Source organism: Athene noctua, chromosome 14 (genome assembly GCF_965140245.1).
Source record: "Athene noctua chromosome 14, bAthNoc1.hap1.1, whole genome shotgun sequence".
Classification (NCBI taxonomy): domain Eukaryota; kingdom Metazoa; phylum Chordata; class Aves; order Strigiformes; family Strigidae; genus Athene; species Athene noctua.
The window spans coordinates 5,345,157-5,605,324 of NC_134050.1; the positions used below are offsets into that span (position 1 = coordinate 5,345,157).

The 260,168-nt window shown below is 38.2% G+C and overlaps 2 protein-coding genes across 3 annotated transcripts; one reads left to right on the forward strand and one right to left on the reverse strand.

Moving 5' to 3' along the window:
• Nucleotides 1-22,079: 22,079 nt before the first annotated feature.
• Nucleotides 22,080-117,158, reverse strand: METTL15 (methyltransferase 15, mitochondrial 12S rRNA N4-cytidine). 2 transcript variants are annotated; one of them, XM_074918000.1, is made up of 7 exons: nucleotides 117,135-117,158; nucleotides 115,058-115,071; nucleotides 113,434-113,713; nucleotides 75,591-75,727; nucleotides 32,809-33,000; nucleotides 30,546-30,724; nucleotides 22,080-22,738 (listed from the first exon to the last, which is right to left on the reverse strand). In XM_074918000.1, the coding sequence occupies exons 1-7, from the start codon at nucleotides 117,138-117,140 to the stop codon at nucleotides 22,290-22,292; spliced, it is 1,257 nt and encodes a 418-aa protein (XP_074774101.1). In that variant the 5' UTR covers nucleotides 117,141-117,158; the 3' UTR covers nucleotides 22,080-22,289. The 2 variants fall into 2 exon arrangements, with proteins under 2 accessions (XP_074774101.1, XP_074774100.1); XM_074917999.1 differs by lacking the exons at nucleotides 115,058-115,071; nucleotides 117,135-117,158 and adding an exon at nucleotides 115,120-115,661.
• On the forward strand, nucleotides 115,791-154,691 carry KIF18A (kinesin family member 18A). The gene is made up of 17 exons (XM_074917998.1): nucleotides 115,791-115,824; nucleotides 116,686-117,082; nucleotides 117,738-117,895; nucleotides 118,945-119,049; nucleotides 120,065-120,175; nucleotides 125,505-125,702; nucleotides 127,017-127,193; nucleotides 128,044-128,118; nucleotides 128,386-128,495; nucleotides 129,976-130,138; nucleotides 134,626-134,790; nucleotides 135,924-136,045; nucleotides 137,366-137,604; nucleotides 149,027-149,510; nucleotides 150,014-150,118; nucleotides 152,711-152,820; nucleotides 154,543-154,691. Exons 2-17 carry the CDS (start codon nucleotides 116,755-116,757, stop codon nucleotides 154,689-154,691), a joined length of 2,799 nt encoding a protein of 932 aa, XP_074774099.1. The 5' UTR covers nucleotides 115,791-115,824; nucleotides 116,686-116,754.
• The last annotated feature ends 105,477 nt before the right edge of the window (nucleotides 154,692-260,168 follow it).

The following is a 260,168-nucleotide window of genomic DNA, read 5'->3' on the forward strand; positions in this document are numbered from 1 at the left end:
CTGTTCTGATTAAAAATTGGGATTTTATTTTTTTCAGAGCATTTGGATCTTAGCAGCCCAGAGTGTGCTGAGCAATATATTCCTCGAGAAGACAGTCAAAAAGTGACCTTCTTCCTTCTCCCCCCAAAATAATAAATTCAAACTTGTCCATTATGAGTTTAGTGATACTGTAGCAAGTATATTGAAGTGGGGAACAGAGGCACACCAGTTATTAGTATTATTTCATATCAAGATACTACTGCTGGATGTTTCAGATGGTCCCATTACAACAAATTCTATACATCGACATGTCTTCATCTCACTGGCCTGCTAGAACAATGCTTTTTTTGGAAAAAAAAAAGCAATCTATTTTTCAAGTAACAGATGGATAAACAGATGGGTTGAAAAGTCCACTGAATAGTGTGTTGGCTGCCTGTCATTGCCTGTATGACAGCCAATAAATATCATATGGATTAAACCTGTAAACTAACATGTCCCTATTTAATGAATTCTTTCAGAATGGTACATATTTGCTTGCCAATACCCATATAAATGAAATGCCACTTTGGATAAGGTGAGTTTTTGCAAGGAGACCAAACACCTAAGCACAGCTTGTTCTAAGATTAATAACCAAAAGCAAACAGGGAGGCAAAACCCATGATAAAGTGTGTACGTTTTTACAGATAGTCTATGAGAAAGTACCTTTTGCACACCTGGAATGAATTCCTGGAAAGAACGTAACCTTCCGTATGTTTACACTTAGGATAATGTTTTCATGCTGCTTGCATGTCTTTTTGTGATAATCTAATATTTTTGGTTTTCAAACTTGCGTAAAGGAAAAGGGTTTAACTCAGTAGCCAGTCATGAGATACTTACCCACATCAGACCAACAGTAGAATAGATAATTCATCCTCTTTTGAGAGATTCTATTTTGGGCTAACACAAAATTAATGAAGAAAATAGTGACATGATATGAAACTCCTTATTTACTGGCACTTAGGCCTTTCCATGTCACATGCATCTTGCATTACAAATGACAACAATTTGCCTGTCTGCCAAAGCCAGCATGGTTGTGTGGAATGGAAGGCTCCTGCTCACTTGAGGGTGTTCATCAGCACAGAGATCGTTATGTGTAAAAGGGTAGTTCCTTCACTTTTCTTCCAGCCCACAGTCTAATATTCACTAAGTAATTCCTAGCTCTTCTACTGAGACAGAGTAGATACTTCTTTTCTTATTCAACAAACCATTACTCATTTTACAGAGGTAGAACTCTTAGAGGCTCAGTTCCACAGGCTGCAAAACGAGATGGAGAGAGATTAAACAATTTCCCCATGCTGCATTGAAAAATCTACCTTGAAAAGGAGTTCAGTTCTCCAGAGCAATGAGCCAGTGCCTTCACCACATGGGAACCTTATTCCTGAATTTTTGAGGAAAATACAAAACCAAATATTCAGGCTGAATGACAATGTGAATTCAATTATTTAAATTGTTTTGCTTTTAATAATTTTGCACAGGTAGTAGAAATAGATCTGCTGATTTTCAGAAAACCCCTTAAAAACAGTATTCCTGAAAAGAAAAGGCACCACTTGTTGAAGTCATAAATCATGAAATAGTTGAGCCAAGATAGAAAATAGTAGAAAAAGAAAACAAAAAATAGTTTCATTATGAAAATATAATCTATTAGCTCAATACCAACAGATGGATTCATTTTCAGTAAAAGTTTCTGAAAATGGATAGGCAATTACAGAACACTGAGAACAACACTTTGCAACACTATCAGACGTACAAATATGGATGTATCCAGCAGAATGGTGTATAACATGAAACTGATTATAATTTGAAAAGGAAATAAAAACTCAGTAGAAAACCCTGAATTGGTTAGAAGAGGGATTTGACCTAAGGAAGACACAGTGAAGATTAACTTTGAAATTCTGCCATATGAGAGTATTAGTATGAAGAGATCTTTGCCTTTACATAACACCTTTTCCCTGAGGAGCTCCAAATCCTGTAAAGAGGTTAACAGCTTCATGACATACTAATTAGTTTACTATTATGCCATTTAGATGAAATGTGGCTAATGTGACATAATAGGAAAGAAACCAGAAAACACTTTAAGACATTCACTTTAAAAAGTAAAAATAAAAAGTGAATGGAAGAACCTGATCAGTTCAGTCCCCAAGTTGAGAACTGCAAAGTGTCCAGGCTGCAGCGTTTGTGCTGTACGCGGCACCGGAGAGCCCAGACGGAGCCAGGCTCTCAGGAGTACAGCAGGAGACTAAAGGTAGAAACCACTCAAAGGACAGCACGTTCCCGTTACCTACAGAACAACATCATGTAAAAAAATACAAAACACTGAAGTGATGTAATGAGAGAACACATGCAAGAGATTTCTGATTAGCAAGGCTCCTACTCTGCTACAGTAGCTGGTCCTAAGCACAGACAGGGGACAAGACAAAACTGTGCAACCCATTAGTCCAGGTTTACACAAACATACGTGGTGTTGAGTCCTCAGTGTAATACAATTAGTTGATGCCTTCTTTAAGAGTCTCACAGAAGCCTGTGAATATCCTTTTTACCTTCAGAGTCCTCCTCACAAGGCTCTAGCACAGCCAGCAGGACCATAACGCTGAGCAGCCCTCAGTCCGTGCTGACACCGCTCCTAGTCAGTGTACCCAGAAACAGGTAACTTCAGTTTTTTAAAAAACAACTATCATTTTTCCAGCCTCTTTGGGCATATGAGGCGTGTGTTTGTGAAGATATTACCTGGATTTAGTCTTGCCTAGGGCTCGAGAGCTCCTGAATGGTTGGTTCAATTTTCTTATGTGCTAAAGCAGCCTTTTGAGAGACTATACCTCTAGATCTGACTGAAGGGGTGAATTAAAAGGGGAATATTATCTTCTAGTGTAATATTACATGTCTATGCATCTTGCTGTACACTTAGTCATCCCTCCATGTGTGAATAAGCCCTCCTGCGAAAGAGCTGCTCTACTCTGGGCATACTACTATGATTGACAGAATCTGTCAGAAACCATAGTGAGATTTGTGCCCTCTTTGCTTTAACTTATGTATAGCATAGAGTAAAATTTTTAAATTAGGAGAAAAGTTAATAAAACCACTAGAAATGTAATTGACATCAACCCAGGCATTTTACTTTTACCCCTCAAAACTGGAGAGTTTAAAATTTTGCCAAATTAATTTTTATCCAACTCATTTTTTTTTATTTTTTTTTTTTTAAACACAGAAGTCCTACATTCCAAAAATAACTAAGTAATTCCATAGAAGCTTAGATTAAAATTAAATGAGGCTTAGATGTGTATCTGAACTAATTTTTACTCCTTGGCTGGTTAGTCTCTGGAGTCTTAGGAATGCCTCTTGTCCCAGATTTAAAGCTACTGCCGTCTTGATATTTTTGCATCCCAGCAGGGATGGGTTATTCCATGGAACAACAGCTAAAGCAATGCATGAAGTCATTGTTCACACACAAGTAAGTACAAACAGTGCAGGTTATTGTTAGCCTTCTGTTCTCCTTTTTGACTGATCTGTTAATATCCATGTCATAATCATACCGCTTTCTCCATCATCTAGAGGATCTTAGTCACTACATACTTGACTACTTCAGCCTTGCTTTTCCAACACACAGTGCACAGTGAGGTGCCTCCATTTTCTCCACCTCTTCAGTTTTCAGCCTTACGCACCTGGCAACTCCAGATATATTCCTCTGACAGGTGATATCAGATTATTATACAGGTTGACGCCACCTTCATCTGAGCTGACCTGTGAAATGATTGAACCAGACACAAGTCCCCCTGAAACACAGCCATAGAAAACACAACAGAAACACAATTCCCCCCGGTACTACCAAGAGAGGATCATCTCCAGGGGTTCCACGTACATCATCACTCCCCAGGTGGATGGTCTATTTAATGACATTTATCACCACCAGCCTACAGCTGACTAGTTCTGGAAGTAGTCCGGAGGACACCCAGGATGACTTACATCTCTACGGCCACACTGCTCTCACAGACAACTCCAGATGCCAACTGCCTACAGTGTCTAGGAAGGACTCTGGGCCAACTTGTCTGTGGAGACAAGTACAGGCAGGTTACAGAGCAGCAGTTAGATGATGTACAGCCTCATCACAGACATACTCTCACTTCCAAAATACAGTCATGTGTTTGACCCTGAAACATCACAGCTGAGTTGCTACAGAGAGGGTCTTGAGAGTAAGCCAGGTGGCAAAACCTGGAAACTTGGAAAATTTGGCTTTTAAAGTCTACTTTAAATATACTGCTAGGTCTATCAGTTCCTTGCAAAGATGCAGGAAGCTCTTATGATCTGAATGATCACAACAAATCCCTATTACGAGTGTGTGTTATCATTTCGAAAACAAATTTAAAAAGACATAGAAGAATGAGGCTGTGTCCATTTTATTATTAAAGTTGCAACATCAATGTTGGTTTTAGACCCCAAAGTTTTAAGCCTCCTACCAACAATAGTCACACTGGATAAAATTAAACAGCTGATCAGTATCCTTCTTTATAAACCCTTTTGTTAAAGGGTTTAACATCTAAAGTGACAGTAACCCCCAATACTGGTGTTTTTGTTTCCTTCGTCTCTCTTTTTTTTTTTCTCCTTCTATTAAGCCATGAAAACTATCTTTCTAGTTAGACTAGGTCCTGAAAGAGGACCAGACAACAAGAACCTGCAGGAAAACTGTAACATATGAGCAAAGTTTCATATGTCTTTTTTAAAAAGTCTTGGTGATTCACATTAAATTACTTTCTAAATTTATTTGTTGATAGAAGAAAAACAAAAGCTAACAAAACTCCAGAAGAGTCTGCTATACAGACACCTAAAACTGAAGATAAGAGCACATCGTGATTTTCAGGGTGTTTAATTCCTACAATTTTTTTCAACTTCTGTAAATAAAAAAAAAGAGAAAAAACCCTTCAAAAATCCAGCTCTTCCTTTATTTCTTTTCAACTTACTGGTTCCGATTAGAAATGCTGAAAAATAATGAATGGAGGGCTTAATACATTGTGTTTCTGAACTTGTTCAAATTAACTAATGAGAAAAGGTCCCATATATTTCTCAATCTTATTCTGGGGTTCCAAGAGGTTCAATGGAAACTTTGAAGTTTGTTGTGGTTTTTTTAAGCTGAATTCCTAAAACTTTCCAGATGAACCTTTCAATGTACTAATAACAAAGCTGTTTAAACAAAACTGCCATTTTAAGAATTGAACCTCACATTACAAGTACCGTGCAAATTGGTCTTCCCAAACATCTCCCCTAATAAATCCCTTCCAAGCCTCCAAGCTGTGATTCAGAAAGAGAAGAATAGTTCAGGGGTAAGAACACAGTGAAGCCTTGAGTCATGCACACTTTGTGGAAAGAGTTGGTGTATCATTAACTAGTACAGGAGGAAAGAGTAATTGATACGAGCCTAGTCAGCCAAGAGAGGACAAAGCCTGCATTTGTGATGTGTGACTCAATGTGCTCTTCAGCAGCAGCGTTACAGACAAACAGCTCTCTGCAGGTCCAAAAGAAGTGGGGTCTTTCGAGAGGAGAACATGGAACTTTTCTTTGGCAATTTGCTACAGCCCAGAATGTCTCTCTGAAGCATCACTCGCATGTAAATGAGAGTTACACATTATAGAACAGAATTCAAAAACAACTAGGGCCTCCTTGGTACTTTTGCTATTCTATGTATACTACAAAAATAGCAGTACATAAACCAAAACACCCTCACAAAGCAAAACGAAAAACATTTTAAGCATCACAGACGAAGAAACTGAAGTTCAGTAACGTCATCTGCCATCTCAATTGTCATTTTAGTTGCAGAAGTCCATCTGTTTCTCTACACCCCTGTTCATACATGTCTCTCTCAAACAATGGCCACGTCACACAGCAACAGAAATACAGACGTTAACTAATGTTGTTTATAATTAAACATCAACATAGATGGAAAATAATCCTTGGCTTTCTGGGAAGAAACTGGGTATGGTGGATATCACCATTGGCAGAAAAAAATCCCAACAGAACAGAGCAAGGGAAAAACAGATGACTACCAAAATTTTCCACCTCCAACTACTCATATATCAAAACTTTAGAGATTAATTAAGTTGCACTCACATAATCTAGTGGCCTAAAATGAGAAATGGACTTCTTTCAGTTCATTTCCCTGTCAATACAGAGTAATTCCTTACGTGAGAGTTGTCATTTCTTCATCAAGTCTGGCAAAGCCACCTCCACATCTTCTTTGGAAAAAAAACATGTGTTAACATAAAGTTTTCCATTAAATTCACACTTATTTTAAAGTCTGTTTATTCAATTATTTTCCCTTTAAACCACCCCCAATTCCTCTCCCTCTTGTTGTTTCCACATTCTAAGTAATTATATTCAATACCGCAATTCTTTGCAATGGTCACTTGTGAAACAAATCCTTAGGTGCCAGATGCATACAGATGCAAGACATTATTGCAATAAATGGGTCAGCAAGTACAGTCCATTATCGTTGTCTGCTTTTAAGGGTTTGCAACCTGGCATCTGGCAAATGAACCTACAGAAGTGGCTCTTACACCAATATACTTCACCTTTGTGCTAGCTTTTTTGGGGATATGATTACTGACCCTCTTTTGGGTTATGCTTTCCACTGAAAATTTTGCATAATTTAGTAGCCTAAGGCAGTAGGATTAAAAAAAAAAAAAAAAAAAAAAGGGATTTTGCTGAGATACAGAACAAGAAAACCTAATTGGAAAATGTACAATAAATGGTAGGGATAAGACTGATGTATTTATGCCAGCATCTTGATGACATACGATCTGTTCACCAGCTACTGAACTTACCTAGATATGAACTTCCCTTCATTAGCCTGCCTTCTTGCTCTTGAAGTAACAGGCCTTATTTTCTCAAATACCCTAAGGATAGTCATGCTAATTAATGAAGCATGACTTCTTTATGTGTGTATATACATATACACATATGTACATGTATGTATGCATACCCAGATATACACCTGCATATATACAATTAATGTGGTTAAAACAGTGCAGCTATATAAACTTTGTGCTGAGGTAAATGAGTAAGTGTCGAACTCATCCACAGTCCTACAGTGTAAGACCTCTGATGCAAAAAAATTCATAGCCTTCAGGAGTCATCTGCCGTGTAGCGCTCTTTATATTGTCATTAATACCGCTGTAAAATGGAAATCTGATCTAAATTCTAGCAGAGCTGCTCAAAATTTTAAAGAAAAATAAAACAGAGATGAAAAAATGGCCCAAAACATTCATTTTTGTCTATATCTTCCTTCTGGGGTAAAGAAAGAGAAAGGAAATTTTCTTTGCTTCTACTTAAAATCTGAAAAAAAACCCACCCATGCCTGGTTTCAGATACACAAGGTATTCTATTTCCTGTAGCATTTTTACTGAAAATGGTTTGCATTTTCCAGTGGTCATGATTTTGAAGAGGTGTAATATTCTCACTAGGAGTAAGGTAGTTTCCAACAAGGTGTACATTATTTCAGTAACATGAAGAGGAGAGAGGGGTAGGATTTACATAGGGGAAAGACAGAATTTGAGAAGAAATACTTCGGCTCTCGGTAAGCAGCAACTGAAAGATACCACCATGTGAAAACTGATCCGTGTAACATGAGGTGTTTATCCCTTCAGTCTAGATCTAAAGACTTCAGCATCAATAAAGACCTTACAGTGGTAATTAGCACCATTTCAAACAAATTACATGAGATCGCAATTCATTGCTTAATTGATACTTCACTCAACAGAAGGTATTTAATACTCACATAAAACCAGAATTTTATTAGAAATGTGGTGAATGTTTTATTTTATAGACAAAATAACATGCTAATAAAGACCGAGTTAGAACTATGATTCCATTCTGAAACTACACTGGTGCAATGACAATTTTGCAGCAGGAGATATATTGTAATTATACTAATAAAAGCTTTGTTGTCAGTCAGTTCTCTCTACACATGCCATTTAGATGATAAGTATTTACATTTTTATAAATAGCTACATTAATATGTAAATCTGTACATACGTATGATCCACTTTTTCTGGGTCAGAAATGCCTAAAAAATATGACAATCATTTAATTAAGAAGATGAAGTACAACAGAAGCCTCCTCTTCCACTTAAACACTGGAAGGCCAGGGAATTAAAAATACTGCATTTGCTATTCCAGATTAGTTGAAGCTTCAGTGTGCAGCATTTCCACAAATCCAAGCAACTTATGAAATATGGATGTAGGCATCTAACTTGTAGGATTGGTACCAGAACATCCTGGTCTAACTTGCTGAAATGCTGGGGTTTCAACCCCAAGCCCAAATTAAGGCTGACATGTGGGTGATTCCCACAGCCCTTCCCAAAGGGGGGGTGAGTTTGCCTTTAGGCTTCCCTCCAGGGTGGGCCGGCCTGGCAGACAGAGCCATTGGGTAAAGGAGCCCCAGGGGTCCCACACGGAGTAACCCAAGGTCAGGTGTCCCACTGAAGGATAAAAGCTGGGACCCCTTGCAGGAGGGGCAGTGTCTGTCTGTGAGGGGGACGCCCTGTGCAGAGTTCCCTGTTGGGGAAGGACCTCCCGCCTCCCTGGGACTGGGCTCCAGTCAGGTCTGGCTTTTGTAAACGCGGGCTCTGTAGGGATTCATGATGTGGCTGCCTTGGTCTGATGTGTTTGGCTTGTTGACTCGGTTGTCTCCTGTCCCTTCTATGGGAAACTGCATGTCACCATTTATTCCACCCATTGTTGGTCGTGCGGTGTCGTGGTTGGGGTCGGTGGGATTGATGTCCATTATATATAACCTGACTGTTTGTACCCCCAGTGCTCACCCATGTACTGACCCTTTTGTATCAAATACAATCTGGTTATTAGTTCATCTTTAGGCTGGCTGTGTCCTTTATGCTAGGCCTGACAACTGGCAAAGCACTTGCCACCAGCCAGGCAGGGAGGCAGGCACTGGGCTGGGAACAGCACCCCATGCCCTGCCCAGTCTGATTAGCACTAAACTAGCTTTCATGTTAATTGATATGCAACCTATTAACAATTTCACAATACTCTACAATACTGTATTCTCAATTTAGGTCTTCTGTAGTATCAAGTAACCAATGAACGGGATAGCACGAAAAATTCTCTGCTAACTTCAGCTCTGTGGAATAAACTGTACCACTTTTAGCAACGGCTTGCCTTTCTACAGGTTCTTCCTCAATATGACAACTGCACTCCCCTTTTGATAAGAGGAAGAGCCTCATTACAGTGCACTGGAAATATCTACAGCAGATAGATTGCTAATAACGGGAAGACAAGGATATGTTTATATAGGCAGGGGAACCACAACTCTATTTTTAAATACAGAATTAATTCATTTAAATAAGGATACCTGAAACTTTACAGAAAGCAGACTTCTGAAACAGGTGAGAACACTGTTATTCTTAAATCTTGAAAAAGCTTAAATAAAGAAAATAAGTTATAATTAATGAAATTCTGCCAAGATTATAAAAGAAAACAATAATGTATTTCTGTGAGAACATGTTAAACTCATGAACTAACCTTCAAGGAAAGAAATAAAGAAATCTTTCCCAAAACAGGTTAAATGGAAGGAAATTATGAAACTGAATCACAAAGCTATAGGGCTCCTGTTCCTATTAAAAAGAAAAATAATAGGAACCAATCACCCACTCTTTGTCTTCTGTGGTTACTACTTTTTTTTTTTAAAGAAACTAAGCAGGCAACATTAAACTCTTCTATTAATGAGTATGTGTTGGCCCTTCTGAAAAGAACAGTGATAACTTTTCAGTCGTGAGCATCTGTTCACGTTAGCTATTTCTAATTTATTGCTCAGGCCAACACCCTGAATGACCAACTGAATATCTAATGAAACTATTTACTCTGAAAATATTTTAAATAAATTTAAGCTACTGAGTGTTATTAATTCTTAAGTGAGTGAAGTTTACTAAGAATTCATCCCTTTTCTTATTTATTGTTCAGGAAATGCATTTTTGTGGTTTGTGAGAATCGCTGTAGCCAGCTCCATACAGACAGCAAAGTTTATTTCATTAAAGCCACCCACAGTGTTGGGCTGTACCTGAAAATGAGCACCTACTTATCTACCCCTCTGGCTGTAAACAGCACTGAATACAATAAAAACGCACCTAGAGAGAGCAGTAAAGTATTTAACTTCATTTATTAATTTGTGCAGAGACAGAGAAAAAATGAGGACTTTTTCACCTCTGTTGACTGCGACAAAGTTTTCTATTTGTTTCTATGCAGACAACTTACAACCATGAGCAAAATATGGACGAGAGTTTGACTCGCGTTTTGCAAGGGAAATGGCAGAATTAGTTATTTCCAGAAGAATCTTGGTTTGTTCTCAAGGAGCATGAAGGTGTCCCCTCACCAAGCGAAGCTCTCCACCTTCTCTTTCAGGTGAGGACACAGAATGGGGCTGGCGCCCGCGTTGCCTGCTCGCTCGGGCTCGCTCGCCGTGCAGAGCCCTCTGCTGCGACGGGCCCTGGTGCGCTGCAAGTGCCAGACATGGCTGAGCTTAAAGCACAACTCACCTTCTGCATTATTCAGTCTCTGGCCGCTTACTCTCCAAACATAGAAGACAATCCACACCAACTCCTGAAAGGAGCACTTAGCACCAATACGCCCGTTTGCAGAGCAACTTGAGCTGTCACCGAAGGCTCAGAATAGCAGCTCCCCCAGCAGTTGTGTCAGCGAAGGACGTCGGCGGTGACAGCCGAGAAGAACGAGAGCACGCCTGGGTGAGCAGTGCAGCCACAGGCAGCCTGCCACACAGAAAAGAGAGGTCATAAAAATAAAACTGTAAAACGCATTAAGTAATTTATTAAAATATTAAATAACATGGTCATTTTTGCATGCAAAGACACACTTACTCACACTTCAGAAACTCCTGGTTGAACATCAGAAGGAATTTCCTATGTGCATTTAATTAGATTCTGAATATTTTTTCCATACATATCCTGACAGTTCGGAACATTTTCAAAACATCGGGATTATGATTCAATATATAGAGGACGTTTTGGACATTTTTGTAAACAGGGTTTTCATCTTACCTTTTCTGCATAGGGGGCCTTGTCACAGCCCACTGGCTGAACACCTTCTGGCGGGGAGGCACACCATTCATTTATTATTGCAACTTATACACCTTATTATAACGACAAAAAAACACTGAAGCTGAGGGCTTTCATCCATCCGTCCATAACTCTACGTGGTTTTTTTAAGCTAGTGCCTAAATCTTCTACTGAGATTTTGATAGATCCTAAGGATCTGTACTTTGTCCCTTCGAAGCAGCTTTTTAATTAACTTATTTATTTATTGATGAGTGTAGATGTTAGGGAAGGAAAGAAGGGAGGGTAATAAGGAAAGCATACATTCCCAGCCTATTAACCTCTGCTGTTCAGTAATGCTCCAAAACCCCCTCAACTTTCTTTTTTTCTGTCTCTAGATAGATAAGGCAACATGTTTTACATTCAGTATGGAGGAGAAATAAACACCCTTACCAGCTACATTTCTGCAGAAAATGAGCTCTAGATCAACAGATTTGTGTAGTTACAGACATCTGCCACAGATGATGAATCCTCCAGTAGATTAAACTCTGAAGACATGACAAATAGTTGTTGGCAAGCTACTTGAGATTGGCTGTGTGGCCATTTCCCATGAAAGAGTAGGGGCTTCTGACAGTCTTTAACCTCACTGGACAAGAAAAAACATCCCAAACTGCACCTGTCAACCTTTTCCTGAATTAGTTTAATATTGCTTTACTGGTGTGCTCTACTGTTGCTCATCACATGCTACTTTAAATAATTCTAAAAAGAGGGATAGTGTAAAAAAAATTGCTATAAAAAGATAATTGCAGACATTGCAAAGAAAACAGTTGAAGATATAACATGAATTGGCATTTAATGACAGTTTAACATGCTTGCAAGTCAGCTGACATGCTGTTAAGTAGAACATCACAGATAAAAACCCAAGCTGCTACAGACTCAGTATATTCAAGAAAAAGGTAAGTGTGATAGACACGGTTGCTCTGTCACAAATGCAACACAGACATTTTAACACACTGTCAAGCTAATAAATTTTGCTCAACAAGGATTAATAGCTCTGGTTGTCCTGGTTTCGGCTGGGACAGAGCTAATTTTTCTTCTTAGTAGCTAGAATTGTGTTGTGTGTTGAATTCAGTATGGGACACTGGTTTAACTAAACTGCTTTCATTTCCAGGACTAACATGCCACCTGCACAGGTTTTACTAAACCAGTTATTAGAAGAAATTCATATGAAGTAATGTCAGATCGTGTGCATTTAAGCTCATTATTTTAAGTGAAATCACAGCAAGATCACAATTCCCTTTTGATGCAAATTATGTGTTTTTCATGCAACATTCAGGTATCTAACAACCCTTCATGCCAGCATGAACCTTACTTAAGCATTTTTCTGAGATAAGGAAGTGACATTTTTATGCTGTTGCCCCTTCTTGCCATTAAGAGAAGTTAGGGCATGCACTGCCAAGGCAAGCAGTCAGCTACAACTCCCTTCTCCTTGGATTTTGAAAGGAAGCAGTGGCTGATGTGAATGCAAATAGAGCTAATGATAATTATTAAAGGTAGCAACTGAGTACTAGTCACACATTCTACCATTTCTCAAGTTTTCTCATGACACTTTAAAGCCTTAGAGCATTTCAGGCTGATGGATTTAACGCTGGGTCAAACCCCATATAATTGCTAATTGCCCACCAGTGTAGCATAATTTAGGGAAAAAAATGGAAGCATGACTCAGGTGATTTGAATTATATCTTGACTTTAATCACTGAATGTGATATTCCCAAAGAACTATCTTTCAAATTAAACACTTCTCCTCATTGCAGAAGATATACCCCTTCAATTTAACCTGACCAAGAAAAGTCACGTGAAGTATTCTTTTTTGAGAATGATAAAGTGATTCTCCTTCTCCAATAATAACCCACAACCTTTACCATTACCCAAGGCAACTTTAAATTACACAATCACCAGTCATACTGTGTATGCTAGAAGTATTCCTCCATCTCTTCGTATAACTGAACAATCCTTGCAGAATTCAGTCAACAGCCAGACCCAGCCATTCAAACACCCTACTGCTTTGTCACAGGACTGCTTTAGGGACAGGATGAGGAGGTATTAAGCTATGGACCCCAAATCCCCAGCTCCCCGAGGCACTGGCAGTCTTGTTCCAGCAAGGTGCCTCTCATCGTTCAGGAAGCTCTTCTGGAAGTCTCTTGACTTTGGCTATCAAGACTAAGGAAATTGCTCCCTGGGGAAGACTGTGTTTACAAAGCTGTATTTACAAATATTTTCATTAATTTAATTCAACAATCTGTCATCTTACTGGTATATAAAGAGTAAGAAATATTTTTAAGGATTCATTTGTAAAGTTCAAGTTTAAGTGATAATTTTATGCTTTGGGGTGTAAAAATTTGTGTGTTGAACATGACCTGATTAGCTGGTAAGTCACACAGAGGCAGGAAGTGGCAACAAGCCTCTTCTTCCACTTGAAACCAGTGCCATCACACAATCTTAGCTGTGTCAAGACTGGGATTCAGAGATCCTAAAGATATATACCAATTAATACAAACCATTTGGCTCCGATTTCAGTTTGAAGTCCTAAATATTATATTATGTTCTCAAATTCTATGCATTAATTTAAAAACAAAGATATCTGATCCCTGTCTATTGTACTCCTAAAACAGTAACTAGAATTGTAGCTTTTCAGTTGGCAGTGCTCAACAAAAGATAATTGTGCAAATAAATGAAAAACCAAGAGCATCTCAAATGGACTAGAGGCAGTAATCTACGCAGGGAACACACATTTGCTCGGCAGCGAGATGTGTAATGGCATACCCAGATGTGTTCTATGCATTACTTCATTACATGATTCCCTAGCAATTCCTTGTAAACTGATAATTAACAGCATCCTGCAGCAATCGAGATGGTACATGTTGGTACCACAAAAGAATGATGACATGCAAGCAAGGTGACAACACTGAGCCAGTCCTGTAGGCTATTCCACGCTCTGCTGTGCACACACCTTCCAGAGTGGTAAACAGAGGGCAGAAGGGAAAGGGCTGAAATTATTCAAAAATCAGAAGTAAGGCTACAAAAGTGACATGGCTATCCTAAAAAAAAAAAAAAAAAAAAAAGTAAAAAAATAAAAAACATTTGGTTATCAGCTTACTGAAAAGATAAGGGGTTCCAATTCACCTCTGCAGCCACGAAGGCTGGAAATCTACTTTAACGTTTCAGGAAAGCTGAGACTCTCAAGCCCATGGGAAAACTTGGAACATCATTAATTACAAAGGTAATGAGTGTTGTCAGCACTGAATCTGATGCAGCGACTTGAACATGGAAACAATTTGTAACTTTTACATGCAAAAATAAATAAAATTACAAGTGTGGATTTCACTTAGAGAAAAGAAAACCTAACTTAAGAAAAGTTATTAATATAGCTTCGTTATTAAATGAAGAGGAAGAGAGGATGAATGCATGCTGAGGAATGCCTGTATTCTGCAGGCTATAGAAGTGATTGGGAGTAAGGGCAGTTCAGGTGATATGCCATGTAAGAGGGAACACGACAGTCAATAGCTCTATTCAGTAGCCAACGTTAATTCTGTACCCCAAATGCAAGCAATTAATCTCTTCCAAGGAGAAACAATGGCAGAAGTAATTAGATCTATATTTCCTCACCAAAGTTAAGAACTAAAAAAGAAAAAAAAAAGGCAAAAGAAAAAGAGCAGTTTTCTTAGCACAAGACTATATTTGAAGAAAGGAATCAATTGCCTTTTCTCAGGAAAACGAAGTACTTTATAACATTTTTTTATACAAAGCCTGCTCAAATGAAACAGAATCCTGAAAACTACACTATGACTGGATAGGCTGAGTAAACTATTTGCCAGCTGTAACTATGGAAGTGGCTAAACTGCAAAAGAGTATTTTCAATGTGCTGCTGAATTACTGAACTATTGGGAAATGTGATATTTATGGAGAACTGCACTCCCATTGGGATGTAACTGGATCTAATGGTCACCACAATTAAATTAATGAATTATTTTTTGTCTCAAAGAAAAATGTTGACTACTGCTGCTAATTCCAGGAAAGTTTAATTTTAAAAGAACAATAGCTATCTTGCCCCGAGGCGGGGTGGGAGGGGAAGTTATCAAGTTCAAGCAGCAACCAGAAAATGCCCTCTAAGCTCAGCTTGCAATATGTTCCCTTCCAAATAACTAGAGCTCTATTAATAAAGCATTAGCTAATAAGTCAGTGCTCTAAAAAATATGATATTGGAATATTTTAAGGGGAGGCTCAGATTTTAATCTACGTGTCAGTCATCACACCATCAGCTACAGGAGTGCTGCTGCCCAGGTGTGCAGGGTGCAGCCCAATGCTGTTGTGTTTACTTAAGACATACACAAGAAAAATTGGCAGGGTCTTGGTGTGGAGGGTAGTGTGACACATCCCTAATCACCCCTTAATTACCTTAGTTTTAGAACACTACTAAGTGCAGTATCACTACATGGCAGGTTATTTGCCAAGCTCATTTAATTAAGCTACTGTTTTATAACTTCACATCACCTGCTAGTTTTTAACAGACTGATTAATCGTGATAACAACAGTATGTCTGCAGTTTAGGTCTTGAGCCCACATTTTTTTAAACCAAGGGACGTCTTTTATTACCTTTAATAGGGGCAGCAACTGTTGAGACTAAATGCCCTTTCCTCTCAAATAATTTTTCTTGTCACCCTTCTGCCCTCCCCAAGAGAGGCAGTAAAAAAATTATATCCAAGCTTCAATTCCATGGATTTTTTTTTTTTTTTTTAATTTTCCTAAATTTAGCCTTCTGAAACCCACTGCCACCATTGTTAAGCCATTGTGAAATGCAGTGTAATATACACCAGTGGACCTGCCACCACATCAAGAGCTTTGTTAATTCATCATTATCGTATTTAGTTACCATGGTACTGAGTACTGCCCCATCCTCTTGTTTTGCAGAGTGGCAAGTCCTTTTTGCTTCCACAGAGACCCACCTACCAGCCTCCTGGACTTAGCTGTGCTCTCTCTGTCCGCTCTCATTGCCTACTAAGATTTCAAATCCCATTTCTACCAAGACTTTGAGAAACAGGACATTTTAGAAATAAAGCATGTGTACAACCACAAATGAAGTTTGCAAGCTTAGACTCTCAGATTGTGCATGTATTAACATGCATGCATGTGTCATTACTTTTGAGAATATAAGTTTTACACTACATTACAAAACAGTTTTTATGATAGCTTCATTTTCAGATACTTATCAGCCCAGACTGTCAATACTTCTCATTTCAGTTCTTTGCAAAGGCTATGAGAGATGTTCTTAAGTATGAAAACACTTCTGATTAAAAAGAAATAAATATACAATTTACAGGAAGGTTATGTAGAAATTAGCTTAAAATACAGTTTGAATTAAAAAAATCAGCTTTTCTAGCCTGGATCGTTATTACTAAGCTTCCACACGTTTTAGTGTACCAGTTATATCACGATATCAAGACTTCTTTTTTGTAGTTACTAACTTGTGATATAACCTCGTTAATGTTATGTGCCTACCTAAGTACAGCTAGCATGAAATGCTTATAATATCATAAGCCTAGCAGAGAATTATTCAGAGCTCTAGTACACATTCAATGCAAATATAAACCACAGACAACCTAAAACTGAAAAGCAAATTACATATTCTTTGTCAGAATCACATCCAGAGACTCAAACTAATGTGGCATGCGAACAAACGACAGTGGAATATACTAAACCCTAAGTTTTTACTCAGGTATTCTAGCATGTATGAACTCTAAGATGTGATTTATACAGTGTCATTTATTTTCATTCCAGTATCTGTCATATCCTCAATGTTTTACTGTTTATGCAGATTTTTCCACCAGCACAGAATTTTTTTTTTAATGAATGTCAACAAAAACATGAAGTACATTTGCCACTGTTATGTCTGTAAAAATTGTATGGGCACTAAAGAATAGCTAGAATTTGTATACATAACTATTTTATTCTAATAATAAATTATATGTTTGAGAAACTGTGCAAGTTTGTTTTTCTGTCTTTTGAATTACATATCCAGATAAGCGACTCACCCTTCGTTCTGTTAAAATTCTAATTAGCATAATTTAAAACAACTACTGACCTGTAAAAGAAGTTATCTACATGTTTTTATCCTGTATCTTCATGCTGACAATAAACATGCTGTTACTATAATCATACGCAGGTGCACTCCAAAAAGAACAAAGCATAGGTATTCCCAGGACAGATAGAGGGAGCTGGATCTCCAGTTTTACTCTTTAAAAAGACAGCTATAAACAAGGTGTCAAGTTTAAATTTGCAAACATAAAAACAAATTTTAAAAATCTTCAGCTGGTTTTTGACTATTACAATAATCAAATTAGGCTTTAAAAGAATCAGGAGAAATATAATTTGCCTGAAGTTCAAGGTACAATGAAAAAGTTTTATCTTTTATGAACATAGCTACATTGGTACAGTAAGACATTCAGGGAACTGATCTGGTTTTTTATCTGAGATTTCCCATGAACGAGTATTTGCCCCTTTTCCTGTCTTAGTGATATAATAGCAATACTGAAACTTAGCATGTCACCAGCAAAATATGTCAAGAAGAGTATTACATAACATTAATTTCAGTGAAGTTGGATGGACAGGTATTACAGTTTTCTGAAAAAGAAAAGCCCTTCCCTCCCATTCACCCGGAGATAAGCTTACAAAGGATTCACAAAGGTAAACACAATTCTAACTGCAAAGGAGATAGAGCAAAAAATATACAGAGCTGGATTCAAAAGTACATACGCCTTCCCACTGTTACATTTGATTATGCACTAGAGACCATGCTCTGCATCTATATACAGAGACAGAGCTGTCTCACTGCTACTGCTTATCCCCAAACAGGTAAAATAATGCACCAAATGGAAAAAGTAACAGAATACTGAACATAGGAAACTCTGTTAAAATTGGATGTCAACCTCATAAATTACACTTTTTTTCTAAGGTATTCAACTTTATAGCTTACCTCTTACTTATTAATCGAACGTATTTTTCACTTTTATCTTCTACGGGGGGCTGGGAGAAGGGGAAGGGAAGAAATCGTTCTGTGTTCTTTGCAAGATTCACAGTAGCACTGCAGTCTTAATTAATCAACAAGATCCAGCTTTACTTCTAGTATACCTCCAGGGTAAAAAGGGCCTCCACATTTGATTACACTTCTGAAAGACTTACAAAAATAATTACGTATTTTTCTAAGTGACAGATTAGTTGTAAGCAACTGCAATATGAAAAAAATTCATGTATGGATATAAAGACCGACTCCCATACTCCACTGAACAATGGTGGTAATCCTGGTGTAAATGGTCCTTCCCGGAGAGATTTTGGGGCACAAGAAAAGCAGGTCTGAACCCCTTCATTACTCTTGCTAGAGGTAAAGATGTTAAGTAAGATGGGCAGCACCAAATTGGCTTATAAATTCACTACATCTCTGTTTATTCAAATTCAACTCATTTTTCACCAGTGCTTTTGTACAGTGATACTCCAAACAATGAGTCAATCCTGATATGCAAGTTATTTTAACACTTAAATTAATCAAATAAAATCACCAACAATCTTCATCTAAGACTGGTTACTGCAGTCACCCCAGTCTGCACATCAGCTTTCCTCAGGGCATAGTTCCTCACGCTTCCCTCATTATGCTGTTATACTATTTAGGAGCATAAACTCTCCAATTAATACCATGTCTTCTCCAATACAAAGAGTAATATTAGAGCAACTAAATGAATCATTAATAATCACAGAAATGCTACTCTAGAAAGCAGCAAGCAGAAGATCTCCTACAACACTTGCTACTAGAAGAGCCACTTGCTAATAGCGTTTACTGCAGTCAGTACTTCCCCCATTCGTATCACATCAGGAATCCCCTCCTTTCAACTTCCATCTATCAAATACCTCATCTGTACATCTGTACAAAAGCTGACATTTCAGACTGGGATTTCCAAGTCAAGTGGCAGCAGATGTGACTATAAAAGACTAGGGAGAAATTACTCAACTGCAATAATTTTTTAAAAAATACTGAAGAGAGAGATATTAATTAATCCCTTATATTACTTGAAAGCAGTGTGATTAAGCCTTTGCATTCTAAAACAATGAAACTGATTCTTTTATTTTAGGAAACAATAAGAAAGCAGTAATTATTGGTAGACCCCCATGGGCTATAAAGCAGTTAATTGTGCTTATACTTTAAAGTTGTATTTTTAAATAGTACTATATTTTTACTATAAAAACCTTATAGACAGGATAACTGTGTCTAGTTTTCAAAGAATTTATGTGAATCTCTTCACCAGGTAGGTACTTGAAACAGCATATCAACTCTTTTACATTCACTTAACTAATTAAATCATATTTTCTAATAATTTCAACAGAAAATATGCTTACAATGTGTAGGAATAGTCTCATAGCTGTCTCTTCATCCTTTAAAAATTTTTTCCACACCCTTCTGAAGTACTACCATGACAAGATATACACTTCAGCAATATGCTCTGTATGCACACATTGTTTGGCAACACCATTGTCTCTCCACAACTACCACTTGATATTCTCTACAGATATTCCACGTCTTTGATGTTTCTATTCTTCCCATCATGTACAGCACCATGTTATTGCCATATTCCTTGTAAACATGGTTTACAATCTTTTTTCTTTGTTGATAATCTTGCAGTTGGCTGTATTAAGATGTGTATTGTTCAAGTTCAACGGCAAGTTTTTAGAAACGATATACAATTTGTACCTTGACAGTAAGACTTGGGTTTTCAGTGAGATTAATTATCCACTAGCTACCATCTCCTTCATAAATACCACTTTTGATTACAATAAAAAAAATGTTCAGTTTTACTAACATATCAGATATACCACGCTAATAAAATTAAAGACCTGCTCCGTAGGCACGTGTCCTGGTAAGACCTAATACCCTTCACATGACCTCATCTACTAAATGAAAATGAAATGCTTAAAGATACAAGAATACTTTGACTAAATATAACCAGAGGTTTTTCTGGGAAAACCAGAAAATTGTTTTTTTCAGGAGGTTAAAATTCCAGTACTCTCCATACCACAAATTTAAAGCTGAAAGTGAGGAGCGAAACAGGTCCTCTAAAGAGGAGAGCTCAATGACTAATGCACTGCCATGGCTATGCAACTCCAACCTAGAGGTAAAGAAAAGTCTCTTACCTTCCCTAAGGGAGTGTATTTACAAATAGTGTGTTCATAAGGAACTGTGCCTTTGAAATTAGATGTGAGAAGTGCGGATTTTAAACATCATTTTAACCAGAAGGAATTTTAATGTTTTCATATAATATCTGGGATGTGATACTTAACTTCTGATATACCTGGATGGTCTTTTCCTGAAGTGTGTTCCTGAATAACGCACAGCATGGCACTACAACTCATCTAAGCCTGTGTTGGAGGCACAATTTTTCCAGCCTACAACTGGAGTACATTTCAGTACGGAATCTTAGATAAAAATAACATTAGCTATTTATATTTAATATATGGATGAAAAAATGTCTATTTAAGGTATAGTCTGTTGTCTCTAAGATGTCAACAGCAAGTAATAATAATAATAAAATCATAATAATTGATGATCTAGACGAGGGGATCGAGTGCACCCTCAGTCAGTTTGCAGATGACACCCAGTTGGGTGGGAGTGTTGATCTGCTGGAGATTAGGGAGGCTCTGCAGAGACCTGGCCAGGCTGGAGCCATGGGCTGAGCCCAGCTGGGGGAGTTTCACTGAGGGCAAATGCCGGGGGCTGTCCTTGGGCCACAACAACCCCCAGCAGCGCTACAGGCCTGGGGAGGAGTGGCTGGAGAGCTGCCAGTCAGAGAGGGACCTGGTGGGGTGGACAGATAGCCTTTTACATCTTTTACATCAACATAAAGAGGATGCCTCATGAAAATCAAGTCCAGAGTGATCCAGTCAGCTCTCTTTTAGAAGCTAGTATAGTAATCATTTAGCTCAGTCAGAAATTGCATTTGTTATTCTGCCAGGCAAGTTTCAGGTTCGTCACAAATGAAATCCTGCTACTGAGTTGATTACCCAAATAAGGGCTTTTTTCCCTGAAGAGATGAGTCAGAGGTCAAAGAAGTTGAAAATGACACTGTTTTCTGATCAGTTTTAACATACAAAGACAGCAAAACAATGGTCTTTTAAGTTAATATATAAACTCAAAGCTAAATCCAATTAATTTAACTTACTAAAAAATGAATTATGTTACATGTTCTACTACCTAGCATAGCATCCAAATAGGAAATTGGTGTTACAGTGGGCCTTTTATAAAATAATTGAATACTTACCTAAGTAGCACCTCTTAATGAATGATCACCAGCGAAGTAAAATGCTTCATAAGACCCACAACCCCCCTTTTTTGATGGGTTAATTATAATTCCATCAACACCTAAAAGTTGCACTGATCTAGGCACAAATGTTACGATCACAGGAAGAAATTCAAATCATCAAGTACAAATCTGCTTTCTTGTAGTGTCCAAGTGCAAACAGTTGTCTTTTAAGTACCTTTTTTCCCCAAGATAGATTTATTATTTAGAATCCAGAAATATTAAATATCCAGGTGATCACTCAGAAGTAAATATTTATTTACTTTTTAAAAAGCCCATTTATAAGTTCCTGGATAGAACATTACATACTGATAGCCATTTAGTTAAGAACTAGCTCTTGTCCCACAAACAGTCATGCAGTAAGTCAACTGAGACAGAGAGACTTATATATCATGAATTCTTAGATTAGTTTAAACTTACTCTAGACTAAATCAGCCATCTGACTTAGATGTGTGAAATCCACCCCCATAAAAATGTGTCTGTCTCAATCAGCTACTGAATTTAGACTGTTAATGTCAGGGGTTTGAATTTAATCTAAAGGAAATACTGTAAATACATCAAACCTTTTTTCATTTTTATAAACTTTGGTTCTGATGCTCTTTTTAAAAAGATGTCTTTTTTGTGTAATTAGTGATAACCACTTATCTACATTTAGTTTACCTTTTAATGTTCTACACTACACCCTAATTAAAAAGAAGCACAAAAGTAAGAAAGAAATGCTTTCTAACAGCCTTTATTTTATTTTTTCATTTTGATATTATCTGTCCAATTAGTCTTCTGGAAAACAAAATTTAAGGAAATCCCACAATTATATAATAATATATTTTGGTTTAGAGTTTAATAGCAGCTCTTAGCTTGGCCGACCTTCCTCTTGGGTTTGTCTGAACATCCTTGGCCTGAGGTGTGAGAACTTTTTTCTGTATAAAACCCCATTTTGAGTTGGATTTTCCATGGGGAAGTTCTTGTGTATCATCTTCTTGTTTGGAGAGATTTTTCAGAGCCTGTCTTATCTTCTGCTTTGAGCCAAGATTGTACTTTTCTGTCATGTCTATTCCATGAAGAAAACGTTTGATAATACGATCTTCTAACGAATGAAAGGAGAGGGCTACAAGGCGACCTCCAGGTTTTAAAAACTTCTCAGCTGTCTCCAGCCCTATTAAGAGTTCATGGAGCTCATCATTTACAAATATTCGCAGGCCTTGAAAAGTTTTGGTAGCAACATGTGTAGGTCTCTGAAGCAAGTCTTTTCGTGCATACAGTGCTGATACTGGAAAAGCACCTGTCAAATTTTAAAAGGCATACGTTAATATCTTATTATTTCTACATTGCTATCCTGACATTAATCATGCATGATTACTTGACTCATGCATGATGACTTTAAAGGAAAGCATACTTACAACTGAACCCTGAGTGGTGAGCTTCCTTCTTTATAATATATCTTTATTTTCTGCTTTGTATTCACATTTCTGAAAGTAAACCCTATTAAGCTGAGCTGGCTTGCAGTTGAAGGTTTTTTTTTTTCCTAGAATCTTTCATAGAAAATCTTTCCCCAAATGCTTCACAAAGTTAGAATGCAAAATGATGGCTGAAACCACTATAGAGGAAAAATGAAGATGGGCTAGATAAGTCTCACTTTACAGCTCTGGGTAGTCAATGTCAGTTCAGTATTTTGGTGGTTTGTTTTATGCTTTTAAGGCAAAAAAGATGACACAATTTTAACTGCTGCCTTCTAGTTAATTATGAATTTCCTCACAGGCAGAGGTAAGATGAAGACAATGTCTACCTGGTGATAATCTTTCAATGAATTAAAGCTTAAAAGAGGGATCCTTGTTTGGGGATAAAAATTGTTGACCACTACACCTGTTTCTTCAAATGTTCACAAAAATACCTTGAGAAATTTAGAAAATGCAGTGATACTGCTGCTTTTTCACATGCCTATACAGCAGAACATGTTATGGTATGAGTTTGTTGAACAACAACAACAAAAAAATCACCAGATTAAATAATTTTTACTAGATGCACAAAACTCCCTCTTCCTTTCTCCAAAGTTCTTACGAGTTATACAAATCTCTGTAGAGACTGAAATTTTGATAGAAACTTTAATATATAATTCTTTAATGTATTTTAGACTTGAATTGTCATTATCTGAGTATAGAGCAAAAAAGAAAAGCCAGATTTGATGGATCAGAGGGACTAAAGTGCAAGTGTCTTAAAAGATTGGTAAAACCTTAGTAAACTTATAATCTATTATGTAAGTGAGCGCAGTAGTCTAGTAAAGAGAAATTGAATGAATAAAGCTAGCACACAACTGGAAGGAATTATTTTTCCAAACAAGAGGCGCCGTTAGAGATAAGGCAATACAACTGGTATGTGTGTATTAAAATGCCTTAATTCCATGGCAGTGCTCAACTACAACATAATAAAGCAATAGGTTTGAAGTAAACACGGTTCATAAGTAATTGATATTGTATGTAGTAAAGTAAAAGGAACATGGTATCTCTGAAATTATTTGACTAAAGTCGTATTTACACAGGTGACTGAAAAAAACGTAATAGAGATACCATAATCCTGTACATTGGCACAAAATAATTTATTAGTGGAATTCTTGAGAGTTTTAAAAGGTGAGGTTTTACTTCTGTCAGAAAACGTGTTTGGCATCACAAACACACAAGCGATCATCAGTGTTCAGCAAAGGGAGAGGCCAATAATGGGATTTAAAAATTCAATCATTATTAATAAAGTTATTACCATGTAAGCGATGTATCTAAGATGTGTTTCTGCATACTCAATTTTCCCAGCTACATTCCCTACCTTCTCTGACTCCAACGCTAACACTTCCTCGATTAGCTAAAGAGACCCATCATAGCTGTGGCTGTTTCCTACAGCCTGAATCCTTCGAGACAGAAAGTGGCAACAGGGTCAGCTTCTCCCAACACAAAGCACTGCACAGGAATTTGTGGCTTTAAACTCCGTTTCACAGAACAGAGTAAACAGATTTAACCTGTGGGAGGCTAGGCTCCTCAATTACTTCCAAACTCTAGAAAAAGTTACACTAGTTAACTAGCATCATTTCTGTCTTTGAGGACACCATGTTCTATGCTTTAGATAAATCATAAAAAGAACATATACTCTCATTGTAGGCATGTTTCGATGAAAGAGCTGAACTAAAAGAAAAACTCAAAATTGCAGAAGGTAAGATGTCCCAAGAAACCAACTGACACCATGCTTGTACTACCTACCATAGTATCTGTTTCCATCTTTCTTTACATACCTACAAATAGATTCTTTGAAAACTGAATCCTTAAAACAGCCATTGACTGCCATTTGTGTGTGAACCAAACTGCCTCTTAATGTGTATCATAAAGGAATGTTGTGCTGAGCAAAATAAACAATTGTCTTTAAATGGCCAACTAACAGCTACAAACACCAGCAGCATGCTCAGAACTCTTGGATAGTTATTAAATGAAACAGCAGGGTTTAAAATCAGCATGTAATTTATCCAAAACCATCGTATGACCTGCATGTTTCCAAAGCATGCACTAAGTGACAAAAAATACATAGCTTCATATCCTCCGTTAGACCTGTCTTAGGGTTTGGCCATAACAGCGTTCTTCTTCAATGGACTTTGAAGCTGAAACATCAGATACCTCAGTGTCTTTTTAATTCAGTAACAGAAGCCATGGTCTCTTGAATAAGAAAATACTGATTTTGTAGAAGATCTCACACAACAAATCTCACTTTTTCTAGCCCTATTTTAAAACCACTGAAATCATACCTCACTCTTCCCCTCCTCCCTTCCAAAAATCAAGCCCACTGCTGCCATGTTCACTCCATGAAAATAACTGTTAACTGGAATGAAAAAGCACTGTTCCCTTACAAAATATTAGCTGTTAACAAGCTAGTGGGTTAGAAAACAGAACGCATTTTTTCAGTCCTTCCTGTACTTTTCCTGCCCCTTGCTGAACAATTTACAGCTGTGACTTGAGGAGCATCAGTCTTATACTCTGGGCTGTTACTACCCAGAGCTAGTGTTCACCTCAAAGCAGATCCAGAATTTTTAACTATCATATTTTAGCAGTCAAAGTATTTTCTAAAAATACTTCTAGTTTTCTGGGGATGATCCATTTCTGATATTCTAAGAGTATTTCAGCTTCCAAAAGTATCACAGATAAAAACGAAGCCAACCCACAAGAATACAGCACGTAATTTAGGTACAAAACTGACTGCTTCTTGATTGGGACCTAACTATAAAAACAGAAGCCTGGAATGAGATCATTTGTTTAAATTTCCACAGCCAATCTCACTGGAATTTTAGTAAAATAGTGGAAGTTTTATCTCCTATGTCATCAAATTATCTTTTGCTTATCTGAAAAAACAAGTATGATATAAAAACCTACTTCAAAACTGGTTTTGTAAAAATTTAAATAGACATGACATGCTGATATCTGGACAGATCTTTAGTAGTCTAATCATGAACACTGGTATTTTGCAACTGCAATACTGAATAGATACACAAAATAAATTAGATACTCAAGCTATCAGCATAACTAGGACACTAACAGGTCTTTGGAAGGTTTTTCCATTTGTCCTGCCATGGTTGTTGAGTGCAGTGCCTTCCTACAATAATTTTCTATGACAATTAACTGTGATATTAATTTATTACTGTGAATTAATTTATCATACACCAAAGAATCAGATCTATTCTGTAAGCATAACAGAACCTTACACGCATCAGTTGAACATGCGCTCACAGCACTGCAGGTCACATATAACAGTACATATTAATATTCAAGAAATTGGTAAATGCATGCAGCCACTTTACAGCTTTATGCAACCAAACTCCCCCAAAACTAAACCCCAAATCAAACCATTCCCAAATTCAAAGATTTATTGGTCTGTCTTCGGAGACTGGGATTAACTAAAAAATGTAATCTGCAGCAGTGATTTCAGTCACGTTGGCCTTCATCTTTTTAGTAAAGGCAATGGATTTTGATCTGTGTTCCCGGGGTGAAAAATTTTCCTACCCCACTCTTAGTCTTCTCGTTTAGTTAAATAAAAACCTATTTGTGATTTCTGCTAAGGCACAAATCTCTCACCCAGCCCCCTCCAATTACCATGACACTAAAAGAAAATCCTTCCTGGTAACAGGCTGTACAATGTACAAAAATATAAAAAAATCTGTATGGGAAGCTTGTAAAATGAATTTCATTCATAAAAACACCACGCTTCTGGCTAGATGACTGGTTTGGAATCCCAGTGAGAGAAATTATCATTTTTAGTTTTGGGATGCCCTGATGCTACTTACACTTTTAAAAATCTAATAGATTCCCATTTTGAAATGTATTGAAATTTTAAGGCTTGTGAATGAAATTAACAACGTGCTGTGCCTGTCAATATAAACTACTGAAGTCCCCAGAGTGTAGGAGAGTGGGAGAGTTTAAAAATTAATTCAGATCGTGCACCTGTTTGCAGGAATCTGTCTGTTGAATTAGCATTGCATTTAATAAGTTTCTGTGACGCAACTAATGTCCTTTTGTCTGGGCTCCCTCAGTACAGTGGTAATTCTCATCCATCTGAAATTCAGGCAATATTACAAATTCCAAACTGGTAATTAAAGTCTTTAAATGTGAATCAATCTGAATGAGACTGGCTTTACCCATTAAAGTTCTTTTGAAACTTTTCAAATTTCTTTAATATCTCATCATCAATTCGTTTTAAGTTAGGTCCAAATGATTACACGATCTCAAAATGATCTGTTAATAAAGTATGTATCTAAATAACACTGAGGAAACTTAAATTTTGAACAAAAACTAATAGATAGAAAAGTACATTACCCACTGAAAAGAAATAAAAATAATCAGTTGTACAGAAAAAGCATATTAAAATTACTTTCCAAAAATTTCACTATTTTTAACTAGTTTTCCTGTACATTGAGTTAAACCTCAATGAGCTACAGCAAAAGACATCAGGAAGTGCTTCCTATTCAACTTCCACACATCTATTCACAGACCTTCAGCTGAGAACTAATGATCTTTAGTATTTACAGAGCATTCATCACTGCAGAGAGCTGTGTGAATATTATAGACAGTGAGTGGAGTTCAACTGTGCTGCAAGAAGAGATGGTGTTCACATGACTGAGCAGAAAACTCCTCCTTCTTCCCATGTAAACTGCAGACTCCAGTTCCCATCTCTGGCTCACAGAGATCTTATTTAAATGGATCAGAAGCCTTTTGACAACATTTAGAAAAACAAAAAAAAAAGCTAAATTTTTTTGGGGGGCGGGGGGGTGTGTGGTTGTAGGACCTTATTCATTGGCACACTATGTAGAGAAGTAACTTTCATGCTCTATGTCAAGAAATAGAAGGAATTATTTTCATGAATTGGAACAAAGGAGAGCAAGAAATCACTTGGATACCTGAGTTAGCCCCACGCTGTTGTAGGTAATCTCAACATACATATCTATTTATGTATTTTTTGCAACTATACTTGAAAATTACAACTTGCTAATACGAACTTTAGAAATGTCCGATTATGCTGTAACTGTTTTACAGCTGCTTTGTCATTTGTTTTTTAATTACATCCTTCACTCTTACCTCCCAATCAATTAGAAATATAAATACACATTATAACCTTTTGGAGGGTGGCAGGAAAGACCAGAAGTCTAGCATTCTATAAATAGAAATGAAATTCTACAATTTCAGGCTAGTCCAAATCTAGATTCACTGGGATAGACCTTGACACAAAACTTTGGAGTTCTAGAAGATGTGAATCCATAGTAATCAATAACATGTGAAAGAAATATGGACTTTACCTGAATTCTCAGTCACTGACACCAGCAGAGAAATAGGCATAAATACCCTGCCTCAAGGGCTAGATTTTTTGCTTGCTTTCTGGCTCACATACTAGGCAAAAAAATTGATCCTGTTCTGGAGAGATAATCATGCTTGTATAGAGTCTGAAAAATCTAAAATGCAAGGTTTTATTATTCTAATTAAGACCTTATTTTTTAAAGAACTTGACATTTAACTAATAGGTCATAGATTTTACTCCTGAATTAGGGGAGTTTTTCTGCTGTGCCACCAAGAGGATCCTGTAGCTGTGGTGTCTGGCACTTTAGCTCTGGCTTACCTCAGTAACTTCATGGGTATCACTTTGCATAAGAATATATATTGATGACAGATGATAAATAAAATATATTTTTATATATAAAATATATAATATATATTAAAATATTATATTGTATATTATATATTATCTATAATAATATATTTAATATAATATTTTTAAATATTCTTAAGGTATAATCAGTTTAAGAACTAGTAGGATCCACCATTGTGCTCCTTTACTGGAGGAATCAAACTAAAATTTGAAGAAGCTTTACCCAAAGAGGGATCGTATAACAGTCCTAAAATTGTTTTAACTACTTGAATACTTCATAAAGAAGAGCACACAAACCAGAGTTACTCTCTTGGCAGATATGTGCTGGAGTATTGTCTTTAGCACATACAGTCTCTGATGCATACCTGATTCATGTATCAAGCTGCTCCTCAAATACAGTGGAGTTTAAAGTGAGAACAAAAAATCCTTCTCACTGTCACAGAAAGTGACCATTAAGTGATGACTCACGCGCAACACATTAAACATGAAGGAATCTTCAATCACTGTCTTTTGGGCACTAGCATTTTTATTTTCTTAGTTCAGGATAGTGCACAAAATTATTTCAGAAGTTACCAAGTTGCTCGCTTACAGCCTATAACACATTTATATTGTAGTAATTCATATTGTTATATGAATTATAAACACACTACATATTTAGCATAGCAATATGGTTGCTTCAGTCTCAATAATGGGACACTGTTTTAATCAACAGTCTTTCAAAAAGCATGAGATCCATGTGACAAAAAACTAAATTATTAGTTCGTGATGCTGATGAAAATTACTATATTTTATAAAACTTGAAGAGTTCCATTTTAAAGACTCACAGTATTTTCTCTCTGCTTTTTTATGATTGTTGGTTTTTTAAGATTGTTTGTTCTGCACATTCACTGTATTTACAGTAGGGGCTTACAACAGCAAGCAGCATCTTCCAATCCTGTAATCATATCAACTAAACTTTGGGCTTGTTTGACTGGAGATTTTGTTCAAATATCCTGACTTATACAAATCCAAACCTTTTCATTTGTTTGTTGGTCATTAAAAATAAGTCGCTTAAACTTCCAGTTAAAGTAATCCTAATTTTTATGAATACAACTATTTTTAAAAAGTCTTCAGGATATTGATACAATGTTTAAAACTATTCTTTAGCAAATGTGAAATCTAGATAGCCATTTTGCAGGTCTATATCCAAAGGAATCAGCAGTTTAGACTTATTTGTGACAACACCCAGTAATTTTCGTTTCTTGGTTAAAAAAAAATAAATATCCCAACGTTACAGATTATAATGTTAATGAACAGGATCTGAGTCTCACATTTTTCCTCGAGAATTTTCACTTGACAACACAAACATGAAGGTTCTTGATGTGAGCGCAGTTTCTGCCTAACTACATTTTGTTCAAGTTGTTTACAGTGAAGAGCAAGTAAGATGAAGTGTTTCAATAGTCGCTTCAGGCTGATCTAGTTGGCATTCACAAGGTGAAGCAAGCTATGTACTGCTTCACTTTTTGCTTCCTGGTTCCTTAAGCAGACAGAAATGATCTGATTTCATTCATAATGGGAAACTGCCATGGTACTTCCCCTCAAAATATTAAAATGTAGAAATTTAAAACTAAGGGAGATATATGACGTACCCAATATTTGAAGGTTTATCAGTAGCTGGAATAAAGAATTCCCTAGGCTGCTGTCATTCTGTGTTTCAACTTGGTTGGCAAAAAGATAAATCACTTAATGTAAAATCTATTATTAAACTAATTGTCAAACTACAATATAAAAAGTGGGGGTTTAAAAAAAAAAAAAAGAGAAAGAGCTGACATGAGAGCAGAACAGGGAGGATTAGAACCTGCATGATTTCAAGTACAAATAGATCCCTCTGGGACTTTGGGGATTAATATTTTTTCTCCTCAGCCACTGTGAAGAATTAATGAGGGTACCTGCAACAATGCTTGCAAGCTGCTGAGTTCTGGTGATGGGGTATATGCTGCGTGCCTGAACGATGGCTGAAGCGATTTTCCTGGCGTGCCTCTCCTCCCCGTATGTTCTCAGGATGGACGCAAGCGCCTGTTGATCTAAAGCATTCACAACATCAGCAGCAGTGGGCATGTCAGGGTACCTACGCACAAGAAGAGCCAATTAGTTCACTGACGTCAGTTTTCATTGACAAGAGGTGAAGCTTCATAGCATTGAGACATAAAGTCAAACACACACACTGCATACAAGTGCCTTTGAGGTTTTCAAATAAGAGACAGCAACCCTGTGAAAACAGATATAACTTGCACCTTTTAAATCCTTTTTCTTGCTACTTTAAATGGAGTTTGTTCCTTAACATCAATTAGAACAGCTGAAACTTCCAAGTATTATCATAAACTATGCTTAATAAGTTGACAAGAATAAACACATTTCAGTCTCATGTTAAAATGGAGATGCTGTGTGACTTATTATTTAGACAGCTTTAGAACGTAAACTTGCCCCTCATGGGTTCATTTTAGTCACCCTGCATTATATGTTGTTTTCTAGTTAGAACTGATTTCAGGGATCTTTTCTTTCACATCTCCTGCTATGAAAACAATTTCTCATAAAAATAATTTAACTTTAGTTTTCACTAGAAGGCATAAGATTTTATATCTAAATACTGTTTTGAGGGAACAGAAATGACCTAATATTACAAATGACAGGAAATGTTACAATATAAACAATATAAGCCATTCATTCATTTTTTTTAAATCTCTGTCACTTTACTATTAAAATAGTTCAAGGTATTTTATCATATATGGGTTTACTAATCGGAGGACACATACAACCTACTTAACGAATTCTCTTCTACAAATACATGAATGTGCAGAATATTTTTCAGGCATTTATTACTCTCTTGCAGTATCTTACGAAAGATAACAAAACTTAGAAATCAGAGGCAAGTAGTATCATAGCAACAACCATAGTGTAAGGCTTTTTGCTATGCCACAGGTATCCTTTGTTCTTATGTTACTGTTCCATGTATGTATTCTCATGATGCAACTATAAGCCTGGAGTTCAGATCCTTGAAATCTGAGGGCTAAATCCCAGGAGGATCATGTGAGCTTTTTACACAAAACTGGAAAAAACAAGGATCATGAAATTTGCTGTGTTAAGACTTAACATGAACGTTTTACCTTAGAAACTGAGATTTCCCATCAGCTCTGTGTGAGCAATGAAAGATCAAATGACATTTCTTAAGACTACAGGTTCATCAAAACACAAAGCAAAAAATTTCATTCTCCCAGTGATGCATTATGCAATTACTGCCATCATCTATACAACAGAGATCTTTGGTTGTTCATGTAAAAAGCACAATGCTACAGAAATATATGAGGTTGCTTGAAGATGAAACCTGCTATATAAGTAGAAATTATCATTCCACCATTGATTGTCATGCTCATGAATGTACTAAACACCAATTCTAATAATTTAAATAGAGGTGATTTATTTAGCAATTGTTAATGTGATAATTAAGACTGATGTGCCTCCTACACAAAGTGAAAGGAAGCTGATAATATTGCTAAGGAAAGCTTACAATAAATCCACAGGCATGGAAAACAACATTATAGTAGTGTGTTAAAAGTAATGTTGCCCTCTGGTTTCAAATGGCAGATATTATGTATGGGATTTTATTTATTTATTTAATGTTACGTTCCTTTCAGAGAGATGTAACCGGGTCAGATGGTCACTGCAAAGAAAGAGGGAGGTTGCTCCTTTCCTGAGGGAGCAACTGAACGAGCTCAAATGAAGGTTCTGCAAACAGTAAGTGTAGCAGAAAAGAGACAGCAGTAAGGGGTTGTAAGCCTGCAGATCAAGTACAGTCTGAGAAACTGGGAAAATAACAGGGACAAGACAGGCCTCTGAAAGTGAGATGCTCCACGACTGTATACCATACACTCCAAAACTGTAAAATTTTAATGGTATAGTTATCAAAAATGTTCCTGGTTTAATTACTCATCAGCGGAACCTTTCCCTTATTTCAAAGAGCGAAAAGACAATAATCAGGGTTCCAAGTACTGAGATCGAAAAAAGCCTTGTGGCAGAAGAAAGACCGTATACTCATGCAAAATTAGATGTGATTTGATGACAAGAATTCTTCAATTTAAGGAGCAATGAAATGCACAGGGGCTGCTGAGCACACAGTTTTTCAGTTTTAAGGAGAAGTGTTTTATTAACTGGTACCTGTCACTATCCATCCTCATGTCCAAAGGTCCATCCTTCTGCAGGGAAAAACCTCTTTCAGGTGTATCAAATTGCATAGAAGAACAGCCAGCATCCAGAAGAACTCCATCTAGAGTCCCTGGCTCAACTCCAGAGGAGATTAACAAAGCCTCTGACTGGCTAAACTGTCCTAGAAGAGCTTTAATCTGTTTCCTGTAAGAAAATAACAAATAAATAGCCTCAATTTTAATTACAACAGTGCAATATCTTTCCCTTGTACAGCAGAAATTAGATAGTAGCACTCAATTGTCTCAGAAGCAATAGGGCTATTCCCAAAGTAGTAGTTTAGGTACTTTTAATATGTCAACACTGAAAACTGGTCCAACCCACCCATCAGTGGCTACTTAAGTTTTAACTCTTTACTCTCTGCTTAATCTCAAAGAAATGGAAACCTAACTAAAATTCCATGTTTTCACCATGCAGGAACTCAAAGGGACACCTTTCACATTCAGTGGGAATGCCCTGACCACCAAGGCACCTGCTGCGCTGAGCAGGACCCTTAGTCTAGTGAGGCCAAAGTGCAGAAAAGAACAAGTAGTTCTTGGCCCTAGAAGAGAAGCAGACAAGATGGAACACAACTGCACAGCCTTGCGGTTAATACTTACCTGCCAGGAACAAAACCCTGGGTCCTTGCCATGGACAAGCACCTTTCTTTTTAGTGGTATTTGCCATTTCAAAACTAACCGGGCAAATGAGGTGCACTGGATCATAAGCAGATAAAAATACTTCGGTGTAGCTTCTATTCAGGCACCTAATCATTGGGGAGAGTGGAGTTTTACATTCATTTTTGTGCTTAGTATTCTTTTTCATTAGATTTAATGTGGTACCTGCTTAATATTCCCATACTGGGAAGGGAAAGCGGCACAGCAAGGGAGATGCCATAGCTCCGAGGTGCTCAGTGCTTTCTTGGGTGTCTAAACCCAGACTTTTGATTTTTGCTTATACATAAGGTGACTTACAATTCAATAATTATTTGTATCTATCTCTCAAAATAAATGAATTTCATAGATTTAAAAAGATTAACTGTGTTGCTGCATTTTTAAGCAGCACCTGCAAAACACAAAACATTTCTGCCCCTAACAAGAAGCCGCTGCCTCCACATCTGAGTTTTGATTACAGTTCAGATAATTGCTCCTCAACCCCACTGATTAGCACTGAAATTATTACAAGGTCCACTAGGTTAACTCATATAATTTTGTCTAAGTTACATGGGCTGCAGTGAATGGATGGAGAGAGCAACTCCATTAACTGTTTCAGCTACAAAAGGAAAGCTGCCCATACATCTTTTGACATGTCTGCATTAATTTTGAAAAGAAAACTTTTTCAAAATACCAGCTTAAGTATAATCCTTTTTTTCAGGTCAGTTTAACATCAAGACAACTGGCACTATGACACAACTTAGTCAACTCCAGTGGCTACAGTTTTAAAATAGAATATGAACAAGGAATTTGAACCTTTTTTTGCACCAATCCAATTGGAGTGAGAAAATGCTATGAAGATTATCACAAAAAAAAAAAAAAAAAAGGAGAAAAAGTTCCATTAAAAGGAAGAAGTTATGAACGCAACCACATGGAAGAACATTTAGCTACACTATGGTATCCTCATTAGAGCAGAATGAATCAACTTATTTAACGTAGCACTAAAACCAGGAAATACCTTGAATGAACAGATTTCATGAGGGATATCATGATCACACACACCCATTTTTGAATTGATTACTGTCCAGCACATAATTAAATACAACTATTCAACCTAATAAGAACTGACAGTTCCTGAAAAGCATAACGATCCACTTAACATATTTAAACCAATTTAAGCTATATAGTTATAGCTTTGAGACTGTATTTCCACTCAATATAATGAGAGGGATTTTCTTGAAAATCTGTACAACTTTGTCCAACTGGGCAGCATTTTTAACTTTACCATCTATGCAAAAGGATTAACTTTATTCTGTATGTGGGAGATGAAAATAAAGGAGATCTGGAAAAAATTATAAATTGCACTGTCTAGTTCCCTCAGCAGACAGTAATCCACGTCAGCAGTTATGAACTAGTGCTGTATTGTGCTACCAACCAACCTGAAAAATTATTCTGAATTATATTTATAACTTGCTAGAAATTTGATTATGTTTCTTTAAACAAGTCCTAAGTATGCAGATGGCTGTTTGGGACAGTGGCCTTTAATTTGTGGTCTGCGAAGTCTTTGTGATTAGGAAAAAGGTAATTAAAAAAGAAGTATATTTGAAGCAAGATGAAATTCACTCTTTTGTGGAGAGATGCTTCAGCTAGAAAATGTTTTGGACTTTGTAAAGAAAAAAAGATTGAAAAAGAATTAGATTGACATTTTGATGTCAGCCTTTCAGCTGTGTGCAATCACAGCTTCTGTATATAACCAGTTTCTTATACTCTACATTTTGTGTATCAATAGTGGATATAGGTGTCTTGGTGAATATCAATCTTTACTAAAACCAGATGCTTTTTATGAGATTATAACGACTACATTAAAATGTTCAGGCCAGTTGTCTTAATTTCTGTTTTTTTGTGGACTAGAAGAAACGATTTTAAGCATCTTGGGTTATCTCATACATTTCAATTAATCAAACCAAGTATACAGCTATGACAGATTTATTACCTTATGAAAGGAAATAAAAATATCAACTCTTTTTTCGATAGGGTAGTAACACTAATGATAGCTATGACAAGGACTAATCTATTAGATTATTGGCATGACACGTTTATTTAAAGAAAAATATTTTACTGAGTATTCAGAAGGATTTATTAGAACATAACAAAACTCTTCCCTTGTCTACTGTTCTTTACACCTATGTTCAAATAATAACTGCCTGTTACACACGTTTTTCTCTAAAAATGCTCAATTTAGCCTCTATTTCTACTGCCTTCAGATTTTTGTTTATGTCATCTCTAAATCCTGTTTCCAGCATAACCTCAAATAAATAATAAAAAACTGTGTACCCTATGCTAAAATATTTATTTCCTACAGTCACATGCCTTCTGCTCTGCCCAGGTATGTAGAAATTATTTTTACAGTGTTCCAATGTTTTCTTTGGGCATTAGAGGATTTATGTTCCATGACCATACTTACCTAGTGTGAAAAACTATTACCCTTTCCATCTTAATATATTGCAAAATGAGCGCTTAGTGGAAAAAGCAGGAAAGGTAAAGCAGGGAACATCCCTAATACCAAATAAAACAACCAAGCATATAGTTCAAAAAAGCCTGAGAAGAGAGAGCATGCCAAAACATTACGAACCAAGACTGAATGGGGGTTTTAGGCAGGTCTTGGGGATACCACAAAAAGCCGTTAAGACTACAGAGAGATCATTTTAATCATTTTAGGTGATGTTTCAAGGTTACAATCTAACTAAATCCAATTGTCTTGCTTAAGAGAAAATATTTAAACTTAGTCCTTGAACAGCACTTTCATATTCAGAATATTTTAGAAACTTAAACCAACTGTGAAGAGCTTTTAGCCCCTCTCTCATAAACAGAGATGTAAGACTTACAGATTTTAATACTGAATGACTTGATACCTGTGTAAAAAGCTAAGACATTTTAAGACATTATGGTCTGAGGATGTAAAAAAGCAGATAATACCCGTCATATTTTTATCTCTCATTTAGCATATGTGCGTGTGTGTGCGCGCGCGTGGTAACAGCATGGTAATTTCTGATAAATTCCCAACTGCTACAGTCAAGCAACCTCTAACTTCTCGAAATATTCCACATGCTCACGCTCTATTAATTTTGATATTCTTCAAGAAAAACGTATTCAAGATTCTTAGAAAACACTGGGAATATGGACAATGTAGCCAATTTTAAAAATAATAAAAAAGTTGTTTCAGCTGCTATCTATGTTGTTGTGGCCTTAATAGATTTTATTGCACAACAACCTCAAGAGCCTGCAGAATTCTTGTACTGTTTTCTACAGTTGGAAAATAACGCAGAACCTTGGGTTCAGGACCCTTTTTTCAGGTCATAACATGGTATTTTATTATATTATACTATGACACATTGCATAGTAATTCTGATAGACAGCACTGGATCCACACTTCACAATTATTTCAAAGAGAAGAATGAGAAAGAGTTCGAAGTCTCCTAATGTATTTCAAGCTCTTCTGCCTTCAGTTAACCTCTGGTATTCTATAACACTATAAAAATTTTTCTTTTTTATTTTACTGAGCACAGGAAAAAAGTAAAGCACGAATATAGCTTCTACAAAATAAACAAAGAAAATATCTTCCCTTTCTAGTTTCTCTCTGTTGTCACAGAGGTTGCTGTGACACCAATTATTCAGGTAATTTCACAGAAAAGTACAATTATGCTTTCATGGTGCTTCAGCATTTTTTATGTGTATATAACAATACTTGCTCTTGATCTTTCACCATTGCTCCCCTTACAAACTCTATGTATGATTACACAGGAAGTCAGAAAGTGATGATCCCTTGTCAACAATGAAAACCACCTTCTACTCAATCAGAATAAATGTTTCTTTGAGAGAACTAGGGAAAAAAAAAAAAAAAGGCTTTCAGCTAACTCTTGCCAACACACATCAAACAAGGAGACCAATCTGGTGCTTTGTTTGCTTCAGTAAACCCACTGAGACTGCCAACAGGAGTGTCGATGAACACCAATTGTAATGAGGACATTGGTACAGACCGGGGTTGATGTCACTGACTCACTTCACCCTGGTCACTCAGCAGCTGTCAGATAGCTGTGACTTCCACTCAAGGCTGCACTGTGCCAGGCACACCTAGAAGCAAACCACAAAGTGCTCCAGTCGTAAATTTCTGAAACTTCCAGCATCCTACCTGGAAACTGTTGCGAGCATTACTCTGCCTCAGTGCAACACCCGTCGCAAAAAAATGTATCTGCATATACCGTAAAAAAATTTAAATAACCTTTGACAAATGGGGATTTGGTATGGTTTTCCTCTTTGCAAAGAAAAAAATAAAAATTGTAACATCTAACAACTTATAAGTGAACTTTGGCATTACATTCCTAGCTTCAGAAAAAATTGATTGCAGCTCTGGAAGAAGTCCATATATCTATTTGAGAACTAACAGCTCAGTCTACACGGGGTTTTGTGCTACAAAATTACAAAGCCAAATCTTAGCCACTGATTAACAAAGACCTGAAAACAGGAAGCAGCATATGTAAAAAGCAATTCCCATAAAACCAAGTAAGTTCATATTTTCAAATCTGAGGGCTACAATCAGAATTTTATTAGGTGTGCTAAGATCACTGAAATGTCATTTTAAGTATTTATGAATTGGTAAACGTTTACATACCACATACTCCCACTTAACAATAGGCAACACTTAAAAGGTATGCATACATTCCAGAAGTTAATTACTTCTTTCCATATAACTTGAATACATCACACCAAGAAAATCCCGTTTTTGTATTAACCTGTAGAACACTGAACATCTTGCAGCGTCAGTTACTATCCCAAAGATGAAAATGCCTGTCTTTCTCTTGTCAATTGTCTTCCCTCTTACACAAACCCTTATGAAACTAGATATTTCCTGCTTTAATCATTCTCCTGCAGCTTCCAGCCAAGCTTCCTCTCCTCCTTACTCCACTACAGATTCCGTAAAATGATGCTGTCCTTTGCTCCTCGTGTCTCATTGACTCCACGCACCAAAAAACTGTTTCTAACCTCTCAAGCAAACCCGTAAGAGGCTTCAGGATGCCTCAGACCAGATTACTCACTATTTTAATGTTAATTTTTACTTTTAGATAAAGTATGCATTCCACTGTTCTGACCACTAACACAAACACAATTTCAGTAAGAACTACTGTTCTAAACTGAAAGAACTATAAACACTGTTTCATTTAAAGTAAAAGAAATAATTATTTAATCAAAAGCACAGATATTAGAGTTCATTTCCATAGAGTACATCAGATATCTGACCATATTAGACATCATTCATAGCAGGTATGGTCAAACCCATCAAAAATAAATATGAAAATTTAAGTTCCTAATGAACAATGTTCCTCTCTGGCTAAATTACAGATTAAGGAGGTAATTGCTTTCAGGGTAAATGGAAGTATAATAGAATAAGACTAGTGATTATTGAGGCAAATTTCAAAATTATATGCTTCACCAAAATTTGAGAAAATGTATTTTTAAGTTTCATAAGTAACACAAAGTTTTGATGAGTAATAAAAACAAATTATATTATTTTATCCAATTTGCAGCTAGCCAGAGTTAAAACCTTTGTTGTAAAATAAACAACACTGTTGTGCAAGCCACCTTTATTACATAATATATGTAAAGTAAATAATATGCGATCATCATTCAGATGTGCCAAGAAAACCAAGCCATTAGAATGATTTTTTTTTTTTTTTTTTTCTCCAATCATGAACTCAAAGGATAAGACACCACCACGATTAGGAAACATCATAAATATTTCTCTGACTTTACATTACCCCATCTGGGGATTTTCGTTTGAGATATATGTTCATGTAGCCTTCATGGCATTAGGACAGTCTAGTTTTACCAGGTTCAGCAGACATAATGCAAGAACAGATGAATATCTATCATCATCCCAGGTCTACCAAACGTTCTTTGGGACCCTCAGCTTTAACACTGTTTTTAACTTCAAAGCTGACCAGCTTCCTTTACATTTCTGGCTGTTTTTGTACTGGTTTGCATTCCCTCTCCTGTTCTCACGCAACCTCCAGGGAATACAGTGCAGCGCAAATAAAGACGACAGCAGAGAACAGTTTGCTAGGCAAACCAGCGGATCAGGTAGCAAAACCACCAGATGCACTTGCAAAAAATGCTCATCTTCCATGGTCATGGAAATCAAAGAGCTGAGAAGAATAACTGAAAAACATGGAGGTGAATCACAGAAGGATTTAGGGTCTCCACTGACGCAGGCATAGCTCACTACGGCAGTTCATGTTGGGTTTGGTTTTACAAGCAGAGCCACTGTGGGTTGACTTCCATCCAGCCACGAGTGGAAGCAGACAGACTGCAGCATCGTTCGGAAGCAAGAAGAGATTTACACAGTAATTTCCACAGCAGATGAAACCACACTGCCCCATCAGGTCCAGGATGTATATATTACATACATCAGTCAATCTGCCTGCTATTTCAGCTCTCCTATCCTGATAACTACTATTACTTTGACAATTACTGCAAGAAGCTTTGATGGTCTTACAGCATTTCTGCTGACAGTTTGCACGATCACTTTTTAAGAGTGAATGTCCATCTCATTATTCAAGTTCTACTTCTAAGATTATTTTTCACTGTAAGAAAAGGTAGCAAAGCAACTTTCCTTAGAGTTGATAAATCTCATGCATTATTTCCCTAGTTTTTCTATATTAGCATCTTAAAAGATATGTTTATAAAAATCTCCTCTCCATTCCCCAACAACCCACATATAAATTCATACTTTCATTAAAGACACAATGGTGCTTCATCGAACTCAAAAGAAATGTTGCTGCCGGCCTTAGAAGGAAGAAAAGTTCTGTTTAATTCAGTTGTCAAAACCCTGTAGAATAAAGGAGGAAATTCTGGATATACATCATCAATTTGAAAAGCACAAATTGACATCAAAAACATAACAGCTGTGTATAAACATTTTTCAGACCATAAATATAAGAATACGTAAAACTATAGCAACAGTCATTGCAGATACATTTTTTTCAACATGCAGGGAACAAGCAGATCTCATAATTTTTTTTCCTCCCAGTGTTAACACCCAGTCTCAGAGGAATCTGAAATTATATTCAGGGTTTCAGACTGGGACAAGGTACACAAATAGATTTATCATTCAATCAGCTCTACTGATCAATTACTGACCAGCTGTGATCAGCTAAATAAAATGACCAAAATACCATATATGAAACACTAACGTTTCAAAAGACAAGACCTTGTCTCCTGTATGTTAAATGAACAAAACCACGTGTACTTTCTTTTCTAACTGCGTTCCCTCCCTGCAACATTTTGGTTTGTCCTGTCTAAATATGTTTCTACCTTACCTAAATCAGTAATTAACTATTGTCTTCATAATATGGATAATAAAGAAGAAGGAATTTTTACACACAGCAGAATCCCACATCAAGTAAATTATATTTTTAGCAAAGAAAGTTAAATTATTACAGTGCTTTCTCATCTAAACTCATAATTTCAGAAATACATCGTAATCTGTTCATAAACAAAGGACTATGAGGAAAGTGGGATATAATCTTGTAGCCAGTTTTGAAGATCAGACTATAGCTATCCAGCTTCCACTGGTATTCATTCATTCATTAGCTGAATAAAAGGTTTAATTGACATACCTATCTGCATATAGAACATGAACTTGAAGATAACAGAACATACACTGATGATTTAAAAAGCAACACACAATGAACTGCCAAAAGGCTACTCCTACCTACAACCCACACGCTGCAATTGTTTTAAAATCACTCCTATTAGAATTTGATTTACATTTTGTAAGACTGTTATAAAAACACAGACATACAGCATGTAAAAAGCATCTCTCTTTCCTCCTGCCGAACCAAATAATAAATGAAACTATTGTTAAGTTTTCTTTAGCTAACAAAGCAAATTTCCACAATACTTTTCCACATCACCAATTCTGGCACTCTAAAGTGCTCTATTCATGGAGAGAGCTCGCTCAAAAATGTGCATAATTGTTGCTTTGACAGACCTGCTGCTACTGATACTTGGAATACATTTGCATAACCCTTGCCTTGTTCACAAAATATGAGTCTAGACCTTGAGACTCAGTGGCAATACTATGACATAATAAATGGAAAAACAATCTGAGCCACAGAAGCTTTTTTTCTTTTCTTAATTATTCAGCAGTTGACAGTATTGGAGTGGCCTGATAAAGCCCTGCAGGATTTTTATTTCCTTTGACAAACTATTTATTTGCTTGACATGGTAGTTAAACCTTAGAACACTGAGGGTGAATACACCTGGCATCAAGAATTTATTACAAATGAAGCAAGTAACTTTTTCTTCCCTCCTGTCATTCTTATCTAAGCTATCTCATATAAGAGCATGTCTACATTCCTAATTGACTCCCACCTTAAGCATTAAACTGTCTGCCCATCACTTGGACAGCATCACATCTCCCAACTATATGCTCCTAATTGTGGGAAGGAGAAATATGAGAAGCAGAACACAAGAGGAATACAAATAACAGCAGAAGTGAAGAGGGGCATCACTCAGCTGGAAATTACAGAAGACACAAAGCTTTGCTCTACTGTATCTTTCTTGTACCAGCTCTTACCCTTTTTGAAACAAAGGAACAAGAACTGTGCATAAAATTAAAAATACAATCACATCGTGGGTTTAAATGACAGACTAGCATTCACTATTCTGTTCTCTATTCCTTTCCTAGCAGTTTTTAGCATGCTCTTCTAACCACCAGTGAACACCAAGCATTAAGTTTTCATAGAACTACATACTGTAGTCCAGTATTTCGTTACTGACTGGTCAGCTCATAACCCATCACCATACAGGTAAACTTAACATGGTTTTAGCCACAAGTCGCTTTATACCTACCTATATGTCTTTTCATCTGCCTGCCTTGTAAGGTTTTGCAGCTCTTCAGGATAAGACTTCGTCTTTGCCGTATTAGGTAACATGGCCTAATCAACAATCATCAGCAGTTATGCCACCAATTTACTTAATTTATTTAGATCACTTATGACTACACATGGTAAGCCCACTGCTTTGAAATGAGATGAGTGCGACCCTTATAGCTAGGCAGAAAAACCTACACCGGAAGACCTGTTTGCTTCTGCTACCCATTCTTTACACAAAATGGTTACTTTACTTTGTTAAATCGTACTTGTTACTTCTGAATTTACAAATTCTGAAAATTTGTTCCAAATTACAAAGCACTTAAAATCAAAATTAAATCTGTATTTTCTTCTCATAACATTGCAATCCATTCTTGGAAAGAAAATCACGTACTTAATCCTCCTAAAGATTATAAAGTTTGCATGCATATTTAAAAGGGAGTATTTTACTAGTTTGTCAAATCAAAACCTTAAGAAAATCAGGATTTTAAAATACTGTAGCTGAGAAGTTAGGTACATCCCCTAAGATAATAGGCTTTTAGTTATACTGGTAAGCATTGAATTCTGAAAAACTACTAAAGTTTATATAAAATAATGAACTAACGACTGTAAGAATGCTTCTGATTTAAAATGCTATCTTAGGTTTGGCAGCAAGTCACTTTCCCAGAGACCTTGACCTTTTTTCCTAATTAAAAAATTTAAATTTCAGAATGCAATCTTAAAAATAAAACTAGTTTGTTTAGGAACCGTTAACACCTTGGTGCTCTGTAGGCACCGCCTGGTTAGCATCCATGTAGAAACTTACAGGCAATTCTATATTAAATTCTATTTCTGTTATCTCATTAGGAAATATCTGGTAATAAAATCTGGCAAATTTAGTTGGATTTCACCAGTGATAATCTTTCCTGACAATCAGCGTTTCATGCATTGACATTTTTACTTCATACAAGTCATGAGATGCTGCATTCAAATGCACTTCCCTCCTACACAATGAACATCCAGAAATTGTGCAAATTATCTCTTAACTAAATATATGAAATAAGAATAACTAATGGTTTTGGTGAAATACCCGAATTTCAATGACCTTTGCTTTTTTTATGTACAGAGACTACATGCACAGTCTAGTTACTCACCACTGCATATAGTCTGAAGTTGTAAGTATTTGAAAAAATAAGAGAATATTTCATTGAATAATGTTTGGTCCTGAAAGTACACACATAATTTTAAATTACTGCTCTGTTTCTCTACTGGGAAAACATATCCCATTGAGATTCATTTAAAAAAAAATAAATATGCCCCACTTCTGAAACAAGAAAACATCCAGAGGTAAAACAAAACAATGAGTCACCTCCACCAAGTGTAAAACGTAACTAAGCAGTTACATAATCAACACCGTGATTTTTCTCAAGCACCCAAAATGAATCCTTCAGTTAAAAAGATATCATCTACAGGAAATAATGTGGAAATATGCAAACATGGCTGCCAGGTTATCAGAACAGAAGCTGTTGCAAAGTCCATTTAAACTATCATGAAACATGGTCGTTAAAAGCCTGTAAGCAAAAATGTATTTGTAGTCAAGTTTCTATTAACCTAGAAAAGGCAACGTCAATCTACTTAAATTTGTCGCAAGCACCCCAGTAAAGGATGACAAAGTTCATAAAGAAATTACCAAGGAGAAATGTAAGGAATTGAACAGCATCACATGTGAAATCGTACACTGAAGTGCCAGAAAAAAAAACTTGCATGAGCTGGAAGCTCATCATCTGGGCATAACTGTGAGAAAAATGAAGGTGAAGTTTTATTTGACCATAAAATGAACAGTAAATAATAGCGTGAACACAGCCATGAAAAGGGAAACAAAATCCTAAGATGTACAAGTCAGAAGTCTCTTCATTAGGAATAGAAATTCATCTGGTGTAGAGCATGCCATTACCATGGCCTGGGCTGCATCGAGCAGTGTGGGCAGCAGGGCGAGGGAGGGAATTCTTCCCCTCTACTCTGCTCTTGTGAGACCCCCCTGCAGTGCTGGGTCCAGCTCTGGGGCCCCAACATCAGAAGGACACGGACCTGCTTGAGTAGGTTGAGGAGACGACGAAGATGCTCAGGGGGCTGGAGCAGCTCCCCTGTGAGGACAGGCTGAGAGAGTTGGGGGGGTTCAGCCTGGAGAAGAGAAGGCTCCAGGAGACCTCAGAGCAGCCTCCCAGGACTTAAAGGGGGCTACAGGAAAGCTGCGGAGGGACTCTTGATCAGGAACTGTAGGGATAGGATAAGGAGTAATGGCTTTAAAATGGAAAAGGGTAGATTTAGATTAGATGTAAGGAAGAAATTCTTCCCTGTGAGGGGGGTGAGGCCCTGGCACAGGCTGCCCAGAGCAGCTGTGGCTGCCCCCTCCCTGGAAGGGTTCAAGGCCAGGCTGGACGGGGCTTTGGGCAACCTGGGCTAGTGGAAGGTGGCCCTGCACATGGCAGGGGGTTGGAACAAGGTGGTCTTTAAGGTCCCTTCCAGCCCAAACCATTCTACAATTTTATGATTCTATGATTACAGGAATCTTATCTAAAAGAGAGCAACTCCAAGTGGAACTGGCACAGAGAAGCTCTAATAGGATGACTAGAAGAAATGAGAGCTATTATTACAAGATGAAAGTATAAAAAAAAACCCAGACTTGTTTTTCATACAATAAAGAAGGCCAAGAATAGATGTTAATATTCTCTACCGAGTATTTTAAATGCCAGGGAGAGAAAAGCGCTAATAGATATTAATCAACTATTAGTTAATTTTATTCAACTAAAATTAAATTAGGTAACTGCTTTAACCGGAAATTTAAAGAAAGTTTCATATAATGAAAAATTAGACTCTGGAATAGCTGGAACACTGCATATAGAACTCCTAATTACTTTTAAGATAGAGCACAGTGAAGGAGATTAAATTATGCAGTGGCTTGTAATACCGGGCAATTGGATTCAATGATCTAGAAGTCTCTTACAGCATGTTTATATCTGAACAGCTATTGTAATTCTCCATTGTAAAGTTCGCCCTGAAAATGTTTACTTAAACTTATCAAGACACATTATACTTTTTACATGTGTATAAACATACTCCAGCCTAAGAATAATGTACCCCTTAGGTATATTCATTTTATTTTTAGAAAAACCTAAACTGAATGCATAAATACAACATCGGCACTGAAAAAGCTTCTTTCTCTTAATTTTTCCCAAAGAGATTACTGGGGATTTTTGAACCAAATGTAACACCGGTATTGACTGGAAACTGCTATTTTTTTGATAGCAAACTCAAAAAAGACACCGCGCTCAGATAAAATGATTTTTAGCTTTTTTAGATTCAGAAGAGAAAGCAACTCCCAAATCCTTCTGCTGCTACAAAAGGATGATTAGGATCCCAAGGTCAACAACTTCTGATTGTTACTGAAGGAGAAGTCCAGTATCTATTTTTCCATAGAGAGCAATAAAAAAAGTCTAAAGACTAACTTAATGGGATATAAAAGGAAAGTTCTGCAATACTCTAAAAAAAAAAAACAAAACCCAAACCAACTTACGCCAGTAGTATTTTAATTATATTTATTTCCAGCCAGAAAAGAGAACTGGCTTATTATCTGAAAAGAACATTTTAACACTCTGCTCCATGGCTTGGGACTTTGTAGGCTGTATTTCTCTATGTTTATGAGCAGTTTTCCATCTGTTTTGCATAGCAGCTGATTTCTCATTTAGACAAGTACTTTCTTTTGTATTACTAGCTTTAGTAGAGGCTAAGATCTCATAAGTAAAATAATCACAGGTAATTTCCAGGGTAAGCTGAATGCCCTTTGAGATGCTAGGAAATACACAGTAACATGATCTTGACAGGCTCTGGAAGAGAAGTACAGTCTACTTAGCATTTATTTAAACTGCAGTTTCTCAAAACAGGAATTATGCAAGAACCCATTTGATCCATAAAATGTTCAGACTGTCACAGAGGACTTTATTCTGAGGTGTCATCTTTCTACCTGAGAATCACAGAATCAAAGAATAATTTGTCAAGAGAGAACTCTGGGGGTCTTCTAGTCCAAAACACTGCTCAGTGCAGGTCTAATTAGATGGGGTTGCTCAAGGACAGTCCAGGTGAGCCATGCACACCTCCAACAAGAGGGATTCCACAAGCTCTCCAGGCAAACTGTTTCAGTACTACCCCTCTTCTAGCAATTTTTTTCCCCCTAATATCTAATTGGAATTTTCTGCCTTTTAACTCCTGTCCCAGAAACTCCAAAGGACTCCAGCTATATGGCAGCCCTCCAGGCAGGTGAAGAGCTTTAGTGCAAATTGTTCAGGAAGTTGGAATAGGGTTTTAAATTTTTTAAGTCTTCAAGAACGCTGTAGATCACTGATCCCGTTTTTGACGTTTTTCCAGAATTATAAACTGGAAATCAAAATAAAGCAACTGTGCATTTAGTCCAATTACAAAACAAGTGTAGTTTGACGCACCTTTGGAACATTAATCCTTGGGTATGGTTTGTCACACAGAAAGCTAAAGAAATAGTTCTGAATCATTCACATATTTACTTCAAACAGGTTCATTTTCCTTATCAGGGTACTAATGTAAGACTCAAGGTTTTTGATGTTGGATTCTTGGCAGGATATAAAATAATTGCTCATCATTACCTGATGACATGAAAAATTTAAGAATCAAACCGTAAACACAAGCTGATTTACAGCTTGGCAATTTTGTACATTCTCAAAATAACTTAATTTTTCAGTTATGATATGGTTTCTCTTTGGAAATGTCAGTAAATGCAGTTTCATTGTTCTCCATTTGCTACAATACTCTTTTAGCATAAACAATTCATTACTGAGTGGAATAATCCTCACTGGAAGAAAAGTTTCATTTTTGTTACTATACAAATATATTTGTGCTCTTGTTCACACGCTGGACTACTGACATCAATATAAATACAAACACCAACATTTCAAGCAGAAAGACCACCCTTTTATTTTGAACTAATTTTCCTTTGCCAAGGCAAAAACATGGGTAATCTGTTAAATTCTTCAAAAGACACTAGATGGCTCCACTGGTGTTCCTACAACGCGCTCTGGTAATGTTTCAAATCTCCCATGGGAAATAGTAAAGAAATAACTCACTATTTCATTTCAGCAGTATAATGTATTATGTAGAGTATATTCTTTCCTAACGTCGCATAGCATAACATTAAGTATAACTCCATTTGAAAAACTTCTATAAAAGAAGCTTAAAAGACACAGCATTTCCAATAATGAAATATCAAATACAATCAAACAGAATTCAATAAAACCATCCAGCAGAACTTGTTTAGGACAAGCATACCTCCAGTTTTTCTCTGCAAAACACTGCCATGAACTTGGCACAGTAAATTCCATCCCCATCACATACCTCCTGCAATACCAATGACTTCTGTGTTATATTCACAGTATGGTTATTAGATTTGTTACAAAGTGCATAGCTCAATTTTATTTATAAAAGTAATCCTCAAGTGATCCCAGAGCTATTGTTCTGTCTTACACAACAATCCAGAAACTATTGGCCAAAGAACTTCCTCTGTGAGTCTGACTGCTCAACATTCATGCATTTGGACTGACTTCTCCACGTAAAGCAGCTCTGAAGTCATACTGCTTTTGTCCATAAAACCAGTGAGTTATCTGATACACAGATTAACAAATAAAATGTTACAGAAGATGCTGTGTGCTCAAAAGATGATCAGAGAGGTCTGGTTCTGTTAGATGGGGGGATAAAAGACATCTTTATTTCATTACATTGATTTTGCATCATTCTTCTTACAAAGAAGCAGCTGAGCAATCAATTCAGGCAAAGGCTTAAATCATGTCAAAAATTATTTTGGGGTCTTCTCAAAATACATTCATTTATCTTTATCGCTTGTTTATCTGATACCACCTCTGTGTGGATCACCCTGACAAACGCTAAGGTGTTGTCCAGAGTGAAGAAACGAGAAGCGCAGAATGACATTCTGCACAATAACTGTCTGTCGTGTCTTCTGTGTGTGTATATTTATATATATATATATATATATATATGTATGTATGTATCTTCTTCACACTATATTAAGTGAAGGGAGGAGATTTCTGCTGATGATCCTGAGGACTTGAATCAGAATTCTCTCACAGCTATGAAGCTGGCACTCCAAGACCCCTTGTCAGAAGCATGAGTGTATAGCTTGATACACCAATGTTTTAGACAGAAGTGAGCCTTCTGATCGCCCTCACTTACTGCACTTTGGTTTGCATTAGACTGGCTTCAGTGCACATCACCTGAATTCCTGTCCAAAGACTCTAAACATGAAGATGAGGGTTTAACGTGCTCTGAGCACGAAGGGGCATTCAGTCCTAGAGATGAGAGTATTCAACAGCAAACATCGCAAACCGAAGTATAGACCTCAGGTCAAAAGCACGACCACTCCTGTTGCATCACACGCCGTGTTAATGCAGGCAGGGCTTATGACTGTGAATCTGGGCACTCAGATGAAGGATTCCATCATCATATAGGCTCATGTTTCCAGGCAGCACCTGCCTCACTTTACAAAACACCTTCAAAACAGAAGATTGGAAAACCAGAATAGAATAGAGTAATTTTCAGTTTGAAGGCACCTACAACTATTATCCAAAGCCAGCTGCCTGGGCACTTCAGGGCTGACCAAAAGTTAAAGCATGTTATTAAGGGCATTGCCCAAGTGCCACTTAAACACTGACAGACTTGGGGCAACAGGCAACAAACATCTTTTGAGGCTACAGATGAACCAATGCGTAAGAACAAAAACAAAAAAACAAACAAAAAAACTACATTAGCGTTTTGCAAGAAAGTTGCATGAAGTCCCTATTTTGGTTAAGAGGAAAAAATATCTCCCCTCGTCCCCCAATTGTGGATTGTGGATACAGCACACAGTGCTAGACCTTGACTGTTTCACATGACATCATAGCAAACTAGGAAGTTATGGTGGAAATTTCTGTAGTATAAAAAACATAAAACCAGTAGTTATAAACAGTCTGTAGCCAAACAGGTAGTAACCCAACAGGATTTTTACAGGCACCAATCCTAGCCTGGTGCAAGTCAGTCTTTTCTATACTGACAAAAGAGTAATACTTTGAGACAGCTCTGAGCTGAAAAATCACTGATGGCAAAATGACCATAACTCTGAAAAAAACCCTCCAACCCCATAACACCAAAAAGTGGAGAATTGCACCATTCAACAAAATACCCTACATTAGAAGATGATGTTATTAGGAAAAAAGACAAATATTTACATAGTATAATTAGCAAAATTATACATAGTATAATTAGCAAAATTAGCCAAAGCCTAATAAAAAGTCAAGTATTCCATGCAACACAGAACTAATTAGGTATCACCTGAAGTACTGGGCCAAATTTTACAGACCATGCTTTAAAAAAACCTGGTCAACAAACAGAAAGAGATCCAGGGACCAACAAAAAAGGTGGTTAGAAAACATGATTCATATGGAAATACTGAAAGTTGTGCTTGGTTTTGTTTTTCTTTCTGGATAAAAGAAAGCTAGAAGAAATCAGGATCCTTCTCTCTACAAGAAGTTGTTAAAAAGACGTCAGTATTCAGTCATTCCTACATGCCAAGCAAGAGCAAGTCAAGAAATGCTTGGCTGAAGTGGCAGCAAAGCAGCTCTGGAACCAGATTTAGAAAAAATTATTTATGTATAAACCATACAAAATTACCAAAACAGATTATTTATGTAATTCCTGTTACTTAAGAAGGCTTCTAAGAACAGGAAAGGAAAACACCATTTAGAAGTATATTTGACTTTGGTTTAGATCAAGAAAAATCAACTGGGTAATTTCTTGACATTGTTTAAAATCCATGTTTCGGACATCCATGATCTTTTTTCTTTGAATTTCTTTTTGGAAATAATTCAGGGTTGAAGTTGTTTCATTCCTATTGTTGATCAGGAAATCTGCAGTTAAAGTTTGCAGTTAAACATCTGATTTCATACCTCAGTAAAAGTGACTGGTCAAATTTTTGCCTACATCATGCCATTTTGTTCTGTCTTAAGACTTCTAAAACTGCATTAGGGTTTTTTTTTCTTTTATCACAGATTTATTTCTCTGTGCTAGAAATACAGGCAGAATAGCCCCATTTATGCTCTTATCTATTCCTTCAGTCAGCAGTCTCCCACGTATGATTTCTAAAAGGTAGAGATCATAGTGCCTACTCTTTTCTGTCTATTTATTAGTAAGGTGGTATTCTGGACTGGTAAACCAGATTTTGGATATAAAGAATACTTTCTGCTTGAGTCTGCAAAAGTCATCTTTGACTCTCCTTCCTTCAGTAACATGAATGCCAAAGTCTCCTTGGTCTCTCTAATAAACTGCAGCTTAGTTAAAACATGAGAAAACCTCCTCAGAAAAATCAGAAAAAATTTTTTCTAATGTAGATAATTTTTTTTCTTCTTTAAAAGAGTATAATATATAGAACCTACATTTCTTTTTTTGAGTGTTTCACATATTGCAAGACTGCTTCCTGAGAACCAAAGTCATTACCCACAGGACTTAAATCATCCTTGTTTCTTTTCCTGCGTGCACAAAAGGTACATAGGATTTTTTTCAGAAAATCTTGGCTGGCCAAATATGACAGGAAATGCAAAACAAGTTCCTGTAAATTAAAATAATGGTAAGAAAATCTCTAATGTAATCAGACATAGGCAACTACCGCTCATTTCAAATGAGAAATTGAAAATTTTAGCTCAAACCTGAAAACAGATGTTATAAAAAAAAAAAAGCAAGCTCCAGAGCGTGCAGAAGAGCTGAGTCTGAAGGGATCAGCGTACAATTAGAAGCGTTTTGACTGATGAGTTTTGAGCTGAAGTGGACAGAGAGGTGTAAAGCCCCGGTACTTTCCATGGCAACTGTAGAGCAGTTTTTGCTGTAGAGCAAAAAATGAAGACAGAAATGCACAACCATGCAGTTTTGATTTTTTTCCCCTCTAAACAAAAGAACCCAAAATCTGTCTTTCACTCAGTACTTCCACCTAGAACTAGATATCCTGAAGACATACCCTGAGGACCTCTCTAAAGCTGCTTCTTGGCTGTCCCTGAATTCCCCACAAATTTTAACTACTGATGTAGAACGGCCAACCAGTATTTAACTTCTGTCCATTACCATTTTGCCTCTCACGTTCCACATTTACAACTTTTCCATTCATTTCACCTCTGACTCCTCTATTATTCCTCTTAAAAATGTCCTATCCCCTTCAATCATGAATTATTCAAGTCACTTGGCCTTTTGGTATTTTCTGATGCTCCATTTTTCTCAGCAAAGCGTGCACATAGTTCTTGTCTTCTAGACTTGCTTTTTATTCTTTGCTTGCTATATTTTTTTCAGTTGTCCTCATGTTCCTGAATTTCCTGCTCTCTTGCACAATCCTCCCCACTGCTTTTCCAAGAAGTATCAATGCAATCCTATAGGTATTCTTAAGATACTTAACTTTCAAGTGTCTGAACAAAAAATGGGTGTTCACCACAGAAAATACAACTTTCAAAGCTTTTCCTACTTTCTAGGAGAAAGAAGTCTTCTTTTTCTTAGGATGCTTATCTCTTGCTATTACTTCTCATTTACCAATGTATAACCCAAAGTTATGAGACATGCCTCTTTTCCACTACATCAATATAGATAGAGATCAAATTAAATACCTTCATGACCACGACGAATTCCATCTAAGTTAAATGAAAACACTGAAATTTCGCAATTCTGCACAAATTAATATCAATGTCTGAAGCTAATTACACTTACAGTTTTCCCAAACTGCAATTGAAGTTAGAGGGCTTAAACCGAGTTGTAGATATGACTCAGTTCTTCACAAAAAGCTTTCCGTTACAACTTCTCACCACGTGATCTTGAAATAAACAATCATGTACCTCGTATCTCTAGTTTAATCTAGCTCCTGATGAACTGATGAATGTTAAGAAAATAAAATAATCTGAAATTAATTTGTGGATCATCGCTGTTCTGTTACACACTTTATTTGTTCCTGTGACAATGGGAAGAATATACTGTGCCTGAATTACAGATACTCAGTTATAAAGGTTAATGTAGCATATTGAAGGAGATAAATATTCTTGAGCAGATTCACCTAAAAAGATAGAATTTGTGATAAATGTATCTGATTGGCAGGGGGGGGGGGGGCAAGGAATGCTGAGAAAAAAATGAATTCAGACTACAGTGAAACTGTGCAAGATTGCCTGTATCATAACAACGTAGGAGCAAGGAAATTACTGGTTTAGGCCTTTCACAAATACATATTCTACGTAAGGGCAGTTCCTGCACTGAAAATTTCTTCACTCAAGAACCTTATCTCACGATTAGCAAAAATTTGCACATCAGGGATATCCACATTGCAGGTATGTAGATTTTGCATGCTGTAACGGCCTAAAAGTGAATTCATTTTGAACGCTTACTTGAGAACTTTTCAAAATGTTACTCTAATTTCCTTTTTCATTGAAAGTTCTCCAACAGATGGTCTTTGCCCCGATTCTTTCATGTGCAGTAGCAGGAGAAAGTCTACAATCACTATTCAGATTTCCAGAAAAGACAGTTCCAAATATTTCCATCAGAAAAGGGCATTTTGTTGGAATTTTAGAGGTGGATTAACAGCAGACTGTAATTCTTAAATTTGAGATGTAAAGTAGTTTTCTATCTGTCAAAAGTAGTCAACCTTGTACTCACTTTCACAGTTAGGTCTCTGTACTAAAACAACTAGCTAACAAATAGCTTGAAAACGTGCATATTCCAATGAACAAAAGACTGTTAATGATCTCCCTCATGACGCAAAAAAGTATAAACAAGCGATCTGCCCACTAAAAAATGTCTTTAAAAAGAGTACTGAAAGGATCATCCAGGAAAACAATCATGTTTGCTGACGTTTCAGACTTCAACGTGTGGGTTCTCTTACGTCATGGCAACGTGTACAAAGTTCAGAGTGAACATTTGAACAGATGCAAACGAAATGTGCACACAGTAGTAACCAACGAGGCCACTTTCACCTTCTGGAAGACTCATCTCCTTCATATAGTTGCTTAGGCAGTAAAATCCTTTCTCCTTCTCTAAGTGCCTTACTTGCCTTTCCCAAGGAAACCTGGAAACATCTCATGCAGTTTGCATTCTCTTCTAGAATCAAGTGTAGCTTTTCTCCTTTTTGTTTTGGTTTCCAAATCCCATCACCTCTTAGGCAGTCTTATCATTCAGTCCCTTGGGCAAACAAACCCCTTCTTTGTCAGTCCTCACAACTACTTTTTTTCTACCCCAAGTTTCAACAATTTTCTTAGTCATTACGCTGCAAGAAGAAAATGTTCATCTCCGTTAACTTAGTAAGGTCACCACAACAGAGGTTGGTAAAAGACAGCAGAGCCTCTGTCCTGCTATGTCAGCTGTCAGGTTCTGCAGGACCCAGAACAAACATTCACATTACAGGAGATAGCAGTGAGGGCTGTCAAAGGCTCCACACATGGCAAATAGAAGAAGTAGAAATAGAATATCCAAAATTCTTCCCCCTCATGGCTGCTCAAGAGATGGATGTTCACCTGGAATTACCTGAAAACCATATTATAACTATATTACACATAAATGCAGATGCTTGATACACTTGAAGATCAAGCAGCTTCTATTTACTTGGAAAATTAGGATGTAGCTGCCAAAGTAAAGGAGGTTACCTTGCAACCACAACCATTTATGCAAAAGATTAAAGTTGGCCGATTATGATAAAAATCAGAGACTTCAAGAGAAGCTTTTTTTCTGGGAAACAATCTATGACAAAAGCTGACAATATCTGCACTACTGATCTAAAGAACACAAGATCATTAATAAAGTGCAGGAATGGAAAAATCTTCTGCTATAAAAGGGCATTCCCTTCAAAACAAATCTACAGTACACTAGTAAAGCAACACGTACTAACAATGTTTTGTAACTTTTGTAGACAGGCAACTCCAACTTCATGCACGAATGCACAGTGCAGATTACCAAGCTCCCAGGAGATCACCAAAAATGACACAGAAGGAAAAAGTGTCTGTTGTAGGTTCTGTTTGTACACAATGGCATTTATTATTGCTAGAACAGACAGTGCTCCTAAACCAAGAACCGGGCATCCGATCCTATAGCACCCTCCTATGCAGCTGTTCCATCACGCTGTATGTAGCGCATGCAAACATGCACCAAACACTCTGAGGTCTAATGTTGCTGAAATTTAAAATTTTTTGGGGAAAAAGCCAGCAAGAAAAACCTCTGCTGAAATTTCACTACAAGACATTTGTTTGCCAAGCCCACCTCCTCTGCCCAATCTTCCTCCACACCCCCCGTACCTCCTTGGTTTTCTCTACCTTACGTCTTCCATCCCTTTCACATCCTACCGAAGCTACCAGACTGACCTGCAAGCATGACTCAGCTGTAATTACATTAAATTCTAATAAAGGCTCACACATTTGACAAGGCAGCCTACCTTAACCCCTGCCTCTCAAATACACGTGTACAGCAAGCAGTCAATCTGAAGTGTGGCTCAATAGTATGTTTTTTGAACTCTAAGTGCAATAATTCATATTTTTATACTGTTGTCTTTGGAAAGCTACATTTAGTAAGTCATAAAGAAGATCTCTTCCCTTATTTCTATATTGAGAAAGGATCCTAATTGGCCAGAACCAGTCATAAAAATTTAACCATGTTTCTGAAAACACGAGTGCCAAAGGGTAATGCATTGCTAATGGCTGCCAGTGGAATAAATAGCAGTTCTGACGTCAAAACTTTGTTACACTCCAATAACTGGCTCACTTGGGGTTTCAGGTAGAGCAAGTTACATGTCAGTTTTAAATAAAGTTATAAAAATAGAATACACAGTGAAGCATATTGTCACTATGCAACCTGAAACTACATGATTTATGTCTAATAAAATGTTAACAAAGGTGATAGATGGTATAAAAATAGTATTTTCTACCTCATAATATCTTCTTACTTGGATTTGAGAGGGCAAAACAAGCAGATATTATTTCTCTTTCGTTTTTTCAAAACATATGGCCAAAATCAGAGTAAGCAATTTCAAGTGAAAGTGACATTTTTAAAACATTTATAGCATCTTTACCCAAAAGACAGTCTAGTAAAATTCAAGCTGTAAAAATCTGCATTACAATAGATCTTTGATTCCCTCTGTAATAAACACATTTAAGTAGCAAGCGGCTTTCCCTTGCCTTTCAACTCCTTCTACAGAGCAACTATTTAACAAAATACTCTCTCTACATTTAATTCTGTAAAAGATGCAAGTCACGGGCCACTCTTGTATAACTAACAGTTTAGAGGTTCAGTGATGCAGCCACCCAGGTGATGGACAAAACTATGGTGCATGTGTCAAACTTAATACTTGAATCCTTCCAGCTATGCCTACATAAAAATAGAGGTTTAGCTGTGCAAACGATGGCTGCATCCATAGGGAAGGAAACAGATGATGCTCTCAAGGTAACACACAAGGCTAGAGACTGAAAGACTGATCTGACAGCAGGATCCCCAAATCGTTATCTGGGGTCCCACATAAATAAGACTGCACCACCCTGACTAAACACTAGCATTAAGCATAACTAATCTTTTCCTTTCTAAATCAAAGTTTGATCATACAATCTTGCCAAAATATAACCATTAACTCTAACATTTTCCATTTAAGGATACCTGAAGTGTTGAGGAACTTCCACAAAAGAGGTCATGTCGTATGTCCAAAAATAAGAAGAAATATGCTGTTTTGTCAAGACTTTATGATCATTTATTTGAGCACACCCAGCAGCTAACAGTGCTAAAGCTGGAATCTGAAGGGTGATGACAGTGTGAGATGCAGCTATGATGAGGATTTGGAAGGAGGTGAAAGCTGTCCACAATTAAACCCTCTATCCTGTAACTTGGGTACAAAATGTACATTTATCCTCAATGTTACCAAGGAGGAGACCACAGGTCCCCTAAGCCTCACCCTGAGATACGCTTTTCAAAGGTTGCCACATGGGGTCATCCTCCTTCAGTCAGGATATAAACCTCTGAAAACTGCTGCCTCCTAATTGCATAGATGGTTCATTTGTGGCCCTGGGGGAGGGGGCAGGAGGACTGATCTTCCCTGAGTGTTGTCTGAATTAGAAGTGAAAAGGTCTCTTCCTGCCATTACTCCTCACTGAGGCTGGGGGTCCATGGTGCCAGCCAAATGGAGTAAGGAGGCTGGTCTTTTTGAGAAGGAATTCCCCTGAGATCGTGCTTCCCCTCCTCCCTTCAGCAGGAGGCTTGCGCAGAGCCTATCACTGTTCATGTAGCCTCTAATACATCTCTTTGACTTGAATAGCAAGTCTTGTTCATCTGAAATCACTTCTATCTTGAGCACCTTTTTTAAGTATTCCTGGGAGAACAGGGACAATAGGCATTATTTCCATTTCAGAGATCAGAATGCGAGCTAACTAATTTCAATATTAGTACCACGCTCTGCATGTCTGCAAATACACACAAAACCTTTTGTTCACAATTTAAAAAAAAATGCTCAAGATGTTGCTCCAAGAAAACATTCAACCAAAACAAATTCAGTTTGTCTGTAGCCCCATAGAGTTTACCAGTCTTTCGTTACAAAGTTTAAGAAATTGAGTTTTAGATTCAGCATATGTGATCATTTAAACAATGATTCAGAGGATACTAAATAATAAAAATGGTAACTAAATAATAAAAAAAGTAACAGCCTTTAACACCTGTTCCTTTCAAAAAGAAAGGCCATTAGGACAGTTGGAACCAATCTGAAGAAAAAAAAACAAACCAGTAACAGGAAAAAAACCTGCTAAAAGAAATTCTTACATGTTGATTATCATGTGTACCTAAGGTGTGGCAAAAAATAACTTACTACATATACTTCAACATTTTCATTGCTGATTTGTCTGCTCCATTTTCAGTACTTGATCCTGAGTGGAAGAAAGGTAATGCAAGCAAAAATTGTCTGCAAGTACCTTTTAAATAGTAAATTATACCCTATTATATATTGCAAGCATGCTCTTTTCCACTGAAGAATAGCCCTAATTTTCCAGTAGGTTTTTCTCTCCAGTGAGTAGCAGCAAATGCTAAAAGGAAAAGAACAAAAAGCAACAAGCAACAACTGCCCTTTCCAAGTACAATGAACAGTAAATTTATTTTATAAACATAGGGCAACTTTTAATCCTCTCAATAAAGGTGACTATTTTACTTACCATATTCACTTAATTGCAGCACACGTAACTTTCTAACATTGTTTTATTTCTGACACTGCAGAATAACCATTACATTTTAAATACATCACTGTTCAAAAACAGAGACCTAGCTTTGTTTGGTTTGCTTTAGCTTTTTTTTTTCCCTCCTATTATCAGCTGGTCCGCTTGTCTAGTCTAGCAAAAGGAAATTCATCTCAAGTGGAAACAAGTGTTTCAGCCATAGGTTTTTATGAAGAACTAACAGTCGGAGTGGTGACAGGACCATCTAAGACTGAGCTTGCCGGGGGCAGTGGTGAAGCAATGCACATTTGTGGCCTTGGCTATGTCCCCATTTTTATCATTATCTCTAATCTTGTGCTGCACTGCAATTTCTATCTTTTGTCTTTCCAGTGGGGAAATACAAGTTTAAACCCTTCCTTATATGTCAGAAGCAGCAAAATATCCTGCCACTATGAATAACATTCCAAACTCTTCATTTGTTCAAAAGCTATTAAACATTGCCGTTAGAGAGGGCAGTACACTGGCAGGAAAGGCACTGCAGCCTTGACGGCTTCCCTCCTTGCAATGGGCTGAGTGGGCAGCTCTACACAGCGCACATTCTTCCACTGCTCAGTTACTTGCATCTTTTACGCCATCGTGTGATGCCCTCTTGCCATCACCTGACGTAGCCCGGCAAGGAAGCTGTAATTTCACTTCTTACAAACAACACGACTCGAGTCACAGTTTGGCAATTTCAATCTTTCAACTCTCCCCGAGTAGTTTCCAATAAAAGCCAAAGAAAGTGTGTAACAACCTGGGACAACCCTTGATTCATTACTGCAAGGCAAACACTCATCATCCAGAAAATGTATCTTAAAACTCTAGGTGACTCTGTAAATCAATTATAAAACAAAATTAGCAGTATAAAAGCTGACAGAACATCAACATGACAAACTAAGAGACATTCCCTCACCAAACTGCTCCACATCACTCCAAGCTTAAGAAAAGACCTTATGGAACGAATCCATCTTCTGGTCAGTAGATAAATTTATTCAAAATAAGGCAGTTTTATTTTGAATATATTAAATAAGAAAACCTTCCCAGTAGTGTCCACAGGAGGTTACAAAATACTGCGTACAACTTGCAGACTTTTCCAATTTTTCCATGTGATACATGCTCAACTTTCTACCACAAATGTAAGAGTTCCTTCACTTAGGACAGTGGTTCATCCCAGGTGTATAACCACTTTTAACTGTATTTAGCAACTATAGTACTGCTTTCATGGATGGGAGACATCAAAAAACGCTTCACTTTGCTTTCAATGATCTTTATTTGTTAATACTTACCATATTTAGGAATTTAAAAAATATTAAATCCACGATAATTTTCCCTAAATAAGGAAAAATCCTATTAATTTTGTTAATAAGGCATTCACTATACCATTTTATCACATTAGATTTAAAGCAAAAGCCCTTATATTTTACAAAGTACATCTCACATCAAGAATTCCCCTGATGTTCCTAATAGTTTTTTCAGGTAAAAGAAAATACCCTTTAAAGAAAATATTGACCAAGTTTTCAATACATCAACACATTCTCTGTCAATGTAGGCATTTAATAATAAATACATCTAAAAGTCAAAGAGAATGGAGATATACAAACATTTGTATGTATTTTAGAATCCTAACTTTTAAGATTAAATAGGAAAAAACCACTATTATGTACTCACAAATATCAGAGCTGTGACAATATATAAAGATAGGAAATATAGCTCACATCTCTCTAACACTTCAGGATAGACAATGACCATCACTAGCCCATGGAAGTTCATATGCTCAATTCCAGCACTTGGCTTAATTTTTTTTTCAAGGTCATAATCCAAAAAATTCTTTACATCTTTTATATAACAACATCTAATGCTATACAAAGACAGGAAGAAACATGTCTGACCCAATTGTAAGTAGGATAGAGGCAAGATGGTACCACATGTAAAGGGTAATTTTACTGATCTCTTGCTTTCTCAGCGGGGAGGAAACAGATTTAAGGAGACAGTGGGCATAGCATAATGAGATAATATGAAATGTTTTTAAGGACTGCTTCTAAAATTAACAGTTCATTTAAATCAATGTCTGTCCAGGCAACCTACTCCATGTCCCAGTGTTTCAGGCTTTATTTTGACTGGTCTTTATGTGATATTCTGAGCAAAAATATCATTACAATCTTAATTAAATGGTTATAAGGTAATTATTTTCCCAAGTATAGAATTTATAAAGTTTTAGCACTGCATCTTCAGAAGACTTTAAAGAGAAAAAAAAAAAAAAAAAGGAAATTGAAGTCAGTATCTATAGCATGCAAATTGGTAGCACTCTGAATGCCAATATCCAGACACTAAGAATAATGAGCAAATTATAATGTAAACAAGAAGGGAGATAAGAACTTTGTGAAGAAATGAAGACAGTTGCACCTTCTCTCCTTGCACTGTTTTCATGGCTTATACAGAAAAGACAAAAAAATTGGAACAACAAATTGAAAAATCAAGTTTAAAGAAAACTGACACAGATTAATTTCAGATTCAGATTAAGAAATCAAGTGGCCAGAATCAAACAACAAACTAAGTACTCAGGCAAAGAAGGAAGTTATTAATAAATTTTTTGCATCCCCCTTTTCTTCTGTAATTTCTTGTGCTGTTGGAATTCTCTGTTATACCCTAATTTTCTATGACGTAATTTTCTGAGACAGGTGAAGAAGTCTAGCTGTTCCACTTTTACGTGGCAACCTTAAGTGTCCTGCAATTACTGTCAAAGCAACTTACTCCCCATACAAGTTCAGACCCTGAGGTCTGAAAGTCTGATTTGAGTCTGCTAATGGAGAAACTGGGTTTCTGGAAATAAGGCTTTCTTAGCAAGCCAGAGGAAAATAGTGGAAGATGCTCTTGGTTTGTTGAACCTAAGAGACTCCTAAAACTCTTGAACAAAAACCATGACTGACAATGATATTGTTCTTCTGCAAAATAGACTAAAAAAGGTATGATTCTTTTTGTGCTGAAGATGAGTGCCTGATTCTGGTGTAAATTCATCTAGGACCACTGAAATCACATAATCACACAGTAAGAAATCCACGTTTAATGCTCATTTCTCAATATCCAAGGAACGTAAAGCACAACAGAGTAGTCCACTATACAAGTGTATCTATGAAGGATGAAGACAACACAACAGTGAAAGCTCCTAGAGCAAACTACTGGAAAGCATTCATGTTATAAGCCATAGCATAAGCAAAGAACAGAAAAACTTTACAATCAAAGTTCCCATTGACTTCTCTCAAACAGAAACAGGATGAGCCAATCTAGCTAAGAGAAACCCCTTTTACTCCTAATTATATTTAGTGGGTTTGCATAACACTGGAAGAACGTAGCTTTCCTTTGCTACACATTCACTTAATAAAATTATTCAACATGTTGAAAATATACTACTTGAAATGCATTTTTACTAGAAAAGCACAACATGTATCATCATGATACATTCATAAGATGGCGTGACATGATCACACAAACTGCATATCCAAACTCTTTGATGTACTTTTAAGTACTACTTGTAGCATGCAAACTTTAATAGACAATTTATTTAATATACTGCACAACATGCATCACATTAATAATTTATGTACCTTCTGTTTGAGCCACAAGAGCAAATTTAGAGAAATAATGATTGCAATCAGAAGACATTTAACTGCTATAGTTTCGGTTTCTTTCCTTCTCTTAACTAAAAATAAAACCGAAACACCTATTGGTTTAGCATTTAAATCACAGAGTCTCGCAACAACTGTATATTCTTCAAAGAGCTTTAAAATTTATCAGAACTAAAATATATATTTCCAGAAAAAAGTGTGACTGAAGCACATAAATTTCAGTCCCGTTTAGGAATAATGATAGTTGTTATTTTGACCCATAGGCTCTCCAATGTTTAGTTCAGGAATATTAAGACATTCATACCATTACATGTATCTCCCAAAGCAAAGGAAATTCAAATAGTTTGCAGCACTGCAGATCAAAGCTCAGCTACATGAAATCCCACCCTTACAAAAGGCTGGTGACACAAGTTACCTATACTATGTCTAAACTTTCAGCAGAAAAGACATTATAAGAGCCTGTAGAAGCAGGGGATTAAACTCGGCACCAACTGCAAAATTCAGTATTTGTAATCAAATGATGTAAGTACTAATATATAAAAACAGTGATGAAATTTTTGGAGTGAGAAAGTAAAGTTTGTCAAAGTCTTGTTCAGAAAAAAATGGATTGCCTATGTATAAGTGAATGCAATCAAATACCCTGGAAGGAGCAAGGTTAAAAAAAATGAAAATAATATACCCCATCGTTTCACATTCAACAAAGTTTTTTCTCTTCGGGAGGCACTAGCTATCATTAGTTAAATGTTTATAAAAGACTTAATCTTACTTGAAAGGAACGTGAGTTTTAAAAGGAACATAAGAATAACGCAAGAAACTACACTCTTTAGACAGAAACCTTCAACACCATCATGGAAATGACCGGTTTTGTTGCTCTTCTAGTTCTGCAATATTTGAAGATATAATACCTTCCTGATGTAATGACAACCTTCAAAGAGACTTATGAATAGCAGAAAAACGAAAAAAGAAAAAAAAACAACCTGAAAAACTGATATATTAAGACTGATATCCACTTGAGTAAATGTTCTTGAGAAAAAGCCATAGAGCAACATTTGATAAATTGAATAATCACTGCATTACATATAAAGAGGAAAGTTTAGGTTCTACATAAAATTACAAGAGAAAAATCATTATTTGAATTGGTTCTTTGTATTCCTTACAATAAAACAAATTTTTATAGTATCAAGTACAACCAATAAAATAATACTTATTTTGACTTCTATAATTTTTTTTCTTTGTTCATCAGCATCAACTGCACCACAGGCTCCTGCTGTTTATTGTCCTGGTCGATTTTAAGCCCTTAGGTGACTTGTTAGCAAATGATTTGGAAATAAAAAGTGACGCAAAAAGCTGCGTAAATCCTTATTAATCGTTAACTCACTCCACCTCCAAGCCACCTGCAGTACCTTTTAAAGTTGATTATGGGACAGAAAGACGTCAGAAAGCCAAAACACCAAGAACATTCTGGTTCTAGTTAAAGGGTGCACATTTTTTCATATAAAGCTCTATTGAAATTGTCATTCAAGCTTGAAATATTCGCAGAGTTTGACTAAAGCGTTTTAGAGATGTGTTAAACCTATGACAGGTTGCAACTGGATTGAACATTGCAACAGGGAAGAACAAATATAACAGCCCGTAAAAGATTTTTAATCCAAAAATGAAGAAAATCTCACGAGTTTAATAACTGCCTTTCTCACCCTGAATGTTGTTAACTTAGGGTATGACCTAAACCAATAAAGTTCTAGTGTACTTTTTTTCTTTAAATCATGTAATTCTAAAATAAAGACAAATGTAAATATCCAATCCCCTTTTACCTGCACAGAAAACCTTCCAAGACCACATGCCACTTCAGAAAGGGGCTTAGATTCCCACTGAAAACCACAATTCTTTTCTTCTTTTTCTCCAAATCTTGTCATAGGTGGTAAAGAAACAAAGTACCAAGCCGTCATCACGTGTAGTTTTACTTTTATACAGTAACCTTAAACCTCAAATAAAAGAACTCTCAGCATCTGGGGAGGACCCACAGCGGATCAGGTGACTGTGCCTGAAGGAGGCTGGCACTCCGGGGGAAGAAGCAGCCCCCACTGCTGTAGTTTGTCACTCTTCCCAGTGCAACCCAGGGAGCGACCCACGCCAGAGCAACAAAGGAAACACCACAAGACGTGGGAGGGATTCATGTCAGAGAAAGATTGTGAAGGACTGTCTCCTGTGAGAGGGGAACCACCCTGGAGAAGAAGCAGAATGCCAGAAGTTGCCCCTGACCCTGAGGAGGAAGCAGCAGGCAGGACTGACGGCACACCCCCTTCCCTGCCCCCTGTGACATGGCAGGACAGAAAGTAGAGATATGAGGAGCAAAGCTGAGCCCAGAAAGAAGGGAGGGGTGAGGGAAAGTGTTTTTAAGATCGGGTCATAGTCCACACAGTGCTACTCTGTTACATGTTGCTGCTGTTAGTGTCTGAATTAAATTTATGTTCTTTTTTTCTTCACCTAACAAATCTGGCTTTTGCCTGTGACTAATGGGTGAGTCATCCCTCCCTGTCCTTACCTCAGTTCACAAGCCTTTTTCTTTATTTCTCCTTCCCAGTGCTGGTGGGGGGAGGAGGGAGTGAGTGGCTGCTTGGTGCTCGGTTGCCCTCTGAACTCAAACCACAACAACTATTCATGAAATTTATCAGAAATGGTCTTCCATATATTTAACATGCGATCACCATCCTCACATTTAACTGCTTTCTGAGAATCAGTAAACTTTCCTGTAAGGAAAACAACAAAAAAAGATTACAACAGAATGTAGAAGTACATGAAAATTGGACAAAGGCTGTATGTTTTCATAGTAAGAAAGTTGTAGGCCAGTTTCATATTATGCCAAAGGGAATACTTGTAGGAAACTATACAATACTCATACTAACAAAAATATGGAATTGGTAAAAACTTTTTGGTATCAGAAGCATTCCAACAATATTTGCCTTCTGGTGTCTCAGCTCCTGAAACAGCCTCAAAGAGATTTTGGAGGAATGACTGAATGGTGCATTAATGGATTATTCTTCATGGAAGGAATAAAACTGTCTAAAAATACTTTTTTAACATTGTCATCCCAGATTCTAGCCTAGACAGTGCCATTTTGCACTGTAAGAGTTTAGGTAAAATTGCTGATGATCCTGATGGTAGTGAAGAACACAAGTAGCAGACTAGAAATCCCAGAATTCAGGAAGACCTGAGCCTGTTCAGGGAATGGGTAAGCAGGAAGTCTTGGGAGGCATGTGAAGGAACTCAGGACAGTGGGTCAATTCCCATGAACAATATCCAGAAAGCACAAGGGAATCCATCCTCATCTGGAAAAAAAAAAAAAAAAAAAAAAAAAAAAAGGCAGCCACAGCAAGAGGCCAGCTTGGCTAAACAGGAAAATCCTGACAATACCAAAAAAAGGAGGGCCAACACTGAGAAGCAGGACAAGTTACCAGGGAGTATAAAAGCAGAAACCCTGAGCTGGATCATACTGGGCTAGAATTAGGAACACCTAAATCTGTCTGCAGCTAAAACCTGAAGAAATATGTCACGAAGACGTGGAAGACTGGAGAATGGCACAGATGACCTAATCATAAATTTCACCGAAAAGGCTGAGGTAGTAAAATAAAGTCTTTGCCTGAGTATTTATTGATGAAATCTGCTCCAAGGGCCCACTATCAAAGACTAGGAGGGAAATGTGCTAACACCACGGTACAGGAGGACTAAGCAAGATGGTCACATACAGAAGTTGGACATGTACAAAGCTAAGGAATCAGATGACAGCTACCTGAAAGTGCTGCGAGAGCTGGCTGATGTTATCATGAAGCTACCCTGTCAGCTTTAAGACACTGTGGTGATAAGGTCCCTGATGACTGGAAAAAGGTCAGTGCCGTGATAACTTCAAAAAACTGTCAGGAAGGATTGTCCAGAGAACTACAGGCTGGCAGACTTCACCTTCATCACTGTGGAAATTATACAGTAAGTCCTCATGGAAACTATTCCCCAGCACATGAAGAGCAAGCTGAGAACAGACAACATAGATTTATTGAAGGCAAAACACTCCTGACCAACCTAATTGCTTTCTAAAACAAAGTAACTGGCTCTGTGGATAACAGGTAAACAGTAGATTTAATTTGATTTTAATACAGCTTTTGATTTTTTTCTTCTATTGCCTTGGTAACCAACATGAAAGGCACAAACTAAATGTATGGGCAAAAAGCTGGATTTAAAGGCTGTTGGTACAAAGGATCAATGTGTGACTTGCACCTTCTCACAGGAGAAAAGAGCTTCTTTACAGAGAGAAAGCCCTGTCAGAACTGACAGGGGAATGCAATTTTGAGTTTAAAACTGAAGAAAGCTTCAGTAATTGAAGTGTGTACACTACATATGTGGCTGCAGAATGAAGGGATAAACACATTTTTGTGTACTGGAATTTTATTACATGTTAATCTATTTCTAATAAACTTCCAACACTGACTCACTGAGAAGCTTCCAGATTGAAACCCAAATACTGACTTTTCTTTTTGTAGTTATGGTTAGAGAGAAGAGAGGACAAGGCATTTTTAGTTCTGCACACCTCTATTTCTCAATGTTCAGTATCTTATTAACTATGAAAAGTAAAAATGGAAACACAGTCCTTTGAAAACAAGAAATTGCCCTGATTATACAGTAAGGTTCAGTTCTTGTTTCTAGCCTTAGTGACATAAAGGTCTCTGAGCCATGAAATCATTGCACAGAAAAAGTATATAATTTTTTTATGTTTTTAAAATACAGTAGAATTTTGTTTTATTCATATTTCTTGCTGTAATATTTCTGCATTTACAATAAACTAGTGTCTCAAGCTATGAAAAAGGACATCAAATTATTATCAAAAGCTTACAACAGCTTCTTTTTCAGTCCATCTGTTTCCTGAAAGTTATCCAGACAAACACAATTCAAGGTTTCCTCTGGACATAGCCTTGATGCCCCGTCCATCAGGTACAGGACCATGCAAAACAAAGGAACAGATGAGACCAAGAATAACAGCGTCTTCCATCGTGTTGCTTGTTCTATTAAACTGCCCACAAACCTGTAGTAATCCAAATACCTGGGAACAATAACATAGAAATTCTTTATCACAAGAATGATGTGAGAGGTCTCATCTACTTTGTACTATAAACCCCAATTCAAAAATCCTACCTTAAGCACACTGTAAAAATAATCCTATTTGTGGGGTTCCCCTCACTAGCATGATAAAGAATATCACACTGTCATTAACCTTCATACTCTGTCTTTCCTTAACTGCAAGTTTTGACACATATAATAGATTCACCTTGGAAACAATAATTCTCTGCATAAGAATATTTCATGCTATATACAAAATCTTTTCTTAGCTTGAACTAAGAAGTTGCCCTTTATAATCTTGGAGTCAGTATCCACAACGCTCTCCAAATACCCTCTAAGTGAAATGAGCTTTGCTGCACCGTAAAGTTTCACAAACTGACAGCACTGATTATTCAAAATGGGCACACATTTTTGGTTCTGCTAGTTGGAAAAGCAAACTGTACATTCCATTCTGCTGTGACACAGAATTTTTTTTTTTTCCAGAAGATTGAAAGGTACTAGCATAACCTCATATATTATTAGTTCTTAGATTAAATATTCCTAAATGCCAGAAGGTCGTATCTTAATATCGGGCTCACCAAGTGCTAACATCCACTTCTTTTACAAACACAGACCGTGAAAAGGGTTGAATTCAGGTACACTCTTCCACTCCATGCTTGGATGGTCACATATTGCTCCACCTTAACCTAGGCTGTACTGCAAGGATTCAAAACTTGTTCTGATGCTCAGTCATCTGAATGAGATTTTTGCTTTGTCTTTGGCAGCAAATCACTCTGTTCATTAAAAGCAGCTAGTAGTCATGACTGAGATGGAGGAAGATGAACTACTACCTTAAACTTAGGGAAAATAACATGCAGCACGTTGTCTTCAGAATGGGTGGGAAGAAACAATGTAGAAGTGGATTAAACCCTACTTGATAACAGAAAAGTAAGCTTTTTAACAGCTGCTCTCCCAATTTCACAGGAATTGGCTCCTAGTTTCTCTCAAGGGGCAAATGTGCAGGTTTTCAGGTCCCCACACAAACACCGGAATAAAAACATAACGGTGCTTTCCTAAAGATAAAGACACAATAGCTTGGGGGAAGGGAGTACTTCTTACCCTCTTTCCCTTCCTAGCCTAGCAGGTGGTACAGATCGCCCTGAAGATGAGTTGTGAATCTGGACATCATCATCAGAAAAAAATCTGGTTTTGTTTTCCAGAATCCTGTTTGAAAACATAAGTTCCAGCAGCCTCTAACTTCTCATGATCAGTGTAAGACTGTTGAGTAAACAATACCAATATTACAAATTGTTTCTGCTGTTGAACCATGTCATTTGCATTATTTCTTATAAATCTATGTGTGTCAAGAGTTAGGACCACTTACTAGTCAATATTGGTCTCAAACACTTGCACCATTCAGTGGTGACAAGGCCACAGGTAACTTCCATTCCATGTTAGACATCTTTTCCCCACCAAGGTTTTACACAGAAATTCTCTGAAATCTCTCTATCCAAATCTTTGCTGCTTCATCAAGATAAGTTGCTGTATTTTTCAGGCATCCAAATACAAAGGCAGCAATTAACTGTCTGATTTTACTTTCAGTCCTTTGAATATTCTGCACAACACTTGGCACAGCTGAGTCACAAAGGCCAAAATCAAATTAAAATGCAAATGATGTTTTTTATTATTATGACAAGAAAAAAACTAGAATTATGTAGTCAAACTCAAAGTAATTCATTTTTATGGTCTATGTCACATATGCATAATCCTAATGTATCTAAAATAAGAATAATAATATTCAAAGTACGACTCAATCGGAAAAATATTCTGAACTCCAAGTAACTTCTCTATATATTTGTGTATTTCATAGTTAAGTGTGAAGCTCAATACTGATACAAAAATGTGTTGACAAATATTTTCATTTAGTTACCTGCTTTTCTTTTTATCAAATCTGAATAAAGTTATGAATCAGAGGCTATCAGCTTTTTTTTTTTTTTTAAGTTACTTAGCAAACAACATGTTTAGCTTAAATACCAACACATCTTGACCTTCTCTTAGTGACAAGCACTTTTTTGTCCACACATTTATATCATCTCCACCTTCATATGAAAATGCTGGAATCTTCTCCTCTTAAAAATTAAAATCTATATACTGATGAAATACACTTTCGCCTTTGTCTGATACAAGAAGGAGTATTTCAATACAGTTTATGTCCTCTTGTTTTGTGCAGAATGTCTCAATGCCTCCTATTGTAAATATGAACAAAAATAAGCTAAATATACAGCTCTTGACAAACAGAAAGCTAAAATACTAACTTTGCTGAGAAATATGAGGATATCATGTTCTCAACAGGACAAAAAGATCCGTAAACAACTATCAAGTGTAAAAACCCTCAAATAAGAACCTATGCTCTCTTCTCTTCCTCCTTCTCATTGAACAAGCAGAATCTTGAGTTCTGCTCTTATGGAAAAAAAAAAGGACGTACTCTATCAGTTTTCTTTACAAAACACTGATTATTTTTATAAACACCAAACTGGTTTGTTACTTTGATGAAAATACATCCAGAACTCAACTGCTCAGCTACAAAAAAAGCTTTAGATGTTTATAAAAGCTATTTCTAAATATTCTTTTGCCAAATAGGTTTTAAAATGTTTTTAATTAGAATTTAAGTTCAAACAAACAGAAAATGTTTTACATGTATTTTAGTAATGAAATGGTTACAAAAGCAATATAAAACTACCTAAGTCATCTAAACATCTATAAGAAACTTTCTCATGAAAACCAAGAGATGGAAAACTTGCTGAAAGGTAAAAATCGATGTCTGCTTTATGGATCATGTACATTGAAAAATTATTTCAGCATCATAATTATTTACTTTAAAAAACATAGACATTTGTTCCTTTTAGAAAAAAACTACAACCAAATTAAGCTTCACAGAAACGTCCTCAGAAACACTCTAAGAGCTATAACACTACACTTGAAAGATTTTCTGAGTAGTTGTATACCACAGTGATATAGATGAATTAAAAAAACAATATAATGGACATGTCTAAAAGTACTGCTGGTTAAAGTAACACTTGGCACTGCCTTCCATATGAAGCTGAGCTAGCAGATATATACAACGTCCTTAAAAATATATTCAGGATCTGGACATTTGTATGGAAAACAAATTCAAATCTCTCACATTCAGTTCCACTTCTTTAAGCAATGCCTAGAAAGTTTTTTCTTTGTTTTAAATTATTTCAGAAGCTTCTTATCCCTCTTCATCAACTTAAGAAAAAACCGTTTTCTCATTCCACAAGAACAGTTAGCATTTTACAGTCTTCCTAGAAACACTGACGAAAAACTGTGATGGAATAAAACCAACATTTGACAGAACATTTCTTCATTACTTGATCACTATCTGTGGTCTAAAACCTGTAGTTTCACAGGCTGGAATGTAATTAAGCTGCTTGGCTTATACTTCTGTTGTCTAAAGGTGTCCCAAGATTGCTGAGATACTGTACATGTGTAGATTATCACACTGACTGCCCAGACCTAGCAATATCTCAAACAGACAGTATGAAAAGGGCTCCAGCCACACCATCCAAGATGCAGAAGGCAAAGGCGGGGTCTAGGAGAATGAAGAACCACCCACTGTAGTAGAAGATCAGGTTTGAGACCATCTAAAGAGCCTGAAGGTGCACAAATCCATGGGACCTGATGAGATGCATCCACAGGTCCGGAGGGAACTGCTGGATGAAGTGGCCAAGCCACTATCCGTCACAGGTGAGAAGACGTGGCAGTCCAGCAAAAGTTCCCACTGACTGGAAAAGGAGAAAAATAACCCTCATCTTTAAAACAGGAAATAAAAAAAGATCTGGGGAACTACAGGCCAGTCAGTCTCACCTCTGTGCCCATCAAGATCATGGAGCAGATCCTCCTGGAAACTGTGCTAGGGCACATGGAAGATAAGGAGGTGATTGGTGACAGCCGACACGACTTCACTAAGGACAAGTCCTGCCTGACGAATTTGGTGGCCTTCTATGATGGTGTTACAGCGTTGATGGATAAGGGAAGAGCAACTGCCATCATCTGCCTGGACTTGTGCAAAGCACACAATGTTGTGCAGGCCCTGGTACTTGGCCTTGTTGAATCTCATACAAATGGCCTCGACCCATCGATCCAGCCTGTCCAGATCTCTCTGTAGAGCCTTTCAAACTTCACTCAACACTCCAGCCCAGATTGGTGTCATCTGCAAACTTACTGAGGGTGCCCTTGATCCCCTCGCCCAGATCACTGATAAAGATATGAAACAGAACTGGCCCCAATACTGGGGAACACCACTTGCGACCAGCTGCCAACTGGATTTAACTCTGTAACAACTCTTTGGGCCCGGCCATCCAGTCAGTTTTTAACACAGCAAAGAGTACACCCATCAAAGCCATGAGCAGCCAGTTTCTCCAGGAGAACGCTGTGGGAAATGGTGTCAAAGGCTTTACTGAAGTCCATGTAAACAACATTCACAACCTTTCCCTCTGAAGTTCACAAGGTTTTAAGAAAGCACTAAAAGGACAAGTTATAAAAGAATGTAAAAAGTAGAGGGGCAAAAAAAAAAAATTGTTAAAAGTAGATTCTTGCAAGTGTTTTGCATGTCAGGGTAACTTTGAATTGGGCCCAAATTTGAACAAGGAACTTGATGTATTGAAGGATCAGACTGTACGTATGAAAGCAAGCAAAAGTTTCTAAGTCATTCTGAAACCTGCACAGCTGGAACTTCATCAAAAAGAGAAAGAATTTTTATTTCTTATGCTTTTATAAGGAAGCGTATCTGGGTTTGTTACCCAAATAAACCTTTTAGGGAACAAAATAAATTACAGAAAAGCATTATTTTAATGTAATGGCATTTAAAGGTCTTTTTAGTGCTCTCAATTGCATTTTTCTATCTCATATTTAAGGCAACTCATTTATCTATGTTGCCTTCATATGAGAAGCAGCCAGATGTTGACATAGATGGGGAATTCTTTAGAAAGCAATAATGCTATAGGTAACTAATTAACTTACTTATAATAGTCAAGGCACCATTATAAAGATTATGCCTTGATTGAACACTATTAATTGTACCCCTTATGCACTACAGTCAAAAGTTAAATAGCAGCCTACATAAATACCATGTAGCAGCAAAAGCATCAAATTCAGCTACAATTCACAAGCACTTAAAATAAGCTTATTGCAGCTGAAAAAAGAAGTTCTGTGTTCCCTAGAACTAAGTAAAAAAATTTGCATTTTCCCCAGAACAAACAATGCACAGCTGATGGTTCTATACCACTTTTTCTGTAAATTTAGTGTAACCCTGAAAGCAAAACCCACAAGCACCCTCACACCTCAAAATTACTTCAGAACTACAATAAAGTGGTAGTTAAATTGTATGAGGAATTTTCTCCTATTTATTCTTACTTTTGTGGCACAATTTCTTATTCTGCTCACAGAATTACAAAGAACATATTGTCTCCTCTGCGTAGGCTTTGCATAGGCTTCTCACACTTAAATGCTTGCAATGATACCGATTAATTGCCAGATTTCAGCCACCTCTCTAACCTCTCCCTTTCAGTGGGTGTGAAAGGGTTTACTTGTAATATATATTGCTACTGACTGAATTTTTTCTTGTTCTCCTGGATTCTCAGCAGCAATTCCCAAGTTAGAGGCTTCCCCAGAACGCACGTCAAAGGATTCCCACCCACACACTGAATATCTAACAAGCCCTGACCCATTTTCTCCTTATTAAAGCAGCACTACATATTAGAAAAAATAAAAATAATAAACAGAGAAGCTAAATGAATGCGAGAATTGCAGTTGGAACTTCACCCTCTTCAGATTTTAGATCTGACAAAATCACTACCAAGAAGCAAAGAGATATAGTTAAAATACAAACATCAAATGTATTTTCCCTCAGTGTTCTCAGTCAGTGACTTATTACCCCAGATGTCTTTTGGCTAAGTGCAAGGAGTACTTCAACTTATTAGTTCTGAATATAGAAAAACACCCTAGTTGAGCCATACCTATCTCCTCTGCCAACCATATCTTTCGGCATATCTCTGCAACTTAAATTTTAGTAATCTTGTAACTCAGCAACTTAAGATACAGGATGCTTAAGAAATGAAGCCTCATAGCGAGTAACAGTACTACATGATTTTACTGGAATTATTTATGTTACCTAACCAGAATAAGCAATAGCAATTAACACTGAGTATTTAGAATTGAAGTTTTTTATCGTAGGACTGCAAATACTACCGCAGGACTCAAGATCTGTCATGTAGTTGATACGCTCGTAAGTTATTAACAGGCTCAATTAAACAGGTACAGTATTCTGTTTTAAGTAGAAATAAACCAGCAAAAGACATTTCAGTTGACATATGACTGAATTTGCCCAAATTTGCATTCACCATTTCAGCCACAGTGGGAATTAGATTCTACTGGTCATGGTCGTGTAACAGCCTTTTCCCACCCTTGTGCTGTCACCTCTAAATGAAATGAAGTTTTTCAGCGAGCCAAATAACCTCATCCCAAAACAGCAATGTTAAACAAAAGAGGGGGAAAAAAACCTAGAACAGAAAAACAGTGTTTATACTTTTGTGCTGCAGGTCTTCAGTCAGTTACCCCTATGGCTTTTCTTCTTCCAAAAGGGACATCTCTCTCGGCTTCCAACTACATGCTGCCAATGCCATTTTTAAGGTAACACAACTATTTCTGTGGCTCCCTGGTGAACCAGGGAACTGTTTTACCTGAGAGTAGACCTGACCCAATAAAGATGTCAACTGGAGTTCCCTGAGCTTTTGATGCCAACACAGATTTGAATTAAGCTGGTAAAATTATGACAAAAGGTTTATTTCTAATGCAGTGCAGAAAATAGACAATAAAACCTCATAATATTAGATCAACTATCTTTTAGCGAATTCTGAAAGAAAAAAATCCATTTAAGAAAGGCTCCATACCTCATAAGTAAATCATTTATACTTGCAACCGATTTGTAAACAAACCTTAGCTTTACCTCTTATCTATAACAGGTAAATATATATAATATAATTATATATAATTATATAGCTCTTCCTTTGTCCTTTTAATTTAACAATGCTTATGCAACTGTCTTCCCAGGGAAAGCAGATTAACAATGAGCACATACACCATATATGAACATTTTCTTAACCTTGATTTTCAACGTAAACTATTATGAAAAAAAGATATATTTACCTTCTGAAAAAGAACCCACCTGTTCTTTCTAATAGGAAAGATGGGAGATGAGGGAAGAAAACAAAACGAGTAAGACAACTGCTCTGTATCTTACAATATACGTTCAAGTGGCACTCAGTCATCTTTCGGTGATTATGACTCTTCACTAACACTATGTTATTTCAGAATCCACTTCATTCTAATGATAACTTGCATCTGTAAAGGTGGACAACGCCATGTCTGGAGTCCACGTAACCAAGTTTGTATGATTTTACAAACAAAAATAGGAACTAGGAGACCTTCTTTGTTTATAAAGCCATAGGAAGTTACATCTACTGTAATACTATTTTGATTAAAGTTCATCTTTTCACAGACATAAGCAAGTAGAGAATTAACAATGTCAATCATTGGCAGAACAACATCTAACACTTGTAAGATCTCCTCACCCACGTGGAAAATAAAACTTCCTTCACACCCAGGTTTGCTAGGATACTTCAGATGAACATAGATTGAGTCAGAGGACTGTTCATCATTGTATCATGTTGCATGAATGCTTCTGAACATTTTTCTTAGATAATATTAGCTTTAATTTGGACTACTTTTTTTTTTTTTCCTATGACATGAAGAACAGAAGACTTTACAGCTCCCATGACATCTGGTGGAAAGTGTTTGCAGGCTCAGTTTAAAAAGAAATGGACTTTCCTTGACAATATTCTCCACATTATTCTGTCAAAAAAAGCATTCTCTGGAGAAATAACAGTTGAGAGAGGAATTCCACAAATATTTAAGTATATGCTGCATGTTGCTTCAGCCCACAAAGAAAGGAAAATTTAGAGAAATACATTTAAGTGGTCTTACAGAGCAGGATGACTGGAACTAAGCTATGCTGTCTTGTCACATGCTTGCATTCTTCCCACTGGGCCTCTGACAATGGCACTTGAAGAAAGGAATGCACAGTTTAGCCTTTTCTTTTAGAAAAGGTGAGGAATACCTTCTGCATTGCTTGAACAGTGCTGCTGCCTTAGAACTCCTTTTTATGTGGGGATACATGACTGAACAGCCAACTGTTTATCTACCTCTTCCAGTTTCTTTTATTGGAAAGAATTGCTTTTCCCCATGTAAAAATCTTCTGAAATAAATAACGTTTTCAACCTACAGTAGGTGTCCTCTTCTTCCTATTTTCCCTAAATTTCCTAAGTATTAATTATTTAGTATTATTTAATTTTTTATCTACATATTTTTACTTCTTGGTCAAATTTAAACAACAGCACTTTCTGAAAAGCTCCCATTCAACTCCATTTATTGCACACTCTTGTATGAATGTAGTCATGCTCTGACTGGGCTGTTTCTTGAGTAAAGGAACAAGAACTTTGTATAACAAAAAACCTTAGCATTTTCATTTAGCCTTTTTTCTGTTTAGCAAATTCAAGACTATTTAAAAAGAAAATTGAAGCATGAGCTTCACATAGACAGAGCCTCTTATTAAATTGTTTAGTAGTTTCTGAAGTCAGTGGCAAAATATTTATCAAAACTAATATTGAATTACAATTATTTTTTGTTTTTTAAAAATGACAATATACATAAGCCATAAATTAACTCATTAATTTAAGTGTACTAATTTAATTCTTTTTTGTGAAATATTTACCACAAACTCTACGTTTTTGTATAACTCTGCCATTAGAGCTCAAGAACCTTCTTCAAATCAATTTTTAAATATAAAATCGGCTACTTGATGCACAGTCAAAATTAACACGAGTACAGAAGATGCGTTTACCTCTGAAAAAACTCAGAAGAACTTACATGCAAATACTCATAAATAAAGTGAATTGGATCTCTTATTTAATGGGGTACATAAAGCATATAATACTACTCTACAATAAGCCTTTAAAAACTTTATATAAAAACTATAAAAGTATATAAAATTGTGTATGTAATACAACAGTATCAACCTTAGCTCGACCATATTTAAGACAGGAGAAGACAACTTACGGGTACGATTCTGAAAGCTGCTGAGCTATTTTATAAGCTGTGGGGTCCCTGTCTAGTGCATATATTGTAATGTCGCTGGCTTTCTCTAGAAGAGCTGTAGTATGTCCTCCGGCTCCAAACGTCATATCAAGGAAACGCTGTTGAGTAAAAAAGACAACACCTTTACCTTAGAACAGTAACAAACCGACTGTTAATTTAAAAACTTCTTTTGTTGATCTCATATGCTGGAGGAAAACATACCGTTCAATATAGTCATAATGCCTTTTTTTAATGAATATTTAAATAGAGTATTTATTTATTCTGTCTATTTTATGCAGAATTACGGTCATGTCAGAGTAATCTTTTTAAGGGCTGTAACCCACCACCACCCCCAGCAATCCTTTCAGAACAAAAGGGCAATCATTTGGTACAGCCAACTGCAGATTCATACTCTTCCCATTTCCTTACATTCTTAGTTTAGAGGAACGCCACTTGCCTGACTGCTTTGTTTGGACTTGCTCATTCAATGGATACAAAAGGACATGGGACTATGAGAAGTACTCAGCACCAGCTGCTTTGTAAGAACGCGGCTGCAAGGAAGGCTGACATATTGTATGTATATCAATTTAAAAAAATTACACTATCATAGTTTTATACCACAGATCAAAGTGTGATGGCAGCACAGGCATATAGATAGATAGATATATATATCTATATATCTATCTCCATCCATCCTGACTGGAACTAACCTAACTAGCACAGAAAATATAAGTTTTCAAGACACAGTACCACTGATTTTGGTTCACTGTGCACGGACAAAGCTCTGTATTTAGGTTACCAAGATACAGCAGGATTGGGCTATCTGGTGTATCTTCTCTATCATCATTACATGTGCTAATTAGATGTAGGATAGCACAGGAACATCCACCTTAACAGCAATCCCATTTCGATCACTGGTGCTCTATGGGCTTGAGTTACACCTTTTGATAAACAATATCTATTACCTTGCTCCCAAGGAATACTTATTGCCCATGAACACACACCATGTCTGGTTTTTTGGATGTACAAACTAAGACTGGAAGGTTTTTAGTAATAGACGGAGTCATACTCTTCAGACTTTGGACAAAACTCATGACACATTCAAGTAGCTTTGAAAGCACTCTAAAACATACACAGGTACAAATTCAACACAAGTGGAGTAAAACTGGGCTTTGAAATTCCTATAGCAACTCTCCTGAAACCTAAAGTTCCTGAAAATAAATGGAAATTCCACATTCCCACCATCAGAAACTTCACAAAAAAACAAAAAAGGCTTTCTATGTCATACTTGAGGAGGGTGATAGGGTCATCAAATTTTGCACAGAGATGACTACTTCAAAAGACTGATTAACTCCCAGCCACAGCACAGACAAGAACATCTGGAGCAAATGGTTTGCCTGCAAAGAGGGGAGACTGAGCAACTGGTGTGCAGCAGGTCCTGACAAGAGAAAGCAAGGAAGCAGCAGAAGGGCAGCTGAGATAAGACTCTGGAAACACAAACACTGCTCTCCTGAGGAAATTGCAGTCTCATTCTAGAGAGTTTTCTGTAGTCAGGCTCCATTTGATCAACAGGCTGACTAGGAGGCTTTGCTCCTGAGACTTTCCCAAGAAACAATGACTTGGGACGCAGCCAGTCACCTTGAACCAAGGCAGGTTGGACTGCATGAGTCCACTAATGGGAGAAACACAAGAAAATTAGGTAGAAATTAATGTTGGTTTAAGTCTTCTTTTATCTGTAAAACAGCAGTACTACAGACTTCCTGCAAGCTAAAGTAGAAGAACAAATTCTCTGTATCCTTCAACATAAATAACTGCCTGGGTTTTTTACACTTCTCAAATTATTTTTTATGTGAAACAGTTTCTGAAGACCACTTATCAAGTGCAATCATATTAAATAGAAATTAATGTGAACTAAACTTATTGACAAAAATGATATACTCCAAAGTTAAGTACCTTTTACTTAACTACGAGAAATTTTTTTACTTATCTCTTGAAAGATTCAACAACAAAATCCCTTTGGATAAAAACAGAAATTCAAAGGCAACGAAGGAAGTATCAAACATTTTCCCAGAAAAAAAGTTTTTAGAAAAGATAAATAAAGGCTTTTTAATGGAAATCCATAATAATCAAACTGAATATTCATGAGACTAATAATACAACTCTACTGTGGCTAGAAGTGAAAATTATGATCTTTCAAGATCTTTACGTAGTCATGATTGAATTTCTTTGTGTTATACCATCATGCTTCCTAAGCCTATGCTCTAGAAGCAGAACTTTCCCATAATATTTTACAAAGTTTATGAAGGAAAAATTCTGGTTGGCTCATCATCCAGTATTGGATTGCGTCATTCATTCAGAGAACCTCTCTTACGATATGGGGTATGGGGGCTTTTTTGCACTCTCCTATTACTTAATACTATCCTTGTAAAAATCTGGTACTGGCTATTGAGTGGGATATTAAACTAATTAGCAAAGTCTGTATTATAGTAATATAAAAGCATAAATGGCATTTAACTTACAAAATTGCAAAAATTAACATGAACTCCAGAAAATACACAAATCCTCTTAAATTACTCTTAAAATTTCCGAGTAATATTTGATATTGATTTCCACTCCAGTTATTTCCATGTAATCCTTACCAGAAATAATGTACATAAGCAATAAGCAGACCTCTCACTTTTATCTTCCATCTCTGTAGAAAAATCCCTTTAGAAAAATGTGAAGGATCAATAGAAAATTAAAAGCACCTTTTTATTTCTTGCATAGGATTAACCCACTCAAAAATGTACTCAAAAAACTTGGTCACAACAGCTCAAGTGTTATTTAGGATTGCAGTTATTTTGTAGCAACACAAATGAAAGCCAATCTAAATTACAGCATAATTCCTCGCGGAAAAAATAGATTTAATCAACATGAGTAATATCTTCTGGGTTGGGTTTGGTTGTTTTGTTAAAAAAACAAAACAAAACAAAACAGCAAAGAAATGCTCTTATTTGACATCATAGCTAGAAATCTACCACTAAAATTTTTGAAAATCTCAACATTGCCTGTCCTGAAACAGACTTACAGTGTTGGCAAGAAGAGTCAAGGAAGGTATAGAAAGTACTAGAATCAGCTCCTGATATCTTCCAAATAGAAGGTATCTTCTTTTTGGAAGGTATCAGCAGTTTGGAATCAGGAAGTTTATTCCACTTAAACTCATTAGTAATGTTAAATTCCAGAAAATAGTCTTTCTTCACCAATACATTTAGCAATTCATTTATTTATTGCACATGTTAATTTTCTAAACAACTAATTCTTATTTGGTGATCTCTAGAAAGTATTACACAGATTTGATCCTTTGTGCCTTTCTCTCACCAATGCTTCTGTTCTACAGAGAAGATCTTTCATTTCATCAAGTTTGAACAGCAGAAAATGAAAAGATGAGTTAGGGATCTTTTCAGCCAAGCATATATCCAGACAATTTTCCTATTTAAGTAATACTTATTACTGCCCCTTTTTTTTTCCCCCCAAACAATTTTTCGAGGATCTTGTCGCTCATTCAAGGATACTTAGTATTTGTTATTTTGCTTAGCAACCTCACCTTTCCTCACACACATCTGCCTCTGTTTACAGTAATTTTAAATTTGATTAAGCTTGATAAACCTCTTATACATGTGGAACATTAACGAATGATACAGATGATCTTATAAATAAACCAAAAATTAACACTAGCAAAGGAAAAAAGAAGAGAAAGGATAAGGATCAATGTACCATGACATTGTGAGAGCATCTAAAAGCTTTAGTTAAGAATTCATGCAAGCATTCACTGTGAATAAACACAAGCTCACCAAATTGTATTGCCCTTTCTGAAAGAACCAACACAAACCAACCAAACCTTTAAGCAACAGCAGACAACTGTAACATGATCTTTAAATTGGGAGCACTACATAAAAGAAGATACAGCTCTGATTCAACCAGAAGTGACTGCACGACTGAACACACAGTGCTGGACAAAATACTGCATCACCAGCGTGAATAGAATAGGCTAAAGTATTTCTGGCATCCTAGCAAACCTAATTAAGGCTACATTAAGTACATTTTAGCATAACTTTTTAAAGACAAGACCTTCCATGAATAATCTTTGAACTGCACGGATACATATGCCTAAACCGGCAAGCAAGAACTCATACAGATCTAACTGTTCCACTCAAAAGCAACACTTTGCATCTAGAACCAAAAAAAAGTAAATATCACCTTAAGTTAATAATAATTATTATTTTATTTGGTAACACAACCATTTTGGAGCACTGATCAGACTTAAAATTACTTACTATACTATAGTGCTTCATAAAATGCTTTTTCTATATTCCATTCTTCATTCATTCCTGAAATAAAAGAAAGATACTTCTTTTTTTTCTTCCCCTTTCTCTCTTGCCTATTAGGTTTTAATCAAATAAAATTAAATGACATTTTATCCTCCTGGTCCTATAAATACCAGAAAAGATTATTACATGAATTCCTCCTGCAGTGACTCACCATTCCATTGTTAAGTTATGATAGCCCCATCAGAGTTCCCCTCGGGATTTCTATAATCAGTTTGTGACTGTACGTTTTAGAAACCATTTGGCTCTTCCATGACACACAGATAGCAACAAACAAAAACTTTATAGCCTTCATTTTACAACTAGCTCAGAGATAGATACACAAGGAGTTCATCTTCCCCATTTTTCTATACAAGACTTTACATTGACAAGCTATCTTCTAATAAATACCTTAAGCACTTCATTTTACTATGATGACTGAAGCCATCTGTAATTCTGCTTATGATTATGCTCCATATCTAATAAAGCATACTGCACAATACCTGATAGCCTTTGCAATTATTTTTCCTTTACTGTGTAACAAAATGAGACCGCAGGTTAGACAAAATTGAAACTCAAACATGACATACATAAACTGAAATTACGAGACTTGCATTTTACATATTTTTAAAAACAAGTTTTCTCGCTAGTTCCAGTAAGTTCTACTCTCTGTTTTCTTTCTTTTTTAAAGATAAGAACTTCATCATGTTCTTAAAGTAATTTGATCCTTTACATGTACACCTCTATTTTCCTTTACTAACCTTAACTCTTTCAAGCACTTCATGGCAATCAGCTGATTGTTCACAAAACATTTTTTCTTTCTCTTGCAACCCTGACATAGTCTCAAAGAAGACTTTGACAAATTGTTCAAAATCTCAAAGAGACTTTGGCAAATTGTACAAAATATTCAAGACATACTGAGTCGAAATATAGTACATGAAGTACTATGCCTTACAGTCTTCTATCCCAGGTATCAGTACATCACGAGCGGCCTCTCTCTTCTCCATCATTGACTGTATTTCTGCTGTTTAGGTCTAGACAAACTGGGTCTCACATTATTCAGTTATACAATACAATGAGATCATTACTATGCTATAATTAACTAGTACACATAGGGCATTCTCCATGGCTCTTTCCAACAGATAACATGAATTTCTTCTAAAAAAAAGAGAGCCTGTTATTCCCCCCAAAATGACCTTGCACCAAATAATTTTTCTTCAACCCCTGTTTATCTACTTTTTTCTATTAAAAAAACCCCACAACACTATATTGATAATGACCATCCTCTCTGCCTTCAGCAAGTGTTACCACCTGAACCATCTTAACCCCAAATTCACTGATTTAAAATTTAAAAAAATTAAAAAAAAAAAAAAATTAAATCTCAAGTCAACCTTCCTGGAAAAATGCAGTTCCTTCCTCCAGCTCTGTTTCACACTTCCTCCAAAGACTTAACACGTACTCACAGAAGGGACAACCATATAATAATTTCCCTCTGATGCTCCTGTATCATATTGTTGGCATTTTCCCCTTCTTGTCTAAAGAAATTTTTCTTTAAGTGGCAGTCATTCAAGTATAGCAGGATAATGTACTGAGCAGAATATTTTGCAGTATCCTTCAGAGTACATTTGTTGGAGTATCCTCCTCACAAATTAAATGCTCATAAGAACCAAGCACAGCATGAGCAAATCACTTAGAAGGTAATGAAGACAGCTGTCTCGTCGGTCAAACAGAATGTTAGGCCAGTCATGGAAAGACAAACTAATACTACATATATTACAACACACAACCTCTGTACAATGTAGATGTAACTCAATTTTGCTGTTTACAATATATGCATCAAAAATAGTTCAGGTGTAGTTTTAAGAGGAAAATGCTACTAGTGGGCCAAAAGAAGGGAAAAGAAGCCTACTTAACTAGTCGCCTCTTTCATCTAATAGGAAGTATGTACTTCTTTGTGTGCAAAACCAAGCCAAGAGTAGTGCTCTTTTCAGCATACAAAACAATACGAATGCAAAGATTAAAACATGAGAAAAAATAACTTCGAAAAACTATACACATCACCAATACTGTATCAATATTATATATGAACATCATATTTAACAGTGATACATGCCAGATGGAGGACTTTCCACTCAAAACTAGGCTTCACAAACGGTAACTAAAAAAATCACAGAACTTTCCCGTGGGAGGTAGAGACAGGAAATATACCCACAAACCCTGCTGCCACAGCAGAGAACACAGCCCCAGCCCCAACATACCCTCACACTCCCATGTTCTGTCCTCCAGAATAAAAATTAGGAGTTAGAAAGAGTAACAATAACAAAATTAGTATCTTTTCAGTACTTGCATAATTTTTTTTAAAGAAAACGGCACTTTTTACAGGCTTGAAACAAATACCAGAATACTGATTTATTTGAACCAAACTTTGCAAAGAAAAAGGGAAAAACAACTGTCCAGCATCTATGCTGCCTAACTTTGCAGCTCATTAGAAGAAAAGAAAATACCTGGTATCTACTGCTTGAAGAAAGAAAAATAATAAAATGGAGAAAGACTCATGCAATTGAGACATCAAATATATAAATAGTAATTTTTCTTGACATGCTGTTATACTGGATATTCTAACAAAAATAAGTTCACAAAAACAAATTACTTATTTCTTTGATACTGAAGCCACCCTCCACTAGTGTATTCCAAGCCAGTCATGACCAGGTCACAGCACTTCTCTTTGCTTTCACTGATTATTCTTAGTGGGACAACAAGCCAACATTTGTCACAATAAAAAACTTTCCATACTGGAAATAAGTGCTAGTGTTTTCTTGTAAATGGAAAGAAGGTCAAACTACCAGTAGCTTGTATTTTGAAGAGACCTGTTTGTTAAGACTAACAATAAATATTTAATTTATTACTGCATTGCCAGGCACTGTTGGTAGGTATGTAAGTACTTAGCCTTATTTTATTTGTATCTATTCCATCGGTTTGTGAGAAAAAAAAAATAAATATCCCAGGAATAGAAGAGTAAGATCATAAACAAAATAATCAACACATTGCAAGATGTTTTTTGCTTCTTCATTCTCCTGGTGTTTCTACGATGAGTCATGTTCTTTACACTTGTTGTCTGAATTTCCTTGTTATTCATAACAGAAATTGTTCATTGTCACAACACAACTTGTTTTCCACTCTGCTTTATTTTTGAAATATCAACTCTAAGTGCATTAAAGCATAAATATATCTGACCTCTTGTTCAAACATCTTGAATTTGGCACAACTTACCCCTTTAATACACTGAACTATTTCATGTACACGAGGAGAACAAATTGAGCTGAAGTGGGGAGCAGAGACAAGGAATTCTATAGGAATCTTTTTCTAGCAGTGATTTTTTTTTCAATAAATAGTTGATCTGCTGTATGTTTTTATTACACTTTCACAACTAATAACTGCAAAGGTGTGAATTAATATAGACATCTTAAAAATAATTACTGGAGTAAATGTTTCTTGAATAAAGCACAGAGACTATTGTTTGGGCATATATGTTAAGGTCCACAGTGAGAAAAGGCAGTCTTCTCAGTTACTTAATGTTTTCCTTCCCTTCTGAAAAGCTCAAAATCCACCAGCACTAAATTGAAAATTAATTCTCAGTATTGGCCTTTGTTAACACCAACCTCACTGAACCTATAGTTTTTCAATGAACAAAGACAGAAAGTTAATCAGAAGTCTAAAAAGTGATGCTAAGAAGGAAAACTATATCCAAACTTCAACATATTTCTTTCCAAGCTTCTTCAAATAGCCATATTCTGTTAAACCACAACAGGAAACAGAACTGACTGTCACTACAGAAGAGGATGGTGATCCACCAAAGAGACTTGAACATCTATTCCAGCCAACAGGCTGGACTGAGAATGCCCAAGACGCTGAACAAGCTTCTGTTAGGAGAGAGTGGCAAACACCACTTTAAAAAGGCAACCTTCCCAAAACCACAGCTCACTCCACATCCATCCTCCACACAGAATTTTAAAAAATATTAAGATTAGTGTGCATAGAGAACGAATGGGTGCAAATGCATCAGTTCTGACCCCCACAGACTATCAATAAAATACAGCTAATACACGCATAAATACACATACATATGCATGTTTCTAATAGCAGGAAGAACTACCATTTGAAAAGAAATAGTGTTCAATGAAACAAGTCAAATTTACTAATCTTAGAACTGTTTCTATTTGCAGTCTCCTCCTTCCCAGCTAGTAGTAGTAATTGATGAGAACAAGTAATACAGCTCATGCTACTGCAACTCATTTTCTGATTTCAACAGAAGACCAATTACAACTTCAGCATACAAGCAACTATTCTTGATCCCAAAATATGTCTGGTCAGTATGACAGAAGATGGAAGAAGAGGCTCTGTTTCTTTGAAATCTGTAATACTTAGCAGAATGAAGTTATAAACATTTCATTCAGGCCTTTTTAACAGCTATTCTGACATTCTTTGGGATACAGTAAAAAGTATCAGTGCTTGTATATTTTTGAGGTTTTTCTTCAATTCCACTCCTCTTTTACTTCATCAAAATGCTTTACGGTATGAGATTACCATGCACCTTGGAAAACTGGGAATTTATGGGCATATTCAAGTGCCTTAATTGTAATATAATTATCCAAGTGGATCAAGAAACAAAAAAAAAAAGTAGGAAAGTGGAAAAAGAGAATAAATCTATCCTAATTGAAATAAACTTCCAATGTTGCAACATGTAGCAATATATTACACAATAATTTAATAACAGAAAAACATAGTTTTGCTTTTTTAATAATCTTTTTAATTAGATATATATATATAAATTTTAAAGGGCCTGTAGATTACCTTTCACATTGGTGCATGCATACCAATGAACAATAAAAAAATGCTGTTCGGTAATTTTATATAATATGTATGATAGCAATGATAAAACTAGTAAAGTCAATAAAAAATAATTATACTGATCCTTTTTGTCCAAATTTACTTATAATCACCCCAAAACCTGAAGTTAACACTTTTTTCTCGCCAACATTAACCTGTGTACATCTACGCATTCTGTGCTGTACAATGAAGGTTATTCAGGTATAGCAGAACTGAACAACGATGTACCGTGGAGCTCTAACAGTCACTTTGCCCCAGTGACTTACCACAGCAAGGAGTTAGTTCCATATAAACCACTTCAGCTATTTCTGGGACCAACGTGATTTCAAGCATTCCCATGCTACCAAAACCACCTACTTGTTACAGAATGTGATTTTTAATCACATTCAAGATAATTATTCTGCGATGCCATGATGCTCCAATTCAGATGCTTTCATAAGAAACTGAATGAATAGCAAAAAACCTGTTCTGTGCAGCAAGTATTTTAGACGAAAGCAGAAAAGTGTTGGGGTGTTTGTTTTTCACACCAGCATCTGATCCAAACTTCATTCGCTGCTGAAATTGTTCACCAATAGAAGGACATAAACATTACATTTCTCCTATCCTCTTTCTCCATGTCACCTCCTAAGAATGCATAACTCAAGCCTACTGTCAAGATTTCCATGATCTGTTGATTTTGAATCAGATTACGGCAGTACAGATTATCCCATACAGCTCTCAAAAGACAATTATGTTAAAAATATTGTTTTGATATGCTGAACACGGTAATTGAGAAGGCACGCAAAGCATATTTTTGTATTCTTTTGTAATTTTTTTACATTAAAAAGAAAAAAAAATATCCTGAAGGCTCATGTATTCAACATGCAGGCTTCTTACAGCACTTCCCTTTAATCCACTAGATATATTTTGTAAATATTTTTTATGCTAAAGCAAACAATCATCATGTCATCTTTTCCCACATGGACAATGACCTTTCTCAAAGAAATTTTAAGATTAGTTTTTGCAGACTACAGCAAAACTTCTAACATAAGCCTCAACGATGTTATTTGAGGTACATTCAGAAAATCTTTGTTCTGCAGCACATCACTTTTGAAGCCACATGTCAACATCTGTTGGAGTCGTTTTTATGGTCAAGTATAATGGAATAGAAAAATGAAATTTAGAATTGCCTTTTTTTAAACACACATTCTGAACAACACAGACCAGAAAATTATAACCACCAATAGGAATCTAAACTTCATTTCTGTAATCATTTAAAAGGTGCTATTAATATATAACTTGTCAGAGACAAAAAGGAAATAATTTCAAATCTCTCTACAAAGAGTTTATTTCAGGTATCATTTTGCATTTTACATTATTTTTACAATTATTTCTGAACCAATTATGATGGTCACTGTGTGCAGCAAATAAAAGAATATCATCCAAAATGAACTTTGAACCATTTCCCTTAGGTCACTGTAAACACATTTATGTAAGAGTAAAAATGTAAAGTGTTTCTGTAAAAGCTTATTTAAAATAATATTTACAAACAAAACCTGCAAACCTGTTAATTGCAGTGCCACTGCAAAGTCACACACAGGTAAAGTCACTTACACCAGCTCAGTTACACAGAACAATCCAAAATGTCTGTGCTGACTTTGAAACATCTTATTGTGGTAACAAACAATCTATTTAAAAGAGACTAATGGAAGTAGGATCACTTTTCTTCTGAAAGACATATGGAGTCTTTTTCCTGTCAACTGAAGTTCATGGCTAGACTCAATTTACAACTCTGATCAGACTAACATGCTTAAAAACCTAGAGTGTGTAGAAATCTCACAAATGTCTCCTATCATTAGATAATAATTATATGTCTGAAACATTATAAATAATTATTGATAACAGTCCTCCTGCTAATTGTACAAATATATGAAAATAACAATGTAAATATACACGCTTAGATTGGTTTTGAGCATACCACAGTAAAAAAAAAAACAAAACACCACCACACAAAAAAACCCACAACCAAAACTCACCAACAAAGGACTATGGCATTCTCCAGAAAAAAAAAAAAAAAAAAATCTCCTTGAAAAATAACGTATTGTTATTGTTCATCTTTGGCTGACACATAAAGACAAGATCATAAATTGTACATAGCTACCAGTTCACCTACATTATGAATGAAAGGTGTTGTTAAGAAAAGTAAGTTACCTTCAACATCAAAAAAATCTACTCATCCAAACTCTTTAAATAGCTTTCTCTTGGTACTATTATTTCATGTAATATTCCCTACTGATTAAGTAATGGACATTTCAAAAAGTTACATCTTTTCAAATACATTATTCTTCTATAAGAGGAAATCCAAAGGCAGTGATCTAAGAATAATCTCCCATTTGTTTTTATCATTATTCATGCAAAAAGCTTATTAACATTTTTTCCAATAACCAACTCAGCAAGTTCCCTTCTCTCCTTTTCTGTGCTACTCCTTAATTTCATTCTCTGTAACTCATATCTGAACATATTAAAAAATAGGTTTCTAAAACTCACCAGCTGAAGGTGAAAGCTTTAATTACATATGCAGAAACCCAAAGTAACATGGCATTAGCCATCTCTTAAGAACGGTTAGCCCCCAAACATCATGAAGCACTACGTTTTCTATGAAGTATATAACACAAGTTCCGCTTCATAAGAAAGGTTTAAGAAAAAAACAAAACAAACCCCACCCATAATATTCCATATACTCCCTCCCAAGACAAATCCACACCATTACAGTGTTGGATAGAACTACAAACACACGATGGACATTCAAAACACTCTGAACAATGTTATCATGTAGTATGCATTCAGAAAAGACCACAATGTTTCTCCTACCACCCTGAACCTTCAATTATTCATTTCCAATTATTTCAATCGTGCAAAATTGAAATGTTTATAGGGGTGTTTTACTTTTTAACACACACACTCACTCTCCATGGCATTGGCCAGAAGGAAATCAGTATGATCAACATAATTAATACTGTTCTTTAGGAAACTGAAGCTCAGATGATTTGCAAATGAAATATATATTCTATAATCTATAGCTATTTCTCTTTTTTAAAAAACATAAATGTTTGTAAAGCAAAAGATCAGGCTATTCATATTTCTTACTCAACATGCTTAATACACAGCAATTGTCCTCCAGCTCCACCGTGCTATCTGTCTCAAGAAACACAGCAGTGCTCAAGAACTGTGAGCTTGGGGCACGTTCAGTAAAACATGACATATTACCAGCTTTACTTTTGATATTAGTGAACCCAAGCTACTTTACTTCAGCTCTAGGATCAGTATTTCTTTGAAAAGGTCACACCTGACGACTTTTGCTTCCTGCTCAGGATATGAACAATTCAGTACAACGCTGGAACAGGATGCGGTGCACAGAGCTGCCAAAGGTAGCCTGTAATTCAGATGCTTTTCTATTTGCAGATGGTTGGGTTGATGAGCGGATCATGAGAAACAGAGTTTGAGCAACTGTGCAATGGATTTACAGTCTTATCATGTCAGTTCATGTTAACCTATCAAGTAGCATTTGCTTCCCTAACATGGTATGTCAAACACTGTGCTGATAATGCCTCCTTCAGATACTGCAAGAAGGTAAAATAAATGTTATAAAAGGGATGTTCTACTTAGAAGCACAGACCACTGCAGAGGATGTGCTGTTGAGGGAAGGACTGTCTATAGCAACAAAACACTGTGCTATAGACTAGCATAGCTAAGAGCCAAATGAATCCTGCTGTCTCCAGACCTTGATTGATGCCCTGTATCTTGCACTGGATGTTAATCATGTCTACTAATACTGTGACTTATTAATAAGATTTGTCATGCCATAATATTATGCTATTTTTGCATATGTCATTTTTGTATTGTGTTGATCAATCAGACCTTGTTCTAAGTTATCTGAAAATTTACTAGTATCCAAACAAATCACATAAATGGATATATGAATAGGGAGCTAAGTTAAAATATCACCAGAAAACATCTTCCAGGATTAGACCAGCATCCTCGCTTACAATGCTTTTTAGAAAGAGAAGCAACTGCACTGGCTCAAATTCCTACTTTACATCACAGCAATGTTTTCATTCTGGCAACAACAGTATTAGTAAAGTTCAGCCTTCCAATTCATGAGTGTAGTTATTGCTAAACAGCAGCAAGCTTTTGTACACCTAAATCCTAACACTGATAATCAAAAGCCAATAAAAATATTATCTGCAAATCACTTGGTCCCAACATATTTCAGTGTCCTTTCTAGAATTTTTACATTACTTTTAGCAGAAATAATCTCTGCCTGAAGAAGTAAAAGGTCAAGTGCAAACTGGCAAACGAAGAGATGCTGCTACTGAGAATGCAGGTTACATTAGTCATCTTTTCATGAAATTAATATAGTATTTTTGGACCATGGTAGAAATCATATTTATGAAATACTAGAAAATATTCTCAAATAATTGATACAATTTTTAAATTTTACATTAAAATATCTCAAAATTATTTACAGTGACAGGGGTTTTTTTAAAAAAGACTTCTTTAATTTTATAGCATGTGCTACAGCAATTGTTTTCCGTATTGTCAAAAATCCCTATGGAGTTACTTACAGAGTTACCGTAGCTAAACATAGCCACTCTAAAACAAGCAACAAACACACAGTACATTTTTCAGTAATTAGAAATGCAGTGCTACTAAACTTCATAGAGCAGAGAAGATTTAATGACCTCCAATACACTGTAACTGGAGATGCTCATATTCTCATCTAGTATGCAGGTACAATACACTAATACATAATTAAAGAACAGGCAGTTACTGATTTATATTTATGTGAGATCAGCTTTACAAAAAGGAACATACTTCAGACTCACAGGCAATTAAAACCAGATTAATTTCCTACCACAAATATGAGTTCAAACTCCTAGTGAGAACAGTATGACTTATCATTTACTTTAATACTCTTTATTACATTAATATAGCAATCAAAACATAATACAGACCCTGAGAAAAATCCTGTCATTCACCACTGGCAAAAATAATGAGCATAAAAACCTTGTAGAACTATAGAGTTTTCATAAAATTCATTGATTACAGAAAGTACCTACTCTGCCCTTCAGAGCATATAATCGAACACCAGGAACTTCCAACCTCTTGTGGAAACTGCAGCTGGTTCAATAGTAGTATAGGAAGTCTTAATCAGCAACATGTCATCATAGTAATAAAACATGTTTAAAGTGTCCTCAGTGTTGACATAAGTCACTGAAAAAGAACATGCATCCACAACCTGTAGTCTGAACAAGTGCCCCTTGACTTCCTTTTTAAGGCAAAAAACCCATTCTAAGCTGTATAACTTGTGTATTTTAATATAACATGCAACACTGGAAATCACAGAATACAATGGCATGACTAAGTTAAGCAAGTTTTTTGAAGGGGGGTATTATTTCTAAAAAAAAAAAAAAAGACGTTCAGCTGTGTTAATGACAAAAAGAATAATCAAGTGCATTAAGAACTTAATAAGCTACATTTTACAATGAATTTGTTAAACTAATTGCTTGCACTTCAACATGACAATACAGATATTATCATAAGCCAAAAGCTGGAAAGAGGCAGCATACCAAACTCTGCACTTTCTGACAACACTCTTTGTTTACACAGTACTACCTGTGGCAGCATGTTATAAAACAAGGAGCTGATCTGGCTCACCTCTTAGTTCTTAATGGCTGAAACAAGAAGCACAGAGCGCCTGCGTCTACCTTAATTACACAGATTAGATATACCCCATAACTGAATCAACCGGTTCTAACAGAGCATTAGGTTAAAACACAACAAACAGGAGCAAGGCTACTTAACATGCTACAGTCTGTGTGAAAAACTGTTTTAAAAATCCCTACAAATACACAGGAAATAAGACAGCTTTTATCACGAGAGTGTAAACACAGAAAACTTTCTTTGTCCCCTTTGTCTATTATTTATTGCCTGCAAACAAACTGTTTTACTATTTTTCTACAGTGATGCTTGTATGCCAGAATCATTTATTAGAGGCCAAAGAAATCACCATTAGCAAAACTCACTTGCTTTATGAACCGTACACACATACAATACAGTTCTTCTCAAACAAACTTATTATCTAACTTAAGCCAAGATCAAACAAATGAGCATGACAGAGCAGGAAAAACCATACAGATAACAGTAACAATTCCATGTAGTTACACAGATTAATAGTCATCTCCCTCAGATTAAAGCAATTAAACATATGTTTATCTTCAGATGTAGTTTCATTTACCTCCAAAAGACTATGCATGGGTTTAATGTTATGAACACACCTAGAGTGCTCAGCTGTCTTGGAATCAACGTGCACAAGATGGGTTTACTAGTTTCACAGTTGTTAGCTTTATCCTGTATTTCCACCCAAAAGTTAGTTGCACAATAAGATACATTAAAAAGCAATTAGAATTTTGAATCCTCTCTTCCACAAGCAGAATCTTAAGCCACGAAAACCTCTTTTTGAATCTAGCTTTCAACACATTCAGTACTTTTGAGCTCCTCCAGAGATGAACGTACAGTTACCCTTTCTTAGTGCCTGCTGTTGTATCCACAAGCTTGCGCTGTCCTGTATGCAACCAACCTTATCTTCACCGTCCTGGTACTGTGTCACTCCAGGCACACGCTGGGGTGTAAAATTATCTGAAGTGTTTCCCCAAACTGTATCCATCTGCAGGTATTTCATCACACCCTCCTTACTTTCACTATTCCAAGGAAAACTAGGTTGATGTTTTAAAGTGATTGCATCGGCTTTATTGTCAAAAAAATAGTTTACAGTTAACGGCTCCAGTTTGGAACTTTGCTTCACTTATCATATCCTCAATGAATAGATTCATAAGGCTAAATAAATACAATCATCCTCAAGTACACATTACTTCTCCCTAAAGCAGTTCTGTATGTTCCGGGGGAATATGGAAGGGTCAAATCCCTCTACTGCTTAAAGAAAACCACAGTAGTAGCCCCATTACCATATGAGCTCCAGTACAGTTAATGTATTATCGGAGAATATTTGTGTACATTTCCCAAAAATCCACCTTAGTAACAATTACTCTTGTTCCCTCTTTAAAGCACATAGTAAGGCAACACCACTTTGGAGAAGCCTAAATAAATAAAAGGAGTGCGTGCCAGAGGAAGGGACTCATTCCTTCAGAGTGAATATCCTACTTAGCCTCACTTGTTTTTTACCTCAAAATGTGCCAAGCTTGTGTACATTCCTGATTTGAACACAGCACCCTAGAAAGATGGAGTCCCTTCCCACACCATGGTCCACACCAGTAAGGCCAACACAAGCGGGGCTGAACAGAAGCAGAAACCTCTCGAATGTGTAACTGCTAAGTGAGGGAGATTTTTCCAGCAGCTATCAAAAACATAGCTCAGCATTCAGGCTGTGAATACAGCAACCACCAGTGAAGATCTAACACCAGTTACTGAAATAACCGCATGATTTTCCGAAGTGGTTATTTTGTTCGTTGTATATCAACATTAGGGGAGCATTTTGTAGCGTAGGGCTGATGGTTGGACTCGATGATCCCAAGGGTCTTTTCCAACCTGAATGATTCTGTGATTCTAACATTCCAGTCTTCTTTAAATGACACTTGCACCGATTTGCTCAGTGTGGTCTAATCCACATCAGACATTCAGCTGCTCCAATAGAATACAGAAGTACAAATAAAAGTTCACTTTACCATCATAATACATTTTTTTTTAATTGTTCATTTAATAAAATCTCACATAATTCCTTATGCTACTAAATTTACTAAGCTGGGAGGATTCTTCTCTTTTGAATACGTGCGGTACTTAGCCACACACCATCCTTATCCAGGCTGATGCACCCAGTTACTCTGCCTATACAAACAAGATACAAATGACAGCACCTTAGTAAGAGGCATTGCCGGCCAATCTGAATCGTCATCCCTTTTCTTCCAAAGAGTGGAATCATTCAAGAAATGCAATATCTATGCCAAATACCACAGGTGTGTCATTACCCTAAAGATCAGTACATGGAAGAGTTAAGTACCTTAATGCGAACCCCTAGCTAGCCCCAGTGTTTCTGTCCAAGTCTGTGATAAATCATTCACTATCTTGTATGCGTTATTCAGCAGCGAGTAATACGACAACACACCAAAGTTCCAGGGGAGGGCAACAGCGCAACTCGGAATTAGCAACATCTCAGAAATGGCACCAAAATTCATCTAAAAAGTGGCAAAGTCAAGTACTATTAGTAAAATAGAGGAGGGGGTGGGGAGATGACAAAAATCACATAAAAGTAACTGAACAAGTGTAAAGGCAAATTAGAACTTTTAATAAAGGCTCATTGACTAAAAAACATCAAACTCCTATTACCTCAGCTTTTCTAAAAGCAATGCAAAAGACAGAAATCTGTCGCTAGAGCACAGTTATGACTTTTTATACATTATATAATTTATACATGAAACTTATTTTCCACAAAAATAATGTACGTTCACTTTTCCTAGCAGCATATCTTACACACATTTTTGAGAGTAGCTTATTTAAGGAAGCTGGAAAATAATCCAGTTCTTAACACTGAGGAGGGGTACTATGTCCACAAGAATCTGAAGTATATGGTCCATTTTGACAAACTCTTACATGTCTGAAACTTCAGATGATCCTATTAATCAGCATTTTCTGAGTAAGCATTTGCCAAAAATGACGGTGCAAGATTTTAAGCATTCCACTAAAAATAACCTACTTGAAAAAAGAGCCAAGTTTTCTCTATTCTCCAATCCCATTCTGCTTCCCCCCAAAAAATGTGAAGTATACATTTAGCAACAGATAATAGTTTGAAGTTTAATTTTAATACAATGCCTGCACTTTTGACATTTTCTCCAGAAGGCATCAAGAAACATTTAAATTAAAAGGTGACATAAAGACTGTTTCCTGTTGCTATGTTAAATGGTCCTCAAGTTTAAACTGAAATGAACTAGAGAATGTGAGGCAAGAAAACTGGATCAAGTCTCACTATCAGCATTCTTTACAGGACACGACATTGAAGGGAAGTAGCTTGTCAGTGTCACATATATGTCTACACTACAAAGAATTATTACTGATAATTCTTCTTAAGTAGTCACATCACACTACCAAAAAATCCATACCCCATATCACCCCAAACACTACAAATTACTTTTGACAGCATCAGTGACCACAAATTTCATTCTTAAGTACCTGCATGAAAGCAGCTCGGTGAGAACTGAACAGAGATTTCACCCTACTCGATCCAATAGATGTACGTCTGCTAAAAAAGCAGGATATGAAACTACAAAGATCCTCTAGAAAACCCAGGCAATTTGATACAGCTTCTGTTGAAGAAACCGGGGAAAAGAACTCATTTTGAAACTTATGTAAGAACAAAGACTGAAAATCTCCATGCTACAGTAACAGAGAAAATGTGCCCCACTTGGATGAAGACATAGTGCTTAAAAACACTGCAAATTCAATTATCATGTGTGGGACACTCATGATAACAGGTAAGCACAAATACATTCCCCAATTCTTCTGCTCTAGACGTACAGGAGTTTTATATCCTTTAAATTAAGACTACAAATAGTCAGAAAGGGACATATCTGAACATCCAACAATGTAAGCCTGCTGACCTCCTGAAATACCACTGCATACAGAATCCTTTCGCAAAAAAGTTAACACAAAAAAACCAAACCACACCACACAACTGGTAATTACCACCAAAATGAAATATTAATAACATTTAGATACTGAAAGTACTGAATGCAACGGGTATTTAGATCAAAACTTGTCAATGGAGAACTGTGTAGAATGTCACCAATAAAATTAAGAAACAAGACAGCAAAAGACATTTACCAAGTAAACATGTTTGAAAAGCAACCTTACTTTTAGCCTTTCTGCTCTTTCAGCATTAATTTTGCTCTAATTTAACCACAGTCATGAAAATCTAGTAGGCTTCAGAACTGAGATTTGACAGTTGCCTCCAAAAGGAATCAAAAAGGACAACATGTGCCATGAATGCTACACAGGCCACCAGTATTGCAAAGGAGTCACAGAGACTCCTACTAAACTCGAAAAATAAAAAACCCCACTCCATTTTCATGTTCATTGACATAAACAGAAGAATATGAACCCATGATTGGTGGTGATCTGCAGTTTCCCAGAACACACACTAGAAGAACCCTGTTTGCATTCAAAAACAAGTTTTACATTTGCCAAGCTGCTCCAGTCAAAGTAGATGCAAACTAATGAAAATGTATTTAGCAGGAAAGTCAATGTACAGATGTAATCCAAGTTGACAAATCAACTGGGTGTATTCACTACTGTGATCTTTCACCCTACAACCTCCTTAATCCGGATACAAATGTATATGCAACCATCTCGAGAATTAATCATTGCTGAAGCACGATAGGCACAGAGTCAGGTTCTCACAGGTGCCTGCTGATAGGCATGACTGGCCATGATGTTCAAGCCTCACATGCTGCCTGCTAGCTGATGCCTGCAAGCAGTTGGTGCCTGCAAGTTGAGGCCTGTAACAATTAGTGACCCATTATACCTTAAATATGATGAAATTCTTTTACCAAAAAATGTTTAACTTCGTATTTAACAAGGCCTGAGTGATTAAAATGTACAGAGAAATATCCCAACCTTGAGAATAGATACATCCTGGCAGAAATGCTCAAACAAGGTGGATAAGAAAGAACATCTCGGCCGGACAACAGAGTTAGGAAACATCCAAGAAAAAGAAATTGTCCTCAAAAGACTCATGACCATAAAAGGGGAAAAGGAGTAGGGGGCTAACTCCCCAAATGACTACTGACGACCACCCAAGACCCCCACACACGCTTACTGTAATTTTGCAATGCCAGCATTATGTAAATGTAGTAGATAGGCAGAAAGGTGGAGATTTCTTGGAAAATGTATGAATATTCATGTATTTAAAGTATGTAAAGGATGAAATTCTGGTTTAGTGTCTGCACATTAGGTGGCATGAACCCCCATGCATCCAGCACTGCAATAAAAAATGCGTGCCTTGTAAAAAATTCAAACTACGTCTTGGAGGGTTCTTTTGAGACCATATTTTCAGTAACACACATACTTCACAGAACAGTAGTGATGCAGAATGCCTGACCAAAAAAAATTGGCATTACCATCATTTATAATTATTAACATCCTTTTACTCAAAATGTATTTCATCAAAATTATCATATAAACATTTTCAACCTTAGTTCAATATCGTAACTAGCAACTGTGAGCTCTATCTCCTGAAAATAAGAGTATGGATATAAATTATTGTGATAAGAATCACTGTTTTACCCAACTTTTAATACTTGCCTTAAAATAATTATAGTTGATTTTGATAATTTGCCCCTTATTGCACTCTTTTCTTTTTAATAGTTATATATTTTAATATACTACTCAAATATAAAAATCATAATGCAAGCAATCTGACTTGCTAAGAAAAAAATAAAGACATTCCTAAACCACTTAGGAAAACTCTTTACAAAACCATAAAAACCATGGGGCTAAGAGTATGTTTCCAAGTGTACTTACTGGTATGTCTGTTGAATTATTTTAACTATTATAGCCTCTGAAATTATTCTAAAATTGGTACCTTAATTGTTTCATGCCTCAGTAGGTGTTAAAATTTATCTTCTGGATTTTCTAAATGCCAGCTCCATCAGGTTCTGAGCACTTACACTTGCCCACTCAGAGTCAGGTCAACAAGACAGAATTTTTGCATAACATTTGCTGAAATAAAGTCTTAATTCTCTAATTGTTCTCTCTACAAGCAGCCAAGAGACTAACAATTACTTTAAAGACTAGTGTTTCTGACGCCATTTAATGATAATTTTCCTTACCTGTCTAGAACAGACGAACTAACCTGATAGAAACTTTGTGCAACATTTGTAAAAGTAATCAATCTGCCACAACAAGGCAAAACCACTGGCTGTAACATGCAACATGTCAATGCAGACAGAAGACAACCTTTAAATATTTCACTTAAATTTTCTATTGGATTATAGAGGAAAAATATTAGATAGTACCATCATTAATTATTTGTTTGTGTTATGAAGAAAGTACTGTCCCACACAATTAAAAATGCATGACTTAATTAGTATATGTAAACATTCCTTATTATTTCCTCTACCTAAAGTAAATAAATGCAAGTCCCACTACTGTTGGAAAGTTCCAGACTTCTGTACTGAGATGCAGAAATTCCATTAAGAGGACAGAAATCTCAATTTTTTCATCTTCAGTACTCCAACTCAGAACATGCTGATTCTGTCCAGCAATGACCTAACCCAAAGAAGTTCAAAGTGCTAAAAAACAAAAAATCCATGTACACTCATATGGACAGTGTGCGGGAAACAGCATGAGAAAAAAATAGGAAGCTATCACCACTTTTAACTCTGTAACCAAGATTTTATGAGCAACAATGCACTTGTCCAAGGAAGAGTCATTAATACTTTACAAAAGAATCACATCACACAACTTCATCACTGAAGATACTACTACTGCTGTTACTGTACAAACCAGAATGACAGTTCCTAAATTACTGAGTTTAAAATCCAAGTTACAAGTCTCCACCAGAGAAATATTTTCCTAAATCTTCTCCATAGAGCAAGAAAAGTTTAGCTGAAATGAAAGATTTTTATCTGATTTTATTCTATCTAGAAGTTAGATACCTCCAAGTAGAGGTTTATTCTCCTTGGTGACTGTAAGGTGGGTGGAAGCTTTGCCTTAAATCTTTACTTCTTCTTTCATATTGAAAAAGACACTTTGAAATATGCTGCATTTTTCTCTCAAAGAATTAATTTTATTGCTAGTTTCTAGGATAAATATTATTTTGGTGACCATATTCAAAACATCTAACCATCTTCACAAACTGATGAAATAGAACAAACACCTACATGAAAAAGTTACAGCTATAAACCTATTTTAAAAATGTAGGATTGTAAAACTTTAAATTACATGCAAAACCAAGCAAATAGATAATTTGATAGAGAATAAGAGTATAATTGGGGAAACAAGAAGAACTGCTAGAAAAGGAGCTGGACAAAATCAAGATAAAGAAGACAAAGGAAAAATGCACGAAGGAGGAAACCCTATAGAAAGGAAGAAGGCCGAGACAGAACTGCATCGGTACGCCTTGCATTCCTAGGAGAAAATTGATATGAGGGAAATCTACAATCCAGAAAAACAAGAAAATCACATTCAAAGAACAAACTTCAGAGATAACTGAATGATCATTTCAGGAGAGAACACAACACCTTCCGTCACTGCTGCTTTATATGAAATTCAGCTTAGATGAGGACAAGAAGATAGGAAATGTGGAAAAGGAGTCCCTTAGGACACATCTCTCTGGTCCAATACAACTTCCGAAGGCTCCAGCAATTTTCTGTGGAGGACTATTAACATTGCTTTTATACAGCTGTAGCAGATGGTATGATTCACTTATCTCAAAATACAAGAGCTCAGGGAACCTGATGATATTATCAGGCATCAAGTTAGAACAAATAAAAAAAAGTGCCTTCCATGCAAATATTGAAACTATGGATATCATCTTGCAGGGAAAGGGCTAATATTTAACACATTTTTTTTATAGAGATGAAACTTGAAAAAGGTCTATGCCAGTGATATTACACAAATACAATGCTCAACTTTTTTTTTCCTTCCTCCCCTCAAGAATGTCCTTAAACTACTGTCAGAGCATTAGAAGTAATGCAAGGTAGGAAAATAATCATTCTCTACTTCCTCCTTCTGTTAGGCTACCATTAGCATCTGCTGTTAGGCACTGCCAGAGACTGGACTCGTCAGACATACTTCTGCTGTGAACCAGTACTGTACTACTGATGGTCTTGTGATTTAGCAAGATCTTTTAGATCTAAGAGCTTAGGAGAGAAAAACCTGTTCAAGAGAAAAAGAATGTCATCAAAACATTTTCTACCTCCTCAAGTGTCTAGAAAGACATTTCTTCACCATTCCAGCTTCAATATTTATCACATAGGGAAACAGCATACACAATTTCTGAATTTCTTCAAATTATTGTCTCAAAAGGTTTTAAAAATAAGAAAGTCAGTTGCAGAGAGCGCCATCATCCGTTCAAGTTTTCACTCCTCAATTCTCAGCTGGACGAAGAAGGAATCCTACAAAAAGCCAGTAAGGTTTTTTTTAATCATGCAAATGATTAAAAAACAACAATTAAACCTTGCCTTTCTTCCAAGACCCCAAGGTTGGCTTTTTCCTTCATGAAAGACAGACAGCTTCAAGACATGTCCTGTTCCCCTGTGTCCTCCATATAGCTCTTCGCCTCCTCAAGCTGCACCATGCAAAGAAACACACACACAAAGGAACTGAAGAACAGGAGGGAGAAAGGCTCCAATGATATTGGAAACCACTGCCATCATCTGGGGATGATGGGCAGGCACCAGGATAAAGAAAAGCCATTCATTATTATAAAACAGGGTACAACACAAGATGAAGGTTAGAAATGAAGACAAGCACAACTGCAAATGTCATCTGCAAGTCAACACAAAACATTTTTTAAGCTTAATTTTTAAGAAATTTTGCATAATGCTTACAAAAGGTTAGGGTAAGTGAAAAAATATTCATCAGTGCTAATAGGACAGTTCTTAATGAAGAGAACTTTAAAAAAATCCTCAAAGGACTCTAAACATCTGTAAATCCACAGGCATGGTAAAGAGCATAATTACTGAATATATGACCTAACAGGGGAAACAAAAATACAAAGTGAGTACTATAAAAATCATAAAGAGGATTGTAAAACATAATGGCAATGGCAGGTCTACTCAACAGAAACAAGATCTTAAAACACACAAATTTTAACAGCAAAGAACAATTAATGTAAGTTGCTAAAAACAAAATACTTCAGTGGGATGTCAGTCAGTAACACAGAGCTGACAACTGTGCTTTAATTAAATTTGAGACTGTTACCAATTAGTTAGTCTAGAGCACTACAGGCTTCATGCTGCCTATGACTCAGTGCACTGACTCATCCACTAAAACTTTTCTTACAGAAGAACTATCCAGGCACCCACAAGGATGCAAGATCAAAAGGAAAGTAGTTTCATTGACCTTCTTAGCAAAAGTCTTGTTTTAAATTTAGATGGCCAAAAGTATATACCGACACAACTACTCAAATAGGTTTACGAAGGAGAATTTTAGGAGCATTGTTTTAACTCCATTTCAGGTAAACATCTCAAACAAATCAAAATGCAACTAATGCTTTGTACAGTTTGAAGCTGAAGCAGCAGATTTAAAATTTTTTTTTATAAGCTGCCCAAGTAGCATTATTTATTGTTATTAAAATATCTATCATTTTTCATTGAAAGCTCCTGTTTTCCACTGCTTAGAGTCCTGACTGATTTTAACAATTGAAGGCTGAAATGTTTCTATGTTGGAAGTAAGGTCTTTGGCTAATGGGAGGTAGGGGAGGTGGGAGCAAGCGACAATAAGTCTTCAGCCATTTCACTGTTCAGGGAAAAAACATTTTTGCTTAGATTTTAAAATTATAACAATTCTACCATTGCACTAAGCAGTAGTGGCATTTTCAGGTTCATAAATAAAAGTATCAGGAGGATAAACTTGGATGAAAGACTCTTCAACTGATATTCTCATGGACCTCCAAAATTAGATTTAAAAGCAGGACTTCTCTCCCAGTTGTTCTTTGTGAATGCTCAGGCTATGATGGCAAAGCTGTCAAGTGCAGGTATCAGATAATGAAAGCTGTCTCTTGCTCTCTCAGATTCTGCTCCAATAGTGCCAATACACAGGGAGCAATCAATGGACAAGAGGTGTCCAGACCCAAAACAGGCAACCTGTTGAGAAGCCCTACAGTACATATGTATAAACTGATGTAAACAGCTCACTGTTTCTCTAAACAACCAGCTGCTCACTGTCATCTTCAGCTCTCGCTGCATGCTGGCCCTGTAGTCATGGGTTGGATCAGCTCGCTTATTCACCTGAAGACCATCTGCAAGTGAATTAAAGAGTTTGGTGTGAGCTCACTCCATGGCTGCACAATCAGCAGAGTGAGAGAAAACAAGACTGTACATCCAGATAGCAGCATGTGTAGTGCAGATGGAGATCTGTTAAGCCATATGATAAGCAGGACCAGACAAACTTGAAAAAGAACTTAGGTTTCCTTTTCAGCCTGGAGAAAAGGGTGCAACAGGTAAGGCTCCTGAGGGTTAAAAAGGGCATGAATGTTGCAGCTGAGAGAATCTTAAATTAAAGCATGTTTTCCCCAGATCCTACACTAGGATCTACAAATCTTAGTATTTAACATCAATTTTTACCGATTGAAAAAGCTGTAACTTCACTGGGAACAGGCATACTTCATCATCTCCTCCTCCCAGCAAAGTCAGAATGACCATCTACCGAAGATCCATACCCTTTGGTGTTAATCCCTCTAAGTTCTGCAAAGTGGACATAATATTACTGTGCCATCTTATAGGACAGCTGCAAAGATAAATTCTGTGTAATGACTTTGAATTAATTTATCTATGAAGATCATCTGTGAAGAACTCAAACATTTTAGGAATATAACCGGAGAGACAAAAATCTGAATTCAAAGCAGAGTCTAAATAGTGAACAGGATATAAGATGTGTCCATGCAGAAGAACAAAACAAAGTAAATAGCTTATTCACCCAGCACTCTGCCTATGCCTACCTTAGCAGGCCAGTGGAAGAAGATTCTCAAAGGGCAGAGCAACCATTTTGTCCGAGACCCTACACGCGTGTCAGTGGGATTCACTTCAGACCATTTCTACTTTCATTCTTCAGGCCGAATATTTATTAACAGTTGGAGCACAAGGTGTACTCTCAGAATCCATCTCCTGGCTCAGTTTAAAGAAAATCAGTTTGTGCAGTGCAATGTGAACCATTTGCTTCAGGCAGGGATAATCAATATATTCTCTCAAAAGCAGATTCTTTACTCAAGAACTGAAATGCTAATGCAGATGAACCCTGTAGTGTGCTAAAAACAAAGTGGTTTATTTAATGTAATTTTTAAAATACAATTTTTAAATGCAATTCTGTTTAAAAAATGTATTTTTTAAAACGTAATCTAAGAGCATTTTCCAAAGGAAACTCACAAAATACAAAAACAATGCAACCTGGGAAACCTTTCAATGCCACAATTTTAAGTGACAATTAAACAATTCAGTTAGCCTCTACTGCATTATTAAAACCCTACAAACTGGAAAACAGAGAACATAAATGATACCTGTCATGCCAAGATGCACTTTTCATATGTAGTTTAGTCTTCTATAATACTTACCTGAGGCTTCAGTCAACTTCCTTTCTCTTGGTAGAGTTAAGATTAGATATCAAACTGTGTAATGCAACTTTTTTATTGGTACCTGTACAAAAAATACCTATAGAGCCATAAACCAGTGGTTAGACTGGTAGTTGTACAAATAAGAGTCTTGAGTTGAAAAGAAAAGAAGAAAGTATTTTTTACACATTTGCTATAAAAGATCATTCTTACTAATGCTTCCAGTATACCAACTATAGAAATCCAAAAATACTGCAGAAAGTCATCTGAAGTGCTACTTTTCTTTCTATAGGCCAAGAAAGCTGTTAAATATTTTTGCTACAGAAATCTGGTATGCTTCTTCATGTTTTTATTATACCAGATCAAAGCAGTCTGTAGTGAATAACCATTTAACCCATTCCAACCCATGCTCAAAACATCTGAAGAAATTCATAAACCAAATTTACAGAAATTAAGGTCAACCTTTTAATGTCTCAGCAAGAAGTAGTACAGCAGATTTTAATTACCTGACACTGTCTTCAAAATTCTTGAAAAAAGGAAATCCAACCAGATCATTTCACTATGATAAAATAATTCTGATGAGTCTGCAAATATTTTCAATATTTTATAACTGCTTAAATCATTACAATGAATCACACCTTGGACATTATCCCAAATGATCTATGAAACACAAAGGAATCCTATTAGCATTATAAAATATAGGTATACTAGAAAGCTCTCTAAAGATGACAAAATTAATATAATATTGAGGAAAAAAACCCACACAACTAATTAAATGCTAGTTGTGTCCAAGTAAAAGTTTACTACTGGAGAAATAAGGGTTTGCATTCTACTAAGAGCTTTTCAATAGGATACCATTTCCCAAGGTCACTGTTGTTTTTATGCCTTCCCTAGATAACTGTTTACTTACAAATTCAAGGCCAAGAGGCATGCATTCAGTCCCACTGAACAATGACCCATCTACAAAATCTGGATTAAAAAAAGATAAATCCTCTCTACTCAAACAAAACATACAACATGTAGCCTCACTTCAGACTTTGTAATAGCAATATTACTGCTTTTAGAGACTGGCATCTGTCAAAACTTAGAAAAACTTTTTTCTAGAACTATTAGGACTCTAGAACTATTTTTGCTAGAACAAAAATACTGATAAAAAGAGTCATCCATTTGAGTTCATTTTTTTCTTCACGATGTTAGCGTTTCAGCCAACAAAATACTAGCAGATAACAGAATCAACCATGAGAAACATGAAGTTTCAATGATTTTCTCTTCTGGGTGCACTTACTGCTCTACTAGAAGTGGTGACACCTGTCAAATAAACACAACTCATGTAAGCTGAAAGATGTGCAGCTTCTCAAAGACATTTAACAAGGGCTTTAGACTAATCTTGAAAAGCAAAGTCTAACTACCTACCCCTGAATAATTCCAAAGCATGTATCTATACATTTTCATTATTCTATTCCTCAGTTCTAAATGTTGCATCTTTGGTTGTCTCAATACATGGCTTACGATGGATAAGGCTCCCGCATCCTCCCCATTTATCCCAAATCTGTTTCTTGCACCTATCGCTATGTCCAACTCAATGAATGTATAGATCAAACATTGAAAGGATTATCTTTTTATTTTTGCACAACTACCTAAGAATTTGTCTTTGATTCCCATTAAATATACAAAAATTAAGAAGGCATACTTTTAAAGTTATTTTAAATAAAACAGATTGTTAAAAAACATTGGCACAGTGAGACATGCTATAAAAGTTGGTTACTTGTGGGATCACAACAACGGTTTGTTAACAGAGAAATCTACTTTTAGAGAAATGCTGAAAGAGTTTTAATATTTCTCTAAATAAATTAAGAAGCTATGTACTCAAAGCCACAGCTGAAGAAATTATTAAAACATACACTTTGCTCTTATTCACATGCCAATAAGAAAAATTATCCTAGAGCTAAGAAAATCAGAGGTCAAAGACAGTCCAAGATACTCTTGCATTTTTATCAGGATATTTTTATATCATTGCAATTTAGTAAGAAACATTATTTAGTCTTTGGCGTACTAATAACCTTCCCTCCCTCTTACGAGGATATAAAACATTTGGCAAAGATGTTCAGCTTCATAAGGTAAATCAGACATATCTGCTCTTAAACTAGACAGGATCTATTTTGATTTTTAATAATTCTTTCAGAACTATTGCCTCAGAGGGGAAAATATTATTTCACAACCAGAAAATCACATACTGTACATAAACACCTAGATACTCTCAAGTCCCCACCACCCATTCTAAAAAGTGGCAACATGCATTTGCATTCTGTTACTTCTATAATGAACTCCAAAAAGTAGAGACAACTTACTATTGGAGTATATGTTCTCATCTCAACTCATCTCAACTTCAATCAGTAACAAAATACTGCCATGTTCTAACATGATATTACTTAACAATGAAAAAGGAATAAAAAAGGACCTTCTGGAAAACAAACACCTGTGGCAAATTGTGGTTGACGTTATCCTGAAGAGCAAGCTTCAAAATGTTAAAAACATATGCAAGGTAAACAAGCTTTCCAAAAGTCTGCACCTACCACTGAAAAGGTGATGTTGATGACAGTGGTATGAAATGCATGAGCAGCTACATTGTACAGATTAAGCCACAGACCTGTAGAGGCACAATTCCCATCCAAAACTTGCTCAATATACAAGAGCTGAACTTGTCAGTGAAAATACTATAAAGGGATTAAAAGGTCTTCTGCTTTATGACATCACCTGCTAGAAAATAATGATGAACAAACCAAAAAAATCTTACAGTTTTATACTTCTGCTAATGGTCATATCCTACACCATACAAACCATTTTTTTTGGTATCTACTAGGGAGAAGAGAAAGAAGCAAGTAAAATAGACAGCAAAAATGACTTTTACTTGCAAGCAAAAAATATCTCTGATCAGTTCTATACAGTACAGGTCCTTCATCCATGCAAAAAGTTATCACATGTAATTTGAAAACATAAGGACTGATAGGTGGAACATAACTGAACTGTAATTTTTTTCCAAAAGCACTCGGCGAGAATATGAAATGATAAAAAGTTGTTTACACTCCACGTATAACGATCTACATTACAAAGAGGAATTTAAATAAATAGTTGGCATTTTGTAGGAAAACAACCTTCTCACATGAAGTATTAAGTACAATATAAAATGATTTTCCAGTACTGGTCTATTCAACAGTTCAACATAATGCACCCATTATTACCCATTTTTCACATTCATCTCATCAGCACACTGACAGAGGATGCTACTAAATTATACTAGCGTACAGTTGAAATATCTGTAAGATCACTGACTAGGTCTTCATAGTCAAGCATTTCAGTACCTGCATTCTCTAACAACCCTCTCTAGATCATTACACACAGAGGGGAAAGAAGATTGTTATGAATACGATATTTTGAAGCGCCCATCAATCATCATCACTCAATAGCCTCAAAATTAATTTCAAATATATTTTCTTTGCAATGGTTCAATTTTCTCATTACAGCTAAATATGAAACGGCAATTTTAGAGGCAAGATACTCCCTTCTTTACTTATGAACATTTATTTATTAATACACAAAAAAGGCATTTTACCTCTTTGTTATTGTTTTGCCTTCTTCACTTATTTTCTGAAACTGCACACTTTAATTTGCGATCTTGATTCTACAGAACATACTGGAATACTCTACCTGTAAACACCTACAACTTATCTTAAAATACAATGACAGTTTTCCCAGACATCAATTTTCAGTCCTTCAGAGAGGCCTGGCACAACAAGTCCGTTCGCTGGTAAACCACTCTGATCCTCGCACATCCAGAAGCAAAGGGAGCCGCGTCCCTGACCCTCCAAGTGCCATTCCTTGTCTAGCGTGAAACCTGCCAGCCACACACTGCATTTCATGGAACTGAGTGAAACATCCAGAAAAAATTCTGGGAGCAAATCTCCTCGATGCAACCGAACACAGATGAGTTTCCCCCATCCCTCTCAGATCAGAGGTAAGAGAAGCAAACAAAAACCACCACCACCTGCCTTTCTCACCTGCTTTTAGACAGCTCTGGCAGGCCTCGCTTCAGTATGCATTATTTACTTTACTCATTCTCCTAAGAGTAATGTTGTCTGGAATTAGATTTAGCGACATTATGACTCAAGCATGCCATTATTAACATTTCCATAGGAAATTAAAATTTCAATGTCTGAATGACTTCAGCTAATCACTAGACTTAGGAAGACAGACCTGATTTCCTCAGCTACCTCAGAAGAAACTTCTTTCCTCAATTATAATTGAGGTATTTAAGATGCAATGAAAATTTTACAAAGGCTCAACTGAAAATCTAATCCATTCTTTAATATTTATGGTTAGCCAACCCAAAAAAGCCATGTACATGTTTCTGATATGTCTTGGCTGCCAGGTGCCTACAGCAATTTGACATCAGATAATACGACTTTTTCTAAGGAGGAAGTCGGAAACACTATTAGTTGATCTCAGTGTTTAAAACACTTATTAGAAAAGTCTTTTCCCAAGATGCTGAGCACCAGCAAACACCACTGGAATGAAAATGATGTGCTCAAACTCCAGGAAGAAAAGAAAAATGTAAATAAAAATAATCAGACCATACATTTGGACTTCAGATATTCATTTTAATCATCAATTTTGGTAGTTTAACCTTTTAATTATCTCTTTATGCATAACAAGCCTGTGCAAAGCTACTCACAACAGGATTATCCTAAACAGAAAGACAAGAAAGTAAGAAAAAAACTGCAGATATTTCCCATATTCCAATTGTAACCATAAACTCCTTGTAATATTTTGTGTGGTAGAAAAAGTCTGTATTCCTGTTTGCAAACTCGAATTCAAATATTTAATAAGAAAGCTTAGCCAAAAGGCTGACTAAATAAGACACACAGTACTAGATGGGGAGGAAATGAGTAGCTACATTTATTAATTATCACCCTTTCTGCGATCACAGGCTCACTCAAGTTAAAATTTAAAGCTCTTAGATTACTTTCTGGTGAATTTTATTAGTTTTCCCCAAGAGGTGCAAAGACTAATGCTGTCACAACAGAAAAGGAGAGCATATACAGCGTCATTACAAGCTGAGTCACCCGAAAGCATTGAATCTTGCTTTATTATAACACAGCATCTTAAACAGTCTCCTGAAGCACTATCATTCGTTATGAGATAGAGTGATAACAGCAAGCTAACCCAGTATTACAATAAAATGAAATCTGGTGCATCTGCAGAGTTTCTCAGTAGGCAGACCAAGTTCCCTTGCTGGTCTCTTTGGAGACAGCAGCTGCAGGCATCCCCTCCTCTACCGCAATAGAGAGAGAAAGACGCAGAATAAAGTTGGTGAGAGCTATCTTGTTGCCGTTGCCGATAATAACATTCAGATATGCCTGCTGAGAGCCATGCTGCAGGTGGGAAGAAGAGGTGGTTGGGCAGATGTCCAAGAATTACAACCAAAAGATTCTTCCCTGTGCAGCTGTAGCCATCAAGTAATTCTTCCCCCCCATCCAAGTTCTTTAGGTACTTTCACTCTAACGAGCAAAACCTTGAAGTATAAAAAAGTAAAAGCAGAAGGGACTTCTTCACAGTGCCTCATTCATACCTTGTCATCATTCAGCTTCAATACAATATTCTTAATTTCCTGGTAGCACAGTCTAACCACACAGCAGTACCAGCTTCAAAACAGAGAACAGTTGTGCAGTGCTCTCAAATAAATTTGATGTGTTTTAAGTCACCTGTCATGAGGGAATTTATGATCCCTGTATTATTTTGGGACCCACTACTGAATACAGCAAAACAAGAAATTTCAGGTAATTAAAAAGCATGATTGGACTTTCTTCACTCCCCCAACTGACAAGCTGTTCATGAACACCATCTCCTGTCCTGTTTTCTTCCCTATCCCCTTCCTCCCTCTCTCATCTTGTGATGGAACTCACCCAGATGCAGATGCCATAGAACACATAGGACATTTGTTGGCATCACATTGTTAAATAATAGTCCTTCTACCTTGTTACTTTTTTATTTAGAGTGCTCATCACAGCAGAGAGCAATCAGTTTTACGTTAAGGAGCTTAAGCAAATGGGATCTGGTTTTCCAAATCCCCACGTAGACACTACCATCATAAAACCAGTTAATATTATTACTTTAAATAATAATAGATATTTGAGGTACTATCTTGTGCAGACTTTAATTGAAACTCTTTTGAAAATACTTTGACAAAGTTTTCTGTTGTCACGCACTACATTCAAATGCTAACTTCATCAAAAAGTTCCCTTTTAAAGTATGATTTTAGCCAAATACTTTAAACAGTGCTCTCTGATGAGATACCATTTAACAGGTTTCCTATCACACAGCACAGAAAATAAATACACTTTGCACACATACACACACTCTACACACATTTTAGTACACAGCTCCCTGCACGGCTGTGATCCGAAACCTGGCTAGTCTCTTTCGTAAATTCACAATATACACAACCAGGAAATCAGGCAGGACAGGAGTGACTGAAAGGATACCTACACAGGAACTACATGATCAGCTGAAATACTGCAGTGTTACTGGGGGAGTATTGAGAAGTATCACAGAAAAAAGTGTGCTCTGTAATACCCAGAATATTTTCAGAATTTCTCTATATTAATTTATTGCCTCTTGTAAGTTCCAGTATCTTTCTTCCTGTTTTACAACAATGGCTTATCTTTATCAGTCACTACATAAATCACTGTACTGCTGCCATGGGAAAAGTAACCCTACAATTTGCATATGGAAAGATATTTTCAGCATGCTTCCCATAAGAAAAACATATAGTTGTTCCTACAATAAAGATCACTATATAAATCAATTGCTTTATGTCGCCTACTTTCATTTTACAAGTCCGGTGGAAAATAGGCTAAACAGATAAAGACAGTTACTATGTCCATGGAGTGTTGTGCTTTTCCAAAACAAGTATTTCAGCATTTATCTCATGATGTAATTAATATTTCATGCCAAACCCAGTATTTTGGTTGCATCCTACAAAATACCTCATACAACTCGAGAACTCAGAATTAGTTTTTTCAGGTCCCTTTCCAATTCCTGTTTACCTTGGGACACCCTTCAAAAAACTTCACTTTTGAGAGCCTTTAGTGTAAATGGGTTGTTCCAGTTCTAAATTATTTGCAGATGGTTTTGGAGGTACTACAGTAAGTACACTGGTCACCAGCATAGCCACATAACTATTTATACACCATAATCCTTGGACACTATTCTCACAAAACAGAAGTCCACTCTGCAGGGTGCTGTACAGAGAAAGGTTATCTTTGTCCTTAAGAGCTTACACTCAGTATAAGGCAGAAAAAGAAAAGGAATACTGACATATGGACAAGTATATAAAGAAACTAAGACAACAATTTCATAACAACAGACTCCGCTTCTGCCCACCAGCAGTCTACCTCAGCTTCCTTTGAATATCATCTATGACTTGATCAACTAGCTCTGCAGAACAGGAAGGAACTAACTATCCTCCAAACCAACATCCAACAGTGGCAAGACAACTCCAGGAGGTGAAAGGCTACTGGCTTCAAACTAATTGCAAAGCTCAAGCAGCACTTCAGTGACAAAAGACCAATGTTTGATTGTCAGCAACTTCTTACACTCCCTCTTGTTATTTTGAAAAGGCCATGCTCACCTCTCAGTTGAAAAAGAATCATCTGACATTTGGATGCATGAAAATAGTAGCTATCCTGAGAACAATATATACCTGAAAGACCAAAAGGGAAGCTGATCGCAAAACTGAATGTTTTTAAGAAACACCTCTCTCTAGAAGTTAGGTATCACACATTATTTCCAAGACAAAGAGGATACCCCCTTCAATAAAAACTAGGTAGTAAAAACTAATCAGTATTATTAATCAAAGAGGATACCTCCACAAGAAGTTCCAGTAACTCAAGATGATGTCAGACAAAAATCTGTTTGGGGAATATTAACTGCCTTATGTTTTTAGACACAAATTAATATCATGAGAGGAAAAGATCATCTGATATTAACTCTGCCTTTGATGAATCACTTAAACACTGGGGAAGAGAGAGTGGTCTCATTTATTCTTTCTTATATCAAGTTTGACCACCTCCATTTAATTTACAGGTATTAAAAAAAAAAGCTTCCAGAACTATCATAAACCAAATACTACTGCTAGACCTTACTGTATCTCCATTTTATTCTAGATCATATTTAACACACAACTACGTATGTCATCAGATTACTGGCTACCCCACAAAATCTGAGTAAGGCATATTTTTTTTTGTTTTAGTTGAAGTTTAAATAATATTATACATCAAGTTGTGCTGTTTGTGCTGGAGCAGCAAAGTTTCCTACAGCTTTGCAACCTTTAAGAACTTTCATTATAAGACCCCCATAAGAATAATTAAAATTTCAAAGTTTCATCCTCTGGCATTCACACTAGAACTCACAGCTAATGAAATACAGCCATATGATGTGAAAGAGATCCGCAGCTCTAGTTAAAAGGCAAGCAACTTGCAATGTTAAAAACAAAAAAGATAGGGTGAAAATTGGGAAAACATGCTTCTGGATGTCTAAACACATTCATTCTGAAAATACACTTGGTTCTTTGTTATCTTTACAGTTTAAGAGAACAGAGAAAACTCAGGCTGCCCAGTCAACTGCCAAAACACTGGTTGAGTATATGTAAAGAACACTAGTGGATTGAAAAAACTAAAATGTAGTTTAGTCAATACAGTAAACTTAAAGAGGAAATTACTTTGTGTGGATTTACTGCAACAGACCTTTCATTGAGGAAAAGTGAGGTAGATCAGTAAAAACTAATTTGTACAATATGCTTCAAAGACTGCTACGGGGACTTTGTACAAACAAGCTCTGAGGCAATAAAAAAAGAATCAAATGTAAATTGAAAATACTATTGCTTAAATCCCTGACAAACAATTTCCACAAAGGAGACAGTCAACAATATTCAGTAGGCGGGTACTAACATCTTTATCTCAGCTGTGACTCACTCTTAAGTAACATTTGTTGTCTTAGGAACCCCTCTAAGTAAAATGAAAACCCCCTTCACTGACCAAAACCATAAGGAGAATGATGTCTTTCTAATTGGATTTTTCTTTATAATGGCTACTCCTTGTCTGAGGACACAGCAAGAAATATAAGAAGGCCAAATCAGCTTTTTTTTTTTTTAACCGAAGACTGTAACTGTGTTAAAGCCCACTAAAGGAAATCTTCATGTGTATAGGAGAGGAGAAAGCAGAAAAACAAAATTCGAGATCAGAACATTACCTTCCCTATCCACAAAATAAAGTGTTCATAGACTTCCTAGTCATACTATAACCTTAAAAATGTAAATTGATATGACAGCCACAGTTCTATATCCATGTTAACAGAAACTGTACAGCCATTCACGTCAGTAAGAAACAGCCTCAATCTTTGTTCAAAATGTCACTGAAGCTTACTCTAGCAAAACTCGATACATTGCATCTTTTGGCACACTGCTCCTTTTCAAAACTTGGCTTCAGAAAGTGCTGCAAAAACATGATTTACTCTGTCTTTAAAACAAAGAAAAATGGAAGCGCTGGTTTCATTTTCAGTTATGCTAAACAGGTTAGACATATTAAAAATGCTTCTCTTCAAGGTAACACACTTGTGCTTTATTGTATCTGTCCTTAGCAGGTCACCACTAGCTTATGAATCTGCAAAACCATGCATACGCAGACCTGAAAAAGTCCCACCCCAATAATAAGCTATTTTACAACCATAAATATTTAAATTATCAAAATGCCTTCAGGGACAACAATAGTTACTCTCCACAGCTTATAACCACCAATAGAGTTTCTTTTGCAAGTTTTGTTGCCAAATAAGTTTTTATATATTCAAAGACACAGTTTAATAAACAGTCACTTCATCAGCCTGTTCTTAATTCTTATTTAAGCAGAAATGCACACAACAGGAAAAAATATTTTACATACAGCATCACAACTTATATGTTCATTTAATGTGTGAAAACGTCATCATAGTTCTGACATCTGAATGCAATCTGAACTTTAATTAAAAATTTTACTAGTTTAGGTATCTTCAACAATAGAACACATGGAAGAGCAACGTGTATGTTACAAAAATAACGCTATTTGGATTCTCTCTGGTTTTCAAAACACTTAAAATGATATGTTATCTCACAGACCAAAGAAGTTCTCAAAAAGCAGTGCAAAAGGATTTGACCACAGGTTTTTGATCCCTGAATCCACCTTAAACTTGCCATATGCCTTTGCCACTGTTGGACAATGCCTTTTTTGAACAGAAATAAGCATACACATAGACCCACTTTGAACATTCTTCATGTATCATTTCAGTCTTTGTAGTAAAACTACATTAATAAGATTCTACGAAGCTAACTTAAAGCACTAAAATGACAGATGAAAGCATCTGAAATGTGAAAACCATTTAAGCAGTATAAGAAAGCTTTTCAACTTAATATTGTATTTAGGATCCCTCAGATGAAAACTATTTCACTGTATATCATTGTTGTAAAGGGACTATGTAACATTAGTTACGCGCACACATCAACAAAACGTAGGTATATCAACACTGTGGTGTAGAGAGACCTGAGTTAACCCACATACCAGGTGGAATCTACTCACAGCACTGCAGCCAAGTAAGATGACTTGCAATATTTCCGTGTCACTGATGCTAAACCACTCCTGGTACCATCCCCAGCTACTTTGTAACTACAGTACCTCTACAATGCATTGCATTAGGCAGTGTAAGCATACCCTACAGAAACACACTGCCTCGAACCAAGTGAAACCATGGAAATAACTATTTCAGAACAAAGTATGATGATAATGATTTTTAAAATCTACATACTTACTAACTCTTCTACCACAGGAAGAGAGCTCTTCACAAATTGATGACAACCATACATGAGAACTCTCTGCTACTATTAGTAATTAACCTAACCCTAGAAATACACAAAAGCAATCCAGAAAGACAAGCATAAAAGCCAGAACTTATTCAAATACTTGCTACAATTTTAACAAATACTGCTTATTTGGGGATTCAAACATGCAGCTACTAGATATTTATTATTTTGAATAAAACCCAATTTGAATTGAAAAACAATTTAGAACTTCTAAAAGGTGCATCGGATTCCTAAAAAGCATCCCTTTATCCCTCTAAACAAGTTATCCCTACCCTGCATAAGTTTTTCTGGGGGACTGCTACTGAATCAGAAATGTTAATTAATCATTTAACTCACCTGGCCTGGCTGGGGGGATAAGCAATTAACAACCTCCTCCAGCATCACTGGTATGTGCAATCTTCCAAAGTTACTGTTTTGTGTACTTCGAGGCAACTCTTCAGTTTCACATTTCTGGACAGTTTGTTCCTTTAACTCACAGTCAGAAGGCTTTTTTGCTGAAGAATGGATCCTTCTGGCCAAAGTAGCCACAGTTATTGAATTCAGTTTTAAGTTGTGTAAAACCAAACATTTGTAACCTTGGCACAGACACTGAGATAACATTTTGGAGCTGGTCAACCTAGAAAAATAATAGATGTCAGGAATTACTTTGAAACAAGCAGTAAATTTTAAAGAACAAAGTGGAGATGCTATAATAAAACATTATACAGCCCAAGATGGGCAGTTTTATAGATACGTCAGCAAAAAGTGAGAATCGCTTACATTGTTTTCAGAATTTTCACTACTCACCATAAATCGCCTTATTATTTCCAATCACTCACATTCAAGCAACAAGTTTTATTTTCATAAAGAACACCATTTTCTTTTCATTGCCAGGACTCTAACAGTGTTACAATGTCCCAGAGATGCTACATTAAATGACTAACCAAATCTGAGCACAACCAGAACAGCGACTTTACTTTCAAACTGTTTCTGTTTTGCCACACATAATGGGGCAATTGCTCTGAATAGTAGCACTCTAGTTGCCAAGTTTTACATATTTCTAGTTAAAAGGGGAATGGACAAATCAAACAGCACAACTGTATTTAGAAGTGCTATAATTTAGTGTTACACCTGTAGTAAATGCTTTTTTTATCATGCATTACATCTTGTAATACCAAATACTTTGAGTACAGCCAGAGGTAAAGAATTCTCCAGAGTATAACTAACTGAAATACTACTCAAAACCCTGGAAACATAAGAGTGGTTAGCTACATAGTTTGTCTTTTAACCACATGGAGAACTCAGGCTTTTTTCCCCTCTATCCAAAACACTCTCAAATCAAGTCAGTAACCTACTAGCAGAATATGCATAACCTAAGCAAATGACCTAAGCAAATTTTTACCTTTGTAAAAAAAAAAAAAAAACAAACACCAAATTAAAAATTTAACAGAAGCGATAATAAGAATTTATAAGATATCTGCATTTCTTTACGGAGATAAGATCTCCTGTAATACTGAACTGAATACTTTCTCCTGCCTGGCAGGAAAGCTAAAAGCTTTGACATAAAACCATTCCAAAAAAGTGTCATCCTACATTTAACCCAGTAACAGAAGAGGAACCTTATTTTAACTACCAGGTTTTTATTACATGATTTGCTTGGATGTACCTAGCCAGAAGCTTCACATATTTTATCTACATTTGTAAAAAATATGCTGAGTCATCACCTCTGGCACATTATTCTGATAATTTAAGCCCCAGATAAGCATTATTTCCCCTTATACTTGGGAGTGTGTATCACTCTATAACCTCACACAATTATGCTACAGTCCTGAGGTTTTTCAATGAACCACAATACCTTCACAGAAAATATTGTATGAACAGGGTGAAGACCAACAATCATCACCCAACTCACACTGTCCTACGATGGCATCAGCCCAGAAGTTACTGTTAACACCAGGGACACGCTTTGCTTACAACCAACCTCATTCTACACAACTAGGGATTTATTTATTTTTTTTTATTAGGAGTGAACGGAAAACGTACTTTCTTACGGTACACATCGTAAGCAGCATTTGGGCAGTTTGAGGCAGCCACCTGCAGACCGGGACTTGCACCGAAACCGACGGTAAAGGCACCACGGAATGAAAACTCGACTCCACAATGCTCTTCCCCAAAGGTGACCGGAGAAGCGGCAAACAGGCCGCCCCCAGCCCAGGCCAGGCCAGGCCGCACGGTGGTGCGCCGAGGGCCACTCACCGCCTGGGCCAGGCCAGCAGGACACAAAGAGGCGCTAAGAACGAGAGGCCGCCTACCCACCCCTCCCTCCCCAAGGGCTCCGCTACCGCCCCGCAGCCCTCAGGCCCGTTCCCCACGCACACATACCGCGCCTCCCCTCCGCCCAGGCCTCCCCCGCTCCCTCAGGAGATTCAAAAAGGCGGGAAACGCCGCACCCGCCCCCACAGCACAGCTGCAGAAAAACCTCCACCACAACTTCACCGCGGGCAGAACCACCACCCCAGGCAACGGGATGAGGCCGAGCCGCAGGACGCACGCCCGGCTACGAGGCGCCGTGAGGCCGCCCCGCAGCACCGGCGGGGGCAGCCAGGGCCCCGCGCGCTTACCGTCGGCGCCGTCGCGCTGCTGACGTCACGGGAGCGACGGCCAATGAGGAGGCGGAGGGGGGCGGGGCTGTTGTCATTTGAATTCGGCGGCCGCGGCGGGCGGCGGTTGCTGCACCGGGGCGCGGAGGTGAGTGGCGGCCCGGGCGGCGGGCAGGGCTGGAGTCGTGCTGGGAGCCGGGGGACTCGGCCTGGCCGTGGGTCCTGGGGGCAAGCTGCCTGCGGCGGGGCGAGGAGCGAGCCCAGCTGGCCGGGCGGGGCTGGGCCGCGGCTGTCCCGGTCGCCGATTTCTGGGCGTTCCCGCCGCGTTAGGGCCTTGTTGTGTGGTTGTGTCCCGGTTATGCTAACGGCTGTGGGGAGGCTCAGCTGGGAGAGGGCGGGTTTGCCCCGAAACTGAAAAGGCGCCGCCGAAAACCTTTACCACGCGGGTCAGTGTCTGTTGTTAGTAGTGAACGACCTTCTCTTGTCGGCAAGGAGGGCCCGTTAAAAAGAAATTCGGGTTTGGCGTCTATGGAATATTTTCTGTATCTCGGCAAGCTCTGTTAATGTGACTCCCACTTTAAATGTCTCTTTAAACCTACGTGCGATGTGACTAAACCGAAAACCCACAGAAAGCAGACAAGTGTCTGCTCTTGTGTTTTGTTGAAGGACAATAAAATCAATTGTTTCACTTTGTGGAAAACTGGTAGCTAGTCTGCAAACTTGCTCTGAAATAAAGGAAAGCCAGTAGATGAATCAATAGTCCAAACTGTTGAAATAAACTTCAGAATTTCCTTGATAAATACTACTTGTTTTTATTAAAGCTGTGATGAATTAGGTCACTCTTGTAGACGAGTTACAGTATTATCACAAATTGTGTTAGTCCAGAGGACTTAAGAAGGGATGAGCAGAGCCAGCACAGGTGCATAATGTTAGTCCCGATTAAAGGTGTGAACTATTTGAAAGGTACGGTTGAAATATAAGGCCTTTCACTCTGCTTTGTCAATTGCAGAGAGAAGATTCATCTGCTTGATCGGAAAAAGTCTTAGAAGCAAAGAAGAGGGACAAAAGGGATGTTGTTATGTCTGCCACAGTGGAAGAAGATGTCTGTAATCATGTGAAAGTGGTGGTCCGTGTCCGCCCAGAGTCTCAAAAGGAGAAAGATGGAAACTTTAGCAAGGTTGTTCATGTTGTTGACCAGCATATATTGGTATTTGATCCAAAGGATGAAGAAGTTAGCTTCTTTCATGGGAAGAGACTGACCCATAGGGATATTAATAAAAGAAAAAACAAAGATCTTAAATTTGTCTTCGATGCTGTTTTCGCTGAAAGTTCATCCCAGCTGGAAGTTTTTGAGCATACTACCAAAAGTCTAATTGATGGCTTCTTAAATGGATATAACTGCACAGGTAATTTTTGTATTTATTTTCAATTGAAAAACATCACTAGATTCCATAGGGCTTCCATCGTTTTATCTGACTGCTTCAGAAGCCTTAAAAAAGGCTGAGATATAAATAAAGCATTTTGTTTTAATTGATAGATTTGAGAGGCAGATTTTTTTAGCCTACTGAACTTAGGCTAGCTCTAATCAATCTATTTTGAAGGTGAGTTCGTGTTAGGGCTATAATAGACTTAAGAATTGTATCTAACATCTCTGTGCTTATGAGGAGAGTCTTCTGGAAAGAGTTTTTCAACTAGGTAGCCTGCTTTGTGCAGTCTCTTTAAGAGCTTGGGGTTTTAATTGGTAAATGGAACATGGTAAGGACATTATATACCTACCTGTAATAAGTTCATGATTTGGGGCTATGAGAGTAACCAAATAATGTTTTCATGTAAATTGCCACTGGATTAATTTTGAGCTGAAAATTCAAAAGTAAATTAATTTTGAAACAGTTTTGATAACAGCTGTAAAAGGTAAAGTCTGAGTAAGAAATTTGATCACTTTATGAAAACACCTGTGCGGAATGATGGAGATGTGTGAATGTCCATTTGACTTCTGTGTTCCTGATCAGCTTACTGCTATAAAGTACATCTTTCTGTCTTTTTTTTTTTGTGAAAATTCAGTGCTTGCGTATGGTGCAACAGGAGCTGGGAAGACTCATACAATGTTAGGTTCCCCTGAAGATCCCGGAGTGATGTATTTAACCATGATGGCACTTTATAATTGCATGGATCAAATAAAAGAAGATAAAATATGCAATGTTGCTGTCTCTTATTTAGAGGTAATTTCCTGCGTTTGGTATGTCACTTTTAATAAGGCATATTTTAATAAATGAAGACAAGCCAGTTTTGCCTTCCCATGGCCCATTCTGGGACTTGTCAAAATGTGTCCCTGATAAGAATGGAACTGAACTGTACTCCACAAATTTGGTGTTATTCATAGGCACCTGTTACTGTTTTACAGAAAGCTGCCCAAAAAGGCATATCTGTTCTAATATATTCACTAAACATTCTTACGATTTCCGTCCTGCTGATCAGTTATATCCCTCTGAACATCTGTTGATGTGTACAAGAAAATATCTTTTCAGGGTTTGTGTTTCAGGACTTCGCAATAAAATCCTATAAGCACTCTGAAATCACACAACAAAGTGATATCTAATCCCTTTTTGATTTTTTTTTTTTCGTTTTCTGTTTATTTATCTGAGACAGTACAACTACTTGAATTAGAGTGCCTATGCCAATGGATAACTTTTTACAAATATTGCTTTTGGTCTTTGTCTCCTCTCCAACCTGTCTTGGCACTGCTGTCAAGCAATAATAGTAAAGTTGTTACTGTCTATACCCCTCAAAGGCTTAATAGAAGAATAGTTAATATCTGGGGGAGGAGAAGGAGGAGAGGGATAAGTTTGCTTTCCCATGTGCTATTTCAAGTGCTCCCCCAGACCAAGTAGTAAGATACTTCAGAATTTTAAGAGAAGTACATTTGGATTAAGAAATCTCACTGAAGTATAGATTATGAAGGTGTAATAGAGGATAATAAATCCTTTGGATTCATGCTTGCTGCAAAAGATTTTTGTCAAAAAACTTCTTTTTTTAAAATGATTATTTACGATGAAAGAGTGATTTCCACTTCAACCGCTAAAATAATTCATGCAAATTGAATTAATATTTCAAACTCTAGAGGAAAGTTGTCTGGCAAAAATTCTACAAAAAAAATGATACTTTGCCTTGAAGTATTAAAAAAGATTGTGGGATTTTTCGTTGGCTAAGTTTAATCCTGTCAAGTATGGTAGAACAGTTTTATTAAAAGATTTTAAATTCTCTCTCAAAGGTCTACAATGAACAGATTCGTGATCTGCTGGTAAACTCAGGACCTCTGGCTGTTCGTGAAGATACCCAGAAAGGGGTTGTAGTTCAAGGGCTAACATTACATCAGGTATGTAAATAGGTACTGAAATTCAGGAAGCCTTACAGTGTGTTGGAGAAAATGGTGAAGTTCCTATCCCACTGATACGTGAAAGTTGCATGCAGCTTAGCAATTTCCTAGTGGGCTTTTTTCTTAGCCATAATTGCCAATACCTTAGTAACTTACAAGCCTAATTAATTATTGAAAAGCATGTTGTAAAAAAACCTGCTAATATTCTTGACTACAAAAGGTTACAGCTTTCATTTCTTATTATCAAAGGCATACTGTTGGTTTAATGCTCATCTTCAGGTTTTGGAAGGTTCTTTTTTTTTTGCTAAAACATCTTAATATTTGAAAAAGAAATTCACTGCCTTCAGTGTTGTCTTGGAGTCTTCTATACCTCTGCAACATCTCAGACCTGGTTTTGTTTTTAAATAACCATGTTTGAAAAGTTTCATGCTAAATTACTTTTCTAGGCCAGCATAGCAGTTTTCCAGTCTGAAAATCAACTCTTGCGGACCACTTTTCTTGGAGTCTTTCAGTGTATGTTACATGCTATGTAGCTTCCAGGTTTTGTGTACGTGGAATGATGTTTCACCAGAAAACAGCGTTATTAATTTGGCTCACTCTAAACACCATCCTTCCCAAAGCTTGGATCTTGTGTGGAAAAAAATTAGTATATCACTATTTAATGCATTAGTACAAGAAAAATTCAATCAATCATTCTTAAATAGAACCTCTTCTAACTATGGAGGACTTTGCAGTTTTAATTTCTTTATGAAAAAAAAATGTTTCAAATTTCTGCAGTTAAGTGCTTGCTTTTTGTACCTTACTTAGCTTTTCAGCTGAGAATGTTTGTTTGAAGTGCCTCACTTCCTGTTCCAAACCAGGAAATTTCTCTTATTTCTAGGTAACTAAAATTTTAGGTTCTTTCATTATTTTTTTTTGAAGGTGTATGTTAATGTATTTTAGAATCAGTGTAGGATCTCCTATAGTTGACAAAAAAGAAAAAAAAGTACATTTATCTTCTGCTCTACCCTTAAAGCCTAAATCAGCGGAGGAAATCCTTCAAATGTTGGATTATGGAAATAAAAATAGAACACAGCATCCCACAGACATAAATGCCTCCTCTTCCCGGTCCCATGCTGTCTTTCAGGTAAGATGATATAGCAGATGTACGGTGGTCATTACTGTGAGGTTTTGTTTAGAGTTGAATACAGTGGAAGGTTTCTTTTTTTAAAACTGTTGAGCGTTAGTTTGGGTGAGAGGAGATTTAAGTTTTTGAGTTTACTCTTCTTGTTGACTTCTCATTCCTTGTAAATATGGAAAGGATCATAGTGATTATATTTGAAAAAACAAGTTTCATGACAAACTCTCTAGTTATAATAGTTCGAACTAATATTCGTTAGAAGAAATAGCTTTTCTGTAAAGCTGTAATTTTGAGCTTTGAATATAGTTTGTAATCTTAAAAAAATGAACTTTGGGGATTTTTAGTGCTTTTTTTGTTTCATTACATTGCTCAGCATTTTTCTGGGAAAAAAATATTTCACAGAATGCTGTTATTTCTGACTAAACTGATAATCTCAAGTAGCACTTTCTCATCCTGCTTATTTTGGTTAATGTTGGTTTTTACGTGAACGTGATTTCTTAATCTGGTGTGTACCAAGTTTCAGAACAATTCAAGCGATACATATTCTCTGAAAATATCTCCATACACATCCTTGTCACCAAAATTAAATGCTGATTTTTAGTATCCGTAGATGAGTTTTGCATGTGTTGTACAAATCTGCTAGAATTTAAGACTTTTCCGAAAATTATTGCTCTTTCCTAACCACCGCCATATCCTTCTGACTCCTCTTAAATACAAGTTGTGATACTTTAAAAAGCTAAGAATTAAAAATTAGTCTTGTTAACTAAAAAGTATTTTCTGTTTGCTAGTGCATACTGCAAAGCCCGTTACCTTGAATTATTTATGTTTTGCAACCCAGAATGGCAAAACGTTAAAATAAACTTTAGTTCTGTTCCTTGCATTACAGCTGAACTATTTAACTGTTAGTCAGTTCTATCTGCAGACTTAGGCAGTGCTTAGCGACTATAACCAAAAGTTTGTTTTTTCAGCAGAGATGATGGCAATGCAATTAGCCATAAGATAGCACTCCAGAACTCTACTGTCAGTGCTAATGAGAGGTTAATAACAGATAGTAAATGTGTTAAATGCTTCTAAAATATGTAAGGGCGCAAAAGTCATTCCTGCTCTTAAAAGCTTCTATGTTTTCTTATATACCTTTGACTTCTGTTTGAAATTGCCCTTCCTGTTTTTAATTTCCCCTGAGGTCTTGCCCAGGGCTGTACATTTAAGGCAAAGACTTCTTATGAAGATGTTGGGTTTGAGAGCTGTATTGTCGCATATATGTGCTGCCTTTAATAAGACAGAAAGTACAGTGCCACAGACTGAGATCAGAGGGAACTGCTGATTTCTCTTTCTTTACTCGCTGGGCTGGAGTGTCTTGCCTCCCTCACCTTTATTCCTGCAAAAGCTCTAGATTGTCTTATCTGGCAGGCTTTGCATTCATCTTTATTCATTTCTAAAAGTGGCAAGCAATTAAATAAACTAGGTATATGTTGCAGGCTCCTAGTATCTTTAAAAAGACAGAAAATTTTGTGAACAGGGATGGTGGAGTGTTTGTTTTCTCCAGCCTACATTCTATATTCTGGCAAATTGATCTCACTGTAGATATATCTACTTGTTAGCAAAAGTTGCATATTCACCAACTAAACTGTACTGACAAAATTAGTGTACTTAAATCTCACCACAACTTTATTTCAATATATGACCAAAAAAGTGGATTGGTATACATAATCAGATTTACACTTTTTAAAAAGTTTATCATTTCAAAATATTTCCAGCTTACAGACAGCAAAAGTGAACCAAATATGAATGCCTGCAGGTGAGAGGATTGTTTAATTTCTGGCAATATAAGTAAAAACATAATGAAAACAAATATCCTCTCATATTTAAATATTGTAGGAACAGCAAATAGGTTATTTCCCTGTGTGTGTATATATAAAGCAAATATTTAGGATGCGGTTTGCAATGCACTGAACAAAAACTCCGTGGTTTTGTAAATGCTTTTCGTATTATGTTCTAAAATGGATAAGCTTTGGGGTTACACACTAAACTGGTGTGATGCATAAGAAAGTACAAATAACAATCCTTTGAATGTTTACCAAATACTGTTACAGTAAGCATCTGACTCAAAAAAAGCAAAAAGTATATACTTTTGCAGCTCACATACATTAAGCTGTGAATTATTTTTCTTGGAGGTCATTGTTGTTTATAATAGAATTCTTTAAGACTGCTCAGACTAATGCGAATATTTTTGTCTTTGAGCTTGAGATAACTGACAAAATAATTTCTGGACTAATATCTCTGTGTTCATTCCTTGATTTTTGTGAGTCCCTGTAGCAGCAGTGGCCAGCAAAGTAGCCTTGATGGTGTAAAATGCACAGGCTGTCTCTCAGCCAGTCTCCATATGCAGCTGTAGTCAGTTAAATGTCATCCTTGACTGAACTTGGTATTCACGGACAAAAGTCTGGGTGATAGAACTTTTTTTCATGAAGGAAAAGACCTTTGAATGTAAAGATTAGGCATTGCCATGTCATGGCTCAAAGCAGGTTCTGCTCTGTACTCAGCATTCAGTCCCAGGGCACAGTTCATTCACAAAAACTGTCAGAGTGATTCTGTTCAAGGATGCTGTAGCTAGCAAAAACTTTCTCTGATATTCTTTGCAATTTTCCTAATCCAGTTATCTCTTGTAATGAGATAATCCTGAATGTTTGTTGCAATTGTGTTTTGAGATGCTCTGTCAATCAAGATATCTAATTGCTTTTGTTTAAGCGTTATTTTCTTTCAAGTGCACACATTATTGGTAAAAGTCATGATTAGTTTTGTTAGACAATTGTACCTTTAATGTGTGATTTATGTAAATATCTCAAAGATAAACTACTGCAGCCTTTGAATAATAGCACATTGAAGAGTGAATGGGTTTTAAGCCTTTATTACAGAAGTGACTCTGAGAGGAGGGGAGGAGGATTACGTCATTTATTTAGAAAAACGTGTGTGTAAATAAATGGTAACATGCATGTAGCACTTGAAAGGAGTATTACTGTTGCTAATAGTAATAACAGTAACAACAATCCAGTTCCAATGAAAGCAACTGGAAACTTAACAGATTTTAATGTGTACAGGTTGAAGCTAAGCAATTTGACAACCATATAGTTTTTAGAAGTGGGATTCTTAAGATACTTTATCTGCTTGATCTACTTATTAGCAGTGTTGGCATCTGTAAGAAATAATGACAAACTAGTCAGTAGACAAGTAATCGCTTGTGCCAGTTGCTCATTTATTTCTCCAAATCTGTGACGTTCTGCAAAACATGTCTTACCTGCTTATCCTTTATTGCCTCTTAAATTCCATAGATATGTAAATGATGAGCAATCCCTATTGCTCTCTTGATTCCTCTCAATTTTTAAGTTTTCTGTTATTTTAAGAGTTACTCTTGTTCATAGAGATCAGTTCTCTTTTATGCCGGCTTTAGTTTTTGTTTACTTTATTGGAGCAGGATGTTTTCTGGAACTGACTCAGAAAGTAGTAGAAGTCTTGGCCCAGGACATACTGAGCTGATTTTAGAGAAGCAAGGTTTGCCTTACTGTACCATCTGTCTTCAGTTTGAAATCTCTATCTAGGTCAGGCAATTACTGCATCTGAAAGTAAAATCCCAATTGCCACACTTTTCTATTGAAAGTGTTCTGCTTACGGACAAAGAAATAGAAAAGATTCTGCTTTGGGGCATTTCCTGTATCCTCTGAATCTTTATAAAAGCTTGAGTCATACAACATAGTTTGGCTGTCACTCCACATTTCCCTACTTTGCTAATGATAGTTACTGGGTTCTGATAGAGTGCTACCAGCCCAAGATAGCTACTTTACCAATGTAAGTACAAGGAAGTGGGTTTTTCTTCCTTTTTAAAAAATACTGTACTAGAAATAATACCACAAACTTACTTGTATAGTTTGGTATAGAAACATGTCGATTTGGTATAGACAAACCTTTTGTGGCAAGTCATAAAGTTTTTATTCACTCCCAATACTTGTCAATCTTTTTTCCTGTTAAAAGTCACGGTGAAGACTTCATTTCTCATGCACACAGCTTAAAGCTACAGAATGGATAAGATACTGTCTTTATTAGCCAACCACCTTATACCTATGGCAACTGTTCCCCAGTTCACTGTCTGAAAGTGTGCTCATGAAAGTGCCAGTAACCATTAGCCTAAAAATGGCAAGGCACCCAAAAGAGTGGGAAACTTATAGAGAATCCTGAAAGCATAAAAGCTGTTTGAGGATAACTAATTCTTCTTATTGACTGTATCATAATGCTCTACCTACTTGCTCATAAACCTGAGGGAAGAATAGCTTCACTAGCAGAAGGAAGCAAAAGCATTCAGTTCCTTGTATATCTCCTGTACCATGAAAATATCAGGAAAGAAGGGATGAGGGGGAACAAGTGGCCTCAGGCGTCATGACTTTCCAGAAGACCCTGAGTAATATGTGCTTTCATAGCAGTAAGAGTATTGTTTCCCTATTATGGTAGTTAAGTTGAAATCGCTGAAAGTCCAGACTTTTTCCTGGTTTATCCCTCCGTATATCTTTATGGCATGCTCTTAAAGGTGCCTTTGAAAAATGAACATCTTTTTCAGTTTAAAATGCAGTAGTGTGGTATACATATTGAGTGCAGAAGAATCAAGAGCTATTTTAGCTATGACATTCGTCTGAAGCTCACCAGTCTTTGTCACTGTGGTAAGCCCTGAACAAGCTGCTCACTTGGTTTGGGGGAGAGAATCAAACGGGCAAAAGCAAGAGGGAGAGGAGAAATACCTCGTGGTTCACTTAAGTGAAAGGCGGGGAGCAATTGCTTGCCACCAGCAGACTGATGCCCAGCCAGTCCTCGAGCAGTGGCTGCTTTGGAGAACTGCTTGGTTGGGGTCAGCTGTCCCCTTGCGAGCTTCCTCCCACTGCCTTGACACTGTACAGCTACTGTTTGGCAAAACCTAAAGGCTGGGGTGTTATCAGCACTGTTTGGGTTACAAATTTAGAAGTACCGTATTGGCTGCTTTGCAGAAGATAACCTCCAGTTCCATCCCAGCCAAATCCAGTGCAACCACACTCTGCTCCTTTTTCCCTATTAATACCTGAAGCAGGTGAGTTTAAGAGGTGTCAGAAAGGGATTCACTGTTTTCCGTTAAGACAGACAGCTGTTGGTGTTAGATATGTACTGAAAGGTATAACTTGGGTTCTGAGAAGGATTCCAGTAAGAATTTCTGAAAACAGCTGTTATACTGTAAAATTAACTTTCTGCTTAGAGTAATGACAGACTGGTGACTGCTTACTGGTTGCTTCTTAATTATTTTCCCTTTTTTTTCTTGTAGATTTATCTAAGACAGCAAGATAAAACTGCTAGTATTAATCAAAATGTTCGCATCGCCAAAATGTCTCTCATTGACCTGGCAGGCTCTGAGCGTGCCAATGTGACAAATGCCAAGGGAGCTCGTTTTAGAGAAGGAACAAATATTAACCGCTCCCTGCTAGCTCTTGGAAATGTCATTAATGCTTTGGCAGATCCAAAGGTATGTGCTGCTTTCCCATGCGGTCTTCACCTCCCAGTATTCTGAAAACATTTTTTTAAAATGGTGAGCTCTCACTGAGTAGTGGGGATTACATTGTTGACATGTCTTACATCATCATTTTCCTTTAAGGTTTTCTTAGGGGTTTCCGCCATCATCACTGTGATATCTGAAAGAGTCCTGATGGGAAAGAGTTCTCAAAACCATTGTGCAGCTACCCTAAGGATAGAGTCAAAGATTAATGTACCTGCTTTCCTAAACCATCTTTTTCAAAATGAAGCATATGTAGCAAGGGAATCTTGCATGAGTAAATAGCTAGCCTTATGCAGACAAAGATTTTTCCGGAAGTTTATGCCCTTTAATCTTAGGGAAGGAGGCTTTTATAGGAGAAGAGACCTATCTAATGTTGTCCTTGCATACATCCACACATCCCCTGCCGTCCCCCATCCTCTGCTCACTGTAGTAAAATCAGTCTCCTGATCTGGTTCACCATCTCAAGGGAAAAAATGTGGGGACGGTTGTGTGGGAGAATGACAAAACCTCCTGAACTTTTGCTGCAGTCAAGTCCACTGCCTATAGTGACACCCTTTTTGTCCTTCTGGTCAGTTAGCAATTTTCCTTTTCAAATATTCCAGTGGAAACAGATCAGAGCTTATATGTCCCTTCATGGTGCCGCACGTTCTCATCACCATCTTTTTGGAATGGGAGGCAGAAGTTAAAATCTGTACCCTGCACATAAGTAAGATTCTTCATATTGATTTATTTAGTGTGGGAATGGGGTCCAAGTGACCTGACTTGGTACTGTAAGATGAAGATTCTGTAAATGTGATTAAAAAGAGCTTCACAAAGCAGACTGGGTTGCCTGGAAAGGTTGTGGAGTCTCTGTCACTGGAGATATTCAAAACCCAACTGGGCATAGTCTTTGGCAGCTTAGTCTACCCGACCCAGCTTTGAGCAGAGGGTTTGGACTAGATGGATCTTGAAAGGTCCTTCCCAATCTCGATTATTCTGTGAACTGAAAGTAGGTTAATGTAGTCTTTCTTAGTTACCCACATCACAAAAATAGTTATGTATCCAGACATTAGAAAGTAGCCTGGCTAATACATGTGTTATAAAGGTATTGAGTAGTTCCAGGAGACTTAAAACCATTGGATCTGTACGTGTAATTCTGAGAACAATTACTTATGTCAAAGAAAAGTTCCAAGGCTGGCTTTCATGTTTTGTGGCATTGCTGAAATTGTAAGCAGACTTCTAGGCAGGTAAATATTTAAAGTACAGTTGACTAATCCATACAAATGCATATAACTCTCTTTCTAGAGCAAAAAACAGCACATTCCTTATCGAAACAGCAAGCTTACTCGTTTATTGAAAGATTCTCTTGGAGGAAATTGCCGAACAATAATGATAGCTGCTGTTAGTCCATCTTCATTGTTCTATGATGATACATATAACACTCTTAAATATGCAAACCGAGCAAAGGATATCAAGTCTTCTGTGAGTATGTTGGTATTTACTGATCTGTTGTCAACGTATGGTAATGTATTATTAAGAAGAGTGAGTTCTTTTAAAAGATTATGGTTTCTTTGATTTTTGTTCTGTTATCTCTTTTTTTCTTACAGTCAACTCTTCATCATTTGAGAGGTAGATGTAGTAGATAGAGTAGATGCTATTTCTATCTTAAAAGTAGCACAGCTTCATTAGTGGAATTATGCTGCCAGTTTGAAATAGTTTGTTTTGTGAGCATCCAATTTAGTAATAATCTACAGCTCGTAGAATACACAGCCGGTTCCAGTATCTTACTGTTACTTTCCAAAGGAACTGTAAAGCATGCTAAAGAAATGTCTGAGTGGTTGTATAAGAGCTACTCCAGGTCTGTTACAGGTAGAATTCAGCTGGAGCCAAGAAACTCAGTGAGATTATACTGATAAATGAAAAACTGTTGGGGTGTCCTGTCTCTTTCTCTCTATTATTCTGACTTATTTGGTCGTAATCCTTGGTATTGTAGCTCCTAATTTCTTTGACTGTTGTTTCCATTTGTTGCATACCTAGAAGATATTTTTTATAATAAAATGGACAAGATACATATTAAATAGTAAAACTTCTCTGAATAAATGCAGAATGTACTTGCACATATAAGTATAATTATTTTTTGTTTTGTTGAGGGAAATGACATGACCATAAAAGCTGTCACACTTTTGTTGTGCAAGTCAGGATTTTCTTCATTCCTTTTCTCGTAATATAGTGTAAATGTAATTATGTAGTACTTATACACATTGTATTTACTACGCAGGAAAACATGAAGGAGCCTTCTTAAATTCTAACTTGTTTCTTCTCTTTTTAACAGTTGAAGAGCAATGTTGTTAGTTTGGACAGCCACATAAGCCAGTATGTTAAAATTTGCGACGAACAAAAGAAAGAGGTATGTAAAAAAATCTATTGTTATAAGTTTGAAAGATTGTTTTAATTCTGAATACAAAAAATGTTTATGGGATTGAACCTATAAGGCAATGTTGTTCTAATTCTCCCATACAGTCTTTTGAAGTGAGAAAGATGTTTTGTCTTCTAAGAGGAATATCACATACAGCCCTTTGTAAAGCTTTTTGACATGAGCATGGAATGATAGGTTTAAAAAACAAAAAAATCCCCAAAACAATATTTTAACTAAAAAGGTTCCTTTTGGGTTTAGATCCTAATGTTGAAAGAGAAACTGAGAGAATACGAAGAAAAGCAAGCAAGCATTCCTGAAAATCGTAATGCTGCAGTACTTCCAAACAACCAACAAGTGGAAATACAAAGGTAAATTAATCACACTACGATATTGCTTCCGAACTGTGAAGGAAATTGAGAGAGAAGATTCACCTTCATTTCTTATTGCTGTGTTTTCCAGGCAGCTGGGAGGAACCATGTTTCTATGGATACTATGGAGGAAAAAAATTCTCTAACTGGTTGTGCAATAGATAGTAGTGCAGATTGCATAGATAGTAACAGTGTAGGGTAAAAACTCTGACACTCTGCAGCTGGCTATTTTAATCCTTAAAGAAATACTATTTCTAAATTCTGTGTATGTTTTAGTACACATTTTTACTTAGATATGATAGCATTCTCTGGACACTTTTAGATATAAATACGGAATTTCTGAAAGTGTAGAGAATTCTTTTGTTGATTCTGTTTGGCTTTAAAATAAGAGTAATAAAACACTAGAATAAAAGACTCAGTTATTCAGATATTACACTACAAAATGGAATTGCTACTTCTGAAACAGTCAGAAGTCAACTACATGGCAAGAATGTCTCTTCAACTTGCTCTCTAGTTGAACCTGTGTGTTAAAGTATTGTTACAGTATTTAATTTTATGATCTTTTATACTAAACACTATAACGACTTCAATGTTCATGTCTTTAGAACATTTGCATGTGACAGTGACACCTGTGCCTTTATTCTATGTAAAGTTCTAACAACTCAGTAGGATGTTACGAAATGCCTTGTATACAAGTTTTGTCATTACTGAGACATACAGTATCTTTTGGGCTGTTCTGTACTGCATTTTCAGAACTTGGGAGTGAAGTGAAAAAGCATCATCACTGCAATGGGGCAGTGCTTCCAAGCTTTCTCCTTAACCTTGTCATTCTGATTTGCATTGCAGACTAAGGATAAGCAGATTTTGAGGCCATTTCAACATTGGTCTCCTTGGAATAACTCAAGTACCTTTTATCACTAGTTTGGTTTCTTCCCCTCCAGTAGCCTAGTATGTGTTAAAACATGATACATGTCCTGGTTTTTGTTGTCCATTAGTGACTAAAATTGTACAATAGAGCTTCACAGAAAGTGAGTAAATGAAGACTCTTTTGTGGTTTTCCTTTTTGAGAAATAGCAGGTTTTTTTGAAGGAGACCTTGTGTGTCTATGGCAACAGTTGTCTGATCTGTTTAATAAATTGGTATAAGAAGAATTTAGTATCTTTTGGAGATAGAAACTTAGGTGAAGATGTTCCAGATGTTTGTCTTCTGAATCCCAGTGTCATCTGCATAAATACAACAAGGTTTATTTTTAGGGACCCCCTTCAAAATTTCACATCCCATTTCCAGTTCAAGTACATAAAACCTTTACTGATGTACTGACACTTTATTTACTGTTCATCTGTAACAGACTGTTTTTCCTCTTAATTTTTTATTTATTTTATTAACTTGGAATTGAAAGTTCCCTTTGCAAAGGAGATGATCATAAAAAAAGTCTGCAGTAAGTAACCTGTTACTTATTCTTATCCTTCGGTTATGATAGATACAAAGAAGTCCTTAAAAGTGTGTTTGCAAGCCGTGAGGAGATCAGGAAAGAATACCTGAAGCTGGAAATGCAACTGAAAGAAAATACACTGAAGACATATTACCAGAAACAGTATCATGAACAAATTCAACTGATGTGCTCTGAGGAAAGAGTAGAAAAGGTGAGTTTTCTATAATGTAATGCAAAGCATCGTGTCTCTGTTTTTCTATACTAATGTATGTATTTTGCTTAAGTAATTATATAATTACTTAATGGTTATCTAATTAATTAAAATGGGACACCGTGATTATCACTCATAACATTTTCTGACATTAATACAGAAAATGTAGTAATAATGCCAGGTGTGCTTTTTCTTTCCACATCACACAGAAAACTGGTGATGTGCTTTCTGCTACTAATTGTGAAAACTTTTCAACTTGTCCTTATGTAGGCTTGATTGTCATAGTTACTTAAGACCTCATTAGACTTAAACTCCTGGTGCTCTTGTTCAAAACCAAAGCGCATTAGTATATGTATGGTACAGTCTTTGAAGCTGTTACCACGCTGAGTAATCTGTTTGTGTTTCATAAGGAAAAGCGAAGGAAAGGAAAGTGCTAAACAAGATGGATTCTTATCATTGGTGTTTTCAGTTGTTGCCAGGAAGGTGTCTGGATAGTTGAAGGACAGTGTCCTGTGAATGGAAATAATTATGTTTAGTTGCCTTGAATTTTAAGAGAACAATTTGGGGGCTAAGTGTGAACAATTGATGTTGTGCAGCATCAAATGCTCGTGTCTTTGTAGAAGAATCAAAGTATAAAGAAATAAGCATGATTAGATAGTATCTTAATAATAGTATCTATTATCTGATAAAAGTTAGCTTAAAGGAATGTATTTTAGGTAGACAGGAAGTTGAGGGTGGGGTTGATTTTGCTTAGTCACAGAAACAATCTGTATTCGGCTGAAAATGATAGTTTACCATATGACTATTTTTTCCCAGTGATTCACATGAAATTTGGTCCTTAGATAAATGTCAAAGTGAAAATATATCGCACGGTTTTGCTTGTCATTAATGAAGATATTTCAAGTGACTAACGTGTTCTAGAATTCTCTTCTACGCCATAGAAACTCCAAAGCAATATTTTTGATCTGACGTGCTTTTAAAAGCTGCTTACAATGGATCATAGGTCTATCTCTGTTCATAATGAGGAGTATTTCATACAAATGTTTTTTGTAAGCTGATTTCACTTTTTTATTTTGAATGTTAGCAGTGCTGCACTCAGACGTTGGGTTTGCCATTAGTTAACTTAGAGATGTGACTTACAAAGGGTCAAGAGTCACTGTCCTGCAAGTGCAATGCCTTATTTATTAACCAGAGTAAGTCACTGTAATGGTAAAATTAAATGTCCTGTTGTGACTACTATGGAACAAATTGGATTTTATTATGGAATCCAGTCAATTAATTAGGAAAGCAACTGTTCACATTTCCTTTGTGTGCTATAACGCTTCTGTTCTTCCTTGTGCTTTTATACATTTGCTGTTTTCCTAAGTGTTTCTAGGTTTTTGTCTCTAAAATACACTGTTAGGCCACAGGGGTATTTCTGAAATAATAATTTTTAAGGGAAAAGTTTTACTTGTATTTTCTCATTTTACACTTAATTGTCTGTGATGAGTCACTAGATATAATAACAATTTTAGGTAAATTAACACATTAAAGCAAATTATATCTGCCCTGTACTTAAACAACTCTGGTTTGACCACTTTAAATCAAAACACTAATTTCAGAAAGAAGGTAAAAACTTACATAAGTTTAGGCTATCTTAATCTCTGTTCTTAAAAATGCTTTCTTGTTGCAAAAGTTTTGTCACAATTTATCTTGTGGCATTCAGTCCATCCTGGAGCACTAATAAATGATTTAGTTTTCCATAGAACTGACCCTGTTTACAGCTTTTTTTAGGACCTGGATGCTTCCCATTGAAAGGGCCTGTTTACGTCCTCCTTAATGCCCATTTCCCCATTCTTGTTACCTGTACTTCTGCATCTGTGTTGTTTTCCTGTTGCATGCTAGGTATTGGCTACAGCACTTAGCCAGAAAACCTTTGTGCCAAGAGCACAACATTCCTCTTTATGAAAAAAAAAAAAGTTAGCACGTGGCCCTGTATTACAGTTAGTTTTAGCAATCTTGCTGAGGTATGAAGAAATCTGTTCAGTTTGGATCTATTTTATCTTGAAGATTTCTGCATCAGTCATGGAATCTGTTTTAGAAATTTTTTTTATTTTTAAAGATATGGCAAAAAAACTGCTGGTACTTTGACAGGCTCTTAAAAAAGTACATTAGATTTAAAATCATGTCTACATTTTTGATTGCCGCTTCAAAGTTATTTTTACTGCTTGGAAAAGGAGCGTATTCTTGGAAAGCAGTCAGTCTGTCTTGGTTTCAGTTTTTCTGCTTACTGCAGTTGCCCATGCTGGATTCAAAAATGCTTGTTTAATATATCCCAGCTCTTAGCCTGGGAGGGATGATTTCTTCTGTATCTCTTGGGATTTGGTTTTTTTTTTTCAGTTACAAAACAGAGTAGTATCCCAGTATCTTGCCTAAGACTACATGTGTTCCAGAGGCTGTCTAACAGCTAGCACACACAACCATATTTTTTATGTTCTAGCATATTGATGTAGCATGTCCTTTCTTCCTGGGAGCCTATGGGATGGGTTCATCAAATGGTGGGATATTGTCAGTAACACCTTCAATCCTGATACCTCGCTTGCACAGTGTAAAAGCTGAAGTATGCGAAACACTGCGTTTGACTTTCTCTGCTTTAGCTATCCTGAAAGCTCTCCCTTAGTCTCATTGGTCAGAGGGAACCAGTGGTCATTGTAAGCTTTAGTCTGACCGTTAGCTTTTCCTAGTACTTTACCTAAGGAGCTGTCCTTTATAAAGTGACTTTGTCTTCTCTGGATCTTCTGCCATATTAGCAGATAAGACAGTCTAAAGAGGAAGCAAAGTGAAATTCTGACTAGAATCTGATCTTTGACCTGGTAACTTGCTTGGAGCACAAATGTAGTTCAGGTGTCTTTACCACGCTGGTTCTGTGTTCTGCACACCATGTGCTGAAGTAACCATTTGGAAAAGTCAACTCAAGAAATCACCCTGCATCTTTCCACGTACTGTTTTCTACAGGATGGAGCGATTTCTGCTTTGTGCAACATTAGAGAGGTACATTCAGAGTTTTAGGACGTTGTACGATAGAACTAATTTGGCCTGCTAATCTAAATATGTAGATTTATTCTAATTGATGACATTTTCATTTAGAGTGTTAATTTTGGAACATACAGATGTAGAAACGTAGGCTATATAGTTTTCAAAAGCTAACTGGCTTCTGTATGTTTGTTGAGTGTAGCAATATACTTAAAATATTTGTGGTTTATTGTTTTGGTTTTTTAACTTAGAAAAGATTAGGCTGAACTCTGAACTCTAGCTAAAGCTGATGTTCTTTATGGTTAGTTGGTGACCTGATTTTTAAAGTATATCACAAACTGTAGTTGTCCTCTGAATAGGAGGAGTCTCCTTTGCCTTGTTAGGACACTGCCCCATTCATATCCAGCTTGCTGTTGCTGGTTTTCTGTATTTTTGTTGTTGGATTTCAAAGAAGCATCAGAAGAATTATGATGCTTGAAGATAAGAGGGTTTTCTTTTTGTCAAATAGTTTATCTTTTAGTGGGCTTTTTCGAGGACATACTGCATTAGGAAAACCAAGCAGATAAAATTCCTTCTTCATATTCATGCTTGAGTACCTAGAAATTATGTTGTATCTAGAAGTGTGTTTGTGCACATGTAAGTTTTTCCAGTCTTTCCAACTTAAGAGAGTTATGGCCTAAAACAGAAACTGGATCAAATAGAATGTACTATTCTTTAAGGGAACAGTCAAATGACTGTAGTCCCTGTTATAAGGTCTTACAGGAAAAAGAATTTATAAGTGTTTTAAATATAATTCAGCAAGGCCTGTAAGGAGAATGTGCTACTTCACTTTTATTAAACTGGTCAAAAATGCAAAATGTTTGCTATGCCCAGTTGAGGATTGTCCTGGTTTCAGCTGGGATAGAGTTAATTTTCTTGCTAGTACCTAGCTGGTACAGTGCTGTGTTTTGGACTCAGTGCAAGAATGAAGTTGATAACTCGCTGATGTTGTTCCTAAGCAGTGCTTATCCAGAGCTAAGGATTTTTCATTTCCCATGCTCTGCCAGCAAGCAGGAGTATAAGAAGCTGGGAGGGAGCACGGCCAGGACAGCTGACCAGAACTAGCCAGAGGGCTATTCCATACCATCGAGCAGCATGCTCAGTACATAAACTGGGGGGACTGGGCCGGGAAGGGCCGATTGCTGCTCGGGCATCGGTCAGTGGGTGGTGAGCAACTGCATTGTGCATCACTTCTCTTTTCTTGGGGTTTATTTCTTTTTTAATTATATTCCTTTTGTTTACAATAATTATATTACTGTTGTTATATTTTAGTTATGAGACTATTCTTATTTAAACCCATGAGCTCTAAGGCTGCCTGTGCTTAGTGGCTGGCTGTGCTTAAACCATGACAAGTATAAAAGTATAAAAAAAAAATTCTTTTCAGAGATATTTGTGGAAATCATTTGACAGCTTTCCCCTTAAATGCTGATCTTTAGGCCACTTGCAAGCGGGATCAAAGGCTTGCAGTGCTTAGAACCCACCGCATACACATGCAGCAGAAGAAGGAAGAGGAGGTTGAACACCTTGAGGAAAATACCAATTGGCTGCATCGTGTTGAAAATGAAATGCGCCTCCTGAGTCAAGATGGGTGTATACCAGAGGTAAAATGCCTTTCACTTTAAGGGCATATTTCATGTATTGTAGTATCGTCTGACTAGTTAAGAACAGATTATTACTATTTTTTTTCTCTTCATCTCACTTCTACTCATGACTTCTAGCCTTCAGGGTGGCTTCAAATTCCAGTGTTAGCTGTTTCTGTTATTCTGCCCTAAAAGTACTTCATTGTTTGTGCAAGTATTCCTTGTTCATGAAAGTATATGATTACATACAAAAATGCATACTAAAGGGCAATAAGTGTGCTATGGCTGAGCAGTTCAAATGGCTGCCAGAGTGTTGATCCTGCTGCTGGCCATACACTTCTAGTCTTGCCTTTATAGTAGCTCCTGATGCTCATCAAACCATGTGACAAACTAATTCTTAGCCTGGCCAAAAAAAATTTCTTTTTTGGAGGGTGCTAAGGGAGGAGTGGGAAGGGGGAAAGAAGTGGAAGTTGTCTTGAGTTCTCTGCCAAGTTGTAGCAAGTAGAGTCAGCTCAGTGTGGCCTCAGACAAGCACCAGAGCTGTCAGAAGGGAAGGGATGAAGGTCTGTGCAGGAACAAGGAGAAAAGGAAAAGAAAGGTGGGAGCTTGTTCCTCCCTGCCTTTTAGTTTCAGCCAGCAATTCGAATGGCTTAAATGATTTTGTATTGAGCGCTTGTGACTCATGTAATGGAATATATTTCAATACCTGTATTTTTATTGGGATGACTAAAATGTGTTGATACCTTAGTATTTCAAACAGGATACTGGCATATCAGGAAGATGACTGTATACAGTGAAGTCTTGTCCCAAACAATGTCACTGAAATTCAGATATGGAGCCAGTACACAAGAAAAGAAGGAAACGTATTTTTGGTCATGCACAGCTATACATATGTGTGTGCCTATTGAATTCTTAATGATAATTACAGCATACCCACTATTGGTCAAAGGAATTTACAAAGCAATATTTATACATGTAAATAAAAACCAAACCATTCATACTTTTTAACCATAAAACTTTATTATAATAATATAGATCCACTCTATCTTTTCAATATAGGGCTAATGAATATTGGTTTTAATCTAAATTTCAGTTTTTCACTATCTGTTTGATGTGCAGCTTTTTTATTTTTTTTTTCTTGCTAATTTCCCAAGGAACTCCGTAAAGATCTGCAGTGTTGTCATTTAAATCTAGAAGTTAAGGACCTAAAAGCCCAGATTGACCACATGTTATCTCTGATGGCCCTTCAAGATCAGCATTACAAGCAGACAGAAAAGTAAGTATGGTTTCATAGCAGGTGTGATAAGACATTTGTAACTTCAGAAGACATACCTAGAATTTAGTTTTAGTTGAAATAGAAGCAAGATTTTTCTCAAACTTTTATCCTACGTTACAATTATGTTTTCTTAAGCAAAAAGATATGTAAAATAATAATCACTTCATAAATCTTGGTCTGTATCCACCATTGCTTAATAGAAACTGCAGGTATATTCTAGTACTTGTTTCTATTTAAATTTCTTCTTTGCATAGTTTTTCCAAATTGTTCGGTAGATCAAGGTGTCTTAATTTCTTCTGTGTTGAAGACCAGTGTTGATTTTTTATAAGTCTGTGTGTTCTTATTTTATTTCTTGCACTGTAGACATAAAATTATCTGTATTATACATTGTTAGTATAAAACTTAAACAATTAGTCAAACTGAAAAAAGCCAAATTTACAGGTAAGCATTGACTCTTTTTCTGTTATCGGTCTCTTGAAAATGTTGGAGACTTGCCTTCAGAGTGTGACATAAGGAATGGGAAGCAATAGCAAATCTGTTCCGTAAATAAGTTTATTAAATTTATAATTAAAGTCTGAAATGAATAACCAGCTTTTCTTTTTCCTTTGGAGAAAAGGCACCATAATCGTTATAAAAAGTAATACATAAACCTGCAAAACTGAAAGCAAAATTTGTAAAGCTACCTTGTCAGTAATTACAAAGTTTCTTCTTGAAGTTTTCGTATACATATCCCTTTCCCTTTTGCTTGAACCTACTGTTCAGTCTTGCAACTGACTCCACAGTTAAATTCCTGAACTTCTGTCGCTTTAATGTGATCTGCAATTTTGTGTGGATCTTAATGTATTCCGTTCTTTAATTAAAGATACTAGTATCTAAATTTATTTGGACTAAGCTTCTAATAAGGTTCTATGCACACCTTATTAAGAAGTGTTTGTTTTCAACTGCACTATTTGGTTTATACTCTTCATTTCTTAGGTGATTTTAGAAAGCCAGAACTCAATCAAGATATACTGACACTATTTCTGTAGTGTTTGAAGGGCTGAATATCTTGGACAGTGAGGAAATACTACACTTAGTAAATGCTTAGAGTGAAATATAAGATTTTGCAAAAGAGATAAATCAAGTCTATTTAGTCATTAATAGTTCTTCTCAGTGTCATGATATTCCCTAAAAATACATTAAAATTAATTACACAGCAGAACTCGGTGGGGGTGGAGAGAAGGGCAAAAAACCACTCATATTCCCAATAGTGGCAGTGCTAGTAATGATTGGATTAGTTACCATTTAGTCAGATTTGTCTTGCCTTTTGTTGTTTTACAGAGTACTAAATACTTTGCTTCCAGTTCTTCGCAAGCAACACCTGACTTTGAAAGAGGCTGGGTTGACAAATAATTTAACTGAGACTGAATTTGGGGAGGTTGAGCAGCTGATTCAAAGACAAAAATCAGTAGCTTGGGCTGACCAGACGGAAAGAAAGAAACAAAATCAAAACCATGAACTAGAGCTGTCAGCTATCTTAGCATTCCCACAACTTGTGAGCAGACCAAACACCCCATGCCGTAAGTATGTTATTCATTTGTCCTCTGCTGGAAGTAAAGTTACTAAAGAGACTGTTAAATGTCTCCTGCAAAAGCTGTATGTCATCCATGAACACAGTGAATGCACACTTTTGCAAATACTGAAGTCAAATATAAAACCATGACTCAGACCTGTTTTCTGTAAATTAAATACTATTGTTGATTAGTTACAGGAAGTAAATTTACCTTTTCATGGCTAGAAACACTCTGCCAACAGGTAACTCCCTCATTCTCCCGTTGTAACATAGCTAGTGCTTTGGATAGGCAGCACTTAACACATGTGGAGCTTTTTGAACACAGCTAATAATCCATAACATTGAAAGACATCCATAGGTAACAAGGGAAAAGCAGATACTTCAGCTTCTCAAAAGCTGACAGTTGTGGAAGAGCATTGACCCCTGGAACACTGTGAAATTAGTTCCCTGCTTCCTTTAGTTTTCCTTCTCTACATGGCTCACTCGGAGAATTATTCTGCCAAAACCTTTTATTGCCTCTCTTCTCATTAAGTGTGTATGTGATTTTTGGCATATGTTTGCATTGCTGTTAATCATACCAGAGAGTTGATGCCCAGTATTTCACTGTCTGCAGTGTAAAGGTCAGATAGTGTTGAGGGTGGGCTGGGTTTTTTTGTGGGTTGGTTGGTTTTTTTTGGCTGGGGGGGACACACTACACTTGAAAATTACTCTATGCTTGTAAAATAAGAAATAAAGACTCAGGTGCAGTGGGATTTCATTTAGATACTGGTATTGTATATGTGCAAGACAAACATGAAGCTGTGCTCTTAGCTGGTATTTATTTTATATCATAGGCATATTTTTATATACTTTTCCTTTTAGATGAACTTTATTTATCTGTCAGAATAGGTAGGGAAGTCTACACAAATACAGATCCGGTAAACTTTGTAACTAAACGTTGACTGTGGAGATTCTGTCTTGTCCTATGTGGGTTATCATTGTGAATTTGAATTCCTGACACAAGTAAGTGGAGTTCAAGTCCTGTGTTATAAGAGGCTAGATCTGCTTGTATTAAATCAAAATTACTATTTAAATTGCACACAAAATTTTAAGGCATAAACGTTTCCCTCCATTAAAATCATTAGACATAATTTTTGGGGTTGTCTTTAAAGTCTTCTGTGAAGGTTTTTCAATTATTTTCTTGTTCTAAATGTTGTTGAGCTGGATGATCACCTAAGTAAATGGACACCATATTTTTCAGTTAAGATGAACTTTTTTCAGCTGTAAATGCTGTCTTTCCCTGAAGATGTCCATCAAAGTCTTATGTGGTATTTTTATTTTTGTTTACTCGTTGTTCTTTGGAAAAGGAACTAGAGGAGACATTACTTTAACTCCTTTCCCTCTCATTAGATTCAGGAGAAAATATGGTAGAAACGATTGTCCTCCAAATTTTGTAACCTTTACAGGAAAGGTTATGATAATTTCTAACAAGATGCTTCTCAGGGTTTCTCTCTTGGACTCTTCATCTGATGGCTCTTTCCATTTGATTTTGACTAGTTGTTTAAATGTGGTGATAATTTTAATGGTGGTTGTCGGGATTTTTTTTCCAAATTATCGAAAACTTAATGTTCACAAAGAATCTACCTCTCATTAGGAGCTTAAGTTGGTGAGATAACATAAGTAAGTTTTCTTCAACAGCTTTTTCTCCTCAGTACTGCTTGTTAGTATAAGACATTGTTCAGTCGGTAGCCATTGTACAAAAATTTCTAAACATAAGCCACTGTACAGAGTAAGACATACTGTTAATAGGTACTAAAGTACTGAGAACTTGATATTAGACATTTGAATTTAATTGAGAATTGGCTTTGCACACTGGAAGAAGTTAAAGTTCTAAAAATGATTAATTTGGCATTCAGTTACTTAAAACATTGAGCTAACAAGCAAACATGAACAGTAGCAGCTCTGATCAGAAAACTAATTCAAGCAATATTTTTGCAGTATCACTTTAATCTTAATGTGTCCTTACCTAAAATACTACTGGTGTTAACACAGTCATTTCCATACATCCTGGGAGGTGGGGTGGAACAAAGTAATCCGCTCACCAGTGCTTAAAAAATTTTCCTCTTGAGCACGGAATAAATGCAGTGAAATAGCTCTTCAAATGTTGGTTTGAATTCACATTTAAGAGATGTTGAACTATTAGCTGATGTTACATTATGGAAATCTGTTTCTCTTGTGCAGAATGTATATAACAGGCTAAGAAAAAAAAAAGGCATAAATCAGAAAAAATACATTAGCATGGGAAAATGTGAAGTAGTACAACAGCAACATCCCAGTTAGAAATAGGAAGGATGTAGTAATTTCTTTTTTCCTTTAAAGATTAAATAAATTATTCAAGAATCCAATTCCTTCTCCCTAAAGTCATCTCGGAAGTATGCTTGGCAAATGTTAGCAAGAGCTGACCTAAGAACTTAGTGAACAAATAAAAAGGAAGATTTATAGAGATCCCTTCACACCTTCGGCGCATTGATATTTTATTATTTACAATTCGTTCAAGATGTTGGGAAGGAAATAGTGTTTTGCACCAAGATGAAAAAAAAAAAATTAGCCACGTGCTACACAGTGGTCATTAATCCTTATATCAAAATCCATATTTCACATGTAACATAATTGCAGAGACTCCAGCTTGTCAGCAGGAAAAAGCAATGCAGTTCATTTCTTGTGATTTGGTTTCTATTTTTCATGTTATAAGTTGAGAGCAATCACTTTTTAAAATACACCATTAAATATATAGGTCACTTAGTGTTCGTGTCTCAAACTTCATTTTTAAATAATCTAGGGGAGAGGGTAGAGAAGTTAATTGGTGGCAATATAATGCCACCAATTAATAATATATTTCATATGAGAGGTAAGTTTAGAGCATTTTAGAGGAAGAGAATGTACTAGGTCTGCTGGTAACAAATGTGATGTATAGCTTTTAAATGTGTATTAAGGATTATTAATTACTGTATTATATTAAGAATATTCTGAGATAAAAATTCCTCTGCAAAAATGAGGTGCTACTCATGCAGAAAACAAGATTTATGAGGAAAATATAGGTGCCTCTTCAGTGTAAGCTTATGAAGTTAATAATTACATACCTTCTGTTGAACTCAAAAGTATCTAAGGACATATGCAGTATCCATGTGTTATCCATATATGCAAATTTCATATTCATTAATAAATTGCAACTTACTGTTTAGTCACTATGCATTTTAAATGTTAGTGATGCAGAAAAACATCTGTACTTAAACTGCTGAATTCCGCATGTCATAAAACACGAGGCACTAATCATTACAGAATCTTCGTTAACAACGCTGTAACCTTTTTCTGGCAGTCTTTTTAGAGAGAACTGTGACATTGTTCACATGCAAATGAATTGTTATTGAGTGTTTTCACATAAAAATTAAAATGTTTTAAGTCCCGTAAATAACTTCTGATTATAAGCAGTGTCCCCGAAGGCTGAAGCAGCTAAATAATTTCTGTAGAGTAGGAAAAGCTGTGAAAGCAGAGATCGAACTTCTCATAGGTTTCTTCAGAATTTACTACATTCCATGAGCTGATCCTGAAGAAGGAAGTCAAACTAGTATTTGATGTGGAAAAAGAATCTAAAAAAGAGTTTAAGGGAAGGATAGCAAAGGTGAAAGGGTAGGGTATTTTATTCCAGGTATCGTTGAAAGGCGCTTACAGAAAGTTTTGAAAAATAGTCCCAAAGATGCTTACTTTGTTGTATGGATTGGTTTTGATGTTACCTTTTTATAAGATCCTTCTTCCTATCAGGAGTTTCAAAATAGTAAGAAATTCAGGTGAATTCCAGTAATGCAAGAATCTTTGTTTCTTACGAAGATTTCTTCCTTGGAAACGGTCTCCTATTGCATTAAATAATATCAAGTCATAGTGAGAGAGGAAAAAGACTAAGATGTTCTCTGGCCATTCATTCAACATCTGTTTCTGTGGTTAAGTTATCAAGGTAGTCAATTCTTGTGCTTAAAACCTGGTTTTTAGAGAAAGCTTATTAAAGCTCATAAGCTTTGCCAAGCACATGTAGTGATTCACTACAGGAATAGACCTCGTTCTATCTTATTTTTCCTTTAACATTTGTCACCTTTAAACACCTTCTGTAAATGCTTTGTTCAGAGCAAGTCAGAGATGTATGTTACTACCTTACTTGATCAGCAACCTCATCCAACCAAGTAGTATTGCATAGTCATCTGTATCTACAGTAGCACTACCACGGGTACCAGAAGTAGCTCTTGGAAAATTCACAGTTTGTTTTAAGGTTATGTTCCTTGCTCTTCTGGTTCATTTAGACAGTGCCATATTAATGCAGCTAGGCATGACAAGTAATTTGATCTAACAAAACGTTGTTTTGCAGGGCATGCTAACACAGTCTACATGTAATGATTCAAGTATTTTGTAAAGAACAGTATCTGAATCTTAAATTTCGGATTGTGCTTATTTTATGTGGCTATTTTACTGTTTCAGAAATTTTAAAATAGAATGCCATCAAATTTAATCTAAAATGAAACATCTGTATTATCTTTTCATTTCAAGTTGTTCAAGTAAAAAAACCTTTGAAATATTTACATTACGTTTATCCCACTGAGTGTATTCACATTTTACTTCTAAAATATTGGTTTTCCTTGGTAACTTAATATTTGTTTCTTAAAATATGACTAAAAACAAATTATTTTCAGAATGTCTACTCTTATTTTCATTATGAAGCCTTAACATGGGTCTTCTGTAACATATCTTAACCATACCTTCCACTCTGTATTAATCAGATAATTGTTTAAAAAAAAGTATTTATTGACATATACTGTTTTTAAGCATCCACCTATACTAACTATTTATTCTGACCTTCATTATAAACTAGAGTTGTTGTTTTGCAGAGGAAATGCTGGTTTTCCACTATCATTTTTGTTTACAAATATTATAAGTTTATATTAAGCTTGTGTGTGCTTCATGAAACCATAAATGTTCAACCTCATGAACGACTCATCTATTTGTATCACGTAAAGCACAGCTATGAAAAGAACGTAAGTTCATTTGAAAATGTATTCGGGCCCCCGTTGTTGGGTGTTGGTTAATGGAGAGCCATACAGTATTCATAGAGTATGGACTGACGGATGGAGAGCTCTGACTGGTATTTGTAAGTATTTCTGTGAATGGGAAAGTTCTTGGCATTGTTTCAGGCATCCCATTTCCGGAAGCCTTACTGTACATTACCATTGAGAGAATGGAATTGATTTACAGGAAAAAAAAAAGAGAAAGCATCCATTACCTCCCCTTGTCACAAACATCCGAAAGTAAAGTCAATTTATTATTTTGCACGGCAAGAAAAATTGGGGTGTAGTTGTTTGTAGTAAAGGATTTGATTAAAAGTAGTGAAAGCATCCGTCTTGCGTATAGGAAAGATTTGTCTGATACTGAGCAGCTTTCTCACGTTGCCCTATATGACTTTTAGGTATTTTTTTTCTCACACTGTATAAAATGGTACACCTGACCACTGGGACTCACAAGAATGCAGCCTGGATTTTAGCCTTTTTCGGTTCACAGCTATTTGCAAAACTGTTGTGAAACTGGCCTTCACAGGGACACCTTTGGGTCACATGAATATTAAATAATTGAAATGCATTCACTAGACCTTGTTTGCAATTCGGAATTCCATGAGTCAGTTGTTAAAAGAATGAAAATGTATGATTAATATTGTAATTGGATCAATCATTGGTAGCCCAGAAATGTTTATTGAAATGAATACATTAATATTTGATTTCACTTTAGCAGAACAACCTGGTAGACTTAATTTAGCCCAGTTTCCAGAAATAATCCCCTTACTCATGTATTAACATGAGTTCCAGAAGAAGAGAAGTCTTGGCCATTATTTTGTCCCAAACATCAATTAGAACTAACCCAATTCATCAGAGTCGTTTTGTCATGAACTCTACTCCCTTTTGCCGTGACTCATGTTTCACAAATACTGCGTTCTGCTTTTCATATTAACCCATAGGGCTGTAAATATCTAATATTGCTATATTTCTCTCCTGATAATTCAGTTCTTCGGAGTAGTCTTCTGGGACAAATAATACAACAAACTAATGACCAAAACCACCTCATATCGTTTGGTGAGGGGGGGTGGGGGTGGTTGGAGGAAGACTTTTATTTTTAATTTCCGAGTGAATCCCTAAAAAAAAAAAATATCTGAAAGACTTCTGACAATTATCCTTTATAATCATCAGTCTGAAATTAAAGATCATTATATGTGATCTGTTCTCCAAAATATACTTATTTTTAAAGAGAAGCATTGTGGCTGAAAGCACTAACTAAGGAAATACTACTTCTAAATTTTTCTCTTGAACTACTCCTTCAGGTTAACTGAGGATGTTTCTGTAGCGTATATAATGATTCATTTTTGTATATGAAATAAAAAGTAAACTTATCACCACGATTCAGTGATATTTAGTCTGACACAAACGATTGAACTGGCTGTAAAATGCAAAGCCATTGTTATTTCCCTGCCTTATTATGGAACAGGTTTGGAGATTTTCTTTAGAGTTGGAATGTATTGTTTGTCTTTCAGTAGAAAAGTAATTATATATATATATATATATAATTATAAAATAGAAAAGCATTAGACATCAATTCAGGAACTAATTAGATTAGTTTTTCAAGAAAATATGAGTAGCCATACTTGGTCTATCATTATGACACATTCAGTACCCTGTATTTAGTAGTTCTCAGCAACACACTCCTAAGACAGTGGGAACAGGACAAGAGTCAGCTGACTTTCTTTCCTGTAGATAGTCTTCCAAGTAGATAATCTTACATTTGTCAGATCTGTATTTGGTAACCCCTTTATGCTTATGGGATTTGCCATAGCATGCTGCAGCAAGCTCAACAGTCTGTGGGAGATGAGGATTGCTCTTAATATTAAAACTTCTATATGGTATGAATGGGGTATCTACTGCGTGTTACTGCAAGAACCAATTCCTTAACTTCATCTGTGATATTTTATTAATATATTATATACTACCTCAGTTGTTCCTAACTAGGAATGTACTTTTGTCTCAATTTTCTCCGTTCATTCATTGGAATATTTAGGCAATAAGATAAAGCATGTGCTAAAGCATGTAACATAAACATGCATCCCACCTGCAAGCACTCAACAGTGTCATGTTAAAATTGAGTATTCTGGGAGAAAGCATTGCCTAAAATCATCATAGAAACACTTTGATTTTAGTAGGCGTGACCTGCTATGAAAGGAATGTCTATTCTGTGTTGCTTTAATACTGGAAGTTCATATTTGCCGCTTAAAACATTAAGTCCTATGTTCTGGAGCTTTTTCTTTTTCCCTTTTCAAATAAGATTTATGGGAACTAATTCTCCCTGGTTCTAGCTGTCCCATTGCAATATAAGCCACGTAGTAGTAGATAACCACATTTCTAAAATTGCTTGCTGATATATTTGGTGCTTGTTTAGACAAAATTATGCTGAAACTATGAATTTAGTGTTTAGGAAAGGCAAGGTATGGTGATTCAGTTTGAGGCGTATTACTTTGGTGTCAGCTTGAGGTATAAATTTTCTTTCAATAAGAATTTTTATGTGTGAAAATCTTAAAGTATGCCTTTAAATATCAGTTTTTAATAATATTGAGTAGCCTTTCAAGTATTTGAAAGTAGGTTCTCACCCCAAAAAAATTTTAATGGGAAATACTTCGATATGACCATTTGAAGTCATCTGAAATCTATAGGATTAGTGGTTTTGTAGCAGCTCTTGTTGTCTGAGCCCATTTTATTTGAATTTCTCAATGGCAGCTATTAAAAACACCTGGAAAAAATCAGCAACTGGCTTCAGTATTTTGCTTCCTTATTAGGGCAGAAATAACAACACTGGTATTCCTTTATTTTCTGGGTTTAAATGTTTTTTTTGCTGTATTTGCTTACTTCAGATCATAACTCTTTGCAGCTATATACTGTATAACAGCAAGCTAACATGGAATTGGGGTTGGGTTTTTTGGTCACATATTTGGTTTATGTTATTTAGTGAAGCCAAGTTGCTGGTGATGTTTTTGTTTACTTTCTTGTTTACTGTGTTAGGAGCAACTTAATGCTTTCACAAAAGGCTTTGAGAAGGGACACTTCTTGAATATTTTATATGCTTTCCAATATTTAACTGGCAAGAAAAGCTAGTTTTGTTTTAACTTTGTTTGACAATGAGTTTCGTTCCAGAAATAAATACGTTTTTAAAAATAGGTCTGGGTTTCTACTAACGGCTTATATTTGCCCTATATAGAGTTACTGCAACTATCTTTTTATTAATGTGTTTGTATTACAGTATGAAATACTGTTCATTATGATGAAATTCAACAAATTATTAATGCTGGCAATACTTTTGTGTTCTTTACCTATTTAGTTCATGTTTTAAATGCTTGCATTTACAGTTAATTTAAAAATGCTTCCAGTATTTAGTCGTGGAGAAGCTTCTAAAACTTGGCACTCATCAAAATGTTTCTCCATCAGACTTCCTTCCTAGTAACTTTAAGACATTAGCAAAACCTCAGTGTCTTACAGTAAGCAAACTTTCTGAAACTGCAACTTCCCTGTCCTAATGTAACAACAAATAGAATTCTCTAACCATTATTTTTCCCAAAACACACACTTTCAGATGCATACAAACAGGAGGAAAACCTAATAATTTGTTTTTTAAAACGTATCCTGAAATGTTTAGTAGATAGTTATTTCAAGCACTAGATTGGAATCCTTAGATAAAGCTTATTCTTGTGTTTAAGAATATAAGTTGTCAAAAAATCTTTAAAAGAAAGTTGTGACCTCAATTTTTGGTTTTTATGACTAGAAAATATTTTTTTTTTACAAAAGAAACGTTAATCTTTGAATAGAAGAATAATACTGTACTCATGAAACCAAAATTAAAGAGCAAGCACATTAATGAAGCATAGCATTGTTGATAAGTGTCACAGACTACATACTGAAAATAATTTTCTTGCTTGTTGCCAACAAAATCTTACTATGTCTTGGAGAAAAATGTCTTCATTGAAGTAGGTTTATATTTCTGGTGGAAATAAAAATTATTTGGGAGACACACAGGCCCTGTTTTACTTCCCTTTCACTACTCATAGAGAATATTCTGAATTAGCTTAATGTTTATATTGCAATCCAAGCTACTGTGTCTCAGCAACCTGCTGCACTTCACCTGGTGAATGCTGATAGTGAATTAGACTAAGATTAGGTATGAGAAAATAATGCCTCTTACATTTAAAAAAAAAAAATCCTTTCCTCCTATGTAGTGAACTGTACACAGGCACACACACAAATTCACAATTCAGTTATTTCATGTCTGATAGTCCTCTCAGGCCTGGGTATTCCATGTTTGTGTTACTTCAAAGCTGAAAACAGCATAATAGATTTGTAGTTGTTCATGTAATGGTCCAGGCATCTTTTCCCATAAGCAATTTAGTCTAAATTATAACCTGCTTTTATTGTTTATGTATTGTTGGGTAAGATGATGTGTGTTTGTTGAACCATCATAGTTTAAACATTGTTCTTCCTGAAACCGAGCCCTCGAGTGAGGAATAAATGTTTGCTTTGTTTTTTTTCAGTGGTTTCATTATTGAATTAAGTTCTGGCAACATAGAATAGATTCGTGGCCTATATATTAGCATATAATTTACTTGCTACTTGTACACACTTGGATAGTACCCATTTCATCCTCCCAGAACAGGTCTAGGTCTCACGGTAGTCTTTAAATCCTTTCCTGTCTCCTCCCAGCTTTAATTTCTATCTTCTAACTGGGCATCATCTCGTGTAGCTGGGCATGAGGAATCCATCATATGGTGTGTCTAGTTCCAAAGTGTGTACAGAAAAACTGGTGCCGAGATCATCTTTCATCCTTTGGTAGCTTTCCTTCAACGGGGCTCTTAGTTGAGCCTTTTCCCTAAGACTTCTACTTTCTGAGGGGACTTGGGGAATTGGCATTCTTAAAGCCTCTTGCCTATGGCAGATTGGATTGCAACTGGGCAAGGAGTTCAAAATTAAATGGAGGCTGAGAAATGATAAACAGAGTAAAGACTACAGTAATCTAAGCTTTGCTTTTTGTAAGAAATCAAACTTGGCGGGGAAAATGCAATATGTGTATCTAATCCATTTTCTTCCTTGTCGAATTTTTATGGAACAGCTAAAATGCTTTGTTAACACACGAGGGAGAACTAAAGAAGCATTCAGACTGAGGAGTTCAAACTACCTTGCTTACTCTGAGGCAAAAAGCCAATGGAATTTTAGAATAAATAAATATTCATTAACACTTTTAAAGGAATGCCATAGTTAATTCCTGAATAACTTGCAGCAATTTAAAAAACAGGAGTTGTTTTTACAGTTTCGTTGCTCATAGGAATGAAGGGGACAGTGCAGAAAGGGGAACTATGATGCTGTGGCTACCAGCTGAAGTAGGGCCAATCCATAGACATTTTAAGAGTAGTAGTCTACTTCATTTTTTAACTTTACACTGGAAGTTAAATACAGGAGCACTTGAGGTTTTGACAGTCCTCTGCTACTCTTGATTTTTTTTGTTATTAACTACTTAAGTCACTGCTAGCCTAGCCATTTGAACAGTGGTCTGTTTTAATTATTCTCCTTTACTGTAAATTTTAGTAAGAGAGGCCTTTTCTCTCTTTGGAGACTGCCTTAATTACCACCTGCTTGAAAATAAAAATACTGTGACACTTGAAGAAAAATACTATAAATCAGGCTGAATGGGAAAAGCCAACTACTGCTGCATTGCTTTGTTATTTTTAAGGCTGGGGTTTTTACTGAAGAGCTTTTTTTTCGGAGTTGATATACTGAGATGACAGGATCTGAGTAACTTCTTTCTTTCCCTTTTTCCAAAACACTCCTTTCTCATTTGAAATGTCAAAGAATTTTGCCCCTTTAAGTGATTCTGTAACCCTCCTTTTACAACAGTCTCTCATTCATGATGCTTGCTAGGGGAAAAAATGTCTGGAATCATCAGGCAGCCGTAGATTACCATGATAGTACCATTTTTCGTTAAATTAAGAGTTTGTCATGATAATGTGATCATTTTTGATACTCTTACGCTTTCATTCCCTGTTGTCATGTGTCATCTTACTTGTGATTACTTGTAATATCTCTGGGATTAACTATATCAGCCTATGCATATTTATAATATTGAGTGCCACAGAACAAATGCTACCATCTGGACAATGCTGCAGTAGGAATCATTTCAGTTATATGATCAAATTAATATGTAAATGAAATAGATAGTATTTGTAATAATGTTTACTAATAAACGTATTTCAGCAGGGAAGAGGTGGGAACAAGAAATGTTTTAGTAGTAAATATACATAAATGGTGCTAACCATGGTTGTCTATGTTGTACAGGTACAACTTTTGGTCCACCGTTAGAAGAAATGAATAAAAATACACAGGAAATTGTAGAATCTGTAGTACCACCACAGAAAAGAACTCGGCGGAAGCTAATGGACTCTCCAGTCACAGCTCAAAGTCCTGCTGTATCCAAGCACTCCAGCCTCTCTCATCTGGAGGATTCTCTTACCAAGGACGTTCGCCCTATTGTGTACACGCCAGAATTTTGCAGACAGCCAGTACAAAGGTGCTGTACACAGACTGTGGTAAAGAAAGCTCTACACCTTGCAGGCCTTCAGGAAGGCAATGCGTGTAATACAGATATACCAGTGAAAAAGGCAAATATTATGGACACCACATGTGACATAACCCCAGAGTGCGATGAAGCCAACATGAACTCAACAGTAATTCTGTACGAAGAGACAGGTGAAACAACTGAAATGTCTACTGAATCATTTGTGGAGGAGTCACAGCCATGCAGTGATAGTATTCTGCAAAGGTATTTTCTGTTTATACGGGCAAGGAATATTACCCAAACAGTTTAATCCTGCTTATCTTCATGTGGGTATTTCCACTGATGTCAGTTTTACTTGTAAACCCAATGTTTTGAAAATCAAACCCTCAGTTTCAATCAACATCAGATTCAATTCTGTCATTATTTGAAATCAGTGGTATGTTAGCAACAACAGATGAAGCTGAAAGCTTAGCTTGTAGTATAAGGTATGTACCGAAAACTTTTGCATTTGTGACGCCTCAGGTAAATTACTTTCTCTAAGCCTTACTTTGTCTACAAAATGGATGCCTTAAGCTCTTCGACATTGAGAGATGCCATTGTTAAAGCTGCCATGTATGGGTAAAGTCCTGTGAAGCTGCCTCAGGTAACATTGAAACAAATTTCTGATACTGTTTTTCAACTTAACGTTTATTTATTTACAATTAAGAACAACTTTGCTTGACTTATGCCAAGAATGGTTTTTAAAAAATATAATTCTTTGATTTCAGACTTGGTTTCTCTTCCTTAAAAAACAAAAATCCTACTTCAGTGCTTGAGAAGCCCTCATACATGTTAATGACTTCTGCTGCTGAGAGAAAAAGAAAGGTATTAAGGTAAGGTTAAACTAACTTTTCTATACAAATGAGTTTGTGTTCGTTTATTATGTTGTCACTTCAGCTTGAGTATTATATTTCAAACCTGAAAATATCTTACACAAGTCATCTGGACCTACATATGAGATGTTCTGTCTCAAACATGTTGACAATTCAACGATTTATTTTTTTCCTGGAAAGTTGAGTAGAATCTTTTTTTACTCTTGCTTTAAGAATTTCTGTTAAGTACAAGCTAATATTGTGTCTTCAGTTTCTGCTGTCTACTTGAAATGGCAGGATGACACATAATTCTGAAAGGAGGAATTCCATCATCAAATAAAAATCTAATTTGTTTGAAAATGTTAGGCATTTACTGGAGCATATTGGAAAATAAAAAGTGGAGAAAATGCTTAACAATACTTACGTTGCCAGTGCCTTTGGTTTTCTGACATTTCATTTCCAGTCTCAGTTATTATGACTTCATTTTTGTGGTCTGCTCTGGGAAGAACTCCCATTTCATCACTTCTGTTTTATGACCCTGAAAGAGGCTTGTTTGGTAGGGGCTGCAGAAAAGCCAAAACTGAACAGGCACTAAGTGGAATTGTACGTTTTTGTTTTCATTAATGTATTTAAGGATTAGCTATCAGGTGAGTACTGATGAAGCAGCTTCTTTTTTATTTTCTTTTTTTACTATCTACTTTTTTTTCTTTTTCCAAAAGCAAAAGTTGTTGCAGCCTTGTTAAGCTCATAGTATGAGTCACCTGATGCTAGACAGTGAGTGGAGTTGCCACCTCATAGGTCTTCTAAAGAATGTTTCAAGACTGTTAAAACAAGTTCTATAGATAGATCACAGGACATAGAAGACACTTAAGCACTTCTTTGGTTTGTTAGCATCTTGGAGATAAAAAATCTTCCTAGAAGATGACAGATTTACCTGAGCCAATTTTAATGTTCCTGTTATAGTTGTTTTTAATTATTGTTCTAAACTGTTTTGCTAAGATGGCTTTAGGATGGGGATTAAACTATATTGCTCTAGGCTGAGAAAAGAGGCACATCTCGCATTTTCAATTTTTCAAATAGTTGATTATGAATTTAGCAAAACTAATCACCTGCTCTCTGAAACTGAGACAGTTTTCTAGATTCTCCTTAGGGAGAGGTATGGGAACATTTGGAGCCTGATGTATCTTAAGGTAAATGTCCTAAGACTTTAGGAGTATTTTCTTTTATAATAAGTGTAATGATTTCCAAACATATATGCTTATCTCTTCCCAAAAACCTCTTTTTATCTTATTCCTTCTGTGTCTCAAACTTGTATTTTCCAGTTCTCAAGTCAGAATAACACTACAGGAAAATGCCCCTATTTTTAATCATTTTTGAGGGCTTATTTCTTCTGTCTCAGTAAAACCATAATTCTTTAGGACTTTGTCAAATAGTTGGTGACGAAGAGAGGGAATAAAAGCTTGTTTGTGAAGGAGAAAAGGAATATACTCTTACTTTTCAGATTGCATGTCACATTCTTTCTCTTTACTTGTTCCCCCTTTTCTCTCCCATACTTTCCCTGTTTGAAGTGGTTCGCTCCAGTCGTTCATCTCCTAGTAACATTAGAATAAAAATAAGAATTTCAGACATAATCTCTACATTACAAATATCATTTCTAACAGTTGTATTGCTGGGACAAGGGTTAAGAGACAAGTCAGTCATAAGACAGAGGCTGCTTTTACTAAATAGCATTACACTATTATTGGCATAAGGTCCCTTCCAAGAAGCATACATGAATAGATTTTAGGACTAGCACAAGGCAGGTCTCAGTCCTTACTGCTTGATATAAATTTTCAATTGGGGAGAAAATTATTATTAAGCTAACTAGTGTAAGTTAGGGGACTATAAAGGGGGAATAATACAATATCATTGAAGGAATGGGAAACACATGGAAACTTGGGACATAAATAGAATTAGCTTGTTTGTGGGGCTGTTTTACAGAGTGGAACTGGGGAAGTTACCGAGGTAAGGGTCAAAGGGTGAGATCAGACAGGTTCATAATTTTCACTGGAGAGCTTAAGTCCATCACATAAAAGGCTATAAAGTGTAGAGGTTTTGTCTTAACGAATTTGAAGTTCAAATAGCTTTTTTTGCGGTTTAGCTGGGAAGTTTTGTCTGCTATGAAGCCATCCCCTCCAACTGTGTTGGAAGCTATAGGAAAATTATTGTAGCAATAAAAAAAAAGGTGATTTGTTCACGAAACACAGCTTGGTCATTTGAAGGATTTTGTATGTGCATTAAGATTATTTCTTAGTATAATTTGTGTGCAATGACAGTCAAACTGGCTGCTGTGGTTTCCAAAAACAATGTGGCATATTGGTCTCATTTTGGTTGCGACATTAGTTCTTGTTCTCACAGCTGAAACACTCTTGTAAATTTTTAAAAAGGAGAAAAGGGAATTATATCCATATATATATATATCATAAATAAATTAGTTTATTCTTTGCATTCTGTTATGAACTAGCAATACTACATAACGTAATTTAATGTATTTCTACACTGCAAGGTCTAAGCTGCTGTAATGTAGTTTAATCACTTTACTGAAAGCAAACTTTTTTCTGGCTATTTTTCCAGTTCTACAGCAAACACTGAGTTAAGCAGCCTGCAAGACTCTGTTTCTGCAAAACGCATTCGACGAGAGGTTTTGTTAAACCATAGAGCTTTGAGAGTACCCAAAATGGCAGGTAAGTGTCAAAACTTGAATGTATGATAATGCATGGGTAACTGTGCTTGTACAGGAGGTCCAGAATTAAGGTTGATAATCAGTTTTGTCAATTTAACAGCATGTGATCAGTCCACTAAGTCATCTGTTTGAACAGTATTATCCGTTCATTCAAAAAAAACCCCAATATTGAATGTCGAACCTGCTATCTAGATGGTATCTAATCAAACTCAATATTACAACAAGCCTGCTGGGAAAACCTTTTTCTAAGAGTTAAGGTTTTCCACCGAAAATTGATTGTCTACTTGTTGAGAAATTTAGTGAACTTGATTAACAACTTTATTTCTGACCTATGTGTTATATCAAGAAATAAAATCCTCTAATATTTTCCATACCTGTTTTTAATTGCTTGCTTTGTTTTATAACACTGCACTGATTTGTTTTTACAGATATGGGTTTTTTTAGAGATTTGTTACTTAAACTTTGGGGCTATTTTGGGCCAATACAAACAACAGCTGAAGAAAAAGTATTTTAAAGCAGTATTTATGAATTATTTTGTTTCTAACAGCTTGCTGTTAATACTATTAGGTGGTATTCTGTGGAAGTCTGCTACAATCACACAACTTTTTTGAGGTATATAAATCTTTACTGTAACAAAATCAGTTAGAAATAATTTTTTCAGTAGATGTGCACAAACACCTTCTGCTCACAACTTTCTGAAAACCTCTCCTTTTCCTAGTGCACGGCTCTAAGTTGCTTGGCAACTGCAGTAGATGTTAATGCACTAAATCCTTACGACTTTCCTACTGTGTCTACACACTTGTCTCCCTTTCCTTTCTATCTTCAGAAAGACAATGATGTTTCTTAGTCCAACTTCTTGGGCAGTTCAGAGGAGATCAGAGATTATTTAAAGTCTTAGTCTGCTGTTGTTATGAAGGAGTCCAATTGTGTAGCTTTTCCCAGTGGCATGGGCGATACTTTTACAGCATATATGCGTTTTTATGTAAGAACTGACGTGAGAGAGCAAGTACATAAGAATATCTATTATTCTCCATGAAAAATGTTGATATTGTACTACAGTAAACTTTGTGAAAAGTGTAAATATGAGGCTGAACGTTGTCTAACTGATAGTTACTTATTTGGCAAAGTCCACAGTTAAATCAGTATCAATTTCTACTGCTGAAGGCTGCGTTTTGAAGTTACTAAAATCAATCATAACTCTGGTGTTATTAAAAAGCTATGTAATGAAGCACCACATTCTGAAATACAGACTGGATTTTTGATTTTTCAAAGTTTAACAGAATGTAAACTACACTTTATTTTCAAAAGCATGCATTACAGAGAAACGAAATATGACCAAATCCCTAAGAGGAAGAGCTGATTTCTGTTTAAGTAGACAAAACTCTCTGCAATGACTTAGTGTTCACTTTTCAATACTGTTTTATAATACTATGGATTAATAAAACTTTAACATATTTATACATTTTTATGTAGACCACTGTGCCTTCTTAATTGTGGCTTGTGTCAATTGAAGGTCTAATCATTGGAGTTTCTAGGCAATTAGCATATTGGATTACTGAGCTGAGAGTAATTTTGATACACAGAAATGCAGGCTTTCACTAAGGACAAGAAATATGTGTAAAAACTGTTAGATTTGCTCTGTAAAGGAGATCCAGGTAGGCCAAATTCTGCTTATGTTTATTGAATGAGTGTCTTGTCTGAGAAATATTTATTTCTTCACCAGGAATTAAACAGAGGAGCTTGAAGCAAGGACAGAATGTGCCACCAAACCTACTTCGAAGCCTTTCTGAAGGAAACGTAGCATTGGGTGTGAAATCAAGGACATCAAAAAATCTTTTACTTCATGTTTGTAAAAAAAAAAATAGGATTTAGTTCTAGGTTCATCCATATTTCAAGCATGTTTGATGGATAGCAAGTGAGAACAGGGTGACTTCAGTTTTCTGTGAATCGTTTTGTTTTAAAGATGTCTCTCTCATAATGCACTATATTAGGAAGAACCACTTCTTGGAAATACAAAGACTTTGTTAATTTCTAAAATAAAATCAGTTCTTTTTTTGTCTTGTCTTAAAGCTTACAAATGTCTTTTGTGTATGAAAGAATAAGAAACTTCATTTCGACTTGAAAATGGAAAAGTACACAGTACACCTTTTGCCATAATCTTTGTGAGCATTTCCCTGTGTTTATGACAGACAGACTAATACTTCGGACAGTGAAAGTCTTAAGGGGATCAGTGGAGCTGTAATTTTTAGATGCTACTTTAAACTTCTTATCCACAGTCTTAATTTTTTAATGAGACTTTTGTGATACAAAAGTTAGAAAAGTTTTGACCTGCTTAAACTATTTTCAGGGAAACTTCCTAATGTTAAAATTGTTTTTCTTTTGGAAGCAAGTCAAACAGATGTTAATATTAAAATGCATTTCTGCTTAGCATTAGGATGCCAGTTTATTCTTAGATACATTAGCATGGATAGATATTACCAAGGTAGTAGCAGGAGACATAAAATAACTTATGAGAAGTGTTTTTAATGAAATAATTATCAAAAATTTTTTAGCCTTTCAATTTTTAGTCTGATACTTGATTGTAAATATTCCCATTTTGTTTTTCAGTTGTTTAAATTCAGTTGTACATAGGATAATTATAGTAATTACTTTGAATAAAATTTTTGTTCTAATAAGAGCAATATAATGTGACTGCGACTTCTAAAAAAAATTACTTTTCTGTGTCTTTTCCTTCCATTATAAAAAATGGCTAAATTAATTTTAACAAGTATTGTGATAAGTACACATAGTTCATACTGTATATTCTGATAAATGATAAATATTCAGAGATAAAGTAGTTATGTAGAGTGGTATTGTAGCCTTGACAGTCTGCCCACCCTTAGGAACATGGTTCTAGTGTATTTGGTCTGTGTAAATATAAGTGTATGCATGAATTTCTCCAAGCTAAGGAGACCTAGAGGAAGAAGTCGAGTAACTAGTTCCAGTGGTGTCAAACAACTGTCTGAAGCAAGGAGCTTGCAACCCAAGCAGTTAAGCAACACAAAGTATGTTGCAGAAGAATGTTCTGGCTTTCAGCAGTAGTCATGGACTCAGAAGAGCCTCACAGGTAGTGAAATATTATTATTCCATCACAAGTTTTCCTGTCATAGCAGAGATCTGGACTCCGTGATCTAATAGCTTTTATCAAATTTATTCCTAAAATTGCTTCAGTGTTGAAAATTTTTATTCATTTATTTTTGTTCTCTGTAGTCTTTCATATCTAGTCACACTAATATAAACCTTCTTCCCAGTTAAATCTCCCCCCCAGCTATTGACTGTTGACATGTTTATTCTTGACACATTGCAAGGACTTATTTTTTTCAGAAGGCTTCTGAAGGAGGTAGTGATGGCTGCCTGTATAAGCTTTCAGGACCATATGTGGGAGGAGCAGACAACACTGAAAAGGCTGACTTCATCCGGAAAGTTCAAAGAGGAAGGAATGATTCCTTGAGAAACAGGCATTGCTAGTTAAAATAATGAGATGAGAAAAATTGAATCCTATTTGCATTCTAAAGGCAATATAGGTGAAATAGTTGTGGTGAGCATGGGGTCATGCTGATAACACAATGAGGGCTGAGAAACATATTGGCTGTGGAAAAGGCTTTTATGAAAAAAGGTCTAAACATCAGAAAAGTCTGAAAACTAGAATTTGGGACTTGACCACATCTCAGCAAGGTGATACAAGTAATTTCAGTAGAATGAAGGGGGGAAGGGAATCATTTTAATACTTCTCTATCATGTTGAACAAATAGATTCCTGAATTAATTTTAACGTGATTTTGGCACCGGGTACACCTAAAATTGTAAAGACCATACATTTTTGACTTAAGGGGTTTCTTTCCGATTCTCAGTGTTAACCATAAAATGTACACAGGGAGATTTTTTTTTTTTGTTCGTACTGCTTCACATCTGCAAGAGGCATGTTGGGCTTTGCTTATAAATACAGCTGTAACATGCATTGCTCTTGTGGCACGTAAAACCTGAACATAAATGTTCCTAGCAATTTTGAAAGGTTCTTAGACGAGCTTGTGCATGCAACATTTTGATACACAGGCAAAACACAGAACTGATGGGATCTCGTCTTTTCTTTAATGCGTTTTGCATACCCCTGAGTGGAATTGATTGGATTGACTTGCAACACTTCCACAGACTAAAAGAATAAAAGTATGTTGGGAAAATAAGCACACTGAGATGAGAATTGACTCCTGCTCCTATCTGCTAACCAGGTATTGATTACAAGGTTGTAAGCCAGGTGGTTGTAACTAGAATAATGAAATGATTACAGAAATTTTTAAAGCTCGAAGCAGGATTTTCCTATTTCAGATTGCTGTTGATTAGTACTGTTAACTGTACATTTACTTTGTTACATACTATGAACACATCTAGACTTCATAAGTAGAAGGTGCTTCAGAGCACATTCCACACACAGCACTGGTACAGAACTTTTCAGTGCCTAATAAGTTTTTTTGTCAGATTGCCAATTTCCTCTTAGATAGAAAGCAAAGAGTGTTTGGGAAGCAGAGGAGGTATGATATAACTCATTTCATTTCCTTGCCAATCTACATTGCCTGTTACCTGTTGGCCTGCCTTTGCAAACTAATTTAAGTAATATCATTCATCTGAAGTATACATTTAATTGATTTCACTCTGTTGTGCCATGCAGTGTTAAATCATGCCAGATGGGATGTAACGGAATATTGCACAACATAACATGACTCAGGCTGAATCAAGAATTCAAATTATTTGGGTCAATTTAATCTTGTTTAGCGGAAAAAAATAGCAGTAGTTTTAAAATAAATTCACTTGAAGAAAATGTTGTGCTCCTTAACTATTCTAGAGTCTGACGTCTTGGATACCTAATACTTCATCGGTACCAAGTGAATCATACTTGCTGTGTGAGATGCATGACAACTTTTGTATGTTTGGGCATATATATGGCAATAGGAGTACTGATCTTGGCTCATCTTGCTTTCTTATTAATACAGATACTTAGTTTATTTAAAACAAATATTAGTCTGAGTCAAAAATGTAAGTAATATTCATGCCTCTGCCTAATTAATAGAACGTTCATGAGTTCAGTGCTGCATATCAGCATTGTGGAAAACAGCCACTCATAAACAAATGTCTTAGTTTTTTGAAAAGTTCATATGCTGAATTATTGGAGGATAAAACTCTCAGAAAATCTGCAGATAGATAAATTGCAATAATGTGGTAGGTAGTATATTTTGGGGAAAAGTGAGAAGTATTTTGTAACATCAATTCTTTCTAAAAGTTGTTTTACTCTTTAGAATATTTCTGAGTATATTTTGCAGAACAAATCTCAAGCCTCTTTTTAAAATAGAAGGTATATACGTAGTTGCCATAACACCTCTGTGTGTGTAATTGGATGTGAATAGTATTGGCTTTAGTACGGTTTTCTTCATGTTTGTTATAAATACTTTTGCATAGCTCAAAGGGGAGTGTTGGAACACTCTTCCGGTAAAATACTCAGTATTGAAATTATCATTACTCTTTCCATCAAACTAAAAGGAGTCATGATACCCTCAACGCCTAAAAATATTGGTGTTCACCCAGAGTTACGTTGTCCAGGCTTGCTTTAGCAAAAATGTCCTGTGGTCTACATAAGGAATATGACATAGTCCAGTGTCTTTTTTTTGTCTGAAAGTGATTGCAATAAACAGGGACCCCTATGTTTTACAACTAGCTGCTGTGTATATTTGGTTTGAACCCCTGTTAGTACAAGCTGGAGGCCCAAGTAACCTCTTCCTGGTCCCTGGCCAGGCTTTCAGGACAGCTTGCTATTATCAGCTTTTCAAAAAACCTCATTGCAGACTGTTCTACCAAGAGGTCGACATTTCCCATGACCAAGTGGGCAGAGGTTTTTCTGAAAAGCAATTTGTCGCAAGTGTGAAAAGGAAGCTAAAGATCTTGTCCCACTGGGAAATTCTTAGGAAAACATACAAAGGCTGTAGGGTATAGTTTGTACTGTGACTCATTTACTTGCTTATTGTCATTGCAGGGAAGTGAATTTATAGGAGCTATCTGAAGCATAGGCTTGGGAGGCTATGAATATTTCTTACTGGGATGGAGTTGGATACAGAAGAAGGAAATATACAGAATACTAAGAACAATGTTATCAGTGAGGCTATAGAGACTGAGCCATTTATAATGGACTCATTACATCTTCATATCCGTTTTGTAGAACACTGTTTTCATGACTAATCCCACACAAGTAGCAAATATTTCAGTCATTCCTTTTCAAGTAACTGCCTTTAACCATGCATATGGGCCCACACGGCTATGCCTCAGCCTACTTGTGCCAAGTGTCTAGGCACGTTGAAAGCCAGTCATGTCCATTGATTTTTGTAGAATTGTACCAAGCTTTGTTACCCTCATAGTGAACAAAGACTTGAGCAACTTTATATCCAAGAGACACCTTTAGATTTCTACAGGTTATATGAAATACTAAGATCACATGCCCAAAAAATCCTATTAGTTGCCCTGGCAAACTGGCAAAGCACAAGAACTTGATGGGGTTATTAGGAAAAGTAATTTGTGGTGGTGGGAGAAGTTTCTGTAGCAGCCTGAAAGTGATGAGGCATCTGCTTATTGGGACAAATATTTTGGGATATCTTCTACTGAGGCAGCTGAGTGTTTTGCACCTGCAAGTTTTGGTACTTTGGCTGCGAAAGATAGCAGGTACTCTTTGGAAACCTGACAACATAATGCAAAAATAAAGATTTCAGTTAGTAGAGTGGCCCACCCTAAATCATTTGGACTCCTCGGTAGTTTTATTTCACTTTGATTGGCTCTTTAAAAATGTGTGTCTGTAAATAGGCATTGAGGAAATTAGTTTTAACGACTAGAGAAAGTAAATGTTCTTAGAAAATTCATCCACTAGAATTATAAAACATGTAGTCTTCCCTGCAGGAAATTCCAAGAGCTGCCTTAATAGAGAGTAGATGTGTAGTGGTAAATGGCCCGTTTTATTTCTCTGCTATGTAGTGCTCTTGGGAAAATTATTCCTGATCTCCCTGTTGCTTTAAGTTTAATTGTGCTATACATATTAGGTCTTAAGGTTTTATGTAGCGTGACTATTGTACATCTAAGTTCTACATGGGAGTGATTGAATCTAACATTTATTAGAAGCTGCAGTAGAGTAAATGAATCTAACACTTCTTAGAAGCTACAGTAGAGTACATCAAGCTTTAAACGTGTTTAACTAAACCAATTTTCATTTTGTGGTTTGAATTTTAGCCTACTTCATTGCTTGCATAGTTTTTAGCAGAATACCTATAGTTACATTTCGCGAAGTATTACAGTAAGATGATGAAAAAAATGTTCTCACAGCTAGCTAGCAAATGCACTTAGAGGCTACTATGCTTTGCATTTCATTGAAGCAGTTAATTTACTTAAAGATGTCTTTAAACAGGAAAGATATTCAGATAAACTAGATATTATAGGGGTTCTATATTCTGAAGGAGACTGGAAAACTAGTGAATGAATTAACCGTATGATTAACATGATGCATTTTTGCATTGAGATTCAGTAGCTAAATTCCTGTTGTTCATCCCAACCTGCATCAGGACAATCACGCAAGTGAAAACAGACTTTAACAAGCCGAAAACACCACAGTAATTAGAGACTTAACTGTGTTTAGGTAAAACAGTGTCAGAAGGGAATATGATGCAGATCATAATTCTTGACACCAAAAGCAATGCTTGACCTATGTAGATCTGAGCAGCACATAGATGATGCCCCAAAGTTTATCTATCACTCTCTAATATGCTCACATTCAACAGTCTCTGTAAGAGAAAGAAAGCCCAGAATAGTCACTGAAGTACTTAACTGGGGAAGGAAAACTGAAACTGAAGCAAATGTTTAAAAATAAACTGGAAGTGGCAGATAAATGCTGAAGCTGTTCACCTGAGGTATCATCAGATTAGCCTTTGTGGGGAAGGGGTGGGAGGAGAAACAAATATTTCAAAAGCCAAATAAAGGAGATTGTTAGAAGTCAAAATGTGTAACTTTTCAATATTGGATATTGGAAGTAAAAATGTGGAAGCTATCTTTATGAGGAAAAACAGAATTTTAAATACTAAAGTTTTTTAATTATTTCCCAAAAGTTAAAGTTCATAGTTAAATACTTTTCCACCCGTGTAAGGACTGACTTGCTGTTGTTCAGTAAGATTAGTCAGAGGGGAATGGTCGTGATAGAGACCTTAAAGGAGGTAGAAATCTTAAAGGAATTCCTGAGATATGTTAAGTGAGATTTGTTTGTCAGAGCTTTTAGTAAATAAATTGTTATTTGAGGTTGAAGAGATCAAGCACCCTTATCAAGTTTGCAGGGGCCGCCAAGCTGGGGGGTGGGTGTGTGTGTGCAGCTGACCTGCTTGAGGGCAGGACTGCCATTTGGAGCTAAAAGAAATGACCAAGAGGAATCTTTGCAACCAGTATGGTGAGGGGTTGGACTATGAGACAAGTGCTGAGGGAATAGGGTTTGCCTTTAGCTTGGCGAAGAGAAGTCCCAATAACAGCCTTGCATACATTGGAGGAGGTGGAGAAGACAGGGCACAACTGTCCTTCCACCACACACCTCAGCAGACAAGAAACATCGGTCCTAGACTGAACTGGAGGTGTTCCTAATGGTGAGGATAACTGAGTGCTGGAACAAGTTGCCCGTGTGGCTGTGGAGTCTCTGTCCTTGGAGGCTTCAAGGAAGAACTGGACAAAGCTCTGAGTGATTTGGTCTGAAATCAGTGTCGATGCTGTTTTGAGCCAGAGGCTGGACTAGATGACCTTCCAACCTGAATGATCCTACGCTTCAAAGGAATGGGATGAATTGTCTCAAACTAGAAGAGCCAATAGCAGGTATTTTATACACAAATATTTAAAGGAGCACTAATAGATCTCTCTCACTAGTCAAAAACACTGAAGCTCAAAGATAGAACAGCTGAGTAACTGTGACATGAGATCTATTGCTTCAGTTGTCCTTAGAATCAATGCCTTATAAAGAGGCAAATTTGGTTTTTTGGTTTTGTTGGTTATTTTAGAAGGTCTGGGGTTCTACACAAAAACTTAAAGAATGTAGTAAGCAATCTGTTAGAAAAATATGGTCAAGGTGTGGGACAAATAAACCTATGGGCAGATAAAATCAGTAGAGGGAAGTCATGTTTCACAAATCTATTAGATTACAGACTCTGAGTTTATAATTAAGATGGGGCTGTTTAGTGTAGTCCACTTAAACTTCCAGAATGCTGTCAGAAGGTACCTCATGGTACCTCTTACAGAAACAAAATTGCTTTTGGGAAAAGGGTGTTGGGGGAGGAATCTGTGTAAGAGTAAGTGGTTTAAAGGTCAGAAACAAAGGGCAGGAATAAATAGTTTTCAGAATAGAAGATAGATTGCTGGTGCAGTCCAGGCAACTCTACTAGGTCCACAGAGTTTAATATCTTAACAAATTATTTCAAGAAGGAATTCTAAAGTCAACTGACAAAACTATTGATACTGAATTATTAAGGTAGTTGAAGCAGAAGCTAACTATGAAGAGTTGTAGGAGCATCTCAGCTACCGAGTGACTAGGCAATAAAAAAACAGATGAAACAATGTCAATGAATGCAAAATAACGCACAAAGAGGAAAACAACCCGAACTGCACATACATGACGATGGGTTCTCAAATAGATATTATGACTCAGGAAAGAGACCTTGGAGTTATTGTAAAAATACCATGAAAACATAAGCTCTCTGGTCAAAATAACAAGAAAATGAATAGAGAACAAATCATTCTGTAAATCCTTGGCATGCCTGCATCTTAGTGTGGTCCAACACATTTCAAATAAATATAGTAGAACTACAAAAGATGTGAAGAAGGATGAGAGGAGTGATTAAAGTACTGAACACAGCCTGAATACAGGGAATGATTAAATAGATTGGGACACTTCAGCCTGGAAAGTAGGTGATTGAGGAGTTATGATAAAGGTGTATGAAATAATGAGTCATGGAAAAAGGGACGAGGCAACAATTATTCACTGTTTCTTACTGTACAAGAACTAAAGGGCAGGTTCAAAACTCAGGAAAGTTCTTCCCTGCATAGCATATTGCATGACAGCCAGCTCTAATTTAAAATGTGATGGGTGCCAAAAGCTTTGAGTTCGAATGTGATTAGGGAAACCTGTGGAAGGATTGGTTATGGGGAGCTACTGAACGCAGAGAGCTCAGTTCAGGAGGTGCTCAGAGCGAGGAGCAGACAGGGAGGCAGGAGGGTAAGTTCAGTGTCATGAGTGTGTTTGGTTCTGATGTTTCTGTTAGTAGCTGCTAAGGGGTGCCACTAGCCAGAAGAGACTGGGCTCACTGGACTTCTCACTCTAGTATGGCTATTCTGACATTTTCCTTAATGATTAGGTGCCTAGTGCTAAGAGGCAAGTCTTCCTGACACCCCATGTAGTCAACAGAGAGAGAGAGGGTGGAAGAGACTCTTGTCCAGAAGGCAGTTCAGAATGGCAACCTGGCTTGAATTCCTTTGGCAATACACTCGCCCAGCCGGTAAGTCTTGTTCCTTGAGGACATTCAGGATTGGCACTGGATATCTCTTCCCACATGAAGTTCATATTTACTTTCCAGATACTGTGTAAATTTATAAGATTGCACACTAATGAAGAACACATTAAAAATTGCTGATTTTTTACCCTAGTTTTTGGAACCTCAGATTTGGAGTCCTAGGTGAGCTACAGAGGTCCAGGAACCAGAGTGGGCACCGAATGGGCTAGCTTCTGATCTCAGCACTGCAATGATTTCATGTAAATTAGGTTTTCCTGGTTTGGGGAGAGGGAAGAATAAAGAAACAAAAACTCAGAACCCCAAACCAAAAAAAAACAGAATCCACAAATACCCCAATATTGCTACAAAACTTGGGAATAATGATTTTTCATATAATCTTATTGCATAGTCTGATTTTGCTTTTTCATCTGGTTCAAAGAGCTGTTCTTCCCTCCTGTTGACCTTTAAATCATGCATTTCTTAGCCTTCCTAACATTCTGTGACACTCTTCTGCTTGTATTCAAGTATTAGAGAAAATGGGAAGAAAGCGAAATTCTGAAAGATACAGGGAGGTTAATTTTGTGATAGTTTTAGCATATTTAATCTAAGATTCACAGAGACGTTAGAGATTAAGAGATTAAGAATGCATTACACAGTAAATATCCACTGGAAAGCTCTAAGAGCTGTACTGACTTCACACAGTGCCCAGACCTTTCCTCCAGGGTTCAGCACTGGAGAAGACTGGGGAGACCTTGCAGCATCCTTCTAGTATTTAAAGCGGGCTACAAGAAATCTGGGGAGGGACTCTTTATCAGGGGGTGTAGGGATAGGACAAGGGGTAATGGTTTTAAATTGAAAAAGGGTAGGTTTAGATTAGATAAGGAAGAAATTCTTCCCTGTGAGGGGGGTGAGGCCCTGGCACAGGTTGCCCAGAGCAGCTGTGGCTGCCCCCTCCCTGGAAGGGTTCCAGGCCAGGTTGGACGGGGCTTTGGGCAACCTGGGCTAGTTCTAACCCAAACCGTTCTATAATTCTATGAACTTTATATGCGTTATATTTTGTCTCCCTTCTCAAAAAGGATCATTTCTACCAGGTTTTATATTTCCCTGCAAATCTATTTAAAGACATTTCAGTCATCTTGGTTCTGATTAAGTTAACGAACTACTATTTTTTTCCTAGCTCTTTCCTTAATTGTTTTTTCTCTTGATCCTCCCATTCTCCTAATAAGAGCCACACACCACTATGCTTGTTCAATTCTTCATTAGGAATTGTGGAAGCTTGAGAAATCAGCACAGGAAGCAAGATTTTTCTCATTTCAAATCAATACAGTATTGCTACTAAATTTTACAATGAACAAAATGTTATGTCAGAATCAATAGAAGTTTGCTGAGCTGAGTTTGTCAGAATAACATGGTATTGTAACTTGTTAAAAGCTTTTTAATGGGTTCCTACTTCACTATATGCTGTACATTCATCTCGCTTAAAATACAGAACAGCCCTGTTTTATTCTTCTAACTTCCTTGTTGTGTGTTAACCTGTCTTGTGAAGTGTGTGATACTTTTCCACCAGGCACATGCTGACTCCATGTTTTCCAGCATTGCCCTGCAGAAGTGGATAAAAAGGTTTTTCTAAATTTTCATAATTAGCACAACTTTGGAAAAACAAAAGGTGTTTTTTGTAACAACAAAATAATTTCTGTATCTTCTAAAAACTTTGTAACAGCACTGTTACTTTGCACCCCGGATATACTGATCATAGGACTCTGTACAAAGCAACGAATATTCTTTGGGTAGATAAACTGCTGAATGAAGGTCACTGAAAGTTACCCTCCAAATCTTCGGCTGAACAGCACTGGACTTCAGATTTCCCAGTTCCTTGCTTCTGTTCTGGTAGTAGGAACTGGGCTAGTTTAACATCCTGTTGAATTTGTTTGTTAAGATATGTGTAAAAATAGAAACAGTACAAGAACTGAAGTATCTAATCTGATTGCTATTACTGGGCACAGCAGAATCACAGAATCATCTAGGTTGGGAAGGACCTTGAAGATCATCCAGTACAACTGTTCACCTAGCACTGACAGTTCCCTTCATGTCTATTATATTAATCCTTGGCATGCATGTCGTGTTGCTTAAAAATGGTTCTTACGGGACCCTTGTGCTCAGCCATGATGCACTTATGCAGAATGCAAGTCAGTGCTCTACTGCTTAATCAGATTTACTTTTCTTCCCTCACAAAATTCTGCTCTTCCCTTTCCATTTCCCAGTGGTGTAGGGTGTCGGCATGGCTATTGGTATGAGTCCTTTCTTTTGATGGCATGGTTTGTTACTGTGATGAAGATAGAGCTCTGGTTTTGGGTTTTGGTTGTTTTTTTTTTTTTTGCAGTATTTAGTTTCTTGGAAAATATACTTTGCGGGTGTTTCAGATGACTAATCACAGGCTTGGATTTAATGGTGATAGCTATAGTTGGAGTATAGAGAGTAACAATTACAAATCTGAACAAAACATAAAACTCAGGCTTTTGATGGTAAAGTGCAAAAAGACTCTTTGAGCATGAAACACTTTTCTCGTATCTAAAAAAGATCTTTGATAAAGCACATTGCCCACTTTCACGTTTTGGAGGGTGGGAGGGAAAGGAGAGGAGAAACCGAGACTTTGTTTTAGGCTAAGAAAAGTAAGTGGTCTTTTTGTTTAGACCATGAATAAAAAACTGTCATTTCTTTTGACTCATACATATTTTTTAATTCCTATCCTGGATTCATGTAAAACTTCAATGCTTTGGAAGGATTAATATCTTTCCATTTACAGATAGGAAAAATCATGTCGAGACAAGTAAGGTAACACATACAAAGCAACTCAGTATTTTGGTGACAGGCCAAAGATAAGAACTAAACTCTCTGGGCTCTCCCCTTTGTGTTTTACCTGCTAGGTGTCTCTGGATGGTGTGTGTCTGACAATGTTTTGAGTAGAGAAATCTCCTATAATATTTCTTGAGTAATCCAGCTACTCAGACCAGTGAATCTGATGTTCCGTTGTCCTGTATTTAGAGAGAAATGATCTGTGTTTTTCTAAGTACTTGCTGTACTGCATTAAAAACCAAAGAGTTTAAATTATTTCAGTCTGTAAACGTATCAGCTTTAGTTTCTTTATATCAAGGTTATCAGACAAATACTTACATTATCTAACAATTTCTCAACCATAGATCTTTCTCTTGGTACCTTAATTCAGAAGGGCTTCTCTCTGGACAAAATGTTTGTAAGGGAGGGTATAAAAGCGTTGCAAAGATAATTTCAGGGAGAACATTCAGCAAGGGGAAATTCAGGCAGCTTCCCTCTAGGAAGCTGACAGGGAAAATGAAGGGGAGGTTGGATAGACTGTTTCCATCTCTGCAAGAGGGCGGAAGAGAGTTGTGGCATGGAGAACAAGCTGGAAGCTGCTCTGGAGGAGAAAATCGGCAGATGAGTGAGCTTCAACCCTGCATGAAATTTGAGGGAGTGCAACATCTCAGGTAAATGGATTCTATGCAACTGGCTCCATAAAAAGAAAAGCCAGCAAAGAAAGGGGCAGAGGGTGAAGTAATCTTTAGATCAAGAGCAGGAAGTAGGATTAGAATTAGTGAATGCCTATTTGACTAATTTAACTAGCTAGAACCTTGTGTCCAAAGGCAGAGCAGAAATATCTGATGCATATTTCTTAGAATCAGAAATAAGTGAATAGAAAAGTATATCCTTAAACCATTTTATCAGGCAAGCAGTTAAGGTCGAGTTATTAGCATGAGAAAGGAAGATGTGATTTGTAAGGGAGAGATTTACAAAAGAGCTATATGAGATTTCTCTCTAGTGTAAACAGCAAACTTCCCATTGGTGTCGTTAAGACATGTGACTTGGGTATTTCTGATGTTTAAAAACACACCAGATTTTAAGATAGTCTCTTATAAGAACTTAAAGTATTAAAATATGACCTATTAGCTCTATTCTAAGTGGTCATGACAGTGAAGTGATCATGGCATGAAGATTTTTCCAGTAAGGCTCAATGTCTGTCTGTCTGGAGAGAAATATAAATCTTCTGACCAAAGTTGTGAAAGCTGCAGAGCCTTGTAAAATGGTGAATTAAGAGAGGAACTTTGCACTAGTCCACAACAGAGCTGGTGGACTACTTGGTAACCTGGACCCAGTCACTAAAAATGTAACAAAATTTTATATCTAGAAAGAAGGAAGCAGACCCTTTTTACAGGGAAAGACAACCAACAGCTCTGGAAAAGCTCCAGGGCCGAGCCAGCTGAGAGGAGTTCCCAATGCAGTGCTGTCATTAATAGGTTTATTGCAGCTTTATTGAGGAATGTTAGATGGAAAGTAGCAATTTTACATCTCTCCGTGGCCTTGGTGGCCATGAAAAAAAAAGAAACAAAACCAGTTGTTTGTAATGAAATCTAATTCTGTCTCACAGCGTCTCTGATGCAGACCCGTCTGTACCTTTTCCTTAGTCCCTGGTCTTAGACTTTTCAGTGATGATCAGAACACTCACGCATGATAATTTGTGTCATTGTAACTCTTACCCTTTGCACACAGGCATCTTACATAGTCTCTAAAAAATGTCTATGTATATTTTTCTTCATTATCTATCTCTTTTGGTGCATGGGCCGGGTTAGTTTTAGTCACGTCCTCAAGTCATTCAGTGAAGAGGACAGAGCTCTACAGGTAATCTCATTTCTTGTGTAAGGTGGAAGCGATCTTGTGAATGACACAAAGGAGGAGAAAGAATACTTTTTTAATGTTTGGCCTGAGTGAAGTAAGTATCATGTTTAAGCCTCGCAATTCCTTTGACGCAGTGGGCAGATCATTCAAACAAAACTTTTCCAAGTCTTCTTCATTTTCTTAGTGCTCAGTTTAAGACAACTGAGGGTTGATCTCAAGAAATGTTCAGCATGTGCAACAGTTTGAATTCACAGCAGTGACTGATTTAATCAGGCTCTTGGCTCTGAACATATAAAAAGGCTTTAAAAAAACCTTACCTTTTGGAAAACTCGGGTACTTAGACTTTCAAAATTGGCAGAGAAAATTAGCTGACACTTGGCTGAAGACTTTGGCTGTTATATTAAATATTGCATTCCTCTTGTGTAAAATAGTGATAAAAATATTCTCGTACTTCAAAAGGGTGTTGAGAGCATCAGTTCATTAATGTTTTCAGAGGGCTCAGATGTTGTAGTGAAAGCACAATACAAAATCCCATAAGAAAATTAATAAGTCTGTATTCATTGTAGTCTTTAGGTGATGGTAAATCAGTGAGACATAAAATTATATACTGCATGAGAAGGGTATCAAAAGATTTTTCAGTAGTTTTCCCTTCAATGACTGCTGTTCACCCAAGGCACTGCAGAAAGCAGTGTTGAAGCTGTGGGGGGAAAGGCATCTGTACTGTAGGGAATGAGCACTTGGAGACAAATCCATGTTCCACAGGCAGCTTTCAAAATGTAATTTTGAGTTGACCTTCAAACAATCTCTTAGGTTAAAATTTAGTTAATGCCGTTAATGCATGTTTTCAAGCACCTGAAATGGACACTATCTGTTTAATGACCCACTGAAAGAATCCTGCTGACACGGTCTTAAGAGCAGCCCTACATTTTTTTGAATGTAACACATTGTGTTTCAAGTACCTGGCAGAGAGCTTTACACAGCATACAGTAATTGCGAGGAAAAAGGAAGCCAAAAAACAACATGGCAAATGCATTATAATTGCTATCATGAATCTGAGGATCCTATTAAATCAGCTAATCTGGGGATTTAGTGATTTAGAAAAAAACAAATTTCTTTGTTTCATGGAGTTAAAAAAAAAAAAACAACAAACCAAAACTTCTCAGAATTGCTCAAACTATTCAAAGCTCTGAGAGCTGTAAACGTTTAAGCAGGGACTCCAGTTAACAGCTGTACTGAAATCAGAAAGTTGTTATAATGAAAGATGAAATCAGGTAATAGGAATCTAGAGGAGGATGAAACAAAGCTACACAGTTTCTGTAAGCTTATTCAACGTCTCCTCTAAAGGTGTAGATTTAAGTCATGAAGAATGGAAGATGACATTAAAATGAATGGAAATGGTAGGTGTTATTGCTCCATGTGGCCAGTACCTTCCCTGGCTGCAGGAGCAGAGCTGCAGAAGCTGGTGCTATGGGAGCTCAGCCCGGCCCCAAGGATGAGGCACGATGAGCCGGTGGGTGAGCACAGCCCTCTCTGGGAAGCATGGCACGTTCAAGCCAGCAGTGACAACTGTGCAGCCAGTTGCGAGTTGTGAGGAGAGTATATTTACTAGTGGAAAGTCAAATGATTAAATGTGTGCCACAATAACTGACACTTCAGGGAGCCTTCTGGAATATAGAGGGCTAAAGATGGAATAGGACTGTACAGGGATTGACAATCTCAAAAAAAAACCCAAACTAAAAAAAAAACAACCAAAAAACACCCCACCAACTCATTTGACAGTGAAATGAAGACATCAAACCAGTCTTTCCTACAGAAATTTAAGGTTAATTTCTTGAACTATTACTTCTAGGTGGTCTAGCTAATTAGATGCTCAAAACTGACTTAATTTAGGAAATATGCATTCACTGGGCACACTCTGAGAGGTTCAAGTACTGCTGTGTGTTTGTGAATGCTGGGAGCCATCAGCAGAAAGAAGAGATGTTCTTGGGTGGACAGTGCTATGTTGTGGGCAGAACAAATGGATTTATCATCTGTAAGGCAAGCGCTAAGGATTGTGAAGAATGATATTTGCATCTGCCAATTTCCAGTAATAGAGATGTCAAAAAAAAAAAAAAAAGTGAAATTTGAAACCAAGGAAAATTTCTTGTTGTCGCAATATTTATTTTTCCCAGATTTTTTTTCTTGTGAAGACAAAGTATATATGCTTTTAAATTGTACACTCAACAAGAACAATAGCTGTGTAATGCATCCCTGCCAAAAATCACTACTGAGTATAGAACTGAACAAGTAAACTTGAGAGTCAAAGTGAGTTGTTAATTTAAATTGCTTGTTGGGAGTTGAAATTTATATTTAAGTTAATTTTTACTAAACTATCTTATAAAAAGCCTAGCCAAAAAAAAAAAAAAAATCCCCTCTTCATTTTTTTAGTCACTAAGGGGAACACTGAGAAGAAAAGAGAACATGCTTTCTAGATGCTGTTCATTTTTACAAAGAGAATTAGATCATGTAAGACTCTGCCCCTACGGACTCATGCACAACTAGTCTTTTTGCTTGCATCATCATTATTTCTAAAAGTGTTTTAGTGTTTGTTTTTTCCACACTAGACAATTTCTTAGTTACCCAGAGACTATTTTTAAGATAGCCGTTACAGAATTCACGTAAAGTCACATTAAGTAACAAATAAGCACCAAAATATATCACCCAATAAATTAACTATAAAAGCTAATGAAATTGGTAGTAAAAGATAACAATCAGATAATTAAATTGTATTGTTTAAAACTACGTTATCCACATCTAGGCACTACTGAAAATCTTTATGTGTAACTTTAAGAGTAGACTTGGAACAATGACAATCCGCTTCTAAAATTCATTGGGGGAAAAAAGTAAATATATCATTACTTGATTCAATTATATCCACAAGGTAATGAAGCAAGAGATTAAAAAAGACTGCCAGACTATCACTGGGGTGTTTTTTTTTCAGCACATAATTTTTAAAAAGCATGGGTGGTAAAACAAAGAAATAATGCCAACAGTTGGATGGGGCTTCTGGGAAGTATGGAGGTGATAAACTGCACAACTGTTCCTACAGCCGCACAGTGTACACTGACACTAACAATGTTACTGCTGTTGACAGATACTACTCAGAGAAGGTGTTAATGCTTTCAGGCATATGCTAAGCTATTAACCCATCCTTCTTCTTTTTTATCCTTTGGAAATTCACGGGAAACTGACATATTATGGCAGCAGAATCTGCTTTCTTCTCTATTTAGACTGTTGTTGTTTGAAAACGTATTAATTGTTACTGGGAGAAAACATCTTAAATCCCTGTTCTTGCTTAATAAATTAAAGGCACAGTGTCGAATCTTCATTTTGGTCTCTAGGAGGAAGCTTCTTCATGCAAGCAATCAGGAGTCCTCAGCTGCTCTGCTGCTCACTTGGTTTTCTCCGTAGACACGAGCTAACAAAGGTTAGTTAAGGCCACTGTGCGGGTTTTTGCTCGCTGCTGTTGCAGTGTGTGTTGGACCACGAGCAATGCTGTATTCTGATCTCTCTTACGTCTAGACAGATATTCATAATGAAATAGATGTCTGGATAATGAAGTAGACTTTCTCAGTCCTAATGGGATTGAAGCCTACAGAGGCTGGAAAAAGAGCAACTTGCATTGCACCCTCCAGGGCTGCTGAATTTCACAGGTAAGATGAGCACGGGCAGTCAGGCTGGTTGTGCCTTATAACCTCGCCTTCTCCCCACGCGCTCAGCCCTCCTTGACCTGACTTGTACTTTCAAGACTCAGCTGTGTGGAGGGCTGCACAAGCACATTGACTTAAACAACCAAGAGAAGCTTATACAATGCTTAATCTCATCCAAAATTTTCCAGAAGATAGGGGTTTTTTCAGACTTCAATTTCAGCCTTTAAATACTGTGCACAGCCATGATCTTCTAATGAATGATGGAACATGTTTTTACTTGCATATTTTTATGCTTCTTGGCATGTAGAAGTCCTTCCCAACTAAAGTAAGAGTAACTGTAGCTCCCAAAGGCTATCCTCTTATGTTACAAGAGTTTCTTGAAATAGTAAATCAGATTGGAAGCTGCTCATGTGAGTGTCAGTTGTGGCACGAAACAGCGGGGAGAGCATGGGCGTAGGAAATTGCCTTTTGTTTTTAACAAATTTGGACAGCTAAAGGGAGTACGTTACTAATGTCAGAAACAAGCTACGAGGTGTCCATCATCTTTGAGCTTCTCGTAGCCTGAGTATGACAAAATCGCTGCAGAAAAGAATTTCAGTGAGACAGCAGAAGTCATGGGCCTTCATCCTCATTCTCATTTATAGGTAAAATGGCTATTTTGTTCTTTTTATTTTATGTAACCCAAAAGCTTTAGGACTTGGGAAATTTTAAAAATAATTATGGAAAACTTTGGACATGTCCCTGGGGGTCATCAGGGTACATGGGGTTTATTTTCCCTGGGTTTTCTTGAGCAGAGCCCAGATGCACGCTGCACCTAACCCTTCTTGTGCTGAATGTAACTTCCAGGTCAACAGACCTCCAAGTAACTCTGCAAAGTTAAATAATGTTCGTAAATCGCTCATGTTCAAAGTTTCACTGCTCGGTGTTGCCCAAATAGCTACTCTATATGAGCATAGAAAACTTGCAAATGTATTCAGCAAGCATACATTATGCATTTTGCCTTGTAACTGATGACCTTTCATAACATACCTGTGTGTTGGGCATTCATCAGTTGTAATGTGATCTATAACTCATGTAAATGTATCTCTACAAAACCCATTAAATAATATATGGACCTATTCAAAAAAGTACAACAAAAGGAGGGGGTACAGAGTAATGGCCGCCTTTTCCTTCTTTCTATGAAGTGAAAATTCTAATTTGTCGATATTTCAAATATTCACTTCTGAAATTTTTTTTCAAATGAAAACCATTTTTTTAAATTAATTTGTCAAAAAGTACATTTCCAATAGGTCAGATCTTATAAAAATATTTTTAAATATTCACAAGTATAGGTATAGCTTTAAAAAATGTGAACTTAAGACAACAGAATAGAGTGCAAAAATTTTCGATGCTTTGAATTTCAAGTTTCTCAGAAATAACTCTTTGGTTTGTTTGATCAGCCCATAATGTACGCATATAGAAGACTATGCATTGAGCATTGCCCGCAGCGTTTACCATAAGCATGTGCATAAAGACAGGAACCTTTTTGAAATCTTCAGCTTTACTAATAGCGTTTCAGTCAATAGACCTGTTTACACTGGTTGAAATATTCCCTGTGATTAATAGGGCAAACAGTGACATGAATTTTCTGATAAGATACATCACCAAAAATCATACAAAATGATATTTATGTTTTGGGCTATGTTTAGAGGCAAAAAAAAATATTTCATCTTGGACAGGTAGGCATGAATAACATGCATTTAGCTTTAGGAAAGAATGTAGCAGTGAAACTTAGGTTATTTGTATTAACAGTGGTTTAATCCTTTACTCTGAATTGCCTTGATCTTTGGTATGCATATAGAATAACTGCTATGGGCTTTGAAGGTTTGCTTTTTCTGAATTTGTGCATATATTGTTATAGTATACTTGTATAATAGACTGAATTGTATGTTTTTAGGCTTTAGCAACATGTAATTAGTTTGAAGGTATCACACATTTGTAAAATTATATGCTAAAATTCTTGGGAGAACGTTAATTCATTAACACTTAGTATAAGCAGGAATGCATTTATTTCATTTTGTGGAGAATACAAGACCCTTGAAATAAGTCTGCAAGTTAAAACTTCTAATTCTTTTTAAATTCAGGTCCATGCTTTGCCATGTGCAGCAGAAGGACAAAGATGAGCTAAGTGGGAAGCATAAGCGATGGAAGAACAAATGTTAACTGCTGATTAGTGGGACAGACAGAAACGGGTGAAACGAACTGACCCAAGTTCAGCTCTAGCTGGACTGATGTTCCCAGCTGCTGTAACGGTGAAAGTGGTTGTCTCTGTGTTAACAATATTTGTACATCTACAACGGGATGTGCAGGCCTATCTTCCTGTAAATTAACGTGCAGTTATCATCGTTAATTTAATTATGACTCAATGGTTCATCCCCCTCCCCAGAAACTTCTAAGGCCTTATTTGTCCCATTATTTTAACTAGAGAAAATAATATCCACACCCAAGTGGGGCAGTTATTTTAATTGTGTGGAATAGCTTCAGTGCATGGAGTTAAAGGGAACATGGAAAAACTTTCAGAAGTGCAACATGTGAACGATCCTCTATTGGCTTTGTTTGCTTCCTGGATTTAATTTAATGAAAGTATTTCTCATTGTCATTAAGCAAAGTCATTGTAAAACAGAATAAAAATAGGTATCTCTTTCAAGATCTTCTTAAATGTCAAAATCTTAAGTTTTCATTAGTTCTGCAATCTCTTCATTTAATTGCAATTTAAAAAATATTTTAAAGAAAAGCTATTTTTTTTTTTATTTCTGATGAAGTTAAATGTTTTTGATGAAGATTGTTTAGCCTCTGCTTCAGCTTCTTGTCTGGTTCTGGGAGGTATTTCAGAGGGTGCCCTGGTTTTCTAATCTTCAGCCCATATGCAAACGGTTCATCAGGAATTTTAACATCTTATTATAATGAACTTTTTGTTTCCTCTTAGGAGAGGGAAAAAAGGGCTAATTTCTTGACTTCTTGGCTGCTAGTCTGGGAACTTTACAGCGTGTTGGTATGATATAAATGGCTGATCTGTGTAAGTATGCTGCTTCCATCTGGTCTAATAGCATTCCTCGCTTAATTTATTCAGAATATTTGATAATCACGAATAAATATCTGATAACGTGTCAATAAAATTGGCACCTTCCTCTACCTGTAACCTAGTAAATATTCTTATAGGTAAACAGGAACCTTGAACAGCATATTGTGTCTTGGGGGGCGTTCAAGACTCAATTTAAGAATAAAAAGGCATTTTGCAATAGCTGCTGTTTACAGCTGGGAGATGGGCAGTTGATGCCTGAAGGATAATGTCCTTTCTTCCTGTCTGAGGGATACAGCACATGTCCTTTTTCCTCAGTAATTTCACTTTGTTGAAATCAGTATATCATAGACGGCCATAATGTGCGAACTACAGTGGTCATGCAAAAGTTTCTCTTTTGGATCTTACTAATAAACAAGTTTTTAAGTTTCAAATTTTTAAATGATTGAAAGATTCGGTCTCTTTGGTCGATGGATGGAACAGCAGCTGCGAATTCATCTGATGGGATGAATTCTTGGCTCTTCTATTGGACTGTGTGATTTTGGGACAAATAACATCTCTTGGTTTTGCCACATTTATCTTAGTCACTATGGGTTGGGGGGTTTTTTTTGTTATTTTTGAAAGGAAGAGGAGGAGAACATTGTCTGCTTGTTGCTGTGACTGATACATTCTAACTAAGCCCTAAAGTATATTATGTTCCATAAACTTCTTACTAAAATGAAATAAGAACCTTATGCCCCCCTCATATGGAGTCCTTGTTAATGCAAGTAGAATTACATATAAATAGGTGTTATTTCTGGAGGTGAAACGTGGCCTGGTTAAGCTAATGAAGGTCTTTTAATGTATCCATAATGAATTTTTGTAACCTACTTAGTAAAAAAAAAAAAAAAAAAATAGGGGAGCTATTCTTCCAATGCTTTTATTTCTATGTAGAGATCCCTTGTCCATTTGACAGAAGTTACAAGGCTGCAAGGTGCTGTAATTCCCTCACTGATGTCCCCTCGCATTATGGCCCTGCAAGACACCTGCATGTTCCCCACCCATCACCTGTCTCCCAGCAGCAGGAAAAGCTCTGTAAGAAGGAGTTGTTTGAAAATGGCCAAAAACATGTAGGGTTTTCTATTATCTTTTATAAGGCCAAGGCAGGAACATGGGGTATATTAGGGGGAAAACGGATCCTTGATAGAAACTGAAATGTACAGCAAGGATTCCTGCTCTTTCAAAAGGTGTGATGAATGCCAGTAGGAGGAAAAGGCTTTCTAGACAATGCATTTATTGTGCCTTCTACCACTGTAATCTCTTTATTTGTACTCAACTTTAGGATACATTCCAGAATGACAAATGTATAAATTTGGTGTTTTAAACAATCATCTGTAAGTAGTGCCAAATGTAGTGGACAGACACCTGAACTAGCTTGAAATAAACCATACTGGCCATCTTTGCAATTTGATATTCATTAGAATTCACTTTACTCTGCTTAGCTGTTGTAGGCTTTTAAAATTATTATTATTTAGGCCAATATTCTACATACATATTAATTGCCCATATTGCTTTTCAGAACAAAAGTGAAAATGAATGCATCTTTAAGTTGACAATTAGGACACACAAATGAGAAACATCTGACCTGAGGAAAATTTGTTCTTCTTGCAATGCCTTTTTAATGCTGGGAAAGGTATACTTAGCTTTGGTTTTGGCCATCAGATATAAATTCAGTCTTTTGAACCTGTGTAAGACAGGTAAGACAAGTCTTCTTACCGTCAAATTTATCATGCATCTTAGATGTGTAAAACCAAAGTCTGTCTCAAGCACTATGTGTAGAAGCATAATGCAGGTGAACTTTCATTTCCAGTATCCCAATTAATAATTAACTAACTTGCTGAAGTGCTAATCCAGTATATTATGTGTTTACTGTTAACTTAGATTCAGTAGCCAAATAAAGACTCATTCTTCACTTAAAGGAAGACGTCTCAGCTCCCTCACTCGGAGGCTATTTTCCAAATGCTGGGATATTAATTTTTTTCTGTTATCATTAAATGGCCAAAGGAAAGACAGTTGCAGCATTTCAAGTTCTTTGCTTGCCAGCAGAATGGCCAACAGAAATTTTAAAAAAACTAACTCATGTGGCAATTGAAACTATACACAAGTAATCAGCATAGTCTATCAAATAGTTTAAAAGTTTATTGATCAGTAAAACAAATTCTTTGTGGTTTTCAATTACTATATACATGCCTACCAAAATTTAATCAAGGCAAACCATTCTGGTTAACATTCCTACCAGTAAGTGTCATCTTTTGTCGAGCCATTTACTTTCTTGCTTTCTTTGTGTAAGATGGTGTTATTCTGTAATAAACAGCCACAATTGAAGACTATTTGTTACTATTAAGATTATTTTGCAGTTGAAATTTTTAAACCAGCCTGTATTATTGCAGAAATAATTGTTGCTACTTTTCTAGATTTTGACTTTTCATAAGGCCTGAGGACACACGTTTCTCATTTCTTCTCTGGGAGATGTCTGTCACATTTTATTATTCAAACTTCATCACAAGTTCAGATTTTCATTGTTATGTGAAAGATGTATCAGGTCACTACTTAGACCTGAATATCTGCCCATAATTATTTGAGTAGGCATTAACTATTTCAGTGGTTTTTCAGTATAATTACAACCTAAGGTAGAAATCTGATCTTTTCACAAGTCACTACTTGATATTGTTTTAGATTAAATAATATTATGACTAAATGATGACAGTGACATGGCAGATGCCCCTTCCTCCCCAGACAGGATAGTTATTGCTGACCAATTCTGCTGTTATCCAGAGAAGGAGGAAGAGAGTGAAGAAGAAACTTGTGACTGCTGAGTTGGCAGAGATCTGCATAGATATGAATCTGAACTTACAGCCGAGCTAAAATCTACCCGCTTTATGGTGATTGCAAGTGAATTTCTAACACTTCATCTGTAAACAGGAATTCTGGCTTCTAGGACCATTTTTTTCAGAAAGACATGAAGATGGGAGAGAGGCAAATTATTTCCACCAAGGACCTAATCACTAGAATTCTGGGAACAGCTTTAGGACATCTGAGGTAGAGTAAGATTTAGTGGGTTTTATTCTGCACAGAAAGCCTCCCTCTCACTTTGTTTTTAGGGGTTGGTTTTTATTTTTGAGGGAAAAAAGGGTGTCTCTCTAGATTTTGATGTTTTTACTTTTAATGAAAATATTTTTTTCTCTCTGTTGGAATGTGCTTCGGATCTCAAAGCTTTCCTTCAAAGAATGAGCAAGAACACTGTATAAGTAGGGATGTATTATTTTTCTTTTAAAGATGGCAAAACTGATGAACAGTGAGAAGCTGAAGAATCAAATGCCTTGGCTAAAATCTCAAAGTGGAGCTGACAACGTCCAAGATACAACTAAAATAATTCATGTTGAATACACAAGACCTCGTTTCGAACACTATGTCATCTTCCTCACTCTTTTCTAGTGCTCTGGCATGGATGATGAAAGCATGCTCCTTGAAGATGAGGACTGTTTGTACAGGCTTGCTAGAACTAATGAGGAGTGTGGACATTTATCTGTGGGAGTTTATTTCTCCCAGAAATCATCTGGTTTTGCCTTACTTTGCAAATTTATCTATTTTACGAAACCATTATTCTGAGAGTAATCATTGATATCTAACTGCTGTTCAGACCTTTTAAAGTTTGCTTTCTGTTAATTCATAGTGAAAAATAATTGATCAGATTCAGGTTAGTGGATTTAGTTTCACTCTCATCAAATGACAGGTATTGGTTGCTAGTTACAACACCTTAGCATCTGATACCCTCAAGGTGGCTAAAGAGGCACTATCTTATTTCTTTTAGGATTAGTATTCAGCAGCAAATTTACTTTCTATTTTAATGCAGACAAGGTGGAGGTGTGCTAATTAGCAACGTTTAACAAAATACTAGAGCCAGGATTGAATCTTTAGAAGGGGATAGCCAAAAAAATACCCAAATAATGTTAACATGAAGGTTTTGTACGCTGAATCTCTCAGATAAACCCTGGGTGATTTCCCTTCCCCAGTGCAGACACCCTAGCCTCTGAAGACCAGTTTTACAGTGCTGACAGACTGGCTCTCTGCTGGTGTTGGACCAGGGTCTGATGGTACCTACTGCATGCTTGGATGGCCTCAGGAAACGGTCTTCCTGGTAGCCTGAGGGAAGGTGTCTATTCCTAATTTTCATGAAGTGCAAGTGCTTCTGTCCAAGTTATCCTTATTCTCATTAAGGAAGCCCACGAAGAGCAGCACTGGGGTAACCTTGATTCAGTGTTGGGGGGACGGGGGTAGCATGGGCTTCTGTGCAGCTTGGAAGCGTGTACAGGATCCTGCCCCTGCAACAGGCAGAGCCCACGCACAGACGAGAGAAATATCGGGGAATTTCAGCCATTGACACTAAATAACTCTCATGCAAGGATGTGCTTTAAAAAGGTGATTGTCTTGTTTTCATGGTGGCACACCCGACTTTATGGTGAGGGTTTTGCTTTCAGCACTGATCGTTAATAGCAGAGCATCACTTGTCTGATGGTAGAGCAATCTTTACAAAAGCAGAGGACAGAAATATTTCTCAATATCAGACTCTTGTCTATATGAGATGTTCAGTTCATGAAATACTTTCAGGTGACCTATAACCTGTCCGTCTGCTTCACACTCTGCAAATCCCCTCCTTCCCCCCCCCCCCCCCCCCCCCCGCCTCCCGTTTCTGAGCTCAGATGTGTCTGTAATCGGACCCTGGAGTCACCAGCACACACAAGTGTTTCCAGGCTGTGCTGACCTTGGCTGTGGGTGGAACCTGCATGTGTGGTTGTGTGATAGTTTTGCTTACCCGCTTTCAGATGTCGCCCTCATCCAGCATGGGGAAAGTGAGCCAAGATCCTGGCTCTGGTTATCTGTACGATGGCAGGCATGCCCGCTTCTTGGTGTAGTGTTTCAAAACAGCAAATGCTTTTTTGCCGCTCTCAGGCACAGTGCAGCTCAGTGATAGCAGTGCTCCAAACTCTCTCGTGATCCTTTTTCTTTGCACTATATCCTGAGACAATAAATCTGTCAGACAGGAGGTATGTGTTGATACTGCACCTGCTGCTGCCCTTGCTGGCCTGACACTGTGACAGCATACCACTGCATTAACGTCACTGTAAGTTACCCTGTCCTGTGAGAAAAGTCCTCTCTAGAGTGTAATGGGCTGCAGTTGGACCATTTGCCATGGTTTACTTAATTACAGAACATCAAAGGTATAATGAAATATTGTCTATTTTCTGCTAGAAGCTCTCTGGCTGTCTTCTAGAGTACTTTGTGGGTGAGTCTGAAGGGACACTAAAATGAGGTGAGCCTCAGATGATGTGCTACTAATGTCCTCTCTCAGGTCCACGCCTTGGATTCCTCAAATGTTATGGGGTTTTTTTCCCTGTAGGTTGAACCTCTGTAAATAATGAAAGGGAGAGAAACCCGATCTGGTAAACTAATTTAATAAGGTAGGTAATATAGCATGAAAGAAGCAGTACGAGACAAAAGATTCCTTGTACTCCTCAGTCATTAGGTGATCGTTTAGGGCAAATGGTGCATATGCAAATGTGTTTCAAAGTAGGTTTGTGCTGTTGAAAGTGTCATAACAGGCTGTTTGGATGGTCTGGGCCATGATTTGACATGTCCCCAGCGCCCTGAGGCACTGAATAACTTGTTTGCGAAGTATTTCATCCTCTGATGAATCCCTAAACCCGTGACATGGGAAATGAGGGAGTATGATTGCACTAACACTTATTCTAGGAAAACATAAAGTTTGTTTGTGAGTCTTGTGTATGCAGAGGAAAAGAAAGGTATCCGTGCCAGAGGAACTAAGGCTATTGTGAGGAAAGAGTGTATGACAAAGGAGAAAATAATCAGTTGTGGTCAAATGCCTTCAACAGTGTCAATAAAATCTCTCTGGAGACTGAGATAAAAGAGACGGTTTGATTAAAATAGCTTACTCCTGCCATTTAGAGGTGTGATGCTATAGATGGGAGTGGAAACATAATTGCATATAGATGTAGGGGCTGAGTATCTGCATATGTGCCCATATGTCTGCACGTAGGGAAAGATAAGAATGTAAATAAAAGACATGAGGAGCTAAAATGATTCCTGATCTTTATTCCCATTTCTGATAAATTAATGGGGTGTGTTACACAGAGTACTCATTTTAAGAAACACTTGCAGTTAATGACAATTTTAGACACAGGAGTTGTGGATATGCACTGCTATGTGTCTGTTATTCTATGATTTAGAGTTTGATATTCTCTTAGTGAGAAACTTCTGTAGTTTATCTGCTGGCATGGGATTAATTTTTCTTCCTCAGCTGCAGGGGAGTGTGGCTACATGTTGGCTGCCTTTGTCTGAAACAGATAGACTCGTGTTTATCAGGAGCTGTGATCTTACTCTGGCTTTCTGTCTAACATGCACCTGATGGAGCTTGAAGCACTAGTCAGGATTGTGTTTTGTCTGCTGCATAATAGGCAGGCATTGGCACAGTCCCTAATTCGTTTGCAGAGTGTCCCCCACTCAGCACACTTGCAATGTCTGCATCCTCTCCATCTCAAGCCTCCAGGATTTCCACAGCCCACGAACTTCAGGTACAGGGTCCAAGAACTGATATCTTATATCCACAGAGAGATCCCCGAAATCTGCTCTGACACAGGCAGCAGTTTACTACGAACAAGTATGTGCAGTGACAGTTGTGCTCCATGAAATGAGTAAAGGCTATAGTTTTCTTACTTTACACCCAACACAGCATGCTGCTTTACCTGAGCATGTGGAGGACGTAATGGCACGTCCAAGAAGACCAATCAAAGATCAACACGCACCCATTTTTAACAGGTGCTTTATTTAGCTGCTCAGTGCCTCGAGCAAATTACTTGGCTCAGCATCCTGCAGCTCTCTCCTTTCAAGTTTAATTTACCCTAACTGGATTTAAGTTAAGCATCATCTCAATATCATCATCACAGCATTGCTCGAGTTCCAATTTGGCAAGGCTGAAGCAGCTCAACAAAAAGTCCCATCCTAGGAGAACTTACACTCCGAGGTAAATGTGTTTCAAAGGGAAATCATTCTCAGCCTTAGACCCTGCAGAATCTCGACTCACACTGTAATCCTAGAGTTCAAATACCTCTGAATATGGTGCATGTTTGAAACCTAAATGTAAGCTAAGAAACTAAAGATGAGCTTGAGTGCTCAGAATCTTAAGAACTTTGTAAATTCAGTTTCTGCTTTTTGTAGGTTTGTGGTGTGCTTTTCCTTTTTTGTGTGTGTTTTTGGGTGTTTTTTTTTTTTTTTTGTCAAATGAACACTCAAAGTGATGGCATCCATTTTACAAGCATCAGAGTATCAAAAAAGGGTAAAGTGTTAAAGTAATATAATATTGTTTTCATCCCCTTGAAGCACAAGAAAATCTAAGACCAAAGGATTTTGCTGTAATTAGAACTTTTTAAGCTTTGGTGCGTGTTAGCTTTGTTCTAGCCACAAAAACATGCACTTCTCTACCAATGTTTTTTCTTTAATAATGTTTATGAAAATAGCTGTGAGGAAAAAGTATCACACTCTACAGGCATACTTTTTAAGCATTAGAGGATAAGCACTAAATATGCATTTAGAAAATAATGCAGTGTCAAATCCTCATTACGCATTTGTAGGCACCATTATGATTTTTACAGTACTTTGTTTATTCATTTTGGCAAATTAGTACGCACTGGACAGAAGCTACAGCTGTGCAGTTTGGCTGTGTTTCAGGTGCATGCATTTCTCAGGGGGAAAGCAGCCCAATATACCCTGATCTGACATTCTGAATGTGTGGGTATTTCTGAACATGAAAAAAAAAAAAAAGGCATAAAACTAATAATTTTCAACTTTTACCTGGTTTTAATAAGCATCAAGCATTTTGTGCTCTTACAGAACCCTCTACAAGGATTTTAAAAGATTCACAAGCTTTACTGCATAAGGCTGCTTATACTCACTCTGGGTTAGAGGGATGGTATCAGAGTTGCGTTCTGTGCTAGTCTCCAGTAAACGATAGAGCATTACCTGTTATCACATTACTGCATCGGTTTGTATTCTGGAAGTCTCCAGTTACTTAATGGTAGACTCCCTTAAATTATTTATTGTTATTACATATATTTTCTATGATTGTAGTGCCTAGGACCTTTAATCATGGAACAGGACCCAAATCCAGTACAAATACACGACAGTGAAAGCCCCTGCCCCAAAACACTTGGAAAAGTGAGATGGCATAATAAATATACCAAGAAACGAGACAGAACTTGCCAGCAGGCAGGGGTTAAGTACATCGGTAGCCTCCTTTCTGGTTTTGTAGGCATCATGAAAAAGAATATACCTGGTGGTAAATGTCAGCAGATATATCTTCAGTGAATGGAAGCTGATAGGCAAGTGGAGGGTCCTTCATAGTGGAATCCAGTAGTTTAGATTTGATGCAATGGCTGGAGGTAAGAGGAGGAGTCAGCACAAGCCATGCAAAGGTGAAGCGACGTGGGAAGATGGGTCAGAAAAATTATCTTGGTAGAGGATTCAGGGTAGAGATCAGTGGGGGAAGGCTGCATTTGTCAGGGTAGGATGTTGCAATATTTAACATGGTAAGACTTCAGGTAAAAGCTCTGTGTGAATAAAGCTCTAATTTCAGGGGTCTTATACAAAAAGAAATGAGAGATATTAGGACATAATCTGGACATTAGAAGTTAGAATAAGATTACCTTTCCCTTGCCAGGGAAGAACCATTAACAACTTCTTTTTTTCCCGAGTTAAGATTTTTTGTTTTCCAGGCTGAGGCTGGAAAAGCATGACTCCACAGTTTTAACATATTCCAGTTAGGTTGACAAGAGTCAGTTTTATGGCAAATCTCAGAATACTTCAAATGAGGGACCAGAATCAAGGAACTCCATATGAATAGCAGTTATATTTTTAAAAAAAAAAAAAAGTTTTGGCACTCTGGGTTTCAGTTAGAGTTGGAAAACATTACTAAATGAGCAGCAAATGAGAAGTGAATTAGATGGAACTGGGCATTTATTACTTAATCAAACTCGATTTTTTTAAGTGACTTGTGTCATTTCTTTTGCTGTCTGATTAGAGATTTCTGAATTCTTGACACTAGCGTTGTATCACATTGCACATCTTTGTTCATATAGCCCAGTTAGTTGCATTTCTGTTGATAATATACCTTGCCGTGATGCCGCAGTTTTTAGTTTCCCGCAGCTCAGCATACCAGTATCAGTGCTTTCTAGCCAAGCATTTCACCATTACTTTATGCTACTTGTAGTTACAAATTCCCAAAAGAACATTTGGCACCCTCGTGGCTGTGCTAGATGGCTACAGATGGTTGTAGGAGCATCTTCTGTCTCTATACTTACTAAATGCAGACTGTTTCCCAATAGATAGCATGTTTGCTACTTCACATCTGAAGAAATGGCTTTGCTAGAAGTTAGGGCACCTTAATCTTTAATGAAGAATCAAGATGTAAATGACTTGACGGTCTCATGGTGAACTGACGACCAAACCGAAAAGAAAGCTTAGTTTTTTCTAGAGCTAGTCTTATATAAAACGCATGTACTTGTGTGGACACTTGCATCTGGTTAAGAGTATCTCTTTCAATCTCCATAATTTAAAAAAATAAGAAGGATTAATACTCATGCAGATCCCTGAAGAAGCTACTTCCTTATCTTCCACATGGAGCATTGCCCCCACTTTAAGAAAGCTGTGGTTTTTAATTTCAGGTTTCATTGTCAGTACATTGTCTACCTGATGTAATTTTTGTGTGATTTACCAGGTCAAGTCAAAACCTCACAGCACAGGAAACTTCACTTCAGCCCGATGATTCACAGGGAAACTGTGGACTGCCTTATCTTTGCCAGGTTATTTACTCAACTAACTTCAGTTAAGAATTCACCTTTATAGGACCGCATAGATGTGTCTTGAGCTCTGTAAACTCACTTCTTGACCTCTGGAAGCTGCTTGTGATTGTTTCATGCCTTCAGAAGTTACAAGTTTACTTTATTAAACATTAACCACCTTTATACACTTCACATCTCTTGCTCTAGCCTCCTTCTAAACAAATTTAATGCAATCTTAACCCAGTGCCATTTCCATCTTGGACACTGTGTCTCCATCTGACTCTGGCTTCAATGTGCACTCCCTAACGCCTCACAACACGAGCTGAAATTGCAGCCTATTGGTATAACTTTTAAATTGCATTGTTGAACAAAGAGGGTGAGCTACTTAAGAGGTGACACACAGGTATGTAATGGTCTGAACTCTGGTGTCTGAGGACTAGAAGTGAACTTCAGTGCCCTACTAACACTGGGAGTGGGGCGAATTCTGCCTGGGCAAGAAATAATACGTTTGTCACTAAAGAGAAACTGGACCAGTCATTCTCACTACCCTTTATCTGGAAGATGCTCCAGCCCTGTCCTTCTGATGGTCTGACTAGGCTACCAGTGCATGCCAATAAATGGGAGACTGATATTCCTCTGTGCTCCCAAGCCACTTATACAGAAGTTTGCAAGAGGATGAAGTCCAGCAATCTGTGCTGATGTGTCCGGGAAGGGTTTCTTAGGAAGGCTGTGCCTCTGTTGGTGTTGAGGGTGATGTGTGTCTGTAGCCCAATTTGTTGGTTAGATCCAAGAGCTTTTACACAAATACAAGTCTTACTGAGTGCTTGCATGAAGGAGCAGCTGGGCTAAGTGCACATGAGCAAGAGAAGAGGAATTGCAGGAGCAAAATGACCAAACATTGATCTTGTTCTCCTGTCTTATCCTCATGGATCAATAACAGTTACATTTTTCTCCATGAGAGTTTGAGCCTGCTGTTGTAAAAGCCCACTTTTTTCTTTTGAGAATATAGGTAGTAAAAGAAAATTGTATGCAAAGATATAGATATCTGTTTTATCCTTTTGTGTTGAGTGTCACTGAGCAGCAACCTGTTGGTAAAATGGGAAGAATGGGCTCCCGAACTGCAGTTGCACTAACAGTTACCGAGAGAAGTCCCTGTTCTATACTGATCCCTGCCTGGGCCTTGTCTGGAAGAGTACCACCTTCTTTTGGGTCAAAACTCTGTCAACTGCTATGGTTTGGTAACAATTTGACAATATCAAACCCGGGACTATCCTGTGTTTGCTGGTATATAATCTAAACCAACACTGATATCAATATCACACACTTCAAAGCTCATCTGAAGTGAGAAGTTGCTTTTTGATTATGGAATGATTAAGTAATTAGTCTCCTAGTGGTAATCTGTTGCAGTTTGTCAATTATATGCTAAAGTCCATTACTACTGGATTTTTTTAACAATCCCTCTATGTAAACCTTTCTGGCAGGCCTCTCTCACTGCAAACAGGGAAACAGGAGCCCTTGATAACATTCCATACCCAGTCAGGGAAGGGGAGGCATCTCTTCCATAAGTGCTACTGCATCCAAAATATTTAATGCATTAGAAACGCAAACAGAGATGGAAGAAGCTGAAGGAACGTATCTTGTATAGTTCTTTCAAGCTCAGAAACCTAGTTGTTTATACTATTGCCCTACCACACGTAACACATAGCTGTTAGGAAATCTCTCTCCTGCAGAGTTGCAGAATGTTAGTATGTTATTTGGAAGATAGAGTTAGAGATGCAGTTACGTTAACCAAATACACTGTGTCTGCGGAAAAGTGTTTAACGTTTGAGTTAGTTTTGCGTTAGGACAAATGTCATCTTCCAGCGTAAACAACCATTCTCTCCTGAACAAGGAAGACCCAGTTATCTATAAAATCAAGGGCTCCTCCTAGGAAGTTTTTAAAAGATGATTTCTTATCAAGAATTTTAGTCTTGCTCTGTGGTTCAGCCGTGCAGTGGGAGGGAGGAAAATGCAAATAATGTCGAAAGTAGACACCATGATCTGAAAGGCATAGGAAAGCAGTCATTTGATATATTATATTTATGTTTCAATTTGTTGCTTTTGTATTTCCTGAATCTTAATTTAAGGAGTCTCTTCATATTATTTTGGCTATAAATTATTTATATGTTTTCCCATCTTTTATGGACTCTGTTTCTGGGCTTCCTGTGAGACCTCATCAGCTTCTAGCAACGTGCTGAGGCAGTGCTGTAATCTGTCAAAAAGGAGGGGAGATGGGGCTAACAAAGTGATGCTCTGGGATTTGTACTAGCATGAATTGTCAAAGATGAATAACTAATGGTGTGTTTCCTCATTTCTGAAAAGCTGTGGAAAATCCCTGGTAATTTTCTTAGAATAATTCATTAACCAACATTTTTACCCTTCATTGTTAAACCTTACGTATCTCTCTCATTTTCATCAATCTTAGTGAAGAACTCTAGCATTTTTACATCTTTCTGCTTGAAGAAGGCTGTTCCCCAGAGCATCTTTGCTGGTATTTTGTTCCATTCAATTTAAAATATCTCAAGTAAGAGAGATGTTTCTGTATCTTTCAGAGATGAGGATACAGTCCCAGACATCTCACTGTCGGGTATTTTTTTTCCCTGTGAAATGAGTGAAAATAGTCCTCTCTTCTTTGTATGCTGTTACTGTTAGGGATGTATATATCTTAGTTCTTCTCCCTGCACTGTATTTCTCCTTTCAGACACTTAGAGACTGTTATTTGGCACCCGTAATTTTGCCAAACTGTGACCAAGATCAGATTGTGCATCATCCTCGTCAGCGAGCACAGGCTGAGCAAACCTTCATGGGATCTGCAGTGTGGCCAAATGCTGTGCAGAGCCTGGAGTCCCCTGCAGCATGCCTTGGCAGAGGTGAGTACAAGCACGGTTTCTCCATTCCCCTAGACATGTATTATCGTAATCTCCCATTTCATTAGCTCTCCATGTTTCTCTAAGGTTTGTTTCAGTGCTATTGTTTTCCATTTTTACTCCATCATACTGAGAAGAACATCAGCACTTTACTGTTTTTGACCCATTCGTAGACATAAAATCTACTTGGGTTCTCCTTCAGTTTCTGGGGAAGATCTTCATGTTTAAATTGAGATAACTAAGACAGAAGAACACTTTGTCTTTTATGACCAAGAAGATATAAAATGTCATTGATGGAGCTGGAAAGCCTTTAGCAGTTCTTAGGACGGTTGGGATTTAGTTCTTGCTGTGCAAGACATATCTCTAGAGGCACACGGAGATGAGAAACCATATGAAAGTGCTTAGGAGTAGCTACTTATTAATGGAAATTGTTCTTCTCATGGAGTTCTTCAGGCCCACAGCTGCATTCTTCACTGCCATGGGAGATCCCAAGCCGAGTCCCACATTTTCTGTGTCTGACTTGCAATCAGATTTATTGACTAGGGTAGGCTGACTTTCAGAAAGTGTAAAAGATAAAACAGCAACTGTGGGAATAAAAAGAACATTTTTTTCATCACTGGCAACTGCGTTGCTCTGACTTTTTGACCTTATCCCAAGGTCAGTTAAATGCCTCAGAGGAACTGGAGTGGTTACAAATCAACTTTGTCATTGTCCATTAGGTGGATGAAGAACATTTCATAAAAATGACAGAAAGGTTTCCAGGGAGACCTTCTCAGTAAGTGACTTGTCCATGAATTGAAGATCAGACCTTTTCAGAGGGCAATTTACTGTTTTGCTCAAGTGTTCTCGCACAAACTTGGTGCCCCCAGATGTTCTTCTGTCACAGTGGTGTCAAGTCAACCATCAACACGCCCAGCTGGAGTCCTCCTCCTTCCTTGGTTTCCCATCCTCTGGTCCAGTACATTATCTGTTAAGTACCTTGCTCACTCCAGGCTGGAGAGATAAGTCATTATCAGGGAATAATACTTTTTGACTGAGGTTGATAGGGGAAGGAAAAAAGCAACAAAAAATGAGCACTAAATGGAGATGATCCTGTTGACTGCAAGAACTATCTTTGAAGACTTCTAAACAATCAGAAACTTCAGTTTGTTTTCAGCATATGCTCCCAGGGGAAGGTCATCTGATTCATATCCGTCAAATGTTGAAGGGATGAGTCACAGTCAAACAAATCACACTTTTCTAACTTGTCTTTACACATACGGGAAGGAATAATCTCTCTTCATTTAAAAGAACTTTTTTCTTTTTTTTTAGTAGACAACACTCAATAACTTAGCCCCATGTTATCTGTTTTTCTTGAATTATGAATATTTATTCCTCTCCATATCCATAAATAATACATAATCTACAGTTGCCTCATTTTTCTCTTATGACCTTTATACACATCCTGTACTTTAAATCAAACTCTCTCATAGTTACAAAAAGCTCTAATTTCCAGTTGAAACTTAATTCAGTGCCTACCAAAAAAAAAAAAATCTTCAAATAATAGCTAATATCAAATTTTATATTCTTTACTGCCAGTCAGCCAACATTGGACATGAGCAGAAATACACTACTCCAGAAGTCATCAGTTTATGTCACAGCATTTAAGATGTGATAAAACGTGCCTGTTCCCATGCCCCGTGATACGAACCCCATGGCTGCAATATTAGTGTGGAGGTGTGAAAAGTGCCCGTTGCGTGCACTAAAGCTGACAGGACGCTGTGCAGATGCAGCACCTGGTTTTTTGCTCCAGGAAAAACTCAGAAGGAGTTGTAATTGCCCTTTTGCTCTTCCACTGGAGCCTTCTCCTTGTGTGTCACCTGCCCCAGGCTGCATAACCCCCTGGGTGTCAAATACTTTGGCGTTTACATCTGTTTTGCTTTATAAGTTCTAGTGGTTGAATATGTTTCAAGAATGGCATTTGCTGTGGCTCTGCGTTTTGTGGCGGTGTCGTGTATTTCAGTGCACAAAGGTGCTCATTCCTACTCCCTGCTACCAAAACGTGTTGGCCCAAGGGGTGGAATGGCTTCCTGTCCGATCAGGGAGCTGTGTGAAAGGGAACCCAGCACAAGAGCACTCGTCAGCCAAGTCCCCTTGGCTGGGGTTTAATTTGCAGCCACCTGCATGCTTGCACCCTCCCACTGGGGAGGGGGCAGCTCACCCTGGGGTACGGGTGCAAGGTCCAGCCTGGGTGTTTGGCGGTGAATGGCTTGAGCCAGATGAAAAGCTATTAAAGAAAAGCTCTCAGAAAGGTGTGCTCTGAACTGTGACCTGAATATAAAATAGATGTGTTTGCAAGGCATGTTCAGGAAATTAAATTAACATCTCTATTTGCAGGGAAGTGAAACTTTTTTTCCCCCCCTTTCCTAATGTATACTAAAATACCTGAAGAATAAATCTGAGACAACTATTTTAACAAGTCATCTTACACTATTTTAAAATTTAACAAGTCATCTTACACTATTTTAAAAATGCATTAATTTATATTTATCACCATGTACCCCAAATAATGCTCAGTGGACGTGTACAGGTATTGTCTCAGCTACTACACAGTAAGGATCTGAACTGCTGTCCAAAACCTAAACTCTTCAGAGTTAGGTAAATATTCTCATTTTAGAGAAAAAGAACCTTGATACACAGAGAATGCATCCAGGACAATTAATCACAGGAGATATCTGGGGCTGGAGCCAGATCTCCTGACTCACAGTGCTTATTTTTCATAATTATGTCATAGAATCAGTGTTAAAAAAAAAAAACAAAAAAAAACCAAACCAAAACACAACCAAACTTTAAGGTAATCCTGTTTATTAATTCCATTATGACAAGTATAATTCTTAAAATATTAATTTTAATATTGCATATTTATGTATTAAACATATCTCCAATCTTTTAGTTTGGGTACCTATACGAAATATTTCTAAATTATCTTAAGAAGATCTTTGAAACTTTTCCTATGGGAAATACTGTCTTTTCCTAATTCATTCTGAATTCTAATCTTTTTATATTTCTAGAAGATTGGACCTGCCTGTGAAGAGCTGCCAATCTCTTTCCAGCTCCTCTCATTTCAAATGGCCATTTGCTAAGACAAAAAGTGGTTGAAAAGCGATCCATTGAACACTGAAATGTAACTTACAGTAATATAAAATATAAAGGGAAAAAAAATCCCCCTCAAAGCTACATTTGACTATGAGGCTAATTTATCACATATGCAAAATTTTTTTTGCCTTTTAACGCAAATAAGCAGTCTGTATTCTAAGTTAATTACAGAGCAATTTTCCTGACTACTCTCATTTAGATCCTTTGGTCGCTTTATATGAAACCAATGATGCCATTTAGACACGTAAGTGATTGTGAAATGTCATATTTTCTAGAAAAAAAAAATTATCTCTGTATATCTCAACTCATTCTGTCTTATCTCTTCTGTTTCTCCACTCCGAACAGCTATAGTTTTGTATTTTCTCTGTCATAAAAACACTGTGCTTCTAGGTCTCAGACTTGATTTTGTCTCTTGTCCCATTTTTGCACCCTCAACCTCAGTTTTAAAGTATGTATTATTTTACATATAAAATATTAGCTAAACACAGTTTTATTCAATTCTGCTGTTGCCCTAACTTTATCTTTTTCACAGTACTCATGTCCAAAAGTACTTTTTTACTGAGCATTATGCTCTTGAGTATTCAGTATCCCAAATATATACCAAAAACCCAACACCAAGGGCCAGGATTTAAAAACCTGGTTGAAAAAGGAGGGAGGATAAAAAAGAAAGAATAATTTATGCACCCAAAGGGAGAACTGAGTTACTTTGAGAGGTTAACCCCAACTGTAGATATTGTGCTCTTGATAATATAACCATTTGTTATATGATATATAGTATCGTAAAACCTTATTCCTCGATTGCGATATATCATGTGAACGTAAATTTCTCTGAAGCAGTTCTATTTACATTTTAGAAAGGCTTAAACAAATGATACTTTACCCACAAAGGTAATAAAACTCATCCCAATATCACTGTGATATGTACCAGAGTGTCATATGAGAAGATGCAGGGAGCCCTGGTGATGTAGAACCTACAATCCAAATTGCTGGAATGGTGTCTATTCAGAGAAAAGGATCTTGTCCCAAGTTTTCTATCTGACTATATAAGTGATCTCGATGCAGTGAATCAATATCTCATTTTTTTAGAAAGATCTCCAAGATAAACTCCGAAGCACAGAGAAATTAGTGTTAAAAATAACATTCCTTCCTTTTTGTTTTTTTTTTTTTTTTTTCCCCCCCAAGCTTCATTTAGAGTTATATGTTTAAACAACACAAGGTGATGTAATAGGCAGACTGAATAGGATGTCACATTGCTTTAAAACAATGGACGACTTTCCTTAATGTCTTAATACTGCTGTATCTGTAGCGAACACTTCTGGAGTCCCACTTGAGAGCTGCTTTAATATCAAGTTAATTCATGTTGATGGTTACTGCCTATTAGTCATCACTTCCAAAAGAAATGACAGTGACTGGGTACTTGAAAAGAAATACTGTGGTTGATGATTTGCATTATGAAATATGCCAACATCAGATCTATTTTGGTGTCCTTGAGAATCTGAGCTTGGAGAAAATGACATGTAGAGTTCAGCACTGTGGGTACATGCCTGGGCACAGGGAGCCCAGAATTTACTGCAGGGTCCCAGCAGCACCGTAGACAACCCTTGACTGTCAAAAGCCATTTTTGGAGAGAAAATCACAACCTCCTCCCTCTGACGTGGCTGGAGTTAGGGCATCAGGTAGTGTTTTGCTTCATGCTGTTCCTGCAACTTTTATTTCCCAGGTAATCTTTGTTATTTAAGAGAAAGCTTCAGCGAAAAGGCTGACGAGTGGGTGCCTCTTTCAGGAGGAGGCTGTAGGCTAGTGCATGGTGACTGGACGGGAGGATGCATAAGTTGAAATCTCATAGACACATCCCACCCCATCCAAATTGCTCTGGGCATTGGGATTTGTAGGGAAGGACGGCACGTTCCCCACCCATTCCCTCCTCCAGCTGGTACTGCTCAGCTCCAGACAGAAGAGGGGCCGGGGAAAGGCAGAAGCGGAGCTGCGGGTCGCAAAAATATGTGGAAAGGACAAAAGCCTAATGGGCAAGGATTGACAGGATAAAGTGAGACTTTGGAGAATTGTCGTCTTATGTTTAGCAACTGCAACAACTCTTAAGTAGGACTAGGATGTCCAAGTCAAGATCTTTTTTAATTTTGATTATCACCCCTTGGCATTATTACTAAACTTACTCTTTGTGTAGGGGTTAGGCATAGGGCAATGAATTATACGATGCAACTATTTTTCCTTGGGTACCAAAGCTTACTAAAGAGGATAGATTACTAGTTCTTCTAATGTGTATCTATATATATGTAAAATATTTCAAAATAGCAAATATCTAGCAATGACTTATTATTCATGATAAAATATTAATTTCTTTCATCCTCTGGTCTTCAGATAAGGATTCTGCTTGAATTTATTGGGAGATTTTCATATGGCTTATGAGAAGCAGTGTATTAAATTAATCTGTTTAAGACTTCTTATATAGTGGTTGAATAAATTTTGTAGTGAAATGAGGTGTGAGGACTATTTATTGCCCATGCATGGTGGTGCCATTTGATCAGGAGGTGACGCTTCAGCAGAGCAGTTGAATGGAGAGACATCAAGCAATACACAGGGGTTAATTTAGGAAGGTCTCCTGGAACTGGATGGGAAAAAAAGTTTTAGTAGGTAAAAATTTTGAACACCCTCTTTGTAGACACCACAATTTGCCTAATTTAAAATACAGTTTAAACTCATATTCATGTTTTGATTCCACTAAAAATCTGAGAAGATCAATGAGGAAGGAAAATATCTTTCAGGAGATCCGTGTTCTTTCATGGAATTTTGGACAATAAAGGATTCTGTAGGTTTCAGAGATATCCCTTAAAATACGTTACAGAAGGAAATGAGTCATCCTCTTGCTCCAGGGGAATGGTTGCTTAGACTGATAACATGGGAGGGTTAAGTGAAGGAATAAGATTTGCAGAGAAAGAAGTTTGTAATAACTCTGGAAAACACTAAACAAAACCCAGTGCATTTTCGCCATCATCCTTCCCTCCTTCTCTCTCACCCACCCCCTTTTAGCACATGTGACAGCTGTAGAAATGTGATTTCAGTATGCAAAGTTCATTTTGATTAGACAAATGAAAGTATTTTGGAACCTGATTTTGGTATATGTGCTTAGATGCAAAGAGCATCACACTATTTAAGGATGGCACTCTCAGGTAAATAACTTGAGCCAATTTTGCAAGATACTGAGTGATGCTGAGAAGGTCCTGAGCAAACTCTCTCCCTCCTTTCCTCCCTGCAACCATGCAAAATGTTGTCTGTACAATGCCATGCACGTTGGGGCTGTGCATTGATAAGGGAATCTATAAGCCACTGTAGCAAACAATGAGAGTAGACTCTAATTAATTCTCTTCTGGCTTTCACACCGATAATGAGATGTAGTTACTTCTTTGTCGCTATTGTACTTTTTGTAACACTTTCTTAGAGAACTCCCTTAGAGAATTTCCCCAGGAAAAAAAAAAAAAAAAAAAAAAGTGTTTTGCTTCTGCCCTCTGTGCATCAGTTGTCAAATTCAAGGATGCCTGCCAACGCAGCTCAGCCTTTTGTAGTCAGAAATTCATTTTCAAACAATGCTTTCCAATTGCTAGCTAATCTGTTGTATGTTATTCAAACCTCCAATGTATGTAATTTCACAAGGATCAATGCAGCCAAGTACAGAGAAGCCTTGAGCTGGCATGTCAAACAAAATGTTCTCTGTTGGAAGTGAACATGATTTCATAGTGATTGAATAATTAGTGTTTTGAGTGTTCGCATCTGAGGTTTTGCAGTGTATTCCAAAGCCTAATTTTACAAATGCATCCTAACGCTTCCTGATTATGACTATAGAACAGCTGTTTTGTGTAAATTAACAGCAAGTGTCAAAGCCTAGCCCTGGTTTAAGTCAGCTGCATAAATCTCTTGAGTTTCTTTAGTTTGGGAATTTCTTGCCTCTCCTTCAGGATACAGCATGACTTTCATTCCCATTGATTCAAATAACAAATTAGGTTTTAAACTTACAGGGAGGTCGGTGGCTATGCAGCACCTCTTGACATTTTCTTCTTTGTTAAACCTGGGCCAAGGTCACACAGATGTTCCGTGGTCTGCCAGTTTCTTGTAACATCAGTGAAATCCAGCAGCCTTTCAAGAAAACCTCCGAAAAAAAGCTCATGACGAAGTTGGCTCCGGAGCTGGTAGCCTTCCTCTTGTACAGTAGCTGGTGAGTCAAAACAAGATCAGAGAAGTTATAGGGTTATTCATTACCTGATCTTGGAGCTTAAGTCCATGATTGTCACCCAGACATTTTGTTTCAGGAGGCTTAGCTGCTCTGGGTGCAAGGCTAAGGCAACTAAAACCCTTATGTGCTACATCGCCAGAAGTCTCACAATCAAACAAACTATAAAACTGAGTAAGGCTGTTGTCCCAAACTCTGCTTCCTTTGCTCTACGAAGTATTACGATGCTATATGCTAGAAAACCTGTTTTCTATGCAAATCTTCCTCAGGACAGCCACCCGATTTTCCCTTTCACAAAAGAGCAAATGTACTCTATGTCTCTCCCTTTCTGTTCTGGGGATGGGCAGGCATGATGGAATCAGAGGGGGACAGGAATCCTTTAATGAGCTTTAATATCAGTATTTTATCCTCTCTGCATTTCAGCCACTAACCTGCAAAAGCATCATGCCCTCGTCAAGCTAAGCCGGTATGTGTAGTGCTCAAGTTCGTCTCAATTCAGACAGTGGGGCTTCTCGGATGATGCAGGGAAGCAGGATTTGGTTTTGAATTTATGATCATTATAACTGCATTATGCACCTTGGGCTAGCCTGATAAAAATTGATAAAAAGGATTTAGAATCTCCTCTTGTATACCAAGCACTTCTTTACATCTTTGCAGAAATGAATATTTTGTTAATACATACACTGATAAATGGGATAGTGTCAAAAGTGTGGTTTTTCTCCATCAGTAATAAAACAAATTTCTAGGGAAACATGTGAAATGACTTGTGCAATGTAAAAGCTGGTCCTAGACCACCTGGAGGAAACTTTCCAGACCTTTCTTCATCTGTACGACATCTTAATAAATCCTTGTTAAACAGTCATTCATGCAATCAAGTTTCAAGGCTTTGAAAACTTGCGCAATACATTGAAGTTGATAATCTCAGGCATTTCATTTAATCTGGAGAAAAACCTACACATCAGACTCAGTAGGTTGTCTACCCCAGCACAGAGCTGCCTTGCTGGAGCGTGCCGAGGGCTGGTCCCTGGTGCTCGGTGATGCTCTGCCATCGCCCAGCCTGGCCACGAGCGGTGCAGCCTCCCCTGTGCCCAGACGCTCCCCTCAAGGGCTGCTGCGGGACCAGGGTCCCTACTTCTCTCCAGATGCATCCTCAGGGTGAGAGCACATGGGGCGTAACTCATTTTCTCTTGCTGTTCCAACAAGCCCTCTCCTTTGATTTTTTGTGTTACAGTAGCACCTAGAGGAGCCGGGCATAGAGGGGCCCCATTAGCCAACCTTGTGTTTCCTATGGCTGAGCTATAAAGCAACGCAATCTCTTGGGCATGAGAACCATTTTTTAATTAAGCAGTTAGAATACTGCATTATTTGAGGATCATTCAGCTTCTTCTAATCCTTATTTGATTTAGCTTTATTTCGCTAATGTACATTTCGCTGCTTGTTGTTATCTTTCTCTTTGAATCTGCTTAGAAATCCATTTAGTCTGCGTAATTGCTCCTTCACAAGGCACTTCTCAGTAATGTTCAGGACAATGATCTCATGTCAAAAGATGATGTTAAAATAAAGCGACTGTCATGATAAAGTCTTTTTTTTTTTTTTTTTTTTTTCCTAAAGAAAAGAATTAAAATCCTGTTTCTGATTATCCTCCATTACAAGTAATGAAATAAAGTGAATAAAAGTTTAAGTATCATACTAAAGGGAAGTCAGACACTCATCAATGATATCAGAAATGACAAACATAATCTTATTTGGTTGCACATATTGCTGCAGTCGGAACTCTGTTGTCTGATTACAAGAAAGAAGAGGAAGCATCTATATTGCTGCTGAAGTCTGAAAGTAATTTTATTCCCAAATTAACAACATTGCTGATGTACCTGCATGTATTGGGTGTACGCTTCCTTTATCAAAATAATTCCTCTGCGGTAAACAGAAGGAATCTGAAGGTACTGCCTCAGACTTTCTGTATCTGCATGCCTTTTATCTTGTTCAGAAAAAAATGCTCTTATTCAACTGATGGTGTCACCTCTTCTCATTTGGGTTCAAAAAACGGAGCCTTGCTTTGCAGACTTCGATGCCAATGGCCAGTAAAAACAATGGCATATACTGCAGGATGATTTCCACCCACGGTAAATGAATGGGCAGCTCCTGACTCAGCTGAACTCTCAGATCCAGGGTTGAGAATACCAGCCTGCGTCATGTTTTCGTCAGAATGTTAACCTCTAATTTTAGAGGGGAGCTGCCGGTCTTGAACAAAGGTGTGTGGAAAAGGGGTCACAATCTGCTTGATACTGTTTGTTTTGACTGGCATTCATTTCATCCTGTGTTGCCGCACAGCTATGCACGAGTTTATGTTGGGATAAATAATTTTAAAGCTAGTGAGAATATGGTTTGTTTTGTGAGATTTTGTTAACTTGTAGCTTAAACAAACTACATTTTAACAAAACATCTTGGTCCTGATTCACAAAATAATTATTCCTTTAAGCTCATCCACAGATCCAGGTTGCTGTGATTGAGATAGAAAGCTCTTACTCTGAAGTATTATTTTAAAGGCATCTGGGTAAATTGAGACTAACAGACTGGTTTATTATGTTCTCTGCTGAATGTCCCTAGTTTGAAGATATTTGTGATTTCTTTACAATAATGACGGCAATGCAGTATGTCATAGGAAACCTTCAGGAGTGACAGCGAGGATGGACAATAGAGATGGGTTCCTGTTATCGATGGTGGTGGCTCACCAAGTACAAGCCCTATCAATTGCACCTGTGATATGGGATGTTTTTATTGCTTTTAAAAATCTGCTAGATGCCACTGTGGGTCAAAAGTTTCACAGTATTGCCGGTTGGCCACAAAGACCTGACAGGCTGATTTTTTTAGGGAGAGCTCAGGAGGGGAATAATGACACATCCCACAACCAACCACCTGGAAAATTCCTTTTCTTGTTGCTGCATTCTAGACAAAACTCGGTCTCTGCTCTGATAAACGAAGGGTAAATAAAAGCAACATTAATGGTCCCCAAAAGCTTAATATTAAACAGTATTGGCACAAATTTTTGGCCTATGCTTGTGACAGCGTAACATGGGGTGGGGAGAACTGTTTTTTCTCTGTTTTCCCTTTTTCGTTTGTTTTTGCTTGTTTGGTTTTTTGCTACAGTATTACTCATGCCTCATTCTGGGAAGAGAAACAGCCAACTACCCTTAAATAAGAGAGATATGTTAATATAGCCATCATCTGATGCTAACAAGCCTGACAGGAACCTGTTTTTTATAAGTGTTCCTAGCTAGGAAAAATGATGGCGAAGGTGTTGTGGTTCAGACGGCGGCTGAATTTCTTAGGTCATTATCAGCCTCGTTTCAGGACATCTGACAATACAGAGCAAGGTGGATTTTAATGCTTGTGGTCAATGTTCTGCCTGTAATAGACAAAGTGCTACATGATAGTTTCATGGGAAGATTGATGCTGCTGTCTCTGAGATGTTGCTGACTCATCCATGGCATCTAATGGATGCACTTCCCTGAATTAATTCCTGCTTCCAGTTCCATAAATATGGCTAAACTAAAAGATACCTCTTAGGAAACATCCTGTCTTCATCTTAATGTCACTTACTCCAACGGTTAATTACTCTTACTGTTAAACATTTGCATCTTATTTCTAGCTGAAAAGTGTCTAGCGTCAGATTCCAGTTATAGCTTATTATCCTTGTGTTGTTTTTTTCAAAAAGCTGTTTTTACTTTAGAGGTTTTGCAATTAAACAAGCTTTTTTTTTTTTTTGCTTTTTTTTTTTTTTGCTTTTTTTTTTTTTCCCGGTAAGATTTTCATGATAATGTCACCAACTTTTTCACCAGAACATGGTTTTTTTTCCCATTCGGCATGCTTCTTTTTACACTAAGGAAGCATTTTTGAATTGTTAAAGCATTTTTAAATTATTTTATTTTTTAAAATAGTGGTAATGCTTTAGCTTTGATGTTCCGAAGGTATAAGGGAGACAAGGTTTGTAGGGTATGATCGTACATTTTATTAAACCAGTGAAAAAGACTGGGGGGAGTTCCCTGAGCTGCCAAGAGGATTTTGTGACCAACAAGGTTTATCAATCAGTTTAACAAGAGATATTACTACTACTTACAAGTCTTCCTTTTTTTTTTTTTTTTTTTTTTGCAATATTTCACATAACAAGGGCAGAAAACTTTACATAAAGAACATTTAAGTATCTTCTAGTAAAAAGAAAGTTTTCTGAGAAACATAATCTGCACAGAAGTTATGAACAGTGTTGTTCAGCTCAAAAATAAATAAATCAAAAAGGTTATACATTTTCTGGCAGGCTAAAAGCAATGAGCTAGAGAAACTTCTGTTATAGTTGTCTCTCTTGTCTTTCATCACCTCAAGGTTTATTAGAGGAAATAAATACCGCTAAATGTATTCAACAATAAAATATTATATAAAGGCATATAAAATCTCAATGACAGAGGGAAAAAAAAAAATTAGTAGGCAATCATTATAGTGTTCTGTAACCATCTGAAAAACGCTTTGGCCCCCTCCCCTGTCACCACCTCTGTCAATGTTGGAGGAGGCAGGAAATTGCACGGGGTGATCAAATAACATAATTACTCTAAAAAAAATACTAACTGTTTTTGTTTAAAATAAGGCAAAGAGGTGTTGATTCTTTCTCATTCACAACATTTACTACATATTTGACATTTGAGCTGCTGTAACTGGGAAGAGATGACTCCATCCTGAGGGGAAGGATGTTATTTCTACAGTTAATTGGCTGGCTGATACCTTAATTCATAAATCTGTGTGCCTGTTCTCATTTACCACGGCTGAAGATCCCTGCCATTTATAGCCAGTAGTGAGGACAAGAATACTTATTTTTCCTGCTTTCTTTGAAGTCCATTCTTAAAAATCACTGAGATGTAAAATTTCTTTTCAATTGACTTTTTTTTTAAAACCCAAGCACCATTAAAATATATATATAATATCAAACCTTCCCCAAGTCATGCAGTGACTGAGAACAACTTCAATTAAATCTTCTTATTAAGTGAAGAAGTAATTTACACTGAGATTTCACCAGATGAGGTTAATGTAATTATGCTAGGGATGTTCCAACAATTGACAGCTCCCTGTAGCCTTATAATCACCTGCAAATTAGAAGAGGAAGAGCTCTGAGTTCCCATTTCTCCCATGCATGATGCATACTGAAAGCTAAATAAGGACATTTCCAGAGGAAGCCACACCTTCTTTCTGGATGGTTTTTTTCCTTGAAATTTCTTCCATGACAATAGTTGTCCCCATTTTTAGTTTTTCAAATGCACCTTCTCTGTTTCCAGTTTGATCTTAATGATTGTGAACTTTTAACGTTAAGGCTCAAAATTTTAATTTAAATAATTTTTTTAAAAAATCCAAATGACAGGCCCTGATCTATAAATTACAAAGCAGCAGATGGTTACGTTACCTGTGCGCTGTAGGATCTAACTTGGAGCGCATATTTCCTCTAGATAAATGATCTTTTAATTTCTTTTAATTAGAAAATATTTCTGGATTGCTCCCCCCACATCTCATACAGTAACTTTATGTTTCAAACTTATACAAAGATTTTCTGAGATCTACATATAAATAACCAAATGAAAATTCAAATAATTATTGGCTTATGATTACTGAAAAAGTGTCTCTCTAGTGGAAAAAAGTTTGATATGAGCAATTCACAGTTTAGATATCTAAAACGAGCAAATTGTTGTATCCTTTAGTGGTTAGAGCAAAACTATTGTACCCAAGACTGTGTCAAAGAGTAAACCATGTGAAAAATTTAAGTCTGGTCCATTCCAGAAATTCCCATTAAATTTTTGTACAGGGCACTGAGTAAAATGTTCTGGGATGTCCATGCACTAATAATGCTCACACGGACCAGATAATTGTGTGTTAAAGTAGGCAGGCAAGTGTACAACTGGCCAAATATTCTCTTCAGTCAATCTGCTGGCAATGGTGCATGAACATGTTTAATATTACATATTGCAGTCCTAAAAGCAGGAGAGAGGGAGAAAATGTAATAAAGTGTTTTGAAGTCTTCAGGTATGAATCTTGGAATAACTAAATACTATTTTTATATTTACATTCTATCCTAAGTCATTTACTTCTAATCCGTGGGTTACTGGATATATATTTGCTGCATAAGGAAAAAAATCTAGACTGAAAAAGAGGTCTCCGAGGTACTGATTTTCTCCTTGATTTCCCTGATGCACCACAGCAGGAAATTTCTTAGTGATATTTTATTCATTTTTCTCCTTCTAATTATCTTTGATTTTTCTTTTCCTGTCCTTCCTTCCATGCTGTACCACAGAAAGTGCCTTTGTGGTGAGCAGAGGGGAATTCCTTCAACGTATTTCAGGGAGCATGAAATTCAACCTGGGATTTTGCTGTGAAGGCTAGAGATGAAAAGTGCTAACTAACAAAATCTGCTCGAGGGGAAAAGCATTTTCTCACTCTCCTAATGAAATATTCATGGTGTAACACTTTTCCCCCCTATGACAATCACAGGTGAATTCCAGACCGAACTTTTGTGATCACTAGAAATGGGACCTTGGCAATATCCCTTCTGTCAGGTTTATTCATCTCAGTGCTGGATGGAAGACGTACTCATCCAGCTGTGTGGATACAAACCCTTACGTGTACGCTTTCTGTATTTCGTGACTCAGAATGACATGCTAAAATACTTCTGCCACAGAGCTAATTGTCTAGGAACATCCCCTGGAAGAGATCCGAACCTCAGGTTTTCACTCATTCATTCCTTCATACCACGGACGAGAAGGGCTGAGCTCTGAGCATCACTGGGTGGCACCGAGAGCTACGTGCTGAGCGCTGCTCTTGACGTATTTTTATAGTTAACAGCGAGGCCTGATTTAAAAGACAATCTCCCTTCAAAGGTAGATGACGAGAAGGTCTAAGTGGCTTTTGTTGATTTTTAAATTTGTTTGGTTTGTTTTGTAAAGGCAACTGTGGGAGAAAAACAACTTTTATTTTGAACCAATGCCAGCACAAACCAAAACAATCAAAAAGGAATCTCACCTTTTCATACCATTATGCCACAACAAAGAACTTAAAAAACATTTTCAGTTATAGTTCTGGAGTTTTTTGTAAAGCCTGTATTTTTCTGTCACGTGCATTTTATTAACTTCATATAACCAATATGTGGGCTGTAGACATCCCACCCAGCACATCTTCTAGGTGCTACAACGCAGCAGAGCAGAAGGTAAGTCTACAATATCATAAAAACTGCCTTAATCTAATTTTCTCCGGTTGAGGGATACTGAAATAAAGCTACAGGGTTGGAAAACACACATTAGCAAAAAGACAAATGATATTCTGAACGTTAAAAAATGATTTATTAGTCTCATGTAGTATTAGACTATGTGGTTTATCGGACTGCTATGCAGTGTATGACATGTGACACACTTAGATTTCATGCAGTTAACAACTGGTCAGAATTTCAAAGCTATCCCAAAGGGGCAGCATGAATATATTCATTAGCAACCATCAAATACATGATAAATATATTCATCGACAAAAATAATTTGTTCCATTTATAAACTACATTTTATATATATTTGTTTATTCTTGTGGAATAAAGGTGAACGTGCAAATGTTTTCAATTTCCTAGGTGATGTAAGACAGTCCTGTATTTCTCCATGGAAAATTATCCTACGTGAATAATCTCAGGCTTTGAACAAGAAATGGGAATATATAAAACTGAATGCTTAGTCTGAGCCATGGTTCACTGAATTCCACATGAGTGCAACACTGCACTTTGAAAGAGTCTTCCTATCTGACCTCAAGGAAACAAGTCAACTAATTCTTTGTGGCTTAATTTACGTGAGTGAATTTCCACTTCTATTGAAATCAGCGACAAAGCCCCTGTACTTTCAGTGGGGTTGTAATTCCACATCCATGCGCACTGTGACTGATGTTCTCTGCCACATGTAGCTCCAGGAATTGTCATTTATATATATTTCAGCAGTGCCCTGCACAGTAAAAGTTGGGCTTGGTTGAAGTGAGCCAATGAGCTGGTAACATAATATAGATAATAAATGATGCCTGTTAAACAACTTTGTATAGGAGGGTTGCAACTGTGTGAAAAGGAGATTTATACAGTAGGAAAAAATATTATTTAATTCCTTTCTCGTTCATTTTTTTAGCCTGCTTGCAGATTAAATTGACAGTTCAACATACAACACGATTAATTTTCTTGATTGCTCAAGGAACTTAAAGAGCTAAGCATAAATTATTTTGGTTTTGATGTTATCAATTTAACTGACCCAAAAAAAAAAAAAAAAAAAAAAAAGGACCTAAGCATTCCAGATTGTTTTTCACTAAAAACACTGCTATGTTTCTTGCTCCTGTATATATGTTGCTATTCATCTTTCCTAGAACTGGCGGGTAAAGTAAGCCATCTTTAGAAAACATAATGACCTGGCCAAAGGTAGGTGTGAAATGTCTTAGTCTTATCTCTCAACCTTCTGACCCATCAACTGAGCAGAAACCCGAACGCAGTTGGTGGTGACTGCCAAAGGAAACATTTTTCTTGGGCAACTATCACATCAACACAGCCCAGCGAGAAAAAGTCACCTGTCCTCAGTTTTGCTCTTTGAATCAAACTGACAAGCTCAAAATAAAATTGTAGAAATAATTAATAAAATGCATAAGTATAAAAACCAAATCAAACCAACCAAAAAGTTCTTTCTTTGTCCAATCCAGACAGGCTATATTCAAGGGCAAAAGTCTAGTGTGTTCAATTCAAGATCATTTACATTTCTGTGTCTTAAGATAGAAAAACGCATCAGTCAGAGGGAGACAAAGGATGACAAGAAAAGAGCCCCGTATTGCAACATGGTCAAATCATCATCTGGAATATGAGTAGCCAAAATGGAAGGAAGCATTGCAGAGAGCACCTTCTTGTTGCTCAGTTATAAAGTGAGGTTACATTTGGGTATACTCCTTTTGATTTATAGGGAAATTAATTTACCTGTAGAAATTTATCCCTAAAATGTTTATTTTTATTATCTAGCTGGGGCATTGTTGTATACACTTGCAGAAATAGGCACAAAGGCTGACTCTGAGCGCTTTTTATGCCTTGTAAAGAAATACAATGCTTGTTATCATTCATTGCTTTTTGACTAACATAGGGAAAAGTATTCTCTGAGCAGACTGGGATGCTTAATGTTGTGATTAAATTGGGAGGAGGATACACGTTGTTGTTGCTTTTCTGCAGTAACTAGCTACATGCCATGAGTGTCTTATCCTATGTAGCAGCTACATGTGAGATAGAAACTTCTCTTGATGGAGTAATTTGTTAGGGGATAAGAATCTTGGAACATTTTTGTACAGACAAGAGGCTGCATATGCCAAACTCAATAATGTTGATTATAATGAACACCATAAAGTATCCTGTTTTGAGAGCTCATGCCTTCATGCCTTATTTTGCCTTGGGATTTGTATAAACTATACTGTGAAAATGCAAATCCTCTCTTTGGTACTATAAACTGCATGTATACTTGGATATTTGGTGCTATAGGTACCATAAATTAACATTTCTACAAGAGGTAAAGCCCATACTTCAACGGTACCAGCCAAATGTACTGCATTACCTTCAGATTCCTAAGTAGAAATTGGAAACTATATGTGTATAGATAAAAGAAGTTCCAGTGCCTCTCTCCTCTACAGACAAGATCTGACACTGGCATTTGCAAAAGGATGTTAAGGCCTCAGGAGCATGACTTGGAAATTAGATGAGAACATCAGGAGCTGGGGGGAGAACTTTAGACACTTGGAAAAAAAAATAAAAAAAAGTTACTAGCAGTATATTAATGTTCTTCCTCAAGGTACACTGTTGTTTTATCAAGCACGCCTATTAGCTCTTTCCAGCCTCTCGTTGTCACCTGTGGCAGCTTTAACCTTATTCTCTAAAATGATAATGCACTAAAATCAAACTGCCTATTAACGCGGCTAAAAACCTACACTGCATTGTTTCTATCCAATTTCGTTATGTATAAAGATTTGTCAGTTAAAACAACATCTCAGAAAGATAGTATTTGCTTCGTGAAATTTAATATTGTAAGCGTGTGGAGAGCCATTAGTGGCTGACTTGTGGCACCCTTCATCTCTCATTCCCGTCAGAACCGTGTTTTCCATCTGCACTTTCCCTCGGTGTCTGCCTGGGAATATTACTATTACTAAAGCAGCAGATTGCAGCTGCTGTTTCCCCCCAGTCGAGAGCATCCTCCAGACCGCTCTAACCAGACAATAATGAAGAATAAATGCCTAATGTCCCAATCTGGTAAATTAGATTAAACAATTGAGCATATCTGAAGAAATTAAATGTAGCCCAATAACACTGAATGGCTTGGAAAACTGTAGAGAGGGGAAAACTATAGGTCCAGGGTAAAATTTTGATCTATTCAGAAATGAATACTGCCTTAACCTTCTGACTTGAAGAGAAATTTTGAGAAATAAGAATGTCAGAATCTGACTAACAGAGCATCTTCTACCCCTGCATTTTAGTGAGTGTTGTCTGTGTTAACATTGGTCACCTCCAACTGTTCCCAAGATGTTTCTCACCACCCTGTGTTGTTTGGAAAAGCTTGCTCGGTGTTCATAGCAAAATCAGCTCAGAGGAAAAAGAAAGAGGACGTGGGTACAGGGCACAAACAGAGAGTCACCAGCAGTTTTTGGCTCAGCTTTCTATTCAAGACTCATAAATGCAAGTCTGAGCCCCAAAACCCCACCATGGGCTCAGGTCCACGTGGCTTTGTTGGGACGGGGAAGGAGAAGGGGTGGTCACTGGCTGGGTGTGGGGTGACTGTGCTCTGCTTCAAAACCATTAAGCCTCTCTGTGCTTCGGCTTACAAGAAGATATTTGGAGCTGAAAAGTGCTGCTCTCCTTAACTTCCTTCTTTCCATGCTTACTGGAGGCTTTTGGATGGTGTTTGCATATCTTTCATCCCCTCTGCTCCTAAGGGGTTATTTAGTTCTAACTGCCTGACATTTACTTGGCTTCAGGTCTTTGAATGAACATGGAGCCAGGCAGGGAAAAATCTTCTGGCATGATTTCATCATAGATGTGGTGATGTTATAGATTATCCTATTTATTTTCTTTTTCATGTGAGTAATAGAGGAGTGAGAGTTTAGGAAAACAGTCCTGCTAAGAAAACTTTTGCGTTAAATAATTTTTTAAAAAAAGAAAAGAAGAGAAGAGAAGAGAAGAGAAGAGAAGAGAAAAGAAAAGAAAAGAAAAGAAAAGAAAAGAAAAGAAAAGAAAAGAAAAGAAAAGAAAAGAAAAGAAAAGAAAAGAAAAGAAAAGAAAAGAAAAGAAAAGAAAAGAAAAACATAAACCCAAAAAAACACCACCAAAGAACCCCAACAACTCTAGGAGCAGGTTGAAAACGTTGTTCAATTATCAGTTGTCACGTCTCCTAGGTCAGCTGCTGAGCAATTAGGAAGTAGAAACAGCCCCTCCTCAGGAATGGCAGCAGGTAGCAAAGCCAAGGGGGTCTCTTACTGTCTTGAGAATGAAAACAGATGCTATTCAAAATTCTGGAAAATTATAGTTTTTCTTTTATTTTCAGCTTGCTAGGTGCATCACGTTTTTCCATTCACAGCTAATCCACAAGTTTTATAAGAATTTATTACAATGATGCAATACAAAGCTATTCTTCAACCTGCTATGTTAGAGGGGGCCTGCAGCGAAGACGGTGGGTTTCAAGCTGTTTCAGTGGTAAGTTTTCCATGGACATCACTGGATATGGACATTACAGATGCTTGAAATACTTGAGACTGGGCTCTCCTGGGGGACATCTATTTGGCCCCAATATGGCTTAGCATAGATGTTCCCCAAATTAGCTCCAAGTGCATCTAAAGTCTCATTCATATCCTGGACACTAAGTGCATAGGGTTTTAAGTACTTTGTCCAGACCAATTCTCATTCCAATGTTAGTTTATGGATCTGTATTCTGATTTCCATTGGCTGACACAAATATGCAGACAATTTCTGCCCAGAAATAGAAGGCACTGGAAATTTCAGAACAGCCCTGTTTTCCTTGTGGGGCAGGGGGTGTGTGGATTGAGGGGTGTGTGTTGGAAAAAAAGAGCGTACTTTTGTAGGTGTAAATATTTTCATTCACTTCGTAGTTGATGCTTATATTGTTGATGATTTGAATGTTAAACCCTATTAGCCCAATCTTAATTTTTAAAAGTTTTTCCATTTGACTGTGATGGGAACAGAGAGGAGATGTGCAAAGAACCTTTATAAATTAATTTCACTGCTAAAAAAGTTGCATTAGTAAATTTACCTGCAACCAGATATCCCAAACCTGTTTCACCAGCACATCTGGCTCTGTTTCTTTTGTGTAAATCTAATAGCTACATATGAGCTTCAGTAGGTTTCTTTGACATACCACTAATGAAATGAAGAATGTGGTGATTGTGACTACTTTTGGGGAAACAAATAACTCATAAATACTGATGAATCTAAGTTTGATTAACTACAGATTCTTCCTTTTGAAAAAAAAAATTTTTGATCTCTTGGCTGACTTAAGGTAGAAATCTGCAGATCCACTGTACTGATATACTCTCTAAAACTGGTAACCCCTGGTAAATAGCACTAATCGATGGTATAATCAATAGTTTAAAGTTTATAGTAGGCTACCACCACTAAAACTATTTTGTTAGTGCTTCACACCTAAAACAATTCTTTAGAAGCTAAAAGCTTGCTAATTTCAAAATTCTGCAAGTTTTCTTTCTTCAGAAATATTAGGAATCTGTTTCTCTGAGAACTCAGCTGGTCATCTGCTTGTCCTGTTTCAGAGAAATTAAGTTAACAGCTCACAGTTCACAGGCTTTGTTCACCTCTGGAAGTATGAAAGGGTGTTGTTGGGGACCATATCGCAAAAGAACAGGGTCCTCAGAGCCTGGAGTGAGCTAAATCCTCCAATAGGTCAGAGGCATTTATGGCTTATTATATAAACAGTGACAAGGATCAAATAATTTGCACTGTGGGCTTTCACACGCTCTAGGGAAATTGCTGAAATTATTAAAAAATATGGGAAATCCTAGCAAGTAATCCGTCACCTTCACAAATATTTTTCTCTTTGTGTCTAATTCCATGCAGATGTGGGAGAGATGTTGCAAAGACCCTTGTGTTTGAATCTCTGCTAAAAGGTGAGTTAACTTTTTTTTTTTCCTTTTTTCATATTCTGCCACCTATTGGTAGCTATAGGTGCTTGGGGTGTCGTACACCTCATAATGATATACACAACAATCAAGGAAATTCATGTCCCAGTCTCTCCTAATTAACACGATCATTTACTCTTCTTCCCACGCAATTTACTCTGCAGAAGTTCCTATGGATCAAATTATGTCAGGGGAAACCACCAAAGCATTAAAACGATTCCACTGTTTTTTGGCTGGCCTGATGACAAAGCAAACTTTCAGATTTTGGACTGTCTTTCACCGTAAAAATATATCCTAAAAATCTGTGGGCCTCTCTTACTGAGAATAATATGAACACTTTTTAAATCCTGTGTGGTAAAAACATTTAAGAAACCAACAGCATTTCTGTCTATATGTAACTCAAGACATTATTTTGTTTATGATGTACATTGACTGGAATTGGATATCCATAATGCCTAGAACATATTCTGACAACTCTATGGAAATCATATCAATCTTGATTAGCTCTTTCTGTTCAGAAGAAGAGAAAGTTTTACTTCACCTTGAGGGAACCCTTGATGAGCTTAGTATTGGCTTGTGTTTTTTGAAGATGAATGGGAAAACCTCAGTGATTTTGATTTTTGTGTAATATACCCCATATGTCTATTCTTTGTTCAGAAATCCACTCAATGGAGCCATACACAACATTATCTCATTTTTAACTCCTAATGTGTAAGGCTAGCATCACTTGAAAGACTTCATTACTGTGGAGGGTGGAGGGATCAAAGACTGGGACTAGTCAGTTCCTCAGAGTTTGTTATTTGGGGTTAATCTCCCTTTCAAGATTTTTATCTGTGAATGTGAAACTTGAATCTCTAAGACAGCAGATGTGGAAGGGTTTGAACTGTCTGGTATAAGGTGGATGTTGAATGGAAAACAGGAAGGGAAGAATCAGTGTGAGAAGAAACAGAGTATTGAGGCAGGTAAAAACAGTTCAAATTTTCTATTTTTAAGTGTGAGGCAGGGATTCCAGTCTAGGAATAAGTTGAGGATGTCAGAAACAGTCACAAAGAATGGGAAAGATGAAAAATAATCAGAAAAGATGGGAGAGTAAAGCAGAGTGGCCAACACAAAGATTTACCCACTAATTGACCATCAGATGTATTTGGGCATAAAAAAAAGAAAGGAAGAAAAGTTTCCAGGTAATTAAATCACAAAGGTACTTCAGCCATACTGTGGAGCCAAAAAAAAAAAAAAAAGTCCAAACTCTGACTGATAAGGGCGAATGTGGAAAGTAGGATGCTGAAGTGTGAAAACAAACAAGAAACTCTTTAAGCCTCTTGGAGGGAAAAAAAAAATAAAGGTTATAGCGTGACAAGTGGGCTTCCAGAAAATAAAGGCGAGAGGTAATTAAAGAATACTGCTGAGGAGCTCACGGATGTACTCCTGTCAGTCTTCTCTGGGGAGGCTGCTGGGAGGCACCAATTTTCCTCAGGCAACAAAGATGACACAGCTTGGGACTGAGATGCAGCTTTAGTACATTTTGCAAGAAATAGATCAACTTAGGGATAACAGGACACCAAAACGAGACGATGAAATAGCTGAGGGCTTGGGTTTTGACTCTAGAGGAACTTGGGTATAAAGCTTTAAAACATTCCCATGATGTAGCCAATATGTACTAGATACAGTGCCTATAGTAGATACATTTATAATGGAAATTAAAGTGGTGGTTTTCGGTATCCTCTGAAAGTACAAGTTAGTGTTCATTACTTCTAGGAAAACCTGTAAAAACAATCATTATAAGTGGATGTTCAAAATGCTTGGCAGTGGACATGAACTGAAAGAGCAAAACCAGCCTCTCTCTGAAGGAAAGATGTAGCTCTTTAAGCTCTTGATTTTTTGTATTCACAAATTACTGTTAAGGAAGCAGAGAAAGCACAAAATGGGAGGTAAAGTGCTATTAAGTCTAAAGAGGTTAGTAGCCAGAAAATAGAAGCTGCTCTAAATCTGGCAGTGGAATGACCCTTGAAGTGACTGATGGGGAGATCAGGGGGGGCTCCTGACTGTGTCCAGCCTTTCTGAGCAAGCTAGTGAGCCAGCACAGGCACAGCTTCCCTACGAGGTCAAGCTCCATTGTGGCTTCAACTCCCAGACTACATTCCCTATTGACCCTTCCAGCTAGCTACACTCACAGTGACAACTTTATTTTAATGGAAAGGCTTTATTTCCATATCATGCAAGGGCCTTTGGCTCACGTGGCCAAGCCAGACTTCACACAGAAACAACAAATTCCAGTGTGAAGTGCCCAATAAGCTTTGGGTTCGGGTGTCAGCAATACTCCTAAACCTCCTCTTTTGCTCAGTTGCAATCAATTTTACTTCACTGATCTCTGATCTAGGCCTGTAATTACCCAGGTGTCAGGAGTTGGTGTTTGGTGCTTAGGTTTCCTCCGTGTTAACGCAGATGACCTTTCCCAGGTGGCTGCAATCACCTTCTTCAGGGAGCATTTCCTTATGTTTGTGGAAAAACAGAGGTAAACAACTTGCTCATAAGGATCTGTGGGAACTCTGCACTCCTGTCAGACCCACAGCTCCCTAGCAGGTAAGAGAAGGTGGAGCAGAAGTGCAAGACCTCCACAAGAAAAAATAGCTAGAAAACAACTCTTGGAAGGCGTTGTTGGTAAATACCGTGTCACTGTGCACAGGAGGGGGCTTCTTAATCAATGAGTCTCTACTACTCTAAAGGAAGACTTGTGTGTCAGGGTAGTATCAATTCACATATTAACATAGTCTCAGTTCAGTGAAATTATATTTAGTATTGAACAGCAACCAAAAGGGATGAGAAAAAAACGGGGATACAAATCATGTGGAGAAAAAGTATGAATATATGATTCTATTTTAGAAATTAGTCATTCCCTTTTTTTTGAAAGTGCCATTTTTATTCCTTGTCACCAAACGTGAAAGGAGACAGTTGAGGTAGAAGTGATTCAGGCATGAAGGAGGAAAATGATGGACTTTCATACAGAAACAAATTTGTCTCGAAGTGACATAGAAACAGCTCTGGGTAGTTGATAATACATTTAGGAAGGCAATCGGTGCAGCACTGGGCTGTCTTGGTGGAATGCAGTTCTGAAGTTGGAAGAGAAGAAGTGGTAGCTAGCAAAAAAAAGGTGTAGCAAAATTCTTACCAACTTCCCATTAATTAGAAGCTGATAAACTAGAGGAAAAAATGAGGTGAAGGAAATACGCCCTTCCAGAGCATACACATTGACAGATAAACAAAGCACAGAAAAAAAAAAAAAAAGGATCCATCTGCACTATCCATGAAAAAGTGGTGCATAGATTCTTAGATTTTAATCCTAGACAGCCCACCTGGTTTTATATATTTGTAATAAAGAGGAGAGTGATGTCATCTGCTGACACTTTTTCATTCAGCTGCCACTGTGTTTTTCGGTCACCTTGTTCCATCTTTTAAGCAGTTAGTAGACAAATTCCAGTTGAACGTGCCATCCTACCAGCAAGATATACTTTGAAAATCACTAAAGACCTGGTCTTGGCTTTGGACAGGGATAACACTTGCAGAACCCACAAAACTCTCAATCTGCTGGCTGTTGGCAACTGAAAAGAAAACCCCAGTGATGGCTTTGACACTGATATTCAGTCTGCTGTGACAGAAGTTTACTTACTGCTGCTAGTTTTAGTACTGTAAGAGCACTAGTTTGTGAATCCACTTCAAAATGTAGATTCACGTGCAGTAAATGTAAACTCACACCCCATTTTATGCAGAACGTCCATGGCAGAAAGTGCCTCTGCTGACCCATCTGCTGAACAGACCACACAGCAACTCATTTATTTTGCTAGGGAGGGAGGGAGAGATCATGGAAACTAAAGGCTGCAGCACATGTTCTCCTTCTCTCTGCTTTGCTTTTATCCATTTTCTCCTGTAATTCAAAAGAGTTTGTCATGGGAGTAATTGATGTAGCCTTTGACACCGATTAACAAGACCAGTACGGCTTTCATTTAGTGGTGGTGGAGTGGCTGGTGCTAAGCCCATGTATTACCGTTTCGGTGGGAAGACTGCAAGTAATACTGCAAAAAAACTATTTTATAGGTTTTATAACAAAAAGTTGCGTGGGAATTGATGCATTTATTGGGGAGCGAGGTTATTGGGGTGGACCCTTGCTGGGCAGTGCAGTGGGGTCAAGCTGCAGCTATAACTCACCAGCCAGAAGCTTCTCGGGGAGGAGCTGCCAACAATCCCAGGTTGGCTGCTGTGCCAGTCCCTCCTAGCCGTGGGGAATGGGTGGGGAGCTGGGAGAAGAAGTGGGAGCAAGTGCCCTCAAGGATGGCGTTCAGTAGGTATAAAGCAGACTCTAAACACCTTTGATTGCAGGAGGGACCAAGGAAGCTGAGGGAAAGGATTGGGTAAATCTCTCCTCATAGACTTTCTAATCCTCCCATGAAAGGAGACATAAAGAGTGAAGAAAATCAAATAGTCTCTCTATTGAATTTCAAAGCCAGCCTATGCAACTGGGTTGCACAGAGTGACTGATTGCCTGCTCCTGAGTGAAATGGATGCACTTGTGAAAGCCTGTGACCGAGTTCCTCCCCACACTACCTGGTTCTCCCCACACTAGCTGGTCCCCACACACGCTGTGCCACATGCAACCTTCTGCAGGTCATCATGGGCTGCGGGCCACCGCTATGCCAGCAAACCAGATGAAGATGGGCACAGGGATGAGCTGTAGCACTTGTAAACCCACCTTCTAGCATCCCTTCTGGTGCCCTCCCCAGATGCGCCAGGGCATGGTTGGAAGGACAGCAACAGCCCGAGGCCACCTCTGACTGCTGGTATGGTCGGGCCCTCTCTTCTGGGGAACTGGTTAGAGCCTTAGTGTACAGGTGCAAATTAGGTCCTGCCGTTTCCTCTCAGCATCCCCAAATGGCCTCTTTTACCTCTAAACACAGGTTCTGTTCTGGTCACTGAGCAGGGAGAGCATCACTGTTGGATTCAGGAGTGAGCTTGTGATGAGGGCAAACCTCTTCTCACGTTCAGTCCATGCAGGTGTGTGAAAAGATGTGCCTTTGTGGAAAACGTCACATGGTTTGGTTTTGCAGTGAAATTTGGTTTTATGAGCAAGTTCTTTGCCATTGGGTTTTGCTGTGGCGTGTGTACTGATGCTGAATCTGTCATCAATGCCCACAGGTTTCTGCTGCTCCTGGACAATTCATAGCACGTGAATTGGACTCCTGAAATCGTGGTTTTCTTGTGTGATAATCCACCAGGCCTTACCTTTGTGACTGTGCAAATTAGCTGAAATTATTGTGTATGGCACGTCAACATATTTTGGTTTGCTACATAAATACTTTGCATACAAAGCAGTCACCTCTTTAGTTTGATGAGGTGAGCAGCAGGGACATGGTAGCTGCTTACAGATACCTGTATCTCAAAAGACTCCATGGGTGACGCTTTAAACTGTGTTCATTCCAGAGAAGTTAACTCATAAGAAGAAGCATATGTGGATTTTTGAAAAAAAACCACAAAAAACACCAAAAAAAACCAAACAAAAAAGGGAAAAGAAAGGTATGATTATACCAAACATCATTCACCCCACACATTACTTTTCAGAGCCAAAGCTCTTTGCAATCCTTTCTTGTTCAAATCTCATCTCCAGACTTGTCTCGGATACATTCCTCCTGTTAGTTGTCTCTCTTATGCTGTTTAAATGTACAAATATTTTTGGCTCAGCTTGGACCACCACCATGAAAGCTGCCTGGCATGGCCCAGTAAAGACCATCTTTATCTGGTTTTTAACTTTGGCAGGGTTTTGTTACTGGGAATAAAATTTTCCCTGCTGAAGACGGCATCAAGCTGATTTGTGTGTGTGTGTGAAAGAAACACGGGGTAACCTGTGGAGGAAAGCTAGCAGGAAATACATTTGTTTAGTACTTTATTTTTGTTCTAGGAAAACTTGTTTCTTTTATAGTGTCTTCATGCTTGAGAAAAGGAATTCAAAAATTAGCTAAGCATTATTTGGGTGAAGTAATCAGGTCTGTCAGCCTGATGTTGGCGATGTGCTTTTAGTCACCCTCATGAAAATCTGCTGGAACTTGGCCAACTTGTAAATCCCAGGGGGGAAGGAAAAAAAAAAAATCTGTTTGCTTGAGCTCAGTGGTGTGTGTGAGCAGTGGTGAAGTTCTCCACAGTGCCTCAGTGCCGGGCAGGAGGGGCTGGGGTGGTCTCTCCTCCAGCTGTCCCCTCTGGCTGCTGGGCAATACACCCCCATCACATCCTCCTCCTCCTCTTGGTGATTCTCCTGTTGCAGACTCAGAATGAGAGCGCTGCACTGCCCTTCCCACAGTGGTGTCTGAATCTGATGAAAGGTTGTGGGTTGCCATTATGATTGTTATTATAATTATTATTATTTTTAGCTAGGCTTTGACAGTATGGCGGTTAAAATATATTGTTATTTCTGAACCTGATGAAAGGTTGTGGATTTTTATATAATAACAATATTTTTATAAAATTATTATTATTACTACTGCTACTACTTTGAGCTAGGCTTTGACAGTACGGCAGTTAAAATATGTTGAGGAGGCAAAAACGTTATCATAAGCCAGTGGCAAAATGCATGGTACAAGTCCTTGCCTGAGCCAGCTTGGCTTGCTACAGGTAGAATGAGAAGAGTTTTGGATTTTGAGCTCCCATCCTCTAACTGTCCATAAGAAAAAATCTTTAGCTTTTGTTTCTTTCTGGCTGCTTACCATGCAGGTGATTTTTATAAGGTACTTGAATATGCCAGTGGATGTTTTTCACAGAGCTGTTTAAGATTTATTGCCTTTATTATAATTTTAGACTGGAATTTATTTTTTTAATAGACCTGAGGAATTAAAGCCGAAAGTCATCACCGATAACTAAATACTGCACTAATATTTATATTAACTGTCAACATGAAAAGTCCACGCTGTGATCAGTTCAAATGCATAAGAGGTCACACTCGCTATAAAAAAAGTCTGAAAATCAGACTATAAGAGATCTTGTTCTTTTGTTTTCCGTCACTAACAGCTAGTGAGATTTGCAGGCGTGTGCAGTTTGTGAGACAGACGATTATTACCGGGCTTCTAATTGATTTGAAAAGCGCCACCACAAATGTTCTCTGCTCTGTATTTTACGTATGACCAGTGTAGATGAGCACAGCACTTGAGGAGAGGAAAATTTGAAAGTGCGTACCAGAAAGAGACTGGAAGAATAGCACTTGTTCTGTGATAGGATGAAATAATCCACAGAGTATTTGACATAAATATAATTATATATAAAATATAAATAAAGTCTGGCTAGATTTTTTGCCTGCATAGTAAGAGATAGAGAGCCAAGACCAAACTCTGGACCCTAGATTCAGCCTCCCAAGTAAACCCGAGTTAAAGCCCTGACATTCCAGTTACCAGCAAACAGCACTTTTCTTTTGTGGACACAATAATGTACACCGAAGAGGCTCGGAGAGTGTAATCGTGAGTTAAACCGGGCAGGTTGTTTTTTGATGGGGAGCCATTGATTTTTACAGTTCTAGCTATGATGCCACTTAGATGCAGAGGTGACAGTTCCAGCTTTCTGTCATGTCCCTTGCACTAATATTTCCACCAGTACCAACTGTGACTGGTGCTCGGTTGGGTGTAATCTCGCCACGCTGCAATTATCCCTCGTACAATAGGGATGAGAACAATCCTTGCCTGCTGTCACCTCCCTTGTCTATCTGTACTGGCCCTCACTGTAGGATCCCAAGCCTGGCTGAGCTTCCAAGCAATATGGTAACACAAATAAACATAGATGCAGCCTTAATTTACTAAAGATGACAGGGGCATAGTCACTTCACAGACATTTTAAATCCTCTTAATATTTGCATTTATTTGGTTTTAATCCTCAGTGCCATAGAGTTCATGAAATGGATGTGGAACGTAAAAGACAGGGAATTTCGGTCCTTTCAAACGAATGAGAGCAATCCAGAAAACCAAGTTTATCTCTCGGGTTCCGAAGTGCTTCCTTATTGCTGTACAATTTCAAAGCACATACGTTCTCTCTTAAATTAAAGCTACCGTTTGCTGAGCAGTGTCCAAAACCATGTCAACATGGAGAAATCTAGGGAGGTCTGCTGCTGCTCATAGATATTTCTGCCATCCTTTGAATTGGAGAAATGGCAAAAAGAGAGCTGATGGTTGAGCCAGCGGGATAAAACAGAATGGTTGTTTCCTTATCAAATGGCCATTGCTGTCAGCATTGGGAGTTTTCTATTTGTTTTGGGTGATCCTGGAAGCTTTGGGGTTCTTTCCTCCAATTTACTTTCAGGCATCTCTGCTGAAAAGCAACAGTTTCTTTTTATTTTTAGCTTCTCAGTTCTTTACAGAGAGTCCTGTCAAAAGGAGGTATTACATTTTCTTGATGCAAAATGCAGAATATGAACCAAAACCGACCTGGTATCTTGAATGAATGGATAACTAACTGTGCAGTACCTGAAAGTGTGAAGATTCCCAAGCCCCAAGGAATTATTGCTGTTATGCTATTTCTTATATAGGGCTACATCCTGCCTTCCTCATTAATTGAACACAACTGCTAAAACATCCTTTACAATAAGCACTTCTTCATACCAGACATATTTCCTGGATCTATAAAACAGCTTTTAGAAAGGGAGAACTGTATTTAAGGAAGACATTAATATAGTTCCACAAAACGATGCTTGCTGACATATGGAGCACTTTTTGAATAATTCACTTTGAAATTAACACTATAATACCATTTACCTTTTAAGTCCTATTTACTGGAGCTGCAAAGAATTGTTCTCTGGAGATGAGGATAACGGCAAACACCAGACTTTCAGACTTTCTTTGGTTTAATAAAAATGGTCAGATGATTTCACGCAAAGAAAACCGCTAAGCAGTGAAAACGGTAAAAATTAGAGGGGAGGAATGCCAACCTCTCCTCTGCCATCGGGCCGTGTGTATCCAGGTTGCTGCTTTCAGCAACAAGGGAGGCTTGTGGAGGTCCTGCCCTCGGACACGTGCTCCCGTGCCAGAGTTTGCTCCCCCCTCAGCTGCAGTGACACGACTGTGAGGGGGTCTGAGCTGTAAACCGGCTCACTGGAGTGATCTGGGTTAAGTTTAATCCTTAGGAAAACAAGGATTATTTCAAATGCTGATAAGTTGCACGCTGTGATTTGCAGGGTGTCCTGCAGACAGACAGCCAAGCCCTGCCACAGCTTGGAGGTGGCCACCAGCTGCCCCGGACCTGGTGAGGCTCAGCAGGCACCCACCGCTCCCACCACGAACGCTGCGGTGAGGAACATCCCAGACCACCTCCATCGAGTCCGAGTAAACTTACTCCAGTTAAAAGTTTGGGTTTATCTTCCTTTTCTCTCTTTCCCTTCCACCTTTCCGCTGGCGTTGGTGACATGATTTAAGCAGAAGGAAAGGGACTGCTGGAACTTCTGCCCAATAAAATTGGTTGCAAATTTCTTAGTCGAATGTTCGCAGCAATGTGCGCTCATAACATCGCAGCTGCAACTTGGTTTTCATGCAGTTCATTAATTATTTGCTGTTTAGTTCAATTTTAGGTGTAAATAATGAGGAAAAAAGTGGGATCTTGCTAAAGTGCTTGCAAAATGACCTTTAATAAGACTTTCTCTGACTGACAACAATTTCTATGGATGTTGACTTTTGGAGGTAGAGTGCTAAACTTTTTATTCATTCAACAGCTGTTTATCATTACTAGCAAAAAATCTTTCAATACAGTTATTTGATGTTGTTCTTTGATTGAGATGTCTGTCAGTGAGGATCGCCCAAGCTGCAGCTGATGTTTTTGTTGAGATAACAGTACAGAGCAGAAGTGTATACCCATCTCCCCATTACGGTTCCCAATGACTTCTTTTTTTTTTTTTCCCATTTTGGTTAGCTTCAGTATTGCCAACCTCAAACATTCAAAAATAGTGAGTCAGCTCATAAAAATATTGAGATTGGTTTCACTTTATGTACCTGTGGGGTTTATTTTCTTTAGTAAAACCTAAGATATAAAAGCATAAGATGTAAAAGTTATTTAGAAGCGTGTAGGCTGAGCTATTTGCCTAGTCAGAAGAGTGCAGGAACCGGGACCTTACCCCTCCCTGCCACTGTCATCCGAGGCTGCTGACAATCTGGGAAATCTGGCACTGCTGCCACACTCAGCCTGGAATAACCTGTACAGAGTGTCTTATATTTTCATTTAGCTGAAAGGCAAACCCACTTATCTGCGCTCCCTTTCAGGTATACCAGTCACAGCGTACCTTGGCAAGAGTAAGAAATTGTCTGGTTCAGACCACTAATGGGTTTTTTTTTAGAAACTCTGTCTTCAGTGGGAATCACAAATTCTGCATCCCTGTATGAGTGGAGAAATGGATAATAACATCTAGATTTGTCTGAATTCTATATATCCCAGAGGGATCAAGTTTGATTCCCTCCCTTATTTACAATGATACAAGAAAAGCATTTCAATTCTCCAAATGCTCCCTCATGTGGCTTCTTAGTACTAATACTGAAACATTTATGTGTTCTCGGAGATTACAACTCTATGCCAGGAAATAGGCTGAGACAACATAAGAGGTATTTCATGTGACCTTTGACATTAGAAAATGATGATTCCGGATCCTACATGTAAAATGTTTCTCTTTTACGTTGTCAAATTATCTGGAATGCAGTTATATGTGCTTGTGCCCCCATGGTGGGGGAAGGGAGAAACCTGTGCCTTTGATCAGGTTTGCCCACTAGATTATTTCATCAGATGTCATGGCAATAGGCAAAGGATAAAAATCTGAAAATGATGGAACTACTTTGGTGTAAAATCTGAAGAGGTGGAAGTCTGGTGTACACAGCATCCAAGGAGAAGTGTATTTGCTTAATGCACAGCCTTGCTTCCACAACATTTGCACAGAAATATGTACAGAAGGTGAAGAGGGATGGAGGGAGGCAAGTGTGTCGTTTTGAAAGCGCAGTGGAGAGAAGGATGTCATTCTCCTTCACCATGGTCTGGGAGATGTTTCTTTGAGCTCCGACACTTCCCATTTGTTTACAACATGGGAAGCCACCGCTGAACCTGGGTAAGCAGGTGGTGAAGCAGTTTCTGTCGGAAGTACACTTATTTCCATTCACCCTAATGGCCTAGTTGTCTAGTGACCCGGGACAGCCTGGCTTCTTTTTTTTTTTTTTCTTCAGTGATAGCTCTGTGTCAGCACTATTGCTGGCTCTGCCTTTCCTGGTGCTACTGCTGGCACTGCATGAGGAGAGGGGACCCCACCTCTGGGCAGCTGAACCTTGGGCGGTAGGAACAGATGCCACGTGGGCTGAGGGCTTCTCCCCTGCGCTTTTATTCCCACGCTGAACTGCAGTGTTAATGAGCAGGGAGTGACTCAGGCCTGACAGTCTTCCATTGTATGAAAATCTCTGGAATAAGAAGCTAATTTTTCCTATACACTTGAACATTGGAGGGACAGAACAGTGGATCTCATAAATTTAATCAGAGGACAGATTGACCCAAAGGACTCCAGGTTCAGCAAGCACCTCTCCAGTCATTTACACTGAATACAGGAAAGGGAGCAGAAAGATATGGGTGAGGCTGAAAGCCCGACTGTGTCAAAGAGAAGACACACTTAGGGAAAACCTTTTGGCGTTCATCTTCAGAGCCCTCACCTCCCCATTTGCATGGTATGCAAAGGAACATATGCAGGTGTTTTGGTGTGTATTTTTGCCTGATGTAAAGAAAAATAATATTGCTTTTAGGCAAGTTAGACTATCTAGGAACACTTTCTTTACATCTCCTCTGCATCACACATCTTGGAAAAGATAAGTTTTACCTTGAGGAGGTTGATTCTGGAGTTGCTGACTCTCTAAAACAAAAGATTAAAAATCAAATGACTGCAAAGTTAATATGTTTCATACTGGACAAAACATTTCTCTCAACAAGAAACTTTTTGTTTTGATTTTGAGCTTTTTAAAGCCTCTACAGATAAAATTCTCTGACCCTGGAATGGTTTCTTTTGAACTTGGATGAAAAATCTGGCAAAAGTGAGAGTCATCTGTGAGCACTTTGGGAACACAGCTCTGCAGTTTTCACTGATAGAAGTTTTAACCAGAAATGTCACCCAGCCTTTTGCAGGAGGGTGTGGTAGGTGGCCATGTGGTCCATATCCAGATGCTGTCATTGAAAATGTTTCAGAAACATACAGTGTTGAAACCTCCCCAGCAAAACTCTTCACAAGATGATGCTGTGCCTGTAGGCACCCAGAAAAATGTGCTCAACGTGCACTCACACTGTTTGGTATCACTTCTAGCTCTTGGGGAATGTAAGCCAATGCCCAAAAAAAGCAACTGTTTGGGGGGCGAAAAATCTCTTACATGTTGGGGGAAAAAGATCAGTTACTAACTAAAATCTCCATGTTAGTTAAAATACCATTCATCAAAATACTTTGGCTTTGATCAAAACAAGAAAATATCACAGGATTTTTCCTTCGGGAATCACAGAACTGTCTAGGTTGGAAAAGACCAATCTCAATGTCTTTTTTTTTTTTTTTTATACAGTTTTTTGGGGCATCTATAAAACAGGGAAGATTATTTTCTTTCACAGGTACATGTCAGACTTCATTATTGTTATTATTCATTATTGTTGGACATAGATAATGGAGCCTTTCTAAAAGAACTAAGTATGAAGTTGTTACATCTTTGCAGGTATGTCCTACTCATTGTGACAAAATGTTCGTAATGCATTGAAGCTGAGAAAAAGTCTTGAGCCTGCTCCATCTCATGGGAAATTGCAGACAAAAACCTAGCCGGGCATCTACTCCTAAAACCACAAGGCAAAGGGTTTCAGGCTCCACCTCGCCTCAGATGACACTTCTCAGTTTTGGTCAGTAAAATATAAACAGGTCAATGATTAATAACTGGGACTGACCTTTTCCAGAGGTAGTGCCAAATTGATTTATTATTGCAACTACTGGTCTCTTTTTTTTGGTGAAAACACAGTAATGTATGAGGTGTCCAGGGCAAAAGACAGAAGTTAGTCTGATAGACGTTCCAGACAACTGTCAAGCAAAATGTGAGAAGAATGGAAGCTAAACACTAAAAATCAGTAAAACTCTTCCACTTGTGCTAATTGAATGACATCTAATTTAGACTCTATGTCAAGTATAGCTGGATATGTAACAGCAGTATATACAGGTTTTGCCCCTCCTCCTTTCTTGCCTATTCAAATATCGTACTTTCAGTAACATTTGGGGGTTTTGTTGTTGTATCAGTTTGAGATCTGGAAATTTTATTGAACAAAGCATCCTGTAGTTAACACCAAACCACGAATATCAGGGCTCTAACCCAGAGCATCGTTTGGCCACAGAATTAGGAACAAAACCACACTGCAGCCTTGCTCTTGGATTGCATGGACGGTTTGGTGCATAGACAGTCAAGTAAGGTAAGAGGGTGTAAGAACCATATACCAAATACATTGGTATTTACATTATTCACCTCTTCAATGAGTCATTTCACTTATGACTTTACTCAGCTTTCAGAGGTTGCGATAGTCCAGGTACCACTTTGCAGTGGAGCGGGTGACAGGGTTGATCCGTTGCCATCTCTTTGGCAACACCCAATTTTGCCCTTTTCAAATGAATGGCCTCTTCCTTCTGCTTGTCACAGCCGCAGCAATATGGCAGTGCTAAAATGCAAATGGGAGGGACCAGCTCGTGAGAACACGCGTCTGACTGAAACTGGCTGGGAGCTCCTGGTAAACAAAATGCAAATGAAATATTCAAAGTTTTGGGTTGGTTTGGTTTTTTTTTGTTTTTTTTTTTTTTTGCAAAACAGCTAAAGCACTCTACTTTTTTGTTTAATTGGTCTTACAAGCCAGCATAGCATCCTCATAAATTCACTGTGCTCCATGACCTGAATTCATACTACTTGCATGTGAAGTATCCAGAAATTACGTGATTCACTGTTTTGTGTTTATTTGGGTGTTATTCACACGAGGTCCTTAAAGTAATGTGAAAAATGTATTTACATTGCAAGAGTATTAAAAATAGGCAACAGGGATTCTAAGACTGGGAATTAAGAGGGCTCAGGGACTTCTAATAAAGACACCAAATACAATAGAAATTTTAATTACTAAAAAGGCATATGTAATTCTCCATTTCTGTAATCTCACATCCAGAGATGCCAGCATGTGTATATGTGATTTAGATTACTTAGGCACCAATCCAAAGAAGAAAAGACCACCAAATCTACCATCATTCACTGACCTACTCATGTTTTGTGTGCCACTTACACAGAGAAGCAAGCAATGTGATTTAAAAAAAAACCAAACCAACTTTGAAATTATATCTGTTAAAAATCCTAATGACTGTGGAAATCTTTGGGAAGCTTTCACCTGAATGTTTATTCACAGTAAACCTCATTTCACCTCTTTCACAAGGTAAAGGGGCTTTACGACAGCCATAACTTCTGTTTACAGCTACCTGAAGACCTCTGAATATGGCTGGGGCTGTGTAAAAGAATGTTAGTTTAAATGATAACTAAGACCCAAAGGGCCATGACTGATAAGCAGGGATGACTTAATCCATGATGAAGAGTGATTTCTCAGGCAGAGGTGTCTCATCTCTCCATGTGGCAGCTACTCACAGCCTGGACTTTACGTTGAGGTAAACTAAGTGTTGTTTCGTACACCGAATTGCAAACTGGTAACTCAGCAGCTACACTGTGAATCGCTGAGGCATCTCTGCAGAGAGATGCTTGAAGGACAACTGGAGGCAACAGCCACAAAAAGCATCACAAGAGAAACCGTTCCCTCTTGTCGTTCAGACCCCTAAGCATGTTTTAGGGAATATTTGTTGTGTGAACAAGCAGGGCCACAAATACATCACAGTGCTTTAGTACTAGCCCAAACATGTGAAAAGGGGTTTTGTTACGTAAGGCCATTAAAATGGGTAGAAGTTACATGGCTGAAATCCTGTGTAGAGAAAAATTTTAAAAAGCAGCAACCACAGCCTGTTACCTTGTGATTTTTCTTTCCTTTTTTTTTAGCAGCCTGCTGGATGGTCATCACCAAAAAGCCAGAGCAAATGCTGCACAGTTTACTCTAATATCATCAGAACACAGCAAAAATACTTCAAATTAAACATATCTGGAAAAAGCCAGGCTAATGATATTCACATATTATAATGGCTATTGGGATTGATTTGAAGCCATCATGAGTCAGATAAAGAGCATTTATTTAAATTTTGGGGTTTGTAAGCTGTTGGGATTGTGACACTAGTAGCAGTAAAACACTCCATGTTTCAATTCGGTTTAGTTCACTACTAACAGTTTTGAGTACCTGTGTCAAGGTCTCACTCCCAAGGATTCTGTCACCAAGCTCAAGCTCCACGACAAAAGGAAGCTCCCTGCGGGATGTAGCATCCAGTTCTCTGTCCTGACAAACACCTCAGGCATGAGTCCTGTCACCCACAGAAGTTTGTGGTCTCATTTCCTCAGAGGAGTGGCTAGCTGGTAGTTTTCCTTAAACCAGCAAGTTTAAGTGAAGATGAACAGAAATTCTTCTTACTAAGAAAATAAATAAACCAGGGCTTGTGAAACAGAAGTGGAGCCTTGGCCAGAGTGCTAGTGCTGTAAATCACACTATGCTCCTGGAGTCCGTGGAGTGACCTGATGGAAAGCGGTCCAAACTTTTGTTTTTCTTGGAGTTTTTTTGTTTGTTTGGTTGGTTGGTTTTTTGTTTTGTTTTGTTTTGTTTTTTGTTTTTTTTTGTAGAGGAATTTCAAACAGAGCTATAACCATAACCTATGGATCTCCTGTTCCTTGCTGTAATCATTAGACAACTTCTTCTAAAAGGGGAGTGCTGTGGTGGGATCACTCCTGTACACGGTATGCATGAGGAATGATGAAGAATATTTGATCTTAGGTGTATGAAGCTGAGTATTTTCTGCTCTGTTGGGCTTAATTTCAAAGTAAACAAAAAACTATGTGTGTGTTACAAGTTCCCTCTGGTGCATGATATTCCTGAGCCCCTGCCTGGGCTGCAGTGCCATCGGAGGGTCCTGCCTCTCCTTGGCCACTCATCTCCTGCAAATGTGGAACAATCAGAAACTGCTGGATCTAAAGCTGTTGCAGTTCAGCTTGCTTTTATGTTAGTCGTGGTCCTTATTTTCTCCTTATGTGCGTTTTATGGGTTTGCAGAAGAAAAAGCTAACTTCGAGGTTAGAGGCCATTGTGTAAATCAAAGACACGTGTTTTTTATCAGGGGCACTACAGTACATGCAAATAACAATAAAATTGGTGGCACAGACATCACTCCGGCCCTCTGAGTCGAGATTTTTCTCTATTGCTGTGATATAAATCCAGAATAATTGGGAGCTACTGGGTACCTTTTAATATTTGATCTTATACTGAACTTTAGGACAGAAGAACACTAAGCTTAAGAGAAATCACATCCCTACAACAGGTAAGAAGATGCTGAAATAGTTTAAAGGTAAAACTTAAAAATAGGAAAAGAAAACCTATATTCTTCAACTAACTTGGACAGAAATGCTGAGCGAGTTTGAAAAAATGCTTATCTTTAATACTGGAGTTACTCTGCTGATTGGATGGAGGGGAGGAAGGGGTGGAGAACGGTTAAGAGAGAAAGAGGTATTTTATAAGGTAAACTATTGCTGCAGACTGAGTTGGGCTCTTCAGACGGAACATGCTGTGGGAGACAAAAAGAGCTGTTAGGTGGATGGTGCAGAGAGAAAAGATGCTGGAATCCCACTGTTGGCTATAAAAACAGGGTGGGTGACTCAGGTCAGTTTAAGAGAGGATTTGAATCAAGAAGGAAACTAATATGCTCTTAAGGAAAAAAAAAAAAAAAAAAGTGATGGAAGAATGGAAGAAAGTGGTGTGTTTGCTAAGAACGTCTCCTTTTGGCAAGGGTGAGCTTGTGCTGCAAAAATCGGTCCTAAGTATGGATCCTCAAGAAAGTGATGCTGACTGAAGTTCATTGACAGCTTCTGATTGTTACTACCTGGAACTGCAGCTGAACAGGTAACACAGAGATGAAAGAGTGTGTATTTTATGGCCAGTCTTCTGAACTGCCTGTAATATCTATTTGTGGGAGTTAATCAAAAAATAGCCAATCTGGAAGAGATTTTTTTCTTACAAACTCCTCTGAAGCTCATTCCTGAAACCCGTTAGTCACCAAGAAAGAAGCGGGAGGGAGAGAGTGGCTAAGACAAGTCTGAAGAAGGAGAAATTATGAGTAAGAAGAAAAAAGGAGGAGAATATTTTCAAGATGGAAACGTTAACAGCTTTCAGTAAGAGATTTTTTTTTCTTTTAAAAGATTCTATTTGATTTCCAATTACCAAAAAAAAAAAAAAAAAGTTAGTATAAGTCAGTGTGTACATATGTGGGTGTGTATAGTGATGATAACAACATGCTCTTAAAAATTCTGAATTATTTGGGGTTTCCACTTGCTCCAGTCATGATCTGGATTCCTACAGGTCCTGGCCCCTGTCTTTAATCAGTGACTTCTCTGCAAACAGAAGACAGATACGTATAACCTCACAAGATTTATAGTATATGCATTTCATATTAACTTACTAGGCAGGCATGTTCTGCTTGGGTTTGCCTTGTAAGAGCCGTATCTAACACAGCTTGTAGGCATACCAGCAACCAGCGTCCACCGAGCTCAACTATCAATTGTTCCCGATACCAGCTACAGAGATTACTATTATTTTTCATCACCCTTCTCTTGCAAAGTCATTTATAAAGAATGTTCTCATATACAGCAGTATTTTGGAAAGCACCTTTCCAAGTCTTCCCACAACGTGAGTTAAGCATGCTCCAATTTATACCGCACTTCATATATCTGCACTGATTGGGGAAGGAGATTAAAGTAGTCTTTCATGTGCCTGTCAGTCTCTTCTGTCTGGAGATGTTTGTTTTTAAGCAGGATAAATAGAAACACATTAAAACTTGAACATGGGTATGTATATGGATGGCTGGATGGTTCACTGGGAAACTTTACCTGGAAAAATTCCCAGTGAGAAAATTGCTTGTGTTTGTTACAGAACATAATTTGGAATAATTGCATATAAATATATGAATATGAGTATAAATCTGTCCCATTACGCAAAATACAAGCCACACAAAATAATTAGGAAAAAATTATCAAAATATGAGAAGGGTTCTTTCCTGTTTTTTAATATATTGTAGCAACGTACTTTATCTTTTCCATAATAACACGAGGTTAGAGAGACAAACAAGCCTGTAGCCCAAACAAGAAAACAAATAGGTAATTACTGCATCTGGAAAGATTAATATATGCTTGTTTTTTAAAAAAAAAATAAAAATCTGTGTTTTTATTTATTATCTTCCCATTCTAGACCAAAATAGAGCAGCCACTACATTTTGTATCAGAGAAAGTGTGACAGGGCCAAATTCTAAGACGCACACAGGTGATTCAAGGTATAATAAACTCTGTTACACTCTGTTAGATCATCGAAAGCCTAGAGTAATTCACCAGTGTAGTGATTTTAGTTCAAACCCTTTCATGTATAGACGTTACAACCACTTTTTAAGGTATGCTTAAAATTCCCTTAGCTGTACGATAATTGTTTCAATATGACAAGTTTATTTATTTTGCTAAATGGGTTATAAATTATGGTTAGCTAGTATGTTGGTCTTTTGACAGCATCTAGGTTCACTCTATGTGTATGGCAGAGTTCAAGCCTGGACAGGTGAAGGATACAGCATTGATTCATTTTTCTATTCTAGCGACAGTAAATGATGACGTGATTAAATTAGTAGCTTTTATTTTGAAGAATTATTTTATTTTGATCATATGTTTTATAGCTATCTTGTTTGATATACACGTTTAGCATCTCTTAAACAGAGTTTTATCAACTTCTATTTAAAAAGTTGAACTTCGAAGTGATTCTTTCCATCAAAGTTAGTAGACATTTGATGTGTATTTTATGATAACTGCAGCAAAAGCTTTACACTCTACCTTCAAATAAACAAAGCTTGTAATCAGAATTAGGATCTTGCTTTTTTAGTACAGTTCTTGATATTTCATTTCTCCAGCAGCAATTTTCCGTAAATCTTGCCATCTGAAGATTCAGTCCCTCTCCTATACAAACTAAACCCACCAGGCAGAGGAATGTGTTCTTCCTCAAGCACCGGTAGTGGCAGGATAACCAGAAAAGCAGCAAACCACACATCTGCCCCTTTTTCTTCTTATAAAATCAGATGAGGATCCTGAAGACTGGTGGGACTGGGAATGTTGCTTCACCACAAGTGCCAGATCAGGCTTTTGCTATTACCGAGCAAAAGCTTTGAAATAAAAGCAAATTATACCTACTTTACCTCTGGCAAGACTTGTGTGTGTTAGTAGCAGCCATAGAATGGCTGTTATCACCCATCAGCACCACGATTAATTAGAAAATCCTTAGAAAAAACATCAGACGAAGAGTAAAAATACTGTACCAAGAATGTTTCCCTAGCGAAGAAATGTGCTGCTGAACACCACAATCTGTTTCAGTTTTGACAGAAAGATGTTTCTTGAGAGTTTGCATCTGTAAAATGAAAAAAAAAAAAAAAAGTGTTTTACAGCTATTTTTATAACAGTCTTTTTTATGCATTTCCTTTGCAGTTTAATAATATATTTGTAGGTCTCCATATATTCCAACTGCTGTGCAAAGATTTCCGGTGATATGCGGGGTGGGGGAGTGTGGGAGGGGGAAATTCCTGGTTTGATTTTTGGTTTCCCTTGATTCTTAAAAGAGAAGGGAGGCCCTGAAAACTTTTCAGAAAGGATATTTTTAAGGGTGTATTCAACATTTGGCATTCAGGTTGTCTAGCCATTTTTTTTTTTTTTTTTTTTTTTTTTCCTGGAAGACTCTATGGATCACTGGAGAGCTATTAAGCGTATGACATCAAAGGTGCCATGGAAACAAAACCTGATTAAGAGTGATTTTGGTTAGTCTGTTTTAAGCTTTTCTTTTTTTTTTTTTTTTTATGCTAACTCAAATGTTTGAATGAACATCTGGAAGAAAAAAAAAAAACCTACAAGGGTTTCCTCCTCTTGTTATAGATTCAGTTCTGTTTGTCCTCCTCATCAAAGGCTGCAAGCTCCATCCCTCTACATCTTACAAAGAACGCTTCCAGAAGCCAAATGACATCAAGCTTCCCCAGTGTTTCTCAAATAAGGGAGAACAAACACACAAAACAGTACCATTGTTGTGGCCCAAAACTGGCACTTTTTTTTTTCTAATTCAACTGGGAGGAAAGCCAGTTTTGTTCTCTCTGACTCCCTAGAAGGTAGGGGCTAAACTACCTCTAGAAGGAGATTCCTCATTCATCACTCCCTGACGTGAAACCCAAGTCCTTCTTATAAGGAGTCTCAGGCTAAGACAAATACCCTGAATGTCTACTCCACTGAAATCACTGGGTGCTCTGCAAGTACCTATGGAGAAATACAGATGGAACTTGTAATTAAGTCTTCTTTTGCCTTCAGATACCTTTTTATTTCCTAAACATATTTCTAATATTTTTATTATGCATCATGCATGCTCAGTTGGAAGATATGTTATTATTTTTGGTCTGAAAACCAGCACCAAGCTTACATGCTGTCTGATTGTGCCTGGGTATTTAACAGCCATTCCTCCTTCCTTGTGCCTACAGTTTCAGTCATTCAGTCGTTGCCCAAACCCTTCTTAAGGAGTCATTGCAACCACATTTCTTCTCAAGCCAGAGATCTCTGTCTTACATACCCGAGACTGATTTTTCTCTGAGGTTCAGGTGGTTCATAACTCCCTCTTTCCACTGTGAATATACTCATTTGTTTAATTTCTCTCCTTTCCTTTGGAATTTTCTGTATTACCCTGATGCCAGATTCAGCTATTCCTCACGCCCTTCCTTTTGAATAAATGAGTTGTCTCAATTCCAGTTTGTTGTTCAAATATTTACTTTAACCTTACACTCACCACATGCCCTCATCGTGGTGCTCTGCTAGTGTCCTACAGCCTCTCAGTAATGCTCTTCCACATTGTTTAAAAGAATGGTTGAGTACTTGCACTATTGCATGCATTTCTGAATTGCATTACATGAGACACGTGAATGGAAAGGACCCTGTTACGTGTTCCTGTCCTGCTACAAAGAGACAAGGGTGTTCAGAACCTCGCCCAAAGCACTGACCAAGGCCAGTAAACACTAATGAAGAACCAGTCCCAGCTCAGGTTTCACAGTCACTAAGGATATAAGTCAGGAGTGCTTATGCTGCGGTGAGAAAAGTTACATCTGTTCAAATTCTGTATTTACCAGTATTTCACTCTGTTTTCCTGCTGTGGACAGAAAGACTCACTCCATAGGCCAAGAGCAGCTCTGGAAATAAACCATCCAAGAAAGAACCAGAAAAAATCTGGTCTGAGAAACATGTGCAATATGAAGAGGGAAAATTTGGACAAATTTGTTCTCCTGTGAAAATACCTTAAAGCCTTGTCCCATTCTACCATTACAGTAGCTATGTTTTAGCCACTTTGCTCTCAAACGTGTGAGAAAAGTTTACTTCATTAGTTTTGTTGACTTATCCATGCCTATTCCAGCATCTACTACTGCATCTCCTGTAACAGCTAGCAAAGAGCAGACAGGTTTATTTGGACTCATAGTTACAATCAATTTTCTCCTCTACCCTCTCAGTCAAAAACATTGTGTTGGTTTTTTTTTGTTGTTGTTTTTTGGGGGCTTTTTTTATGATGAACAGAAGGAATTGTGTGACTCCAACCCTGTTAGCAACCATGAGGCTATAGCCTAGAGTGGGCAGCTGACCCTGAAGAGGAGGAAACAAGAGTGAGGTGACGGTCTTAACATGCTGCTTGTTTCCTTCCCACACTGTTAGAAAGGCACTGGCTAGTCGGAGACATCTGAAGCGTAACAAGTGAGGTGCTGAGGACACAAGGACTATTCCTAGGTATGGCTCACACAGGGCCAGCTGATCCCTGACCGACATGACAATAAAAGTGTGTGAGCACAGCCACCAGCTTTACAGGAAACAGGTGTAAGTGTTTACAGGGAAAAGGCTCAAGTGTGTGTCGTTGGCGAGAGTAGATGAGTGCTGGTGGTGGGAGCATTCATGGGTAAAAGCAGATGGAGCAGCAGTCAACCAGGAATGCTCTTTTCTGCAGAAGATGTACCTTCAGGCTTTTCACAGAGTCACCAGCAGGTATGTTGAGTGTTTCCCTACCTCTTCATCTTTGTCAGCACTAGGTTTTCTTTCTTAAGCGTTGGTTTAAGCAATGAGTTAAACTGCAACTCTTGTTTCAATGCAGGGAGCCTTTCACTTTGACTTTGCTCTATTTTACCCACTCTGTTTTATATCCTTAGGATTATTTTTTTCTCTTTTGAAAACAGTTTTGTTTTCTTTGCATTTTTTTGTGTTCAGCTGTTGCTTGCGTGTGCTTCCCTCAGCTTAGCATTGCAAACCAGTCCTGGCTCTTTTGAAAGCTGTCACTTCTGAAATGGCAGCAACAGCATGAGCTGAGTGGTTGGACTAGCCTGTATGGAGGAAGAATGAAAAGATATTTTTTCTCTCTAAATTTCATTAAGGCTAATTTTTTCTCTATCTGTATTGATTATTCTAACAAACTTTTAACTGACTTATCATTTTTACTGTTTTTTTTTTGAGGTTTTAGCTCTTAAGTAGTGCTTTAACTAAAAGGGAGCAAATAACTCCACCTTTCTCTGTGTCTAGGGCCTTTTCATTGAACACGATGAGAAATTGAAGTGTTATCTGTTTCCCACCTTCTTCTCTGTTCACGGATCTATTGGTTATATCCTAGTATGCAGTACAGGATTGCAAAAGAAAGGAGGCAGTAAAAGGAAATCTCTGAAGCCTATTGCTAAGCTCTCATTTTTTGCGTTGCTGAAGAAAATTAATGTAGGGGAAGGTGCAAACTGACTGAGGCAGTGTGTGCTCAATTGGTGGCTTAACTCTGGAGAATTTAGAGACATGATGCCTTTAATGGCAACTTCTGTTTGTGTGACTGTTTTTGTGAAATCTCTTCACCTCTTGCCTGTGCATTTTTGTGATGGTCTTATCTACTCATGAGAAACAACGAAGCCATGCTGTTACATGTTCCTAAAACATAATGTAACATAAATGCTAATGTAACGTGAGACTTGGCTATCAAAGGATGTGAGCAGAGAAGGGAAGGAGAAGCAGCAGTTAGAGAACAAAGCTCAGGTCCCAGCCATAGGTAGTTTAAGACAATAGTGCTACTTGAAGTTCAAGGATGTAGGGGGCTGTTTTTCTTGACTAGTCTGGTTCAGCTTTGATTAAGAAGGCTTCCTGTGATGTTAGAGATGTGTGGCCAGACTCTTTCTTGTATAAACTGCTTGCGTAATCCACACGCAAAGCTTGTGTGAGGCTTTCTTGGGTAAAGCAGGAGTTGCTTTAAATGGCACTTAAACCCATCTGTTCCACTGGAAGGGCCTTTCCTTTATAGGGTACAAGATACATAAGTACATCTGTTTCCACTACCTTTAGGTAATTTGTTTCCCTCCCTTCGCTAAGAAGAAGCAGAGAAGACCTCTGCTCTCTGGTGCCCTTATGCCCACATCTTCCTCCCTCCTCCCTGCTCAGGGCTAAGTGCCAACAACCCCAGAGGGTTTGGCTGGTTGCACATAGTCCCGATGTTTGCTGTGCTCTGGGCTGCTCTTGTGAAGCCAGGCAGGTTATAAGTGGCAGAAGGGCTTTGTGCACCTCAAATGCATGCACTGGGGCTCGCCTTAATTTTGACCACATGCACGCAAGCACTTGGGTGAGCTGCGTGCCAGCAGAGCCCTTCCCACACTAGCCAGCACCGGAGGAGGAGCTCCTGCAGACATGCAGTGCAGCTGAGATATTTGGCTTCGTGATTTGTGGTGGGAGAAAGAGCCTCAGCACAGTCGCCTACTCATTCGGAGGCTCTAAAAACTGCCAGTTCTGATGCCCAAAAAGCGTCTGCCCCCACACCCTCTGCTGCTGGTGTGACTCTTTATTTTCTCCTGGGGGGACAAACAGCCCGCTCTGGGGACTCACATATTGGAGGGGGGGGTGTGGTGTGGAAAGAAAACCTTCTTGGTGACCATAACATGTAACAGTAATACAGCAAAAAATAAGGGGACCGGGTGGATGTTCAGTCCATGCCTTGGTCTGCGTTTCCAAGGATGCAGGCACCACTCCAACCACAAGCTTTCAGCTTGAACCCAAGTCTGGGTGCAGTCTTGAGCCAGTAACTCAAGCCTAGATTAACTGACACGTCTAAACCAGGAGGGCTGTAGCCATAATGAGTCATGTAGGCTCATCTCCAGGGCGTTTAGTCCATCTTGGTTTGGATCCCCCCTGGAGGTGTCTGTCTTTTCCTAGTCATCAAAAGGAGCTGGACACAATTACATAAAATTAACGAGGATCTTAATCTCCCTATGTAATGAGGACACAAATATTTTCTTTGCCTGGCTTGCCTCCCCAAGATAGGAGCTCTTTGGGCTCTTGCTGTCCTTCACGATGTGCTTGTGGGGGTCTAACACCATGCAGCTCCCAGCAAGCCAGTGCCATGGCAGCATAACTATGGCCACTTAATCTGAGCCTCCAGAGAAACTCCTCTAGGATCAAAATTAATAAACATAGTGGAGCTTTTGACTTAAGGAAATGTAAACCAAACAAAGTAAATAGGAAAAAGGAAGACGAAAAATAGGTTAGTTTTCCTAGACATGGGGAACCTTCCGGGGTTCCCAGACCCAGTGGAGGTGAGGAGGCACAGCCTGGTCCCAGCCTGAGCTTGGTGTTACAGGACGTGTGGGCTCAGGGCTTGCTGCCATCCATGCATACCTATCTTTTTGGGTTCACCTGCCCACAGTCTTGTAAGGTGCTTCTGGCTCCATTTGCTCTTCACTATGTGTATGCCCTGAAGAGGATAGTAAAAAAACCCTTTTATTTTAACATTGGGGTGCAATACTTCTGCAGGAAGAAAGCAACTCTTCTATCTGCACTGATGGTTTATTTTCCACCAGGCTTCTGGCCTGAAAATCTTCCTAGCAAAAAATGTTTCACGGGCCCCTGGGACCCACTTGCCACTCATCCCGGAGGGTGAGCTGTGCTGGCAGCACCACAGGGTGCAGCAGGCTAGGGAGCCAGGCTGCAAAGGCACCGGAGCTGTACAGGAGCTGACAGGGCTGCACCCCTTTCTCAGCCTCCCAAAAGATGTGGCAATTTTCTAGCTTTGTCCCACCCCCTGAAAGCTGGAGGTGATTGATTTTTTTGCATGACTGTTCAAAGCTTCTCTTGAAGCCTGTTTCCCAAAGCCCCAGAGAAAGGGGCAAGGGTAAGAGGAATTAAAAGGGATATATATTTCTGTGGGTTTTCTTGACATCAATCATATTTTCTGAATGAAAACTGCTGTATGGTGACATTTATGGCATCGGCATTATGTGTCTGACATCCTACAGAGTAGCAGTTCCCTTAGAAAAGGCTTGTGTGTCTGGAAAGCATTTCCTCCCCTTAAACTCTTTAATAGACAGTGTTTGTTCAACACTCGGGCACACACATTGAATCCTTTACGTTGTCATTCACCAGGGAGCTCTTGGAGACACCAAATAACTGAGCAGTGCCTCCTAAGCTCCTGGCGTGCCAGGTCGCGTGTGCTTTCCCACTAAACGGAGAGATTAGCAAAGCCCAAGCAGGGCTGGCTCTTACTCCCCGGAAGATGGGTGTTTTGCACTGGGGAAACCAAATCTTTCTGAACACGTGAGTTCTGGAGGCTTGAAGAGGAAGCTGTGACTCCGAGCTGTCTCTCTTTGCAGCAGAAACTCCTTCTTGCACAGCACACCTCCTTTCATTGCATAATGCTGGTAGACTAGTCTAGATGTGACTCCTCTCTGGCAGAATTTGTCTTAGCTCCTGGTATACGGGGTGAAGGGATAACTGGAGACTCATCTCTAATTAGAGAAGCCTTCACTTCATTCCCTTTAAATAGACTTTAGGAGGAATCTGGCATTTGGGGGGGGGGGAGGGTGGGAGAAATATGAATTTCTAGAGAACTGTCAAGCATAATTAGAACTTGGCATATATTTGCAGGCATCAAACGGATGTGGAGACAGCTTGTGAGCAGTGTCCTGGGCCTGGCTGCTGGGAGGGCGAGGGCTGGGAGGAGCAGAGCAGCAGAAAGCTGCTCAACAGGGATCTGTGTTTGCCAGCTCTTGGGAGTCTTGTTTGTGTTAAATGGGATACACAAGCAGTGAAAATTTTAATGATACAGGTTTCCTAGTGAAAACTGCCAGTCTAGCAAAAATCAAAATATCTGATGAATTCACAGGGATTTTGCTGCCTGGGTCAGTTTATGGGGTTGTGAACTGTAAAAAGGAAAAATTCTGGCAATTCAAATAAATGTGTCAGGTTTATTTTACGATAAATGTATCATTGTTCTCTTATACTTTTAAAAAATGCAGCCACACCTTACCCAGCCGAAGTTTTTAATTATTGAGCTGAAATATGTATTGTAGGTCCATTTGATTATGTGGGGTTAACCTGATCTGCAATATCTTGGGTTACTCCTTGATAAAGAAAGAATCTGAGTCTCATGCATCACTTCAGCCGGTTGTGTATTTCAGTTGGTTTCTGATTAAGCAAATGTGTGAAATTCAAAACAGGAGTGCTGACAGCTATTGTACCGATTGGGGAATAGTGAAACACATGGGCTCTGAAAATAACAATATAACGTCTTTCTGCACTTGTTTAGGTGGAGGCTGCCAGTTGACAGCCTGTGGCCCAGACACAGCCTGTTTCTGAATGCTTTTCTGTTATATCATAGTGTAAGTTGGTTGTTTTTTGAGTTGTTTTTTTTTGTCCATTAAAGTCGTCGATATGTTGGGCATCCTGGCTTGCTTGGTTAGAAGTAAATCCAAACTTCTGTATACTCTTTGGGATGTAACGTGGCTTCTGTAAGTACTGGAATACATCAACATTTTCTGGCAAATGGTGTTTTCAGATGGAAGTTGCTCTTGCAGTTGTGGTTAGAAACTTCTTAACACAGAAGAAAAACACAAAACAATAGAAGATTTTAAAGAATATGATGTTTTAAGGTGGGTTTTTTTTTAAATGAAAACCCAAGAAACTTGGAAAAAAACAGGAATATAGAGCCTTTAAAGGAAAATAAAGAAGAGGTTCACCACGCCTCTGGATTTGGGTGATAAGACCTTCCTTCAGCCGGCAAGACTGGTCACCTGCACTCCAGGAGCAGTGGTCCCTATCATGGACAATCTGCTTATTCGCACCCACTAACATGGCATCTGTCTCCCTCTCATGCTGCTGCTCACCTGCTAGTGTTTCCGACCCTTTCTTAACTCTCTAAAAAAGATCCAACAGATCTAAAGGGCTAACATGTAAAATCTGTCACTGCATAATTTCCTGCCCTGGGAAGAGCATGGTCTCTCCTTGGTGTTGTTCTGACATAGCTGGGCAGTGGGTAGTGGCTGTCTTTTTGCTGGTTGATGTCTTTCCTGGATGCTGAGAGCTCCCAGAAGTCCCAGAACAGATACTGACCAGTGTTCTGCACAAGGAAACCCAAGAATGCAACTGTATTTACTGACTGGTTATCCCTGAGATGATGCATCTGGAGCTGTAAAGCAACTTCCTAATTCTGGTCTCTCTAAATGCTGTTTTGGAAGAGATCCCTAAATTTTAGAGTTACGCCAGCCTGAGTGCCCTGCTGGGCAGCTCCCTCGCCCTTTGCAGATGGCTGTGCACATCACACAGCATGCTGCTAACCACGGGCGTGGCGGTAAGCATCAATAAGCTAAATAAATCCCTGTTGGGGTGAGTTTGCAGTGCTATAGGGCTCAGGGGACAGCCTTCCCTTTGGGGTCTGGATCCTGAGCAGGCTGTGCCAGGACCCCAATTGTGTTCACAGCACCTGGCCCCTGCAAGGTGGGTCTGGCACAGGCAAGCTGCAGAGGGGCTGGCATGGCTGGGCAGGCACTGCCTTGCCTTCATGGGTGGGTGCAACCTGCTGCCTCTGCCTAGGACCCTTCTCACCCCCCCGGGTTAGGGACACCCCTCCCGACGTACCCACTGGGTTTGGGAAGAAACACCAACCCACCGCACTGGAGCGAGCTGAGCTGGCCCAGAGAGAGGAGCAAAAGCACTAAACACAAGACTTTCCAACCTTCAGTCTGCCTTAAGTACTCTGAAGATGATCAAATAAGAAATTGCTTTTTTAAAAAAAAAAAAAAAACACACATATGTCTATGTCTAAAATTGCATTTTAAGACATTAAAAAGAGATGTTGTTAAATCCCATCATTTTTTTGAGACAAGCAGTGCACCTTCCTGTTTAGAGTTACTACTTTTGTTTTTACTACGGACACATAAGCCACCTTGTCTGTAAATCGTGCCCCTGAGTTTTCTGGCAGGCTGTTTCCCTTCCCTGCTGGCCAGCCGTGGTGGGTGCCCACCCCTCTCCCCTCACCTGCAATCCAGCTGTGGTGGGTGCCCTTGTGCCAGACACCCATGCCCAGCTCCTGCTCCTCCACTCTTCTGTCCTGTTCAAGGAGGTCACGGCTTCAAGACCCCACTGTACTCTAGCGAGAGGAACATCTGGGAAATCTGGTTTCACTGAACTAAAACACAGTGGGAGCCAAACATCCTTGAACACGGAGGATGCTCTGTGGCAATCTAAGATTTTTCTGATAAGTAAAAACCCTTGCAATGTGTCTGTGTATTGAAACTTGTATAGGACTTGAAGGCACTACGTGTATTAGTTTTTCGGCTGGGGCTAGATGGCTGAGCCGCATGGACGTGGCTGAAGCCAAATTGATTTTCCACCAGCTGAAGGTGTGGGCAGGAGTGCAGTGTCCTCACCAGAGCTCTCTGCAGACAGGCAGCCCTCTGACAGCAGTGGGAAGGGGAGCCCGACTGACGTAGCCGCAGCAACACGCAGCCCTTCCCTCCTGACAGGCTGCCTCGTACCCTTAATTACAAGAAATTGGAGCTCATACTACCAAGTTGTTAGAAGCAAACTTTGTAAATGTGCATTGTCATGGAGACAGTATAGATCAGCTGAAGGAGCATATGGTTCTTTACTCCTTCGAGCTATCACTGGAAGGAGTAGACTGAGGAATATATTTAGTGTTTTCTTTTCAACAGATGACTAAAGATAAGGAAATAAAATTAGTTTGAGAAAATCCTCCTCCTTTTCTATGGGAAGTTGGCTGCTCTTCACTCTGCATTAGAAAAATATTACTAAGATCTCTTGTTTTATAGCTGATCATTGATAGGTGTTTCGGAAAGGTCATATCTAAGAGTCTCTTCACAGTGTGCAAAGAAAAAAAACATAAGTGGCTTTTTTCTGTAAAATTATATGAATTTGCTGTTCTTAAAATCAGGGTCTGTGTGATTTTCCCCCCCCCCCCCCCCCCCCCCCCCCCCCCCCGATAGAAGACAATTCTTCCTTAAAGGAAGACTCTTGGTCATAACAACACACTCACGTCCACTTTAAGACCACTTCAACTCCTCGGGGCCAATGAGAACCCAGCTTGAAGGCTAAAGCTGGCATCAGTGGAACAAGTAGCTCCCTGCAGCCCTGTGGACTTGCCTCTTCTCTGACCTGGAAAAGCCCTTGGCTGCCCCTCCACCCTTCCATCGAGAATGTCAGTTGTTTTAATAGCGGGGTTTGTAATGTGATTTAGTAGAGCCATCGTGGAAATAAGGAAACCCTTTGTCTCCGGGTTAGAGGGAGATGCACTGAGCTAAAATAAGACAGTGAAATTGTTGATGATATCACCAATTCTCAAGAAAAGCTTTGTTTTAGGGAGAAAAAAAGACACTTTTGTTCAAGAAACAAAACAAAAGGATCGTGCAAAAATATTTGAGCTTTATGGACCCCATTCACTAGCAACTGGACCTCTGTAGTTCATGTGAGTTGGACAACAGATGTGCATAACTAATTACACTCCTTTAGCAGCCAGTCTTTATACAGGAGCAACATTAGAATAATTCACTTGCTAATTACCAGTTCAAGAGAACAGTGGATTGTTCTGTGCCTGTCTGATGCTTGTGCTCAGAAAGGGTGGCCTGACTGCAGTGTCCCAGCTGGAATTACTTGAGGAAAAAATGTTCCCCTTGCCAGGCTGAACCTCCTGTCTCCTCCCGGAGTGCAGGTGGAAGAGGAAGATAGGAAATTCTTTCCACCTGGTTGTGGTCTGCTCAGGAATAGTTATAATCTTCCCCATAATGTAATGGTTAGCATGGTATCTTAGGCATTTCAGGGTTGATGTTATTGGGTCTCTCTGGAGGCAAGAGCACAGGCAAAGATGAAAGGGACATCAGCTGGGTGAGCAGTCTGGTGGGAAAAGGGGAGGGATCATGTTGCTCAGGCCCCTTAATCCCCTGCTGCCATGGCCAAGGATGGGCTGGCCGAAAAGGCTTCAACACTTGCTTCTTGGGTGACAGAATTGCCTTTTAACTTTTTTTCATATTATTTGTGTTAAGCAAGACAGCAAGTTGTCTCCAAAAGGGAGCAGTGTCAGTCATGTGATGGTAGGAGATTGCATAATTGAGAATTTAATTGGCAGCTGTGCCAAGCAGTGTAAGCAGAAAGGGGGTTGTGTGAATAGGAAAGGGGTTCAGCTGCAGACTTTCAGCCTTTGGGAAGCTTTGTTTCTTGAAGTTTCTGCTGTTTTGTTAGCAGGTACATGCCCTGGGGTCCAGGGGAAGGGGACCAGAACAAAGTTGGTCAGACCTGCTTTCTGCTGCCCTGCTCTGAGTCCATGGTCCTGAGGGAGTTGTTTCTCAGGGCAAGATCTTGTTTCCTGTCTGAGCATGGGTCTGTCAGACCCAGGAGTGAAGACACAACCCCTCACACCCTCCCCTCAAAAGAAAAAAAAAAAAAAGGCCATGATTGAGCGCATGCAGATTTGACTTCACTCGTACTAAATGTCTGGGTAATTTGTGACAACCTTCTACCGTCTGTCTCAAAACTGTACCCATTTTGCACTTGGAAGGGGTTTTTCAACACAAAACTATTTTGGTTTAGATTGTGCTATGGAGTGCTCAACCAGAATGCTAAATAGGACATTCATAAGCTTGTAAAGTTGAGCAACAGAAAGAGGGGAGACACTTGAATCAACATGGCCAAACAGTCAAAGTTTGGCAAAATATCCAGTGTCTGATAACTAGTGTTAATGGCATGTACTGAACTTCTTCATAACGGGGGCATGCTCGACACCAAACAAAATGCACATATTACGTGACATATAATGTAACTTGACAGTTTTAACCATGTGTATAATTAGTGATATTGACTCAGTAACACTGAGAACGACTTTTTGCTGGCGCTTCATCCCATTAAATTGAATCTTTCCCAAGGAGGAAAATCTAGGAGGCACTAGTCAGTCACTGACTCACTATCAGCTGCCTCCTTGCTAAAGCCTGAATGTATTCCATAGTAAGTTATTTGTCACAGTGACTCAGCATTGTAGGCTCCTTTTTAATTTCTCTCTCTCGCCACAGAGCCAAGAAAATCTCCCACCTCCCCATGCCGTATGCTACTGAGATAGCAGTTTGTATCATCGGCCAAAGGATAACACATTTAAATGTGTGCGAGGAGCCTTATAAGGGCATTAACACTTGCCTCCAGGTTGGACGTCACGACGGCGAGCCAAGGAGAGGTGCCAATAATAGATTCCTTGTGTTTGTACATGCCACAGTGACTATTTGTGCCATTCGTGGGAAACGGAGTGATATGCCAGACGGCGAAGTGTTTCATTTACCCAGAGTCACGGGGGTTGATCCTGAGTGAGTCTTCACTCAGACATGCAGCCCCGTTCCTGGAAAGGTCAGCGAGCGGATTCTGCCAGCCCGGGGGCCGACTACGGGAGGGGAACTGGGGATCAACTGCAGAGCCTCTTCCTTCACTGGGTAGCCCCCCTTTAGCCCAGAAAAAACCCCAAGATTAAATGATAGCAACTCTGAGCTATGGCAATACGTGTGCCTTGACTTGCATATCTATACCTCTGTTTCCCCTGTGTAAATCGGGGATGATGGGATGTACCATCCTCTGCCAACTGCCCCGTGTTCTCTATATCAAAATCCTGCTCCTGTTAATTGCAGGTGTTCCCCAGCTGGTGCCTCAAATCAACAGGGGAAAAAACTGTTGGGACCTAATTCCTGCTCTGATGACATCATTCCCTAAACCACCACTTCACCCATAGGGGAATGGGGGAGGACAGTTGTGTGATGTGAAAAATGGCCAGCGGTGCCCGCCTCGACAAAGGAACAGAGAAAAGCAAAATAACGCTGCTGTTTCTCTCTGCCACCTGGTGAGCCAAATACTTCCTCATGGCATCATTTCATGTTTACTCAAATAATGACCTGCTTTATTCATATTGCTTTATCCCTCAGGCCCTGTTGGCCACAGGTGTAACCTGTGGAGAATTTATAATTCAGGCAAAGAAGCCACATGCTTTTGTACTAAGAAACACTATTTATTTTGCTAGGAATTAGTCTGTGTTTAGCCAGTGTGAGCAGTGTGGGAACCAGAGCAAGCAACCAAGAGCTGCAGGGGGAAAAGGTGGGTCTTATCTACAAAGTTGCCCAAACATTCTGATTGGGGAGTGAATTGCATAGACCACTCTTTCCAGTTTAATCTAAACTAAAATAAAGTACTCAAAGCTCAGTCAAAGGATGCTTGAGTGAAGTTTGACTCAAATCCATCTGGCTTCTTGGTGGTAAAAATGTGGCTTTCAATTAAAAATTAACACTGCTGAGATCCAAACAATGCAGACTAAAAACATTCCCACTTTGCACCCTACATGATGGGTGACAGTCGAAAGGAGGAAAAAAAAAAAAAAAAGATGAGTTACAATAGTATTTGAATGCCTACAAAGGGAAGTCTTAGCTTGGAAATGAGGTCAGTGTTGTTGTTTTATGAAATCAGTCATTCTCACAGGTAGGAACGCACTGTACTCACGTGACTGAATAATCCCACCCTAAACAGCAGCATCTTCCCCTCTGACCGGTTTGCTGCCAGGTGGGAGAAGCCCTGCGCACTGGGAGTTTGGGAGCCCCTGTATACAGATGTAGTTGTCAGAACAAAGAGGAGTGCCACACGCAGTAAGCTGGGCACCGGCTGCTACTTGTGACTTATGCTCATCGTTTGGGCTCCCGCGCCGGCCAAGCGGGTGGGTGGATGGCTGTGTTCCTCTCCCTGACGGATGGCAGGGCTTCAGCTGCTGGAATTTTAAGGACCTCTTTCTGCGCTGGCAACTACAGACAGAGCTGTTGCGAATGACATGTCATCCATCACGAAACCTCCCCAATCGCCTCGGTATCAGCATGTAATGACCAGAGAGCTCAATGGAGTTTTGTACATGCTATTTTTCCCCTGAATCCTTCCGTCTCCTCCTTCCTCATCACTCAAGCATTTATTTATGAAGATCTTTGCAGTGGGTGCAAAGGTCAAGTGTAATACCCTAAGGGGTTAAAAGCCAACATTTACTTAACATCAAGTAAGAAGGGAGGTGAGCTGGAGGCTGTCAGAAGAGACTCACGGTGGGTCTGTTCCCCAGCCTGATCCCCGTCAGAGGGGGGCTTCAGGGAAAATCTTCCAAGGCTGGGAGAAGAGTAAGTAACAAGTCAGCCTGGAAAATCCAGGCTGCCTGTGCTCACCTGAATAGCAGTGTGCGTGCATATATATAGCTGTAGATGTGTATGTGTCTCTACTGCATGTTTTCCGTTGTACATGCAGCGCTCCCTTGGAGCCTGTCTGGGATGCTGCATATTGCAAGTGTCTGATCATGCTGTACCACATTTGAGGTTAAGAAGTGAAGCAAAACATCTGAGGTATGTTACTGAAATACTAACCAAAACCAAAAAAATGTCTCGTTCCCGGGTCATTAAAACGTTAGAAATGCTCCTACGGCAGATGTTAGAATCTGTTCTTTTCCAAAGCTGCTTATTTGTCCCCTTCTGGAGAATGGGAAAACAGGCAAAATTCAGAATTTCTCCAGAACAGAAACGCTAAACTGATAGATGGTTTGTAGCATCACAGCCCACAGCACCATCAGCTTTGTGATATCTTTGCAAAACTCTCCTCAAGCCACCAAGTCACCAGGTAATACCTGGACAATATCACTTTTTTCCCTCTTTTTCAAACACTCCATCATCTTATCCTGGGAACCATTGTCATTACCAAGAATCTTCTGTGATCAAAAATCCCAGCTGAGGTGACATTTTATACCTTACCCATTTTTTTTTTGATCTTTCAGCTGGAAATGTACAGAGCTTAGGAACTAGCTGCGTAAACAGTCATCTTGCACATATAGAGGCAACACCACAGGAAATCCTTTTCCAAAGAAAACGGTAGGATAATGTTTCATGTTACTGTAGGAACTTCAAAGGTACTGTTGGCTTGTTATTTTTACTTTCTCCTAATTCCTAAGCGTTTGTTTGATACTGTTCTATTTTATACAAGTGCCAAAATATTTTTAATGTCTTTCTCTGATAGCTGACTATAGCCACAGTAATGACGTGGAAGATGAGGACTATCTTTCCCATCAATGATGAGAAAAATATTGCATCCCTGGGGTAACATCCTCAGAAATAACATTTGGTCTTGCTTAGGTGGTGGGTAGAAGTGACCCATTGCAGAAGTGAAAGTAGAAGCAGGAAAATGTTACGCCAACACCTTAAGTTTTGGGTGAGGGTGCTGCCATACAGAAACTTCAATGGTGGTGCTGGCTACTGATGCTGCACCTCCAAAAGATTAGAGCTCAAGAAAAAACAGCAGGATTTTGTAATAAAATGGTAAAAGTATGCCATGAGGATGCAACGAAATATCAAGTAGTTGATCAGTCCCTCAAAAGTCTCTCTTTTCCCCCCACGATAGACTTCTGATCACGCTCGAAAGCGAATGGAGACTGGTAGGAGAGCGTCATTACAAATGATACTAAAGCTCTGAACAGGTTGCCATTTCTCAGAAGGTGGGTTTGCTGCTTGATCTCCCACCAAATAACAATAGCCCTATTGCCAAGTGAGAAGCGGCAGCCACCAGCAGCTCTGGGACCCTCTTCTTCCCAAGCGTTCCCCAGAGACAGCAACGCGGACACCATTATAGTGTCACGGGCCTCACGCAGGATTTCACGTCCTCTCTGAAGAAAAATGTCTTGGCAGTGTCTTTGCAGCACTAAGCGACTGTTATCCTGTATCAACGCTCAGCCCCACAGATAGTATCTCTAAAGTAAATGTGTTGTGGTTAGTGATGACAAAATGGGCAGCGGCTTGTGAACGCAACCTTGCTTTTGACTTGGCTTACTGCAAGACATGCAGCCAGGAAGCAAGTATTTAAGTACCTTTTTTTTTTTTTTTTTATCTTTTGATTACTTGTGCTGTTCTTTCAGCGACTGAAATCAAACAGACAAATCAACCAGCCCTAACCTACCCTGATGGGACACTGTTAACGGCTGCCTCAGCAGCCGTGGGGCTCGGACCTCGCAGCAGGTACGGGCTGACACATTTTGATTAATTGAGTGCTTGTGGGCCAGAAAGGCCCACAGCTTTAAGTGACTCGGATAGGGCTGGAAAGGGGACATGATTCCTGTAGCAATTCCTCTGAGGCTAGAAGGCAGGTATAGCCTTTGCTGAGCGGGCTCTGCATAAGCGTCCCTTGTACCTCCTGCTCTGCAGGGCAGGTCTCTCCTCTAAAATAAAGTGCATTTCTTGGTCGTGTGATAGGTGGTATGAAAGCATTCAGTATGTCCCTCCTTTAGTTCTTTCTCTTTATTTCTGGGCTTAAGCAGGCCACAACTGCTGCCCACACTAGCACTTCGTGTTTTTATGTCTCCACTGGGCTGAAGGCCTCAAATACATTTTTGTGAATAAACACTCTAGAGAGGCAGCTTTTTCATCTTGGAGATGGAGAAACCTAGTTGCATAGATAAGGAAACTATTCACCTGCATGTGTGAGCATTGTAAGGGATGATAGAGCCCAGGTCTCTTAATTACTAGTTATGATAATTTCAGAACTCTAGCCAGGAGTTCTGAAAGGAAGCCTTGGTTTTTCCATGACCTGTAGGGATAGCTGCTTTCAGGCAGGACCCAGGTGTTTGTGGTAGGAGAGAAGTGCAGCTGTGGAGGGAGCACGTGTCTATTATGTAAAACATGATGCGGACACTGAACTGTTCATCTAAACCAGCAGAGTGGGTGTAAAAAGGTCTCTGTGAAAGCACAGCAGTGAAATGCAGTGGCCACGGGGATGCCAGCAGGGCTGGGGGATGCTCCAGGGCTAGCTGCTGTTTACAGCATCCTGGCACTAAACTTTGTGCTGCTTCATGTCTGTGATAACAGGTGGCCCAACGCTCAGAAAAGCGAGATTACCTTTGCTAGAGATGAGCTTACTGATGGATCCCTCAACCATCGAAAAGCTTTCCTTTCAGATTGATTTTTCTGTGGGTGAAGCAGGGTTGCTCTCTTACGTGCCAGTTTTGTTCTGGGAGGCAGTGGGTTGCTCCACTCTTCACCATTAATGCTGTCACTTTCTAATAAAAGCATTGATTTGTAGATTTGGGTTGGAATACCTGGGACAGCTGTCACTCTGCCCTGAAGTCATAAATCCTCATGGTCTTCCTCATCTGCCAGTCCTCCATGATTAAAGCAAGAGCTCCTTGGAGCGATGAATCACCAAGGCTCATAGGTATTCGCTCACCGTGTTACCGCTGCAGCCCACTCTGTGTGTTGTCCAGGCACTGTTTGCCTGACATAAACAATAGATAAGATGTCAAACATGCAGAATTGCTCTGGAAGGAAACAGCAATGTTCTTCAGAGCTCCAGGTTTCTTATTTCCTTTAAAGCTTGGAAATTAAACGTGGGGATTCTCTAAAACTAACGTAAACACTGGGGTGGTTGGCGGTTTCCTTTATTTGTGCATATAAAACATGTTTTGGTGCAGCAGGGAGAGAGATGCCATTAATACCTAATACCAAGTACACAAATTACTACTGGGTTTTGTGTAAGTAATTTAGATCTCCTTGGTTTTTTTCCACAGTGTTCTCTTGTATAATATTTCTCAATTTCTTCCCTGTGTCTCCTGGTTTGCCTGTGTCTTCATTCATCATTCATTTACCAAGCCATTCAGAGCATCAGAAACCAATTTCCTTCCTGAACCTGGTCCTGTAACAAAACAAGGCTACTCCGCATGCAAGTGATGTTATGAAGATGTGTGCTGTTTTGAACAGAGAGGTGTGTAGCAGGAGGTGGATTAAGCTAAAAAGAAGCCAAACTATATGTTTTGTGAACTAAGTCTTGTCTTCAGCTCAGCATCCCTCCCCAGCATAAAAATAGATGCTTTCCACTTTGGTCTCCTGCACAGGTCTGTAAACTGTTGTGAAATTACACATCAAGCTAACGGACGTTGAAGTTTGATTTGCACTTTTGTTCTTGCTCCAGAATCCTTGATTCCCTTCTCCAATCAGACAGCTTAATTAGCCCGAGCCCACCCAACAAGTAGCTGGCTAGCAGCTACCCATCCCTCGCGTGCTGCTCTGCCTCTGAATCACTGCCTTGACTGAGATCCAAGGGCTCCGCTTTACTCTCCCTCCGGGGTGTGCGTGTACGAGCGTGCAAGCGCACTGCAGGCAACCCGCATTTCATCCCTATCTGCAGATAGCAAATGTAAATCACCGGGGCTGTTACACAACCGCTACCTTACATCTGTACAAATTTCTTGGTCTGTTCACTCGCATGAGTGTTTGCTCTGGTGCCTGTGCCTGGCGAATCCCCACAGCGGCAGGACCCGTGCGCCCTGCAGACGGAGGACTGCATCCTCCCAACATCTCCAGAAGGTAAGGAGCTCATGTGCCTCTTCATGTCTTCTCAGAGGTAGGATTGAGTGGTGGGTGGCTTGTCCAGGAAGGCATGAGGAACTGTGAAGTAGTCTGGGTTTAGAGTTTTCCTGGGGTGTCCAGGCTCACGTTGTGTGCTCCTGCCTATCTCGCTGATATCTGCGTCCTCCGTAGACCATGCGTGTGTAGCATGGGAAGGTGAGATTTGCACAGCTATGATGGCTTTCACAATCTGCACTGCTCTAAGTTTATTGGGAGAAGCCTTGTAACTTCTTAGTACTTGCATATTGAACCATGTATTGTCCACACGAGTGGTTAAGTAAGAACGCTTTTGCCAATCTAGACATAAATTCTGTTTGGGAAATAGTGATTACATATTGCAATTACAATTTCTGTCAACTTCAGCTTTTTGATGTTGCTTTGCTTTTGATAAGACTGAGGAAAAATACTGCCCACGCATCTCAGATCCTGCTCTCACAGTCTCGCTTACTCCTATAAACCAAGGAGAGCCATGCATGTGAAAGGGTGGCATCCATAGGAGAGCATAGCAGACACATGAAGTCCTTCTGGCTTTTTTCACCCTATTTCATACAAGTAATCTTCCTGGACGTGTTCTAACTGTAGCACCCCTGCTGGCACCCCTCCTCCAGTGTACCTCCAGGGAAAAGGTTTCAGATAGCTGTTTCTAACTTATGGGGCATCAGGAGCTGAGGAAGCCCATTTCTTGCACCATTGCTCTCAGTCATTCTCTAATCTCTAGGTTTTATTCTCTAATTTGCCATATTTCCATTCTGGTTTACAGTCAGTCTTTTTGTGCACGTAAATGCGTACAGGTGCATGTAAATATGTGTTACTCCTATATGCATATGTGTACTGAAAGGTTGGGAAGCAGTAGGCCAATACAATGCCCAACCTTTCACTCTGGGATGTGACATTCCTGCTTTACACAGCCCCAGTCCTCAGGTCAGTAAAAGGCTTTTCACTTGTCAGAGCTCTTCTGCCATCTCCGCAGATGTCAGCCCCTCCTCTCCTCTGGCCGGCATCCCTGGCACTGAGGGGGATGTGCGGTGTGAAGGATGGCCATGCCCTGCCTGCCTCCCCTCCTGCGAGCAGGCTGTAGGACTCACCAGAGCATGGTGTGCGACCACCAGCTGTGTCTCCATAAGGTAAACTTGTAAAGTCTTGTCTGAACCCCAGCCTTGACTGCTTTGGGAGGAGAAGCAGGTTGCAAGGGCTGAGATCCAAGCAAGAGGCTCCAATTTTAATCTCTTCCTAAGAATTTCAGTCTGCACTGGAGGCAACACCTGGAGACGCCTCCTCTTGCCTGCAGTCCAGATGCACCTGAGATACCTGAGCTCTCATGCCCTTACGGCACCAGCATCTCCCCAGGTGCTGCTGTACGGGACTGGCATGGCTCTTCCCACCTTCTCGCTATCATCTCGCCCGGGCCCATTGCTGCCCTCTCTGCTGCTGAACCCCAGCAAACACCTCCTCACCTATTAGTAATTCCTGCCTTCCAGCCAGAAACCTGCAAAGCGGGTGCCACCCGCATCTAATCCCTCCTGGCTTCATGTGCTCCAACCCTATCCTGTTTCCTCTGGAGAAGCCGCTAAAGAAAGCCCATGTGCTCCCATGGGATCCTCTGGCTGGCCCAGGAAGAGCCAGTTTCCTACCCTCCTTCATAAAACACAGCATCACCTCCCAGGGATTAGTGTGCACCCTGACATCAGGGCACAATTATTTCAGGTACTTCTTGCTTTTGATGCTGCCTACGTAGCTGCAGTAGGAACAATAACTTAAGACATTAAATGTATAAAATGGCGCATACAAGAATGGGGAATGTTAGCAACAGAGGATAGCACATTGTGCTTATTTATTTCACGTGACTATATATTTCACATGACCTCTCCATACTGCTGGATTTCAGAGCCAGCGGGTTATTCATCAGCACTTTTTGGCTATTTATATTCGTAATAAATGTAGATGACAGAGGGTAAGCTCCACTAATGAGTTTGCACAACAAAAAGCCTTTATCATAATAAAGAATTTTTTGGGGAAAAAAGTTTTTTAATGAGTCCATTTAGCTATCAATATAGAGAAGCAATCATTAGAGTGATTTGAACAGGTTTTGTTTGGTTTTCTTCTTTACTGTTTCTCTGACCCAAGACATGTAAGAGAGAGCCTGCTCTGGTGCAAGGTGGCTCAGCTCTAAAAAGCCATGGAGCTATGTCAATTCATCCAGCCTGCACTCTTCAAATCACGTTCAAGGCTTTTTAGGTTGCTTTAAGCTGTTAATTAACTGTATACATTTTGTTTGAATCATTTAATCTTACCACTGGTTTTGCTTGTGTTGCTCTACTGTCTGAGAACACGCTTTAGGCCAATACCCGAAATACATTTTTGGAGAGGCTTAGTGGTACAGGAAGGTGTCATGTTACGATACGGTGATTTATATGCTGCTGATTACATTTAAATAATTGAGAAGTACTGGTATTCTATGACTTTCTTCTTACCTACGTACTTGTGGTTAAGCATTTTGTTTTCAGCCCATGGTTTTTCTTCAAGATTTTACTCCCAGATTTTTTTCCTTCAGAGTACTGCCACGTAGTTTAGATTTAGTGGGGATTACTCCCGAGCAAGGAATGTCGAAAGATTTGTGAGAAACCCGAGAAAAAGATGAATGTGAGATTATGAGAGACAGCATCTTCACGGCAGCTGCATCTTTAAGTCAACAGTCAAACCTACTGAAAGGCAGGGAAACCTTAGGCCAAGTTTCATTTCAGTCTCACATAACTGCACAGATCTCAGAGACTGAAATTATTAATAATGATAGTCATCTTGAGTTTTCCTGACAAATAATTTGGAATTATCTTTATTGTAGTTATCTGAATCTTCACACCTCCCTTCCCTGGTAGTATCTGGGTTGCCTTCTCCTCCTCATGGAAAACAGGCTGCACAAAAAATGAGTCACCCATAAAAGATCGGAAAATATTGGCATACATCGTAAGTTCTTCAGGCCTGTGCTTTGTCCCAAGTGCTGACTGATTAAAGAGGGGAGGCTGGCGGCACAGCATGGCATGGGATGGCTGCCGGGGCACGGACGGCCCCCAGCATCATGGGGTGCACAAGTGAGGCTCACTGCCAGAGCCCGCCTGGGCACGTGTGCTTCCAGCCACCCCGGCACGGCACACCCCGCCACTGGGGGTGCTCAGGGAATGTGCCACGCGCTCATCTTACTACCCAGCTCCTGTAGATCTGAGGCAAGGCAGGGCTCAGAAGGGTACCTGGCTATGAACAGAGAGCAGGCACCAGGCGAGGAGCACAACCACTGCAGGCTCGCGAGCAGTGACATCCCCTGCCTCCATGGCCGGGTGCTCCCAAAGATGGAACTAACCTGATCTCCTTCTGTGACAAGATGACTCGCTTATTGTATGAGGGAAAGCCTGTGGATATTGTTTACCTGGACTTTAGTAAAGCCTTTGACACCGTTTCCCACAGCATTCTCCTGGAGAAACTGACTGCTCGCGGCTTGGATGTGTGCACTCTCCTCTGGGTTAAAAACTGGCTGGATGGCCAAGCCGAAAAGGTGAACGGAGTTAAATTTATCCGGCAGCCAGTCACAAGTGGTGCTCCCCAGGGCTCAGTTTTGGGGCCACTCCTGTTTAACATCTTTATCAATGATCTGGATGAATGAATCGAGTGCACGCTCAGTAAGTTTGCAGATGACACCCAGTTGGGCAGGAGTGAGGGTAGGGAGGCTCAGCAGAGAGACCCGGACAGGCTGGAGCGATGGACCAAAGCCAACTGTATGAGGTTCAAGGGTCAGGGACGGGTCCTGCACTTGGGTCACAACAACCCCATGCAATGCTACAAGCTTGGGCAAGAGTGGATGGCAAGCTGCCAGTGGAAAAGGACCTGGGGGTATCGGTCAACGGTCAATTGAATATGAGCCGGCAATGTGCCCAGGTGGCCAAGAAAGCCAACAGCATCCTGGCTTGTATCAGAACTAGTGTGGCCAACAGGGACAGGGAAGGGATCTTACCCCTGCGCTCAGCCCTGCTGAGGCTGCACCTCAAATACTGCGTTCAGTTTTGGGCCCCTCACTACAAGAAAGACACTGAGGTGCTGGAGCGTGTCCAGAGAAGAGCAACGAAGCTGGTGAAGGGTCTGGAGAACAAGTCTTATGAGGAGCCACTGGGGGAACTGGGTTGTTTTGTCTGGAGGAAAGGAGGCTGAGGGGAGACCTCATTGCTCCCTGCAACTACCTGAGAGGAGGTCGTGGTGAGGTGGGTGTCGGTCTCTTCTTGCAAGTAAAAAGAGATGGGACAAAAGGAAACGGCCTCAAGTTGCACCAGGGGAGATTTAGATGGGATATCGGGAAAATTTTTTTCACTGAAACAGTTGTCAAGCACTGGAACAGGCTGCCCAGAAAAGTGGTTGAGTCGCCACCCCTGGAGGTATCTAGAAGATGTGCAGATGTGGTGCTTAGGGACATGGCTTAGTGGTGGGCTTGGCAGTGTTAGGTTAACAGTGGGACTCGATGATCTTAATGGTCTTTTCCTAAATGATTCTATGATTCTATTCTGTGATTTCACAGATCTTCCATAAAACTTCCAAATTCACTACCCCGCAGTGCAGGACACAGAGCAAACGCACAAGAGACCTGTTGTGACCCATAGGTAAATATTAACCTAATTTAGGGTAGACGGTGAGAGTCCAAGGAGGCTTAAGAGCTGGAAAATCTGATTCCTGTTCTTTTGCTGTTTGCCCAAGTCCTCTGCTTTTTCTTCTGATCTACATACAAGTTGAACAACTGAAGTAGTTTTACCCCCAAAATTAATAATTGCTCCTTGCCAGTGTTTTGCCGTTAGGCAATGTGAATGAGTGCATATCCTTGATATTATGATACAAATATTTTTACGTGGATCTTTTCCCAGTGTCGAAGTAATATACCCAGTGGGCACAGGAGAAGAGTCATTATATACTTCTTAGAAAAAAAGTGTTGGGACTGCCAAATCTTGACCGGCATTATTACTGTGGGCAAACTGCTTAGGGACCAAGCTGCAATATCAGCGTCATTTACTGGCAGTTTAAATGCTCTCTGCCTCAGTTTTTCTTTTTGTAAAATGGACACAAAAACATCCCCCCAAAGCCGTAATTCGGGTTTCTGAAAAATCTGAGATATTTGCCTGAAACAAAATAATTGAATGTGATGCTTCTACTGACAAGGCATATATGCTGTACAGACCCAGGGATAAGTTATTTGCATAGTTTAGTGGAATTAGGTTTAGCGGTGTTATTACCCACCAGTAATCAGACTGGTAAACTAAAATAAGACATGATCTAACCCATACCGAGAGAGACAGGCTTGTTAAATCAAGCAGATTTGTTTTGTGTTTTTCCCATATCTCTGCAGTTATAGAATTTTCATTGAAAAAAAAAAAAAAATCTCGATTTGCAGTTTGCTTCAAAGTATTTTTTTCTTAACTATAGAAGCTGTACTGTTCTGCATTTTATCTTTGTTTCTCCAGGAAAGCTGGTATATGGTAGTTTGTGACATTTCCATTGTGAAAGATCCTTAACATTAAACAGTTATTTAGAACCAAAAGCCCTTGCCCAAAAATACATATGGTTGTACTTAAGCTGAAATCACCCCTTTATGTTAGAAAATATTGTTTTCATCATAAAAGGTAAGTGTTCCCAGAAGTGCATTAATATGCTCAGAGACACAAAAAAGAAATATTGGAATTCAATCTTGGGTACCAATGTAAAAATATTTAAATACACTATAAATTGCACAGATCCAGCACTGTTCACTGAAGAATCTTTCAGGTTATTAAAATATTTTCTGAACAATAAGAGACACTAAAAGTAATCATGCAGTTTGTGTGCTGTTCAGTGTTAGAAACACTTCTAGATATACTTATTCAATAAAGTTCCCTGGGTCACAAACAAAAGTTACTTCGGCTCCTATGAGCAGCAATTAAAATAGGAGAGTGCATCAGAAAAGAAAGTGGAAGGGGAAAAAGTGTAGATTATATTTAGTTCAACTCCAGTAGAGGTGATGAAAGGCAGAAAGGACTTAAGTGGCTGAAGTGGATTAATTCACAATGACATCTGCGCACCTAAAGGCTCCGTATGTACGGTGTGTGTAAGGAAGGTGCTGACTCACAGAGCCCATGCAGAACATCGTCCTTCAGCATTACAAGGGGCACTACGTGAAAATGGTGGCTCTTCTTTGCCATCCTAGCTTCAAGTCTTGGAAAAATGAAAGCCGGTTTTGTCATCTCTGCTGGAACAAACTTGATAATTGCTGCTCAGTGGAGGTTTAGCTAATGGTCCACCTTTTTGACAGGTTATCAGGTAGAGCGAAAGGAAGGATGCTGCAGCAGTATGTGGGCTGCAAGTGGAACAAAACCAGCTTCAGACCTATGATGCAAATAGAAAGTAGGAGTAGCAATAATATTTTTACCAACAACTTCTAACACTGCTGAGTTTGATGCGTTTGCAATAAAATCCTAAGTAAGCCTCCACAAAATCTTCCTGTAGACTTGCCCCTATCTTTGGGCAGCTTGATTTTGGAAAGGGATCTCAGCTCTACAGCTTCAGGTGGATTAAGAACAACAGATCTAATTCATGTCAATAAACAGTGCATCTAAAAAGATCTATTTTAAGAGTGTTAGTGCTCTCATTAACAGCAATGAATGACCCTATCAAGAAGTTAAGCAGGAGTAATAGCACCACCTGAGGCAGAAAACATCATGCAAATCATCGTAAAATAACACAGGCTGTTAAAACTGCATGTGTGCCACCACCCCTCAGCTCAAACCCATGCAGGCAACTCCACAAAACAGTATTTTTATTTTCTCCTGAGCTCTAACTAAAAGGTCTACCAGAAGGATCTGGTACCTTCTGATTTGGCTTCAGAAATCTTACCCTGAGGACCACTGTTTTCTTCAGCAGCGTATTTATAAAGCTCTTAGCCTCACTTGCCAAATTGGGATAGTGAGACCATACTGTCTGGCAGCTTGTTTGTCCCCCAAGGTTTCATATGCATTTTGCAGTAAATGTTTTCAAAGCACCTTGTGTTAAAGGATCCTTGCAGGAATTGTTACACAGGAGAAGCTTTATTTATTTAGGTCAACATTAGCACTATTTCCTGGCTGTTGTGAATACTGTCTCAGGAGAATTTGTTTGTCATTTTAGTCAGAAAATGACAGGATAAAAATACACCGGGCAGTTGCAAACATAGCTGGTATGGTTTTTTTTTCAGTTAACTTGATGCAAGAGCCTATCTGGAGGTTATTATTATTTTGCTAAATGCCCTCAGTTCAGTAGTAGCCTCGTAAGAATTTCTCTGTATTTCTACTTTCCTTTAGTTACTGTGTCCCTGTTTCCCTCTTCTTCTGTTGTTGTCTCACCTTCTTCCTTTTTTACACGGGAGACTTACAGAGAACACAGTTATATTTGAAAGAGTTCACCATATAAATGCCAAGACAAAGTCAAGGGTCGCTCTTACTCAGAGCTCTCCAGCATCCCTTAAAAATCCTTACACGATATGCACCCAGTTCCCCTTGCTCTCTGCCAACTCAGTGTATAATTTCTCCAACAGGTATTTTGTTCTTAACAATAACACGTTTCCATCATGCTCAATGAGGTTCAAATACGCAGCTGTTACCGAGATCTCCCATGGAAGCTGATAGGGTATTTGACTGTTGAGAGGTAGATTAATGCGGTTTGGGAGATACTTTAGTTCCTTTCTAAGTTAATGTTTAAAAGGAAACTATGTGTTTACTTTTCACTCATAAGTACAATTAAGAATAATCCCCTTCAGTTTTATAAGGGTGTTTCTATACAGGAAGAGCTGGAATTCTTTACTAACTCGGGATTCTACAGAACAGCATTTGAAAATGGGATGAGGTGGTGGTGGTGGTGTAGCTTATTTTGTTCACAATCATGTTGTACGTTTGCTCTTTTTAAAGGAAGTTGAAGAAAGAATCAGTTTTAAAGGTTGATGTGTCTGCAAATACTTTCCCTGTGGTTACACGAGGCAAGAAGTAGTCTTTATTGCTAAAAGAAAGGGTCCCCTGCTATGTCAACGAATCCCGTAATCAGGTTGCAATAGTAACAGATTACGGCTGTCGTGTTTCTTTTTTTCTCCAGGTTCTGATTTCTCTCCCTATCTCTGGTTTTCTTCTAGTAAGAGATACCTGGTGGCTCATTTTGCTCGGGTCATCCAGGAGAACTTACATGGGCCAATAGTTTCCATTACAATTATCTCGTCTCCTGTCTTTTGCAGCTAACCTGAATGAGTGCCACACAAGCAGATAAGATATAGTCTGAACGGCATTTCCATCGGTGGTAGTTTGAGAAAAAAACCAAACAATTCTGCAAGTTTTTCTGAAACACGCCTTTTTCGTAAGTTACAAAAATAGTTTAAGCAAAACTTCTTACAGTAGTCAGTGGCAAATAAATACTTAATGCAAAACTCTCAGACCTGTTCTTAATCCCTCGCTACAGCCTCAGTGTGCTGTGAGAGAGATGCAGGGGGACCTAGAGCCAGACGAAAGTGCAGAGCAAAGGATTTCCCTCGCATGAGCAAATCAGTGGCTGACACAAGGCTGGCAGACCCGCTCTTACCTCTGCCACGTTTCCTCCCGCTCCAGCCTGCACTGTTGCCTTTCCGGTGCAGGAACACTGGCCAAGGCACCTGTCTCGGGGTTTTTGCCCCAAACGCCTTGGGTGATGGAAATCCTGATGTTATCCTGACTTAGACCGGGTCTGGGGCGTACTGAGCTTGAGCTGTCCTTGGGTCTCTCTCCTGGTTTTATTAAGCATGAACATGATTTTGGCACAATGTGTGATTTTAAAAGATGTCAGCGTGCAAAATGCCCCCCATTGATGCTGATGTTTGAAGCCCCTCTCCTGGGGCACTGAGCTGAGGTGGGCAGGAGCCAAGGCTCTGGGACCCACCATCCCACCTCGGGGGGTCTCACTCTCTCTTCCCTCTGAACGCGCGCTCAGAGGTGAGTCTGTGCCGAGCCGTTCTCTGAGGTACAAACACAGTAAGCATACGAGTTGCTGCCTGCCTACTCCAGAGGATTTCCTGGTGCTTTCAGGAGACTGAAAGCAAGCTGAAATGTTCTAGTGCTTTAAAGGAGGACTAGGCATTGGTGGGAGGCTTGTTTAGTATCTGAGTGGGATCATGACTACGATGTTCATCTGCATGTTACCAGCATGGAATATACGCAGTTGGGAGCAGTTTGAAGATGAGTAGGCTCGGAAAGAAAGGAAAACTCTTCCAGGGAGGGAGGAGGCAGAGTGAAAGACTGCTAACGCTTGCAGCACGAAGATCGGGGAAAAGATGGAGATACCGGAGCAGGATAAACTCCAGGAGGAGGAGATCAGGCACAGAAAATCAACACCTGATGGGAGGCTACCCTAAATGTGTACTGGGAGGATGGTGTTTACCCTCTGGGCAGTAGCAGGGCAGGTGCCAAAATCTGCCGGTGGAAGAAGCAGGAGGTTACCAGCCAAACTAGCACACAGTGACCCCGGGGGACCTTTCTTTCAAACACGCCATTAGATGGCTGGCGTGGAGAGAAGCTGGCAGCCCCATTTCACACCAGCGATGATGTAATATAGCTCTTATTTCAGAAGCGTCTCCATAAAGTTGACAGCTACAGTTATCGTCTGATTCTGCTCGGATTGCTGAGGCTGGTGTTTGAGGCGGGTTTTCAGTGATCTCTGGAGGAGCAGCCTGTGCATAATGGTTGTAAGGTGTCTCTTAGCGTGTGCTTAGCAGACATCCACGTATTTTGGTAGCCTTTCAAGTATGTGAAAAAGCCAACCAGTAATAGCTCATTGTTTTTAAAAATGTTTTAAGGCAGGGAAGGAATGTTTGCGACTCACTTAGGCTTTTGAGGTGTTTGGCAGGTTGGTTGAAGGCACTGTGACTTTCTAGCAATGCTCCTGCAATATTCTTCACATTCTTTTGTCTAAGTGAGGGGAAAATGCATGACTGATTCCCACTTAATTAGGCCTCATCTGCTAAACAGTTATGTCACTATTTACATATGAGTAGTCCCACTGAAGTCAAGTCCTGCAGCTGTATACTTCATCTAGTAACAATGTAAATCCAACATAAACAGACTTGGAACAAGAGATGTACATTGCCTTATATGTACGAACTACCTGAATATAGCAAATGCTGCGCCGTGTCATTCTGGCAAAAGCTAACAGCTCTCCTGTTTCAACACCCTGTAAACTGGTCACCTGATTTTTAAACTGTGGACCAAACTCCACTCGCTAGTCCTGACTTTTACTGAAGTGTATGACTTGTCAAGTGAGTAACCTTGAATCAGTTGTGCCCCTCTATGCTAATAAGGAAAAAATAATCCTCTGCACCTACTCACATCAAATAATTTTTCATGGTTGGGTCTCCCATGGCCAAGGGATCAACCCTTCTAGAGATAAAAACCATACTCAGAAATAAGATGTAGGGAAAGGAAATGGCTGGAAACTCAACAGACATCTGGGTTTAAGTCTACCCCATCCCCTTTCTAATGCTGTTCTTGCCAGGAATCACCCCAGCTGTCTGTCAGTGACTCTCCTCCGACATTTTTGTGCATTGACTGATCTCCCGTCTTCAGATCTGGTCCATCAGAACGACTCGGGCTGTTCTCTCACCAGTGAATGGCACTCCAAGGAACGGACTGTGATTGCTTTACACTATCTCCTCCTCCACCTGGTAATTCCCATGCTCTATAGCATCCAGTATTACCTTACCAATGACCTTTTGTTCTTCTGTACACTTCGGTACCATTCTCTTGTTTATTGTGCCTGGGGTTTTTTAATTAATTGCTTCAGACTGATGTGATTGAAGCAATGTAAAGCAAACTGTCCCCTCGGCAAACAGGTGCTTGACTTGGTCTAAGGAGCATGAGATGGGTTGTCAGTTGCCGCCTATCCCCAGTGAAGTGGGTGGAGTCATGTTGTGTTGTCTTAAGCAGAAGTCTTGCCCGGGAGCTCTAGTTAGCTCACTAAAGGAGTACCTTTGTGGTTCTGTCAGCATGGCCCTGCCTTAGTGTTACTGGCAGACCCCATTGATTTGCTCTGAAAAATGCAGCTGGACAGGACCGAAGTGATGGCATGTCCAGTTCCTGCTGTAGGTCCCCTGGGAAGATATCATGGAAAAATTTTTTTGTAAGTTTATCATTACTACATCAATATAATACTGTGACCCAGCAAAGATTTCTTCTGGGCATCTCTAACAACTGAAACCTTCATCAGAAAATGAAAATATCTAGAAGTTAATGAGACGAAAAGTAGGGGAGGAACAGTGCTGTAGGGAAAATACTGCCTTACAAGAGATACAGCTGGAATTACTTTCTCAGTGAAAGACCATGTTTCTTGGGATATGAAAGAAGTATGAAGCAATATTTTTTTTTAAATTGATATTGTATCTATAAAGTTCTCTCTATCCCAAACCACTGAGGACTTCACAGAGACAGAAACTTTCAAGACTTAGATACATATTTGTGTAGTCAAAATATGAATCGTGTGACTTCCTACCCGAAGTAGATACTACCATAGTTGTTTCACTTCCCTGAGGGAGAGGCAGGAGCTATTTGCTTAGAAGACTGGGAGAAAGCAGAACTCATTGAAAGCCCACTTGTTGCAACACTTGTGCTTTTTGTTTTCCTTTAATGTAATTTAAAAAGCGGTATCCCCAAGTAGTATTAATACTAACTATGAGTACTTCCAACCGTTGGAAGAAAACTTCAGCTTCCTGACTGAAGATCAATACTTACAGATGGGGCTCAGGTGACAACTGATAGGGTGATCTGTTGGGTGCAGCCTTACATCAGCCACAGCCTTTCTGACCAGCTCTGCCTGTTGCATGTTCTACAGCAAGGATGTAATGCCAGTGAAGGGATTCAGCAGTTCTCTTCAGGGCAGCTTTGCTGGAGACCACTTGACTTTTCTTCTAACACCTTGCCCCCAGGACAGCCGAGGCAGGAAAGTACCAGCTGTACCAGTCTTAGGGCAGCATCTGCTGGTTATTGCATGGATCAACATAAATGGTTGTCATGGAAGAGGCTGCTTGCTTTGGCTCCCAGGCAGAGGTACCTGGGACTGGGGCGGGTGGGGGGCGAGAAACGGGCGCTCTGAAGAGAAACGACCCGTGAATGCAATTGTAAGAGTCAGTCGGGAGAGAGTGGGAGCAGGCAAGGAGCTTCTGGGTCTTGGTCTTGGTTTTTTCCTGTTATGAGAGGCAGCACCCACAAACTTTGGGGAGTGCAGGTTCAGTTGTCTGCAGTTCGCCTCCACAAGCAGAGAAACCGCCCACCGTGCCCCCCCCCCCCCCCGCGCTGGTGTTTTCGGAGCCGGCGGATGCAGGCGCTGATAAATAAATTCGAGATACGGAGACAAAATGGGGGCGAGGACTTTGGGGAGACTTGGCAGGAATAACACCGGGGCTCGACCATCTCTCGTGGGGAAAGACACCGCAGTTGCGCCCAGGCCGGTGTTTTTACACCTCAAGCGGGGCCAAACAGCTCAAGCGAGACAAATAACGCTCGGGGGGGAGGCGGCGGGGCCGGGGGCGCTGCGCGGGGCGGGGAGAGGGGAAGGCAGGTCCCCGGGATGTATGTGTGTCCCCTCTTTCCCTTCTCCTCCTCCTCCTGCCCGGCGGCTGGGGCTCGGCGCGGGGCAGCCCGCCCCCGGGGCTGCGCCTCCCGGCGAGGGCAGGGCGAGGAGCGGCGGGGGGGGGAAAGTGTGCTGGGAAGTTGCGGCTTGGGAAAGGCAGAGAGTTTCCGAGGGGAGCTCGTCTCGGCGACTGTGCCATGTTCCTCTTGTGGCAGGAGCTAGTATGCAACAAGTCCCTGGAGCACTTCCCGTGTGAGCGGGAGTGAACGTGACATTTGAAAAAAAAAAAAAAAAAAAAGCCAAATGTTTACTTACCTGTCCCAATGCAAATCTCCAGAGCCAGCTCGTCTTGCACGGCCCCAGGTGCGAGCCGGGAGGTGGAAGGAGCGCGGCCGGGAGTCAGGGCTCACTGCACACCGCGCCCGGCCGGGCAGGACTTTCCTCGGGAACTTTCTGTCCCGCTCCGGTTTCCTGGGAGGCGGCTGCGATCACGTTTTATACCGTGTTAGTTGGTAACCCCTCTCATTCATTAAGATCACGTAAGAACTCAAAGGGAAACGTGACTCTGAGCTAAGGCGTTTGCGTAAATTTATAGGTTTTTAAAACTCCCTGCCAGTTGCTTTCTGTCTTCTGTAGGCACCAAGGTGGTGGAGAGTTTAAGCTTGCGGATATTGCAAAGGGTTATTAGATTCATAAGTCACACCAAGTGGTGGGCGATCCACTGAGCAAAGCAGAAGTTCTCACATGATGACTTCAAACAAGACACATTACCTTCCAGCATCTGTTGGAGAGACTGGATTTTAAGACACTTCTGTCTCCAGGACAGCAAAGAAACAATGGTGAGTACCAATAAAAAAGCCTATTTTTGTAACTGGCGGGGAAGAAGAAAAAAAAAAAAAAAAAAAAAAAGCTTGAGATGTTGCTTAACGACAGTATCTAATATCACGGGCTCGGCTTTCTAGTACTTAATATACCAAGGCGTGTAACCCGCGGAGGCCGGGAGAATTGTGCTTCAGACAGTGTAACTTTAATTGCAGCGCTCTTTGATTTAGGGCTGCGATAGAAACACCGCGTCTGAGAAACTTGGAGCCGGCGGCGACTTGGCTGCAGCCGGCGCTCGCCCCTCCCGGCTCGCTCCTGCCCTCTCGCTAAGCGGGCACGGGAGGGGAGGGGGGGCACCTCCGCGCCCCGCCGCGGAGCGAGGGCCGGGCATTGCCCGGGATGGGGGGGGTTGGGGGGTGTGTGCGGAGCGGCGCGGCCGCGGCACGTGACAGCGCGGGGGGACGGGGGCGAGGAGCGGCCCGGGCGCGCAGCGGGGCGCGCAGCGAGGCGCGCAACGGGCGCGGCGGCGGAGGAGCGGCGGCGGCGGCGGCAGCACCTTGGACAGAGGCGGCGGGGGGCGGCCCGCGGGGGGCGGCGGCAGCCCCG

Coding starts and splice junctions, on each gene's coding strand:
- METTL15 (XM_074917999.1), bottom strand. CDS start 115,148: ATGCTGCTTACGATGTGTACCGTAAGAAA. Junction 30,725..32,808: donor ATGAGGATGGATAGTGACAG/GTACCAGTTAAT, acceptor TCTTGTGCGTAG/GTACCCTGACATGCCCACTG. Junction 22,739..30,545: donor GCTTGCAAGCATTGTTGCAG/GTACCCTCATTA, acceptor AAAATTTGACAG/GTGCTTTTCCAGTATCAGCA.
- KIF18A (XM_074917998.1), top strand. CDS start 116,755: ATGTCTGCCACAGTGGAAGAAGATGTCTGTAATCATGTGAAAGTGGTG. Junction 119,050..120,064: donor AAGGGCTAACATTACATCAG/GTATGTAAATAG, acceptor CTACCCTTAAAG/CCTAAATCAGCGGAGGAAAT. Junction 152,821..154,542: donor GAGAGTACCCAAAATGGCAG/GTAAGTGTCAAA, acceptor TTTCTTCACCAG/GAATTAAACAGAGGAGCTTG.